Genomic DNA, 229,363 nt, shown 5'->3' with positions numbered 1-229,363 from the left:
TTGTTTTGTTTGGCGCTATACATGTGTTCAAAGTTCAAAGTAAAATTTATTATCAGAGTACATATGTGCTGCCTGAGATTCTTTTTCTGCAGGCAGTGGCATATCAAAGGTATGGCATGTGCCCTGAGTGCCACTTGAAGGGGGGGGGGGGGCAGTAGCAGTTTCTATTAAAGTCAGACAAGCCATCTTCGGATAGTGAAAAAAGAATTTTCTTCAGATTGTTATGAGTGATGAACAGACCTGATGGACAATGGGGTGAAGAGTTAACCATCCCCCCCCCGAGAAACACAAACTATTACTGTTGCTATGCTGACCATGAGAGAGAGAGAGAGACGAAAAACAGGCAAGAACATCTGCGACAGATAAGAGAGAGGGGGAAATTGCTGATTAACTGTATTGTGACTCCTTTTTGAATTATTTACTGTTTCGCTGCAAAGACAATAGTTTGCTCAATAACATTCCTCAGTGGACTGAAGGAGTGGCCTGATTTGATGGACATGGTCATTCAGAGTTGATGGATAGCTGAGACCCCGTGAGTGGGGATAAAAAGACAGGTCTGGAGAGACACCCTCCAGACACGCCAGTGGACACTGACTGAGTGTTGGAACCCACAAGAAAGGTGGGGGCTTTGAAGTCCGAACCAGGAGGTAGGTCAGTAAGGCTATCAGTGTAAAAGCAGGGCTGGTGGGGACTTGTGTGTGTGTCCACTCATGCCAGAGTGACGAGTCCACCACAGAAGAACGGTCTAGCAGATGGACAGAGGGGTCATAACTGAATGACCACAAAGATACAACAGATTAAGAAAGCAAAGGAAGGTTTGGCTGCTGTAGCTGTTACATCTCGCTCGCGCGCTCTCTCTCTCTCTCTCTCCCCCCCCCCCCCCAACGATTACAATACAACAACCATAACTACGTCAGCACTCATGAACTGAACTGAACTTTATACTTTTCTATGACAATTCATTTACCCCTAGACATCGATAGAGCTTGTTTATTATTGATTATTATTATTCCTACACTTTTAGGTTTATTACTGCTAACTTGTTTTATATGTATATTTGCATTATTGATATGGTTTTGCTTATTTTTATTAATAAACACCTTTAGTTTGGTACCACCAGACTCCAATGGATTCTTCTTTCTCTGCTGGTTAGACACCCAGTTATGGGGTACGTAACAAGATGTATGATCTGTCTTTGATTATCATGGGTGAGAAGCATTAGGATGGCCTTATTTCAGAGCATTGTGTAAGAAGACCATGAAACATTTCTTCACGAAGAAGAAGGAAAGTGGAGCTGAAGGACGGAAGAGACAAAAGTTGGAGGTGGAGGAAGCCAAGAAGTCGAGCAAGTTCTTTATGCCCTTCTTTGAAAACCCCGGAACAAGTAGTTCGACACATTCCACACATTCCGCCTGCACCTGCTACAAGTTTATTAGAATCCGAAGGTGGATCTAGTACAAATGCGTCACAAGCTGAGGAGAAAGTCAAGTCAGATAAATCTGAGGATGATGAGATTAAGAGTGAGGCTGCCACAGAAAATGTGGACATGACAGGAGGGGAAGACGTTGGTGGTGGTGGTGATGTTGAGTTTATTGACGAGATTTTATCTGACGAAATTGAACCTGTCGACACTGAACCTAGTGAACTGGATGACGTCAAATAGCCTCGAACTGTCATACCAGAAGTGATTGAACAGCATGACATTGGACTAACGAAGTTCGACAAGGATACTGGAAAAGCAATTCTGCCTGACGCGTTAAGAACAGAAATAATAAAGCTGGATTCGAAGTATTTCCAGAACAAAACTTGTTTCAAGAGGAAACTGGGAAATGGTGGTGGTGAGGAAGTGAGTCGCTCATGGCTGGTCTATTCCCCTTCTACAAAGTCTGCATTTTGTATCTGTTGTCTTCTGTATTCCCGGTCAGACCATCAATCCTCATTGGAGCAGGAAAGTGGATTCAACCAGTGGAAATCACCTGAAAGGATTAGTGTTCATGAAAATGCCAAGAATCATCGGGAATGCTTCACACAGTGGAAAGAAATGGAAAGAAGTTTAGCTGGAAACAGAGGAGTTATTAACACGGTATTTCAGTCACAGATTGAGAAGGAAAAGCAGAAGTGGCGTGATATCTTGACGAGAATCCTTCACTGCATAAAATTCCTTGTGACTCAGAACCTGGCTTTGCGAGAACCCAGAGTCACTTCAGCTAGACGGTGACTCCAATGTGGGAAATTTCCTTGGCTTACTGAAACTACTGGCCATCTTTGACCCTGTCATAAAAGAACACCTCACTCGTTTGGAAAGTCATCCTGCATCCACGTCTTATCTTTCACTGGGTGTCCAAAACAAATTCATCCACATGATGGCATCCACTGTTCGCCAGAGTTTACTGAGAAGCATTCGTAAAGCCAAGTATTATGGTCTCATGTTCGACTCAACTCCTGATCAGGCACAACGTGAGCAAATGTCAGAAGTAGTGAGGTATGTGGAAGTTGATTTTGAGTGGAAAACTGTCTGTGTTAGAGAGTCCTTCCTTGGTTTTATCCAGATAAGCCAGAAGGATGCTGAGAGCTTGGTTGAAGACATCTTGAAACAGCTAAAGGAGGACGAAATGGAGCTACAAGATTGTTGGTTACAGTGCTATGACAACACTGCTGTGATGGCTGGACACAGAAGTGGTGTTCATCAAAGAATAAGTGAGAAAAACAACCTGGCAGTGTTTGTGAATTGCGACAATCACTCACTCAACTTGGTGGGTGTACATGCAGCCAAGCAGGATACAATGATGGTCACATTTTTTGGAATCATCGAAGTTCTCTACCTGTTTTTCTCTCATTCAACACAGCACTGGGAAAAACTCAAAAACGCTGTACCTGTGGTTGTTAAGTCGGAGTCCGAAACCAGGTGGAGTGCAAGGACAGAAGCAGTGAAGCCCGTCAACAAGCACCTTGAAGAGATACTTCGAGTTCTCCAGGGCATGATAGACAATGAAAACGAGACCAGTGAAACAAGAAGTGATGCAAGGCAGCTGTACAACCACATGTTGAGTTACGATTTTCTGATTTTGCTAGTATTTCAGAACAAAGTACTCATTCGCATTGACCATATTCAAAAGAGGCTGCAGGATCCTAGCATGAACTTCCACGATGCTGCCCTGGATTTGAAATCCCTCCGAGATCATTTTTATAATGAAAGAGAAGTGTTTGTCAGTGAGTCTCTCGAAGAAGGAGCTGGTCTCAGTCAAGAATAGAATATTGAAGTTGAAAGACATCAGAGACAAAAGAAATAAATGGCTGATGAGAACTCGAGAGACGCTGGGTTAACAGCTAAGGAGGAAATGGAAAGAGTCATGAAGGGAACACAATCGTCTTCACAGAGAAATGGACAAAAGGTTCGCTCATTTGCACAACACTGACGCCAAGTTTGGGTTCTTTCTCAATGTCGAGGGACTGTGTTACGGTGCCAACTGTAATGACCTAAAGAAGAAGTGCAAAAACTTAGGCGAATTGTACAGCTCTGATGTTAATGGACAGCAGCTATATGAAGAAATTTTGGATTGCAGAATGTTGCTATTGTAACCCCTGGGTCGCCTCAGGCATCGCTCAAACTCGTTCTAGTCTAGGGGGAGCAGCCTTCAGCCCCGCCAAACTGGGTAATCAGCTGGTGTGGATGCTGTGTGATGTCCCCGCCTCGCCCAAAAAACAGACAGTACACCTTATGCGATTAAATGAGTACAATTTATAAAGATTACTATAACTAAGCGATTACTAACGATACAGTATATATGAAGAAGAAAAAAAAAGAAGACAAGGCGCCAAACTTATCAAAGTCCAAACCACTTCGTGCACAACCGTTGGAGCTCAATTACTGAAGACTTCTGGCATTCGATCCCCTCCGAACTCCTCGACCCGCCTCCTGGGACCACCCACGGTGGTCGACCAGACGCTCCACACTCCTCTGTCTCCGTCTCCTCTCTTCACTGAAAACCTTGGGCCGGGGACCCCCGCTCGGGGTCCGTTCCGTCGCCCAGCTTCCAGCATCCCGTCCTCTCTCTCTCACTCCATCGCGCCGACTCCCCAAAATCCCCGCCAACAATCAGTTTACAGTCCCAAACAAGCTTCCAGCACTTATCATAACAAAGACGCCAGCATTCCTACTTTTAACAAAGACGCCAGCATTCCTACTTTTAACAAAACAAAGACGCCATTTTGATTACATACACAGTAACAAAGAAAAAGAAGAAACCCCCTTTACACTCTCCCCCCACTAAATAAAAGTCATGTCCTCATGACTATTAGATAACTCGTCACCTTTTCTGCCAACACACCGTAACCCAAGCACAAGCAGTGACATCTCCTCCCCACACAGTAAACCTCCTTAGGCGCTATATAGGCCAACTATCTGGGCATTCCCTAACCCTTCTGAGACCTCCGTACCCCCCTCACCTAAACCCTTTGGCTAGGACACAGCTGGGGATACCTTGGGTCCACTACCAACTCCTCTTTCAACCTCTCACTCATGCCCCACACTGCACACAGCTAACCCTCCCCACTACACCTGACTCAGTGGAAGAAGGGCCAAAGGTCTCTTCCTCAATTGAGGGAAAGTCAGCAAAAGGCAGCATGTACCACACATCCAGCACATCAGCCTTTGAATCCATATTCTTCCTCATTTCTTTGATCGGTAGCTGCTGTTTGATCTTCTCCAAACGGAAACACGTGACCTGCACTGCTCCTGCAGTCTCTTCAGCCTCCTGCAACTGTGATTATCATCTTCTCTGGCCCCTGGCTCAGCAGTTCTGACTCCCGCATCCCGGCCTTCTCAATCTGGAATGCAGTTACTCCAACAGCTTCTTCCACCCCGACCTGAAAAGCAGCAGTTAAAGATTGGTCACCCTCCAGTTCAGTATTCACTGCACTTCTCTCCAGCTTTTTTTTTCTCCTCATGACTTCTTCCAGATCAACCTTCAGGTTTTACACTTCATTTGAACTGTCGATGGTCATCTTCAGGTTCCCTTCAAGCTACCGCTTCCCCCTTCCGAGATTTGTCCGCAATTTCTTCACCTCCGCAAACTCCCTTCTCCAGGCTCTCAGTTTGCTGTGGCCCTCAGTCAAACAACTTTCTCCTGAGGCAAATCCAAATACCAAGAGATCATCCACATACGTCAAAATTCCAATGCCTCCACACCCCATGGTCTTCCACATGCCCTGCAGGAAGGTTGCAAGGGCTCCGGAGATACCCTGTGGTATCTTTTCGGACCGGAAAGACTCCTAGGAAACTTTTAACCGCCGTCTTCTCCTTGTCGGCCTCACTCATCGGGATCTGGCAACATCCACTCCTCAGATCCAGCACCTTAAACCTCTTCGCACCACTCAGATAGGCCATCGCCTCTACGGCCCAATATAATCCACACACACACTGCCTATGTCTGCCACGCTGTAGGGGCCAGTCGCCGCAACCTCTGCCTCACTGAGGTGTCTTCAGCAGTCAACTCCCCTCCCTGGTGGTATTTCGCAGCGTCCACTAAGAGGGTCTCACCCTCAGATACTCCTCCAGGCCATACCACCACCGGCTCTTGTTTGAATTCGGTATCGGCCCAATGCTGCTACACACGTCCGCACAAGCAGCTCGAAACTCTGGGTGCATCGATAATGTCTCCAAACAGCGCTCACCCGCCTCCTCCAGGCAGGCCCCCAAGCGCACCAACAGGATATTGGTTCTCTCCATAACCGAAATGCTGCCTGTCTCAACAGTGTCCGGACACATCAGCATCAACGATTCACGAACCTCAGTCACCTCCACATTTGCCTCTAAGAACTCCATTTTCACTGACCAACAACCGTCGTCATTATAATCACCGGCACTGGTACCCCAAATCTCCAGTGCCGTCAATGTCGTCAAGGGTAAAGGCTTCCAAAAACGGTTATAAAACAAACTATACAGCAACTTAACCGGCGCCCCGGTGCCGAGGATGGCTTTAACTTGACTTCCATCCATCCGTAACAACACCTGAGTGCGTGGTCCCTCTAAGCCTTCAGGAATAGGGTCTGTTCCTTGCGGGAGTTCCTTGGTACATTGCTGGGAACGTGCTCCCCCAGAGACCCCAAGCCGTTCCCCCACTGGGCCTCCTCTAAGTTTCCCGACACCTCTTGGATCAACGGAACAACTGATCCCCTTGACAGATCCCCCTGGCTCCGCAAGCAATTTATCTGCCCTCCTAACCAAAAGGGATACCCTAAAAACTTCCCACCCATCTCCTGCCATGGATATGATAAGCCCCCCAGCTGCGGCATTTGACTTCCAGTCGAACCACACGCATTTTCCCACACTTTCCCAGAACTGGCAGCTGTCACTTCGAGGTAATTGCGCCCGACAGTTCTAACAACGCTACCAGCCCGCCTACTCAAACTTTCAACCAATCCCTGTCGCTTTCCCTCAGCCAAGCACTGCCACTCACCCAACAACTGAGAGGTCTGCTCCGCCCACGTCTCCGTCCCTTTAGGGCTGGACATTATTCCAACAACCGGGCGGAGCCTACCACTGCTGAAACATTCCAACCAGACCTTCCCCGCTCTCTTAACAGCATGGACAGCCCATGACCCCACCACCTTTTCGTCAGCGCTAGTCGGAACTCGAACAACGACCTCCGGGCTACCAACAGCAGCCACCCCACCCAACACACATGCAGAGATAACCGGCAATCGCACACCCACAAAGGCACACCAGCTCTTCGCCGCAGACATAATTTAAAGAGGGCGATCACACAGCTTCCACAGAAATCAATCCCGGACGAGCCCCCACAATGTAACCTCTGGGTCGCCTCAGGCATCGCTCAAACTCGTTCTAGTCTAGGGGGAGCAGCCTTCGGCCCCGCCAAACTGGGTAATCAGCTGGTGTGGATGCTGTGTGATGTCCCCGCCTCGCCCAAAAAACAGACAGTATACCTTATGCGATTAAATGAGTACAATTTATAAAGATTACTATAACTAAGCGATTACTAACGATACAGTATATATGAAGAAGAAAAAAAAAGAAGACAAGGCGCCAAACTTATCAAAGTCCAAACCACTTTGTGCACAACCGTTGGAGCTCAATTACTGAAGTCTTCTGGCATTCGATCCCCTCCGAACTCCTCGACCCGCCTCCTGGGACCACCCACGGTGGTCGACCAGACGCTCCACACTCCTCTGTCTCCGTCTCCTCTCCTCACCGAAAACCTTGGGCCGGGGACCCCCACTCGGGGTCCGTTCCGTCGCCCAGCTTCCAGCATCCCGTCCTCTCTCTCTCTCTCCATCGCGCCGACTCCCCAAAATCCCCACCAACAATCAGTTTACAGTCCCAAACAAGCTTCCAGCACTTATCATAACAAAGACGCCAGCATTCCTACTTTTAACAAAACAAAGACGCCATTTTGATTACATACACAGTAACAAAGAAAAAGAAGAAACCCCCTTTACACTATCAAGGCGGGTCAATGTGAAAATATCAAGACCTGAAGAGCTTCTTGAATTTATTGTTCAGTATGGTGATGAAAGCGTCTTCCCCAGCCTTCACATTGCTATTCAGATAATGCTAACCATCGCAGTTTCCATCGCCGGCTGTGAGAGATCATTCTGCAAGTTAAAACTAATACTTTCGTATTTGAGAGCCTCCATGGGTCAAGGCAGACTCTGTAATCTTGCTCTGCTGAGTGTAGAGAGAGAAGAAACTGAAAAAACTGACTTTGATCACATCGTAGACCAATTTGCATCAGAGAAAGCAAGGAAGGTGCAGTTATAATTTACATGTAGTGGCATAATTTGTTAATGAAAGATTAACGAGTTTGCCTTCTATTTTTGAGCTGATATTATGGTAAAGTTATCTAAAAGATGGGTGTCAGATGTTTAGACAGGGGCACATTTGCGCTTGCCATAAGCGCTATTTTCCGTAGATACACCAATGTCTGCGGGCATACTTAGCAAATCTATACAACAGTAACACTAAACTGTAAACAAACTACAAATGCAGATATAAGTAAATAGCAATAAGTAATGAACATGAAATAACAGAGTTCTTGAATGAATGTAGCTATCCCTTTTTGTTCAAGATCCTGATGGTTGAGGAGTAGTAACTGTTCTTGTGCCTGGTAAAGCATGTCCTGAGGCACCTGTACCTTCTACCTGAGGCAGCAGTGAGATTAGAGCATGGCCTGGGTGGTGAGGATCTTTGATGATGTATGCTGCTTTTCTACAGCAACATATATTTCATGTCGATGTGCTCAATGGTTGGAAGGGTTTTACTGGGCTGAATTCACCACTGCTCAAAGGAATTGGTGTTCCCATACCAGGCCATATTGCAGGCAGTCAGCACACTTTCCACCACACATCTATAGAAGTCTGCCAAGGTTTGTGATGACATGCCAAACCTCCACAGACTCCTGAGGAAGCAGAGGCACTGTTGAGCTTTCTTTACAATTATCTTTATATGATGGGTCCAAGACAGGTCCTCTGAGATTGTGACAGTCAGGAATATAAAATTACTGACCCTCTCCACCTCTGATCCTCTGATGATTACTCGCCCTTGGACCTCAGTTCTTTGATTTTATTGACATTGAGTGGGAGGTTGTTGTTATTACACCACTCAGCCAAGTTTTCAGTCTCCCTCCGATATGCTGATTTATCACCACCTTTGATACAGCTCATAACAGTGGTGTGGTCAGCAAACTTGTATATAGTGTTGGAGCTGTACTTAGTCACATAGTCATAGGTGCAAGTAGAGCAGGGGGCTAAGTGCACAACCTTGTGCTGCTCCTGTTCTGATGGAGATTGTGGAGGAGATGTTGTTGCCAATCTGAACTGACTGAGATCTACAAGTGAGAAAATCCAGGATCCAATTGCACAAGGAGGTACTGAGGCCCAGGTCTTGGAGTTTACTGATTAGTTTAAAGGGGGTGATGGTGTTAAATGCTGAGCTGTAATTGACAAAGAACATCCTGCTGTATACATCTTCACTGTTCAGATGTTCCAGGGTTGTGTGAAGAGCTAATAGATAGCATCTGCTATAGACCTGTTGCTTCAGTAGGTGAATTGAAGTGGTTCCAAGTAGCCGTTCAGATAGGAGCTGATATGTTTCAACACCAGCCTCTCAAAACACTTCATCTCTGTTAATGTAAGTGCCACTGGGTGATAGTCATTTAGCAGGTAAACACACTCTTCTTTGGCATAGGTATGATTGAAAACTGCTTGAAGCAGGTGGGTACCACACACTGCCAGAGGGACAGGGGAGTTGAAGATATCCATGAATACACTAGCCTGTATATGGCACAAGTCTTCAGTACTTGGCCAGGTACTCCATCTGGACCAGAGCATAGAAGGCTCACTTTGCCTACCAGAATGGTTGAATGACAATAAACTGAACTTCAGCTTAAAGAAATTTAAAAACTTGACAAAGAATTGAGGAAACATAAAGCAAATCCTTTTTCCCCCTGAATTGGTTAGGGAATGAAATCCGTTCCCTAATATAGTGATAGAAATAAATTCAATATTACCATTCAAAAGGTAATTAGAGTTGTGGATACATAGGAAAGATCAGATGGGCAGGAAAAACTGGATTGCTCATTGAAAGAAACAACACGGATATGATGTGACAAGAGCCACATTTTGGCTGTATATTCTTTGATTTTGTTATTCCATCACAAGGACTCTTGTACTTGACTAATTAACTGGAAAATACAATACATCCTATCACACCCTTAAGCAATTCTCCTATTTGTATAGTAACCACAGTCAGTGGCTACTTTATTAGGTACACCTGTACATTAATGAAAATATCTAATCAGCCAATCGTGTGGCAGCAACTCAGTGAATAAAAGCATGCCAACATGGACAAGAAGTTCTGTTGTTGTTCAGACTGAGTAGCAGAATGGAGAAGAAATGTGATCTAAGTGACCTTGACCATGGAGCGATTGTTGGTACCAGATGGTGTGGTTTGAACATCTCAGAAACTGCAGACCTCCTGCGATTCTCATGCACAGCAATCTAGAGTTTACAGAGAATGGTGTGAAAAACAAAAAAAAACGTCCAGAGAGTGACAGTTCTGTTGGTGAATATGCCTTGTTAACAAGAGATGTCAGTGGAGAATGGTCAGACTGGCTCAAGTGACAGGGGGTGACAATAACTCAAATAACCAAGTGTTTCAACAGTGGTGTGCAGAAAAGCACCTCTGGGTGCACAACATGAGCTACAGTGGCAGAAAACCATAAACTTGCACTCAGTGGCAACTTTATTAGGTGCAGGAGGTTCCTAATAACATGGGCACTGAACGTGTATTGCTTGTGTTAAGTAAAACATTTAAACCAAAGAGCAAATGATAAAAATGAAAGCAGCTTTTGAGGGTAAGGACAGTTGCAATCGTATTGGCAATGGAGCAGGCCAAGAGACAGAAACAATAAAATATGACATGACTCCAACCAAATTTGTTCTGTAACTTCTTAATTTCTTTAAAGCATACATTGATATACACTGTCATCTTTATTAATCAAAATGGGCTGATATTAAATTTGGGTAGGTAGATTAGTGCAAACAATAAACAGAAATATAATATTGGCAACATGAACCTGGCTTTTTTTAACTCAGATGTTTAGTTTTTGTTTTCCTTATCCAATTTTATTAATAAAACTACAGTAAGAAGCAATTGTAGTAGGATCAAAACTACTGCTTAGTTCTCCTTTATTCTGTCAAAGCAAGCCAAATAATTTGTAGCTGATTTCATTATCTTAAACTAGATTTATTGCTGGGGAATCATTTGCTCATTTCTGGATTGGTAAGAAAATAGCCCTGTAATTACTAGTTTAAAAATCCACAGATTTGCATATCAATACAGCCAAATGCTAGGCAGAGAACCATACATGTAATTTAATCTTGCTGAACTTGATATGATGAACTTGACTAGGATTCTGCTTTCCTTTAATTTTGCAAATAATTCCCAACTTTGAAGCTTTTTCACAAACCAATGAAAGAATTCAATCTGAGTAATGAACAATTCAACTGTGAGCACTACTAAATTCAAGAGTTTTGTTCTGGACACTACGTGTGTTTGATTAGCTTGTGCATTGAGAACCACAGATGTTGTAATAACATACAGCACCATTTGGTGAATGCCCAGAAGCCATTACTGTAATTTTCATTCATATGCTCATCACCATATCGCCTGTAGATCTCTCTTGCGGGATTTTGTAGTCCGGTGCTGAAAACCTGAATCAGGTAGGTAGGTTACCCTCGCGTAGGCACTTACCTGTTTCTCCTTGTGTGGTTTTATTTTTAAGTGGTTGTCCAGAACAGCTTAAACCTGACATTAATTTTTTTTTAAAATTGGGTTCATAAGACATGAGCAACAGGAGACTTTCTCCCTCCAGTGTACATAAATACCAGCTATTTTTTATTCATCTAATTATCATCAAACATCACTGAAATCTCTTCTTGAAGCCTTGGCAACACACTGGAATACATCAAGGTTTTTAGCAGGGTAGATAATTTTTTTTCTTCTGTAATCATTTGAAAACTCAATAAAAAAAAATTTTTAAAAGAAGGTCTTTAGCAGTGGTGTCACTGCTTTCCTTTAGGGAATTTATCACAGAATTGCAGAGTAATACAGTAGAGAAATGGGCTGTTTGGATTATAATCTCCATGCCAACCACCAAGTGTCTCTTTGTACTAATCTCATTTCCCATCACTTGATTCACAGCCTTCCTTCCGTGCCTTGGTGACTCAACTACTTGTCCACTTACATTTTAAATTCTGCTCAAGTACCTGTCTATTTCCTTCTCAGGCAGCGCACACCCTCTGAGTTAAAACATTTTTGCACAGATCCCTTCTAACCCTCTTATTCAGCGCCTTAAACCTAGGTTCAGTCGTTGTTCAGACCGAACATCGTAATGGGGAAGAAATATGTTCTAAGTGACTTTGACTGTGGAATGATTGTTGGTGCAGAAGGGGTGGTTTGAGTATCTTAGAAACTGCTGATCTTCTGGGATTTTCACACGCATTAGTCTCTAGGGTTTACGGAGTGGTGTGAAAAACAAGAAAGCATTCAGTGAGCAGCAGTTCTGTGGAAGAAAATGCCTTTTTAATGAGAGATGTCAGAGGAGAATGGCCAGACTGGTTCAAACTGATAGGAAGTTGATAATAAGTCAAGTAAATCAGCATCCCAAATGTCCTCTTCGTCGTCTTATCTATCTGTGCTACAGATCTATGACCTTGTAGACAAGTCAATAATAACCACAAGGCCATCCATTTATGATGTATGTGGTGCCTTCATTAGACCTCCCAAACAGCATCACTTCATACTTACCAGAATGAAATTTCATTAGTCATTGATATGCCTAGATTTACCACTTGATAAAGTTTGCTCTTTAGAAGAGTAATTCAATTATTGCCACTGTTGGATGGATGCACACTGCTTGCTACACCAGACACTAGTAAGTTCATTTCATACATGTATGTTGGATATAATATCAAATAATTTCTAAGACCATGTTTTTTCAATACCAGTCTTTTAACAAAGTCTAGCATTAGTTTTCAGGTTTGTTTTACCCAGATGACTCTAGAATTTGTACTTCTTATATGTCAGGTTTTCTACCCTCCTCATTGATCCTGAATTAAGAGACGATTTGTATTTGAATTATCTGGACTTCATGTTTTCTCAGATTAAGTAATCTGTGGTTAGAATGTTTAGCTGGTGGGTGATCATGAAATATCATTGAGATTCTCCTGCTTAGCACAACAAATGTGCTTTAACTCAGAATCTTGAAGTGAAAGATCAGTGACCTGTAACTTAAACTCCCACTGCTGTCTGTAAGAAGTTTGTACATTCTCCCCATGACCGCATGGGTTTCCTACAATGCTATGGTTTCCTCCCACATTCCAAAGACATACAGGTTAGTAGGTTAATTGATCATGTGACTATAATTGGGCCTGTTACAGTGCTGTATCTCAAAATGCTGTCTGACCTGCAGAGTGCTTCCACCATTATTTTTTTATACTTAGAGACTACTGAGTTGATGCAATTTAACTAGTCACTAGTCATTTAGTGTTATAATCACAAGTTAATATTATTTGTTCTTCCTATTTGTTGTATATGTTAGATATCTTATCTTTCAACTTTATGGTATATCTATAGAACAGGATAATAAAAAAGAAGTTTTCTGGTATATATTAACTAAGTTCAACTTTCTTTCATTGTTTAATAGTTTGTGGTTTGGCATTGATTCACTGTTGACCTTGTCGAAGAACAGGTATTGTTCTATTACATATGTCATTTGAAACTGCATTGCAAGCATAGTTATCTGAAGTTCTCTTCTGAAATGATAAGTCTTAATAATCTCACATCGCATAATTTAAATATAATGATTTTGTAGAATAAGGAATATCTTTTTCCTTTATTTTGTCTCTGTCTACCACAAATTGCCACTTAAAGGGCACTTACGTTTGTCAGTTTTGGTGTGGTCACAGCATCTTCTGAGTCAGAAGGTCATAAGTTTAAATTCATCTGCAGAATTGGGCTACGTAGTCGAAATCGATGCTTCAGAACAGTAGCAATAAGGTAGGCATGATTAAAGATGCTGTACTTTGGGTGAGGTGTTATTGAAATGTTAAAATGAAGAAATACAGGTACCTGTCTCTCAGCTGCAAATAAAATACCCCATGGTAGTTTTAAAGGTGCAAGAGTTCAAGAGTTCTCCCAGTTTTCCTGCTAAATTGTATCCCTTAGGCAACACCGTTTAAACACTATAGCATTTATTGCTTTGTTGTGGAGCATGGCTATCTTCAAAAAACAATTAAGCCTAGGTCTGCGTTCACAGATTTAATATGAAATACTCATCAGTATTGTTGAGGTATAGCTAAGTGTTGTTCAGAAGACGTTTGGTGTGTTGGCCTTCATCAACCATGGGATTGAGTTCAAGAGCCATGAGGTAATGTTACAGCTATATAAGACCTTAATGTTACAGTAATATAAGACTTGAAGTACTGTGTTCAATTCTGGTCACCTCATTACTGGAAGAATGTGGATACTATAGAGAGAATGCAGAGGAGACTTTACAAGGATGTTGTCTGGATTGGAGACCGTGTTTTTTGAGAATAGCCTGAGTGAAGTTGGCCTTTTCTCCTTGGAGCAATGGAGGATGAGAAGTGACCTGATAGAGGTGTATAAAATGATGAGAGGCATTGATCGTGTGGATAGCCAGAGGCCTTTTCCCAGGACTGAAACGGCTAACGTGAGGGGGTTTTAAGGTGCTTGGAAATAAGTACAGAGGGGATGTCAGAGGTAAGTTTTTCACACAAAGAGTGGTGGGTGCATGAAATGCACTGCCTGTGAAGGTGGTAGAGGCGGATACAATAGGGTCTTTTAAGAGACTCTTAGATAGGTATGTGGAGCTTAGAAAAATAGAGGGCTATGTGGTAAGAAAATTCTAGGCAGTTTCTAGAGTAGATTACATGGTCGGCACAACATTGTGGACCGAGGGGCCTGTAATGTGCTGTAGATTTCTATGTTTCTATGTAGTACATCTGAGAGGTTACAAAATGTTTGAAAATGGAAGCTCTCAAGAAGAGATCTTTACCTCACACAGAAAGTGGCTATAATTACAAATGGGATGAAGGCAAGGTTTTAGAAAAAGTACACTTTAAAATCTGGCCAGCCAAACATCCAGATAGTTCAGGCACCAAGGGTAAAATATAAGAGTTAGATAGAGAATGAGAATGTAATCATCCGTAGGAGTATCAGGGACTCCAAGAGGCAAGTATGTATGGTAAGTATGGAACATCCTGAAGTTACCATTAGAACATGGGTGGTTCCCTGAGCCAACTGTTCAAATCTAACTCTGGGATTGGAAGGTCCAAGATCAGCAAGTCCTAGAATTGGAGGCCCGAGGCCAGTACACAGGCCCTAATGTCAGAGGCCTGTGATTGGCGAGTTCTGGGATCAAAACCTGAGGCCAGTGAGTCCAGTGGTCAAAGCCCTGAGGTCGAAGCTTGGAGGCTGCAACCCTGAGGTTGGTGATTATGAAGGAAGGTTGGAGATTGTGACACTGAGGCTGGTGAGTCTAGAGGCCAAAGCCAGAAGATTGAAGCTCCCAAGTTGACAAGTCTGGAGTTCAGAAGCCTGATGTTTGTAAGACCAGGGCTGCAGTCTGGAGTTCAGAGGCCCATGGGCAGCCTGTCCTAGGGTTGCAGGCCCGTCAGTGTGTGTGTGGGGTGAGAAAGGGGTTTGTTTTGCTGCTGTTGCTTGTTGTTTGTTGGCTGTGTGTTACTCTGCTGGACATAGTGGGCATACTATATTGATGCTGGAATGTGTAACACCATTCATGGGCTGTCCCCAGCACATCCTCAAGCTGTGTCGTTAATGCAAAAGACACATTTCACTGTATGTTTCGATGTACATGTAATTAGTAAATCTAAGCAAATCTAATCTAATCAAAGTGGTGTATTTGGCAAAATGCCTCAACACACCTCTTGGCTGGTGGTAAGAGGGGACTTCCTGGTCAGATCTATTTTGTACAGTGGAAATATCATTCCCAAAACATGCTGACTTGGGGTGACTGCGCTGAGGAGATAGTCACCCAGCTCTTTGCAGAATGTGGATTTGCTAAGAGGGCGTGGAGAAGTACATAAAGATTCTTGTCTCAGTTCGTTCCGAGCAGCTGTGAAGCAGAGGTCTGTCTGTTCTGTTCAAGAGCTGCTGGAAGATTATCAACTCAGTAAAAAACGTTATTTGGTCTGTCTGAAACTTGTTGCTCTTCCAGCACAGCTGTTGACCAGCACATTCCAGGCTGCAGGAGTACATAATGAGGGCTGTATTGAACCTTGCAAAGTCTTTGTGGAGAAGGATCACACCGCTATTGGACCTTGAGAGTCTGAACCCAGAGGAGAAGCCCCACAAACAATGGAGGGGTGTATTACCACAGGGGGCCATGAGTAGCAACATTTTTAAATGCTTTAACATGACTGAATACATTGACCACATGACCTAAGAAGGTAAAGTTTTTCACTGTGTTCTTTCTTTTTGTATATATATATTTTTTATATTGAAAATTGAAAATACACAGATACATGTACGGCGTATGACCCCAGGGGTCCACAAGTGACAATGGTGCTAAAATAATGTTCTGACACTACTACTAAATGCATTGGCCAAGTATCATTAATAAGTAGACATCATAAGACCATAGATGTAGGACCAGAATTAGGCCATTTAGCCCATCAAGTCTGTTATACCATTCAATAATAGTTGACTTTTTTAACCCCATTTTCATGCTTTCTCCCTTAAGTACACACAATGACTTGTTCTCCACAGCCCTCTGTGACAACAGATGAAGATGTTTATTCCTTTATTCTGAGGCTGTGACTTTCATTCCTAGATTTTCCTGCTAAAAGAAACATCCACTCTATCCATACTGACATGCTTACAATCAATGTAAAGATCTTTGCACTGTTTTTTTTGTATTATTTTTAGATTGTGAATAAAGTTATCATTAATGTACAAAATAACATTGATGCATGGAACTTCTGTGTTACTGGAACTGTCCCACAAACACTTCAGACTTAAACCTGATCATGTTTATCCAAGAACATTGTGAGAGATTAGAGAAGAAATTGTGGGAGTCCTGGTTTTGCCAAAATAGAGGGTAGTGAATGCTGTGCCTTTATTTAAAAAGGGCAGCAAAGAAAAATTTGAGAAATACAGGCCAGTAAGTTTAACATCTGTGGTACGTAAGTGGAGAAGATTCTGAGGAATGAGATATAGATAGAGTGAATGCAAGCAGGCTTTTTCCACTGAGGCTAGGGGAGAAAAAAACCAGAGGACATGGGTTAAGGGTGAAGGGGGAAAAGTTTAAAGGGAACATTGGGGGGGGGCTTCTTCACACAGAGAGTGGTGGGAGTGTGGAATGAGCTGCCAGATGAAGTTGTAAATGCGGGCTCACTTTTAACATTTAAGAAAAACTTGGACAGGTACATGGATGAGAGGTGTACGGAGGGATATGGTCCAGGTTCAGGTCAGTGGGACTAGGCAGAAAAATGGTTCGGCACAGCCAAGAAGGGCCAAAAGGCCTGTTTCTGTGCTGTAATGTTCTGTGGTTCTATGGAGATATACTTTTTTATTCTGAAAGACAGGCTTGATTGGGGTTATTGACATGTCTTTGTGCATGAGAGATCATGTTTTATGAATTTGAGTGAGCTTTTATGATAAGGTGACCAAGAAAATTGATGAGGGTGGGGCGGTGGATGTGGTTTATATTGGACTTTGATAAGGTTCCACATGGTAGGCTTCTCAGGATAGTTGTATATCATGGCATCCAAGGATAGCTGGTTAATTTTATACACAATTAGCTTGATGGTAGAAGACAGAGAGTGCTGGTGGAAGGTTGTTTCTCAGACTGGAGGTCCATGACGTGGTGAACCTTAGAGTCTGGAATAGGCCCATTCTGTTTGTCATCTATATCAACAATTAAGAGAAGAATGTGCAAGGTGCGGTTGGTAACTTTTCAGATGACTAAATTGAGTGGTATAGTGGACAATGTAATAGGTTATCAAAAATTACAGTGGGAGCTTGATCAACTGAGTCAGTGGGCTGAGGACTGGCAAATGGAGTTTAATTGGATTGGTGTGAGGTGTTGCATTTTGGAAAGACAGAACCAAGTAGAACTTTTACAGAGAATGGCAGGGCCCTGGGGAAGTGTTGTAGAACAGAGTGAACTTGGAGTACAGGTACATAAAAGTGGAGTCACATGTAGACAGGAGGGTGAAAAAGGCTTTTGGCACATTGGCTTTCATAAGTCGGGGCATTGAGTATAAAAGTTGGGAGATCGTGGTCTGGCTGGTGAGGATGCACTTGCAGTATTATTGTGTTCAGTTTTGGTTGCCTTGCCATGAGAAATGTGTTATTAAACTGGAAAGAGTACAGAAAATATTTACAAGGGTACTGCAAAGACTTGAGGGACTGAGTTATAAGGAGAGATTGGACAGGCTAGGACTTTATTCTTTGTGAATAGGAGGCTAAGAGGTGAACTTATAGAGATGTATAAAATCATAAGAGGTAAGTGCACTCAGTATTTTCTTAGAGTTGGGGAATGAAGAACTGGACAGCATAGTTTTAAGGTGAGGGGAGAGATTTAAAAATAATGTCAGTGGTAATTTTTTTTTACACAAACAGTGGAATCAGCTGCCAGAAGAAATGACTGAGACAGGTAGAATAACAATATTTAAAAGACAGTGGACAGGTACATGGATTGGAAAGGTTTCAGAGGTTATGGATCAAATGCTGGCAAATGAGACTGGCTTGGATGGGCATAGACCAGTTGGGCTGAAGTGCACATTTGCATGCTGTATGACTCTGTAGAGCATCCTTACTGAAGGTTGCTCCTTGGAACAATCTTGGTTCATGCAGCCTCCAGGTGAAAGCAATTCTCCCCCTCCATCTCATTCTTTTAGCAGCTTGCCTTACTGTATGAATGCTCTCCTCATTTTCCCAGTTATGATGTATTATAAAGGGAATATAATATTATAAACCCTGCAGACGCACATAAGGCAGGAAGAAAGAGCTTTTTGATGAAATGTTGAATTCAGAAAAAGAACCTTCTTTTCATATCATTCCCTGTAGATCTTAGGAACATGAAGCAAGAATCCTTATAAAGTTTTTTCCAACACCCACACAAAATCAACTGACATCTAGCCTACATGTAGTTGATGTTGATTTTTAAATAAATGTTGTGAAGCAGCTTTCCTGCTGCTGAATGTGTGTTTAGGAATGAGAAATTACGAAAGACTGGTGCATAGAACTGCAAATGCAGTGTTACAGTAGAGTCAGCTTTGCATTTAGCTTGATGTTAGAATACCACTGACTGAAGTTAGCTACAATGCAACAGTGAATACTTGTACATCAGTCAGAATCAGGTTTATTATCATTGACAAATGTTGTGAAATTTGTGCAATATTAAAATTACTGTAAGTTACAATAAAAAGTGCAAAAGAAGAATAGTGAGTTAGTGTTCATGGGTTCATGCACCATTCAGAAATCTGATGGCAGAAGGGAAGAAGCTGCTCCTAAAATGTTGAGTGTGGGCTTCGGGCTCCTGCATTTCCTCCCGATAGTAGTAATGAGAAGAGAGCATTTCCAGATGGTGAGGGTCATTAATGATGGATGCCACTTTTTGAGCATCACCTTTTGAAGGTGTCCTGGATGGTGGGAAGGGTTGTCCTTGTGATGGAGCTGGCTGAGTCTACAACCTTCTTCAGCCTCCTTTGATCCTGCATGTTGGAGCCTCCATACCACGCAGTGATACAAATAGTCAGAATGCTCTCCATGTTCATCTGTAGAAATTTGCAAGAATCTTTGGTGACACACCAAATCTCAAACTCCTAATGCAGTAGAGCTACTGGCATGCCTTCTTCATGATTGCATCAATGTGTTGGAGCTATTGTAGATCCTCTGAGATGTTGATGCACAGGAACATGAAGCTCATTACTTTTCTCCCCAGTTAGCATCACTGGAAATGAAACAGCAGACCCTATTATTGTGATCAAATTTTGAAGGAAGTAATTTCTCCATAGCAATTTTCCCATCTGGAAACCGGCTCTAGTATACGTAGCTCTGATAGCAGACACTTTATTCATTTCCTTGGTGAAGCACAACTGAGTAATCAGCCATGCTGAGAACTAGTACCAATTCTTTGATTTACCACTGTGGTTCTAATGCAGTAGACATGACATACTGGATCAGGATGAGAGCATCATGATTGTGGTTATGATATAGGGCAGTGATTTCCCTGACTTACTGCTTATAGTCAGATGTCAGCTGACATTGTGAGTGAAGAATTCTGTAGTGTAGGGAAGAGTTGAACGGCGGAGTGTCGCACATTTATATTGCATCACGTGGAAGGTGGCAATCTTAGCAAGGCACCGTATCCTTTTCTCCTGCTGCTTTCCAGCAAGAGAAAATAAAATATAACCCACCCTTTTAAACACAAAGCTGACTGACCTCTCTTAAGCAACAGTGGATGGAAAATCCTGAGCCCTATCAACATGATATGGTTACTGTGATGTGTTCCCTGCCATGGTTTCTGATGGCACATTTGGCTGCGGCAGGTGGCAGATTTTCATGAAGATGTCCTTTCTGAAGCACAAAAGCCTCACAAATGTTTCAGGGTTGGGAAGGAGAATTTGCTTATTTAGAAACCCTGGACAGATCTGACCTGCCATGCAGCACACAGGTCAATTCTTAACTTATTTACAGTGAGATACTGGACAAATTCTTATCAAGCAGTTTACTGAGGAACTGAAAGATGTTGATAGAATTTCACAGGAGATGATTTGCTGTCAAAAAAATTGCTGAGGGGAAACTTCTCCCCATTACAAGTCTAAGCTTGATACCAAATTGTTGTTTAGTTGCTAATAATGCCAATTTATTGGAGAAAACAGAGACATTCTGACATTCAGAAATTCACTGTTGCCTGGTTTTGCTTTGTTGTACCTCAGCACCAAACCACATGCAAAGCTCATCTGAATCTAGCACTTCAATTAGTTTTCCACGTTACTCCTCCTCTTCCCGACTCTCCCAACAGCTCATCCTGCAATGGTCGCATTACGTTCACTGTCCTGATCATGCAGTATTGAAAGGAGAATCCACTGGGAGTTTGTGTTTAAACCTTGTGGTGAAGAGCTATTCCTTCACGATATGCCACACCATTCCTAAGTTCAGACATTTGAAATTTGAAGGTTTCAAACACTTGTAGAAGTATCAACCTAAAATTAATATGTAAGTAGTGGATAACTTTTGAAATATAGATCATTAAATGGATCTTCTTGGTTCTGGGCACAAGTCTGTAGTTGTGTGAAGTTAAGAGAAGCTGGATTCTTCTGCTCTAAAATGAATATAGTGGCATCAAAGTATCATAAAAAATGACATCATGACCTCCCTGCTGTGCATACTTCCAATAAATGTCCACTTGTAGATTAAAGCACTCAATAAAACAGTGTCCAGAACAATATGACCCACAAATATGTGCATGTCCTAAATGACACTAACAATGCCTGTTTAGTACAATATTTATTCATAAAAAATGAATTTTTCATTATTCAGGATCCAAAGTTGCTTCATCCAACAAATTCTTCTATAAATTAATATCTCTGGAAATGTGCTTAGCAAGTGTGGATTGTAGTTGGAGTAATTAGCCATATGGACCTGCAAGCTGTTATACAATAAAATTAGAACATGCTTAAAGTATTCAACAGATCAGACTGCAAATTTGTTCCGATAAACTGAGGTAGTGCTTGACGTGAAGCATCTAGCTCCTCTGTGATTATAAGCAATGCATCATACAGGTCATAGATGGTATCCTGGCAACAGCAATGTAGTTTTCATTCTATGCGATTTCTGCTTGTATTTGAGCCACCACAATAAGCCATTGTCCATTTTGCAAAAGGGACTATCCTCTGACAACATAGCCAATGACCTTGGTTCTCAATGCAGCCCTGCCCAGACAGGATGCATATAACAAAAACCATGAATATACCCTGCAGAAAGGTGTCAAGATTTGTGATGTCTGATGGAGGCTTCACAACCCACTACAGCGAGCCCACCGTTCTTGCCACCAACCATGAGGTTAGAAGTTGAAAGGCGGGAAGGTTATAGAGTTGCACTGTGCAGAGACGTGCCCATTGACCTACTTTGCCCAAGTCCATGCCAGCTGTTGTAATGCGTACAAAGTAACTGGAGAGATGGAGCTAGTAGATATGAAGTTGTCGTTTATTCGACAAAAGGAGACGCAGCAGGCACATATAGAGACCCTTTCAGAGGAAGAGGCCTGTTTGACCCAACATTACATGACATTTTATATGCTAAAGATCAAAGGACAGTTCTATATTTACAATGTAGCTACAATGCTTCCTTTGAATTACATATAACTTTCACACCTTCTTGGCACCCACACTCCAGACACCCAAAATGAATGTTAATCAACATTGGTTTTTCAATTAACTGCAGTTCACAGCTCTGGGAACCTATTGTCCAGAGCTGCATTTTAAATTTACAGTCATGTTCAGGTCTGAAGATTGGTTGCTGAAGTTAATATTTTGCCATACACCCTAAGTTGGGAATTTTGCCCACATATGCTGATCCAATTTGTTTGCATTAGGTCTGTATCTTAGAATGCCTTGCTCCTTCAGCAGCCTGTTGAGCTTTCTCGTAAACATAGTGGTTGTAACTGACTCCTCCAGGCAGTAACTTCCAGATATCAACCACACTCTGTGTAAAAAAATTAAAGATCCATTAAAACATCCTCCTTTCATCTTAAATCTATGCCTTCTTGTTTTTGATAACCCTGTCATGGGAAAAAGGTTATATTAAAACCTTTCTTTTCATAGTTGTAGAACACTACAGCACAGAAATAGGCTTTTTGGCCCAGCTAGTTCATGTCTAATCCTATTGACCTGCACCCAGACAGTAGTGTCCATACCCCTCCCATACATGTCCCTATACAAATCTCACCTAGATGCTCAAATCAAACATGCATCCACTAATTCCACTAGCACTCATCGCACACATGGCACGTTACTGAATGTGTGAATTGATCATGACAGTGTAGGGATAACATGTCACCTAGGGTGTACGTGAACAAAATAAGTATTAGAGTAGTTCTTTAACAGAACTGACCGAAAGACTGAGTGGGAAGTATAGAGTGGGTAAATTGAATTCTGCCTATTGTTGCGAGTCTGGAAACAGCTGGCTTCAAGGCTAAGCACTCTCAGCCTGGTTTGTACTTGGATGGAAGACTACCATGCAATACCAGGTGCAGTGGACATAACTTGGCAAAAAATTGGGTACAACTGGGCCAATTTTCCCGAAAATCTTTCTTGGGTTTTGCTGAACACAATACAATTGTGCACCTTATAAAACTACCACCAGTCAATAACTGGTCCAAAAAGTTTATACTATTAACAAATGTTATCAGAGATGCTGAATGACAGTAATTTATCATATGACTAGGTGGCAAGGAGACTTGCTTGAAACGTTAACTGTTTTGCTCTCCACCTACGCTGCCTTAACTGCTGATTTTTTTCCCCAGCACTGTAAGTTTTTTACTGAAGTAGTTAGACTGGAATCTGCAAGACATCATTTTATGGCAAATTTAATTTACATCTGTAACAATTGTGCTGTATCTTCATTTCATTCCATGCCCTTCAACAGCGGGACAGTCAGCAAATGCCGTCTTGTGAAGGTCATTAAGAGGGTACAAATCATACGGCAAATTTGAGAATTATGCACGTATCTGACCTCGCCAGAATTTGCAGTAGCATTTGTCCATGCGATAATAACGGGTGCGAATAGCCTTGTTCTTCTTTTGACAGCAAGTTATTGTCCATTAATTATGGCTTGCGCAGTCAGAACAGCCTGCGGTGCCTAATTCCACGCTTGTGACGTGCGGCCCAGCGAACTTGAATGAGTCTGGGCAGGCAAAGTTAAGGAAACTATGTTCGTATTACTTAATTAAGAAAATTAACGCCATCTGGGATTTCGTTATCTGAAACCATTTTTTAAAACAGTGAAAGCTCTTTTAATTATGCTCTTGACAATTACTATCTATTGGAAGTGAACACGGGGATAGACAAGTATAGTAAGAAATAATAAATGTATAATTTTGTGTTAGATATATTAGAGAAACAAAGACGATGATCACAATTGGCAAATTCTCCGTACATAATGAAATGATTAAAAAATCTGCAACGTCCGCTTGCAGATCCCATTTTACACATTCGTGGCAGGCACAGTTTGGGTTTTTTAATCCTATTAGACAGTTGTTACTGAGTCTAAATAATGAAAATAAATCAAATCGCGTCCTTCCCTGGCTTGGAAGTGAGTCGAGTCGAGCCGAGCTCTGCAGCGGGAGCAACGTTCGCAGTGCGCTGTCACCAGTAAAGCGCGGGTCATTGGCGCAGCTTACATCGCCCTGGGCAGTTCCCTCGCTCATCTCTGGCACCGCTGCACCGTCTCATTTTACAAGGAGAAAGGGGGGAAAAGCGAGCGAGGCAGGGGGCACGGGCAGGCAGCGCCATGTAGAGGACGGCGGCTCTGAGATGTGTTAGAGGGGACCACGCCTTACTCTCGCTGGCGGCCATGTTGCGATCCTCCTGCTGAAAATTGCATCGCTTCATCAGCAACAGTAGAGAAATCTGAGGAGGACAATTTGCTTGGGAGTTTTTCTCACGTGACCTCTAAAGAGGTCAGTTTATACGACCAGGTAAATTTTGCTTCTTTTTTTTTGCCTTACTTCTAGAGCAATACCAGTCGCGAGTGTGAGGAATTCCCTGCCCTAATGTTCCTTCTCCCTGTTTCGGGCCTTAGGGTATTAATGAAGGCCGGGTCCAGGCCTTATACGCTACATTCCTCTGCTCAACTTCAAATGAATGTGGAAAATATTCCAATACGTACATGAGAGGCAATCTTATTAATAATTATATTACACGAGACTGTTCATTTTGCGAATCGTTGAACTCTTAATTGGTAACATTGCGTCTATTTTGGTTCAATATTGAAACATAGTAACTAACCGGTTGAGTAAGACTTTGAACTGCAACAGTTGAATGAACGGGAATATTTGCGGCCAGTGGAACAAAGGGATCGCATATTGGGAATATGATTTGACGTGTACCCCTCTACTGCTACACCTTAATTTTTCGAACTATAGGTTTAAATGAGAATGATTATCAATATTGTTTGCAAAATCTTTTAAGCTATCCCTTCGTCTGTTGTATACGTGTAAATGCTTCACATGGGTGGAATTAATTCCTTCGCGTCGGTACTCAACTGCTTGTGAGTTACTGGTTTAAACACAGTGGACTTAAAATTAACTTTAATAGTGTTTTTTTTAAAGCATGCATTCCTACACTATCGCAGCAAGGAGTATGTAGTCACAATGCGGTATTATTCCATTTGTGTATTGAACGTACTGCGCCAACGTTTAAATCGTTTTCTTTGCACCTAATGCTATCTCTGTTGAATAAGATTCGTAAGATTGTGAGAAATTTGTTAATTTTATATCAGCGTCCATATTTAATTAATAATTTCAATAAATTTGACACATTTTGCGCCGCGGATAATTTGGTTGTGCTTCTCTTCCCAAAAAAAGCTAACATCGGTGCGTCAGCGTCAAGTAGTAACTTAGCGTTCACTCCCGATAATCAAACTCAACAAGGCATCGAATTGCAGCGAATAATGAAAATCCCGCCTTCCGGCCCCACTGATTGGTTTACTAAAACCGTTAATAGTACCAGTTATGTTCTGACCAACCACAGTTAGGGGTAGTTATAGTGGCGGCTGCCGCTGTCAATTACATTGGAGGCGCCTGCACAAGTGGTGGTGAGGCCGGAGTTGGAAATCCCGCCTTATCATCTTCCTCATTGGCTTTAGAGGCTGTCAATCCCGTCATTTAACGTGTTGCTTGGCGGCCTGGTGGTTTTCTCCATAAACGTTGCAGCTGCCAATCACTAAGCGGGAGAGGGTGTGCAATTGGTGTTGGTTGAGCTGGGCCACTGAATGGTAGAGTGATTTAATACGATACAGTACAATGCAATTGTCGATATCTTGTTATTACAAGGTGATCTGTAAATAGACAAAATATGTACTTAATGCTTTATATATAATCCCCTTCGTTTGGTGTATTAACAGAGGGATTAGACCGATCGCACCGAGCTAGTCTGCTACCAAGGGGGTGGAAGCAAAATGCCGAAGCCGGTAAGTAAATGATGGGTATTTACCTGCACTACTTTTAATGTATTTAGCAATGTAATCCTAAAATGTTACACGTCTGAATGTTTTTCTAAAACTGTTATTGAATATTGATATTCTGTATTTGGGCTACGGTTACAATGGGGTGTGTGGAAGGGGTGAGTTGAAAATCTTGACTGTATGGAGATTCTGTTTAAGAGCATAAGAAATGATACGGGAGTTGGCCATTCCACTCCTTCGTTTCTTAAGATCATGACTAATCTCTACCTCAGGCCATCTGCTGCCCTAACCCCATATTTCATATTTCTCTTGATACTGCAAGGAAAAGCGCCTTAAATATATTCAGTAACTGAAGTTTTGCATGAAGAAATGTCTTCACAACTTCCCTGGACGGACGATTACTAATTTTGAGAACAAGATACCTGATTCTAGGCACCCTAAATCACTCCTGCATCTGACCTGTTGAGTTCTGTACTAGTGTCCTTTTTCCCTCAGTATTAATTGTGTATTATGTTTAGTCGAGGACTTGTAACACAAGAATTGTTCTGCTTTTGGAGTCTGAAGAGTAATCCAGTTTGCCTTGCCTTTTCCTTCCATATTTCATTGAAACGTTTTCTTGATAGCAAGTTCTCTTTGTTAAGTGCAATGGAAACTAATTTCACAGCCATTCTGTATGGTACAATTTTGAATCCAAATCTGGTTTTTATCTGATTCTTTTGCCAATTTCCCAAAATCTATATTAGTCAGTAATTTAGTCACTAAACATGTTCTTATTCCTTGTTCTCTCTATAACTGTGCATTATTTAAACTGCGTCTATTGCTGTAGCTTTCTGTTAGCCTTCTGTACCGATGATGGTTCTCAACCCCTCTAGTCTGTTCAGGCAACTATAATACTTGAACTGTTTTGGTATAGGTTCCGAATTAGGATACTATATTCCATATTGGGTCCAGCATGGTCTTTTGTACTCAATACCTTGTTTTACAGACTCTGGGATACTGATGATCAAAGTTGAGTTAAGATATTGCCTTGGAGTTGAGAGCTGCAAGGACATCCTATGTAACGCCAGGCCATTTTCCCACATTGATTACACTGCCAACACGTACACTCGTCCCCTCATCTAGAAATGTAATTGTTTTTTCTTGCTTTCTTCATTTGTTGGCCAAGTAGCTGTTTCAGCCAGCTCGTAGTTTTAAACTTCTTGCCCACTTACAAAGCTGTAATGACAAAGTGTGATGGTTTTCTTTTCAGACAAGGATTTAATACTGGCTTTGTCCTAAATTTCATAGATCTTTTAACTAAACTAGCATTAAATTACTATGTCTTTCTTTCTGTGCAATCATGTGTGTTAATTTTTGTAGCAAATACACAAACTATCTATTGTTACTATATTTGCATTCCTCTTTCTACTTCTGCTGAAGCCTAGGTTAGCTCTTGAATCCTGTCTTGTATCTTTATTCCAAACTATTGAATATTAAATCAATGCATTCTTGTCTATGGAAAGGCTGAAATTAAGTACTGTCAGGCACTGTTTTGGGTTTTAAAGGAAATTATATTTTAGTAAACAGTAATTATTTTGTGTATTGGTGTGCTTTGTGATGAAATGAGCAAATCGATTTGAAAGAATTATGGAAATATAATGTCTTGGGCATCTGTAGCAAGAGGATATTTTTAAAACTGGTAATTTGAATTTTATTAGAAAATGTATAAGCAAAAATAACTTTTCAGCATAAATTGGAGATTTATTTGAGTTGATTTTGAAGCATAAAGGCACGTTTTAATTCAAGTAATGCAGGTAGAATAATATATGATGCTTTGTATTTGAGTTAATAACCTGAAACACCAACAAATCTGAATTTGTTAGAAAGGGTCGTTTACTCATTACTGTAAAATGTGGTAAAATTCTCTATACAACTGACATTCTCCAGATTGCAAGTACTTTTTCAATGCATTGTTTATTTGGGTAGAATAGCATAACTTTTGTAAGATACATTCTGAAATGACTTTTTGAGTGCGGTCAGAATCTTTATATTTGTGCATACGGTTTGTTATGACAACCTTCAGCTCAGATAGTGGCTGATTCTGATCTAAAATAAATTGATTTAATTTAGTTACATAGATCTAAAAGTTACTTTTAGTTACAAGAAAAGTTGGAGCAATAAGTCTACATGATTTTCATTCATGACATTTTCACTGTGGCCTGCATAATTTCATTTTACCTTGCTCCTAGTACCAGCTCCTCCGCCTCACAAGTAAACCAACCCTCTTTCAAATCCTGTGGTGATTTGAATGTTTTTAAACAATTCCATTTAAAAGTTAAAACTGTAAATGATGTTTGTTCAGAGGAACCAGCGATTAATGTGAATAGTGGAAGCTTTTTCTTTTTGTGTAATCTCATAATTACCGTATGCATGTTTGATTTAAGTTGAACTGTAACATTATTTTTTTTAGAATATTCTTGGTCTGGACCTTGTAGTCTTTTGTGCATATTAAATAGGATGACCCAGATTTTTTTGGTTACAGTAGCAAGTCTATTGTTCATGAGTTTATAATAATTGAAATTCTAATACTTTACTGAATTCTTATTTCTCTCTAGATCAGAGAGCTTAAAAATAACTAGGTGTTCAAAGTAAAGCTTAAGTTTGCTTCTTTATTTACCATTGGTGTTTAATTTTTATTCTGTACTTTTTTAAAGAAAATGTTTATTAATTAAGTTGTGCTTTATCCTTGTGGGTTTGTTTGAGCCTTCCTTTGTGGTTGGCCACTCTATTAGAACACTTGCTGAATGCTAGGGACCCCATTGTACTGATGCCCGGCATCAGATGGCATGTCTTTGGCATAAAGACTTAAATCTTCCTTTGAGTTTAGTGGCAAGGGCAATTTGCTTCACTTACTGCAAAATGCTGGACATGGGACTCATTGATTCTCATTTAGTACTTTGTCATTTTTGGATGAAATCCAATGGATTTTCTCTGGTTTATCTGAGACGAAATTTTTTTGTCTTAAACTGTGGAGACGAGAGACTATTGATGCTGGAATCGGGCAGTGCACAGTCCTCTGGAAGAACTCTGGGTTGAGCAACATCAGTGAAAGGAAGGAAATTGTCGATGTTTCAGAGGTGCAGAATTTCAGTCCAAAATGTTGACATTTTCTTTTCTCTCACTGATGCTGTTCAGTCTGCTGAGTTCTTCCATCAGATTTATTTGCTGTTGAAATGTTATGCATGGACCTGCCCATGTATTTGTTCCATTTGAGAATATTTGATGCTACTTGTAACAAATTTTGAGATTCTTATTTTTCTTGAGGCTTTATTGTATAGTGTATTATTGTATTGTAGTTGCATTCACTTTCCTGAATAAAAAAAGTGCATCACAGAATCAGAATCAGGTTTATTATCACCGGCACGTGATGTGAAATTTGTTAACTTAGCAGCAGCAGTTCAATGCAATACATAATCTAGCAGAGAGAAAAAAATAATAAATAAAATAAAACAATAATAAAGTAATCAATTATGTATATTGAATAGATTATAAAAAAGTACAAAAACAGAAATACTGTATATTAAAAAAGTGAGGTAGTGTCCAAAGCTTCAATGTCCATTTAGGAATCGGATAGCAGTGGAGAAGAGGCTGTTCCTGAATCGCTGAGTGTGTGCCTTCATGTTTCTCTATCTCCTACCTGATGGTAACAGTGAGAAAAGGACATGCCCTGGGTGCTGGAGGTCCTTAATAATGGACGCTACCTTTCTGAGACACCGCTCCCTAAAGATGCCCTGGGTACTTTGTAGTCTAGTGCCCAAGATGGAGCTGACTAGATTTACAACCCTCTGCAGCTTCTTTTGGTCCTGTGCAGTAGCCCCTCTATACCAGACAGTGATTCAGCCTGTCAGAATGCTCTCCACAGTACAACTATAGAAGTTTTTCAGTGTATTTGTTGACATGCCAAATCTCTTCAAACTCATAATAATGTGTAGCCACTGTCTTGCCTCCTTTATGACTACATCAACATGTTGGGGCCAGGTTAGATCCTCAGAGATCTTGGCACCCAGGAACTTGAAACTGCTCACTCTCTCCGCTTGTGATCCCACTATGAAGATTGGTACGTGTTCCTTCATCTTACCCTTCCTGAAGTCCACAATTAGCTCGTTCGTCTTACTGATGTTGAGTGCCAGGTTGTTGCTGCAGCACCATTCCACTAGTTGGCATAACTCACTCCTGTACACCCTCTCGTCACCACCTGAGATTCTCCCAACAATGCTTGTATCATCAGCAAATTTGTAGATGGTAGTTGAGCTATGCCTAGCCACACAGTCATTTGTATATAGAGAGTAGAGCAGTGGGCTAAGCACACACCCCTGAGGTGCGCTAGTGTTGATTGTCAGCAAGGAGGATATGTTATCACCAATCCGTACACTGTTGTCTTCCGGTTAGGAAGTAGAGTATCCAATTGCAGAGGGAGGTACAGATATATTCTTAAATTATTGTGGGGTAGTTCAATTCATTTACATTGTATCTTGTTGCCTTTTAAAGGGAATGCAATTCAGTGTTATTTGCTTTTTTATATTGATCTGAGAAACCTAAAATGTGTTTCAAGGGCATTTATAAATGGGCAGTAAATACTGGTGGCTTCCAGAAAACGAGCTTAATTTTGAGGTCATAACTAGAGGTAGGGTACCTTTTGGTAAAACTGCACCTGACTTGTATCTTGGTGATATATTAATTTTTTTTTTTAAGTGCATTGCTGTTGAAACAGTGAAGCTAATCAGTTGAAGTGGTGGTTGAAATAAGTTCGGGTTTTAGTCTGTAGACCATGAAGTCTATTGTATAGACTTGAGTTCTTGATGTTTAAACACTGTCAGTCTCTTTAAAATAAGTGAGCTTCATTTGATGTCTGCTTTCGATTGGAAGGGGGAGGTGAGGGTGATCCAGATTTTTCAGTTTCTTGCAATAAACTTTAATTGCTGGAAGGTGGTGCTTTACAGTGGGAGTGGAACGGAGGACCTTGTATTATGTAAGACCCATATTCTTGTCACAGAGTTAATGATAGCTTGGAGTTCTGTCTCTGCAGTCGCAATTGTACCAGTGGAATGGGTGGGGGGGGGGGGGGGGCGTAATGGAAATCTTGGTTCTAGACTGCAGACACTGAATATTGATTACCATTAGCATAATTAGCTCTACTTCAGTAGGAAGCTGTCAGAGGTGGGAAGTATTGGAGCAAGATGTTAGGCAATGTGTGGGCTTGCTTCACACTGCAAATACAACCCATAGGAAAAATAAATGAGTTTGTCATTCCTAGGCAAATATCCCCAGTACTAAGACCCTGTTGAAACTGAATTGTCTGTAATTGATAGACTATATTGCTTGTATGCCCATTTCTGATTCCTGAAACGCAGCTTCCATTTAGAGCTCTGTCTTGAAGAGATTAGCAGGGATCAGGGACCAGTGCAGCACTACGTGAGTCATTTGACCTACGATGTTTTCCTGATCTTAATGCTGGTTTATACTAAATGTCCTCCTCCTATCCATATCCCTCCATTCTCTTCATATTCACGTGTCTATCTGAAAGCTTCATAAACTCCATTGCTTCCATTACTACCCCTGGTAACCCATTGTAGGCACCTACCACTGTCTGTATTTGTATAAAAATAAAACTGTGCACAATACTCCCAAGTGCAGTCTGACTAACGTTTTGTGTAGCTGTGGCTTCGCTTCCTTACTTTTTGTACTGAAGACAAGTATATGTTATGCTGCCATTACCACCCTATCTGCTTGTGTAGCTGCTCTCAGTGACGGGTGGCACGGTAGTGTAGTGGTTAGCATAGAGCGTTACAGCACCGGTGATCTGGGCTCAGTTCCCACCACTGTCTGTAAGGAGGTTTTATACATTCTCCCCGTGACCACACGCTCAGGTTTTCTCCCTACGATCTATAGGGTTAGTAAGTTGTGGGGATGCTGTGGGTGCTGGAAGCACAGCAACACCTGCAGGCTGCTCCCATCACATCCTCTGACTGTGTTGGTTGTCAATGCAAACAGCACATTTCACTGTATGTTTTGATGTACATTTGACAAATGAAGCCAATCTTTATATCTTTGCTATGGACCTGGACCCCAAGATTTCACTGTGGCTAAAGACCCTACTGTTAACTGGATAGTTCCTCCTTCCATTTGACTTCCCAAAGTGCGGTATCTCTCACTTGACTAAACTCCATCTGCAGCCTATTTGCCCATATCTGTAACTGATCTGCACCTCACTGTTTTCTTTGGTAGCCCTTTACATGGTTAACAACTCCAGCCATCTTGGTATCGTCAGCAAACCTGCTAGTCCAGCCACTTGCATTTTCATCCTGATCATTGATATACAGGTTTCCCCCACTGTTCGAAGGTAGAGTGTTCCTATGAAACTGTTTGTAAACTGAAATGTCGTAAAGCAAAGAAGCAAAATACCATTAATTTATATAGGAAAAATTTTTGAGCGTTCCCAGACCCAAAAAATAACCTACCAAATAACACATAAAACCTAAAACAACACTAACATATAGCGAAAGCAGGAAAGATACAATAAATATACACCCTATATAAAGTAGAAATGTTGTATGTATGGTGTAGTTTCACTTATCAAACTCGGGAAGGCAGCGAGCCAAAATCGATTTGGAGGAAAAAAATCGGCACGTACATGCATACATACGCACATGCGTACGCACGTACACGCATACGCACATATACACATGCGCAAACAACTGCCCGCGCAAGGTTTCACGGTCATGGTAGTCTTTCTCGGGGTAAACACGTATAAAGTGGGCGTCTTTTTTTTGTAAAAGCGAAAATCCTCTTTGGTTAGCAAAAACGGGTACTAATGTAGGTCTTTCATAACAGCGAGCTGTCGTAAAGCGAACGTTTGAAAAACAGGGGGCACCTGTACATGACAAACACCGATCCTTGTGGAACAGGTCTGGTCATGGACCTTCAGCTGGAATACCAGCCTTCCACCTCTGCTCTTCTATGGACATGCCAGTTCTGAATTTAATCTTGCAGTTTTCACCCTGAATCCAATGCATCTTTGAATCCGTTTGTCATGAGGAACCTTGTCATGTGTCTTACTAAAGTCCAGGTAGATAACATTCAAGCTCATCAAACGCCTTGGTCACCTGCTCAGAAAAGTCAATCAAGATACAAGATGTGACCACTCCATACAAAACCATGCTAACTATCTCTAATTGGGCCATGCCTTTCCAAATGTGCATAAATCCTATCCTTCAGTATCCTCACCAATAGCTTCTCTGCCACTGATATGATGCTCACTGGCCTATAATTATCTGGATTGTCTCTATTTCCCTTGTACAAAGAAACACCATTTGCTACTCTCCAGTCCTTTGGGGCCTTGCCTGTGGCAGACGGACAACTCCAGAGGTATTCTCCAAGTCATCATTACAACTTGCAGGATCCGTACTGATTTTTACAACCATTCGAAGTACAGAAGTTAGCACTGAGGACTGAGTCCATGTGCAGTGAGTATATAGTAGCCCAGCATAAAAAGAAGTCCTTAATCACAACAAACTACCATAAGCCTGTCCCATCACGTGTTGCCCCATCTGTGGAAGATTTTGCAGTGCCCTCATTGACCTCTGATAGCAAAGATCTGGAGTGGAAACAATTACTTAGCCTATCCTTTTTTTAAAAAAAAGTGAAGATAATGACTAACAGTAAGAATGCTCAAAGACTGATCTGCGTTGGTATTTCAGGATGTCCTGAAGTACTTTCCAGTTATGTTTTACTGATTTTATTTTAATGCTGGAAAAGCAGCATGATAAAATCCTAGAGCTATTTCAGAGTGTTGAAGTATCTGCATGAATGTTGAATGAGGATGTATTGTGTTGGATAACTCTCCTTCCGGTCTTTGAAATGGCGCAGTGGGATCTTTGCATTGCTTGAAACTTCACTTCACATTTAGTCTGAAAGACTGTACCACTGTGTAGCACCCTTTCTGTTCTATACTGGAATCATGACTTTTCATATTTTCATATTTTTCAAATCATATTTGCACTTTTCTCCAGTGGGACTTGAGCCCAGAACCTCTAAACCACATGAATTTTCAAATTGTGGTCAATGTAACTTAGCTGATTGCTAGTGATTTTAAAGTACAATGACTTGTTTCCTGTATTAAAACTGTGGTTAAATCTCTGTAAAACTTTTTATAGGTTTAAAAAAACCTGTTAATTGTGTTAATTAAACACAGGTGCATCTCATCAAAAGCAGCAATTGTCTGGTAATTCTGCCAAAGCTTGTTAATTGTGACTGTGCTCAGAGATGGATTTGTGAATGCTAACTTTGAAGACTTATTCGAGGAAATCTCTGCCCAATTACAATCAGCATATGTATAACTTGCATCACCAGGGGCCCAACACAAGATCATTGCTGTACCATGATAAGGATGCCCAGACTGTATTTCAGGAAATCTGATCACTTGGCTGTCCTACCTGCATAGAGGCAGCAGGTAAAGAGCATGGCTGTAGAGGTGAGGACAACAAAAAGGTGGTCACAAGAGCAAACAAGTGGCTGCAGGATTCCTTCGAGCTGGAGGACTGGGCCGTGTATAAGGATTCATCAGAGGATCTGAATGAATACATCAGTTATTACAGACTTTATAAAAACAATCATAGACAAGTGTGTCCCCACAAAATCATTCAGTCTTCCCCAACCAGAAGCCCTGGACGAACCATGATCTTTAATCTGCTGTGGGCCAGATCAGTGGCATTCAGGTCCAGCGACCAAGTAAGGTACAAGAGGTCCAGATACGATCTCTGGAAAGCCATCTCATGGGTGAAGTGGCAATCCTGGATTAAACCTGAATCACTGAAGGATGCTCGACAGCTGTGGCAGGCCTTGAATGCTATCACCACTTACAAAGTGAAACCAAATGACATAGGTGACAACAAGGCTTCACTCCCTGATGAGCTCAATGTACTTTATTATTGCTTTGACAGTCAAAACATGGAGGAACCTTCTCAAATCTGACAGCCTCCGCATCCCTCGATGACCCTGTGATTTTAATCTCTGAGGCTGATGTGACTAGTCATCAGGAGGGTGAACCCATGGAAAGCATCTGGCCAAGTACTAAAGATCTGTGCTGATTAACTGGCTGGAGTGTTCACCGATATCTTTAGCCTCTCGCTTTGGCAGTCTGAAGTACCCACCTGCTTCTAGCAGGCTTCAGTTGTACCTAAGAAGAATGTTGTGTTGTTCTGCCTTAGTGGCCATCAACCACCGTGATGAAGGGCTTTGAGAGGTTGGTGATGAAACTTATCAACTCCTGTTTGAAAAAGGATTTGGGTCAGCTCCAATTTGCCTACTGGAGCAACAGGTCCACAGTAGATGCCATTTCATTTGCTTTTCATTCAACCCTGGAACATCTGGACAGGGACGATCCATACATCAGGATGCTGTTTATTGACAATGGCTCCACATTCAATACTAACATCCCCTCAAAAGTGATCAGCTTTAAGACCTTGGCCTCATACTTTTTCTGAAGATTAAGCATGACATCAAAAACTTTGATAAGCTTCTTTAGATATGTGGTGGAGAGCATATTGACTGGTTGTACCACTGTCTGGTATGGAAGCATCAACGCCCTTGAATGGAAATTCCTACATAAAGTAGTGGATATGGCCCTGTCCATCAAGGGTAAAGTCATGTGCCCAGTTACTTGCATTGCTGTCTTTTTAGGTTCAGGTAAGCCTTGTGGAAAAAGGGTAAAGCCATCCTCCCCGTTGAGCACATTTACATGGGTGTTGTCACAGGAAAGCAGCATCCATCATCGAGGTCCCCCACCACCCAGGTCATGCTCTCTTCTCGCTGCTGTCATCAGGAAGTAGATACAGGAGTTTCAGAACCCACAATACCAGGTTCAGAGCAGTTATTACCCTTCAGTCATTAGGCTCTTGAACCAGTTGGGATAACTTCTCTTGCCTCTTCACTGAACTATTCTCACAACCTATGGACTCACTTTAAGGACTCCATCACATGTTCTCTATTGCTTATTTATTATTATTTTTATATTTGTCCACCCTCTTGGGTGCAGACTTTCATTTATTTTATTATATTCCATGGATTTGGTGTGTATGACATCAAGGAAACTAATCTCAAAGTTGTATGTGGTGACATATGTCATTTGATAAATTTACTTTGAACTTTGAGCTAACTCTTAATTCAGTAGTTTACATATTACAATACTAATCTAACAACTGATCAATGTACTTGATGAATTACTATATCTACCAAGTAGAGTGGAAGAACCTTGCATGCATCCATAAAAATCATTTCTTCACTTTAGCACATCGAGGTAGTACAAGGGGGAAAAAGTAATTACAGAATACAGAACAGTGTTAGAGTGTAGCACCGGCAGATAATAAGGGGCAGGTCCACGATGAGGTAAATTGTGAGGGTCTATCTTGTCATGATTTCAGGCTTCTGCCCAGTAGAAGGGGGAAGAAAGAGAATGCCTGGTGTTGGGGGGGGGGGGGGGGCGTCATTGAGGCTTCACTGAGGTAGTGACAAGTATAGGCACTCCATGGAGAGGAGGCTGTTTTCTTGATGTGCTGAGCTGTGTCCACAACGCTTTGCAGTTGTTTGCAGTCTTGGGCAGAGCAGTTGAGATGATGCTTCCAGATGGGCTGTATTCTGAGGTACATCTATGTGCCGGGGGGAGTAAAAGTGAAGCTCGACAAGGATTTGCTGAATTTCCTTAGCCTCCCTAGAAAGTAGAGATGCTTATGTGGTTTCTTGGCCATGGTGTCCATTTGGTTGGATCAGTACCAACTATTGATGACCGCTGCTAGAAACTTCAGGTTCTTAATCTTCTTGACTAGCACCAATGCATTTTAAGTGCTATTTGTATAATATCAATTGCTCTTTAGAATTTTGCCGCATGAGAATTAAGTTTGGTATGTATCCATTGGTGAAGACAGATATTGTCACATTGCGTGAATGGCGGGAAATGAGTATGTCTAAAGTTGATGTACTGAGGTTGCCACTGGGAGAGTCTTGCATCCTTCCCTCATTGTTGATGATTGTTTGTGGGGGGTGGGGGCAGAAGGGGGATTGTCACAAAGTGCCACCTACTGTGCACTTGTTGATTAGTAGAAATCAGCAGTAATGAACTGGAAACATCTGGGTATTGATCATTTGTGAACCACATGTTTGATCTTCCAGATATTTCTTTAGATAGTGTCGTGAAATTGAGCCTTTGTAAATGCTGTTTATTTTGCCAACAGGAACAAATCCATAAAGAATTGCTTGGAATGGTATTGAAGGTGACCAAGTCAGCAGATTGCTTGTTAAATTTATTGGTGGTTGTGCATTACTGACACAGGTTTATTATAAAGATTGTTCTACTGGAAGATATGATTTGTTTTCGAATATACTGTATGTCCTTGAATGCCACTTTGTTGCCTGACAGCACTGAATTGGCCTGGTAGGTTGGCTTACATAATAAAAAAAACAAGATAAATTCCATCAGTTAAGTGCCTTCCAATTGCACTCAATTATTGGTAAATTGCTAGCAAGTGCTGTCATAGTTCTGTCAAGCTGTACGTGCTCTCCAATAACTTGCTGCTATTTCACTAATAACATTGTGTAATAACAGCATCCTCTCAATAAGACCAAGGAACTGATTGTAGACTTCAGGAGAGGAAACCAGAGGTTCATGAGCCAGTAATCATTGGAGGATCAGAGGTGGGAGAGGGTCAGTAATTTTAAATTCCTGGGTGTCACTAATCTCAAAGGACCTGTTCTGGACAAATCGTATAAATAAAATTGCAAAGAAGTACTACAGAGCCTCTACTTCCTTAGGAGTCTGCAGAGATGTGGCATTTCTATAGATGTGTGGTAGAAAGTGTGCTGCCATTGCAGTGTGCATCACAGCCTGGTGTGGGAACACCAACGCCTTTGAGAAGAAAGTCCTACAAAAGGTGGAGGATTTGGCCCAGTACCTCACAGATAAAACTCTTCCATCCATTGAGCACATCTATGTGATGCATTGGCATAGAAAAGTAGCATCCATCATCGAAGATCCTCACCACCCAGCTGTTTTTTCACTGCAGCCATCAGGTAGAAGGTACAGGTGCCTCAGGACTCACATCACCAGGTTCAAGAACAGTTATTACCCCTCAACCATCAGGCTCTTGAACAAAAGAGGATAACTACACTCATTCTACTTCTGGTGTTCCCATACCCGATTGTCTACTTTAAGAATTCTGGATCTTGTTAATTCGTGCTTGTTATTAATTGCTATTTATATTTGCACAGTTTGTTGTCCATTGATTCTGTTTACAGTTACTGTTCTATAGATTTGCTAAGTATGCTCACAGAAAAAGAATCTCAGGGTTGGTTCTATGTGATGTGTATGTACTCTGATAATAAATTCTACTTTGAACACTTATTAGTAATTTTCACACCATTGGTGTGCAGTAGGTTCTGTGTGTACTGTTGTTCACGTAGATCATTCTGACAGTCCCTAAACTCATAACTACTTTCAAAAAGGACAAGGACAGTTGTTGCACGAACACATGATCACCTGGAGGCTCCCTTCCAAGTTACACAAAATGGCTTGGAAATATTTTGCCATTCCTTCCTCACGGAGTCTAAATTGGATCTTCTGAAAATAAGAACTATTATCTTTTATGTATTGTCAATGAATGTTTGTCTTCAGGAGATACCCAGATCGCAAACAGAATAAATTGTATTGAGGTGAGTTGCTTTGGTTATTGTGTAGTGGTTGGACTACCAAACCAGTAATCCAGATACTTGAACTAACCAAGCAGGGAGAGGTTCACATCTCACCACAGCAGCTATGAAATTTAAATTTGGCCAATAGTTGGGAACTGGGAGAGGGGTGGTGATGGTGATGGTGGAAATAAGCTAGTAATCATAACTATGATAATCTTCCAGATTGCCCCTTTTTTTTAAAAAGAAAAAGTTTTCTGAAGTAGCCTAGTAAGTCATTCAGGTGTATCAGTATAACTTCTGTTTGAACAGAAAGGAATAAAATGGAATGGGCTATTTGCGGTTGATTCAGATACCTGAACGTGGAGTCAGCAAAGTTGATTTCAGTTTGGATGACCTTGCAAGGTCTTTGCAAAGGTCTGGTGCCTTGTGTCTATATTAGGAGAACTATTCAACAGCCTAATAACTCAACAGCCTAATATAATACTCTCATTATCTGGCCTTGTAGACAGTGTGCTAGATCCAATCACAATCCTTGGTTGTGCCTTCTCTCAGTGGCAGGTCAGACCCATGTGTCAGTATGGGAGGGAGTAGCATTTTTGGTCTTCAATAACATCTCCAGACTCCTTGGAGACTCATGACATCTGGTCAGACATGGGCAAGGAAACTTCGAGTGCTATCTACTGTCTTCCCTCTGCTGATTGATCAGTGGCTTCTATTGTTGAACCGTACTGAAAGTAGCAAGGGCACACAAGGGGATTTACAGTGACTGGCTTGCCCTACCACAGAATGAGCTGGTTGAGTACTGAAGGATGTAGCTGCCTTTCTGTGTCTGCTGCTGATCGTGAGTGAAGCAATGTTGATGATAAACCTACATGTTCCCCCCGTTTGCCTGTGGCATATGCATCTGTTTCTGACAGCATTGGTAGATGCAACCACCGAGTCTTTGGAGACAAAATCTTGCTCCGTACAAAGTTGCCCACCATTGTGTTGTGTGGCACTATGAACTTGCTAAATTGGATAGTCCGAGACAGATTTAGCAGCTCAGAGCTAGGCATCCATGAGGTCCTGTGATCATCAGCAGTAGAAATGTACATCATAACAAGGTAGTGCTGGTAGCAGAGCCATTGTCTCACAGCTCCAGTGGCCTGAGTTGAATACAGACCTCCAGTACAAATTGCCTTGCTGTGTACATGAGTTATAGAATCTAGAGGAAACTGATGGTATGTATGGTGAATGTCTCTATCTCTAAGTCTGTTCTCTTGCTTCCCCACCCCCCCCCCCCCGTGTTATGAATCTATAATCTATTAGATCTTTATGATTGCCTTAGTTTCAAGCCCAATTGCCAAAAGGATCTGAACAGTTTCCAAAGATTAAGGGAGCTAGGGCTTTTCTCTTTGGAGAGAAGGAGGATGAGAGGAGACATGATAGAGGTATCAGAAACGGAATCAGAATCAGAAACAGACTTTAATCGCCAAGTACCTGTGCACATACAAGGAATTTACTTCCGGCAGATGTTGTCTCTCTGCTCATAACAATAATAATGATAAATATAAATGAAAATATAGATTATACATACAGGTAGTGCAATCCAAGTAATAGTTAGCCGACAGTTAACCGGCAGTTAACTGTTCAGCAAAGTGACCACAGTAGGGAAAAAACTTCTCCAGTGCCTATTAGTCTTAGTCTGGAGGGATCTGAAGCGCCTACCAGACGGAAGCAGATCAAACAGTCCGTGCGCAGGATGGGAGGAGTCCTTTATGATGTTCCCCGCCCTCTTCTTCAACCTGGAAGAGTACAGGTCCACAATAGAGGGCAGGGAGGCTCCAATGATGCGATATTACAATAATACAAGATATTAAGAGGAATATATAGAGTGGACAGCCAGCACCTCTTCCCCAGGGCACCACTGCTCAGTACAAGAGGACATGGCTTTAAGGTAAGGGGTGGAAAGTTCAAGGGGGATATTAGAGGAAGGTTTTTTACTCAGAGAGTGGTTCTTCGTGGAATGCGTTGCCTGAGTCAGTGGTGGAGGCAGATACACTAGTGAAATTTAAGAGACTACTAGACAGGTATATGGAGGAATTTAAGGTGGAGGGTTATATGGGAGGCAGGGTTTAAGGGTCGGCACAACATTGTGAGCCGAAGGGCCTGTACTGTATTGTTCTATAACATTTACCAAAGGAAGGAAAAGTGTCAGTTTGTCTCCTGACGGGTTTCTGTGGGCATTTGCATTCATTGGATTCCTTCTGTATTTAGCTGTTGTTCAGGTGGTTTGTTTGATTGTAGATGGGTTTGAATTGATGCCTATTCACATGCATTTTGTATGGGGTAACAGCTGCCTTTTAACCTTTATTGCTTACTTTTTAATGAGAACTGGACATGTGCAAGAATTGTATTATGGCTGAGAACAAGATGATGGCTTTGGTCTTTCAAATATTTTGTTGGAGAAACTAATTCTTATTGGTATTGGACAGTGGCTTAAGATTCATATTTTGGTTGAGTTAAGATGTGCTTTTATCATACCATTTGCTCATACACAAAAATAATGCTCTTTAATGCTTTTTGTCCCAATATAAGTGAGTTCATGGGCTTGTTTGAAGTTTGCTATAAAATGAATTGCACCAGAAAAGGAGATAGCTGTTTGGAAAGGATCTTACTTAATTTATTGCTGCAGATGTTGCGTTCAAGCTATATTTTGTAACTTACTGTAACCTCTTGGGTCATAAACCTACTGAATAAAGCTATTTTGAAATTTGGAATTCCATGTGCTCCTCACTTAACTTTCCTTCAAGTATAAAACTAAAATAATAGCACAGTTTATTAAACAATAACGCTGCTTTTTTGATACGTTTCTATTCAAGCAATCTGTAGTGTCTTTAATTATAATGTTTGCACTGGAGTTCCATTAGCAGCTTTCATAATTGCCTGGATGACCTTGGTGAAAACCAGCTGGAAAGCTTTGGGACTGCTGTTTTCACAATGTATTTGTGCATTCACAGTACAAATGTGCAGCATATCTAAGCAATTCTGTTTGAATCTTGTTAGGGAAATCTGCACTACAAGGGCACTAGAAATCTGCAGTAATTTTAGAACTTGATGCTTAAATAGAGAATGGGCAATATTAAAATATCTACCTGGACACGACAAGCTCTTTACATTAAACCAAGCAGTCCTTAGCTTATTTTTGCCAGCAGTGGTATTGTATCACAAAAGCATAATTCAGTGCCTTTTTTTCAATGAAGTATATGGAAGTACCAACTTTATTAAAAGCAACATGTTGACAACTATAATTATGGTCATATCCTTGAAAAATATACAAAATGCGAGGGTGTCCACCTTAAAACACATAGAATGAACTTTTATAATGAAGTTGCTATTATGTATTTTGGAGGTATTTTGCTGGTAGCTGCCTGTCTCCTGTTTCAGTGATAACTGCATGATAAACGTGATTTAAATGAACAATGCTTAATTAAACCAAAGAAATTGTAGGGAGAAGATAACGCTTATGCTTTCACCTCCATGGGAAGGTGGCTTTTTTTCTTCAAGACATAGACTAAATGAACGTTTTTTTGCCCCAAACTTCTCTGTGTATTCAGAGATTTCTAGGTCAATTGACACAACGGAATATCAATCAGTCTTGCAAGAGGAGGGATATTGCAACATAATAACTATACATTTTCTCTACTTTGTCGTTATCTTAAATACTTAGGTTGACGCTGTTTAGATAGGAGATTGTGTCTGTCATAAATCACAAGATTTAGACGATGGTGTGCGATTTTCCCACTGCTGTTTGACACTTCGCTGTGCCTTCTAATGATTAAGGGTGGCATTTCATTTGTATCTCTTGTAGTATGCTGCTCCTTTTTGGCTGTGTCTTTATTTTGCCCCTGATCCCAGTAGAGTTGAGAATAGTTTTAATTCGTCAACCTGTAAATGTCTGAGACTTTTCATTATCCCTTGTGGTATTGTGGAAGGCAAGAATACTCACAGGGCTGACTGGATAAAATTAAAACAAATGTTAGAAATACTTGTAGGTTGATCAGCATCTGTGTGGGGGATGGTGGTGGTGTGGGCGGAGGTAGAGTGTTTGATAGCTGACCTTCCAAACTAGATAAGGGGTTAAGAACCTGAAATATTAATTCTTTCTGCCTCTAGAAATGGTGCCTGACCTTGTGTTTTTATTTGGTTGTGTAACAATTTCCAATACTTGTGACTGTGGCTTAGCTGTGGTACTGAATTACTGCTTCACATTTCATCTTGCAGATTTTTTTGTTTTTTATTCACCTGTTGTTTCTCTGCTACTTGTCTCCTGGGATTGCTGAACGTAATTCTGTCTCCCCTCTCCTTTGCTTCGCCTTGTTCACTCTTGATGGTATCAAAAATTTTTTTGGGCTTTGAAAGCTGTGCCATAAACGATCAACTTTGCTTCCCCCCCCCCCGTAGATATTGATGGGCCTGTTGAAATGAGAACAGGAAATGATGGACATGTTCTTACTTGCAGCTTTTTTTTTCCTCCTCTCCTGAGGCTTCTGGCTGTATTAGAAGTTCATTATCAAAGTGAAGTGGCAAATCTCTGCTGTGCCTCTCTGACTACTACATTAGTTCTCCTTGGTTGGCTTCTGAGTGGCTCATGTATCAATGAGCGGAGTGGAAATGTGCTCAAACTATTGTATGCCTGCAACATCTCTTGGGCTTTCCAGCCTGGGGTGATGACCGTAAATGTGTGTAGCACTGAACTTTGGTTCAGAGTTGTCAAGTTGATGTGGGAGGTTTGGACTTTAGTGCTTTAGGGAGGGGGGAAGTTTGCTTGAAATTATTTCAAGAGATTAAGTAGTGCAGAATTCAATAGATGGTGAAGTGGTATGGGAGCAGGCACTGCACTACTGTATAGATGAGAGAGACTGCAGGGAGGATAAACTTACCTACAGAACAGTGACATGTGAACTGTTTTAAGTTTGGAGTGAAAAACATTGTAGTGATGGGGGACAATTTGCCATTCTATTCAGTTGGGGTCTATTCTGTAGGCTGTTCTCTGGTTGATACCATCATGAAATGCATCTCAAGAGTTAGAGAGTAACTTGGAGGGAAAGATCCAATTTGTGTTGCAGGAGGAAACCAATGACTTTATTGTATTTCTGCCTGAGCCCTGTGGGAGTCACCAACAGTGAAATAGAGGCTGAGATATTGGTGTAGCAGAAATGAATTTCAGCTTTGTATGGGTCTGGTTAGAAGCAAAGTCTCAGCAAATTAAATGGGTAGGTAGCAGCTTTCCCATCAAGTCCAAAGGAAGGCAGGGTTTCCCACTTGGTCTTTGTGTGCTACATAGAACTGGGCATGGATGTGGACAGGATGGGTGATGCCAGGCAGGTGGAGTACTCTGATCAAATCCTCCCTGTACATTGGATTATGTTGCAGTCTTCTGAGTGGATCCACAGTTGGTCCACGGATCTGCAGCCAGTTTGAGTTGTCATCAAGGGCCAGAGTCAACCACGTGAACAGTGAAGCCATGCTTTGGGCAATGGAACTGATTAGTACTCTCCATTCCCTTCACGTGTGGCTACCTGAAGGTGCTAGGCTGGTTCAGAGGTGTATGTATGACCAAAAAACTGGTTTGAGTGGCCAGCCAAGGTGAAACAAAAATAGGAACTGTGGGAGCAGTGCTCCCTGTCAATAACTGGTAAACACCTGATCAAATGCACTTTTCTGTTTTGCTGTACTTGGTGCAGGTGTAGCCCACTCATTGAATCTCTGCTTTGGCAGTCATCTGAGCCATCTTCTGGTGTTTCTGGGAATCTGAGATGGAATGGGTTGTGTGGGTAGCTATGTATATTTCCTGGAGAAAAGGGGCAAAAACATATCCAATATTGCCTTTGTCCTGCTGGTACCCTTTTTTATGTGTGTTTGCAAAAGGCTATGCTGAAACCAAAGTGCTGTGTCATCATGTGCAAAAGTTTCACCTGTCTGTATTGCGAAGGTTCGGCCTGGGTCTGCTTTCATGCAGTGACCTAGGCAGCTGTCACACTAACTGTCCTTTGGGGAAGAGGATTTTCAGAAAAACACCTTGACTGCAAGTCTAGAAGTTGGTAGTCTCCATGGAATGTTCCACTGACCAAAGACATGAGGTGTTCTGTAGGGTGGATCCCTAAGCAGACTATCCAAATCATCAGGCAGGATGCCTCATCACCAGAACTTGCCAATGAGCATCAAGACTTCTCTTGACTGGTTGTGAGGAGGGATCTCTCTGTTGTGTTCTTCCTGTGCAGTCAGAATCTTGCTCTCAAGCTGGCTGCAAAAAAAAAGTGTCTTCCACCTTTTTTAAAAAACTGTGTATTTGCATTAGAGGTCTGGAAAAGGATGTGTTGCCCTTATTAGTCATTCTGAGCAGAGGACTGTCTGATCTATTGGCTGTTCCTCAAGGCACACATCAACTGCTGCTAGAATTTTTTTTGTTTGATACCTTTGAAATGACTGGAGAGGATTCAGAATCTAGTTTCTCATTGATATGTTGTGAAATTTGTTTTGTGGCAGCAGGACAGTTCAATGCATAAAATTGCTATAATTTTACAGCATGCATTTTCATTTAAATAGTACAGAAAGTAAAATATTGAGGAGGTGTTCATGAATTCAACGACTGTTCAGAAACCTGACGGCAGAGGAGAAGGAGTTGTTCCTAAAAGATAGTGTCCTCAGGCTCCTGTATCCTCCTCCCTTTATAGTAGTAATGAGACTGGATGTCCTGGATGTGAGGGTCTTTAATGATGGATGCCCCCTTCTTGAGGCATTGTCCTTTGGAGACTTCTTTGATGGTGGAATACAGCCAAGTGTGGGGAAGGACTGTGGTGTAGGATTCTTCTGCCACTGGACAGTGAGTCAACTATAATTGCCTTTTAAATGCAGAAGTTGGCACCATTCCAACAGGTGGTCAAGTGAATGGAGGTGTGTACACAAAATGTGCTAATGCTACCAATGCATAGAGCTAGTAACACTGATTGTTTAGACTGACATTATGAATGTAAAGAAAGCAATGCATTGTATGGTTATATATTACAAGGTGCCATACATGAGACTGCTTAGTAAGTTAAGAGCCCATGGTATGACAGGAAAAATACTAGCTTGTTTAGAGCATTGGTTGATTGGCAGGAAGCAAAGAGTGGGAATAAAGGGAGCCTTTTCTGGTTGGTTGTCAGTGACCAGTGGTGTTCCACAGAGGTCTGTGTTGGGACCACTGCTCGTCAGTGATTTGGATGATGGAATTGATGGCTTTGTGGCCAAGTTTGTAGATGATATGAAGATAGGTGAAGGGGCTGTTAGTGTTGAGGAAGCAGACGCTACAGAAGGACAGACAGATTAAAGGAATGGACACAGTGGCTGATGGAATACAGTGCCCGGAAGTGTATGGTCATGCACTTTGGTAGAAGAAAAAGTATGTGGTGGCCTGCACACGTGGGACTCGAACCGCCATCGGGAGCTGCAGGCGGACACGCAGTAGCGTGTTTGGAACTACCCGCTCGGGGCGGACTTTCCGGGGACAGTCTGACGTCACTTCAGCCCCGTGGGTCGCAGGGGCCCATGGGAGGGGAGATTTAACCGCGCGATTTTGAATCAGTAAAGGCATTCTGAGTGCAGCTCTCTCTGCCTCCACGTGTTTCTTTAGTAGTGCGTTGCGTGTGACTACATTGGTGACCCCGATGTTCCAGGCAGCATCTGGAGCCAGTGACCAGTCATGAGTTCGAGCAACTCGCACAGTGCGGTCTCTCTGAAGCTTCCGACTTCCTGGGTCACTCAGCCCCATGTTTGGTTTGAGCAGGCTGAGGCCCAGTTCAATATCAGAGACATTACAGTCGACGCCACGCAGTACTACTACGTGGTCAGCACGCTCGACCAGGAGATGGCAGGCAGGATCATCGACTTCCTACGCCAGCCACCAACAAAGGACAGGTACACTAAGCTTAAGGCGCTCCTGATCCGTACCTTCGGACTGTCCCGCCGCGAATGGGCCACGCGGCTCCTACACATGGAAGATGTTTCCTATGGTGGGGGAGTTGAAGACCAGAGGACACAGCCTCATTGTAGAGTGACGTCTATTTAGAATGGAGGTGAGGAACTTTAGCCAGTGAGTGATGATTCTATGGAATTTGTTGTCACAGGCAGCTGAGGAGGCAAAGTCTTTATGTATATTTAAGGCAGAGGTTGATGGATTCTTGATTGGTCAGGACATGAAGGGATATGGAGAGAGGCAGGAGATTGGGGCTGAGAGGAAAATGGATCAGCCATGATGAAATGGCAGAGCAGACTTGATGGGCCGAATGGTCTAATTCTGCTCCAATATCTTATGATCTAAATAAGAAAAAGGTTTATTTTTGAAATAAAAATAGCTTCGTACAGAATAGCAAATGAGTTGTGATCAATCAGGTATTGCTAGATGAGTCGAAGAATACCTCCTCTTAACTTTAGAGTAGGGGAAAAATGGTTTAAAAAAAATTGTAAGTTCTGGCTTTGGATGAAATACTGGGTGCCATCAAAATACCCTTTTGCAGAAATAAGATTATAAAGTAAACTTGTTAGAAGAGACAAAAACAGAATATGAACTGGAAGAAACTGGTTTTTAAAAGGGAAATTTTACTAGGCTTGAAAGTTCTATAATCACTCAGGGCTTGTTGACCTCCAGGTCAAGGTTTTAAGAGGTGCTTATGGAGATGGTAGTTACATTGGTTGTCACATTACAAAATGTCATAAATGCTAGTATTGTTCCCACACTTCAAAGTTTAAAGTACCTTTACCTACCAAAAGTGTTGGCGCGTGGCCAAGTGGTTAAGGCGTTCGTCTAGTGATCTGAAGGTCGCTAGTTCGAGCCTTGGCTGAGGCTGCGTGCGTGTCCATGGGCAAGGCACTTAACCACACATTGCTCTGCGATGACACCAGTGCCAAGCTCTATGGGTCCTAATGCCCTTCCCTTGGACAACATCGGTGGCGTGGAGAGGGGAGACTTGCAGCTTAGGCAACTGCTGGTCTTACATTTAAAAAAAAACCCTGCCCCTTGGGAAACTTTCCAAGGTGCAAATCCGTGGTTTATCAAGAATAACGGAGGCCTACACACACCCAACGGGCAATCACAATCAGGTTTAATATCACTAACGTGTTGTAAAATTTGTTTTGCAGTAGTAGTACAACGCATACATAAAATATACTATAAATTTAAGTAGTGCATAAAGAGCAAAATATAGCGGGGTAGTGTTCATGGGTTTACTGTCTGGTCAAATGGCTCCTTCTCCAGTATTTGGGGAAGGAAGGATATAGAAAATGGGGAATAGGGACTTGAGTAGTAATCGGATTGAGCAGAATTGGCGTGGGTTTCTGAAAGGGAAGTCTGTTTGGCAATGTAGATCAAAGTTATCAGCACAAGATTGTGGTGGAACCAATGGATGTGGTATACTTGTATTTTTTTTGAAGGCCTTCGATAAGATGTGCATATTACTGAAGCAAATTTGAGCATATGGGATTGGGGATGATGTGCAAGTGTAGATGGTGAATGGTTAAAGGATGTAAAAACAAAAGAATAAAGTAGCAGGTTGGGAGACTGAACCCTGGCTCTTCGATAAGCATTTCTGATTTGGTATGGGAGCCCAAGTTTAATCAGAGAAAATGTACATGAGGCTCAGTTGCAGTGTGAGGCACGAGGCTACAAGGGGATCTGGTAAATCGACTAAGATGCAAGTCACTTTTTGGGGAGTGTGGAAGGAATAGATGTACTTGTGTGTCATGTATTTGCATTACTGAAAGTGGTTTTTAGAAACTTATAAAACCTACAGCATAATACAGGCCCTTCGGCCCAAAATGTTGTGCCGAACATGTACTTACCCTAGAAATTACCTAGGGTTATCCATAGCCCTCTATTTTTCTATGTGCCTATCCAGGAGTCTCTTAAAAGACCCTATCGTATACTCCACCACCGTAGCCAGCAGCCCATTCCACGCACTCACCACTCTGTGTAATAAAAAAAAACAATTTACCCCGACGTCTCCTCTGTACCTACTGCAAAGCACCTTAAAACTGTGCCCTCTCGTGTTAGCCATTTCAGCCCTGGGGGGAAAAGTCTCTGATTATCCACATGATCAATGCCTCTCATCATCTTATACAGCTCTATCAGATCACCTCTCATCCTCCGTCGCTCCAAGGAGAAAAGGCCGAGTTCACTCAACCTATTCTCATAAGGCATGCTCCCCAATCCAAGCAACATCCTTGTAATTCTCTTCTGCACCCTTTCATGTTTAGCAAGGTCTGGTTAAACCTCCCTCAGGCTGGGGATCACCCGATGGATGATAGGGAGTAATCCTCGACTTCTCGACTCCAAACATGCTCAGTAACTCATGGATGAGCCAACTTTCAAAATCCCGTCCCTGATCACTATGTATCCGCTAGGGGAGGCCATAATAAATGAAATACTTCTCCCACAACACTTTGGCCACCGTGGACGCCCTCTGGTCCTTGGTGGGGAAAGCCTGCGTATATCTGGTGTAGTGATCACTGATGACTAAGACATTCGCCGTGTTGCTGGCATCTGGCTCTATTGACAGGAAATCCATCATCGGTTCGGGGCCCCACACTCTGCAAGTGGGTCTTCCTCTGTATGCATCAAATGCATGACTTGCAGTATTCTCCGGCAAGTCGTACCGATCTTTGAGCAATCCATAGGTCCCTTCAACCCCCAAATGTCCAGAATCATCATGAAGTGACTTCAACACAATCCTCTGATACTTCTAGGCAGAACCAGCTGGGAACACCGAGGTCAGTCCGGAGATGATGTGATCTGGTTTCTCAACTCCAACCTGGGCCATTCTCTCAGTAATGGAGGTACCACAGCGTGTTTCGACTTCTCCACTTGGGCCATGTCTCCCTTTTCAACTGCTGACCATATGGTGCTGATGCCCGGGTCATCTTGCTGAGAAGCTGCCACTTCCTTAAAACTCAATTCTGGTATTTACTGGAGAAGATTTGATTGCAAGAATGAAGGTATTGCTGAAATTGTATAGGGAGCTGGTACAGCTATTGCATCTACAATTTTTATCTCCAAGCTTTGGACTGATATACAGCAGTTGTGATAGGAGGACTGTAGCGGAGATTTGCCAATTGATTTTGGGGATTGGGATATTGGGAAATGTGGGAACTTGTACTACCAAACCATAAGTTTATTGAATAAGTGTGCTAGTGAGAAGGGCCATATGATGGATGACTTGTATTTCTAATATTTTGGTTCTGCTTTGACTCTCACTTGTAATCAATGATCCATAGAGACCTAATTTTAAACTTTTACTCCTTTAATTTTCATCTACTTGAGGCTCTGAAATTAAGGTTATGTTCTAACTGTGCACCTCCATTGTTTCTCATTCAATAAAGACCAACATATTCTTTACTGCAGTCCTTGCTCCTGCATACAGCACCTAGTTTATGCTGAGATTCCTAGTTGATTCTGAATAGTGTTCTTTTCTAGTGATGTCTAGTAAATGGTGTTGAAACAAGGCCAAATATAATCTTGCTAACTGCTCATTAGTGTACTTTCCATTTCTTATGTTAACTTTATTCTAATTAAACATTGTCTTCATAGGTAGTGGATCATATTTAAGATTTCTTGGTCCAGACCAAAATAGCTTAAATCTTTCAGCATGCGCAGGTTTTGGTTTTGTCAAGTCTTATTTCTGCCAGAGTCTTTCAAATTCCAGCGCAAATGATTTGCTTGCATTGTATTAGTTTTCGCCATTCCTGTCATAGTGTACCTTTTTGGGGTTCCACTTACTGCTTTTGAAATAAAAGTTGAAATTTCTGATGTAATACAATGAAATGCTTGTCCACCTTAAATTCATTTCCAGCCATTGATTAATTGATTATGTTGCAGGTTAAGTGGGTTGATTACTACCCTATCGACATCATGCAGTGCTGTGCAAAAGTCTTGGGCACATGTGAAAGAAATTATGTAAAGTGAAGATGCTTTCAAAAAATGAAATGAAATATTTCTAAATAAAAAAGAACTCGGACAGCACATCTTGAAACTCCGGTCTGGTGTGAAAATTTTGCTTGTGAAAGATCTTACTGATGCAGGCTGACCACCTTCTGTCTTGCCATGGTGTGAGAATTGATGATTTGAAGATTAAACTGTCACATCTGCCACACCCTCACCTTTTAGTATGGTTTGCCTTTACCCAGTTTGATTCCTTCTAAATGCAATTCTGTTTCAGTTAAACAGTTTAGTTCATTCAACTCATTATGTCATTGGACGTTAGCATCCTGTTTGTTATCTTTGTTTAATCATACACTGGGCTGTATACCTACAAAGTAATCAAGTTTTTATTTGAAAAGTGGTCCTTTGCTTAATATGTTACTTTAATGAAATACAAAAATTCTCTAACTTTTTTTTGGAAAATGAATGTTTGGAGTCTAATAATTGCTCTTCTCCTGACACACTAATGCAGAAGACAAAAATGAACATCTAAACCTAAATTTATATTTAAAATATCTAGGTACCTAAGACTTCTGCACAGTGATATATATATATATAAAGTGTTTTCTTTTGTGTATTGTTATTAATAAGAACCAAGGATTGCAAACAAGTAAAATTGCAGTGCACAGTAAAATTCTAACCCATTATATTTGGCTCTTTGTACTGATTGCATTCAATGGTTCAGAAAAGCTGTTCCCATTTACATCCCATATTTAAATTTTTTTCTTAATAAGGTACATTATTTATGGAAGTTAGAGCTGTAGTTGGAACCCCCCCCCCCCCCAATGTAGTTTAAAAGGTGGTGTGTGAACCAAAACCCTGGTTTGTTGAAAGGGAAAGTGTCAAGGCTCCACATCAGAACTGGAAAGGGAAAATAAGTTTGAATTGTAGAAGAGGTGGAGGAATGGATGGAAGAGTCTGAGGAAATATCTGTGATAAGGCAAGTCTTGAGTTGCTGTGGAGTAATTTCTAATGGTCACCTAGTCAGTGGGTGAATGGATGACCTCAATCTACAGTTTATTCCCATGGTAACTTGGACCTCATGCTACCAAACTTTGAATAATCTTCAGTCTGAAATTTAACTGTCTTCTGCAGCTGCTGCCTGACTTGCTGACTGCCATGCATTTTCTGTTTTTAAATTTCATATTTCCAGTATCCACAGCTTCCATGATTTTTTTAAAAAGAAATGTTTTTACCTCTTTTGTGTATTTGAATTTTTTTGCAGTTTTTCTTGCCTACCACGTTCTCTGAGAATGAACTGCATAGTTGTAAGGCACCCACAATATGACTAGTGCATCTGAAGGAAATTCACTTTAGAATAAATATTTTAACAAGAGATTTGCTGTTTTTATTTGAATTTGTCTAAACCTCTAAGCCTCCAAGATCCTTGGTTCCTTGTCTATCTCCCTTCAAGGCAGTTGTGATGTTTTCATGTAACTTGGACATTTTAGGTCAAGAATGTGTCTCTGCCTTTTCCATATTGCTTTGGGGCTTAAATTTCACTAGACCCATGACTGAGATGAATGGAATGTGAAAGCATGTTGACATTAAATTGTACATGTCTTTTCAATTGATGTTTGAGCTGGGTGGTTGAACTATGTGTCTTTGCACTGCAGGCAACCCTGTGTTCACCCTTGCAGAATTCAAAGTCACTAAACAAAGTGAGATCAGAATAACACTTGCTCTCTAGAATTTGTGTTGTGGGGTAGAGGGGCTGGAATTTGGCAACTCTATCGATGCACACATCAAATTAATGAGGCTGCGTATAATGGAAAATTACAATACAGACCCCTTTCTACAAATGCAACCACTTGTTTGGAAAGGCTGCCTGTATCCTTGAGTTTTTATAAATCTTGTATGATTTAGAAGTTTTCTTCTAAAACTCATAGTTGGTATCAGTTTTTAATGTTCTTTTAAGAGTTCCATTATTTAGCTAGTGACCTTAAGGGTTTTTGTAGCATAACTTTCCCAGAGAACTGACTAAAAGGTCTGTGATAAGCTGTGGCCTTGGCTTGTGTGGCTACTCGTGGGCTTTGTGGATATTATAGGTGAACTGGTTTCATTTAATGTCTGACTATACAACAAGTCTCTAATATGAAAATAGGTCTATATTTGTTTCATGTATAGTTTCAATACTGACTGGAAAACTTGTATGCATGTAAACATTTTAGCTATTTGATACTTTCCTCAAAAGCTGTTCCTAGAATTACAGCAGAATGTATTGTGTACTATGTTGTATCAGGTTCCACTATGAACGTGGAATTTCATGAAGCTTCTGAAAGCTTGACCTATTCAGTGTAGGGCACCCAATCCACTGTTATCCTTGTAGCCAATTCCCTAGGACATCTTGGAAAACCTCGCTAATTTGTGGCAGTCATTCACATTATCTCATGCCATTCCCCAAAAGTCAAGATTTTTTGACTACTTTAAAATCCATAATCAACCAAGGATGTAAAGTGAATTAACTATAACTACAGGTCAGTTTTTGATTATATTGTGCAGTTATCTGTTGCCTGAAATGTCTATTAGTTATTGCTTGCATTTGCTTAGTTCTTTTGCTGTTAATTGGCATTCAATTCCTCCTTTGTCAGAAATCCAAGCTTGGTTCATAACAAATGGTTGGATTTCAGACATACTAGTATTTACTGTGTGTGTATGGAATTGTACTATTGAACTTCTGGTGTACTACATTTGAAAAAAAAATGTGGTTCATATCTTAAATATGCTTTTCTGGGTGAATGCTGCTTGAGTACTGTTTAATGTTCTTTCCTCTTGTGCTTGTGGGATTTTCCGCAGTTATCTTTTTAGTTCTGAGAGCTTCCACCAGAAGATTAGTCAGTAAGAAGTTGTGCGTCTGCCCTCAAATGTCAGGGGTCAAGTGCCTGTAGTCCATGCATCTTAATTCTATTATCTACACCCAGGAAGATGGCTATTGCTAACTGTAGTGTCATTCTTAACATTGTACAGAAGCTAATAATACAAATACGGTCTTTATGAATTTGTACAGCCTATAGGAGGGGATTAAAGACAGATATTCCTTACAAATGTGTTTGCATGAGGGCTAAGAAATGTTTGCAACACAAAATGCTGGAGGAACTCGGCAACTAAGAAATGTTTTTCTGTTGCTGTTAAATATCTCGATAAAATTGAAGTGAACTTGAGTTGCATACATAAGCAAGTAATGCTACATTTTGATCTTTTTTAATATAACATCTTTAAGTACAAACCAGTGCCAGATTATTTCTTCACCAGTCTTCTATTTGAATGCCTTTCAGCATTGAGAACCCCTATTTCTATGGCACTAAACAGTTTGTAGATTCAGAATTATTTTGGTTGTGTTTTTAAAAAAAAATTAAATACATGTAGATATTCTTCTGAGTGTTTGGAGGGGTAGGGAAGATAAGCAAATCCTTTTAAAAGGAATTGGTATGCACTGGTGCATTCTCTTGAAGAAATCAAATGCATTTTTGCAAATCTACACCGTTTAAAATTCTTTTAATTGTGAGAATGGAAGGCTGAAGGTATATTGCTGTTCAGTCATTTTTCCTGTATGAAAAAGTATTTCCAATCATTTTGTCAATGTTTGGATTGTGGCCACATCACTAACTTTCCTCATAGAAAATTTGTCTAAAACTAATGAATTTGAGTTTCAGATCAGGGTTAGTGGACTGAGGGGGAATCTGAGAATTTATTTCATTCAGAGATGAATTGGAGTCTGGTATTTCTGGTGGAGGCTCGTATGCTTGTAACACTTAAGTATCCAGTAGTTCGACTGCTAAGGTATTGAAGAGCGTGGACTAAGTGTTGATAAATGAGGTTTGAATAGCTGGATATTTGATAGTTCGTGTGGTCATGGTAGCTGAAGGACCTCCTGTCCGTTACTCTGCATGGCTAAGAAATAGTAGGTGTAGCATGGAAGGAGAGCTGTACTTTTGTAGATCAAGTAGTAAACACTAGTATATTTGTCTTGCTAATCAGACCACACATTTATTGTGTTCATGTTGTTGTTTCAGCTCTGAGATTGACTTGCAGTAAACGTACAAGCATTTTGCATGTTTCAAGGTTGTGATGTACCAATTATTTTCCTCTCGCAGTTATTCTGAACCCAGTACAATTCCCAATATGATTAAGTTCAATAAAGGGTTAGTAGCTTCCCTAGTTAAACTAAAGGCTGCATTGAAAATGCTCTGGGAAACTGCCAAAGGGCATCTCCTTGGACTGATAGGACTTGGGATCTAAACTGCCTTGTAAGGCAGTAATCCATTATTACAGTAAAAGTCTAATTAGATCTTTTTGGAACAATGTCAACATTATTAACTACATTAGAAATGTAATCTTTCAATTTATACAGTTAATTTGACAAACATTGACTTTTTTCTCTTATTTCCTAAGTCTGAATTGTTTCCAGGCTTACACTTTGATAAGTACGTTAATGTGTACAAATGTAAATGAGAACTTGATTTGTAGCAATGGTTTAGCCTGCACTCTATGATTAAAGTTTGAGTAATATGAACTTGTAAGTAATATACTAAGTTGAAAAATCTGTCCTGAAGTTAATGTGGTTTGGCAGAAAAATGGCATTTTTACAAATCCCACGTGTTTTTTGCCTCAGTTTTGATTTGTGTTCTTGTTTTGTCTGGCAAGATGAGTTGTATTTCAAAGGAATGGTTGAATTGCCAATCTCACAGTCCAAACTAATGAGGCGGAGATCATATCTATTTTCCATGTGCAGTCAATATTACATTAGAAAAGTGGGGAGTTGCAATCAAACCTGGGAATGGACTCCCTCAAGTACAGTGAAGATCCATCATTTGGGGAAGAAAAAGGTGTGTGAGATGAGAACGGAGCATTTGAAGCTTTTAAACTATGAAGTAATCTGGAGTTTGATGAATTGAATTCTTGATGTAATAATAATGCTAATACTTAAAGTCAGTGGACCAATGTTTTTTTCCATTTGTTCTCTCCCATTGCCTCTTTTTCTTACAATTATTTAATGTCATTTTTAAACTCCAATCAGTTTTAACCGTGACAAACGTTACCTGTTAACATTTAATGTTTTAAGATGATGAGCAGGGTCGTGGAACCCATCCAAATTTCCAAAAATAAAAAATAAAATCAATTGCCAATGGTTAACATGACACTAATACTGCTATATAGTATATAGAGTGGTCATTTCTCTATCACACTTCACTCTAGCTTGCAATTCCTTAACCTAATTTTCCTTTTTGCGAACTCGTGGTTCATATTAAAAAAAATAATTCTTCCAGAGAAAATGTTTATTTGATCTTGACTGTCACTTAAAATTCAATAGTGGTATGCTTCCATTTTTTTAGGACAATCCCTAAATTTGTACTTACTACAACCTTGGATCATGACATATAGACTTTATATAATCTATGCACAATTTTATACTGATTGTGCATAAAGCAGTTCTTAAATTTCAGTTTTGAGAAATGATTGCATAAGTAGTGTATGTTTTTTGTTGCACAGAACTCTGCAGCTGAGTGTAAATTCACATTCCAAACCCATTCATGTCCCAACCTGCTTGAAAGATTTCTTTCAGACTGATGTACATTCCTGATTGTCTGTCAATACAGAATATAACAGAATTAAAATTGTAAAAAAAAATGCACTTGAAGGGATAAAGATGAGCGGTGTGAGTGATAAGGGCATGATAGAAGCAGTATGGAAAAATATGAAGTTTTGGTGTGCAAAACAAAACTTTTTGAAGTGGTGAAAGCAAGTAACATTCAAAGAGGCCTACATATCCATGTATCCAGCTCTGAATTCTGGCCTTGTAAAAGGAGGCTTTGCTGGTTGCTTTTCTGATTAGAAATCTGTGGTCAGTGGTATACCACCAAGGATTGTATCTGGAACTGTGAATGAGGAGGTACGATTAGTAAATGTGCTCTTGTAGTTAAGGCGAGGGTTGTTGGACTATAGTACAATCATGATCTATGAATGGGAAGCTGGGCAGAAGAAAGGCAGTTGGAATATAATCCTGACAATTTCATAGTGATGCTCTTTGGAAGGTTGAATAAGGGTTTGACTTAAACAGATAAAGCCCATTTCATGGTTGATGAATAGAGGGAACTTGGGATACCAGCCTTGTATCCAGGCAGATAGTGGTGCAGAGGGCACATGGGGTAGGGGTTTGTTTTATTCAGTCATGGCACAGAATATATATTTTTTTAAAAATTGTCACTTTATAGAACATTGCTTAGGCTGCACTTGGATCGTGTGTAGTTCTGGTCACAACACTAAGAGCAAAATTGTACTAGCGAAGATGCAGAAGAGGTTTGCCAAGATGCTGCCTGAATTGAAGCATTTCTGTTATATGTAGAAATTGAGTTTGTTTCCTCTAGAGCTGGGGGGATGACTCGACTCAATAGAAGTATACATTATTTGTGTGTGTGGGGGGGGGGGTGGTGTTAGTAGATAAAAACCCTTCCAATGGTGGAAGTGTCTGAAACAAGAAGACATAGGTTTAGAGGCTCTAACTCATCTTATTCCTACCATTGAAGTTGTTTACAATGGATATTGTGGGAATGGAGTAGTATGGAGACATTTCAGGAAAATGGTGTGGGGCAGAAGTATGGCCACTGTTTTGATAAATTGTGGAGAGAGCTCAGTTTAATGGCAAACAGTGTACATAGAAAATAGGGAAGTACAGTACAGGAACATGACCTGTGGCCCATCATGTCAGCAGAAACCATGATATCAAATTAAAATAATCCTATTTGCTTGCATGTGTTGGTATCTCTCTACTCCCAATCAGTTTGAGTCTGATGAAATGCCTTGAGCTTTGCTATCCAATCTACTTCCTCCACTTTTCTAATTAACATAAAATCTAAGCACTGTATAAAATTACGGGCAGAATGCATAACTTTGAAGTAAAGACTGAATTATCTGTGGTCAGACAAGAGAAAATCCACAGATGCTGGAAATCTAAGCAACACGCACAAAATGCTGAATGAACTCAGCAGGCCAGGCTGCATCTATGGAAAAAAGTGCAGTTGGCGTTTAGACCCTTCCTAATTATCTGTGGACCCATTTCTTTAACATTTAACACTACGTTGAAAACACTTGGTTTAATTTTAAAATGGCCTAAGTTTCCACAAAGGAGAAATGGGAAATTTGAACAAAAATTGACAACTTTGTGAACTTTGTGCATGGCACCTGGAGGATATGTCAATCCTGGTAGAACAGAAGCTGAAGTTCTTGATTCGATGAATACAGTGCATGAACATGTATGCTCATGGGAGCCCAGGATCTGCTAAAACATGAAGTACTCTGTAGTCCTCAGTTCTAAGTACAATGATATTTGGCTATGGTGCAGTTTGGCATTCCTAGCAACCCACGGTTTGAGAAGTCCCACTTTGTTTTAATCAGAGGTTGCCTGTAGAGTTTGTCAATGGGAGTACTTGATGCAATGGGTTTTAAAGGATGGTATCCTTGATACTTTGTTTTGCAGAGGCATAACGTCATTTAGCAGTCTAGACATGAAGTAAATTGTTTTTTGTAGAAAAATAATATTTTGTGATGCTGTCAGGTATGTCATGGATTTTCAAAATTTGCTACATTGGTAATGTTTGAAATTGTTCAGTCTGCTTGCAGGATAGAGATGGTAGAAGCTTAGGGTGTTTTTAAAATACTGCAAAGAGGAATGACCTTGATTATTTGTATACAACCCATAATTGTATTGTATCCAGAAAATATACTAGATCCTGATTCTGAATTAAAGTCCCGATTTTTCTCAGTTTTGAAAGCGTAAGGTTGTTTTTCTTTTCGTAGTCTAACCAGTAATTGGCACGTCATGTGCCACTAATTAATTTTTTTTAGATGAATGCAATCCCCTGATACTTCAGTGTGACTTCAAAAATATTTTTCTTCTGGGACAAATGGTTATATTCGACAGGTCTTCCACAAATGGCACTTACAGGCTGTTCAAAATGGAAGAGGGTTAAAATGCTGGTCCCTTACCAGACTGCAAAATTAGTTAGTATTTTCATGATCTCCTTTCCTTCCTACCTTTCTCTTTTCCCTCTCTTTTTCTCTTTCTTAACAATATTAGTTTAACAGATGTAATTCTCTGGCTGTTTACAGATCAATGTACGGGTTACTACCATGGATGCAGAGCTCGAGTTTGCCATCCAGCCAAATACAACTGGCAAGCAGCTCTTTGACCAGGTAAGCTCACTGTCATCTACAGTTCACGCCAGTGTGCAGCTTGACTTTATACTTAAATGTAATTGAAGGTTATGAAAGTGTGAAGTTCTAAAGTTGCAATTTAACACTGCAATTTTCCATTTGCATTTGTTTTGAACAATAGGAAAACCAGAAGTAATAAACTACTGTCAAACAGTTTGGATTATTACAGGGCAAGTAGAATTAATGAGAATGTTTCAAAATAGAACAGACTGCTGAATCACTTCATGAAGGATTAGAGTAAGATTTGAATGAAGGACAACAGTCTTTTAAGGCAGATGTGTGATGCAAGAGCATTGAGAGATTTTAAATTGTGGATAATGTGTTTAAATTCAAAGTGTTGAGAAAGGAGACGAGACTATGTTGTCAAGCAGATTCAATATCAGCATTGGCTTTGGCTGGACAGGATTAACTGCTTTGTCATTTAAATGTCAGTCATCTAGTGTGGAGTTGAAAAGGCTGCTGAGGAGGAAACTTGAGAATGAACCTGGAATGGAATAAAATCAGTGGTGCTATAACGCTAGCCTCTGGGGAATGTTCTGACATAACTCGGTACTGCTAGTGAAGAGGGTCAAAACAGAGGTAGGTTTATTTGGTGTATATACAGTTTATGTTATGGCATTTGGTTCTTGGTTAGGAAAAAAATTGTGTAAAGGAAGGGAATGTTTAACATGGTTCCAATATGATTTAAATGGGACTGTGTGGTGAAGTAATAAATGTGAAATGGGAATCAAACTTTTGACAGTTGAAAGTGATCTTCAGGAGAAATGGTGAGGACAGAAACATGATACTGAATGAATAATACTTCCTACATCTGTATTGTGTACATTTATTTACCCCTTTCCTCTGACTTAAATAGGGTTCACAATAGTGTATCTGGTCATCTTGTACACATTCTCCTCGGGCAGTTTGCATGAGTAAATGAATAAAAAGATTTAAGCATCCCAGTTAGATGTTGGAACTGAGTTAAATGGTTTTGTCTGGTTCCTTTGTTGCTGCAACCTTTTGGTACTACCTGCAATGCTGTTTAGAAAGTAAGATGAAATTTATTCTTTCTGATATTTTCCAGTAGGAATAGGCGAAGGGGGTGGGGAAGGAAATGCTGGAAATACTGAGTAGGTCAGGCAGCATCCATTGTTAGAGGAGAGAGTTCACATTTCAGGTCTGACTTTCATCGGAACAGTTCTTTCCAGGGATGCTGGCAGATGAGCAAATTTCCAGTGTTTGCAGTTTGTATTTTGCTTTCAGTGAAAAGTTAAGAGTTAATACTAAAAGAATTGCTAAAAGAAATACCAAAATCTTGTTGTTATGAATTGGAATAAGATAGATTTCTGGTTATAAATCTTGGTATAAATTCAGCCTTGGTATAAAGATATAATGCTGTTTATTTGTTAGTGTGACCGTATTGATTTTCTTTCAGGTTGTGAAAACTGTTGGACTAAGAGAAGTGTGGTTCTTTGGCCTACAGTACATAGACAGTAAAGGTTATACCACATGGCTGAAGTTGAACAAAAAGGTATTTAAAAAAAAAAAAAAATGTTTAAGGGGTGGAAATGTATCAGCCAAGGAACTTTGAAAATGTGTAGTAATTGGGATGTGCATTTCAATATAGAGTAAAATTCTAATCCAGTATCCATTTGTTCAGAATATATGATAGTTCAGTACCTGGCTCACTAACCTGTCCAGTTGGTGTCTGGAGTACATCTCAGGCTGCTGCTGTTTGAGTGGTGTTCAATGTGCAGCCTGGAAGGAGTTGGGATCTGAAACCCGAGGAATCAGAAATGTGGGTAGGTTTGCCTCTGGACTCCTTGTGCATTTCCTGCTCCCTATCAGCTCAGTGGGAGAATATCTATGATATGATGTAATGAGGTTGGGTGACAGTGATGGGCAGAGTTATGAAGTGAAATAAGTATCTTGGGGTATTGGAGCAACATCCAGTAGTGCAGGAGATCTTCAAGTCTGACATTACCAAAGTTGGAAGGGTACTGAGCTGTTGGTTTTGTTTTATGTACCTTGTAAACATGAAGAGCTTGCATTTTAATAGATGCTGATTAACTGACATTTATTGCAAGTCACAAGAAGGTCCCTGTTTAATCAGTTCTCGAAGTACCTTTTTCATTAGGTGCTCTGGTAGTTGGGTTTTTTCCATAATGTTTGCTGTAGACTGGGCCAAGTGCAGCTGGTTGTGGACAGAAAACATAAAGCGATCTGGCATCATAGAAACACAGAAATCTACAGCACATTACAGGCCCTCTGACCCACAATGTTGTGCTGACCACGTAACCTACTCTAGAATCTGCCTAGAATTTCCCTACCACATAGCCCTTAATTTCTCTAAACTCCATGTACCTATCTAAGAGTCTCTTAGAAGACCCTATCGTATCTGCCTCTACCAGCTTTGCTGGCAGTGCATTCCACACACCCACCACTCTCTGTGTGGAATAAGTTACCCCTGACATCCCCACTGTACCTAATTCCAAGCACCTTAAAACTATGCCCCCTAGTGTTAGCCATTTCAGCCTCTGGCTATCCACATGATCAATGCCTCTCATCTTATGCACCTCTCTCATCCTCTGTCACTCTAAGGAGAAAAAGTCAAGTTCACTCAACCTATTCTCATAAAGTGTACTCTCTAATCCAGGCAACATCCTTGCACTCTATAGCATCCGTATCCTTCCTGTAATGAGGTGACCAGAACTGAACACAGTACTCCAAGCGGGGTCTGACTGGGGTCTGACCAAGGTCTTGTATAGCTGTAACTGTAATTCATGGCTCTTGTACTCGATCCCACAGTTGGCCAACACGCCATATTAACAACACCATCAATCTGCATAGCAGCTTTGAGTTCCTGTGGACATGGACCCTAAGATCTCGCTGATCCTCCACACTGCCAAGAGTCTTGCCATTTGTATGCAAAGTTTTTGAGCTGCTAGAGCTTAAGTCTAGGACAAACTGAGTGACACATCCCAGCACGTCTGTTAGTCCACTTTGTTACTGGACTCTGAGATCAAGAGGCATCTGCACAAGGTTAGTGTGGTGCCACAGCTGCAAATATAGAAGTGGTCCCTTCAAACCACACTGTTAAAAGCACCCACCTATGCTAACCCAGTTTACTCACATTAGGTTCATAGCTGACTATGCCTTGATGATTATCGAAGTACTTATCGAGATGCTTCAATGTTATAAGAGTATAACCACCGTCACTTTGGGCAGTATATTCTAGATTGCAGCCACTGTTGGGGGGGGAGGGCATGCTGAGTAAAGAAAAAGACCCTCCTTGTGTCACCTCAGTCTCCTACCTCTCACATTAATCCTCTGCCTTATCTTCGATACTCCCAACCATTGTTGTTATCTATCCTGTCTATCCCTACCTAATGTTTGTTTACCTTGGCTTCCTTTGCTCAAAGGAAAATCAATTTACAACCTCTCAATTCTCTCCTTGTAACTGAAATGCTCCATTCCACAGAAACTCCTCTGCACCCTCTTCAATGCAATAGCAACAAGAGCTGCATTTATAACTTAGTGTGTGGCCTAACCAATGCTTTAGGAAGTTGTAGCATTATTTTCCAGTTCCCCAATTATGCCTTTACCCTCTCCATCTGTGGTGCCAATTTTTCAGGAATTTATGTACCACAAGGCCCCCCATTCATCAACACTCCATAGGGCAGTATCATTTTACTATGCTTGTCCTATCCTTATTTTCCCTTGCAAGATGCATTACCTTCCTTGGCTGGGATTTAAATTCCATGTGCTATTCCTGTGCCCAACTTTCTAGCTGATCTGTATTGTGATGTAGCCCTTCTTGCTACTCATAAAACCATTTGTTGAGTCATCCTCAACCTTGCTTATTATACTTCCTATATTCATGTTTTTCGCATGCCTCATGAATGTCAGTGAGCCCAGTATTGGCCTCATAGTCAGTCTTTAGAGTTGAGCCTCTGGTTTTGGTTGAACTAGCCAGAAAATGTTTGAGTAGTTCTAGCTGTTCTTTGTCTTCCTCCCTCTATTCTAATGGAATATGAGCAGATAATAATGTTCACCTTGGTTTGTTTATTTATCCATGACTATCCTTTTTATAAATAACACTGAAGTGTTTTGTTTTGTATCTTAACCTAGGGAATATTCGCTTTTCCACTGTTTGTACAATTTGGCCTGATGATTCAGCAGGCATATCACTGTGGGTTTTACGTGTAAAGTATAAACATTGGAATAATATGCAGTTAAGGGATCACAAATTTTATGGGGTCCCACAAAAATCTCTTTTATGAGCTTAGCTGAAGTGTGCAGTTGTTCTCTCTGTTGAAGCTGAGGGAACTTTCTATAATTTGTGTATTTTCTAGGTAACTCAACAGGATGTAAGAAAAGAGAATCCACTACAGTTTAAATTTAGAGCAAAGTTCTTTCCAGAAGATGTGTCTGAGGAGTTGATCCAAGAAATTACACAGCGTCTATTCTTCTTACAAGTAAAGGAGGGTATTCTAAATGATGAAATCTACTGCCCACCTGAAACTGCAGTCCTGCTTGCTTCATATGCTGTGCAAGCCAAGTATACAGACTTTAACAAAGAAGTCCATAAATCGGGTTACCTGGCCAGTGACAGACTTCTTCCCCAACGGTAAGTAGCATTAAGATTCTGTAGTGTATTTTTGTGTTCAATAACTGCTCTGTGGAAAATGAATGTGCTTCTAACTCCACATATTTTATTTTCATAACACAGCCACAGTTTGGTGGATATCAAAAGACAGCCAATTAGAAAAATATCTTAAAACTGGATTATGTCCATTTAAGAAGTATTGAAATGTCTCCTGGTGAATTAATCTGGCTATGTCTACTTTACGATCTAGAAATCAACCCAGCTTAGAATATTATGTAAGTGTGTCGTTACACATCTAAGAGAAGTCGTGACTTCTTCCCCACTTGAAAACTGCCAAAGTTTACATGTTATATCCTGTCGTCTTTCAGATTAACTTGGGAAGGAGAAGGTAGATTTTTGCTAAAATTGTTGGCTTTGAAGTGGAGATTTTTTTCAAATGTTTGTTACACTGTAATTGAATTAAAAATTGGATACATTTAATTGTTTTACCATCAATGAAAATGGAGGTCCACCGATTACATAATCAAGATATTTTTGTTCTCATCAGAGGTATTTGTTTTAAATGGTGCTGGTGAAAATCAGAAAATTCATGCCAATAAATCATATGTGACAGGGAGTTGTATTTGATTGAATCATCTTCCCAATGTCTTCAAAGGCATTGAATTCTCTGATATATTCTTGGTTTCTATATTATTCATTTGCATATGGATTTTTTATAATGCAAAGTAGTAGAACTTGTAGAAAATTGGTTTGAAAAATAAAATACTCAATTCAATATCAGGTTTTGAATTCAGACGATAGATTTAAAAACTATAAGTTTTGCAGTACACTATACTTTTCACTACCTCATAAATCGTAAAGGGCGGGGAAGAAAGCAAGCATTAAATATTCTTAGTCCTTGATCTTCCCAGGTTCCCAACTAATCAAGTTCTTCAAGATGTAACTAATCACTGGCTGCTTCTAACTTGCCCTTTGACTAGTTTTCTCCTCAGTTTTACTCTGTGTACCCACAACTTTGGTTTAATTTTTTGTGTGGAATTTTTTGAGGTCCTTGATTCCTTTATTTAGAGGAACGCTCAGCCTGACATTCTCTTCTCAATAAAAGTCAATTGCATCTAACTGGGCATGCATTTCTTTACTTGTAGCTCTGCATGCAGAAGTACTTGTGCAGTATTTAAACAATATGCACAAACTGCTTTGAGTTGTGTAGCTTGTCAGTTGCTTTTGATTTCAACTTTGAATAATTTTCAATTACAAATAGATCTGTTGCAAGCAGGAGATCAATTTTGAAATTCCTTCAAAAGGCTCCTTTTTTTTGGCAGGGGTCAACATGGTCAGAAACAAAGGTTGGCATCTTTATAACTTTGTGATTAGGGCACCAATACATTGGCAATATTTTGGGTGGCAACAAAACCTCGAGCATGATTCATGTCCAGTAGTTATTGCTTGCTCTCTTTCCTTTCCTTTACCAAGTTTGAGCGCCTGAAGCATCTTGATAGCCTTCCTAACTGGGCTGTTATAAAAGCTTATGTTACCAAAGCAAACATCACTTAACTCTGCTGTGTTGAAACTGCCAGCTGTAGTTTAAAATGCTAGTGATTCTTTGCTCTGTTCTAAGAGTTGAAATCTCTTATAAATTCAAAGACCTGGAGTGGTGTATACTTGAGACGCTGTCTAAAAAGGCATGTATTAAATTGATGCTGTTTAATAGCTGGAATAGCAAACAATGGGTGCTAAACATCTGAACTACCATATTCGCTTGATTTTTAAAATATATATATTAAAGTGTGTGTGGTAAAACATCTGCAGAGGAATGGTGGTGCATTAGGTAGGAGAATTGATGATCTGTATTTTAGGGAGAAAGGTTGTCAATCCTAAATGTTTGTCCTTTTTAATTTAACTTTTTCCTTTTTTTCAGATTTTAGCACTTTGTTTTGGTAGCAAAATGTATTCTGAATGTAAAATTGTGTCATCATTGACCTTACAGAATTTTGGTGTGACGAGACTGCAGTGTGTTGCTAATGCTTGTGTTTGTATGTTCAGAGACTGCCATGTTGTCTTTGACTCATTTGCTTGAAGCCCATGAGAAAGGGCCTTGCATTTGACACTCACAAAGCGAAAGTCTCCTGCTTTGTTACACTGATTCCTTACAATAATGGTTTACTGTAGGGTTTTTCCACAATGGTGGACCACACACTGCGTAGTGAGTGCCACCTTGAAATTCACCTTCATCAGTCTTTGGCTGGCCTGAGGAGAAAAATATCTGAAGAGCTCTTTGGGAAGAGATTACGGGTGGACAGTTGAAAAGATTCCTTAATCCTTAAGAGCTACCTTGAACAAATGGAAATCCCCACTGATTCCTGGGAGTTCCCACCCGGAGTACTGAAAGTAAAGGAAGTGGGGTGATATTAAGAAACTATTGTCTATGTGGCTAGGGTCCCCGGACTATTCATAATTTCAAATAGTGCCCTGAGTTGAGGGGCTTGATTTTTGCATTCCATCTGAATTATGACACCCCCCCTTGCTGTTTTCCATCCAAATCACTGTCATCTATGCTAATGTGCAAGGTATAGTTAATAAGTTTGCAGATGACACTAAAATAGGTGTCATACATTAAGTTGGTAATCAGCAATTGGAGGTGCCCCTGGTCAGCTGTGTAAGCAGGCAGAGGAATGGTAGATGGTGTTTAGGTGCGTGTGAGGTGTTACATTTTGGGGAAACAAGTCAGGCTCTTACAGTGAATGGTAAGGTCCTGGGAAGTGTTTTAAAAGCAGGAGCCTAGGAGTACATGTGCAGGTGTTCACGGAAAGTAGGATGCTGGAGAAGGCTTGTGACATGTTGGTCAGGACATTTGATTACAGAAGGTGAGATGTTGCAATTTTACAAGATGTTGGCGAGACAGTATTTGGAATGTTGTGTTCAGTTATGGTTACCATGCTAGAGAAAAGATGCCGTTAAGCTAGAAAAAGCACTAAGGAGATTTACAAGTATGTTGCTCATTGGAGTATAGGAGAATGAGGAAGTGTTCTAAGTGTTTAAAATCGTGAGTGATGTGGTGACTGTACACAATAATTTCCCAGTGTTGGGAAATCAAGGATGAGGACATAGGTGTGTAGCTTGAGAGAGGAGAGATTTAATAGAAACCTGAGGGGCAACGTTCTCACCCAGAGGATGGTCCATATATGGATTGAGTTGCCAGAAGAAGTGGTTGAGGCAGGTCCATTACAGCATTTAAAAGGCATTTGGATGTGTATATAGATAGGAAAGGTTTAGACGGATGTAGGCAGATAGTTCTGGCTTAGATAGTCAGGATGGTACAAAGACCCTGATTCTGCACTTTATGACTGTCTTGCCTCACTGCGTTTTTGAATTTGAAAATTATGAACTCCATTTGTAGATGTGAGTTAGTTAGCTGTGAAGTGGTATAATGTGAAATTAAGACCTGACTTTCACTCAAACTGCTCCAATAACATTAGTTGAGAATTTTTTAAAAAACCCATTCCAACTGGGCAGCTATTAAACTTTAAATGTTTTGTTATAAGTACTCAGCATTTTGTTCAACATTTTGATGGAAGTTCTGAATTCCCTTGGTCTGATTGTACTGAAGTGTATTTGCTGACTTATATTCAAAATTTGCTGAGTTGCTTCTGTATGGTTTGAAAGAACTAAAACCTAAAGTTGGTTGGTGTGTTCTTTTTTTATATAAATAATTTCACCTCTGCCACTTAACTGATGTTTGAAAAGTACTTCTCTAACACAGATCAAACTTATTTTTGTTGAGCCTGTTTTAATACATGGAATTAATATTACTTGTTGAAATGCCAGAAATTTTGCCGCAGGATTAATATATTAATGAACAATATTAAACAATAAAAAGTGGTCTCCTCGATGCCTTTCATGTTTGTACTACATGCTCTTTGTCAGTGTCTTGGAACAGCACAAGTTAACAAAAGAACAGTGGGAAGACAGGATACAGACATGGCATGAAGAACATCGAGGAATGTTAAGGTAAAGCTCATTGAGTTATATTCACATCCTGAGGTGTCTGAAAGAATTGAGTATGTTTTGCTGTGGGCCTCTCAATGAATGTTTATTGTGCTAATTTTGGATGGAGCATTACAAATCTGTTCCTGCTATTCATAAATAATTTTAACTAGAATATAGAAGATGAGTCTTATTGTGTAAATTAGCCTTATAATATCCCTCATTCTAGTTTCCTATTTAGAATGTTTGTTTATCCATTGCATTGACCTCCACATGTAATGATAGTAATTTCTGTACTTTAATGCAATGGAAATTACAGTATATTTCCATACTAGGTGGATGATTAACCAACCCCAGAAGATTTCTTTTGCCAAAGAGATTGCATGGAGCATTCATAAGATGACCTTTAATAGAGGCTTCAACTTGTAATCCAAATACATTTAATTCATGTTTGAATAAATGGAAAATGAATCAAGTAACTTTAATAGACAAAGTTAAGAAATGTGAATATGCAATGGTGATAATTTTGAAAGATTTTTGGGAGCTTGGAAAAAGACTGGTATTAGTAATACAAAAACTTTTATTTGTCTGAACAAACTGAGACAGAAAATGATGCAGGTAGCAAGTTATCTGTGGGCAGCAGACGTTATTAAGATTGGCAATAGATAGATAGATAGATAGATAGATACTTTATTCATCCCCATGGGGAAATTCAACATTTTTTCCAATGTCCCATACACTTGTTGTAGCAAAAACTCATTACATACAATACTTAACTCAGTAATAATATGATATGCATCTAAATCACTAACTCAAAAAGCATTAATAATAGCTTTAAAAAAAAAGTTCTTAAGTCCTGGCAGTTGAATTGTAAAGCCTAATGGCATTGGGGAGTATTGACCTCTTCATCCTGTCTGAGGAGCATTGCATCGACAGTAACCTGTCGCTGAAACTGCTTCTCTGTCTCTGGATGGTGCTATGTAGAGGATGTTCAGGGTTTTCCATAATTGACCGTAGCCTACTCAGCGCCCTTCGCTCAGCTACCGATGTTAAACTCTCCAGTACTTTGCCCACGACAGAGCCCGCCTTCCTTATCAGCTTATTAAGACGTGAGGCGTCCTTCTTCTTAATGCTTCCTCCCCAACACGCCACCACAAAGAAGAGGGCGCTCTCAACAACTGACCTATAGAACATCTTCAGCATCTCACTGCAGACATTGAATGACGCCAACCTTCTAAGGAAGTACAGTCGACTCTGTGCCTTCCTGCACAAGGCATCTGTGTTGGCAGTCCAGTCTAGCTTCTCGTCCAACTGTACTCCCAGATACTTGTAGGTCTTAACCTGCTCCACACATTCTCCATTAATGATCACTGGCTCCATATGAGGCCTAGATCTCCTAAAGTCCACCACCATCTCCTTGGTCTTGGTGACATTGAGACGCAGGTAGTTTGAGTTAACCCCCCCACTTAACTCCACCAATATCTGGCTTTGCTATAAAAGCCATTGTAGTCTTTGTACCTGGACACAGCAAAAACAAATTATAACTTGTAATCAAAAACAAGTGAAAATCTGCAGATGCTGGAAAGCAAAGCAACACACACAAAATGCTGGAGGAACTCAGCAGGATAGGCAGCAACTTTGGAAAAGAGTAAGCAATCTATGTTTTGGGCCGAGACCCTTCATCAGGACTAGAGAAAAAAAGATGAGAAGTCAGAGTAAGAAGGTGGGGGAGGGGAGGAAGAAATACAAGCTAGTAGGTGATTGGTGAAACCTGGAAGGGGGGAGGGAGTTGAAGTAAAGAGCTAGAAAGTTGATTGGTGAAAGAGATAAAGGGTTGGAGAAGGGGGAATCTGATGGGAGAGGACAGAAGGCCATGGAAGAAAGGGAAGGGGAGGAGGTTATTGTAATGTCCACACTGTCTATAAAATTGTTCTGGACAACTTTCAGCATTTTGAACTACATTGTAGCATAAGAAATGTAATTCCTTCCACACCCCATCAATCCACAAACCTTTTAACGGCATTTTCATGAGGTCTGGGCATAAGGATATTACTAGATCAATTAGTTGTAAATGGGGCTAGATTAGTTGAGATTGTTTCAAATCTGTGATTCGATTAATGGCCTGTCTGCCATGCCTACTTTCTCAATTGATAGTGCTATAGAATAATTATTTTTACTGTTAATAGGGAAGATTCAATGATGGAATACCTCAAAATTGCTCAAGATCTTGAAATGTACGGTGTGAATTACTTTGAAATTAAGAACAAAAAGGGAACAGAACTGTGGCTCGGTGTTGATGCTCTTGGACTTAACATCTATGAACATGACGATAAGTAAGATGACAAATTATATTTAAACAAATGGCATAATGTATCTAGAATAAATGTGAATCAAATGAATTTTCTTTTAGTGGAAGGTCAGTGGAGGAGTAATAACATTACTACATGTCTTGTTAGCAAGCATTAATTCTGACTTTTTCACAGTTGCATATTGCTATCCTTTCCAATCAATGGGCACACTGAAAACAGCTCCTGAATTTTCCTATTCTTTACTGCTTCCTTGGATAGTGCCAAAGATCCATAATCCTTCAAATTCATACCAGAACATCTGCTTGCTCTTGAGGGTGCTCTTCATAGTCATGTTTGCATTGATATCGTTGATTTGACATATTCGTATGGTGACTCCCTGATCTTTCCAGTGCTTGGCATCGTACTGTCAATTGGGCCTATATCCTTGTGTATTTTTTTCCATTCTATTCCCCTGACATTTGGCTCCCACCTCATCATTTTGAATATCTTTGTTCTATCCCCCTTCTGGATCTGAAATTTTCTCCCCTTTTCCCTGTGCGTCATGCAATTTGGCCTTTTTGTGTTTTCATTTCAATTCCCCTTGTTGAATGTCTAGATTCCTGTGCTCTGTCACACTCTGCCCACCTCCACTGTGCAACTGCTATCAAACCCATAGATCTGCAGTCTTTTGACAGGTCCAGGTCAGCTCCTACACTGTCTCTACTCATTGTATTTCTCCTCTTCAGTTCACCTCTTCTGCGATCTTCTCAAGTGAGAGCTTGCCTAGGTGACTTGCAGCTCTAGATTCCAGTGGACTTGTTACTCTGGAATGACACAATCCTTGATTCCCATCTGGCTTGCAAGTAGTTTGGTTATACATTAGATCTTGCACCCATTCGGTTTTCCCCTGCATAAATCTGTACTCTGTCACCGAGATTTGCATTCGGCTTTCTTTTCCCAATCGTCTGTACACTTGCTTCCCCACCCTTCTCAAAGCAGAGTTATTTCACTCTGTAGCATGGCAATTAAAAACTCAGTTGGAGATTTTTATCCTCAAATCACTGGGAGTAGGGTGGGCAGATGAATGTTGGCCAGTAGTGTAATTTACAGATGACCTTTCTGTTAGCTAAGTATTAGACATGTCCTGATTTGTAGAGTTATATTTGGGAAATGTTTAATTACATTTTGAAAAAAAATTTGCTTTTGAAAGAATTGTATGCCAAAAATCGATCTTGAATACAAAAGTAGACCGTGAGGGGTGAGTGCAGACCTCTCATCTATTCAGTGTAAGAAAAAAGTCAGAATACACTTTTGTCTAATGCCTTTTGTAATTACTACTCAACAGACTGACACCAAAAATAGGATTTCCTTGGAGTGAAATAAGAAATATATCCTTCAATGACAAAAAGTTTGTCATAAAACCTATTGATAAGAAGGCACCTGTAAGTATTTATTACTTAATATTCATCTTTGGAATCAAATCAGTTACAAATATTTTTGATCCTTAAACAGGAATTCACTAATCTCATATTTTCTCTGGGAACAGAACATTTAGTACCTTTTATGACAAAGTAGGCCTTATAATTTGGTTTGTGTGTTGTGCCTTTTTCATCATTTGCTCAGAACTCTTTTGAGGATCAAAAATCGAGTGGATGGTCTGTTTGAGGGCGGGAGTGCACGATCAAGAACTTACTGCTTGTAGAAACTTGATCTCCTTTCCATTCATTTGAATGATGTTACTTTCTGCATGGAGAAATGCCATTTTTGTTTTTGCTTTATTTTGACTCATTTTGAAAATGGCTGAAACTTTTTAAACTGAATATATTTTGGGCATTTCTGACCATTTAATTATGGGGGTGCAGCCTCAGGGTATGCTGAGGCCCACTGTCAGTTTAGTGGCAACTTTTTTTTCTACTGACTCAGCAGGTTAAGCTGATTCAGCCTCGGAGTTGAGAAGTCAGTGCGAATGGGCATTGTGCGTGCATGGGTTCAGGTCAGCTTGGCCCATTTGCTAATTGCTCCACTTTTTCAAAAATGAATTCTATTTTTTAAAAAAAACTACTAAAAGATAATTTCATGCCATGTTTTATCTGCTCAGTTGCTGGCCTATCCCGGTTTGCCTCACCGTTTACTTAGTTTATCCTCAATGCTCTGTTTGTTGATGCTGCAAAACCAAAGTTTTAAAATATTAGGCTGCGGATCTCTGAGAAAGTAAATCGGTGGGAAAATTTTCAGTGCCATTGTGAAAGAAATTTGAAACTTTGTGTCTATAGAGAATTTCTTAATTTTAACTTGGTTTTAGACAGATACTTTATTGATCCCAAGGGAAATTACAGTGTCACAGTAGCATTACAGGTGTGCAGATATGCAAATATTAGAAGAGAAGTAAGAAAGAATGAAAGGACAAGTTACCTTTTTAAAGAAAAATAAAATGTACAAGGCTTGCAAGACAAAGATGATAAGATTTCCAAGTTCACTCTGAGATGGAAGTGCAAGAATTACTATAATATTATATAGTGGGTGTGTATTCACACTGTTCTGATAAGTGACGATGGTATTGAACAGGTTGTTCATGATAGGGTGTGGTAAACAGAACTGTAGTGAGCAGGTTAATAACAGTATAACCGGAGGAGGTAATCACTTCCCTGGCTATAGGTTGACTGATTATAGACGCTATTGGTCGAGGTTAAGAATTACCCCCACATAGTGCTCTTTGGAGCAGCATTGTTGTCTTGGCCTATTACTGAAAGTGCTCCTCTGTTCAGCTATTTTCCCCATTTTCCCGCATTTGCTTAACTAGTGACACCAGTTCTAAATTGTGCAGTGGTTTTTAATCTTAATCCATAGTAAGAAGTGAAGGAGATCTGTCAAATCAGTGCTAACCTGGTGAAGCTACGACTCTTGGGCCATGTAGGAGACAGCTAGACAATCCCACACCAACAGATCAGATCAAAGCTCTGTGAACTCATGCCACTCTTAATTATTGTCTCGTGAGCATTTAAGTAGCAAGTGGGAAGAGAAGATGCATATAAACACAAGTGATTCTGCCGATACTGGAAATCTTAAATGCACACAGAATGCTGGAGGAATTCAGGTTGGGCAGCATTGTCGGAACCTGATGAAGTGCCTTGACCTGAAACGTTGACTGTTTGTTCCCCTCCATAGATGCCAGTGATGTCAGTTCCTTCAGTTTGATTTTTGTTAAATTTTTTTATTTAGGATTTTGTATTTTATGCTCCACGCCTGCGGATCAACAAACGAATTCTAGCACTTTGTATGGGAAATCATGAGCTGTATATGCGAAGGAGAAAACCAGACACTATTGAAGTACAGCAAATGAAAGCACAGGCCAGAGAGGAAAAACATCAGAAGCAGTTAGAAAGGTAAGTTAGTCAGCCTGTACGATGTGTTGACTTTGATTTGACTCTTGTCTTTAATCTCCCATCTCGATTAAGAGGATGTTATTACCCTTTTGAATAATACTTTTGATAACAAAACTTCAAATCCATGTAAGCAGTTAAAAAAAAACTAGTATTTAAAGAGATTGGTGATGTACTGCAGTAATACAGAGAATGGACTCAGAATGAATCCAGAGGAAGGACAGGAATTCTGTTCATTACGGATCTAATTACAAACTCAGTGTCACGTTAGGTGATGGTGGGGTTATCAGATTGTCAGAAAAAAGCCTGAACTTACTGGGTCTGACGGACTATGTTAGTCACTGACTGACTCTCATAAGCCACAATGGTGACACCAGCTCCCACCAGAAATTGAAAGTGGCAATTAGATATTGGCCTTCTCAGTCCACACTCTGGAAAAATTCCTCTAACCACTCCCACATCCCACCACTGTTTGGATTGAACTTTGACAACAAGTGAATATGACAGCATTTTTCGTGTACAGTTATTTATGCTTGCAAGGGGGAGATTTAATCTGATTGTGAAATCTGGTGAGTGATCAAGGCTCTGGCTACAGAAATTGGTGCTTCAGCAGCTGGGGAGAAATGAGGCCTGGAAACTGCCATTTAAATGTAACCCCTGGGTCACCTCAGGCATCGCTCAAACTCGTTCTAGTCTAGGGGGAGCGGCCTTCGGCCCCGCCAAACTGGGTAATCAGCTGGTGTGGATGCTGTGTGATGTCCCCGCCTCGCCCAAAGAAACACACAGTACACTTTATGCGATTAAATGAGTACAATTTATAACGATTACTATATCTAAGCGATTACTAACGCTACAGTATATATGAATAAGAGAAGAAAAAGAAAAGGCGCCAAACTTATCAAAGTCCAAACCACTTCGTGCACAATCGTTGGAGCTCAATTACTGAAGTCTTCTGGTATTCGATCCCATCCGAATTTCTCGACCCGCCTCCTGGGACCCCCACGGTGGTCGACCAGTCGCTCCACACTCCTCTGTCTCCGTCTCCTCTCATCACCGAAAACCTTGGGCCGGGGACCCCCGCTCGGGGTCCGTACCGTCGCCCAGCTTCCAGCACCCCGTCCTCTCTCTCTCACTCCATCGCGCCGACTCCCAAAAGTCCCCCACCAACAATCAGTTTACAGTCCCAAACAAGCTTCCAGCACTTATCATAACAAAGACAATAGCATTCCTACCATTAAGACAGGCGCCAGGATTCCTACTTGTAACAAACAAAGACGCCATTTTGATTACATACACAGTAACAAAGAAAAAGAAAAAAACCCCCGTTACACTCTCCCCCCACCAAATAAAAGTCATGTCCTCATGACTATTAGATAACTCGTCACCTTTCCTGCCAACACACCGTAACCCAAGCACAAGCAGTGACATCTCCTCCCCACACAGTAAACCTCACGCCCTGTTCCTTAGGCGCTATATAGGCCAACTATCTGGGCGTTCCCTAACCCTTCTGAGACCTCCGTACCCCCCCTCACCTAAACCCTTAGGCTAGGACACAGCTGGGGATACCTTGGGTCCACTACCAACTCCTCTTTCAACCTCTCACTCATACCCCACACTGCACACAGCTAACCCTCCCCACTACACCTGACTCAGTGGAAGAAGGGCCAAAGGTCTCGTCCTCAATCGAGGGAAAGTCAGCAAAAGGCAGCATGTACCACACATCCAGCCATCAGCCTTTGAATCCGTATTCATCCTCATTTCTTCGATCGGTAGCTGCTGTTTGATCTTCTCCAAACGGAAACACGTGACCTGCACTGCTCCTGCAGTCTCTTCAGCCTCCTGCAATTGAGATTATCATCTTCTCTGGCCCCTGGCTCAGCAGTTCTGACTCCCGCATCCCGGCCATCTCAATCTGGAATGCAGTTACTCCAACAGCTTCTTCCACCCTGACCTGAAAAGCAGCAGTTAACGATTGGTCACCCTCCAGTTCAGTATTCACTGCACTTCTCTCCAGCTTCTTTTTTTTTCTCCTCATGACTTCTTCCAGATCAACCTTCAGGTTTTGCACTTCATTTGAACTGTCGATGGTCATCTTCAGGTTCCCTTCAAGCTACCGCTTCCCCCTTCCAAGATTTGTCCGCAATTTCTTCACCTCCGCAAACTCCCTTCTCCAGGCTCTGTTCGCTGTGGCTCTCAGTCAAACAACTTTCTTCGTTCTCTCCAACTTGTAAGTCTTTCAAATGGTTCCAGATCACTCTCTCCGGTCTCTCAGTCTTCATTTCAAACTTGATTCCGTAGAGACAGACACTCACGAGCTGCGACCTTCGCCAGCCCTGGCACGTGTCCAGAAAACACTAACTCTGTAGTTCTCAGCCGCTCCGGCAACGACCTCACTTCATATTCTCCTGAGGCAAATCCAAATACCAGGAGATCATCCACATACGTCAAAATTCCAAACGCCTCCACACCCCATGGTCTTCCACATGCCCTGCAGGAAGGTTGCAAGGGCTCCGGAGATACCCTGTGGTATCTTTTTGGACCGGAAAGACTCCTAGGAAACTTTTAACCGCCGTCTTCTCCTTGGCGGCCTCACTCATTGGGATCTGGCAACATCCACTCCTCAGATCCAGCACCTTAAACCTCTTCGCACCACTCAGATAGGCCATCACCTCTACGGCCCAATATAATCCACACACACGCTGCCTACGTCTGCCACGCTGTAGGGGCCAGTTGCCGCAACCTCTGCCTCACCGAGGTGTCTTCAGCAGTCAACTCCCCTCCCTGGTGGTATTCCGCAGCGTCCACTAAGAGGGCCTCACCCTCAGATACTCCTCCAGGCCATACCACCACCGGCTCTGGTTTGAATTCGGTATCGGCCCAATGCTGCTACACACGTCCGCACAAGCAGCTCGAAACTCTGGGTGCATCGATAATGCCTCCAAACAGCTCTCACCCGCCTCCTCCGGGCAGGCCCCCAAGCGCACCAACAGGATATTGGTTCTCTCCATAACCGAAACGCTGCCCGTCTCAACAGTGTCCGGACACATCAGCATCAACGATTCACGAACCTCAGTCACCTCCACATTTGCCTCTAAGAACTCCATTTTCACTGACCAACAACCGTCGTCTTTATAATCACCGGCACTGGTACCCCAAATCTCCAGTGTCGTCAATGTCATCAAGGGTAAAGGCTTCCAAAAACGGTTATAAAACAAACTGTACAGCAACTTAACCGGTGCCCCGGTGCCGAGGATGGCTTTAACTTGACCTCCATCCATCCGTAACAACACCTGAGTGCGTGGTCCCTCTAAGCCTTCAGGAATAGGGTCTGTTCCTTGCGGGAGTTCCTTGGTACATTGCTGGGAACGTGCTCCCCCAGAGACCCCAAGCCGTTCCCCCACTGGGCCTCCTCTAAGTTTCCCGACATCTCTCGGATCAACGGAACAACTGATCCCCTTGACAGATCCCCCTGTCTCCGCAAGCAATTTATCTGCCCTCCTAACCAAAAGGGATACCCTAAAAACTTCCCACCAATCTCCTGCCACGGATATGATAAGCCCCCCAGCTGCGGTATTTGACTTCCAGTCGAACCACACGCATTTTCCCACACGTTCCCAGAACTGGCAGCTGTCACTTCGAGGTAATTGCGCCCGACAGTTCTAACAACGCTACCAACCCGCCTACTCAAACTTTCAACCAATCCCTGTCGCCTTCCCGCAGTCAAGCACTGCCACTCACCCAACAACTGAGAGGTCTGCTCCGCCCACGTCTCCGCCCCTTTAGGGCTGGACATTATCCCAACAACCCGGCGGAGCCCACCGCCATAGCTGAAAAATCCCAACCTCACTCTCCAAACAGTACGGACACCCCATGGCACCACCACCATTTCGTCAGCGCTAGTCGGAACTCGAACGACGACCTCCGGGCTACCAACAACTACCACACCCAACACACATACAGAAATAACCAGCAATCGCACACCCACAAAGGCACACCAGCTCTTCGCCGCAGACACAATTCAAAGAGGGCGATCACACAGCTTCCACAGAAATCAATCCCGGACGATCGCACCCACAATGTAACCCCTGGGTCACCTCAGGCATCGCTCAAACTCGTTCTAGTTTAGGGGGAGCGGCCTTCGGCCCCGCCAAACTGGGTAATCAGCTGGTGTGGATGCTGTGTGATGTCCCCGCCTCGCCCAAAGAAACACACAGTACACCTTATGCGATTAAATGAGTACAATTTATAACGATTACTATATCTAAGCGATTACTAACGCTACAGTATATATGAATAAGAGAAGAAAAAGAAAAGGCGCCAAACTTATCAAAGTCCAAACCACTTCGTGCACAATCGTTGGAGCTCAATTACTGAAGTCTTCTGGTATTCGATCCCATCCGAATTTCTCGACCCGCCTCCTGGGACCCCCACGGTGGTCGACCAGTCGCTCCACACTCCTCTGTCTCCGTCTCCTCTCATCACCGAAAACCTTGGGCCGGGGACCCCCGCTCGGGGTCCGTACCGTCGCCCAGCTTCCAGCACCCCGTCCTCTCTCTCTCACTCCATCGCGCCGACTCCCAAAAGTCCCCCACCAACAATCAGTTTACAGTCCCAAACAAGCTTCCAGCACTTATCATAACAAAGACAATAGCATTCCTACCATTAAGACAGGCGCCAGGATTCCTACTTGTAACAAACAAAGACGCCATTTTGATTACATACACAGTAACAAAGAAAAAGAAAAAAACCCCCGTTACATAAATATTGTCTTAGTAACTGGAATGCATACAGTTAGTTACAAGAGCTATACAATTGAAGCTTTGAATGGAGAAAATTTATTATGCAGTCAGGAATTTGGACAGTTTTGAAAAACAACATCTTACAATGGATATTCTTGAGTTCTGGATATTGTTTCTACCTTCTAACTGTAAATTGGCTGGAGTATAAATTGCAGATTATCTGTTTTGTCTATGTCATTCATTATATCTTTGTCCATCTCTGTTCTGTATCTTTGGATTGAATTGTCTTTCTTTTTCACTTTTTTTTTAAAAAGTCTGTCACTTGGTTTGGGCTTCTGTTTCAACTATTTCTTCAAGTTCATCTTTTTTATTCTGAAGTTCATGGATAAACCATACTCTCTATGCTTCCTCCCAATTGTATGGAAATCTTACACTTTGGTTCAAGCCTATCATGTCTCCTGACCATTCTCTGGACCCCTTCGCTGTTTACGGTTTTGGTGTTTAAATTCAAGTTTAATGCTTCATTCCTACCTTGGATTTAATTCCATTTACTTGCTCCTTTCTGATAATTGGTGACTGTATCCTAAATAAATAAGATACTGGCACAGCTTAGGCCAGTATACTAATTCAATTCTAATGAAGACAACTTGCCTTAAATGTCAGGATTCCTTTCCTCTGCCAGACAGACTGACTAAAACTTAGATTTTCAGTACTTATAGAAAAAACTTCCTTTAATCGATCCTTATCTGTGTGACTTTGAAGCCATTTTCAGATTGGTGCAACTTCTAATTTCATCACTTTCTCCCCATCATGCTCTTATTCCTTTGATATATCTTGTCTTATCTCAAAGCTGGGATCAATGTCTGATTTTCCTTTGCATTCCCCCCGATATATACAGATTCACTTTTTGGTGGGGTGGGGGGGGGGGGGGAGGAAACAATCCTTTTATTACAGTTAACAAATTTAAAACGCATTATTAATTTTGATCCTTTATCAATTTTGTTTTAAAAGGGCACAATTGGAAAATGAGAAAAAGAAAAGAGAACTGGCAGAAAAGGAAAAAGAGAGGATAGAACATGAAAAGGAAGAACTCATGGAGAGACTTAGACAAATCGAAGAGCAGACTTTAAAAGCCCAGAAAGGTAAATGGCCTGCCTCTTGTACAATGTAACCTTGCAACTCAAATTTTTTTCGGCTGTTTTAGATTGCAGTCTAGTAATCATGGGCATGAGCAATGCTTAAGCAAGGACCTTTTCAGTGGGAAGGAATGGCAGTGAAAGGATGGATAGCAGCTGAATAGATGCATTGGTTTAGAAGTGGAAAATTGATGGGAGTTGAGTAGATGTTTAATGATTTTCTTACAGACTTTTTTAAGCTCTAATGGAAAAGAGTGCAGCATTCAGTTCCAAGTATTGGGGAATTGTTTGCTGATTATCTGAAAGTAATTCAAATAAAAGCAGCCAGAAAAAGTTTAGTTGATTAAAACATGTAAACAGTACAACAGGTGACATGGCTGAACTGGGTGGGAGCTCCTGGACTCCAGTGTGATTTCAAAGCAGACTCATAGATGTTGAGCTGTACCCTGAGCTGCAGACTATGTGACACAACAGGAAGGGGGCATTATTTGGAGGTGGGGCACTGGGGAAGGAGCAATACTGGGGATCAAGGTGGGCCAAGTAACTGAAGTGGCAGTTGGAGAGCACTTTGGATCCACTGGTCACAAATCTATTATTTTAAAAATAACTGTGGAAAGCGATGGAACAAGTCCACAGGTTAAAGTCGTGAGTTGGAGCAGGGTCAGCCTTGAGGGCATTGGGTAGAAACTAGCTGGAGTCGACTGGGTGACTATTTAAACGCAAAGGAATACATGGCAAGTGGGAGACTTCAACAAATGTTTTACCAGGGGCAGTAGATTCTTGTTAGGGTAGAAATGGCAACTTCAGGGAAGTCTGTCTGATGAGAGCCATCAAGGAAAAAGAAAGCCTGCATTGCTTTTAGGCCCTAATAAAAAATTTATCCCTTGATGAGTACAAGTTTAAGAGCAATCTTAAGAGGGAAATGAGGAGGACAAGAGGAGGGTAGGAGATGGATTTGGTAGTCAATTATGAAGATAATCCCAAAAGGTATTAACAGTAAAGGGGAGAGTAGGGAGAGACTAGGTCCTCTTAAAGGCCATCAGGGACACCCACGGCAGGAAGGGTGGTGGTGTTACGGATAGTGTATTCACATTCATTGAGGTCCCTCTCACTGGTGAACATTTATTCATTAATAACCTCCCCTACCACCACCACCTCCTCTTCCAGGCATGTTTCTCTATTTATTCCTGGTCACTCCTACCCTCACTCAAGTCATCATGTATGTGACAATCACCTTGGAGTTTTCCTTAATCTTGAAGGCAGAGTACAAGATGAATGCAGGTTTCTTAGCAATGTGGAGAAACCGAGGGATCGCGGGATCCAAGTTTATGGATCCCAAAGTTAATACAGTGGTTAAGAAGCTGTACAGTGTGCTCAACATGGTCAAAGGATTGAGTTCAAGCCTTGACACAATGTTGCAGCTCTATAAAACGCTGGTCAGACCACTCTTGGAGTATTGAGTTCAGTTTTGGTTGCCTCATTATAGGAAGGATTTGGAAGCTTTAGAGAGGGTGCAGAGGAGATTTGCCAAGATGCTGCTTGAGTGAGAGAATATGCCTTTAGAAGAAAGGTTGAGGTCTTTCTTTTTGGACTGGAGGCTGACACAATGTGATCATTAAGAGACTGTTAGGCTATGGGATGTAAACAAGATAGATGGCTGTGCGATGTGTAAGATGATGGGCTAGATTAGTGGTCACCAACCCGTCAATCGCGATCGACTAGTCGATCTTTGAGACTTTCCCAGTAGATCCCGAGAAAAAAAGAAAAATAAATGCACAAATACTGTTGAGAGATTGTTTCCGGGTTGCAGGGTTTTAGTTCCGTTCTTTCTGCCCAGTGCGCATGCGTGTAGCTCCCCCACACTACACAGTGTAATTCAGTGGTCCCCAACCACCGGGCCGCGAGGAAACACTATACTTTTCCTCATTCCGTGTCAGCCCACTGTTGAACTTGAACCCACGCGAGGTCATCAGTTGCCTAAACGCAGTGATACCCTCGCGCCAGGGATCATTGGTTGGCCTCGGGTGGCCGGCGGGAAGTGCTGTCGCACCTGGTGTGGAGAACTGCCTCTGAACCTGTTTAGCACACCGAACATTCGTGGGGAATCTGGTGCTAATATATTCGCAGACCTCATTCGGGCTCAGCGTTTTGTAAGTAGCAGAACAGCTACCGCGCTGCAATCTACTGAAACAAACTTTTGTCGGCCAATAGATCCTATGGGGGGGGGGGGGGGGCCCGCTCCCTGTTACATTCCTTGCTCGCTCGATCGCTCTCTTCGGATTACGACTGCCGCCCGCCGGTACAGGGACCTCCGGCCCTGACTTTGTCCTCTCACCTGACCCACGACCAATCGCACCTGGCCAAGGCGTCTGGCGGCAGGCGAGCGGGAGGCTGGAGTTCGGGCCGGGAGGCTGCCCGAGGCAATGAAGCCCTCAAAACTTCTTCGGTACCTTGAGTCCAAGCACCCTGCACTTAAAGACTAACGCGTTGAGTTTTGTGAGCAAGTGGGACAGAAGCTAAGTGCCGAGAGCCGCGAAAGCTGCGGAATAGACTGGACATAAGGAACCTGCTTCGAGTATCGCTGTATTCCCGTCGTGTTTAACACCCCCCTCCCCCCCCCCACCCCCCTTGGTCAGCCAGTCGGCATGAATATTGTCAATATTAAACCGGTTCTCAGTGCATAAAAGGGTGGGTATCCCTGGTGTTCATACGTTATTTCTACTTCCGGGTTGTGGGATTTTACTTCCGGTCTTTTTCTGCCCTGGTGCGCATGCATGTAATTAATTGCTCTGGGGTCGATCTCACCTTGAACTAAGGCTGAGGTAGTGGATCTTGGGCTTAAAAAGGTTGGTGACCACTAGGCTAGATTGATTGTGGAGTAGGTTAAAAGGTCAGCACCTTGCGGGCCAAGAGGCCTGAGCCGGCTGTGCTGCTCTGTGTTCAAAATGTTGCAGCTGTACCTGCCTTCAGCCAGGAGCTCACTATCCTCCGTAAAGTTAGCACTCAGTCTCTTTTTGAATATCTCCTTGTGTATCTGCTCCCTCTAAAGTTGCACTCCCCAACCCTGGGGAGAGGGCATCAATATATTCCCATAAGTGGAATTAGGATTTAAATGATGTACTGAGGTAACAATTAATTGGTTTTGGAGCTTGAGCAGTACCTTGCAATTTACAAGTCAAGTCCACTGCGAAGATTTTTTTCTTTTGATGAAAGGCACGGTAAACAAAAGTGTATAAGAATACAAGCCATTCAAATCAGCTCCTTAGATGGATGTCAAATTGTTATTAAGACATTAAAATTGTGGTGAGATGACTTGGATAAGAGGCTTATTTTGTAAAGCTGCCTCGCTTGCATAAATTGTTTAGCTCAATATCGGCAATTGTTTCAACCTTTAAATTCAATGTTAACCTATCTTGATAGTGAAATTGGTGCAATTTTATGTAGGTGGTCTATTTTGTCTATTTAGGCCAGTTCATTGGCTATATTTAAGAGGGAGTTAGATATGGCCCTTGTGGCTAAAAGGATCGGGGGTATGGAGAGAAAGCATTGCAGGCTCGAAGGGCCGAATGGCCTACTCCTGCACCTATTTTCTATGTTTCTATGTCTTTATTTCCATGTATAAATTATTGTATCAACAATTCTTTGGCTTTCAAGAATGAAAACAAAAGTTACTTTAATTGTTTCCAATAGAGCTAGAAGATCAAACCCGACGGGCTTTAGAACTTGAGCAAGAAAGGAAAAAAGCAAAGGAGGAGGCTGAGAGGCTAGAAAAGGAGCGTCGCAGTGCAGAAGAAGCGAAAGCTGCCTTGGCCAAACAGGCTGAAGATCAAATGAAAAATCAAGAGCAACTGGTATGGCAATTGGTCTTTCTTCCCAAATCATAAATCATTTAACTGGAAATCTGCTTGAGAATTTACAGGTTCTGAGTACTCTGGATTTGAGGTGTGATATGGAGGAATGAAAACTAAATTCCTATCGATTTGCATTGGGGTATTTCCAGAAAATTGCAAGTACTTGAATTGCAAAGGTACAGTAGGCTGGGGATCAATGCAAGAGAGATTAGTATAGCTAGGATTAGATGATAATTCCTATTTTTTTTCCTACATTTTGTGATATTTGTAGTAAATACAGCTTTGTTAATTTGGAGAGAGAGCACTGGCAGGTCCTTCTGGCTTGGAGTCCACACTGCTCCATTATACTCATGACCAATTAACTTACTAACCTGCACATCTTTAGAATGTGGGAGGAAGCCCATTCCTTCATGGCGAGAACATGTAAACTCCTTATAGTCAATAACAGGATTGGACTTGGGTCACTTGCTCTGTCATAGTGGAATGCTAACCACAGTGCTACTGTGTCACCCATCTTTGGACCATTTGTGCCTGGACTGATTTCAATGGTTTGTTGTAGTTCTGTGAATTTTAAAGCAGAGTCCTCTGAACATGCAGGCATGAGCAAGGTCTGAGTTTGGTGGGTCGGAGCAGAACAAAAACGGATCGATAAATTGTCAGCTATTGTAAAATGAAGCAGATTTGTTTTCTGGAAAGTAAAAACAAAAATGGCCAATACTGGAAATCTAAAGTGTAGAAAAACTAGGATTCTGCAGCATTAGGAAAAATATTTTTTGGCTTTAACAACCTTTAGATCTGGAGAGAGCAGGTGGGTGTGCAGCGTGGGCACGGGCACTTCAATCCAACTCGTCCATGTCATCCAGGATGTCTCTCTAAGCCAGTCCCATTTGTCTGTGTTTGGCCCGGATCTCTCTAGATTTTGTTGTCTCTGCATCTGTCCATAATTTTAAACACTGCAGTTATACCTGCCTTCCTCCAGTAGTCTGTTCGCCATAGCTATCTGTTTCCCCATGACCCTCTGTATGGGGGAAAAATTGCTTTTCAGGCCCCATTTTAATTTTTTTCCCCTCCCTCTTTAGATCCATTACCTTCCCTGATCCTGAGTTTTAGATGCCCCATCTTGGTGGAGGTGGAGTGGAAAGAGTGACACCACCTTATCTATACTTCTCATGATTTTGTATATTTCTGTAAGATCACCCCTCAACCACCTGAACTCTGGGAGAGGGTGAAAGTCCCACATTCCTTTATAATTCAAGCCCTTCAGTTCCTGGTAACATCCTCATGAATTGTTTCTACACCCCGCAACCTTTCTAGCTTGGTAACTTTTGTATAGCTGGGTAACCATAGCTGCACAAGATATTGCAAGTGTGGTTTCACTCGTACACTTTTAACATGCTGTTTCAGTTTCTGTAACCATTGCCTTTTACCAGTGAAGGTAATCATGCCAAACAACTTTGTCATCCTAGTCTACTTATTTTGTCACCTTTTGGGAACCATTTCCCTGAATCCTATGACTATCTGCTCTATAATACTCTCCAGTGCTCTACCTGTTACAGCTCCAGTCTTGTCTTGGTTTAACTTGTCTTACAACACAGTGTCCTTGTCACCGTTAAATTCCATCTGCAATTCCTTGACCCACTTCCCAGTTCATCTAGGTCATGTTGTAACCTCACTGTCAATTATAACACAAAGGAGCAGAATTAAGCTATTTGAGTCAGTTCTGCCATTTCATCATGGCTGACATTATCCCTCTCAACCCCATTCTCCTGCCTTCTCCCCAGTCTTTTTCATTCTGACTAAACAAGAACCTATCAATTTCTGCTTTAAATATACCCAATGACTTGAACTCCACAGCCATCTGTGGCATCGAATTCCACAGATTCAGCACCCTCTGGATAAGGATATTTCTTATCATTTCTATTGAAAAGGGACATCCCTTTATTGTGAGGCTGTGCCCTCTGGTGCTAGACTCTTCCACTATAGGAAACATCCTCACCACATCCACTCTTATCTAGGCCTTCCAATATTCAATAGGTCTCAACGAGATCCACCCTCATTCTTCTAAACTCCAGTGAGGGGACAGGTCCAGAGTTATCAAATGCTCATGTTAACCCCTGTATTCCTGGGTTCATTCTTGTGAACCACCTCTGGTCTCTCTCCAATGCCAGTACTTTTTTTTTTAAGATGAGGCACCAGAAACTGCTTACAATACTCCAAGTGCAGAGTGACGAATGCCTCATAAAGCATCAGCATTGCATCCTTGCTTTTATATTTTAGTCTCAATGAGGACATCCAAGTCCCTTTGCACTTATGATTTGTGAATTTTCTCTGCATTTAGAACATAATCTGCACCTTTATTCCTTCTATCAGTGTCCGTGACCATACACTATCCTAGACCATTTCCACCTGCCACTTCTTTTCCCATTCTTTTAATTTGTACAAGTCCCTCTGAAGAGTCCCTGCTTCCTCAACACTATCTGGCCCTCTACCTATCTTTATATTTTCCACAGATGTGGTCAACAATTCCATCATCCAAATCACTGATGTATAATGTGAAAAGAAGCAGTCACCAGACAGGCCCCTGTGTAACACCACTAGTCACTGGCAGCGAACTAGAAAATGCCCCATTTATTCCTACCTTTTGCCATCTGCTAGCCAGCCAATCTATTACCCTCAAATTCTGGCTGTAATATTAGGCTGTAATATATAAAGTGGTCTAATCAGTGCATTAGAAGTAAAATTGGCTGAGGAGTATTTGTATTGCTTTTAATAATTGTGTTGGAACCCAGGATGCTTTTTTCCAAATGTGTATGTGCACCCCAACCATAAACTGTTTCAGCTGCTTCCGTCCAGCAAACAGTACTGCAGCATAAAAGCCAGGACTGACAGGTTACGAGGCACCTTTTTGCTACGTCATTAGACTTATAAATTTGCATGTCTGTACATTGCAACAGAGTCATAACACAAGATTTTTACTCTTCCCCCTCTCCCCACCTTGTGGTATGGATGTGAGAGTTAAATGAATTCAAATTCAAATACAGCCCAATGAAAGTGTGTTACTCCAGGGGCAAGGTGAAAAACAGTACCGACATTCTCGCACAACACGAGGCACATTTAGTACACATAACAGTAAACTAATGCCGCACAAAAAATATAGTCCAAGACCCTGAGTCTTGGCTTTCAATATTCAATGGGTTTCAATGAGATCCCTCCCATTCTTTGAAACTGCAGTAAGTACAGGTCCAGAGTTATCAAAAACTTCTCGTATGTTAACCCTTCCAGTCCTGGGCCTGCAAAACGTCAACCACTGACTCTCCTTTGTCTATTCTGTCTGTTATTTCTTCAAAGAACTCCCAACAAATTTGTCAGGCAAGATTTCCCTTTAACACATGCTGACCGTGGCATATTTTATCATGCCCCTCCAAGTATCCCGAAACCTCATCCTTAATAATGGACTCCCAACATCTTCCCAACCACTGAAGTCAGGCTAACTGGCCTATAGTTTCCTTTCTCTTTCTTCCTTCCCTTAAAGAGTGGAGTGACACTGCAATTTTCCTGTCCTCTGGAACCATTCCAGAATCTAGTGATTCTTGAAAGATCATTTCTAATGCCTCCACAGTCTCTTCAGCCACCTCTTTCAGAACCCTGGGGCAAATTTATCTACCTTTAGACCTTTCGGCTTCCCAAGCATCACCACCTTAGTAACAGCAGCTGCACTCACTTCTGCTTACTGGCACACTTGAATTTCTGGCATATTGCTAGTGCCTTCTACAACGAAGAGTGACGCAAAATACTTATTGAGCTTGTCCACTATTGTCCCCCATTAGTACTGGCCCAGCATCATTTTCTGGAGGTTTAATATCCAGTTTTGCCTCTTGTACTCTTCATCTTGTATATCTAAAATTGATTTTTTTAATATTATTGGCTAGCTTGCCTTCATATTACCAATTCTGCTGTTAATCCATAACTTTCTATTTAATAGCATTGTCATCTAAATTGCTAATCGAGGTTTCAGACAACGCTGACCTCCTCACCACTGATCATAGGCTTCCAGTCTGACTTGATAATGACTCAGTCGGTTCACCAGATATTCAGCAGGGTAGTGCAGTGTGTAGAGCCACTGCCCCACATTGCCAGAGACTTTTGTTTGATCCCAACCTCTGGCGCTGCCTGCGTGAGGAGTTTGCACATCCTTCCTGTGACCATGTGGGTTCCACCTCCCATCCAGCTGCTCCGAATTCCTCCCACAGCCCAGCTCCATCGAGGAGATTGTAGGATGGTGGTTTGCCAGGTTTAATTGGAAAGGTTGACGAATGAAAGTTGATGAGCCAGTAAATAGCTTCAGAAAACACATCAGCGGGGTTGAATAGTGGAGTAGACTCAATGGGCTGAATAGCCTAGTTCAGCTCCTATATCCTGGGGTGCCACAGCAGCGTAGTTATTGGTGTGTTACAACTACAGCATGGGATGTCTGAGTTCAATTCTGACATCTTCTGTAAGGTGCTTGTACGCCTTCCCCATAAATGCGTGGGTTTCCTCCCACAGTCCAAAGATGTACCAGTTAGTAGGTAGATACTTGCTACAGTTTTGAAGAATGGAAAGGATCTCATTGAAACCTGTTGAATATTGAAGGCCTTTGACAAGGTGCTGCACGTGAGGCCGTGGTATGTCAGGCAAGATACTGTTTTATGATGCAGGAGGGGTGGGAACAGAGCTGAAGAGGCAGAGGATTAGGCAGATGGCACACAAGTAGAGACAGCTTGTAGGGAGTTTGAGGAAGGATAGGTAGATGATAGAGCAAAGATGCTCTCAGCCAGATGGTTTGAGATGAGTCTATTTTAATAAACAAGGCAGATGAACTTGGAGCATGGATCAGTACCTGGAACTATGACATTGTGGCCATTACAGAGACTTGGATGTCTCAGGGGCAGGAATGGCTGTTGAGTGTGCCAGGCTTTGGATGTTTCAAAAAGGACAGCGAGGGAGGTAAAAGAGGTGGGGGAGTGGCATTGCTCATCAGAGATAGTATCACGGTTGCAGAAAAAGAGTAAGTCATGGAGGGATTATCTACTGAGTCGGTGTGGGTGGAAGTCAGAAACAAGAAGGGGGCAATAACTCTACTGGGTGTTTTTTTTAATATATGGACCCCCAATAGTAACAGAGACATCTAGGAGTAGATACGGAGGCCGATTCTGGAACGGTGCAATAATAATAGGGTTAAGAAAAAGAGTTTTAACATATATTAAGAAAATGAAAGGAGACATAGCTTTTTTACAAGAAACGCATTTAACAGAAACAGAACATAAGAAATTAAAGAGAGATTGGGTTGGAAATGTTATTGCAGCTTCATTTAATTCAAAATCGAGAGGAGTTGCAATTTTGGTTAATAAATCTTTACCAATTAAAATACAAAATGTAATAATTGGTTCTGGGGGAGATATGTAATTATACATTGTCAAATTTTTTCAGAATTATGGACTTTTATGAACATTTATGCACCAAATGAAAATGATGCAAAATTCATACAAGAAGCTTTTTTGAAATTGGCTGATGCACATGATAAAATATTAATAGGTGGAGATTTTAATTTTTGTTTGGATCCAGTTTTGGATAGGTCAACTAAAGTTGCTACAAAATCAAAAGTAACAAAATTAACTTTATCATTAATGAAAGATTTAAACCTGATTGATATATGGAGAAAAATTAATCCAAGAGAAAGAGATTATTCATTTTATTCAAACAGACATAAAACTTACTCAAGGATTGATTTTTTTTACTATCAAAAAATATTCAAGATAGAGTGAAAAGTGTGGAATATAAAGCAAGAATACTGTCAGATCATTCTCCCTTGATAATGACAATGATAATGATGGATAAGGAGGAATCGATTTATAGATGGAGATTTAATTCAATTCTATTAAAACATCAAGATTTTTGTGATTTTCTGAAAAAACAAATTCAATTTTTTTTAGATACAAATTTACATTCAGTAGAGGATAAAATTGTATTATGAGAAGCGATGAAAGCATATTTAAGGGGTCAGATTATAAGTTATACATCTAAAATTAAGAAGGAATACGCAGCAGAAATAGACCAGTTGGAAAAAGATATTATACAGTTAGAAAAAGAATCTCAAAGACACATGACAGAAGAAAAACGAAGACAACTTGTTAACAAAAAACTACAATATAATACACTCCAGACATATCGTACAGAAAAAGTAATTAGGAGAACTAAACAGAAATATTATGAATTAGGTGAAAGATCACATAAAATTCTTGCTTGGCAGTTGAAAACAGAACAGGTTTCTAAAACAATAAATGCAATTAGAACAAGTGTAAATAAGGTTACTTATAAGCCTTTAGAAATTAATGAAACTTTTAAGAGATTTTACACTGAACTATATCAATCAGAATCAAAAAATAAGATTGCTGAGATAGATAAATTTTTATCACAAATAACCCTTCCAAAATTAAATTTGGAAGAACAGAAAGGATTAGATATGCCCTTTACATTAAAAGAGGTTGAAGAAGCTTTAGGATCACTTCAGGGTAATAAATCTCCAGGAGAAGATGGTTTTCCTCCTGAGTTTTATAAAAAAAATTTAAAGATTTATTAATTCCTCCTTTTATGGAATTAATATATCAAGTGGAAAGAATGCATAAACTCCCACAATCTTTTTTAACAGTGATCATAACTGTACTGCCAAAAAAAGATAGAGATCCTTTAAAACCAGCATCATATAGGCCTATTTCTTTGTTGAATACAGATTATAAAATACCGTAGATTCCGGACTACAGAGCGCACCTGATTAAAAGCCGCTGGCTCTAATTTTAGAAAGAAAATCAATTTTTTACTTGTACGGGCCGCACCGGATTTTGGGCCGCACCGGATTTTCGGCCGCAGGTGTCCCACGTTGTAATATGAGATATTTACACAGAAAGATATTACACGTGAGGATTTTTTAACTTTTAATTAAATCCATATGGTAACATAAACAAATACATATTGCAAATGCTTTTTTTCGAACCGTGCCTGTAACGCGGCTACTTTTAAATATACGTTGCGTATACTTTTTTACTGAACAACATTCCAATATCTCCTAACGACTGGTAAAAAATATATATACTGCAGCCTACCAGGAAAAGTTATTGATCGCCTTTAACTTAAAAGCAGCGTTTTGGCTCCGCCGCTCCCCCCCTCCGTCCCATTTATCGCAAACCGGCATTTTTCCCACAAGACGCGGCGAAACCGGGTGTGACGTCATAGCATCCCGCGATGTAGTACAGAAAACAAATATAGTTAAAACACTTCTAACTTTAACTAACAAATGAATTACTAAGCGAAAATATTATAAACTAAATAACTGCCATAAAGGCAGCACAATGCTTTTCTTCGACTGTTTTCCATGTTGATGAGGGTGAGTACAAATGACTGATTTACAATAATTTAATTGTGAAAGTGCGCTTGATTTATCGTACAATTTCATTGGACCTCTGTGAACTACTCATCAATTTTATTGGTCTACTGTTACGAGGCAAAATGTTTTTGGCGGCATGAAAAAAATAATGCATTAGCCGCTTCGTATTAAAGGCCGCAGAGTTCAAAGCTGTTCAAAATGTGGGAAAAAAGTAGCGGCTTAAAATCCGGAATCTACGGTAATAGCAAAAATTTTATCTAATAGAATATCTAAATATTTACCAAAATTAATACATATGGACCAAACAGGTTTTATTAAAAATAGACAATCAATGGATAATATAACCCGGTTAATTAGTATAATTCATTTGGCACAAAAAAGAGAGGAAATGAGTGTGGCAGTTGCTTTGGATGCAGAAAAAGCATTTGATAGATTGGAATGGGTTTTTTATTTAAGGTATTGGAAAAATATGAATTAGGAAAATCTTTTATACAATGGATTAAAATTTTAAATACTAATCCTCAAGCTAAAGTAGTTACAAATGGTCAGATTTCAACACCATTTTGCTTAACGAGGTCAACAAGACAAGGCTGCCCATTATCACCTGCTTTATTTGTATTGGCAATAGAACCATTAGCTGAATTAATTAGAACAGATTCAGATATTGGGGGCTTTAGAGTTAATCAAGAAGAATATAAGATTAACTTATTTGCTGATGATGTTTTGATTTACCGTACTTAACAAACCCATTGCAATCTTTGCAAAGATTATCTTTTAGATTGGAAGAATATGGGAAAGTATCGGGTTATAAAGTAAATTGGGATAAAAGTGAAATTTTATCCCTTACCAAAGGAAATTATAATCAATGTCGAATAGCAACTCAATTTCGATGGTCAATAAATGGGATAAAATATTTAGGTATTAGAGTTAATAATGATGTAAAAAATTTATATAAACAAAATTATTTGCCATTATTAAAAAAAATAAAAGAGGATCTTGATAAATGGATGATGTTACCAATAACATTAATAGGTAGAGTTAATGTTGTAAAAATGAATATATTTCCTAGATTGCAATATTTATTTCAAACTTTACCAATACAATTACCTCAAGTTTTTTCAAGAACTGAATAAATATGTAAGGAAATTTCTTTGGAAAGGAAAGATGTCAAGAATATCATTGGAAAAATTGACATGTAAATTTGATTTAGGAGGGTTACAACTTCCAAACTTTAAGAATTATTATAAAGCAAATCAACTTAGATTTATTGCGTCTTTTTTTGATGAAGAGAAACCGGCATGGATTAGAATAGAATTAGATAAGATAGGAGAAAATATACCAGAAGATTTTATATATAAATGGGAATCCAAATGGATATGGGGAAAAAAAGAATCTCCTATATTAAGACACTTGATTGATTTATGGAATAAGGTAAATATGGACGATGAGATAAAGAAATCTTTATGAGCAAAAAGGACTTTAATTCAAAATAGGCTTATTCCTTTTACAATGGATAATAAACTTTTACATAATTGGTTTCAAAAGGGGATTAAATATATAGGTGACTGTTTTGAAGGAGGTATATTGATGTCGTTTGATCAATTAAAAAATAAATATAAAATATCAAATAACACTCTTTTCTGTTATTTTCAATTAAAAGCCTATTCACGAGAAAAGCTGGGACAAACAATGTTGATGCCAAAAACTAGTGAAATAGAAATATTAATTCAGAAAGGAAAAATTAAAAAATTTACATCTTGTATGTATAATTTGATTCAAAAGCAGACAATTAAATTAGGAATTCATAAATCAAGACAAAAATGGGAATCTGATCTGAATGTTAAAATTGATGGAAAAAATTGGTCTGGAGAGTTTAACATCGGTAGCTGAGCGAAGGGCGCTGAGTAGGCTACGGTCAATTATGGAAAACTCTGAACATCCTCTACATAGCACCATCCAGAGACACAGAAGCAGTTTCAGCGACAGGTTACTATCGATGCAATGCTCCTCAGACAGGATGAAGAGGTCAATACTCCCCAATGCCATTAGGCTTTACAATTCAACTGCCAGGACTTAAGAACTTTTTAAAAGCTATTATTAATGCTTTTTGAGATAGTGATTTAGATGCATATCATATTTTTTACTGAGTTAAGTATTGTATGTAATTAGTTTTGCTACAACAAGTGTATGGGACATTGGGAAAAAAAGTTGAATTTCCCCATGGGGATGAATAAAGTATCTATCTATCTATCTATCAGATTATGTTCTGATAGTATGAGAAATACAATAAATGTTCGACTTAGATTAATACAATATAATTTTTTACATCAATTATATATAACACAGAAAATAAATAGATTTAATTCAAATATGTCTGACCAATGTTTTCGATGTAAACAAGAAATTGGTACTTTTTTACATTCTACTTGGTCTTGTTTTAAAATTCAACCATTTTGGATTAATTTAAGACTTTTACTGGAACAAATTATTGGTGTACAACTCCCACATAGTCCATTATTATTTTTATTAGGAGACATTGAAGGGACAATAACGAAATTTAAATTGAATAAGTATCAGAAAAAATTTATTAAAATTGCATTGGCAGTAGCCAAAAAAGTTATCGCAGTTACTTGGAAATCTGATTTAAATTTAACTATGGATCATTGGAATAATGAAATACATAGTTGTATTCCACTTGAAAAATTACGTATGATCTAAGAAATGAATATGATATATTTTTGAAAATTTGGTCCCCATACTTACAAAAGATAGGATTAGATACATAGGTCCTTTGAAGATAAAATTATAGTAATTGGGGAAAGTGAAAATAAATATCAAAATTATTTTGAACTCCATGGAGCATGTGGGGATCCTCCGATATCCAGGCAATCTTTCTTTTCTTTTTTTTTTCTTTCTTTAGGTAAGGGGAGGGGGGAGGGTTAATATCATTTTTCTTACTATTTCATCACCACATTTATTCTTTGTAATCTCTAAAATTTAATAAATAAATAATATTTAAAAAAAAAAATAGGGTTGTTGTGATGGGTGATTTTAACTTTCCTAATATTGACTGGCATCTCCTCAGAGCAAAGGGTTTTAGATGGGGTGGAGTTTGCTAGATGTGTTCAGGAAGGTTTCCTGATGCAATATGTAGATAAGCCAACTAGAGGAGAAGCTGTACTTGATCTGGTATTGGCAAGTGAACCTGGTCAGGTGTCAGGTCTCTCAGTGGGAGAGCATTTTGGCGGTAGTGACCACAACTCTATCCCCTTTACCATAGCGCTGGAGAGGGATAGAAGCAGATAATTTGGGAAAACATTTAATTGGGCTGGGGGAAATGTGTTGCTAATAGGCAGGATCTTGGGACCATAAATTGGGGGCAGATGTTCTCAGTGAAATGCATGGCAGAAATGTGGCAAATGTTCAGGGAACATTTGCATGGCGTTCTGCAAAGGTATGTTCCATTGAGGCAGGGAAAGGATGATAGGGTAAAAGAACCATGGTGTACAAAGGATGTGGAAAATCTAGTTAAGAAAAGAATAGCTTACAAAAGGTTCAAGAAACTAGGTACTGTTAGAGCTCTAGAAAATTACTAGGGTGCCAGGAAGATGCTGAAGAATGAAATTAAGAGAGCTAGAAAGGGGCATGAGAAGGCCTTGGCGAGCAGAATTGAGGAGAACCCCAAGACTTTTTGCAACTATGTGAAGAGTAAGAGGATGAGTTGTGTGAGAATACGACCAATCAAGTGCTGTAGTGGAAATGTGTGCATGGAGTTGGAGGAGGTAATGGAGGGTACTTAATGAATACTTTGCTTCATTATTCACCAGTGAAAAGGACTTTGGCAATTGTGGGGATGACTTACAGTGGACTGAAACACTTGAGCGTATAGACATTAAGAAAGGGGATGTTCCGGAGCTTTTGAAAGGTATTAAGTTAGACCGGACAAGATATATCCCAGGCTACTGTGGGAAGTAAGGGAGGAGATCTTTGCATCATCAATAGGGATGGGAGAAGTACCAGAGGATTGGAGGGTTGCAATTATTGATTCCTTGTTCAATAAAGAGAATAGAGATAACCCAAGAAATTATAGACTAGTGAGTCCTACTTCAGTGGTGGGCAAGTTGTTGGAGGAAAATCTGAGAGACAGGATTTATGAGCATTTGGAAAGACATAATCTGATTAAGGATAATCAGCATGGCTTTGTCAAGGGCAGGTTGTGCCTTACAAGCCTGATTAAATTTTTCGAGGAAGTAACAAAGCACATTGAAGGTAGAGCAGTGGATGTAGTGTATATGGATTTCTTTAGGGCATTTGATAAGGTCCCCCATGCAAGGCTCATTCAGAAAGTAATGAGGCATGGAATCCAAGGAGACCTTGCTTACTGGATCCAGAATTGGCTTGCCCACAGAAGGCAAAGGGTGGTTGTAGATGGTTCATATTCTATATGGAGGTTGGTGAACAGTGGTGTTTTGAAGGAATCTGTTCTGGGGCCTCTCCTCTTTGTGATTTTTATAAATGACCTGGATGAGGAAGTAGAAGGGTGGATTAGTAAGTTTGCTGATGACACAGAAGTTAGGGGTGTTGTGGATAATCTGGAGGGTTGTCAGAGGTTACTGCAGGACATCAGTAGGATGCAGAACTGGGCTGAGAAGTGGCAGATTAACTTCAACCCAGATAAGTGTGAAGTGGTTCATTTTGGTAAGTCGGATTTGAAGACTGAATATAATATTAATGGTAAGACTCTTGGCAGTGTGGAGGCTCAGTGAGATCTTGGGGTCCGTGTCCGCTCAAAGCTGCTGTGCTGGTTGACTATTGTTAAGTAGGGGTGCAGTGTGTTGGCCTACATCAACCATGGGATTGAGTTCAAGAGCTGTGAGGTCATGTTAAAGCTATACAAGACCTTAGTTAAATCCCACTTGGAGTACTGTGTTAATTTCTGTTCACCTCACTACAGGAAGGAAGTGTATACTATAGAGAGAGTGCAGAGGAGATTTACAAGGATGTTGCCTGGATTAGAGGACGTACCTTATGAGAATAGGTTGAGTGTACTTGGCCTTTTCCCCTTAGGGCAATGATGGGAGGTGACCTGATAGAGGTGTATAAGATGATGAGAAGTGTGATGTGATGAGATGGTGAGATCGTGTGGATAGTCAGAGACTTTTTCCCAGGACTGAAATGGCTAACATGAGAGGGGCATATTTTTAAAATGCTTGGAAGTAGGGGGATGTCAGGGGTAAGATTTTCATGCAGAGAGTGATGGGCATGTGGAATGCACTGCCAGCGACAGTGGTGGAGGGGGATACAACAATAGGATATTTTAAGAGACTCTTAGATAGGTTCATGGAGCTTAGAAAAATAGAGGGCTATGTGGAAGGGTAATTCTAGGCAGTTTCTAGAGTAGATTATGTGGTCGGCACAACATTGTGGACCGACGAGCCTGTAACATGCTGTAGAATTCTATGTTATATGTAACACCAACAATACTGAACCAGCGACATTGCAAATTGTTCTGTGGTTAGGCTGGGGTTAAATTACTGGGTTGCTGGACAGTGAGGCTAAAAGGGCTGGAAGTAACTGTTCCATGTGGTATCTCTATTTACATAAAAAAAAAAGTGAACCCTCCATTAACACCTGACTCCTACTGTGAGAACCAGCACCTTTTTATAACAGTGATCTGCTTAGTTACATTGCTACTCATTTCCCCAAATTCATTAGCCTCCATGACCTTCTCCACAGTAAATACTGATGGAAAATGTTCATATACTACCTCATGCATATCATGTGATTCCTGACATAATTGACCATATTGATCCTAATCCTATCAGGACTTCTCCTTCGTTACCCTGTTGCTATTAATGTTCTTCTAGAATCTCGTTGGGTTCTCCTTTACCTTATCTGCCTAAGCTATCTCATGTTCTTTCACTTCTCTATCTTATACACCTGGGATTTCCTTGATCCCAATTGCCTCAATATTCCTTGTCAGGTTCCTTAAACTTGCTGTCTTTGCCCTTAAGACACTAATTTGTGGATCCTTCTCTCCATAACTAATATAAATATTTTTGTTTTACAAAATCATGTTTCATTGGGTTTGAATCCAGCAAGAGGTTGGGGAGTAAAAGACCAACCCCTCTTCTAAACTTCTCCTTTCCTACCTGATCTTCACAGGGTGCATCTACGGAAAATAGTGCCTATGCAAACACTGAAATTGCGCCCATCCAAACATCTGACACCCATCTTTTAGATGCTTGTTATTCTTTTAATTAGCAAATTATGGCACTACGTGAAAATTATAACTGCACCTTCCTTGCTTTCACTGATGCAAATTGGTCTATGATGTGATCAAAGTCAGTTTTTTCAGTTTCTTCTCTCTCTACACTCAGCAGAGCAAGATCACAGAGTCTGCCTTGACCCATGGAGGCTCTCAAATACGAAAGCATTAGTTTTAACTTGCTGAATGATCTCTCGCAGCTGGCGATGGAAACTGCGATGGTTAGCATTATCTGAATAGCAATGCGAAGATTGGGGAAGACGCTTTCATCTCCATACTGAACAATAAATTCAAGAAGCTCTTCAGGTCTTGATATTTTCATGTTGACCAGCCTTGATAACAACATTGTGCAATCCAAAATTTCTTCATATAGCTGCTGTCCATCAACATCAGAGCTGTACAATTTGGCCAAATTTTTGCACTACTACTTTAAGTTGTTACTGTCGGCGCCATAAACACAGTCTCCTGACATTGAGAAGGAACCCAAACTTGGCGTCAGTGTCATGCAAACGAGCGAACCTTTTGTCCATTTCTCTGTGAAGACAGTCGAGTGTTCCCTTCATGACTCTTTCCATTTCCTCCTTGGCTGTTAATCCAGTGTCTCTTGAGTTCAAATCAGCCATTCATTTCTTTTGTCTCTGACAGTTCGAGGCTCCTTGACACAATCCAGTTCACTAGGTTCAGTGTCGTCAGGTAAAATCTCATCAATAAACTCAACGGCACCACCACCACCATTGTCTTCCCCTCCTGTCATGTCCATGTTCTCTGTGGCAGCCTCACTCTTAATCTCGTCATACTCTGATTTATCTGACTTGACTTCCTCCTCAGCTTGTGACGCATTTGTACTTGATCCACCTTCAGATTCTAATAAACTTGTAGCAGGTGCAGGAATGTGTGGAATGTGTCAAACTACTTGTTCCGGGCTTTTCAAAGAAGGGCATGAAGAACTTGCTGGACTTCTTGGCTTCCTCCACCTCCAACTTTTGTCTCTTCCGTCCTTCAGTTCCACTTTCCTTCTTCATGAAGAAACGTTTCATGGTCTTCTTACACAATGCTCCGAAATAAGGCCGTCCTAGTGCTTCTCACCCATGATAATCAAAGACAGATTATACATCTGAAGAAAATTCTTTTTTCATTATCCGAAGATGGCTTGTCTGACTTTAGTAGAAACTGCTCAGTGGTGCCCTCTTCAGGTGGTGCTTGGGGCATGTGACATACCTGCCATACCTTAAGAAATGCCACTGGATCTTTATAAAATAAAACTTGCCTATTGTGCTTGTATCTTTAGAATTTTCTACAAACTAGCTCAAAAACTTAATAATCAAATCTTGAAGTCCAGCTATGAATTACTTAGAACTAATGCTTCATCTCCATTTTGTATGAGGACTTTCTCTGCGAGGTAATGAGGATCTTGTGGGCTGTTTGAAAGAAATCTTGCATTCTCTCAAGCTGGATCTGAATGGAAAAACTGGTTGATGGGAACATTTCAGCAAACATTGCTTGATGTGTCCTTGAATGTTTCTCTAAAAGCTTGTCTACACATTTATACACTTACAGAGACAGGTATGCAGAAAGCAAAATCAAAAGCTTTTTAACCAATCTCCCTTTCTTCCCCACTCAAAAGTTAACACCCTATTGTCCTGTTTTTATGTGTGAGACTAAAAATCTATTGCAAACTTTACCCTTTCACCTGCTTCCTCTCCTTTTGAGCAGGGCAGGAGTAGGTTTGGTTTAAAAAAGACAAAACAAAACAAAAAAAAAAGATTTGAGGTGAAACCATTGGGAGCTTTACAATATAAGGGATTTCCCAGCTTGTCTTGGCTGCTAGTGCAAAAATTTGGATTATTCTTGAGTCACTTTTTCCCCTCCAAATGTACTTTCTCTGTTTCAGATAAAGGTTCATCTTTTGAATGTAATTAGCTTTAGCTTGACTGATCCCGATCATGGAGCATCCCAAGCATTGCCAGAGTATTCTAGCTATCCTCCATCCTGTCTCCACAATAAATGGCTTCAGTGAGAAAGTTGTCTTTACAAATTTCAAAATATCCTTATTTTAAATAGGGCGAAACTACTTTAGAGTTGGGACTTTAATTGGAGTAAAGCCCAATCCTCTTTAGGTGCTCTACACAGGGGTTCCCAACCTGGGGTCCACAGCCGCTTTGTTAATGATAGGAGTCTATGGCATAAAAGACGTTGGAACCCCCTGCTCTAACATAGTAAAATACTCAAGATTATTTCATAGGCATGAATCAGTCAAACAGGTATTAAGGTGTATAATTAATAAAATATTACAAGTGAACACTGCAGCCATGAGGTACATGTTCAGCATTTCCCTAACTTTTGTAGGAAGTATTGTCAGCTTCAGCAATAAACTTACCTAGCTATTCTCAAATCCAACAGTTGCCCAGTTGACAGATACTTCTGCACTGTTGTTTACAAGACACTTTTATGAGACTTTTTTTCTTCTTCTGCAACCTTGAGGTTAGCTGAATAACCTTAATTTCACACTGGTACGCTTGTAAAAATGCACCATTTGTAGAATGTAACTTTTTCTTAAGCCAAGTAAGCGATTGTATCCAAAATAAAAGGATCTCCAATTTCTTTACCTATTTGGGCAGTTGTTTGAAGTCTGCTTAATTTAATGTTTGGCACCACCTGTCCTTGATTAGTTTACAATCAATGTTTATTGCTGAAGGAAAATTGTTAATGCTTCATTTATTTTTATATTTCTTCATGCCTTGGCTAATTTTCAGGTGCAGAAAATGTATGATTGTGATGGTGCATACATTTCAGCAACTTTGAGTAACCATAGTTTCCTCTTGTTTTTTAGGCAGCTGAACTCGCTGAATTTACTGCCAAAATTGCACTTCTGGAGGATGCAAAGAGAAAGAAGGAGGAAGAGGCCACAGAATGGCAGCAGAAAGTAATTAACCTGTTTCATCAGAAACGTATTGAGATGCATACTCTCTTGGAATACTGACTTTCAGTAATGCTTTTAACTAAATTAAAATGCCTGATTTTTCTACCAAACAACACTAGCAGAGAATTCTTATTAATTCAGTAGGACATAATTGTATTTGGAAAATGAGTGAAGAATTTCTGACAGTACAGGTTGGGGGCAAAAACTGTTTGTTTTTCCCTAACTTTAGGCAGTCACGGCTCAGGAAGACTTGGAAAAAACCAAGGAAGAGTTGAAGGTTGTGATGACCGCTCCTCCTCTACCACCTCCACTTGTTATTCCGCAAGCTGAGAACGAGCATGACGACGAGCAGGATGAGAACAATGCTGAAGCCAGTGCTGAACTCTTATCTGAAGGAGTAGCAAACCATCGCAGTGAGGAGGAGCGCATAACTGAAACGCAGAAGAACGAGCGTGTAAAGAAGCAGCTGCAGGTGAGTTCTACAGGATGTCGGTTGTACCAAACGTGAAATTCTTGCTGGTTTGCACGAATACCCACTCTTCAATATTGTTAACAAAACATTATACCAAAATTTGAATAAATATTAATTCAGTATTTTAACTTTTTCTGAATTTGTAGTTTGGGTAGTTTTATAATTAAAATCAACCTTTCTCCCTACATCAAAAATGTTTTTTGTCTTTTTACTGACCTAAACTTGCATCCAGCGTACATAATACTTCCACTCTAATTTTCAAATGAGTGGAATTTATAGACCTCCTGTCATTTCATCAATCAATATCACCCAGTTACAGACCGTATGGTTGACATGTCTGAGTTATTATTTCTTTTCTACTTGTGCTGTTGAGCTTAACTTGGGTAATGAGATACTTTCCTCCTTGCCAAACTAAAACTAACTTTATTATCTTAGAAGTGTTGCGTGGCAATTAAGAATCCAAGGCACTTGATTTTTTTTCCATTCAGGTCTGGATCTCAAAATCATATAGACTACTACAGCACGGAAACAAGTCTTTCTGCCCATCTAATCTTTGCTGACCTGTTCACCCACATAGTCCCATTTACCTGTACCCACACCATAGCCCTCCATGCCCCACTCTTAGTACCTATCCAAAATTCTCCAATATGCTACAATTGAACCTTGTGCTGGCTACTCGATTCACGTTTGCACCAATCAGTCAAGATGTTTCCCCTCAGAGTCTCCTTAAATATTTTACCCTTCACCTTAAACTTATGACCTCTACTTCTCATCTCATTCATCCTAGTTGGGGGGAGGGAAGCCTACATTAACTTTCTCCTTATAATTATGCAAAACTCTTAAGATCTTCCCTTATACTATGCTGCAGGAAATGGTCCTAATCTATTTAAATTTTCCACTGTAATTTGGGTCTTCAAGTTGGGGGAACATCTTTGTAAATTTTCTCTGAACTGTTTCGGCTTGTTGACATTTTTCTATAAGACTGTAAGACATAGGAGCAGAATTAGGCCATTTGGCCCATCGCGTCTGCTCTGCTGTGCCATCCCTCTCGACCCCATTCTCCTTCCGTCTCCCCATAACATTTGACACTTTTACTAATCAAGAGCCCATCAACTTCTGCTTTAGATATACCCAGTGACGGCCTCTGTAGCCATCTGTGACAATGAATTCCGCAGATTCCCAACCCTCTAGCTACAGAAATTCCTTCTCATCCTTGTTTGAAGTGGATGTCTCTCTATTCTGAGGCTGTGCCTTCTGGTCTCAGACTCCCCCACTGTGGGAAACATCCTCTCCACATCCACTCTATCTGGGTCTTTCAATATTTGATAGCTTTCAGTGAGGACACCCCCCACCTCCCCCCCCCCCCACATTCTTCTGAACGCCAGCAAATACAGGTCCAGAGCCATCAAGTGGTCCTCCCACATTGACCCTTTAATTCCCAGAATAATTTTTGTGAACCTCCTCTGGACCACTCCAATGCCAGCACATCTTAAATAAGGGGCCTAAAACTGCTCACAATACTTCAAGTGCTGTCTGACTAATGCCTTACATCATTGCTTTTATATTCTAGTTCTTGCAAAACAAATGCTAACATTCCATTTGCCTTTCTTGCCACAGATTCAACTGGCAAGTTAACTTTTAGGGAATCTTGCATGAGAATTCCTAAGTCCTTTTACACCTCTGATTTGTGAATTTTCTCCCCATTTAGAAAATAGTCTTTTGCTTTATTCCTTGTACCGAAGTGTATGACCATGTGAAATGAAGCGGTCCAATACCATCCACTGTGGTACACCACTAGCCACCAGCAGCCAACTAGAAAAGGCCCCCCTTTATTCTGACTCTTTCCCTCCTGCCAGTTAGCCAGTCTTCTGCCCCTGCTGTTCTTTTCTGTAATACTGTGGGCTCTTATCTTGTTAAACAGCCTCATGTGTGACACCTTGTCAGGGGCCTTCAGAAAATCCAAGTAAACCACATCCACACAACACACACAAAGTGCTGGTGGAACACAGCAGGCCAGGCAGCATCTATAAGGAGAAGCACTGTCGACGTTTCGGGCGGAGACCCTTCAGCCCGAAATGTCGACGGTGCTTCTCCTTATAGATGCTGCCTGGCCTGCTGCGTTCCACCGGCATTTTGTGTGTGTTGTTTGAATTTCCAGCATCTTCAGATTTCCTCGTGTTTGCTCTTTAAAAACAACATCCACTCTTTTTTGACCATTCTGCGTTTATTTCCTCAAAGAATTCCAACAGATTTGTCAGGCAAGATTTCCCCTTAAGGAAACCGTGCTGACTTTGGCCTTTTTATCATGTGCCTGGAAGTATCCTGAAATCTCATCTTTGATGGACTCCACAACATCTTCCCAACCACTGAACTCAGATTGATTGTCCTATAGTATCTTTTTGCCTCCTTCCCTCCTTTCCTGCAGGTATTGTAGATGATTAAAACATATCATCCCAACTCCAGTACTACGTGCCCTGATTTGTAAAGGCCAGTAAGCCAGAAGTTCTCTTTGTGACTGTTCCTACTTGTGATACCACTAAGGAATTATAGATGTGTTTTCCCGGATCCACCTGTTCCACCACAGCCCTGGCATTCATTGTGTAAGCCTGACTCTGGCTTGTCCTCCCAAATTGCAGCGCTTTGCGCTCATCTGCATTGTCATCTGCCAGTTTTGAACCCATTTTTGTCAGCTGATCAAGATCCTGCTGCAAGTTTTCATAGCCTTACTCAATGTCCACTGTGCCCCCCAGTTTTAATGTCGTCTACAAATTTGCTGATCTACTTTACCATATTATCATCTAAATTAGTAACGTAGATGATAAACAATAGTGGACCCAGTGCTGAACCCTGTGGAATATAGGCAATGAGTGGGTGAGTGAGGAAAAACCATCTACTAATCTGATTTCTGTTACTAAACCAATTGACTACTGCATTCTTGATGCCAAATGGCTTAACCTTCTGGACCAGCTTCCCATTTGGGACTTGGTCAAAGGCCTTGCTAAAGCCCATGGAAACAATTTCCATCATCTTCCCTTCATCAATCTTCTTGGTAACGACCTCAAAATACTCTGTATTGATTAAACCTGTAAAAAGCCATGCTAATTATCTCTAATCAGTTGCTGTCTATCCAAATACTTGTATACCTCATCCCTTACAATATCTTCCAATAATTTATCCACAACTGATGTCAAGATCACCGGCTTATTCTTGGCTTTCTTGAGAAGTGGAACATTAGTTAACCTTCGGTCCTCTGTCAGCTCACCTGTGGCTAAGGAGAAGAAGTTAGTCTAATGTTATTACATCCCCAGCTGTAAGAGTGTGGTTCAATTCCTACTGCCATCTGTAAGGAGTTTGTATATTCTGCCCATGACGATTTTTCCTCCAGGTCCTTTGGTTTGCTCCCACATTCCTCTGCCCTGTACTGCTAATTAAATATATGGTTAGGATTAGTGAATTATGGGCACGCTGTGTTGATACCAGAGGTGTAGCAACACTTGTGACACAATCCTTGCTGATTTGATGTGATGCGGATGGGAAGTAGTACAGTGTACAAGGGACAGAGTGGGAAGAAGTATAGTGTATTTACGATAGTTATCATACTACTTCCCACCCTGTCGCTTGTAAAAATGCCATTTACTTTTCTCAGTTCCACAGTCTCTGTCATCACTTCCCAAGTATGAGGCTTTCCTTTCCTGAACATTTGAGATGTTCTCCTCCTCCAAAGAACAGGGTTTCCCTCCCCCACATATCTTCCATTTCCCAGACTTCCTTCCTCACCCACCGCCTTCACAGGGATAGAGTTCCTCTTGCTCTTGCCTAACACGCCATGAGCCCCCACATCCAACACATCATTCTCTGCAGCTTGCACCATCTTCAGCAGGATCATCTCCCCCCACCACCAGCTTCCCTTTCTCCCATGGTCTACTTCTTTTCAGCCCCGTACCTCTTCCACCTATTATCTCCCAACTTTTCACTTCATCCCTACTCTCCACCCACCTTCCTTCCCCTCAACTGGTTTCACCTATCACCTTCAAGCTTTTATTACTTCCCTCCCCCACCACCTTATTCTGGCTTCTTCTCCCTTCCTTTCCAGTTCTAAGGAAGTGTGTTGGCCGGAAACCTCAACGGTTCATTCCATTTTCTATTCTTCCATCATTTGTATATATTACCCTGGGGATTTGTTCACCCTAATTTGCCTCCAAGACAGTTAGCACCAACTCTTCTTAATCTGGATACAGTCCATGACCTCGCTACTCATTTGCCTCAATTCCATAGTCTGTCTCTCCTAGGTAAATACAGATACAGAAAGTTCATTTAAGATCTTCTCCTGTCTCTTTGGGCTCCATGCATAGATGATCATGCTGATGTTTAAGGGGATCAATTTTGTCCCTTGCTATCCTTTAGCTCTTAATGTAACTATAGAAGCCCTTGGGATTATCTTTCATTTTGTCTTCCAGAGCAACCATGTTGTTTAGTCTTCCTGATTTCTCCATATTCTATTGCATTTTGTGTACTGCTCGTACCTCTTTTGATCATAGCTGCCTAGGCCTGATATGTGCTACCACCTCTTTACTAGTCCATATCCCTCAATAACTAAGGTTCCCTAAACCTGTTGGCCTTTCTTTTTATCTCACCAGGAACATACTAATTCTCTATTCTCAATATTTCACTTTTGAGGGCCTTCTACTTATAAAGCATCTCTTTGCCAGAAAACAGCCTTTCTCAATCTATGCCTGCCAGGTTCCTTCTGATACCGTCTCATCATCTTTGTACTTTTTAAACACATTTTGAATATTTCCTGGTCAAAATCAATTAATATAGAAGAAAGAGCAATCGGTTGAGTTTATTTTCTGAAAAGCAGTTTCTTAAGGAAACCCAGCACAAGCTTAAATACATGTGGACTTGTATGTTGTGTTTATTTTTGAGCTAGAGCCATTCTGGATTTTTAAGTTTCGTCTGCTTTTGCCTTGCACCATGTCAGTTACTCTTACTTTTCCACCCTGTGCATTCTTCTCACTCTGTATTTCCCTGTTTTATCTCTAACTTGCTATCTCTGAAGGTCTGAGATACTGTTTTACACTCTGCAGATGTTACCTGATCTACTGAAGTTTCAGCTTTTCTACTTTTTGGATTTCTGTCATCAATCTTTATTTGCTCATTTTGCTTCTTGCAAATCGCAGTTTTGTGGTTAACAAACCTGTTTATCTCTGCTCATAGCCACTGGTAAATTTTATTCACTTGTTGCAGGATTTCCTGCTTATAGACATTACCTTTTTGAAGCATGTTAGCACTCAAAACTTGTCATGTTGGACAAATATCTGCAACTTGCAGATATGGAAGCCTGTGTGAGAAGTGCACAATGTAATTTGGCCAGCAGTTGATACTTGTTCTGATGCAAGGGTACCTAATAAAGTGGCTACTGAGTGTATGCTCTGAAGTAGGTTAAGTTTTTAAAATAATAAGACTTTGAAGCTTCATGCAAAATATATCCATGTCAAATCATTGAATGCAAGGAAATCTTGACTCTACATTTTTATCTTGCAGTGTTGTTGACAGTTAAATTGTATGTCTTCAAAAATGTACTTGAATTTTCATTAATTTGAAAGTTGACCAAGTATCTTGCAAAGAATTCCATAAAATCTTTCGGACCCAAAATAGAGGCACTGTATAATATAATGTCATGGGTGAACCAAACCTGTTCTGCCCATCACTGCTGAAAACTTTTGAATATCCCTGACATTTAGAACCAAGTTATTTTTTTAATCACTGAGTTAATTAAAAACATTAAAGCGGACTTTGGAAAAATCATGTCTAATATTTTCCCTTGGCCCTTTCAACTGTTTCTTCTGTGAAAGTGAGTAGGATTTCTTTTCCTGCACCAAGACTAATGTTACTAGAAGTTGCCCCTGAGGAAGTCCTGGGATATGGGTCTAGTGGCAATAAGCAAACATTCTGCAGGGAGCACAGTTGGGGAATTGCCAGTGAAGTGCAATCAGCAAATATGGGACTTCACATATGCAGGCAGATCCTGAATTTTGTGGTGCACATTGGTTCCATAGTACTATTGAAGTTTTTTGGTGAGAATCTACCTAAAATGCCATCATTAATCCATCTCAATCCTCACCTAACCTATAGATTGTTTATCTCAAATATGATCAAATTCCTATTTCTCGTACTTCAGTTCCTTGTCAAGTGCCTTGCCAATGTACTGATTCTGGGGATGAGGAACTAGAATTGTCCCCTGTAGGATACCTAATGTTTTGAGCCAGTTAATTTGCTGGTCAATGATGACCTACCCTATTGCACTCACTGTGGGATCTTAGTGGTGAAGTTTTAAATGCTTTTAGATATGAGGTCTAAAAGCACCACACTGCAAACGTAACTTAATTTGAACCACATTGACATACTTGGCTTTTCAGATCGGAAAAGGAAATGAGTTTTTGACTGTCCCTAAAATCTCACAGATTTACTCACATGGCTTTTCAATTATGCTTTATTTTTAAAGGAATTATGCAATTAATTTCATAATTTTTATCCATTCTAAATCTGTTTAAGTGTGATAGCTCTGCAAAAACAAGAAGTCTTTTGAAATGAAGTCCCAGACAGTAGGCAATTTAGTTAGAAATTGAATATATTGTCTGAATTATTTGGTACCCTGGATGAAACACTCCTGAATGAATAATCTTCTAATAATTAATAACATTTATTTCCCTTGCATATTCAATCTTAAAATATTTGTTTATATTTTTCTAATTTAAAATGTTTTTTTTCCCTCTTTTGAAACCACTTAATTTGTTTAACAGGCATTAAGTTCTGAATTGGCTCATGCCCGTGATGAGACGAAGAAGACTGTAAATGATGTCATCCATGCGGAGAATGTTAAGGCAGGCCGTGACAAATACAAGACCCTGCGACAGATACGACAAGGCAACACAAAACAGCGCATTGATGAATTTGAAGCTATGTGAGAGTGCAGTTACTTTATAATATTCTTTAAAACAGCTGAACCACTAGCAGAGGAACAAGTAGCATTCTGGAACTGTAACATTAATTCACCTTGCCAAAGTATTGTACTTGTTAGATCTGCAGGAGTTAGATGTAAATTTTTTAAGGCAGTTGGTAACTATCCTTAAAGCATTTTATAGCACAACAGTTAACAGCTGGAGTTACTCAGAAAATACTGTTGCTTTTTGTTGAATAGGCATGTTTAATATCAGTAAAATGCATGTGTGAAGTTGGCTTAATCTCTGTAGCTTTTCTTAACAGTTGTATAAAGTTAGTATAGAACAACTTAGGATTTAAGCAATCTGCCTTAAATGGCAAAGCCTGCATAATTCAGGTCTAATTTCAGTGACTGAAATGTAATATCTGAATACAGTAAAATATCAAACTAAATATCTTTAAAGTTGGTGTTTCATGTCTTATCATCATAGATGGTTTTCTTTGCCTACCTGTTCACAAAGACTTAAATGATAATAGTTCAGCTAGAAACTACTCTAAGACACAGCAAGTAATGAAGAGTCATAGGGCTTTATGTTTACATAAATCAAATTTAATACAGCATCTGTTAGTGAACAATTCTTAATATTGGGCCTTTCTGGCAGGGGAGCATATGAAAACATCAGTCCCAAGGTGGGGACAGTATACTACCTCAATATTATACACATGATGAATGGCCAATCAAACACCCTCTCAATACATGTAAATCACATAAAAGATGTTTTTTTTTAAAAAATTCTTGCATCTTTGGTACCTGTTATTCTAAAATCTGAAGTGTATGGCTACAATACCTACTATATAGAGTGGTCTAATCAGTGCATTAGAAATAAAATTGGCTGAGAAGTATTTGTATTGCATTTAATAATTGTGTTGGAACCCAGGATGCATTTTTCCAAATGTGTATGTGCACACATTTCAGGTGAATGATGTTTGAGGTAACTGGCGTAATAAAATTCAAGTAATGGGTAAATTACATTAGGACAGACAAGTGAGTGGTGTTTTAACATTTGTTATCAAACTCTCCACATTTCCTGAATAACCAATTCACTGCAATAAATTCACTTCTGATTTGTTGTCCTTGCTTCCTCTGTAGTTGGTTCAGCTAAACTCCTGTTGGTATTATGCATTATAAATCAGCATTCAATATCTGTAATGATGGTTTATTTAAATTGCCATTTATAGTTGAGCATTTAACATGCCTGGTAGGTGAAATAATGAACAATTTTGTTGCGCTCTTTGTGACTATAATTGCAGGTAAAGTTTTGATTTGCATCATGAGTTAACATCTAGTTTTTTTGTAATTGCATACCAAACTTTTCTAGAGGGACAGAAGGCAATTTCTGAGGACTGATTAGTGAATGTTGTGCATATGCTTAAAAAATGTTTTGAAGTATTTCTACTTGCAGTGTAATACTGTTAATGCATAGAAACATGCACTAAGGCATGAGCATTAGTATTTTTATACTGGACAATAGATTTACAAGAGCAAGTTGAAATACTGTGGATTCCAGTGGATTTTTCTGAAATGTCCGCACTAACATTGATGTTAGTACATTGGTATCAGTGTTGGACAATGCAGTTTAATAATTCTGTAATCCTGATTAGAGTTCCACTTACAAAATTGTGCAACTCCTTGATCATCCAAGAAAGTTTCCAGTGTATATTGACTGAAAGGCTAAAGTTGCTATCACTAGCATTATAGAACACCTGTTACAAAATACATTGGTTTGTTTCTTCTAAAAATAACTACAAATGCTTTTCCCTGGCACCATGTACTGTGTTGTACAACTGAGCATAACTACTTTGAACATTCATTGGTTAACAATAAAATTATAAAAACAAGTTTTGCTCCTTCATTTCTCTAATTGTTTTCAGTATTGTACAGGTTCAGGCATGAAAGGCTTAAGTGTAATTTTTCATGAGGTATTAAAAGATGCTATGCAGAGAATGGTTGAAGAAGCATCATGGTTTGGGGCTGCTTTGTTGCCTCAGGAACTGGACAGCTTGCAGTCATTGGAGAGAACAATGAATTCAAAATTTAAGACATTTTAGAGGGTAGCAGTCCATCACCACAGGACAATGATCTGAAACATGAATAAATCAACAACAGAGTGGTTTAAAAAGGATAAAATTCATGTTTTGGAATGGCCGAGTCAGAGACCCAACCTTAATCCAATTGAGATGCTGTGGCATGACCTGAAGAGGGCTTTTCATGTAAGATGTCCCAGAAATATTGATGAACTGAAAGTTTTGTATGAAAGAATGGTCTAAAATTCCTCCTGGTCATTGTGCAGGTCTGGTCAGCAGCTACAGGAAACGTTTGGTGGAAGTTATTACTGCTCAAGGAGGTTCTATCAGTTATTAAATATAAAGATTTGCATACTCTTTCAACTTGCTCTGTGAATGATTAAACAATGTATTCAATGAAGACACGAAAAGCACAATTATTTGTGTTATTGGTTTAGGCAGATTGTCTATTTATAGTTACTAAGATGAAGATCAGAACACATTTTGCATAATTAATGTAGCAAGCCAGGTAATTGCAAAGGGTTCACAAACTTTTTCTTGCAACTGTACATCTCTTGATGGAGGATGACCTGTTCTAACAGTGACCTGTCCTAGTGTCTGCCTTTCTGTACAATTCTGGATTGAATTCTCGTGCTCAAGTGAAGGTTTCCATAGTTTAAAATTGGTACTGAACTATTAATATACTTAATTATGCACACATTTTAGCATGTACTCTGATCCTGAATGAACCTTTCGCTAAATTATGACAAAAGGCGAGTTAAAAATCCAGTTGAAAAGTGAAATTAACATGACACATTGCAAATGAATAGATTTATTGTATTCTGAAACTAAATATAAAATTAATGTTTTGCATGTGAGTAAATTTACATGTTTGAAACATTCAACTCAATGCTCAGTTTAATTTAACAATTTGACTATTTTCCAAAACAGGCTTTCCTTTACTCAACTTCTAGACATTTTTATTTATAAATTAACACAGCCAGCTATTTGCATGCCTAATGTGTTGCACATATGTTAGATCAAATTATGTGCCTTTCCATAATTTTTGAGCTTATAGTTTTACATGGGGCCAATCAAAAAAAGTTTGCTTCTGAGACTGATACCACAACTGCAAGGGCAGTTCCACATACCACCAATGGAAAAACAGTAAGAATTCACTTTGGAGGTAAAAGTTAAATGCAGTTAAGACTGTCCTTGAGGCCTGCTGAATTCCAACTTTCCTGCATGTAGAAAAATAGAGCTGATCTTTCTGCAACATTAAGATTCTGAGAAGGAATAATGGGATACTTGTAGCATTAGCCTTGAAGAAAGTGCTTGGTCATTTATTATAGCGATGACAAATTTTTCCTGAGGATTTGGCCCTCCATGCATCTGAGGGCTATTGGTCATTGTAGAATATTACACAAAAGCTGAAAAACTGTTCTTTGGAAGTAGTGGATGCCCAAGGGACAGTGTAGATGTTGGCTAAACATGGTTTTAAGTGTTTTCTGTCAGCCCAATTAAATTGTGATTCATTAGCAAGGGCAAATAAAAATAAGGCAGGAACAAATGGACCAGCCATTGTCAGTGGACCAGTGCTGGAGTGAGAGGCTTTGGCTCATCAGGCTTGGGTGAGGTAAGTACCTGGCAAGTTTTTCTTCATTTGTCCTCTGTTTGTACATAGTGCAGTGAGGATGGCTCCAGGGGCTGTTCTTTGTTTTGAGATTTGGGGGAAACTCCAGTCTCCTAGATAACCACATCTGCATCACATCGAGCTGCAGCTCCTTGGAGAACGTGTTAAGGAACTGGAGCTGTAGCTCTATCTGGGGCTCATATGGCAAACCTGAGGTGATGAGAGCTACAGGCATGCAATTAAAGGACATAGGTACTTGGGTGACTGTCAGAAGAGGGAAGGTAAATGGGCAGCCAGTGCAGAGTACCCCTGTGACTGTTCCCTTCAATAAGTATACCATTTTGGATAATGGTTGTTGGGAGGGGTGGGGGGGGGGGGGGAGAGAACTACCTATCATGGGGAAGCTGCAACGATTGGGTCTCTGGCACTGAGTCTGGCCCTCTGGCTTAGAAGGGAAGAGGGCTGTAGTAATGATAGGGGATTCCATAGTGAGAGGGGCGGACAAGATTCTGTGGCTGCGATTGAGGTACCCGGATGGTATATTTTCCTCCCTCCCCCCCCCCCCCCCCCCCCCGTACCAGAGTCAGAGGCCTCCGAATTGGGTCCACAGCATTCCAAAGGGGGGGGGGGGGGGGAGAGTGAGCAGTCAGGAGTCTTGGTAATCACCAATGACATAGGTAGGAAAGAGGAGGTGGTCTTGAAGAGAGAATTTAGGGAGAAAGCTGGAAAAAAATCTCCAGGGTAGTAATCTCTGGTTTGCTGCCTGTGCCATTGAAGGTAAGAATTGGATGATATGGCAGATGAATGTGTGGCTGAGGAACAGGTTTCTGCATCTTTGGCATTGCTTCTGGGGAAGGTAGGATCTGTGCAAAAAGAGCAGACTTCACAGGAACCTGAGGGGGACCAATATTCTTGCAGGCAGGTTTTCTAGAACTGCTGTGGCGGGTTTAAACTAATTTTACAGGGGGTGGGAAACTGAATTATAGGGCTGAGAAATGCTGTGTAGTGAGATTGTTGGGAAGGACAGGCAGATAATAGGGCAAACTTGCAGTCAATAGAATGAATTGCAGTGTAATGGGGACAAAATTGAAAATGATGATAAATATAGGATTGAAGGTGATGTATTTGAATGCATGCAGTATACAAAATAAGGTAGATGATCTTGCAGAGCAATTGCAGATTGACAAGTATGAAAGAGTATTACAGGTAGGAGTTTAACATCCAAGGATACACATTGTATCAAAAGGACAGGTAGGTAGGTGGAGGGGATGGCATAGCTATGTTGGTGTATATCCTTAGGAAGAGGTGAGAGGATTATAAAATGTTGATTTGTAAAACTTGGAAGAATTACACATCAGAACAATGAGGATAATTCCACTAAATTGGGTGAATGGAGTAAAGTTAATAGACAATGAGGGATACAGGGTAGAGAGATCAGCTGGTTGAGTAGTGTTGTAACAACCACCTTTCACTCAATGTCAGTGAAGTTGAGGGAGCACGCACCAGTCCTCATCAAGGGATCAGATGTGGAAAAGGTGAGCAGTTTCAAGATCCTGCATGTCAGCATCTCTGAAGATCTATCCTGGGCCAACATATTGATGCAATTACAAAGAAGGCATGACAGCGACTATATTTCATTAGGAGTTTAAGGAGAACTGGTATGTCACTAAAAACGCTTGTAAATTTCTACAGATATTTGTGGAGCATTCTAACTGGTTGCATCATCTTGTATGGAGGGGGACACTGTACAGGATCAGAAAAAGCTGCAGAAAGTTGTAAACTCAGCCGTCTCCATTATGGACACTAGCCTCCCCAGCAACCAGGACACCTTCAAAAGTCTATGCCTCAAAAAGGTGATATCCATCATTAAGGACACTTGTCACCCAGGACATATCCTCTTGCCATTACTACCATCGAGGAGGTGGTAAAGTAGCCTGAAGACACACTCAATGTTTCAGAAACAGCTTCTTCCCCTCTGCCATCAGATTTCTGGACAAAGATCCCATGAATATTACATCACTATTTTTTCCTCTTTTTGCACTAATATATAGTAATGTACTGCTACTGCAAAACAACATTTCACAATATATGCTAGTAATACTGAATCTGATTCTGAAAGTTGTGGAAGATTTTAAAGTATTTACACAAATTATATTGCTAACAAAAATTCAGGTTTGATTGCTGCTTACCTAAGTGACAGCAAAACAGAACACACAGCATAGGAATATATCCTATTACCAATGATTTCTGTGCTGACCATGATGCCAATTTAACTTCCACTTCCTGCATGTGATCTCTTCCTAAATTTCATGCTTGTTAATGTGTCTTTCTAAATGCCTCAATTAAGCACTATATAAAAACCAGTTTTAGCAAAAGTCAAACTGAACTATATCATAGTAATGCTTACAATGTTAGAATTATTAATAGTGCATTCATCTTACATATTCCATATAAACCCTTTTAAAGTTATACAATCTCACAAGGTTTAAAAAACTTGCACAACTATTTTAATTGAACTCTACATACATTATGATTGTTTTAATGTACAAGCAGTGATTATTACAATGTATACACTTGTAAGAAATACTATTGAAGATATCACAATAAGGAATTTTAAGATACATACCCCCTTCATCACCCTCCCTCCCATTCAATGTTTAATTGTTGTCAATGTCAAACATTAAAATTAACAGTGAAATGACAAAATGGGTAGATTTATGTATTTTATATCACATTTTATATGAATCATAAGGCAAGATTTATGGATTTCCTGATACCTACTTTTTGTGATAGACATCATTTGCACATCTTAAAGTATGAATTTATCTTAGAAACCAATGTGATGAATAATAGTGCATTAGTTTGACATGCAATGTTAAAAAAATACTAACAAGATTAAAACTTTAGTCAAAAATTGACCCCAATGTTGTCTTGCATTAAAATATAAAAGTTACCACGAAGTAACTTTGAGTTTGTATGCCTGATCATTTACCCAATGAGTTAAAATTGTAATTAGTTATAATAGGACACAAGACTGATTTGGCTTAAAATGACAGTAAAATTAGTTTTTAACCTACAATAATATGCATGAATGTCAGCTGCATTATACAGAAGCTGTTCAGCAAACTCACATTTGATTTTCAAATGCAAAATCACATTTGAAATGCTTTATTATAAACTCAACTATTAGTTACATTTTCAAAATGATGAATATAATATAAAATGGTACAATTAAATACTATTGTAGCTCAAAACAAATTAATCAGTTGACAAAATGGAAAACAATAAAATAATTATTCATGAATATTATTTCAAAATTCTAGTACTGATAAAGGCATACAAAATTCCTTATAAACTTTTCAATAGATACACTAGATTTTATAGTACCATTACAAACTTGGAGCCTTACAATGATACTGGGATGCGTGCAATTCAAAAATCAACAGCACTGTACTGTAGATGAGAAAAAGAATATTGTATATTACAATTTATTTTGGAAATGTACTGAACATGGTTCAGAGTATCAGTTATGTCTATAAGCACAATGCCCCGTTAAAAAAGCATTCTTACCCAAATCTACTTACTGTCACACATAGTGTCACACAAGTAGTGAAAAGGTTATTCTATTAGGTGTGTTGGACGTGGTTTTAGGATCCATTTTACCATGTTCCCTGAAATTTTGTAATTCATTTGTTAAACTGATATATTATGCACATTGAAATACAAAATATCCATTCAAATATGCAAGTCTCATTTACTTTTGATCTGGCTGCAAGATGATATGCATGGAATGCATAAACTCGTTTTGAGTAAAAAGTGAAAGAAAAAGGTGAATTGGTCATTCAATAGTGAGTCTGAAAAAAAATGTGCAGCAAAATCAGAAATTTGATATTGTGCAGTACTGAATAGGTTCTGAGAAATAGAATTTTCATTTCTGATTTTAAAAAAAATTCACCCTCAGACAAGTATCAATATAATGAACTCTTCTTGGGCTTCCAGCTGGGTATAGCTATCGATTATAACCAAAGTTTTAATGACAAACTGCCATCTTCTTAGAGTTTGTCATCGAAACATCGGTTGTACCCAGCTAGAAACCCGAGAAGAGTTTATTTGTCATGTATGCCAGGAATGCACTAGATCCTCTTTCATAATGGCAGGCAATTAGATTTTTAAAATTTTATTTCCTTTCGGTGTATTTTGCATACATTCATTTGCATATTAAATAAATTGATCATGCTGCAAAGCTAAAACTATGGTTATTTTCCTGAACACAATTAATTTAACAACTAGGAATCTATTAAGTAGGCATACATTTATAGCAATTTTACCTATGTTTTTAAAAAAAAAAGGTATGTAAGATTCCTTTGTATAGCTTGCAGCCTGACTATAAAGAAATGAAACTCAGTTCTGTGAAAATTCAAACCAGGAAACTACAGAAACAAGAATAAACTGAAAAATAAATATGAAGTGATCAAACTCCTTGTAACTTGAGCTTCAATTTAAGATATTAAAAAACAGTACTGAACAGTGTTTGTATGTGTTACCCTGTGCAGATCTGTTTAATATCTGCGAAGAGAAACACACAAGAACCAAATATAGGATTTTGCTGTTCAGTTGGCAGTATTCTAAGTCAGTTTTCCTAACTAGTGAAAGGAAAGTTTGAACAATTCTGTAAACCAATGGTTTATTTCAAGGATCTGGTAAAATGCCGCCCAAATGATCCCTAATCTCACTCACACAAGTACAAATTTAAAACTATTACAGATTTCATTTTTATAACAGATACAATTTGCATCAACAATGAAAGGTCATTTCTGCTATATTCTGGATTTTGCTTGCAGTTGCAGTATACTCAACAGTTAAATAGAACTGATTGCTAACATGTATGACAACCATAGCACTGCAGCAGACAAAAATCCGTTAACAATACCAGAAACAACACTTACTGAAATTAAACAGATTATCTGTTTGTTTCCACTTCGTAAAAAAAAATGTGGCAAGATAAATCAGGCTTTCTCATAACACCACAGACCTAGTGCATTAAAAAGGTTAGAATATATTTTAAAATAAATTTAAAAGGGTGCTTTTAATTGCAACTTCAATTATTACATCCTGAAATAATACATATCATAAGCATTTCTACTTGGCTTTTAATTATCATTAATTGGAAATCAGAGATGTTCTTATCACACTATTCAATTAGTGGTAATAAAGGAACCTGCACTAATATATCTTTACCATTAATACTTCATTAAATGCTGAAGAAAAAGTGCCAAAAGCCACTAAATGCATTGTGAAAAAAAAACTCAGGCTTACTAATACTGCTGTATCAGATTAAAATAGTAAATTTTATCACAAGTAAATATTTAAAAGGTGCTTTAAAATACACAGTTTATATTTTCCTATGGAAAACTGTAGCTTTAAATAATACAAAGTCTAAAAGGTAGTTATGAAAACACAAAATATTCCCTTTTGTATAGGAAATATAGTATTTTATCTTCTGAATAATCTCACAAATGTAAGCTACCTCAGCATTTGGGCTGAGAAATAAGAACACCAAGATGATGCATTTAAATTCAATAACCCAGTTTTGACTTTTCAACTAGAATAGCTGCTGCGAGCTTTTCAGCATCGATCATGTAAGGATTTCTTTTCATTACCATCCGCACAAGTTCAGATGGAAATATGTTGCACAAATTTGTGAAAACCTTTTCACGAGCATCCGGAAATCTTTGTGAATTCAGATGCTCAATTGGTAGACCACTCCATGGCATCCTCCAGGTTTGTTCCCTTTTCTCAGGTAGGCTTTGGAATGTAAATTGATCATAGCATGGCTGTGTGGGATTATTAGGTAATGAAAATCCCTGTAGGTAATTGCAAATGTCCACACTATAACCAAGCCTATTCCAACTGGCATACATTTCCTGATCTATGCAAGGTTTTCTTTGTCTCACTGGTTGATTTTCATACAAATGAGAGTCTGGAAAGCTTTCTACCCTTGTAGTTCCTACTGCTGTTCTCAAATGCATATTCTGAGGGTGATGGGCATTGTGAGATACTGTACAATACTCACCTGGACAACTGGACTGAGCTCCAATCACTGTGTGTGGCAAATGTGATGTCATGCAAGGGACTGAAGCTTTGTGCATTGACTTTTGCTCTTCTTTATTGTAAGTTGGAACTCTTGATAAATTATCATGATATCCATGAAGCGGTTTATGTTGCTTATGAAGCTGAGGACATTTAAGATTTTCCTCAAGCATTATAACAGGAGAACTTCGGTAGGTATGCTCATTATATCCAGCATATGAATCACTGCTACCACAGCTGACACTACCTTCACTGCTGCATTCAGAACCTACCTGGTTTAATCTGTATTGTTTGTCTACAGAAAACTGATCAGGGCTGTGTGTACCAGGTAAAGTAAGATTAGGATAAGGATTCATCATGGAATAATAACTTCCATCAACAGGAGAGTCACACTTTGGGCGTTGGTTATTATACGACATGTGTGTTCCATGGGGACTATTTACTAGAACTGCTGGAAACTGCAATGGCATTCCTTGTTCTTGTGTCACAAAGTGCATGCCAGAACCTGATCTGGCACTACCTGGGATTAATCCACTTGAAGCACTGGATGCACTAATGAGAGAGGGCACAGACCTGGTTTCCAGTCTGGTTTTATTACAAAGTTGCTCTTCAACTGCATTAAAAAGAGAGGTTTGAATAGTTGGATCAGATTGTCGTTTTGGAGCTATATGTTTGATATCAAATATAGCCTCAGTTTTGTTGTTAGATGGAACACTGTTGCTCTTCACCAATCCTTCATTTGTTTTCATTATTGAATTCTTTGCACTAGCACGTAGTTCATCTGCCACAGAACGCTGAGGCTGTGTACCTCTTTCTGGATGATAGTACTTACATTTATGACCATAAGTGCACTTTTTTCCTGTTGAAAACAGAGGAGAGGTTTTTAAGCAACAGCTGTAGAATCAAGGTACTGTAGTAAAAATAAACTACAATTCTACACGAACATCATGCTTACATAATGAAAATACAAAAAAAAATTAAATGTGCATCCAAAGAAACCTTATAAGTACTTATAACTTAATCCATCATAGTAACATAGATGAACTTGTAGCACAGTTACAGATTGGTATGTATGATGTAAGAATCGTGGCTGAAAGAAGACTATAGCTGGGAGCTTAATGTATCGAAAGGACAGGCAGGTTACTCTGTTGGTTAAAGAAAGAAATCAAATCATTAGAAAGAGGTGACATAGAAGGTGTTGAATCATTGAGGGTAGAACTAAGGAACTGCAAGGGTAAAAAGACCCTGATGGTAGTTGTAAACAGACACCCAAACAGTAGTAAAGATGTGGTCTACAAAGTACAGTGGGAGATACAAAATGCATGCCAAAAGGGCAATGTAACAATAATAATGGGGGACTTCAATATGCAGGTAGATTGGGAAAATCAGATGTGTGCTAGATCCCAAGTGGGGGAATTTCTAGAATACCTGCAAGATGGCTTTTTAAGAACAGCTTGTGGTTGAGCTCACTAGAGGATCAGCTATTTACTGGGTGTTGTGCAATGAACTGGAATTGATTAGAGAGCTTAAGGTAAAAGAATCCTTTGGGGCAAGTGATCATAATATGATTGAATTTGAGAAAGAGAAGCTAAAGTCAGATGTATCAATATTACAGTGGAGTAAAGGAAATTACAGAGGCACGAGAGCGGAGTTGGCTAGAATTGACTGAAAAAGAACACTGGCAGGGCAGAGCAGCAATGGCTGGAATTTCTTGAAGCAATTTGAAAGGAACAGGATAAATACATCCCAAAGAGGAAGAAGTATTCTAAAGGAAAGAAGTCAAAGCCAACATAAAAACCAAAGTGAGAGCATATAATAGAGCAAAAATTAGTGGGAAGCTAGAGGGTTGGGAAGCTTTTAAAAACCAACAGAAGGCAACTAAAAAAGTCACGAAGGTAAAGATGGAATATGAAAGTAAACTAGCCAATGATGTTAAAGAGGATACCAAACATTCCTTCAGATACATAAAGTGTAAAAGAGAAGCAACAGTGGATATTGGACCACTGGAAAACAATGCTGGAGAGGTAGTAATGGGGTACAAGGAAATGGCAGATAAACTGAATAAGTATTTTGCATCAGTCTTTACTGTGAAAGTCACTAGCGCCATGGTGGAAGCTCCAGGTGTCAGGGGTCATGAAATGTGTGAAGTTACCATTACTAGGAAGAATTTTCTTTAAAAAACTGAGAAGTCAGAAGGTAGATAAGTCATCTGGACTAGACAGTATATACCCCAGGGTTCTGAGAGAGGTGGCTGAAGAGATTGTGGAGGCATTAGTAATAATCTTTCAAGAATCACCAGATTTCAGAATGGTTCCAGAAGACTGGAAAATTGCAAAAGTCACTCCAGTCTTCAAGATCTGAGAGAGGCAGAGAAAAGAAATTACAGGCCAGTTAGTCTGATCTCAGTGGTTGGGAATTGTTAAGGATCAGGTCTCAGGGTACTTGGAGGCATATGATAAAATAGGCCGAAGTCAGCATGGTTTGCTCATGGGAAAATCTTGTCTGACAAATCTGATAGAATTATTTGAAGAAGTAACAAGCAGGCTAGACAAAGGAGAATTGGTTGATTGTGTAATTGGATTTTCAGAAGGCACTTGACAAGGTGCCACACATGAGGTTGCTTAACAAGCTACGAGCCCATGGTATTACAGGAGAGATTCTAGCATGGATAAAGCAGTGGCTGATCGGCAGGAGACAAAGATTGGGAATAAAAAGAGCCTTTTCTGGTTGGCTGCTGGTGACTAGTGGTATTCCACAGGGGTTGATGTTAGGACTGATTCTTTTTATGTTATATGTCAATGATTTGCATGATGGAATTGATGGCTTTGTTGCGAAGTTTGCAGACGATATGATGATAGGTGTAGGGGCAAGTAGCTTTGAAGAAGTAGAGAGGCTACAGAAGGACTTAGACAGATTAGGAGAATGGGAGAAGAAGTGGCAGATGGAATACAGTGTTGGAAAGTGTATAGTCATGCACTTTGGAAGAAGAAATGGAAGGGTAAACTACTTCCTAAATGGAGAGAAAATACAAAAAAAATGAGGCACAAAGGGACTTGGAAGTCCTTGTGTAGGATTCTCTGAAGATTAATTTGCAGGTTGAGCCTGCGGCAAAGAAGGCAAATGCAATGTTAGCATTCATTTGAACAGGACTAGAATATAAAAGCAAGGATGTAATGTTGAGATTTCTAAAGCACTAGTGAGGTCTCACTTGGAGAATTATGAGCAGTTTTGGGCCCCTTATCTTAGAAAGGATGTGCCGAAACTGGAGAGGGTTCTAAGGAGGTTCATGGAAATGATTCCAAGATTATTCAATCTTGTCTTATGAACAGTGTTTGATGGCTCTGTGTCTGTATTCACTGGAAATGAATTAGAAGAAAAATGGATTAGCAATGACGAAACAGCAGAGCAAACTCGGTGGGACAAATGATCTAATTCTGCTCTCATATCTTATGGTCTAATAATTTTTAGTAGAAAGTAGCCAAAAAAATCCGAGAAGTAATCTAAAATTCAAGAGACATAAGTGAACCATGGCAGTGTACTTCAGTTTATATCAATTATTTGATCAAGGATTAGATATTGGTTATTCAGACTGCAGAGGTTAAGTTTTATCCATTTGGTAACAAATCATTAATACACATCTTCATATATTCAAGATTTAAATTTAGGATATGGGTATCGATAGCAAGATGGGCATTTATTGCCCATCATTGGTTGCCCTGAAGGTAGTGGTGAACCACCTTCTTGAATTGCTGCAGTCCTTTTGGTGCATCCATTCTCATAAATTATTAGGTAGGGAGGGCCAGGATATAGATGAGTAAGTGGTGTCATATTTTCTAATCAGATGGACGTGACTTTTGGAGCAGAACCTAAAGGTGGTGGTGTTCCCATGCACTTGTGCCCTTTCTTTGTTAATAGTTGAGGTTTTCAGTTTATAAAGTTCTGTCAGAATTCTTTGGTAGAGTAATTGAGTGAGCATTACAGCCCTTGTGTGCCAGTGGCAGTGGGAATGATGTTAGGTCATTAACCAGGCTGTCTTCAGCTTTTTGAAAGTTGGTGATGCTGCATTCATCCAAGCAGATTAAGGGCATTCCACACACTTTTGACCTACACCTTGTAGATGGTGGAAATGCCTTGGGAATAGGTTACTACAGCACCTAAACAGTCCCTTCCATGAGTCCATGCCAACCTGATCTTATGTCTAGTCCCACCTACAAGACCAAATCCCTCCCATTCATGTACCTATCCAAATTTCTCTTAAATATCACAACTGAATATGCATCTATGACCTCTGCTGGCAACTTGTTCCACACTTGCACCATGAGGAGAGGCTATTATTAAATCTAGTAAGAGGCAATGAACCTGATCAAGTGACAGACTTCTAGGTGGGTGAGCTTTTCAGAGATAGTGACCACAACTCTCTGACCTTTAGCATAGCCACAGACAAGGACAAAAGCACATGGTATGGGAACATATTTAATAGGGGAAGGGCTAATTAAGATGGTATGAGACAAGAACTTGGGAGTGTAAATTGGGAATAGATGTTCTCAGGGAAATGCACTGCTGAAATGTGGACACAGGGAAATTTGCAGATGTTGGAAATTCAAGCAATACGCGCAAAATGCTGGTGGAATGCAGCAAGCCAGGCAGCATCTATAGGAAGAAGTGCAGTTGATGTTTCAGGCCAAGACCCTTCATCAGGACTAACTGAAAGAAAAGATAGTAAGAGTTTTGAAAGTGGGAGGGGGAGGGGGAGATCCGAAATGATAGAAGACAGGAGGGGGAGGGATAAATATCTGTCTATCTTTTCTTTCAGTTAGTCCTGACCAAGGATCTTGGCTTGAAACGTTGACTGTACTTCTTCCTATAGATGCTGCCTGGCCTGCTGTGTTCCACCAGCATTTTGTGTGTGTTGCTGAAATGTGGAGATTGTTTAGGGGGCACTTGCATGGAGTTCTGGATAAGTTTGTCTCACTCAGATGGGAAAAGGATGGCAATTTAAAGGAAACATAGTTGATAAAGAGAGGTGGAACTTTTAGTTAAAAGGAAAAAGGAAGCATACTTAAGGTTTTAGAAGCAAAAAATCAGCCAAGCTCGAATTATAAAGCAGCCAGGAAAGAGCTGATAAGAAAGAATGGACTAAGGAGAGCAAGAAGGGGACATGAGAGGGCCTTGGTAAGTAGGATTAAGGAAAACCCAAAGGCAATCCATACAGAGGATGACTACAGACCACTCAGGGATAAAGGAGGAAATGTGCTTGGAGGTAGAAGTAGGGGAGATCTTTAATGAATACTTTGCTTCAGTGTTCACCAGTGGGAGGGACTTTTGACAAACATGGAAGTCAATGTAGAACATGCTAATGTGCTTCAGGATGTCGAGTTTAAGAAGGAGGCAGTGTTAGAGCTTTTGAAAAATATTAGAATAGGTAAGTCCCCAGGTTACTACAGGAAGTGATTGATAAGATTGTCAGGGCACTGATGATCTTTGCGTGCTCACAGGCCACAGGAGCAATACCAGAGGATTGGAGAATGACAAATGTTCCATTGTTCAAGAAAATGATGTGAATAATTCAGGGAGTCAGACACTAGTAAGTCTTAAGTCAGTGGTGGGCAAATTAATGGAGAGGATTCTTAGGGCTAGGATTTATGAGAATTTGGAGACAGTTTTATTAGGGATAGTTAGGTGGCTTTGTGAGTGGTAGATCATGCCTCATGAGCTTAAGTTTTTTGAGGAAGTAACACATTGATGAAAGTAAAACAGTGGATGTGGTGTCTATGCATTTTTGTAAGGTGTTCTCCATTGTAAGCTCATCCAGAAAGTCTAATGGCATGGGATCCATGGAAACAGCTGCATGGATTAAGAATTGGCTTGCCCACAGAAAGCAGAGGGCATCTAGTAGTGTTCTGCAGGGATCTGTTCTAGAATCCCTACTCTTTATGATGTTTGTCATTGACTTGGAAGATTGTTAGTTAGTTTGTAGATGACATGAAGGCCAACGGTATTGTGGATACTGTAGAAGGTTGTTGTAGATTATTATGGCATCTAGACAGGATGCAGAGCTGAGTATAAAATTACAGATGCACAGAAAAATGTGAAGCGATACACTATGGAAGATCAAACTTGAAGGTGGGGTATAAGGTTAATGGCAGGATTCTTAGCAGTGTGGAAGATAGAGGGATCTTGGTTCATAGATCCCTCAAAGTTGCCGCATAAATCGATAGTGTGGTTAAGGAGACGTATGGTATGCTGATCTTCATTAGCCAGAGGTATTGAGTTCAAGAACCGTGAGGTAATGTTGCAGCTCTATGGTTAGATGACACTTAAGAGTATTATGTTCAGTTCTGATCTCATCAAAGGAAGGATGTGGAAGCTTTAAAGAAGGCGCAGAAGAGATTACCAGGAGGATACTGCCTAAATCAGAAAATATGTCTTATGAGAAAAGGCTGAGTGAGCTAGGGCTTTTCTCTTTAGAGAGGAGGATGAGAGGTGACTTGACAGAGGTGTATAAGAATGTTAGAAGCAGCCAGCACCTTTTTCCCCCAGAGTGGCAATAGCCAATACCCTTTGGAAGTCCTTTGGAGTACGCAGGCCTCTCCTTCACATCTTCTACCAGTCTGTTGTCACTAGTACAATCTTCTATGCGGTGGTATGCTGAGTAATAGCATCAACACAGATGAGGCCAACGGGCTCACTAAACTGATTAGAAAGGCTGGCTCTGTTATAGGAGTCAAACTGGACACACTGGAGGCTGTGGTAGAACAAAGGACCCGACAGAAAATCCTGGCAACTCTGGACAATGTTTCTCACCCTCTGCACGTAACCTTGGTGAACAAAGGAGCACTTCTAGTAATAGACTAAAAAAAACGCACTACTCCAAAGAGCGCTATATGAGGTCATTCTTACCCCCAGCCATTAAGTGCTATAATGAGTCAACTTATAGCCATGGAAGTGATGACCTCCCCCCTCCTGCTAGACTGTTTGAGGTAACTTACTTTGTATTCTTTCTTAATTCTCTTCTAATGCTTGTATATCTGCGCACTTGTAACACTACAGTAACACTATAATTTCCTTTGGGATCAATAAGGTATTTACCAGAAGAGATCCATTTAAGGTGATTGGAGGAAAGTTTAGGGAGATGTCAAAGTTAGGTAGGATTTTTTTTACATACACAGCAAGTGGTAGTTCCCATGGGTGGTGGAGTGGAGATATGTTTCTACCAGAGGAAGTGTAAGGTGTTCCTTCCCTCTCTAACCCTTGAGAAAGTTGTAGCACCTTCTTAGCCCCTGATTAGGGTCACATGAAGCCATGGGAGCAGGGGTGGATGGTCGTATGAGCAGCTGGTGCATATCATAAGTCCACTGATGCCAGGGAGACGCTCTCTGAAGAATATTGGTAATAGCTGGGGTCAGAGTAACACAATAGTAAACCACTTCTGTAGAAAAGCCAAGAACAATCAGGGTCTGGGAAAGAGACTCTGGTGAGGCCTAATTTGGAGTAATGTGTGCAAGTTTGGTCACCTACACAGAGAAAATAAGTAAATACATTTGAAAGAGTGTACAGAAAATTTACAAGGATGCATCTGGGTCTGAAGGTCCTGAGCTGTAAGGAAAGACTGAATAGACCATAAAACATAGGAGCACAGTTAGGCTATTTGGCCCATTGAGTCTGCTCCGCCATTCAATCATGGTTGATCCTTTTTTTCTCCTCCTCAATCCCATTTCCCGGCCTTCACCCCACAACCTTTGATGCCATATCCAATCAAGAACCTATCAATCTCTTCCTTAAATACACCCAACAACCTGGCCTCCACAGATGCATATGGCAACAAGTTCTACAAATTCACCACCTTCTGGCTAAAGAAATATCTCCGCATCTTTGTTTTGAATGGACGCCCCTCTATCCTGAGGCTGTGCCCTCTTGTCCTAGACTCTCCCACCATGGGAAATATCCTTCCCACATCTACTCTGTCTAGTCCTTTCAATATTCGAAAGGTTTCAATGAGATTTCTCCCACCCCCCCATCCTTCCAAATTCCAGTGAGTAAAGATCCAGAACCATCAAATGTTCTTTGTATGATAACACTTTCATTCCTGGAATCATCCTTGTGAATCTCCTCTGGATCTTCTCCAATGCCAGCACATCTCTTCTAATATGAGGAGCCCACAACTGTTCACAATACTCAAGATGAGGCCTCACCAGTGTCTTATGAAGCCTTAGTAACACATTCCTGCTGCTGTATTCTAGACCTCTTGAAATGAATGCTAATATGGCATTTGCCTTCCTCACCACCGACTCAACCTGCAAGTTAATCTTTAGGGTGTTCTGCAGAAGGACTCCCAAGTCCCTTTACATTTCAGATTTTTTGGATTTTCTCCGTTTGGAAAATAGTCCGCATATTTATTTCTACTACCGAAGTGCACTACCATGCACTTTCCAACATTATATTTCATTTGCCACTTTCTTGCCCATTCTCCTAATCTAAGTCCTTCTGCATCCTATTTCCTCAATGCTACCTGCCCCTCCACCAATCTTTGTATCATTTGCAAACTTGGCAACAAAGCCATCTATTTCATAGTCTAAATCATTTATATGCAGCATAAAAAGTTGTCCCAACATCGACCCCTGCGGAACACCACTAGTCATTGGCAGCCAACCAGACAAGGATACTTTTATTCCCACTCACTGCCTTCTTCCAATCAGCTAATGCTCTAACCAACTTAGTAACTTTCCTGTAATACCACCAGCTCTCAACTTGATAAGCAGCCTCATGTGTGGCACCTTGTTAAAGGCCTTCTGAAAGTCCAAATATACAACATCCACTGCATCCCCTTTATCTATCCTACTTGTAATCTCCTCAAAGAATTCCAACAGGTTCATCAGGCAGGATTTTCCCTGAAGGAAACCATGCTGACTTTGTCCAATCTTGTCCTGTGTCATCAAGTACTCCATCACTTCGTCCTTAACAATTGACTCTTAACATCTTCCCAACCGCTGAGCTGAGGCTGACTGGTCTATAATTTCCTTTCTGCTACCTTCCTCCTTTCTTAAAGAGTGGAGTGACATTTGCAATTTTCCAGTCCTCTGGCACCATGCCAGAGTCCAATGATTTTTGAAAGATTATTTCTAATGCCGCCACAATCTCTAATGCTACCTCTTTCAGAACACTAGGGTGCAGTTCCTCTGGTCTCGGTGACTTGTGTACCCTTAGGTCTTTCAGCTTTTTGAGCACCTTCTCCCTTGTAATAGTAACTGCACTCACTTCTCTTCCTTCACACACTACAACATCTGTCACACTGCTAGTGTCTTCGACAGTGAAGACTGATGCAAAATACTCATTTAGTTCATCTGCCATCTCCTTGTCCCCTGTTATTATTTCTTCTGCCTCATTTTCTGGCAGTCCTATATCCATTCTCATTTTTCTTTTATTTTTTACATATTTGAAAAAGCTTTTACCATCCTCTGATACTACTTGCTAGCTTGCTTTCATATTTCATCTTTTCCCCTCTAATGATTTTTTTTTAGTCGCTCTCTGTAGGTCTTTAAAAACTTCCCAATCCTCTATTTTCCCACTAATTTTTGCTTTGTTGTATGCCCTCTCTTTTGTTTTTACATTAGCTTTGTCTTCCCTTGTCAGCAATGGTTGTACTCTTTTGTCATTTGAGTATTTCTTTATTTTTGGAATACACATGTCCTGCACCTTCCTCACTTTTCCCAGAAGTGCATGCCATTGTTGCTCTGCTGACATCCCTCCCAGCAGCTGCTTCCGATTTACTTTGGCCAACTCCTCTCTCATACGACTTGTAATTTCCCTTACTCCACTGAAATACTGCTAAGTCAAACTTTACTTTCTTCCTATCAAATTTCAAGTTGAACTCGATCATATCGTGATCACTGGTTCCTAAGGGTTCTTTTTCCCTAAACTCCCTAATCGTCTCCAGTTTATTACATAACATCCAATCCAGTACAGCTGATCCCCTAGTAGGCTCAACAACAAACTGCTCTAAAAAGCCATCTCTTAGGCATTCAACAAACTCACTCTCTTAAGACCCATTACCAAGCTGATTTTCCCAATCGACCAGCATGTTAAAATCTCCCATCACGATAATAACTTTGCCCTTTTGACATCCCTTTTCTATTTCTTGTTGTAATCTGTGCTCCACCTCCCAGCCAGTAACGGGAGGCTTGTATATAACTGCATCAGCGTCCTTTTACCCTTGTAGTTTCTTAACTCAACCACAAGGATTCAACATCTTCAGATTCTATGTCACATCTTTCTACTGATTTGATACCATTCTTTACCAGTATTGCCATGCCTCCCCCTCTTCCTACCTTTCTATCGCTCTGATACAATGTGTAACCTTGGACATTTAGCTCTCAGCTACAACTATCCTTCACAACATCATTCCTGGCGATCTGTAATATTGCAACAAGATCATCCACCTTATTACTTATACTATGCGCATTTAGATACAACACCTTGAGTACCACATTTGCTATCCTTTTTGATTTTGCATCCCTAATGTACTGATACTCACCCTGTTGGCTGCGACTATGTCCCATCACCTGCCTGCCCTTCCTGACAGTCTGACTGCACGCTATCTTTACTTTTTTTTTTAACCATCTGTCCTAACCTGAGTCCCATCATTCCAGTTCCCACCTCCCTGCCAAATTAGTTTAGTCCCCCCCAACAGCTCTAACAAACCTGCCCTGAGAATATTGGTCTCCTTCAGGTTCAGGTGCAACCCTGTCGCTTTTGAACAGGTCATACCTCCCCCAGAAGAGATTCCAATGATTCAAGAATCTGAAGCCCTTGCCCCCTGCACCAGTTTCTCAGCCACACATTTATTTGCCAAACCATCCTGTTTCTACCCCCACTGGGGTGTGGTGCAGGAAGCAATCCAGAAATTACTACCCGGGAGGTCCTGCTTCTCAGCTTTCTACCTAGCTCTCTAAAATCTCTTTTCAGGACCTTTTTGCTTTTTCTTCCTATGTCTTTGGTACCAACCTATACCAAGAAATCTGGCTGCTCTCCCTCCCTCTCCAAAATGTTGTGGATCCGCTCTGAGATGTCTTGACCCTGCACCTGGAAGGCAACATACCATCCATATGTCCCGTTCACATCCACAGAATCTCCTGTCTGTTCCCCTCACTATCAAATCCCCTATCATTACCGTTCCCTTCTTCTCTCTCTTTCCCTTCTGCACCATATACCCATGCCCAGTGCCTGTAACCCAGTCGCCGTGGCATTCTCCCGGGAGATCATCCCCAACAAAAGTATCCAAAGCAGTATATTTGTTTTTGAGGGGAATGGCCACAGGGCTGCTTCTGCTGTAACTGCCTATTTACATTTCTTCTGACAGTCACCCAGCTACTCACCCACTGCAACTTCAGAGTGACTACTTCCCTGGAACTCTGATCAATTATCTCCTCACTCTCCCATACAAGCTGAAGATCATCCAGCTGCTGCTCCAGATCCCTAACACGGTCTTCAAGGAGCTGCAGCCAAGTGCACTTCACGCAGATGTAGTTCCCTGGGAGACTCTGGGTCTCCCAGGTCTCCAACATCCAGCATGAAGAACACAGAACCACCATTTACTATACCAGGTAAAGTAAGAGAAGAACAAAAAGAAAACCTTAACAGAAATTTAGCCAGAACCGAAGCCTCCTTTGAGTCAAAGTCTGATGGTTCTACTCTTGCCGGCCTACCAAAGTCTGATGGTTCTACCGGCCTACTCCTGACAATGGCCGCCCCACTTATCTCTTCTGTATTTTTATTTAGTTTGCAGTGCTCTGCTCCTGCTGCTGATAGGGTCTCTGCAATGGCCAAATGCCCGCGAAGCTCTCTTTTTAAGTAAGTGTTGCCACTTATAGGTTAGGACTTCATTCCTTGGAATGTAGAAAATATTGGGAGGTTTGATAGAGGTATACAAAATTATGGGGGTTATAGATAGGGTAGATGCAAGCAGGCATTTCCCACGGAGTTGGGTGGAACTATAACAGAGGTCATGGGTTAAGAGTGAAAAGTGAAAAGTTTAAGGGGAACATGAGAGGAAACTGCTTTTATCGTAGGGTCGTGTGAGTGTGGAATGAACTGCCAACACAAGTGGTGCATGCAAGCTCAATTTCAATGCTTAAGAGAAGTTTGGATGGGTACATGGATGGTATGGGTACAGAGGGCTATGGTCCCAGTGCTGGTCAATGGGAGGAGGCAGTTTAAATGGTTCAGCAAATTAGATGGATTGAAGGGCCTATTTCTGTTCTGTACTTTTCTATGACTCTATGGCATGGTACATAATGATGATGATGATGGTAGTTGCCTGGAATGCGCTGCTGAGATACAGGCTGATACGTAGAACCATAGAACATTACAGCACAGGAACAGGCCGTTTGGCCCTTCTTGGCTGTGCCGAACCATTTTTCTGCCTAGTCCCACTGAACTGTACCTGGTCCATATCCCTCCATACACCTCTCATCCATGTACCTGTCCAAGTTTTTCTTAAATGTTAAAAGTGAGCCCGCATTTACAACTTCATTTGGCAGCTCATTCCACACTCCCACCACTCTCTGTGTGAAGAAGCCCCCCCCCCAATGTTCCCTTTAAACTTTTCCCCCTTCACACCCTTAACCCATGTCCTCTGTTTTTTTTCTCCCCTAGCCTCAGTGGAAAAAGCCTGTTTGCATTCACTCTATCTACACCTATCATAATTTTAAATACCTCTATCAAGTCTCTCCTCATTCTTCTATGCTCCAGGAAATAAAGTCCTAACCTATTCAACCTTTCTCTGTAACTCAGTTTCTCAAGTCCCGGCAACATCCTTGTAAACCTTCTCTGCACTCTTGGCAATAGAATACAATAGGGACATTTTGAATACTCTTAAGCACATGGATGTAAGAAAAATGGAGTATTATGGGATGAGTAGGAGGGAAGTGTTAGATTGATCATGGCAAAGGGTTATATAGGTCTGCACAACTATGCAGGCCAAAGAGCCCATACTGTGCTATAATTGTTCTATGTTCTATAAACTGCTTTTCCCTGCAAGTAGTACATCTCTGGAATTCTCCAGCCAAGGAAGCAGTAGAGGCTCCTTCATTAAATGTACTTAGGACTGAGTAAGATAGATTTTTGAATAGTAGGGGAATTAAGACTTATTGGAAAAAGACAGTTAGATGGAGCTGAGTCCACGGCCAGATCAGCCATGAATGGCAGAGCAGACCCTATAGGCCAGATAGTGTACTCCTATTTCTCATGCTTTTAAATGGAATGACACTGTATTACTCATATAGTGTGCACCCTCATCTGAAATGTAAGAATTAAATATTAGTATCACTTCGAAAGCATGTGAAATTTTGGATTGGTTAGAATTCTTATACCTCAATATAGAAAGAAGTTTGCAATCATCCTCACAACCAAGACTCAACATGTGACAGGTCACTTATAATTGTAAACTGCAAGAATGTTAGCAAAGCCTTCGTCAAATATACCAAATATATACAAGATACTTGAACTTTTGTCCTACTGAACTTGTATTGTGAAGGAATTGCTTCTCTTTACTTGGGAATAATATTTAAATGTTCATATGTAGCTGAAACTGAGAAGTATAAACAGGAATTTTATTTTTCAAAATGCATTTACCATATGGACAAGGCTGCTTCTTATGTTCTGGTACAACAGGACGTTTCCTTAGAAAGTTATCTAAGCTGGGTCCATGGCGACCCAGGGGATCATCCGGTGGCATAAATCTGAAATTAAATGATATAAAATATAATTATGAAGTGATGTTATATTAATACTTTTCATGATAATATTTAGGATAAACTCTATTATCAAAATCTGAATACCCACTTGTCATTAACAAAAGAATACATAAGTAATCTCTCATCAATGAATTTTTTCCATTCTGGCTTTTCATTCTGCAAATCCCTGTAGTTATCATTTGATACAATGATACCATCTGATTCATAAGCCAGTTTCACGATGAAGCGATCATCATAACAAACAACTCTCCGCCCTTGCACCCGACGAGATGGCGTGAAGACAAGTATTTTATCCTTTTCCAACTTGCGCAGGATTTCTTGATCTGTGGAAACAAAGTAGTTTTTAATTTGGTATTTGCTCCAAATTCTTTGGATTTCTGAGCATTTTCTAACTTCAAGGTACAATTTCTAATTTTGATATCCTAGGTTTAAATTATCTATCTGAGTTAGTAAACACACTAGAATATTAGCTGAAGCATCAAATAAGGAGAATGTTGATGCAGTAGTGCATGTAGATGCCACTTAGCTTCAGGGACAGGGGTTCAAACCTGATGTCTAATACTGCATGGATTTTGCACATTCTCTGGGATTCCAAGGAATTTGGTTTCCTACAATATCCAAATATACTGGTGGGTTAATTGGTTACTGTAAATTATTTCCTTGTAATTTAGTCCCATGACTTCAAGATGGCGGTGCGACGCAGTGCGCAGTGGCCACTTTGGAATGAGTATCTGTAATCTGTCAAGTAGGGAGCCATGTACAATCCTCATTTGATGGAGATGAACGTGTGAAGCATGGAGGAACATCTGGTTAAACTTTTGAAATGCCTGTTTCACTGACACTGTTATTGTGGGATTGGAAAAATCTCCGGGAGGAAGGCCCCGAATCCTCGGCTTTGCCTGTTGCTTGGCGGCTGATGCCGGGGTCGAAGCGCTCGGCAGAGACGGTGCTTGGTGCTCGGTGTCGGAGGGCTGGTCAGGAGCTCGAAGTTTTCGGATGGACTCGGAGTTGGCTGTCGTCGGGGCTCCCAAAGTGCTGCATCAGCAAGCTGCAGCGCTGGAGGTTCATGGCAGGAAGAGTTTTTCTTCCTTCTACCGTCTGCGTGAGATGATGGGCTGTCAGAACTTTGAGACTCACTTTTAAACCATGCCATGGACTGCTCTTTATCAGGTTACGGTATTGATTTGCACTGTTGAAACTATATGTTAACTATAACTATATGTAACTATATGGTTTTGTGTATGTCTTGTAGCTTTAGTTTTGTCTGATGGGTTTGTAGTTCCTTTCCGGGGAACGTGCTAAGACGGTAGCGCGATATCAATACGCAGCAGCCTCTCCGGACTCTGGATTGGGGATTACCAAACATAATGTGATTTTTCTTGTGTGGTTTGTTTTGTGCTTTTTTGTGATATCATTCCGGAGAACGTTGTCTCATTTTTAACTGCATTGTATTTGTGGTTATAAATGACAATAAGCTGAATCTGAATCTGAAATTTCTTAGAAATAAATGGCAAAAGGTATCAATAAAGGGAGCTGATAGTTACGTGAGGCAGAATTTTTCTGGAAGGGAATAGGGAAAAGCGGCAATGGGACTGATCAGATTCGTCTACTGGGAGCCATCACTGAGCCAAAGTTTATTTTTGGGAAATAACTGGATGAGAAGAGGAAATTAGAAAACAATTACACCAGATTTAATTTAAAAAGATCAGATAAAATTTTGCAATATGAATAGAGATGTATAATGTTATTGATAATGTTTATGGCTCAGTTTGTCACATAAATTTTAGACTACATCTTGGATTTTTGACCAGTTTCTTATAAACAGCATTGCCCTAATAAAAATGAATGAACATTAATGAGTAACAGTAGAATCAACCAACAATACTTGATTGGGAGAAACTAAAGGGAAGTGTGATAAGAGGGATGCTTTTAAAATTGCGATAGGGGAGTTCTGAATCTGCATGCTCCTGTTAAGATGAAGGACAAGGATGGCAGGATTAGGGATAAAGAGACTCTGGTCAGGAGATGAGAGGTATAACATATAGGAGTGAAGTTAGGAAGGAAAATAGAAGGACAAAAAGGGGCCCAGAGATAACACTGGAATCCTAAAAGATTCTGCAAGTGTAATATGATCATAAGGATAACTCGGGAGAATAGGTCTCCTTAAGGAACAGTGTGATAACCTACATGTGAAACTGCACATGAAATAGGCGAAGTCTTAAGTGAATACTTTTTGTCTCTATTTACTATGGAGAAAGGCATGGAAACTAGGGGTTCAGGGAAGAGGACAGTGATATCACTAAGCATATTGATATTATGAAGGTGATGTTGTTGGTCTTCCATTGCTTAAAGGTAGATAAGGTTCAGGGATTTGACCAGATGTATCCTAGAATATTTGTGGGATGCAAGGGAGGAGATTGCCTAAGCTCTGACAGACATTTTTATAACCTTCATTAGCCATGGATGAGGTACCAGAAAATTGAAGGATAGCTAATGTTGTGCCTTAATTTAAGAAGGGCTACAAGCCAGGGACCAGACCAAATAGCCTTACATCAGTGGTGGGAAAGTTATTTGGAAGAGATTCTAATGGTCAGGATTTATTTGTATTTGGAAACACAAAATAAGGATTAAGGATTGTCAGCATGGCTTTGTTCTCTAAGCTTTTTGAGGAGGTGACCAAGAAGACTGACAAGGGCATGTTGGCACTGCCTATGTGGACTTTAGCAAGGCCTTTGACAAGGTTCACATGCCAGGCTGGTCTAGAAGGTGAGAAAAAGAGATCCAGGGCAAAATAGCAAATTGGATGCAAAGTTGGCTTGGTGGTGGAAAGCAGAGGATGGTAATGGAAAATTGCTTTTTCAGATTGGATATTTATAATGAGTGGTTTGCACCAAGGGGTGGCGCTGGATCCTTTATTCCTTGGTAAATATATATTAATGATTTGGAAGAAAATATAGGTAGCATGATTAATAAGGTGACAGATGATACCAAAATTAATAGTATAGTGAACAGCAAAGAAGGTTGTCCAAAGTTATAACAGGATCTAGATCAAATGGGAAAGTTAGCCAAGAGAATAGCAGATGGAATTTAACTCAGATGAATGCAAAGTGATGGATTTTGAAAAGTTAAACTTGGCCAAGGCACACACAGCAAATGGCAAGGCCCTGGAGAGTATTACAGTACAGCAAGACTTGGGGTACATAATTTCCTGTAAATGGCAATACATAGGAATGGAGACACTACTGCTCCAGCCCTTTCTGGAAACTTAAGTTTTAGGTTATCACCTCAAATGTTCCACTGTAAGCATTAGTTCAATGGTGAAAGTACATAGTTTTGATTACTTTAGAATTCCTTCAGCACAAAGACACACCCACCTTCAAGTGACCCATCCACCTATTTCCTCCTCATATACTCCTTAATGTACTTGCCAATTTCCAGTAAAGCTGTAAAACTTCTGTCATACTCATGGAAATAATGTCCCTATGACTGTTTAAAACCTTAAACCATATTTTCACAAAGTCATCTTGTTTCCCTGAAACAAATCAAAAGCTAGTAATACCAATTTTTCTTTAATTGTTAAAGAACCTAGTCTTCTATCACATTTTGTTTTGACCCCTATTTTTTGTTCTTCCATTTCAACCTTTTTTATGTATTCATACCCTAATACTATCAGGCATTCTTTGACAAAGGGTTCCTTTTAAAATAATAATGTTAAAATCATTGATTTCACCAATACAAGAATTACAGTGAAGTGTACTTTTGTGTCCCCTCAAATTTTTACCTAGATAGTTTTCTTGATTGGATGTTGGGAGTCATATTGAAATATCTTGGTACCTCTTCCATCTTTTTGCTCAAGCTCATTCCGACAATGATAATGATGAATGCCTGGAATATCATGGAATCTGCTCCACTATTCCATTATGGTTGATTTATTATCCCTCTCAACCCCATTCTCCTGCCTTCTGCCTGTAAACTTTAACACCCTTACTAATCAGCAACCTATCAACCTCTGCTTTAAATATATTCAGTAATTTGACCTTCACAACCGTCTGTGAATTCAACAGATCCACCACACACAGGGTAAAGAAATTCTTCTTCATCTCCATTCTATAGGGACATCCTTTTATTCTGAGGGTGTGCCGTCCGGTTCTAGACTCCCCTACTACAGAAAACTTCCTCTTCAATTCCATTCTTTCTGGGCCTTTCAATATTAGGAGGGTTCCCTCATTCTTCTAAACTTGGGTGAATACAGGCACAGTGCTATCACACGCTCCTCATATGTTAACTCTTTCATTCCTGGGATAATTCTCCTGAACCTCCTCTAGTGCCAGCACATCCTTTCTTTGATAAGGGGCACAAAACTGCTCACAGTTCTCCAAATTTGGCCTGGCTAATGCCTTATAAAGCTTTAGCAATACACCTTTGCTTTTATATCTTAGGCCTCTTGAAATGAATGCTAGCATTGCATTTGCCTTCCTTACCACCGACTCAATTTGCAAGTTAACCTTTACAGAATGCTGCATGCAGACTCCCTAGTCCCCTTTCACCTCTGACTTCTGAATTTTATGCCCATTTAGACAATAATCTATGCCTTTATTCGTTCCACCACAGTACATCACCACACAATTCCCTACACTGCCTTCCATATGCCACTTCTTCACTCATTTTCCTAAGCTGCACGAGTCCTTCTACAGACTCCTGCTTCCTCAACACTAACTGCCCCTTCACCTATCTTTGTATCATCTGCAAGCCATCAATTCCATCATCCAAGTTACTGACATATAATTGAATAGAAACAGTCCCAACAATGATCCTGTGGAACACCACTAGTCACAGGCAGCCAACCAGAAATGGCCCAACTAACTCTGACTTTTTGTCTCTTGCCAGTCAGTCAATCTTTTATCCATGCTAATATATTTCCTGTAATATCATGGGTTATTATCTTGCTTAAGAGCATCATATGTGGCACCTTTTAAAAGCCCTTCTGAAAATTCAAGTAAACAACATCTACTGACTCTCTTCTGTCAATCCTGTCTGGTATTTCCTCCAGGAATTCCAACAGATTTGTCAGGCAACATTTTCCCCTAAGGCAGAGGTGTCAAACTCAATTGCACATGGGGCCAAAACTCAAAGCACACTTTAGGTCGCAGGCTGAACAGGATAAACATTTATTGAACACACTAAAACTAAACATTTTTTGAACATAAATATGAATAAAAACAGACAGGAATATTATTCCAAAAAAAAACTAAAACTTTAAATAAATATTTTGCTCTCCATAAAAATATCTCCTGTCAGTATTATACAAGTTAGAAATATGAGCATGCTGCAAAAAAACTCTGAAAATATAAATAAAATTTTTGCTTTTCAGCAAAAGTTAAAACAACAACAAATCAAAACACTCAGTTTTCTTTGCTCTTATGCCGTTTTGTCAGAGCTGGATGCTTGGCATCTTTTCCTGGCAATAAGTTCGTTTAGGTTTGGTGTAAGGTTCTGTGTTGTGGAGATTCGCAGGATGGACTCCTGTGTGATGTTTTGTTAATCTTCATCACCGAGAAAAGCTTCTCACACAGATATGTGCTACCAAACATGCACAAGGTTCGAGCTGCATGTAGACGGAGCTGAGGCATTGCTTCAGGAATGGAGCGAATAAACTGTACGGGCCCTGCAGTGTCGTACTTTGCCTTTAGTGTCCCATTACACTGCAGCTCTATCAGCTCCATCTGAATCTGTACAGGTGCAGTTTCCACGTCGACGGCAAATGGGTTGCGAAGCAGCTCGAAATTAATTTTTTGTGCTTCAAAGTCACCAAAGCGCCGTGCGAACTCAGTGCGAAGTGCGCTCAGTTTATCAGCAAAGTGCGCATTTGGGAACATCATTGCGCCGACCTGGTTCAACATTACTTGGCAACAGGGAAAATGAGGCAAGTTGCACTGGTGCATTTGTGTCTCCCATAAGAGCAGCTTCACTTGAAATGCCTTCACTGCATCATACATGTCAGTGATCATGTGGTCACGTCCCTGGAGCTGAAGGTTTAAGACGCTGAGATGTGTTGTTATGTCAGCCACATTAGCTCCACAAATAAGACACACGGGTTTACCGGCAATGTCAGTAAACATATACTCATTGGTTTTGAAAGACTCTTTTTTTCAGAATCAACTTTTCTCTTCGCCATTGTTAGGGGTTAGCTTTGACTTCAGAATAGCGTTGTATACAGCAACAGACGCTTGACGCGGGAATGTTCCCGGGTAGCCTATCGGCAGCTGTTGTGCTGCATTATGGGATCTGTAGTTTGTGTGTTATCAGCGCTTCATATCGCCGGGCCATTAATAATTAAAATAATAGATCTATCTAAAATGATCTCGTGGGCCGAATATAATTGTACGCCAGGCCGGATATGGCCCGTGGGCCATGTGTTTGACACCTATGCCCTAAGGAGACCATGCTGACTTTGGTTTATTTTATCAAGTGCCTCCAAGTAACCCAAAACTTCATCCTTAATAATGGACTCCAAGATCTTCCTGACCACTGAAGTCAGGCTAAATGGCCTATAATTTCCTGTCTTTTGTCTTCCTTCTTAAAGAGTGGAGTGACATTTGCTATTTTCTAGTCCTCCACAACCATTGCAGAACCAGTGATTCTTGAAAGATAACTACTAATGCCTCCACAATCTCTTCACCAATCTCTTTCAGAACCCTGGAATGTAGTCCATCTAGTCCAGGTGACTTATCTACTTTCAGACCTTTCAGCTTCCCAAGCACCTTCTCCTTAGTCGTTGCAAATACACTCACTTCTGCCCCTTTCACTCTCCAGTTTCTGGCATACAGCTGGTGCTTTCCACAGTAAAGACTGACGTAAAATACTTATTGAGCTTGTCCGCAATTTCCTTGTTCCCCATTCTACTTCTTCAACGTCATCTTCCAGCGGACCAATATATACTCTCGCCTCTCTTTTAGTCTTTGTATATCTGAAAATACAGTTTGGTATCCACTTTATTTTAATGGTTAGCTTATCTTCATATTTAATCTTTTCTTCCCTTATTGCTTTTTTGGTTGCCTTCTCTTGACTTTTAAAGCTTCCCACTAATTTTTGCTATATTATATGCCGTTTGTTTTGCTTTTATGCTGTCTTTGACTTCCCTTGTCAGCCATGGTTGTCTCACCCTCCCTTTAGAAAATTTCTTCTTTGGGATGAATCTATCCTGCACTTTCTGACTTGCTGTCATAAACTCCAGCCATTGTCATTCTGCCCTTATTGTTGTTAGAGTCCCCTTCTAATGAACTTTGGCTAGCTCCTCTCTCATGCCTCTAATCCACTGTAATGTGGATACATCTGATTTTAGCTTCTTCCTCTCAGTCTGCAGGGTGAATTCTATCATAGTAAGATCATTGCTTCCTAAGGGTTCCTTTCCTTAAACTCACAAATCAAATCTGGTTCATTACACAACACCCAGTCCAGAATTGCCTTTTCCCTAGTGGGTTCAAACACAAGCTGCTCTAAAAAGCCAGTTCCTATGCATTCTTCAAATTCTCTTTTGGGATCTAAAATCAGCACCAACCTGATTTTCCCAATCATATTGAAGTCACCCATCCTTCGTGTAACACTGCCATTTTTATATGTATTTTCTATCTCCCACTGTAATTTGTACCCCACATCTCGGTTACTGCTCAGAAACCTATATACAGGTGGCCCCCACTTTTCGAATGTTTGCCTTACAACAGCTCGCTGTTATGAAAGACCTACATTAGTACCTGTTTTCGCTAACCAAAGAGGATTTTCGCTTTTACAAAAAAAAGACACCCAGTTTATACGTGTGTTTACCCCGAGAAAGACTACAATGACCGTGAAGCCTTGTGTTGGCAGTTGTTTGCGCATGCGTATGTGTGCGTATGCGTGTAGGTGCATACGCATGTGCATACATATGCATGTACGTGCCGATTTTTTTCCGCCAAATCGATTTTGGCTCACTGTCTTCCAGAGTTTGATAAGTGAAACTACACCGTACTTACAATATTTCTACTTTATTTATCATATCATTCCTGCTTTTACTATATGTTAGTGTTATTTTAAGTTTTATGTGTTATTTGCTTTGATTTGGTGGGTTATTTTTTTGGGTCTGGGAACGCTCAAAAATTTTTTCCATATAAATTAATGGTAATTGCTTCTTCGATTTACGAAATTTCGGATTACAAACGGTTTCAAAGGAACGCTCTACCTTCGGATTGCGGGGGAAATCTATATATATATATATATATATATATATATATATATATATATATATATATACACACACACACACACACACACACACACCCTATCACTGCCTTTTAACTCTTGTAGTTCCTTAGCTCTATACATAAGGATTCTACATCTTCCAATCCTATGTCACCTCTAAGGATTTGACTTCATTTTTTACCAATAGAGCCACCTCCTCTGTGTATCTATCTGTCTTTTTAATACAATGTGTATCCTTAGATGTTCAGCCCCAATTATGACCTTCTTCAGCCATGACTCAGTGCTGCTCACAGCATCGTACCTGCAAGTTTGCAACTGTGCTACAAGATCAACTACCTTATTCTTCCATATGCTGTTTGCTCATTCTCCTGTATGAGCTGAAGCTCATCCAGCTGCAGCACACAGCTTTATGTCTGTTTCCAACTTTCTTTCCCGTCTATTTTGTGTCATCAGTGAACATTCATGCATCAATTACTGAGGTAAAAGAACAGATTGTAATGTAAGTATTAAGGAAAATTGGACAACGGAAGGTACACGGTCAAAGAGCAACAATATCACCAAATGATAGCAGGCAAAACAGATTACTTTTGTTCCTAAAAGTCACTAAATCAAGTCTCATTATCTTTCAGCAAATAGCATTTATTTAACTGCCCCAATACCCTGAACATTTTGTAGCATTTTTTAAAAAATATTCATCAAATCTGACTGAGCATCTGAAAGTTGTTTGGGATTCCTAATTTAAAAGTTATGTTAAAAGAACAGCTTGTAATGTAGATATTAAGGGATATTAATGAAGGGTCTTGGCCTGATCCTTCGACTGTTTGTTCCTTTCCATAGATGCTGCCTGACCTGTTGTTTTTCTACAGTATGTGGTAAATGTGAAAAACAACTGTTTTTATATGAAAATAGGAGAAATACTTTTTAAGTAGCAATTTTAGGCTTCCTTGGTTTTTAGGCAAGAAACAGCTTGAGGTACAATCTACTTTACATCTAGAAATATGCTTGCATGTAGTGTCAACAAAATCATTTATGTTGTATAGTATTTAAAAGGAACAGATACACAATCTATTTAAATACAGGCCAGCTGTATTTTTCTATGGAACAATATTTTCTCTTCCCTAGATTGTGCTCCATAGCCATAAACTGCTGGAAAAAAATTATGATTCCAACACATTACAACACTTAAACCCCAAACAATAATTTTGTATAAAACTTCTTTCAAATCTTAGAACTAAAATAAAAATTGAAACAGGACTATGAATATATCATGCTATTCTATCAACTGCAACACTCCCAATTTTTAATTCATATATCAATACAAACCAATTGAGATTACCTGTGATTAGGGCATCAGGCCTCGACTGTTCCTTCCTCCAGGCAGGCACAAACACAGTAATATCTTTATGGGCCCTTTCCAAAAACCAGTCCACTGCTAATTTAATTCCTCGACAGGAGAATACTTCTTTATTGCCATGACTGCAAGAAACAAAAACCAGTCTTAAATCGGTATATTAGATTATCATTCCGAATTAACACTCCACTAAATGATGTGAAAGATTAATACCAGAAAGATGAATTGATAAAAGAAATTGACACAAGGGAGCATCATGTCCAGAATCTTGAGCACCAGAAGAGATAAAGAAATTATTGATAAAACAGTAAGCTTCATTATTAAATTTAGTTTTAAAACATGACAACAGGATTAAGTAACACACAAAAATGCTGGTGGAATGCAGCAGGCCAGGCAGCATCTATAGGAAGAAGCACTGTTGACATTTGGGCCGAGACCCTTCGTCGACATTTCGGCCCGAAACGTTGACAGTGCTTCTTCCTATAGATGCTGCCTGGCCTGCTGCGTTCCACCAGCATTTTTGTGTGTTGCTTGAATTTCCAGCATCTGCAGATTTCCTCGTGTAACAGAATTAAGTAACTGGTGGGAAGTTGATTTTTCAAAATAGGGGAAGGTAAACAAGTCTAAAAATCATATGTTAGTGAAGAGATGGCGAATATTATTTGGCTCATGGCTCCTTTGCAAGTCTTGTTAGCTGCTTTAATCTCTTTTACAATAGTTATTTTTTCAATTATAATTTTTAACAATATTTCTGAAAAACAAGCAGAAAAGATGTTCTTTTAGCCTTATTAACATTACTCATCAATTTGCAGCATCATCTTTTTCAGTTGCTGACAGTTGTTGGAACCACCTACGCATTGTGTCCAATCTTTACTTAATACTACCAACCTGCCAAAGTATTACATTACCCATGAATGATTCCCTTGATTGAGATCCCCAAGAATCATCAAATAAATTATAACTTCCACCCTCCTTCCTCTGTATTCCTAAAATATTCTATTAAAATTAAAGTCCATGAAGTTTTGTCAAAGTCAATCATGAGTGATTTGTGTTGGGTTGGGGTGAGGAAATTGATCTTTGCAATATGCTGTTCTAGCCCCATTGCAGTTCATGCCTTGCTATCTAATGTGAAGGTATGACATACCCAATTACATTGGTCCTCTGAACCCAGCCCATTTAAGGATGGGCATGCAGATTTTGATTTTGTGTGCTATGTCTTGTCTGGTAAATTATGACCCACTGTGTCTACTTTCTCAAAAAACTTCATTATTATCAAGTTAAATAGTAAACTGAGAGACTGTCCTTCCCTGACAGAAGATTTCTGATATTATTTGAGCAAATTAGCTTTGTTATGATTAATATACAGTGGTGCTAAAAAGTTGGAGTATTTTCTCTATTTCTGCATAAATAACCTAAAATGTGATCAGATCATCATGCAAGTCCTAAAACTAGTTAAAGAGAACCCAATTAAATAAACAACACAAAATACATTATACTTATTTATTTAATTATTTCGAAAAATGTTCCAATATCACAGGTATTTGATGGAAAAGGTATGTGAACCTCTGTGGTAATGCCTTCTACAAAAGCTATTTGGAGTCAGGTGTTCTAATCGATGAGATGAGATTGGAGGTATAGGTTGTAGAGATGCTCTGCCCTATAAAAAATACACACAAAGTCAGGTCACTGATAGAGCTGACTCTTCTCAAGAAAGATCTGTTTATGTGCACCATGCCTCAATCAAAACAGCTTCCAGACAGACGACCTTAGAAGAAGAAATGTAGAGATGCATAAAGCTGGAAAAGGCTACACAAGCATTTCTAAAGACCTGAGTGTTCATCAATCCACAGTAAGAGAAATTGTCTACAAATGGAGGAAACTCAGTACCCTTGCTACTCTCCCTAGGAGCGGACATCCTGCAAAGATCACACCAACAGCAGAATTTGAAATGCTGAAGGAGGTGAAAAAGACCTGCAGAAATCTCCACGAGGCGAGGGAAGAGATGGATGAGCCTCTGCCTAGGATCTTTATATCCTCGTTGTCCACGGGAATGGTACCGGAGGATTGGAGAGAGGTGAATGTTGTCCCCTTGTTCAAAAAGGTAGTAGGGATAGTCTGGGTAATTATAGACCAGTGAGCCTTATGTTTGTGGTGGGAAAGCTGTTGGAAAAGATTCTTAGAGTTAGGATCTATGGGCACTTAGAGAATGCCCATAGTCTGATCAGGGACAATCAGCACGGCTTTGTGAAGGGCAGATCGTCTCTAACAAGCCTGATAGAGTTGAGCAGGTGACCAGGCATATAGATGAGGATAGTGCAGTGGACGTGATCTACATGGATTTTAGTAAGGCATTTGACAAGGTTCCACATGGTAGGCTTATTCAGAAAGTCAGAAGGCATGGGATCCAGAGAAGTTTGGCCAGGTGGATTCAGAATTGGCTTGCTTGCAGAAAGCAGGGGATCATGGTGGAGGGAGTACATTCAGATTGGAGGGTTGTGACTAGTGGTGTCCCACAAGGATCTGTTCTGGGACCTCTACTTTTCGTGATTTTTATTAACAACCTGGATGTGGGGGTAGAAGGGTGGGTTGGCAAGTTTGCAGATGACACAAAGGTTGGCGGTGTTGTGGATAGTGTAGAGGATTGTCGAAGATTGCAGAGAGACATAAATAGGATGCAGGAGTGGGCTGAGAAATGGCAGATGGAGTTCAACCCGGAGAAGTGTGAGGTGGTACACTTTGGAAGGACAAACTCCAAGGCAGAGTGCAAAGTAAATGGCAGGATACTTGGTAGTGTGGAGGAGCAGAGGGATCTGGGGGTACATGTCCACAGATCCCTGAAAGTTGCTTCACAGGTAGATAGGGTAGTTAAGAAAACTTATGGGGTGTTAGCTTTCATTAGTCGAGGGATAGAGTTTAAAAGTAACGAAGTAATGATGCAGCTCTATAAAACTCTGATTAGGCTACACTTGGAGTACTGTGTCTAGTTCTGGTTGCCTCACTAAAGGAAGGATGTGGAAGCTTTGGAAAGGATACAGAGGAGATTTACCAGGATGCTGCCTGGATGCAATATGATCAGAGATTAAGAGAGCTAGGGCTTTACTCTTTGGAGAGGAGGAGGATAAGAGGGGACATGATAGAGGTATGCAAGGTATTAAGAGTGGACACAGTATATAGACATAAGTATAAGTGGACATAAGTATATAGAGTGGACAGCCAGCGCCTCTTTCCCAGGGCACCACTGCTCAATACAAGAGGACATGGCTTTAAGGTAAGGGGTGAGAAGTTCAAGGGGGATATTAGAGGAAGGTTTTTTAACTCAGAGAGTGGGTGGTGCGTGGAATGCACTGCCTGAGTCAGTGGTGGAGGAAGATACACTAGTGAAATTTAAGAGACTACTAGACAGGTATATGGAGGAATTTAAGGTGGGGGGTTATATGGGAGGCCGGGTTTATGTAGCACAACATTGTGGGCCAAAGGGCCTGTACTGTGTTGTACTATTCTATGTTCTAATCTCTAAAACTTAATAATGTCTCTGTTCATGTGTCCATTGTAAGTAAAACACTGAACAAGAATGGTGTTCATGAAGGACACCACAGAGGAAACCACTGCTCTCCCAAAAAAAACCTTTGCTGCACACCTCAAGTTTGCAAAAGACCACCTGAATGTTCTACAGCACTTCTGGGACAATGTTCTGTGGACATATGAGACAAAAGTTGAACTTTTTGACAGAAATGCACATTGCTATGTTTGGAGAAAAAAGGGCACTGTAGACCAACACTAAAACCTCATCTCAACCGTGAAACATAGTGGAAAAAGCATCATGGTTTGGGGTTGCTTTGCTGCCTCAGGGCCTGGACAGCTTGCAATCATTGATGGAAGAATGAATTCAAAATTGTCTGAAGATATTTTACAGAATGATAGGGTAGCAATCCATCAGCTGAAACATAATAAAAGTTGGATAATGCAATAAGACAATGATCTGAAAGAAAAGAGTAAATCAACAACAGAATGGTTTAAAAAGAAGAAAATCTGTGGTTTGGAATGGCTGAGTCAAGTCCTGACCTTAATCCTATAGAAATGTTGTGGAAGGACTTGAAGCAAGTGGTTCATGCACGGAAGCCCACCAACATCGCAGAGTAGAAACAGTTTGTAAGAAGGAATGGCCTAAAATTCCTCCAAGCCAATGTGCAGGACCCGTCAACAGTTACCAGAAATGTTTGGTTGAAGTTATTGCTGCAGAAGGGTGTTACACCAATTACTTCCATTTCACGCATGCCTGTTCTTACCCCATCCTCCTGCCACCCTACCAGGGATAGGGTGTCTCTTGTCTTTACCTACCACCCTACCAGCCTCCACATTTAGCATATAATTATCCGAAACTTTTGCCATCTCCAAAAGGATCCCACCACCAAGCACATCTTTCCCTCCCCCCACTTTCTGCTTTCCACAGTGACTACGTGACTCTCTTGTCCATTTGTCCTTCCTCACTGATCTCCCTCCTGGCACTTATACTTGCAAGCAGAACAAGTGCTTCACCTCCTTCCTCACTACCATTCAGGGCCCTAAACAGTACTTCCAGGTGAGGCGACACTGCACCTGCAAGTCTGTTGGGGTCATATACTATGTCCGGTGCTCCCAGAGTGGCCTCCTGTATATCAGTGAGATGTAGATTGGGAGACCACCTCACTGAGTACCTACACTCCGTCCGCCAGAAAAAGCGGGATCTCCCAATGGCCACTCATTTTAATTACACTTCTCATTCCTATCCCGAAATGTCCACCCATGGCCTTCCCTACTGTCATAATAAGGCCACATTTAGGTTGGAGGAACAACACTTTATATTCTGTTTGGATAGCCTCCAACCTGATGGAATGAATATCGATTTCTCAAACATTTGGTAATGCCACCCCCCCCCCAACCCACACACCATTTCCCATCCCCTTTTCCCTCTCTCACCTATCTCCTTACCCTCCCATCACCTCCCTCTGGTGCTTCTCCCCCACCTCCGTTTTCTCCTTTTCTTTCTTCCATGGCCTACGGTCTCTTTCACCAATCATGTTCCCAGCTCTTTGCTTCATCCCTCCCCCTTCAAGTTTCACCTTTCACCTTGTGTTTCTCTCCCCTCCCCCACCTTTTAAATCTACTCCTCAGCCTTTTTTCTCCAAACCTGCTGAAGGGTTTTGCCCTGAAACGTTGACTATACTCTTTTCCATAGATGCTGCCTGGCTGAACTGAGTTCCTCTAGCATTTTGTGTGTGTTACTGAAAGCAAAGGTTCACATACTTTTTCCAACAAATACATGTAATATTAGATCACTTTTCTCAATGAATAAATGAAAAAGTATAATGATTTTGTGTTATTTATTTAATTGGGTTCTCTTTATTTGGTTTTAGGACTTGCATGAAGATCTGATCACATTTTAGGTCATACTTATGCAGAAATAGAGAAATTTCTACAGGATTCACAAATTGTCTAGCACCACTGCACATAGAACATAGAACAGTACAGCACACGAAACAGACCCTTTGGTCCACAATGTTGCGCCAAATTAAATTAGTAATCAAATGGCAAACTAATCTCTTCTGCCCACATAATGTCCATAATCTTCTATTTTCCTTACGTTCATGTGTCTGTCTAAACGTCCCTTAGAAGTCTCTAATGCTTCTGCCTTTATCACACCTCAGGCAGCTTATTCCAGTCACCCACCACTCTCTGTGTAAAAGAACTTGCCCCTCACATCTCTTTTGAATTTAACTCTTCTCGCCTTAATTGCCAACACTCTTAAGGAACTTGCCCATAACAGTGTACTATCTCTTTGCATTTGACCTACCAAAATGCAACACTTTACATTTGGCTGGGTTAAACTCCATTGGCCTTTTCTCCACCCATACCTGCAACTCATCTATATCCTGCTGTATTGTTTGCCACCAATATTAGTATCATCTGCAAACTTACATCCTATCTACATTTTCATCCAGGTCATTTATATACATCACAAAACAGCAGAGGCTTCAGATCGCTGCAGAACACCACTAATCATAGATCTGCAGCTAAAATAAGTCCCTTCAATCACTACTCTTAGTCTTCTATGGGTAAGCCAGATCTGAATTCAATCAGCCAATTCGCCATAGATCCCATGCATCTTAATTTTCTGAATAAGCATCTCATGAGGGATCTGGGTAAATATCCTAAAATCCATGTTAACAACATCCACAGCTCTACTATCTTCATCAATCACTCTCATCAACTTGTCAAAAAATTCAATCAATTTAGTACGGCATGACTTGCCCCACACAAAGCCATGCTGGCTCTCCCTAATTAGGCCATGGTTTTCCAAATGTTCATAAGTTCTATCCCTAAGAATTCTCTCCAGTAACATCCCTACCACTGTTGTGAAACTCACCTGTCTATAGTTTTTCCAGGATTATTCCTGGTTCCCTTCTTGAATAATGGAACAACATTAGCTATCAGTCAGTCCTCCAAAAACCTTGCCTGTGGCTAGAGAGGACATGAAGAAGATATTGCTCAAGGTCTCAGTAATCTCTGCTCTCACCTCTCTGAATAACCTGGGGTATATCCCATCAAGTCCTGGTGACTTATTCACCTTAATGCTCTGAAAAAGAGTTCCAACACTCGCTCCTCCTTTACCTCAAATTGCCCTAGTATATCAATATGTTTAGCACTGATCTCTTAACCTCCACATCCTTCTCCTTGGTAACTGCTGATGTAAAGTGTTTGTTACAGCTTCACCCACATCATTTGCATCCAAGCAAATATTACCCCCTTTATCCTTCAGTGGTGGTCCTACTCTCTCTCTTGTTATCCCCAAATAATCGCCACATTTCCACTGTACATTTTCCTGAGAACATCAGTTTCCAATTTTTACTCCCAACTTCCTACCTAATAGCTTCATAATTAGCCTCCCCAAATTACACACTTTCCCATACTGTCGGCTCCTATCCTTGCCAAGGCTATGGGTTTAGGGAACACCTGCATGTGGTTCTGGATAGGTTTGTCCCATTGAGAAGGGTAAAAATTAATACGAGTGATAGAATATTTCATCAAGATGAAGGAGGAAACATACTTAAAGTTTAGGAAGCAAAAATCACACAGGCCTTTTGTGAGTTACAAGGTAGACATTGAAGAGCTTAAGAATGGACTTAAGAAGGGGGCATGAGAAAATCCTTGCGAGTAGGATTAATGAAAACCCCAAGGCATTCTACACACATGTGAAGAACAGGAGGATGACTAGAGTAAGGGAACAACTGTCAAGGGATAAAAGAGGAAATGTGTGCCTGGAGTCAGAGGAAGCCTTTATTAAATACTTTGCTTCAGTAATCACCACTGAGACAGACCCTGATGTATGTGAGGTCAGCTTGGACAAGCTAATGTGTTGAAACATGTCGAGGTTAAGAGAGAGGATGTGTTAAAACTTTTGAAAAACATTAGCATAGATGTCCTTGGGGCAAGACAGGATATATTTTAGTTTACTATAGGAGGAAGGGGAAGAGATTACATTAGTATTGGTGATGATCTTTGTGTCCTCACTAGTCACAGGAGTAGTACCAGAAGACTGGAGGGTTTAATTCCCTTGTTCAAGAAAGGTAATAGGGATAAACCTGGGAATTATAGACCAGTGAATCTTACATCAGCGGTAGGAAAACTATTGGAGAGGATTCTAAGAGACAGGATCTATGAACATTTGGAGAAGCATGGTCTGATTAGAGGTAGTTAGCATGGCTTTGTGAAGGGCAGGTCATGTCCCACAAACTTGACTATTTTGAGGAAGTAACAAAACAAATTGATGAAGGCAGAGTGGTGGATGTGGCATATATGGATGTTATTTTGTTTTATTTAGCACAGTCACAGGCTCTTCTGGCCAAAGGAACCTGAGCCGTCCAGTTATACTCATGTGACTGATTAACCTACTAATCCATACATCTAGTGAAATGTGGGAGGAAACCAGAGCACCTGAAGGAAAACCACACAGTCATGGGAAGAACATATAAATCTCTTACAGACAGCAGTGGTTTTGAACTCGGGTTGGTGATGCTTTAATACCATTATGTTAACTGCTATATAATAAAGGCATTTGACAAGGTTCCTATGATGAGCTCATTTAGAAAGTCAGGAGGCATGGGATCCAGGTAAACCTGGCTACATGGATTCGAACTGACTTGCCTACAGAAAGCAGAATGTAGTAGTAAATGGATTCTACCTGGAGGTTATTGACTAGTGGGTCTTCTGCAGGGATCTGTTCTGGGACCCCTGCTCTTAGTGATTTTTACAAATGACCCAGATGATGAAGTGGAAGGGTAGGTTAGTAAGTTTTTAGATGGCATGAACTTGGCGGTGTTATAGTGTAGAAAGGTGTTGTACTGTATTAACGGTGTTATAACGGGACACTGTTGTAGATTACATGGATGAGGAGTGGGGCTGAGAAGTGGCAGGTGGAATGCAAGCCAGTAAAGTATTAAGTGATACACTTTTTAAGGCTGAACTTGAAGGTAGAATTCAAGGTTAATGGAAGGATTCTTAACAGTGTGGAGGAAGAGGGATCTTGTGGCCTAAGTCCACAAACCCTTCAAAGTTGATGCCCAGGTTGATAAGGTGATTAAGAAGGTGTGTTAGCCTTCATTAGTCAGGGCATTGAATTCAAGAGCTGTGATATAATGTTGTAGCTCTATAAAATTTAGGTTAGATTACAATTGAAGTACAGTGTTCAGTTCTGGTCACCTCATTACAGGAAGGATGTGGAAGCTTTAGAAAGGGTGCAGTGAAGATTTACCATGACACTACCTGGATTAGAGAACATGTGTTATGAGGAAATGTTGAGCACAAGGCTTTTCTCTTTGGAGAGAAGGAGGTTCAGAGTTGACTAGGTAGAGGTTTGATTGCTTGTTTGTTTATTTATTTATTTAACTATTTATGTATGTATGTATGTATGTATGTATGTACAGTATATGCATATTTATTTAGAGATGCAAGTAAATGATCTTTTATTTGTATCTCTAAATAAATATATTGGCCCTTCTGGCCCAATCAGCTGCACCACCCAGAAACCCACCTACTTAACTCTAACCTAATCACAGGACAATTTACAATGGCCAGTTAACCTACCAACCAGTACATCCTTGAAATATAGGAAACTGGAGCATCCGGGGAAAACCCACACACTCATGGGAAGAACATACAAACTTCTTACAGAGGATACAGTAAATGAACTCCGAACTCCAACGCCCCCCAAGCTATAATAGCATCATGTTAATAAAACTATAGATAGAATGAACAGACAATGCCTTTCTCCCAGGACAGCAAAGATAAATACAAGAGGACATACTTTTCAGGTGCCTGGAGAAACATGTAGGGGTGAGGTTAGGGGTAGGCTTTTATATTGCACAGAGAGAAGGAAGTGCATGGACACCAGGCTGGGACTTGTGGTAGAAGTTGATACATCGGGGACATTTAATAGATTCTTAGATAGGCACATGGATGAAAAAAAAAAGGAGGACTATGTTGGAGAGAAGGCTAAAGTTGATCATGAAGTACGTTAAAAAGTTGGCAGAACATTATGGGCCAAAGGGCCTGCATTGTGCTGTACTGTTCTATATTCTCCAAAACAGCCTGAGAGAGAGAGCTCAGGAGGCTTGGGGGGAAGTGAGAACTTGGGGGGAGGGTTTGAGAGCTTGAGGGAGAGAATTTGAGGAACAGTGTATGTGAGAGTTTGAGAGAGATAGAAAATGTATGAGAGAGAGAGAGAGAGATATTGAGAGGTGGGGGTATGGAAAGGAAAACAATTTTCTGCACTCACCTCATTGCCACGTTACTGCCATCAATTACTATAGGTTTTAGATTATTCCCATCATCCACCACATCTTCTACAGGGGAATCAGATCGTTGAGAATCTGTTGAAGTTGTATCTCGTAGGTTTACAGTTCCAGGAGTACTTTTGCCACAGGAAGCATCAGAATTAATTTTGTTCCCCAGTTTAACAAGTTCACCTAGTATATCATTAGGCAAGGCATCGGTTCCTAACTTGTTCAGGACCAACTGCAGTTGTTCCTCTGAATATCCCAGTTTCAGTGCAAATTCCATTTTGGTTTTGTAAACTTTGTCTTCATCTGTAATCCTTAAGTCATCCTTTGGTTTTGTTTCAGTATCAATTTTAAAGTCTTGCAGAAGCTCATTGCATTTCAGTAGTTTTGATTCCACACTAGGTGACTGACAAAACTGTTTCATATTAGAACTAGTCTCCAACATGGCAATTCCTAACTGCTCCAATTCACTGTCTGAACCAGAGCTGTCTGTATCTTGCACTTCCCATTCTTTAAAATGCTCTGTATTGGAATATCCTTTATCCATTGCCATTTTATCCACTACTGACCAAGATGTAATCACGTTTAGTGGGTTGTTAGTGTTTTCCACATTGAGATGTAGAAGTCTAAGAACTGTGCTGTTCTCAGTCACTGAGTGATCTTTCAAGCCCATTAATTTGTTGCGTGTATGGAGAGTCAATCCTGGAGCTGTGTGTGTTTGGACACACAACAGGTTGTGCTTCTAAAAGTGAAAAAAGCCATAAATAAATAAATTTGTCAAATTGAGAGCAAATTTCCTACATCAATTGCTTCATACTCTTATTGTAATTTGTAGAAAGCCAAGGAATTGAAATTTTACACATTGTAATTGTGGATGTGTACCAACCATTGGGTAGAAAATTAGAATATTTCCCTTGCATCTAGTTTACATCAGCAATGAGCTGTGCTATCACAAATATGATTACATTTTACGGGAACTATAAGTATATTGAAACTTCAATTTATATCCAGTGATATTCTGACAACATTTTTGTCACTATTTAGTCTATGAAAACTGTAATTAAAATGATTTGCCCAGATATGATTCTTCTTTGTAAGTTGCATTGCTAAAATCATCACAGACTAATGAGGCTTCCGGTTTGGACTGCCTGTGCAGTTTGTGAAAACTACCTTGTTACCATCTGTGGTGAACTAGATATACCTGTCTGGACTGCTCCTGTGGCTCCTCCCACAGACCCCTGTATAAAGGCGACTGTGGCCTGTTGCCCTGCCTCATTCCCCAGGATGTAGTGTTGTTCACCATCCAAATCAGGGTTTCTCAACTAGGGTTCTGTCAGAGGTTGCTAGGGGTTCTGCAAGAGATTGTGATTTAAAAAATAAACATTGTTTTTTGAACTTGGCGCAAAGCATGATACTTGCACTTGCAGTGGTGGGCAGTGACTGAGCAGCTCCGTTAGCAATTTTGTTGGAGGTCTTTCACGCCAGTATGGCAGTGCGCAGTAGGACCATGTTCATTTGGGTGAGTCCTTGCTCAGTTTTTTTATGTGAGATGGGGAGACCGTTGATAACTGGTGAGCACTGTATTGCACAGAGGGAAAGACGGTTGACTGATGCTTGTGTTGTGAGGTTTTCATTTTTTTTGTGGTTTTCTCATTTAGTTATTATTATGCCATTCTTATTGTGCAGCAATGGACACAAAAAAAAGTCTGTCTTTACAATGAAAGCTACTTATCAATAGATTTTCCATGGACTGGTGATCATTCCACTGTTCCATTGGGCCTAGTCTGTGACAAACAACCTACAACTGTAGCAATGGCTTCAGCTAAATTGAAAAGACACTGAACTACAAATCACAGCCATATGTCATGTAAAAGTGCTAATTATTTTAAACAGCTATTGGAATCTCAAAACGAACAGAGTAAAACTTTTGTTAATAAAGTCATTCAGTAAAGGAGTTCAGGAAGCAAGTTATTTAATAGCAGAAATTATTACCCCGAGAAGGAAAAGTCATACAGTTGGTGAGAAGCTAATAATGCCAGCATGTAAAATTATAGCGGGCAAAATGCTAGGACAAGATGCAGTACAAGAAATTGAAAAAGTTTCACTCTTAAACAGCATGAAAAGTTGACGTATTGATGACATGTCACATGATGCTGAAGAGGTTTTGTTGATAAACTGAAAAACACCAGCCTCCCTATCCAGGTTGATGAGTAAAGATTTCACCAATAAATGTCATGTTGTAGCATTTGAAAGGTTTGTAAATGATGGTGAAATTGAAGAAATCTTTTTTTGTTGCAAAGAGCTGCTCGAAAAAAGCCAAGATACATTTAATATTTCGTCTTCATATCTGGAAACAAAAGGTCTGTCTTGGAGGAACTGTGTTGTCATCTGTACTGATGGTGCCCCATCAATGGTTGGCTCCATGAGAGGTTCTGATTTTCTTGTAAAAATAATCCTGACATTGTCACAACACACTGCTTCAACATTGCAAATAAAATTTCACGCTGTAAATAGCATTAATTAAAATCTATTTTATTTGAATTAAATTTACTGAGCTTAGCTTTTGAAAAATTAAATCCTATTTTGGCAAAAGCCAGTTATCTAACAGAAAATTATTATGTTTGCCATGAGATTTTAAAATTTATGAAAAGGAAAGAAACAGATTAATTTCAAGGTAAGCTAAGTTTAACTTCACCACACCTTGTTCCAATTCCAACCTCACTCGTTCCGAATGCTCTGCTCTCCACTCCCTCCGCACCAATCCCAACCTTACTATAAAACCCGCTGTTAAGGGGGGCGCTGTTGTAGTCTGGCATACTGACCTCTACCTTGCCGAGGCACAGCGACAACTCGCTGATACCTCCTCTTATTTACCCCTTGATCATGACCCTACCAAGGATCACCAGGCCATTGTCTCCCACACCATCACCAACCTCATCAGGTCTGGGGATCTCCCATCCACTACTACCAACCTCATAGTTCCCACACCCTGCACTTCCCATTTCTACCTCCACCTCTACCTACCTGCACCTCCATTTCTACCTCTACCCAGGATCCACAAACCTGCCTGTCTAGGTAGACCCATTGTCTCAGCTTGGTCCTGCCTAACTGAACTCATTTTTGCATACTTTGACACTGTTTTATCCCCCCTTGTTCAATCACTTCCCACCTATGTTCGTGACACTTCTCACGCTTTGAATTTTTTCAATGATTTTAAGTTCCCTGGCCCCACTGCCTTATTTTCACCATGGATGTCCAGTCCCTATATACCTCCATCCCCCACCAGGAAGATCTCAAAGCTCTCCGCCTCTTTTTGGATTCCAGACCTAACCAGTTCACCAGTTCCCCTCTACTACCACTCTCCTCCATCTAGCGGAATTTGTCCTTAAGCTTAATAATTTCTTCTTTGGCTCCTCTCACTTCCTCCAAACCAAAGGTGTAGCCAAGTGCACCCGTATGGGTCCCAGCTAGGCCTGCCTTTTTGTTGGCTTTGTGGAACAGACCATGTACCAAGGAGCCTGTTGACTTCATTAACTTTGCCTCCGACTTTCACCCTGCCCTCAAATTTACCTGGTCCATTTCCGACACCTCTCTCCCCTTTCTTGATCTTTCTGTCTCTATCTCTGGAGACGGCTTATCTACTGATATCTACTACAAGCCTATGGACTCTCACAGCTACCTGGACTATTCTTCTTCCCACCCTGTCTTTTGCAAAAATGCCACCCCCTTCTTGCAATTCCTCCATCTCCGCCGCATCTGCTCTAAGGATGAGGCTTTTCATTCCAGGACGAAGGAGATGTCTTCCTTTTTTAAAGCAAGGGGCTTCCCTTCCTCTACCATCAACTCTGCTCTCAAACACATCTCTCCCATTTCACGCACATCTGCTCTCACCCCATCCTCCCGCCACCCCACTAGGGAAAGGACTGGGTCACATAAATGAATCACATAATGGGATAACAGTAGCAACCATGAGTTGTAGTATTATGCATCTTCAATTCACTTACTCAAAAAAAACTTTACATTTAAAAAACAGGAAAACTCATGATTAAAATCCAACTTTTTAAAAGAATAATGTTTCTTATCAACAAGAGATAACTTTCTGAAAGTCTAAAGTCACTGGATGGCCTGAATCAAGAATATCAAGGATTTGATGACCAATTTTGTGAAATCATTTGGCATTTCACTGTATTTAAATCAAGATTTCCAGTAAGAAATTTACTTGGAATGCAAGCACACATCTCCCACAAGAACAAACTAATTATGTACACTTTAATGTGCCTACTTTTTAAGGAATGCCTAAATTCGGAGTCCCCCAACAGATTACCCAGAAGTTGGTTACAGCACAACATGAAGCACTGTTGAGAATCCTTCCCACCCATCCCACAATCCCTTTAACCAACTACCATCAGGAAAGAGGTACAGGAGCATCAGGACTAGGATTGCCACACTGGTTAACAGCTTCTTCCTGAAGGCTGTGATACTAATGAATACCCTGCCACCACTGAGAATTCGTCACTAGGACAGCGAGGTGTTTACTATTTATCTGTGCTGTGCACTATATGTATTCTAAATTATATTTTATTAAGTTATTTGTTATACTATTTTGTTTATGTGCTGTGTGCTATATATGTATTGTGGGTGCACTGTGGTCCAGAGAAATGTTTTATTTAGTTGTACGTATGTATAGTCAGATGACAATAAACTTGAATACTGAGATGAGCCAGTAATATTTTAAGATGTGCTATTCAAGTATGAGACACATAAAGTTAAGATTAGCTTTGTTTGTCACATGCACATCAAAACATCCAGTAGAATTCATCATTTGTGTAAATGATCAGAGTAGGGATATGCTGGGGTCAGCCTCCAAGTTTTGCCATACTTCCAGTGCCAATGTAGCATTTACACAAATTTCTAACCTTAACTCATACATCTTTTTAGTGGGCTACAATAATTGCAAGAAGTCATCAACTGGTGAGTCTGCATGAGGTTTAAAAAGAGCTTGTGGCCTTTTGGAACATTTCAGTAGGCTGCAATCATCATTATCTTTTCGGCACTCGGCAGAAGCCAATAAAAAGTGAGGTGTAAGCAGAGCAGACATTGTGTGAATGGGACAGTGATAGAGTGATCAGACTTCGGCTCAACAGGCTTGGGTGAGAACAGGCAGAGGCTAGAATTTAAGCTTGAGAAGTTATATGCATAACAAGTGCTGACAGGATGGTAGTTCAGGCAGAGGAATGCACCTCCTGCAAGATGTGGGATTTCAGAGTACCCTGATGACCACATCTTCAGGAAGGGTACCCAATTTCAAGTCCTGATTGACAAGGTCAAAGGACTGGAGCTGGAGCTGGATATACTTAGGACTATCCAGGAGGCAGAAAAGCTCATAGATGAGTCTTTTACTGAGGTGGGCACAGCTAGAGTACAGTCTTCAGATAGGAGATTGTTGACCACCAGGAGAAGTAAGAGATATAGGCAATCAGTGCAGGGTTCCCCATTGGTCATTCCCCTTGGCAACAACCATACTCCTTTAGATACTGCTGGGAGGGATGACCGATCAGCAGCAGACAGGTGAGTGGCACTGTAGCTGGCTCTGAGGCTCAGCAGGGAAGAGTAAAATCAGGCACAGAAATAACAATAGCTAGGGTATGAACATCAGATTCTGTGGCTGTGAAAGAAAGCCAGAATGGTGTTTTGCCTTCCAGGTGATATGGTCCAGGATGTCTCAGAGCGGCTGCAGAAAATTTTTAAGAGGAAGAGTGAGCAGCCAGGAGTCATGGTGCACAGTGGCACCAATGATACTGTAGGTAGAAAAGAGGAAGAGATCCTGCACAGTGAGCATAAGCAGTCAGAGAAGAAGCTGAGGAACAGGACCTCCAAGGTATAATCTCCAGATTACTCCCAGTACCATGTGCTAGTCAGGGCAGGAATATGATGATAGTACAGATGATTGAGTGGCTGAGGAAGTGGTGCAGCGTGCAGTGTTATAGATGTCTGTAACATTGGAATTCTTCTAGGGAAGGTTGACCTGTACAAAGAACAGTTACAGCTGAACCTGAAGGGAACCAATATCTTTGCAGGCAGGTTTATTAGAGCTATTGGGGAAGTCTTAAACTAATTTGGAAGGGGGTAGGAACTGGAGTGATAAGGCTCAGGATGGAGCAGTTGGCATACAAGTGCAGTAAGATTGAGAAAAAGTGGAGACAGATGATAGTGGGTTGAGTTGAAGTGTAAAATGGGGGCAAAATTGAAAAGGGTAATGAATACAGAATTGTAGGCGTTACAGTTGAATGTACTCAGTACATGGAATAAGGTAGATGATCTTGAAAAGTAGTTAGAGACTGGCAGATATGTTGTGGGCATCACTGAATCGTAGCTGAAAGAAGATCACTGTTGGGAGCTTAATATTTCAAAGATACACATTGTATCGAAAGAAAGGCAGGCCAGTAGAGGGGGTGCAATGACCCATTTGGTAAAGCTGAAATCAAATCCTTAGGAAGAAGTGACATAGAATCAGAAGATGCAGAATCCTTGTAGGTAGAGTTAAGAAACTGCAGGGGTAAAAATACCCTGATGGGAGTTATATACAGGACCCCAAACGATAACCAGGATGTAGGATATAAATTTCAATGGGAAATAGAAAAGTTATGTAAAAAGGGCATCTTTATGATAGTCACAGTGATTTCAACGTTCAGGTGAATTGCTGGATTTCGAGAAGGAATTTTAGAATGTCTACAAGATGGTTTCTTAAAACAGTTTGTGGTTGAGCCCACCAGGCATAAGGCAATTCTGGATTGGGTGTTGTGTAATGAATCAGATTTGATTTGTGAGCTTGAGGTAAAGGAGCCCTTAGGAGTCAGTAAAACATGATCGCATTCACCCTGCAGTTTGTGAGAGAGAAGCTAAAATCAGGTGCATCAGTTTTACAAAAGCATGAAAGTGGAGTTAGCCAAAGTTTCATCCAGAAGGAGACATGTTTCATTTAGAGGGGAATATTAGTAGGTATGCCAGCATAACAGCAATAGCTGGAATTTCTAGGAGCAATTTGGAAGGCAAAGGATAATTATATCACAATGATAAAAGAGTATTCTAAAAGGAGAATGAGGTATCCATGACTGACAAGTGAAGTTAAACACACCATAAAAATGAAAAAGAGGGCATATAATATAGCACAAATTAGTGGGAAAATAGAGGATTGAAAAGCTTTTAAAAACCAGCAGAAGGCAACTGAAAAAAAAAACATAAGGAGTTAAGAGATGTAATATGAAGATAAGCTAGTCAATAATGACAAAGAGGATACCAAAAGAGTTTTTGGAAGGATAAAGAATAAAAGAGAAGCGAGAATGGACATTGGACCTTTAAAAGTTACACTGAAGAACTAGTAAAGGGGTCAAAATAATGGCAGACAAACTTAAGTCTTTTGCTTCACTCTTCACTGTGATGGGCACTAGTAGAATGTCAGAACTTACAGAGTGTCAGGGAGTGGTGGAACAGTATGGGATTCCCATTCTGTAAAAGAGCTGGATGGGAAAGAGTTTGTCATATTTATTCAGGAAAGTTTCCAACTAGAGAGAGTGCAATACAAAATCTCCTATTAGGGAATGAGACAGGGCAGGTGTCAGAAGTTTGTATAGGGGATCACTTTGCCTCTAATGATCATAATGCAATTATTTTTAAGTTAATTATTTTCCTTATTGTAATTTGTAGTTTTATTATGTATTGCATTGTATTACTGCTGCAAAACAACAAATTTCATGACATAAGCCAGTGATATTAAACTTGATTCTGATACTGACTCTGATTCAAAGGGGTATTGTTAAGTCAGTGAGTGGGCATAGTTGAGCTAAGTGGAGTAAAATGGGAGAAAATGAGAAATTTGGGCAGGGAAAAATTGGTGAGAAACTGGAGAATTCTAAGGTACAGTGGAATCTGGGTGTCACAGAACATGATTCAGAAGTGGTGAATATGTAGGTACAGCAATGCATTAGTTGGTTGCTAAGGAATTGAATGCAAATGTAGGAGGTTATGCATCAATTATATAGAACACTGGTGATGACACTTCAGTGGGAGCACTGTGTACTGCTACAAAGAAGATGTACAAGTGCAAGCAGAAGCTCAGAGGTTTGCCAAACTGATATAAGAAATCAGCAGATTGCCTTATAAGAAAAGGTTGAACTAGTCAAAAATTTTTGGAATTTAGAGAAGCTAGAGGCAACTTGATTAAAACATTTAAGATCCTGAAGGTTCTTGATAGTGTGGATATGAAAAGATAAGTTTCTTCCTGTGGAAGAATCTAGAACTATAGGTTATTTGGTTAAGAATGATGGGTTACATTTAAGTCTAAGGTGAGGCACATGTTTTTCTTTACAAAAGGCTTGTGTCTTTGAATGCTTTTCTTCAAAGGGCAGAAGAAAAATAATCTTTGAATACATTTAATGTGGAGATGAATAGATTTATGACACACAATGGAGTAATACGTCACTGGGGAAAAGAGGGAATGCTAAGTGCAAGTACAACCTGATTGTTCAGAGTTTAAGTGGCCGCCTTCTAATTGTTACATTCCAATACAAATACAGTAAATTCTGGTTAATTAGGAAATATAGGGACCAGTACATTTTGGCCTAGTAAAGCAGCTGCCCCAATTAGCCAAAGTTTCATGGAAATTGTTAAAAAGGTATATACAACCTACCATTATATAAGATTGGTTATATAAACAATTATATAATAACATATAAACAACCTACCATTTAACTGAGTAACATGTATTTTTATGAAATACAGAACAAATTAGAACATTACGAATACTACTACAGTACTATAAAACTGTATTGGTTCCTAATAGTTACTGATGGAGGAATTAATCCAGTGTATGCAGCTGTGTTCTTTTGATTGACTGCAAATGAACAAAATCAGCACAAACACCTAGTGCAGATAATGGACTAACTTCATACAATACTTTCAACAATTGTATTTTTCAAATCTTAATTTTCATTGTAATATTCAAAATAATTGTTGATACCTTGAAATTCTTCGTAGTTGCTAACTTGTTAGAAGTATGAAATAATTACATTTTCACTCATGGCCTTTTCTGGCATCTTCAAGCCTGAATGTTTGAAACCGTAGTGTGGAAAACATTTCTGAATTGCCTTACTGCTCATTTCATGCTAACTATCTATCAGTGACAAAAATCACTGCTTCATAAACACAAACACATACAACTGATGCTATTTAAAAACTGCTTTAAGTACAGTGTCATGTCTAACAGCCATGTAAGTATATGTAACTGTTGCTAATTAGAAACTGTTTGGCAACTGTCTCCTGTTTCAAGTGGCATGGGGTTCCATTTAAACAAGGGGAAGCCTGGCTATTTTGTAATGGTTTTGTACTTAAGAGTTGTCCCAAATAAGTGGCTGCCCCAATTAACTGATGGTTCAATGAACTGGAATCCATTGTATATTTGTGAGAAAAGTCATTGGTTTGAAACATTACTTTATTTCTCTCTACAGATGGCAATGACCTGCTAAATGTTGCAGGTATTTTCCCTTTTGAAGTTTGAATTGTATGTTTTAGAGATAACAATGCACTCTACAAGTGAAATATAGAAAACAACTTATTGATTTTAATGTTAAACTGAAAACCTACAGAATACAATTCTCTAAAGCATGGAAGAGTTTTTTTAAAAAAATAGAGGTGCAGTATAAATGCTGTTGGCAATGAATGATAGTGTCCAATTTCTTGATTTTCTTTTGGCAGAAAATGTTTTCAGGACACATCCCAGTAAGACAAAAGGAGGGAAAGAATTATAAAAGTGTACATAGGAAAGCAAAGTGACACAAAAGAAAGGGAGATATTATCAGTTTCCTTCTAAATTTAAACAAGCCATAGTATACATAGTCCACAAAGACTGCTAATCCACTGCAAAAATAAGAAATAGTTTGTTGTAAAACAGTTTTACTTAGATAGTACTTTTCGTGTACTCAGGACAGTTCAGCACACAAATTGTTCATTGACATGTTTGAGCATCCAATCCTAGAAATTCAAACATGCATAGAATAATATCATAAAAAGACACTTGAGTGAGGGAACCCATCGAATCTGTCTTGTTGCTGGTGTGTGGCTTTTCTCCCTGCATTATATGCAAGGACTTGAGCCCATTATGCCTGGTTATATGTCAGTGGTGATACTAAAATATGTTCCATAGAATTCTATGCCCACCATCACAGGTGTTATTATAAAATAAGAGGATTTAACATTAATCTGAAACAAACCAAGGCTGAAACATTGATTGTGACAAATTTACACACAAAATGCTACAAATATTTCCACTGGAAAAGTAGTTAAATGAAGTTTTAATTATGCCTTTCAAGATTATAGAATACTTTAGTAAGGGCACAGGTATCCTTTGATGAATGAGCTTTCATTACAATAGTATTGATACTTTGGGGCACACATTTTCAATTTGCCAAGTTATGTTTTACAATAATGACTAAGTTGCAATTGCACCATAATTCCCAAGATGCAATTTTCCTCAATCTTTTAAAATTAAAATCTCCTTAATGAAATATTTTCAAGGAACACATTCCTTTTGTACATTAAATAATTCCTGTAGTAGCAAAGGTTACTTTTGGCCTTCAATATAAAATCATTCCTGTGAGGAAAGATTGTCGAGAAACAATGTCATGTTCACTATAGACTGTAAAATCTAGGCCAGTTTTTCCTCTCAATTCAATATTAATTCCCAAACACAAGTATTCATGATATCTGTGCTTTAACTACTTTATATTGTGTAGCACTAGTTACCTTTCATTTCAATAAAATATAGTGCAAATGTGATTCATTTTATAAACCAGATGAAAATGACACCAGTATTAGATAAAGAAATTCCAAGGTTTCTCAGAATTTAACAGCAGGTGGTGCTCTCTTGAACCAGCCACATAAAAAAATGGCAATGACTGCTAGGTAAATACAGTTAGATTTGTTGTACTAATCAAACAATATACATTCATAAAGTATCCAGGGAAGAATATGCTACTTGACAAAAATACTTCAAAAAACAAAATATAGAAGGCAATAAAAGATTTAAATAAAGCACAAAAGTATGTTGAATTACAGGTGCAATGACCAGCTTCAACACAAAGTTTAAATATTAGCTAAATTTGTCACATGTACATTGAAACATACAGTGAAATGTGTCATTTGCCCCAATTGCCAACACAGCCTGAGTGTGCACTGAGGGCAGCCCGCAAGCATAGCATGCCCACACTTACTAACCATAATCCATATGTCTTTGGAATGTAGAAGGAAACCAGATCACTTGGAGGAAACCCATGTGGTCAGGGAACGTAAAAACTCCTTACAGATAGTGGTGGGAATTGAACCTCGATCATTGATGCCACAATTGTGTTACGCTAACCATTATGTTATAATGCCACCCAAATTATGCCAAACTGTGTGGATTTACCAAAGTTATGGTTAATATTTTCCCTAACTCTATTTGCATATTCACCAATAGAAAATCTTCCAAACACCAACAGAAATGAACAAAGTAATATAAGATAAAATGAAAATTCATTGCATTAAACAAACCAAAGTAGCTGAAATTCAGAGTTTGAATTTCAAAGTGTTTATTCCAACATTTGTGAGCAGTCCAATAAAAAATTGTATCTGTAAATAGCATTTGATATTTTTGATCCCAAATTCATTTGTTACAGTGCCTATAAAAAGTATTCACCCCCCCCATAAATTTTCATGTTTTATTGTATTTTAACACTGAATCCCAGTGGAATTATGGCTTTTTTGACACTGATAACAGAAAAAAAACTTACATGTCCAAGTGAAAACTCTACAAAGTGATCTAAATTAATTACATAAAATAATTGATTGCATAAGAATTCAACCCCTTTAATATGACACATTAAACTACCACTGGTGCAGCCAATTTGTTTTAAAAGTTACAAGTTAAATGGACATCACCTGTGTGTAGTCATAATACAGTATAAGGTCCAACTGCTGGTGAGTCAATATCCTGGCAAAAACTGCACTATGAAGACAAAAGAACATTCTAAGCAACTCCGCAAAAAGGTCATTGAAAAGCACATGTCAGGAGATGGAATCAAGAAAATTTCCAAGTCACTCAATATCCCTTGGAATACAGCAAAGTCAATCATCAAGAAATAGAAAGAATATGGCACAGCTGTAAATCTGCCTGGAGCAGGCCGTCCTTAAAAACTTGAATACCATGCAAAAAGGGGATTAGGGAGGGAGGCCACCAAGAGATCTATGACAACTCTGGAGGAGTTACAAGCTTCAGTGGCTGAGATGGGAGAGACTGTGCATACAACAACTGTTGCCCAGGTGCTTCACCAGTCGCAGCTTTATAGGCGGGTGGCAAAGAGAAAGCCACTGTTGAAAAAGACTCTCAGGGAATCTTGGCTAGAGATTTCCAGCTGGCACATGGGAGACTCTGAAATCATCTGAAAGAAGGTTCTATGGTCTGATGAAACCAAAATTGAGCTTTTTGTCCATCAGACTAAACACTATGTTTGTCGTAAGCCAAACATCCCACATCATCAAAAACACACCATCCCTACCCTGAAGCACAGTGATTGCTGCATCGTGCAGTGGATATGCTTCATTGCAGCAAGCCCTGGAAGGCTTGTGAAGGTAGAGGGTAAAATGAATGCAGCAAAATACAGGGAAATCCTGGAGGAAAACCTGATGCAGTCTGCAAGAAAACTGCAACTTGGGAGAAGATTTGTTTTCCAGCAATACAATAACCCCAAGCATAAAGCCAACGCTACACAGGAATGGCTTAAAAACAACAAAGTTAATGTCCCAGAGTGGCCAAGTCACTCAATGCAGACCTCAATCCAATTGAGAATTTGCCACTGACTTGAAAAGGGCTGTTTACTCATGATCCTCATGCAATTTTACAGAGCTTGAGCAGTTTTGTAAAGAAGGGAAAAGTTGCAGTGTCCAGATGTGCAAAGCTGATAGATACCTATCCATACAGACTCAAGGCTGTAACTGCTGCCGAAGGTGCACCTACTAAACACTGCCATTTTGTCTGTGATTATTAAAAAAACTCACAATTAACTAGCATTTTAAAACACTCGACCTATAAACTTTCTTTGTATGTAGTAATCTATATTAATAAAATAAACATTTATAATGCTTAAAATGTGAGTATCTTCATGCACTAAAAACATAATTTTAAACAACTCAGTCACAGTCAGTGTGTTAAGCTCTTTATTATAGACCATAAGACGTAGAAGCAGAATTAGGCCATTCAGCCCATCAAGTCTGCTCCACCATGGCTGATTTCTTATCCCTCTCAACCCCATTCTCCCGGCTTCTCCCTAATACATTTTGATGCCCTGACTAATCAAGAACCTATCAATCTCAGCTTAAATGTACCTAATGATTTGGTCTCCACTGCCACCTGTATACCACACCAGCCGACTCACAGGTGAAGTGTTGCCTCACCTGGAAGGACTGTCTGGGGCCCTGAATGGTGGTGAGGAAGGAAGTGTAAGGGCAGGTGTAGCACTTGTTCCGCTTACAAGGATAAGTGCCAGGAGGGAGATTGGTGGGAAGGGATGGGGGGGGAACGAGTGGACAAGGGAGTCACGTAGGGAGCAATCCCTGCGGAAAGCAGAAAGATGGGGGGAAGGGAAAGATGTGCTTGGTAGTGGGATCCTGCTGGAGGTGGTGGAATTTACAGAGAATTATACGTTGGACCTGGAGGCTGGTGGGATGGTAGGTGAGGACAAGGGGAACCCTATCCCGAGTGGGGTGGCAGGCAGATGGGGTGAGGGCAGATGTGCGGGAAATGGGAGAGATGCGTTTGAGAGCAGAGTTGATGGTGGAAGAAGGGAAGCCCCTTAGTTTAAAAAAAAGACATCTCCTTCATCCTGGAATGAAAAGCCTCATCCTGAGAGCAGATGCGGCGGAGACGGAGGAATTGTGAGAAGGGGATAGCATTTTTGCAAGAGACAGGGTGGGAAGAGGAATAGTCCAGGTAAAGTGAACTGTACTCAAAATTACTCGTTTACTCATAGGACATTGATTTGCATATTAAGCATTACTGGACATTCTTCTAGAACAGCTGCAGCTTTTCTGCTGAATGTTTATAGAGTTTTCCAGGATTTTAAACAAGTGAACAGGAAAAAAGTTAATATTTCCAAATTGGTGTTGTATACATCTTGAAAAAGGAATACACAGGTGATGCCATTCACAAGACAGGGTGTCAGTCAAGAATAAAGCCAATTTCACTCGTTCACCATGATGGTCATCTCCATGGCGCTGAAGCTATGAAGACTGGCCTAGCTGCTGTGTTCTGTGCCTGTTGATATAATGAACTGATAAGGGAGGCTTTGAGGACTCCATTTTGGTTTGGAATGTTGTTGTTCACTTTTTGCATGACTTGTAGTTTTTAAACTTTTTCTTGTGCGTCGTGTTGGTCTTTTAATTTTATTTTTTATTCTTTTTTTCTTATTAATTGATTTCCTTTGGGTTTCTTCCTTTATGGCTATCTGTGGGCAAGCAAATCTTAAGGTAGTATAATTTATACATTCTTTGATAATAAATGAATCTTGAATAAAAAGTACAAAATCCGGGTAATAATGTTTTGCAACTAGATGAGTTGCTAAAATTTATTTTGTAAATGGTACAACAGCCACATTGGGCTCATTGTAAAGGAGAATGAGTTGGGACAGTAGACAGGATGCTTTGTACAAGATGGTGTAAAGAACATAACTTGTGAAAATGCAGGAGTAGGTCATTCAGCCTCTCATACCTGCTTCACCATTCAATAATATCATGGCTTCTATTTTACTTCAGTGGAAGTTTCTTGTATCTCTTGACTGATTTAATACCTAAGCATTTATTGATCCCCAGCTTGAATATAATTAGCAACTGGGCCTCCATTAACCTCTTGGTTACTGAATTTCAAAGATTTGTTCCCTCAGTAAAAGAAAAATCCTAAGTGGCCTTCTCCTTTATTTTAAATTCATGACTCTTGATTCCTTAGCCAAAGTAATTTCTGCATCTTGTCAATCCGCATAAGAAATCTGTACATTTCAATACAATAATCCAAATTATTTATTTTAATGTAATTAACCAAAGACTTGGAAAGACTTCAGCTCTAATTTCTGTAATTTGGAAAGGTTATACTTTGTCAATTACAGTTCTGCTTCTTTATTGGGTGCTCACTACTCCTCACATAAGAAAGATAAATTATTTGGGCCCTTCCACCTCATCTGTGATTCAAAGAAATAATTATGTTTTCTTTCCAGGTTTTTTTTTTGTTGGAGCCTTGATTACTTTTTTTTGCTTTAGGCTTGTTATATTATATGTTGGTAAGCCAGTTCCTTGTGTAATTTAACAAATGGCATGTGGTTAGCTCATTCTGGGTACATATTTATTCTGAATACTCAGCAATAAGTTTAATCTATTTTACAAAGCCATTTAAAATTCAAACTGGGAAAAAAACCAAGGGCAGACTTATTTTTGTTTTACCCATAATCCATTTTGCATTAATATTTCCTTAATTCCCTTAATCTATAGTTCTTTAGTTCTGGTCCTTGCGATGTGTTAATTCATTGCGACAGCTTTTTCACTGATGGCTTACTCACAAATTGCAACAATAACACTATCCCCTAAATAATCTCTCGTCTAACTGTGCAAAATTTGACACCCTTTCCCTCCCAGGTCTTTTATCCTTAATCGCTCAGATAACTTTGCAATCTATGATTTTTTTTAAGACATTTAAAGCTTTTAAGAGATTTTATGAATAATATGCCTAACCAGTTAACTCTTTCAGAACTTTTCAGCAGACTTGAAACATAGCGGCTTATTAGGCACTTGGCAAAGGACTATAAAAAGTTAGATTTAAGCAGAGCGACCATTGTGAGAGCTGTGAATTTGAGGCTTTGGCTCAAAAGGCTTCAGTGAGAAGAGGCAAAGGCTAAATTAAGTTTCTGATAAGTTTATTTCTTACTCTGTCTACTAGTGCCTAGCTAGAGTAGCAGGAAGGAATCCTGTGGTGAGGACTGGTGTGCGTTCCCTTGACTTCCCCTTCCTGAACTGTGCAATCAATTCCTTGGATTTACTAACATCGAGGGTGTTCACCAGAAAGAACGACAATCAGTAAGTGAACAGGAATGAAGACGGCCATTTCATGAGACTGTCCTTGAGCTTCCATTTTGTGCACTGTTTGATGAAATGCGGACACAAGGAGTATCCTCTAAAACTGAGACCATTCTCAGGTAAGCTGTTTATTGTGTAAAATGGCAAGCTTGAAGAAGCAGTCTGTGACCTTGTTAGGCCCAGTGACTGGGTGACCTGGTTTGACTGGTTGAACCAAAGTTAAACAGAACAAAAGAAGTCACCCAAGACCATAAGCTATAGGAGCAGAAGTAGGCCATCTGGCCCATCGAGTCTGCTCTGCCATTCAGTCATGGGCTAATCTAATCCTTCCAATCATCCCCACTCCCCTGCCTTCTCCCCATACCCTTTGATGCCCTGGCTAATCAAGAACCTATCTATCTCTACCTTAAATACACCCAGTGACTTGGCCTCCACAGCTTCTTGTGGCAACAAATTCCACAGATTTACCACCCTCTGACTAAAGTAACTTCTCCGCATCTCTGTTCTAAATGGACGTACTTCAGTCCTGTAATCTTGCCCTCTTGTCCTAGACTCCCCTACCACAGGAGATAACTTTGCCATATCTAATCTGTTCAGGACTTCTAAAATTCAGAATGTTTCTGAGATTCCCCCTTATTCTCTTGAACTCCAGGGAATACAGCCCAAGAGCTGCCAGACGTTCCTTATACAGTAACCCTTTCATTCTTGGAATCATTCTCATGAATCTTCTCTGAACCTTCTCCAATGTCCTTTCTAAAATAAGGAGCCCAAAACTACACACAATACTCCAAGTGTGGTCTCACTGAGTGCCTTATAGAGTCTCAACATCACATCCCTGTTCTTATATTCTATACCTCTAGAAATGATTGGAAACATTGCATTCGCCTTCTTTACTGCTGACTCAACCTGGAGGTTAACCTTTAGGGTATCCTGTACAAGGACTCCCAAGTCCCTTTGCATCTCTGCATTTTGAATTCTCTCCCCATCTAAATAATAGTCTGCCCATTTATTTCTTCCACCAAAGTGCATGACCATTCACTTTCCAACATTGTATTTCATTTGCCCATTTCCCTAAACTATCCAAGTCTCTCTGCAGGCTCTGTTTCCTCAACAATACCCGCTCCTTCACCTATCTTTGTATCGCAAATTTAATCACAGATCTATTAATCCCATAGTCCAAATCATTGACATACATCGTAAAAAGCAGTGGTCCCAACACTGACTCTTGTGGAACTCCACTGGTAACCAGCAGCCAGTCAGAATAGGATCCCTTTATTCCCACTCTCTGTTTTCTGCCGATCAGCCGATGCTCCACCCATGCTAGTAACCCAAGGCATGAAGTTGAAGGCAAAGGCCATAGACCAATATTTAACAGGTCAGTCAGAAGACCTCAAACCAACAAAATTGAGACATTATAGATTGGCCTGATAAGGAAAACTATGAAAATAGTTAAGTTTGGGGGCGGGGGGGGGGGGGGGGCTCAAATAGCGACAACTCTCTCGAGACCAACCATTGCGGATGTGGTGTATGTGAGCTGTACCTAGCCACGCAGACATGGGTAGAGAGAATAGAGCAGTAGCTAAGCATGCATCTTTGAGGTGTGCCAGCATTGACTGTCAGCGAGGAGATGTTATTAGAATCCACACAAACTGTGGTCTCCCAGTGAGGAAGTCGAGGATCCAGCTGTAGAGAGAGGTACAGTGCCCCAGATTTTGGAGCTTTTTGATTAGAACTGTCTTTTATAAACATTTTTTACGATCGCAAGACCTTGCTGGACATTAAGAACTTGAAGTACTGAAGGTCTACCCCATAAGCCAATTGTTTGTTAGTGGAGAAATTGAAGGAGCTAGACTTGGTATGGATTGTGTTCCTGTCTGCATCAGAAAGGCATTGAGGAGTTGGTGCACGAAGGCGGTGTACAGTCAAACAGTGAATTAAAATGGTTGGCCTCCGGGAGATCCCACTTTTTCTGGCAGACGGAGTGTAGGTGCTCAGCGAACTGGTCTCCCAATCTACCTTGGGGTCTCACCGATATATAGGTGGCCACACTGGGAGCACCAAACACAGTATATTACCCCAAGGGATTCACAGGTGAAGTGTCACCTCACCTGGAAGGATTGTTTAGGATCCTAAATGGTAGTGAGGGAGGAGGTGTAGGGCAACTGTAGCATATGTTCTACTTGCAAGAATAAGTATCAGGAGGGAGATCAGTAGGGAGGGACGAATGGACAAGGGAGTTACATAGGGAGCGATCCCTACAGAAAGCAGAAAGTGAGGGAGAGGGAAAGATGTGTTTGGTGGTGGGATACTGTTGAAGTAGCAGAAGTTTCAGAGAAGTACATGCTGGATGCAGAGGCCAATGGGATGGTAGGTGAGGACAAGAGGAATGCTATCCCTAGTAGCGTAGCGGGAGAATGGGGTAAGAGCAGACGTGCATGAAATGGAAACATAGAAACATAGAAAATAGGTGCAGGAGTAGGCCATTCGGCCATTCGAGCCTGCACCGCCATTCAGTATGATCATGGCTGACGATCCAACTCAGAACCCTGTACCTGCCTTCTCTCCCTACCCCCGATCCCTTTAGCCACAAGGGCCATATCTAACTCCCTCTTAAATATAGCCAATGAACTGGCCTCAACTGTTTCCTGTGGCAGAGAATTCCACAAATTCACCACTCTCTGTGTGAAGAAGTTTCTCCTCATCTCGGTCCTAAAAGGCTTCCCCTTTATCCTTAAACTGTGACTCCTCGTTCTGGACTTCCCCAACATCAGGAACAATCTTCTTGGATCTAGATGGAAGAGGTGCGGTTGAGGGCAGCATTGATGGGGAGGGGGGGGGGGGGGAAGGGAAGCCCCTTTCTTTGAAAAAGGAGGACATTTCCTTCATTCTAGAATGAAAAGCCTCATCCTCAGAGCAGATGTGGTGGAGGTGGAGGAATTGAGAGAAGGGGATGGCATTTTTACAAATAGCCAGATGGGACAATGTATACTCCAGGTAGGTGTGAGAGTCCGTGAATTTGTAACAGACATCAGTCCATAAGCTGTCTCTAGAGATAGAGACAGTGAGATTGAGAAAGGGGAATGGAGGTGTCAGAAATGGACAAGGTAAATTTGAAGGCAATGTGGAAGTCAGAGGCAAAGTGGATGAAGTCGACGAGTTCAGAATGGGTGCAGGAAGCAGTACCAGTGCAGTCATCGATGTAGCGTAGGAAAAATGTGGGATGGTCAACAGTGTAGGCTTACAACATAGACTGTTCCATGTAGCCAATGAACAGGCAGGCATAGCTGGGACCGATGTGAGTGCCCATGGCTACCCCTTTTGTTTGAAGGAAATGGGAGGACCCAAAGGAGAAATTACTTAGTGTGAGGATAAGTTATGCTAGGCGGAGGAAAACACAGAGCTCTGAGGCATCCTGTTGGGGGATGGAGGTGTATAGGGACTGGACATCCATAGTAAAAATAAGATGATGGGGGCCAGGGAACTTGAAATCCTTGGAAAAAAATCAAGAGCATGTGAGGTGTCATGGATGTAAGTAGGAAGGGACTGAAACTGGGGTGGGGGGGAACAAAACAGAGGCGAGGTATTCTGGTGTGAGTTTGGTGGGGCATGAACAAGCTGAAACAATGGGTCTACCTAGACAAGCAGGTTTGTGGATTTTGGATAGGAGGTAGAAACAAGTGGTGCACGGTGTGGGATCTGAGGTTGGTGGTTGTGGATGGGAGTTCCCAAGAGTTGATAGGGTTGGTGATAGTGTCGGAGACAATGGCCTTAGAGGGGTCCTGTTCAAGGGATAAGTAAAAGGTGCCTGAGAGTTGGTGCTGGGCCTCAGCAAAGTAGAGGTCAGTACGCCAGACTACTACAGTGAGTTCGATGGTGCAGTTAGGATTGGTGCGGAGAGAATGGAGAGCTGAGCATTTGGAAGGAGTGGGGTTGGAATAGGAGAGAGGAGTGTTGAAGTCTAGATGGTTAATGTCCCATTGGCAGTTAGCAATGAAAAGGTCCAGAGCAGGCAGAAGACTAGGGCAGGGTGTCCAGGAAGAGGACCTTTGCCAAAAAAAAAGGCTCGGAGACAGAGGCAGTGGAAGAAAAGCAGCATTGTGGCGGGCACAGAACTCGCTGAGGTATGGGTGCAGGGGATGATGGTAAGGCCTTACTGAGGACTGAACGTTCTGCCTCAGAGAGGAGAAGGTCAGAGTGAATGGTGAAGACCTGGCCAAGATTGATGAGAGATGAGAGCCAAGATGAGGGGGGGAGGGGTTGGTAGTGTCTGAGGGGAAGGGAGGTTTGGGGTGCTCAAGGATGGTGGGGTGAGAGGACGATGGAGCTTCCAAGGGCCCAAGAACTGGTGGTGGGTCCTGAGAGACATGGGATTGCGGAGTGGCGGTGGGGGAAATGAAGACGGTGGTTCCAGCAGCAGCACATGACGACTCAGCCTGGAGGTCAAGGCCGGTGTTGGGAGTTGCGCGATCCCTGCCAACGACCCACTTTACATCTGTCTTCACTGTGGAAGACATCAGCAGTGTGCCAGAGATCCACAGGTATCAGGGAGCAGGAGTGAGTGCCATTGCTATTACAAAGGAAAAAGTGCTACGCAAACTGAAAGGTCTTAAGGTGGATAAGTCACCTGGACCAGGTGGACTACATTGCAGAGTCCTGAGAGAGGGTGCTGAAGAGATAACGGATGCATTGGTCATGATCTTTCAAGAATCACTTGATTCTGGTATGGTCCTGGAGGACTGGAAAATTGCAAATGTCACTCCACTCTTTACGAAGGGAGGAAAGCAATAGAATGGAAATTATAGGCCAGTTAGCTTAACCTCAGTGGTTGGGAAAACGTTGGCGTCTCTTATTAAGGATGAGGTTTCGGGGTACTTGGAGACTAATGATAAAATAAGTTAAAGTCAGCATGGTTTCTGTAAAGGGAAATCTTGCCTGACAAATCTGTTAGAGCTCTTCAAGGAAGCAACAAGCAGGGTGGACAAAGGTGAGACAGTGGATATCATTTACTTAGATTTTCAGAAGGCATTTGATAAGATACCACACATGAGGCTGCTTAACAAGATAAATTCCTATGGTGTTACAGGAAGGATACTGGCATGGATAGAGGAATGGCTGACAGGCAGGAGGCAACAAGTGGGAATAAAGGAGAACCTTTTCTGGTTGGCTGCTAGTGACTAGTGGTGTTCCTTGGGGGTCAGTATTGGGACCACTACTTTTCACATTGTTTGTCAATGCTTTGGATAATGGAGTTGATGGCTTTGTGGTAAAGTTTGCGCATGGTATGAAGGTAGGTGTAGGGGTAGGTAATGCTGAGGAAGCAATGCAATTGTTGCAGGACTTAGACAAATTGGATGAGTGGGCAAAAAAAGTGGCAGATGGAATATAGTGTTGGGAAATGTAAGAATGCATTTTGGTAAATGGAACAATAGTGTGGACTATTACTTAAATAGGGAGAAGGTTCAAACAGCAGAGGTGCAGAGGAACTTGGGAGTCTTAGTGCATGAAAAAAGCGACAATACGGACTTTTAACATGGTAAACCAGCTGGTTGTTGTTATGTCTCCTTTTTGCTGTGAAAATGGGGGACACCTCCCTCTCCCTTGCGGGGGGGGGAGGGGGAGAGAGATGAAGAGGGAGAGGGAGAAAGAAAGAATTTGTGGGTGGTTGAATTTCAGATGAAATGCGAGGCCTTTGAGGTAACTTTGATCTGTGTCTTTGCTATTGCTTAGCTCACGTTTGCGCTCAGTAATGGGTGCCCTTTTTTTGCTAGTGGGGGAGGGGGGATTGTTGCTTGCTGTTGTTTACATGCAGGAGGGGGGAGCTGGGGGGGACTTGGGGTTCTAACGTTTAACTGTCTTTCATTCCTTGGGGACACTCCTCTATTTTGGTGGATGTTTGCAAAGAAAAATAAATTTGACCTTTGACTCCTGGAAGGCTAATTTACAAGTTGGGTCTGTGGTAAAGAAGGCAAATACAATGTTGGCATTGTAGGGTGAAGGGGAATGAGAGGGTGGATGAGTTGGCAAAGAGGGCATTAAAAAAATATAAAAAATGCACATTAGTATCAGCAAAGCAGAGGCTAAGTTTGTAATCTGGGGAAAAAAATCATCCAATATGGCAAGAAAGATGGGACAGAGAGGGGAAAGGGAGGCATTTATATCAAATACAAAAGAGTGTTATAGGTCCTAGGGTAGGCAGTGGATACAGAAGAGAGGAAACTGTGTGGACTAGGTTAAGGCTGGGACACTGTGCACTAAACAAAACATTGAAAATGATAGGGAAAGACAGGATTGTGTGAGGAAAGTCAGGATGAGGAGTCAGTAGAACATGTAATTCTGAATTGCAGGAAGTATGGGATACAAAGAGAGATGATGAGAATTAATCTAAGGGAATTGGGGGTGCAGGAATTCACATTAAAAGGGTTACTGGGCATGGGTGAGAGAGCACAGGTCAGGGTACTTTTAACTTTCTTAAGGGATACAGGGTTTTTTTTTTATATAGGATATGATGGATAAGCAGGAATAAGGTACTAGGATGGCCAAAGAAGGAAGGATAAAGTGTAGATTGGGGTATGTGTGTGGGGGGGAATGGGTGAAGGGATTGAGAATGTAGGTCTATCGTCTGATCCACACTCTGGAGCAGAAGGTGGCGGTAATGCACCATTAAGCTGGGTGCCAACTGCCGTAAAACAAGAAGAAAAAGAATGTTGGCATTTATTTCAAGGGGAATAGAATATAAAAGCAAGCAGATAATGCTGAGCCTTTATAAGACACTAGTATCCTATGAGATTGTCAATAGTTTTGAGCACCATATCTCAGAAAGGATGTGTTGGCATTGGAGAGAGTCCAGAGGAGGTTCACAATGATGATTCTGGGAATGAAGGGGTTAACATATGAGGAGCTTTTGGCAGTTTTGGGCCTGTACTTTCTGGAGTTTAGAAGAATGCGTGGGGATCTCATTGAAAACTACTGAATGTTGAAAGGACTAAATAGGGTGGATGTGGAGAGGATGTTTCCTATGGTGGGGGTATCTAGAACTAGAGGGCAGAGCTTCAAAACTGAGGGGTAACCCTTTAGAACAGAAGTAAAGAGGATTTTTTTTAATATCAAGAGAGTAGTATATTTGAGGAATGCTTTGCCACAGTCTACGGTGAGGCCAAATCTGTGGGTATATTTAAGGCGTACATTGATAGCTTCCTGATTGGTTAGGGCACCAAAGGATATGGTAAGAAGGATGGTGTATGTGGTTGAGTGGGATCTGGAATCAGCAATGATGATATGGCGGAGCAGACTCAATGGGCTGAATGGCCTAATCATTCTCCTATGTCTTATGGTCTTGTATTTATTGCTTATTATTTATTATTACTACTTTCTTGTATTTTCACAGTTTGTTTTCTTTTGTGCACTGTAAATGCCCAAGTTGATACTGTCTTTCATTGATACTACTACGGTTTTTATTCAATTATGGATTTATTGAGTTTGTCCTTTAAAAAAACATTTAGGGTTGTATGTGGTGACATATACAATACGTACTTTGATAATAAATTTACTAACAAATTAATAATTTTGTGAGGCAGATAGATTAAAGACATTTAAGAAACTCTTAGATAGGTAAATGGATGAAAGAAAAATGGAGGGGTATGTAGGAGGGAAGAGTTAGATTGATTTTGGAGTAGGTTAATGGGTTGGTACAACTTCATGGACCAAAAAGGCCTGTTTCTGTGCAATAATGTTCTGTTTTATGTTCTGAAGGTATGCACAACTATGTGTTTATTGCTCTTTTCACTGTCTTCCTCTTAAATGGAGCAGAAAATTTTTCCTCTGTCCTACAAAACTCTGCAGAGCCCTACCATTTATTGTGCACATTTGACCTGGTTTTATTGAGCTAAATGCAAATACTTGCACTTGTCTTAGTTAAGTTCCAGCAACAGACACAAAACGCTGGTGGAACTCAGCGTTAAAGAGGTTGATGTTTTGGGCTGGGACTCTTCATCTCCACCTCCTTCCTTTTATTCTATTGTCCTCTTCCATCAAAGTCCTTCTTCAGCCTTAGCCTATTCCACCTAACACCTCCCAGCTTCTCACAACATCCTCCTTCCCCCACATCTGGTCTCATTTCTCACTCTGCAGGTTGTACTTATTTCCATTTCTCCCGCTTTCTTATTCTGGCTTCTGCCCCTTTCCTTTCCAGTCGTGACGAAGGGTCTTGGCTCAAAATGTTAAACCATTTATTTCCTTCCATGGATGCTACCTGACTTGCTGAATTCCTCCAGCATTTTGTGTTTGTGTTATTCAAGATTTCCAGCATCTGCAGAATCTTTTGTGTCTCTTCATTAAATTCCATCGCCCATTCCTTCATTCACTTCCCCAGTTCATCTGAATCCTGTTGTGATTTTAGATAACCTTAATTGACCATTATACCACCTATATTTTTATTATATATACGGTATATATAAAATTTTATTTATCTTATCTATAAGTATATTAAAAAGGTAACTATCCTTATCTGCAAAGCTATTTCATGTCATCTCCAATTTGTACAAACTCCAAGGAATAGAGGCCCAAACTGTTTACTCTCTCTTGCTAGGGCAATCCACTTATCCTAGGAATTAGCCTGGTGAGTCCCCTTTGTATTGCTGTAATGTTACTAATCTGTTTTAGATAAGGGGACCAAACCATACACAAGCCTGTACAATTGCAACAAACCCTGGCTATTTTTGAAAAGCAAACACTTTGGAATGTAGGTCAAAATGCTGTATACCTTCTTAAAGGATCTCATTTAAATTTTTGAATCCTAGTGAAAGATAGTTTGGACTTTTTGAAGTTGTTTGCTAGCTATCCACTGATTTGTGCACTGGAATACAGAGATCTTTATGTACTTCAGTCATTTGTACCCTTTTTCAACATTCTAACCTTTTTTAAGACAAGGCCTTAAATATGTTGAAATTAAACAAAAAAGAAAGTACTAGAACTGCAGGCTGGCAATCTGTGGACAAACAAAAAAAATAATGACCAAAACTGAGTATCTACCATATATTTTATCAGCCAACTAACAATTCAAAAAGCAAAGCATTTTCTCTAAATATTTAAATGAAACTTTAATTAAAAAAACGACTACCATAATTAAATTGAACTGAATGAAGCTTGAACTGACAAGGGAAGAAGTTGTTACATCATCACAGATCCATGTAACATATTAATAGAATCAATTTATAACACTTGTAACACAAGTTTCAAGGAACTCTCATATAAACATAACTGTTCTGCTTTTAATAATTCTCCTATATATTACATCATACAATATGATATATACTACTGAAAATGCTGAAATAAAAATGCTCTATTAATTTTAATCCACTGACCCACTTAGACCAATTCAACATACCACAAAGAAGTTGCAATCTTCCTGTTTACAGAAAGGCAAACATTCATTTCAGCATCTTTTCACACTTATTAACTATAATTTGTCAACTGCTTCAAAGACAACAGAATTTAATACAAGTTCACTGGAAAATATCTTGCACTAGATTTCAAAAATTAAGTAAGGCCCATCAAACAATATGCAGACTGCTCAAGGTGCAATTACTGTGTACTTAAAATACTCATCATCCAGTCTGATGTCATATATCTCTGGTGTCATTGTAACAAATCACATAACTATTATACTGCTATGGTTGCCATAAGCAACAATGACCCAACTTTTATGCTTTCAATCAGTCTTTCAGTTATGAAAACTGTTTGGTAATGTTGAATTATTGCAAGCACTATAAGTGTCGCAGAATCCTTAGTTTGTTAAAATATTGCATATTGAAAACTGGTTCCGCAGCTTGCAGTGAACGAATAACAGAGTGCTAAATCGAACTGAACTGAACACTCCTAGTCTAGACCGTTTCAAAGACACTGCAGCTAGCCATTTGTGTGATATGTGTTTTTTTTGTATGCTGGGCATCTAATGTTTTCTTTGAACATTCCATGGTGTTTCTTTGTTTTGTGGCTGCCTGCAGGAGGATGAATCCCAGGGTTGTATACTGTATACATACTTTGAATCTTTGGTCTTTGATTTTTCAGCACAAAGTTCTCACTGAGTTTAATTCCATTATATGCAAATCTGAAATAATAGGCGGCAAGGAAAGACCAAAATGTGCTAAAGATGTAAACTCACAATTAGAAATGAGAAAATCTGCAGATGCTGGAAATCCAAGCAACACACACACAAAATGCCGGAGGAACGTAGCAGGTCAGCCAGCATCTATGGAAGGGCAGAGTCAACATTTTGGGCCGAGACCCTTCAGCAGGACTGGAGAAAAAAGATGAGGAGTCAGAGCTAGAAGGTGGGGGCAGGGGAGGAAGAAGCACAAGGTGATAGGTGAAACTGGAAGGGGAGAAGAGTGAAACAAAGAGGTGGAAGTTGATTGGTGAAAGCAATACAGGGCTGGAGAAGGGGGAATCTAATAGGAGAGGACAAAAGGCCATGGAAGAAAGAAAAAAGGGGGAGGCGAGGGTAGGCAAGAAATAAGGTGAGAGGGGGGAAAGGGGATGGGGAATAGAGAAGTGGGGGGGCATCACGAGAAGTTTGAAAAATCAATGTTCATGCCATCAGATTGGAAGAATACCAAGACAGAATACAAGGTGTTATTCTTCCAACCTGAGTGTGGCCTCATTGCGCCATTAGAGGAGACCACTGATGGATATGTTGATGGACACGGCCCATCATGTCTCCTCTAACATTCCACTATGGCTGCTTTATTATCCCTCTCAACCCCATTTTCCTGTAACCTTTGACACCCTAACTAACCAAGAACCTTTTAACCTCCGCTTTAAATATACTCAATGATTTTGTCCCTACAGCCATCTGAGCCAATGAATTCCACAGATTCACTACCCACTGACTGAAGAAACTCTTCCTCATCTCTGTTCTAAATGGACATGTCTCCACTATGAGGCTGTGCCCTCTGGTTTTAAGCTCCCACACTACAGGAAACATCCTCTACACATCCACACTATCTAGGCCTTTCGATATTTGATAGTTTTCAATTAGATCACTCCGCATTCTTATAAACTCCAGCGGGGGGGGGGGGGGGGAGAGATATCAAATGCAGGCACCTTCCTCTGGGGGGGCGTGGGAAGAGAGGGAGAGAGCAGGCAATTGCAGGCAGACAGGTTGGGGTGGTGGGAGGTAGAGGAGACTGGGGTGTCACCTCATCATCGTCTGTTTCCATCAGGGCAGGCAGGTCATCTTCTTCTATGTCTGCCTGCCTCGATGTCGAAGGTCAAGTTTCGTAGTCTGCTGTGGCTGACGTGGAAGGCTTGAAAAATTACAGTATGCTTGACTGCTTAGCCTCGCACATTTTTCTATCATACAGTTCTTTGTAAGCACTCAAACCATTCTGCAAATATGCCCTAAACCTATGTAACCTTTCAAAATTAAAGTCATACTTTTCTGCAATCATTGCAGCATTGTCAATCACAGCGAAAATCTCACGCAATTGCTTCACGTTCAGTTCCTGGATGACTTCACTTTTGGGCCGTTCGCTACTGCATTCGGCTTCAATTGTTATCCTTTCTTCCTCATCAGCTCTTCATGTCAGATCTTGGTCATGGGATACCAAAATCTCTTCAACATCATCTTTGTCAACTTCCACAAACCCTTAGCCAAATTCACTACATATGTCCTTACTTTATTCACCACGATTGAAGTGCTTAATTATGTCTAGTTTTACGCTAAGTGTAACACCCTTACGCACTCTTTTAGGCTTTTCCGATACCTTAGAACTAATCTTGCTAACGGATGCACAAAGTATATCGACATAAAGCACAGATGCTCACAGGCATGTGTTTAAGCGATACTGGCTAGAATGCAGTTCCAGGGGAGGAGCTTGGCTGCTTGGCACGTGTGCTGCCTTTTTTGTAACAGCAAAAACACCTTCTGTTAGCAAAAACGGGTAACTAATGTAGGCCTTTCGTAACAGCAAGGTATTGTAAAGCGAACATTCAAAAAATGGGGGACACCTGTACCACCTAATTTAAGGCAAATGACTAAAAATTCTTCCCAGAATGGCTATTCACTCAGCCTTCTTCAGAACATTCTCATAAAGCATGTTGCTACACTTGCATTATACAGAAGTTAGAGAATTCTACTTAGAAATCAACTGTGATACATAGAAATCAGTCAATGAAACAATTGTAGTCAGAATAATTAATCATGCCCTAACAGGTGTTCTTCTTAAACACAAGAGATTCTACAGATGCTGGAAATCTTAAGCAATACACAAAAAAATGCTAAGAACTCAGCAAGTCCGGCAGCATCAATGGTGGGGAAGAAACAGGTGACATTTCAGGCCGATACCCTTTAGCTAGACTGGTAAGGAAGGAGGCAGAATAAGGAGGAGGGTGGAAGGGAAGGAACACAGGCTGGCAGGTGATAGGTGAGATCAGGTGGGAGGCAGCAACACCTATGGAAACTGGTGTGGTGGGGAGGTAGGAAAATGTGCCTAGTGGTACGATCCTGTTGGGGTTGGTAATTATAGACAAAGATGGATACCCATGGGGTGGTAGGTAATGACAAGGAGAAACGTATCTCTGTTATGATGCAGTAAGATGGAGTGAAGTCAGACGGGTGGGAATTGGAGGTAATATGGGTGAGGGGATCATCAATGGTGGTGGAAAGGAAACCCCATTCCTTGAAAAAAAGAGCATCTCAGATGTTCCAAATGGAAAGCCTCATCCTGAGAACAGATATAGCAGAAACAGAGGAACTGGCAGAAGGGGATAACATTTTTACAAGTGACAAAGTGGGAAGAGGTGTACTTGCAGAAATGATGTATACCATTGGCAAAACTTTTAAAACTGGACTTAAACATTAGGGCAAAAAAACCGAACCCAGACCACAAGAGGCATTTACAAGCTGATACTCAGAACCAGTCAGTCAGGTCCAAACTACATGAGCTAACAAAAACTTTTCCAAATAATTCTGAAATAAAGCAGAGAATGTTGTAAATACTCAACAGATTAGGCAACATTTATAGAGGAAGAATTAATGTTTTAGGTCAAGGACACTTCATCAGAACCAAATGTAAAAGAACTTTATAAACTCAACTGTCATACAATTTGTTAAAAATCAGCATAATGAACTCAGCTGAGCACCAATTCACAACACAAGGTTGGGTATTGTTTCCTATAATTTAAGACCAAAAGAAATTAAATGTGGAGATGGAATGAACCAGAGAAGATGACTATCTAATTTATTAGGGAATGCTTTTATAAAATACAACTTAAACCATTAAACTTAAAGAAAACAATATTCTCTATGTACTAGTTTAAAATTGTTAAAGGAAGAATCTATTTCAAAAACATGATGCTAAGCAACTGCTCCCTGTTGCTAGGATGCAATCTTTCAAAATACCACCACGAATGCACCAATAGTGAATGAACAATTTTGAATGAACAAAGGCCAAAAAGTGCAGGGACTCAAGTATGTCTGGCTTGCCCTCTTAGAACAATAAAACTGCCAAACAAATCATGGAAAACCGACATCATTGTCTTATATAGACTGTGTTCAACCACAAATGGGGAAGTTATTTAATGAGTAATATTCATTGCCCTAATGGTGATGTTCTAGACAATGTACCAACTCATGATTGCAAAGTAATTTAACAAAAATAAATTTCTCAGTATCTTCCAAAACACATCTTATATCAAAACAGGATCAACAGCATAAGGAACACAAAGTAGTATAATTTTGTGCCCATCCCCCCAAAAATGAGTACAGTTGTCACATTTAATAAGTATTTTAAAAATTATTTTAGTCTGCACTACTTATACAGTACACCTGTCAAACATGTTAGAGCAGTGATGAGTCTGAGAGATATACAGTATTGGAAGTTCCTTTGCTTAAGCGTATAAAAGTTACAACACTCTTCCTGGAAATCAATTCAGTCTTTGAAACTCCAATAATGAGTACTGCATCAATGTTTGGTGCAAATTGTTTCCATCTTCCACAAATCACATGAACAATGGTTGTATGTAAAGTGTCCCTAGCGATGCTTTAAAACAATAAGATGCAATTTTTCTGGCAGATTTTGCTTACTGTCCAATAATATACTATTATGCTACAACACTAACTTAATTTGAATTATGCATGCATAATGCAAAATACAGATTTACTGATGCCAATATGAATTCTTCCATTTTAGTGAGTGATTATTCCAGATCATGGAACACAAGAATTCTAATTGAATACATAGAATGTTATTAAATGTTGACAGTGTATGAAAATATGTACATCAGAACTTAAGTTATCATTTACAGCCTTAAGTGCATATACATACCACATTTTAATAGCAATACCCAGAAGCCAAGTTCAATGTTTTACTGTTGAATGCCTTTGAATATTGTTTTCCCAAGTTGTTTAGAATTCATTCGAAAGGCATAAAATTAAACCCAACTTACAAATGCAGAAAGTAAATTATTTTCCATTTCCCACATAATTTTGTTCTTTGGTCAAATCATTTACAGTACAAAAGCTATGATGCAATTGCAGCAAGAATGGAAATTTAAATTAAAAACTCAAATGATTTTTTTAAACAAAGAATCAATGCATATATTAAAGTTTTTAAAGTATTTTATTTATATAAAAGATGTTCAATTCAACCTTTCTTAAATAGAGTGTGCTGTCTAAATTTTGCTTTAGAACCAACGCCATTCTACTTGTAGTTTTCCCAATCAAATCCAAATCATAACCACTGCAAAATTAAGCTTTCAATTCCCTTACTCTTTATTTAAAACCAAAATTTGATAATTTGGTATAAAAAAAGACTTGTATAAACTAAACTTGTTAATGCAAAAGGACTACCAGATGTCACTCAGGCAAGCAACTGGTGGACTAATCAGTGAAGTCTTTGCATTAATTGCTGAATGTACATATACAACAGCAGTGTTTTTAAGGAAACTACATTGTATTTTCAAAGAAAATGTAAAAGTCTGGAAAAAAACTTCAACAACCCAAAATGCACAAGCAACATGGACAACAATTAAACGGTGATGCAAGAAATCTTCTAAAAACTTGAAAGCCAACTTGCTCTTTTGTTTTGTGGAAATGAAAAAGCTTACAAAAAGGGACTAAAAGCTGGATTTATTCACGTTGCTACTTAACATTTGTAAAACATTTCTAAAAAGCATCCTTTAAAAATAAACACTTTTATTTTATCTTTCCAGATGCTGACTGGCTAGCTCTTCCTGTTTTCATTTTTGAAACAAAGTTCTCAAATCAACTTCCAACATAGAAGAAAAAAGGAATCTAAATATTTTTTGGTTGAATCTTTAACCAGAATTTGCAACCAATATGCATTTGCAAAGCCATTATATCGATACTGTATATTAATTTTGTTGATACAAAGACAACAATGGAAATTAGCTTTAATCATTTTCTCTCTATTTATACACCATCAAAATACTTAACAGTTTATATAAAATTATTCAAAGTAAGAAGTATAAAATGTTAAACTGCCTATTTGGCATTAAACTCACAAAATACATGTTCAATTGCCATTCAGAACTGGCTAAAAGGAAGTGATGTACATTAGTCACAATACACTTAGATTTCAGACCAATTCAAATATAATCCACTGCTTCAATATTTAATAGTATAAAGTTATAAAAAAGCACAACCATGTTTTAAAAACTGTTACTTCCAACACTTACATTAGTTGAACAGCAGACAGACATTTGGTTCTTTATTGCAGTTAACAAAAAAAATCCTTATAACACTTTGAGCTGCAGACGTCGAGGCAGTCAGAGAGAACAATGAATAGCTGAACAGATGGACCGACAATGTCTATGCTTTCCCCCATTACCAAACCAGATTTCTAGCCAATAAGAGCTCACCCAGCTAACAATTAGTTTCCTAGGCAGATGCAAACCAACTTCTATCCCACGTCAGGTCTTGGGGCCTTTTAAGACAAGTACACTGATGTCAACCAAGGTCTGCCCTGGGCATCATGTGTATTAACAAGGGGTGTGCAGCAACAATACCCATAACAAAGGGAACTAGCAGGCAGCTGCTGAATGAGGGCATGAGTCATTAGGCAGCAGGCTGTCAGCAAAAACACCTGGCCAGCCATGGACTTCACCAAAACCCTGTTACTATCATAATCAGATAAAACATGTTGAAAGTTTAAACATTTAAACATTGTCTTGCCTTGTTTGTTATTGTTACACAAGTCATACAAATTGATACAATATTAAAATATATCAACATATTCAGCTATATATAAAAAATAAATGGCCTTCTGTAACTGACATATATTCAGAGTAAGGTTAGGAACATTTTAAAGCAATATCGCATCCAGTGGAAAAATAAATTATGATGAGTGGCTGCAAATGCTTATACTGTACCGGGGGGCGGGGGGGGGGGGGGAACTATTTCACTACCTCCAGCCTCATAAATTTTCCGAAGGACTCCAGTGCAACAAGAATTTATTAACAATAAACTTCTAACAATTAATACTCACTCATCATACAAGGAAACAACTATGTTTAAGCTTTCATAGTTTCACTAAATTCAAGAAATTATATACACAAAGTCCATCGTTTACTAATACAAGAGTTGAACACTTTTTCTAAATCTATAACTGATTTTACTCTAATATTGGCAGATTTCAGCCTAGTGGCAAAGCTTCACTTATTCTTGAACTCTCACATTACCTAATACAAATTCCTAAGCAGAAAAGTTGAACAAGTTTTCGGCTACTCCAAATCAACTGTTATTAACTTTGAAACAGAAGTTTTAAATGAAAAGTTTAAAATTCCTTGTACGCTCCTTTTGATTGGATTCTTTGTGTGCATTTTAAATAAAATGATTTATTTTTAGCCTTTTTCCACCCAACAATTTTAAAGGCTACTGTGTACACAATTCAATAAAAAGTAGAATTTTCACAGGCTTACAGGTTGCTGAAACAGACAGCAAATAAGATTTGTATTTAAAATTTTAGATTCTAGATAGTATTTCAGACATTGATTCATCTATTTTAAATTTTCAGCTCACATAAGTACAAACACAAAACAAACATTATTCATATCAGAAATATTACAATTTTAAGGTGCAAAATGAAACCAGTACTAATCGTGCTCCAACTGTAGTATGCCATTCATCAACATAGTTTTTATACTGTATATCTGTTCTTAGTATCTGTTTAGGGTGAGTTGAGCAAAGTTTAGGGGAGATGTCTGAGACAGTTTTTTTTTACACAGTGAGTGGTAGGTTCCTTGAATGCACTGCTGGGGATGGAGGTAGAGGTAGACACAATAGGGATATTTAGATAAACTCACAAATGTAAAGAAAAGAACTCTTAGAAAAGTTCACAAATATATGAAAAGTAATGAGATAGGCTTTATGGGAGTGAAAGGATGGTTTACTCATGGAGTACATTTACTTTGGTCAGCAAAACATTGTGGAGAGAAGGACCCTGACTTCCTGTGCTGTACTCAGAAATTCTATGTTTTATACCAAAAATTCACTTTAACCCAATCTCTAATATATTAGTTTACTCTCCAACATCCCACCCGCGAGTTCCCCATTAACCATCTTCATCTCCCCCCCCCCAGTTCCATTCACACACTACACACATACAGTGGTGCTAGAAAGTCTGTGAACCCCGAAAAATTTTCACTGTTTCTGCATAAGTATGACCTAAAATATGATCAGATCTTCATTCAAGTCCTAAAACTAGATAGAGAGAATCCAATTAAATAAATAACACTAAAACATTATACTTGTTCATTTACTTATTGAGGAAAAATGATCCAATATTACATGTATTTGAAGAAAAAAGCACGTAAATCTTTGCTTTTGGGAACTAGTGTGACACCCTTGTACAGCAATAACTTTAACCAAACGTTTCTGATAACTGTTGATCAGTCCTACACATCGACTTGGAGGAATTTTAGGCCATTCCTCCTTACAAAACTGTTTCTACTCTGGGATGTTGGTAGGCTTCCTTGCATGAACCGCTTGCTTCAGGTCCTTCCACAACGTTTCTATAGGATTAAGGTCAGGGCTATGACATGGCCATACCAAAACACAAATTTTCTTCTTTTTAAACCTTTCTGTTGTTGTCTTGACTTTCAGATCATTGTCAGACTATGGTCATATTAGCCATGATCTAATTGACGTGGAGCAGGCTCCACAGGCCAGATGACCTACTCCTGCTCCTATTTCTTATGTTCTTATTATTGTCTTCTTGCATTATCAAACTTCTATTAAGTTTCAGGTGTCAGACTGCTACCCTGACATTCTCCTTTTGAATTCATTGCTCTCTCAATGATTTCAAGCTGTCCAGGCCATGAGGCAGCAAAGCAGCCCCAGACCATGATTCTACTTCCACCATGCTTCACTGTTGGAATGAGGTTTTGGAATTGGTGTGCAGTGCCCTTTTTCCTTCAAACACAGCAATGTACATTTCATTGAGACGTACAGCTATGTTTTTTTGGGAGAGCAGTGGTCTCCTCTATGGTGTCCTTCCACAAACACCATTCCTGTTGAGTGTTTTTCTTATAGAGGACATATGAACAGAGACTTTAGCAAGTTCTAGATATTTCTCCAGGACTTTTGCCATAACCCTTGGGTTCTTTTTCACCTCCTTCAGCATTGCACATTGTGCTCTTGGTATGAACTTTGCAGAATGCTCACTCCTAGGGAAAGTAGTAAGAGTATGGAGTTTCCTCCATTTGTAGACTATTTCTCTTACTGTGGACTGATGAACACTCAGGTCTTTAGAAATGTTTTTGTAGCCTTTTCCAGCTTTATGCATCTCTACAATTCTTCTTCTAAGGTCCTCTGGAAGTTGTTTTGACTGAGGCATGCTGCACATAAACAGATCTTTCTTGAGAAGGGCAGGCTCTGTCAGTAACCTGACTTTGTGTTTCTCTTTTTCCCCCCACAGGGCAGGGCACCTCTACAACCCACACTTCCAATCTCATCCCTTTGATTGGAACACCTGACTCAAGTAGCTTTTGTAGAAGGCATTACCCCTGAGGTTCACATACTTTTTCCAACAAATATATGTAATATTGGATCATCTTTCCTCAATAAAAATGAACAAGTATAATGTTTTTGTGTTATTTATTTAATGGGGTTCTCTTTATCTAGTTTTAGGACGCGTGAAGATCTGATCACATTTTAGCAGCTATTAGTCATATTTATGCAGAAATCGAGAAAATTCTGCAGGGTTCACAAATGTTCTAGCACCACTGTAGTTCACCCACAGGCTCCTGTGCATCAGATTCCAGCCATGCAGCACTTTGTATTTCTGCTTATCATCCTCCTGCAGCCTCTTCAACTTCCATCCTCCCCCACATGTCTTGCTCCACCACTTTCTTTGTCTGCCTCCGGCCATCATTCACCTGCTACTGTCTTTCAAACCCTCCCTTATCTTATGCAGTCTATCATCTTTCACCCCTCCTCAGTCCATCTCCTCACCTTGGGCTCTTTTATCACTACTCCCCCATCTCCCCTCTCAGTTCTGATATAGGGTTTCAATTCAAAACATCAGCAATTTCTTACCCATACAGATTTGCCTTACTTTCTGAGTTTTTCCAGCAGATGTTGCACCTGCAGTCTCAAGTTGCAAATCCAATGATCTAACTGAAGAATTTTCTACACTCAGCAATCAAGCTGAAAATCTCACAATCGTCCAATGACCTAACCAACCAGTCCTTCCCCTAGGATCACCTAGTAATCCTATGACCTCCACACCTTCCACAAGATGGCGGCGTGATGCAGCTTGCAACAGCCACTCCGGAGCTGATTATCTGTTATTTGTGAAGCGGGGTGCCGTGCACAATCATAATCAATTGAAAACAGACGTGGGAGCACGGAGGAACATCGGGAGATCTCCAGGAAGACCTTCTTCGCTGCTGCTGCTGCTGTGAGGTCCGGGACTCTGCTGGGAAGAACAGGCCCCCAGTCCTCGGGGTCTCGTTGCTGATGGCAATTGGCGGGGCCGTCTTAATACGCTCGGCAGAGAATGGTGCTCAGAGAAGCTGTGCCGGAGGGGATGGTCGTTGACTTGGAGGTTCAACGGACTCGGAGTCCGCTGCGGTCAGGTCACTTTTGGTGTGTGCTGCACCTGCGAGGCTGGGTTCGACGGAGCTTTCATTGTGTGCTGCGTCTGCGAGGCTGAGTCGGGTGGCGCCATGGAAGTCCATAGCGGGGGTATTCCCTTCTGCTGCCGGCGTGGGATGGCGAGTCTGTCAGGACCTTGGGGACTTGTGGAAACTGTGTGGTGATTTCTTTTGAACTTATAGACCTTTAACATCTTTGGACTATTTTTACTGTGCCCATGGTCTGTTTTTTTTAATCAATTATGCTATTGTTTGCACTGTTGTAACTATATGTTGTAACTATGTGGTTTTGTGCAGGTCTTGTAGCTTTAGTTTTTGGTCTTGTTTTGTCTGGTGGATTTGGAGCTCCTTTCCGGGGAACGCACTAAGATGGTAGCGCGATATTAATACGCAGCAGCCTCTCCGGGCTCTGGATTGGGGATTGCCAAACGTTATGTGGATTTTCTGGTGTAGTCTGTTTTGTCATATGCTTTTGTGATATCATTCTGGAGGAATGTTGTCTCATTTTTTAACTGCATTGCATTTATGGTTTCTAAATGACAATAAACTGAATCTGAATCTGAAAATCAATTGGCACCTACCAATTATACGTCCTCCACCTGACTGCAGGCTGACCACCAACTTTGACCATTGATCACCAGCAACCAAATCTTAGTCTGATCCTTTAATTTTCCATAATTAAGCAAGAGTACAATTTTAAAATTTATAACATTATTTTTCAAAATTTTGCTTTATGACATCCTTACCCATCTATACCTCCAAGAGGACCACAAGCTTGTTGTTGGGTTTGGAATCTTGCATACCTCAATGACCTGCAGAGTTATGCTGGCTGAAATCAGGGCTTTATGCTTTGGCTCTTGGTAGGGTCACCCATGCCAAACAGGTCAAAGGGTAGAGGCCAGACTGAAAGTGGTCCACTGGTCCTCCAGGTTCGGGGGTTCAGCTCAGGGGTAACAACCCTGACCGGTAAAACAAAATTGTTATGGAAACAGCAATGAAGAATCCTCTACATTGAGTATACTGAGTGTGACGATGTTCCTGAGTCTTCATCCAGGACTTGCATAAATGACAGTAGTGAAAATTTAAGAGGAAGCTACTGACATGATGAAGGAAGCCCTGAACACCTCCAGAAATGGGGATCTTCATTGCTGCCCTAAATGCCAGTGGCGTAATGACACACACACATACACACACACTCACACTCACTCTGAACTGCCACTCTTTTAGCTGCTAAAACCCAGAGCTTTGGAATTTCTTACCTAAGCTTTTCTAATTTTACCGCTCCCTTTCAGACATCCTCAAAATCTACCTCTGAACAAATTTTTACCAGGGTCAATGTGACTTAAGCAAATAAAGCTATGGATTAACCAATTAATGTATAAATTACTCCTCATCCTGCCTCCATATATGAGATTATCTTCTGTTTTAGATGCAATCTAAATCAACCACATTACAGCAAGTTTTACATCTACAATATTCTATGTGCATGACAAAAACCCTTTCTCCCCAGACATATTGTGAAAGATGAGAAGATATCTAAAAGCAGTACAGTACTAAGAAGATACACTGCAGACCACCCTAATTTTTTGTGCAGTGTAATCCAATTTTTATACAAAGTTAAAAGTGGCTCAGATTGTTCTTTTTTACTATTTATCTGTCATGTAATACAAGTTAAAATGCAGTTATATTCAACAATTTCTAGTGGCAGGCAGCACACTACATCTGCACTTGAATTGCTAGTTCACCTTCAATTCAATTTATAAAAGCAGGTATTTATAGCTTTTGGGGACCTCATTTCTGTTCAACTTATAGGGACCCCAAGTTTGGATATTAGCACTGAATAGCAACTTACATAAGGAGATCCTCTTTATTTATTTTCTGGTTCTTTATTGGGCTCCTTATGCCCAACCCAATTAACAAATATTTAAGATACTTCCCCATATTACAAGAACCCTACCAATCATCTAAACTACACCTTAAGGGAAGTAGTAGAAGACCAGATAATGACAAATGAAAGTGGCAGTAACTAAAGATCATGGGACCATAAACTTCATAAATAAAAGTCTGCAAAAGAATGAGATTATGTTGAATTTTTACCAGGCTAGGTCATAACTCAAGTTTACAATAAACTTGACTATTACCTTTAGGAAGGAAATAAAGGGATGTTGCAAGGGTGTAGAAATGATTTACTAGCATGATTTCAGCCACAAGAATAGACTGGAGAAGACCACCTTAAGTCTTGGACAACACAGTACGGCCTTAGAATAGAAGGACATTCCTTTAAAAGAGAGATGACGAATTTCTTTAGACAGAGGGTGGTAAATCTGCCTCAGACTGGTGTGGAGGACAAGTCATTGGGTATATTTAAAATGGAGTTTGATAGGTTCTTGAATACAGGCAGTCCCCAGGTTACAAATGAGTTCCGTTCCTGAGTCCGTCTTTAAGTCGGATTTGTACACAAGTTGGAACAAGTACATCCAGTATTATTTACCGTCAGTTAGTCAAACGTTTGTCTTAGTACATATTTTACCTTCCTATGCATATAAAACACTTAAGAAATGTATGTATTCCAATAATTAAACCACTGCGTTGCTTAGTAATAATTGTAGCTTTTATCGGGGCAGGCCCTTCACATGCTCCATTCTTCTCACTTTATCCTTTAAAATTGTTCCGACTGTTGCCTAACACTTTTCCAATGACCGATGGCGTTTCACCTCTTTCCAAACGCTTTATTATTTCCACTTTATTTTCAATCATGATCGCTTTCTGTCAACGGAACAGAAACACCGCGGGCGGCGGATCCTGACCTCCGCTGGCTGCTGAGATCTGCTGGGTCCTAAGGACCACTGTATTGAATTCCCCAGGTCCTAAACTCCACCGCACTAAGACAGGTTAAATGGAACGAGTGGGGGCTGTGCTGGGTTTGGTTATTTGATCCTCCACAATATTCCGCATGGGAATTTAAACTGGAGGTAGTCTTGACGAAGGATCTTGGCCCGAAAATTTGACAGTGCTTCTCCTTATAGATGCTGCCTGGCCTGCTGTGTTCCACCAGCATTTTGTGTGTGTTGTCTGAATTTCCAGCATCTGCAGATTTCCTTGTGTTTGGAGGTAACAATGTTTTTTTTTACGAGGTTGAGTTGCGAGTTCGACATGATGGTACCAGCACGGATGGTATGGGAGTCACTGGATTGACATCAACCCGGCACGGGAGCGGTATGTCACTGGATCAAACTTGGGAACCTCCATCCTTGAGCCTGGCGCTGATCTCACTGTGCAACCAGCCGACCGGAACGTGGGGGGAATCTTGCTAAGAAAAATTTAAGTCAAATACAAAGTTACACACTCAACACAGTGTCAACGGCAACGACTTAAAATGGCAGACCGTGTTGCGATCCGACTTAAAATGGCAGACGGCGTCGTGATCCGACTTAAAATGGTGAACGGCGTTCTCCCTCCTCGGTTCATAAGTACGAGTTGCCTGTAAGTCGGACGTTTGTAACTCGGGGACTACCTGTAGTCAGGGTGTTAAAAGTTATAGGGAGAAGACAGGTTGGGGTTGAGAGGGATTAATAAATCAGCCATGAATGAATAGCAGACTAGATGGGCTGAATAGCATAATTTTGCTCTTACATCTTATGGTCTTATGAAAAGTATTAAATGGAGAATGTCATGATCTGGAAACAGACAAAGAGACTAGGTTCTGGAAACTAGAGCAAGTAACAATCTGCTGGGGAACTTAGTGGGTCAAGCTACATCTACGGGGAAAATACAATTGTCAACAATTGTTAATTATTAGCTGGTTGCTGATTCTCTTTGAATTAAGTATATAGTTTAACCTTGATCTGCTAGGCCCAGTGAACTGTTTTGATTTTTTAAAAAAACTATAATGGAGCTTACAACACAAGAAAATCTTGTTCTCATGATTAGTTAACTTTTCACCCCCCTAACAGTTCTCATCAAACTAGTCTTTTCAAGAGACCTTCCACCAGAATCCCTGTCCCACGACTGCAAGGAGAATCATCCAGGAAGAGAACAAAAGCTTCCCATCTCTTTCAAGTGAACTTGAAAGCTAAACAAAAACACAGCTCTTCCCAAGTTACTCATACACCTGTCCTGTTGACCATATCTTATGCCACATTCCATGGATCCCAGCTCAGATCAGAAGTAGAAGCAGGACATCATTCATTTAGAAAAGGAATAATTCCTAACAACTTTATAACTAACTATGCACTTTGTACAGTAAGTCCTTTTGACCCATCATGTCCATACTAATCATCAAGTACTAATTTGATAAATCTATGTCTTAGTGATTCAAGGGCTCATTCTGGTGCTTACATAGAAGAATACAGTGTATAAATAGGCTCTTTAGGCTATGATGTTCATCATGATGATAAACTAAACTAATTCCATCCCCCCAAACATGCATGGTCTTTTTTCTTCCATTCCTTGCTGGTCCATGTGCATCTTCCAGCTCAAGATGGCGCTACTGAAGGCATGCAACAGCTTACCAGTAATTTAAAAGGCAAGAAATTTGACTAACAACATTGCTAATAACATATTTTTGAAGTAAATTATAGTAAACTATCACCACAAACAAGAAAGAGGTGAGTGAAGGTGAAGCAAATTCAAGAGATGAGCCATGCTGGCGTGCTGCAAAACCGACACAGATGGAGTAGGAGAGAGCAATTCAGAGAGAAGTCGAGGCAGAGGAGTTTCGATGCCTGTCCAGCTAACCTGAGTGCAAGCCAATTTGGAGAGTCTGAGAACAGCTTCTTCAGCAACAAAATCTAGGCCTGAAGCAAACTGCCAGGCTGTGTGCTCTAGGCCTGGAGTGACTTATCACTGCGGAGCCTGGGTCCTCATGTGAGGTATGATCCATTGTTTGGATAATTTATATACAGGCCAGATAGATTGGAAAAGCAAGATGTCGAGAATCGGGCCAATTTTGCTCGCTCTCTTGCAATGTTCACTTCTCTCTCCATGACGCTGAGGCAATGAGACTGCCCCGGCTGATGTACTTTGAGTCTGCAAGCTTTGTGAAAATTTGCCCCACTAATATGATGAATTGACACAGAGGTTTTGAGCCTACTCCGGGGATTTGGATCCAAGGGCTCGCTTTGGTTCGGAATGCTGTTGTTGTTGCTTGCTTCTATTGTTTGCAAGATTTGTGTTTTTTATCCCCTCTCTGTGGGTTGGGTGTTGGTCTTTATTTTTAAATTGGGTTCTCTTGGGTATCTTGCTTTGCGGCTGCTTATAAGCAAACAGATCTCAAGATTGTATATTTATACATTCTTTGATAATAAATATACCTTGAATATTGAATCTTAAATATCACTATCATATCTGTTTTCCTGGCTCTCACCTTAAACCTATGCCCTCTAGCATTTGACATTTCCACCTTGGAAAAATAACTCTTACAATTTACTCCATTTATTCCTCTTATAATTTTAAATACTTCTATTCTCAGCCTACGAAACTCCAGAGAAAACAATTCAAACTTGTCCATCTTCTCCTTCTAGATATACTCTACAATCCAGGCAATTTGCTGAACCTTCTGCACCCTCTCCAAAGCCTCCACATTCTTACTGCCATACAACAGCCAGAAATGCATGCAATACTCCAAATCTGACCTAACCAAAGTTTTATAAAGTTTCAACATGACCTATCAACTTTTATACTCAATGCCCAAATGAACCTTACTTTACACCCCATCTATTTTGTCCATTTTATTATGCAAGTTTCTGCCTCCATCAGCCTCCACATTCCAATGAGTTCTAGATTTCAAATATCTGGGTGAAAAACATTGTTCCTCATATCCCATCTAAACCTTTGGCTCCTTATCGTTAACTCACATCCTCAGTTTTAGCACCTGTGCTCTGGGGAAACGTTTCATTCCACCTTTAACTAGGTCCCTCTTAATTTTGTGCAGAGTCTCTGCAGGCTACTGAAGTCCTGACTCTAAATTTGACTTTATGAAAATTTTTTCATAAATTTCTATTAATTTTCATTAGGAAAGTTAATTACAGAAATGTAATGTCTTCACAAATTATGGAATGAGGGTAGCAGCTAGTTAATTCAAAAAGACAACTAGTCTTCAAAAACTATTTACAAGCAACCTCACAATAATCAGACTCCAATGCTTGTTAAGAACGCAAGAGCCGGTTCACTTCAGATCATTTAAGAGAAGGCACTGAATGACACTCATAAAATATTTATCAAACAATGTAACATCCATTGATCATTGAAACTAGCCACTTGATGTAGGTCATTTTCATTCTGTACCATTTACCTTCACAGGGAAAGACAATAAATAAATGCCCCTGTTAATCAACCTTCATTGAAAAAACTTGTTTCTAACTTACAGGATAAAAAATGTCTTATGGACACTCCTCAGGCCTGCCTGTACATAATCAGGAATCCCCCTCAGTGTCTTCTGCTCTTAGGAAAACAAGCCTTGCCTATATACTGTCGCTTCATGACTGAAATGCTCTGTCTCAAGCAAAATCCTCCTGAATTTTTTTCTGCAACCTATCCAAAGCACTGGCATTCTGCAAAGTGCTATAACCAGTACTCTAGCTATGTTTAGTTTAAGGTTATAAATAATCTTTCTGTTCCTACATTCTATGCACTGGCAAATGATGTCTTAAGTTAAAAGTTCAAAAGTAAATTTATTATTGAAGTATGGAAATGTCCCCATATACTACTCTGAGATTCATTTTCTTGCAGGCATTCACAGTGGAACAAAGAAAAAGGATTAATGAAAAACTACACACAAAGAATGACAACCAATGTACAAAACAGCACAATCTGTGCAAATACAAAAAATATTAAGTAAATAAATAAGCAAACAAACTGAGAATGAGTTGTAGAATCAGTCTTAGATGCTATCAGACACTACAGGAGCAGGCCCTTCGGGCCATCTAGTCCATGCCAAACTATTAATTAATCTGTACCTGGACCATATCCCTCCCATTCACGTACCTATCCAAATTTCTCTTAAATGTTGAAATCAAACCCACATCCACTACTTCCTCTGGCAGCTCATTTCACACTCACTACCCTATTAGTGAAGAAGTTCCCCTTCATGTTCCCTTTAAATATTTCACTTCTCACCCATGACCTCTAGTTCTAGTGTCACCCAACAACATCAAAGGAAAAAGCTTATTTAACCTTTCCCTATAACTCAGGTCCTCAATCCTGGCAACATCCCTTAAATTTTCTTTGCACTCTTTCAATTGTATTAACATCTTTCCTGTAGGTAGGTGACCAAAACTGCACACAATACTCCAAATTAGGCCTCACCAATTTCTAACACAATTTCAACATAACATCCCAACCCCTATACTTAATACTTTACTTTATGAAGGCCAATGTTCCAAAAGTTCTCTTTATATCCCTATCTACCTGTGTTGACACTTTCAAGGAATTATGGATCTGTTAAGTCCAGATCCTTCTATTCTGCCACACTCCTCTCCTTGCCATACTGCTCACCAAGCAAATCCTGGTTTCCTTCCAAAGTGCAACACCTCACACTTGTCTGCATTGAATTGCATTTGCCATTTTTCAGCCCACTCTTCTTGTTGGTCCAGATTCTGCTGCAAGCTTTGATAGCCTTCTTCGCCATACACTACATCCCCAATCTTGGTGACATTTGCAAATTTTCTGATGCAGTTTATTTCATTACTATCTAGATCATTGAAATAGTGACAAACAACAACGGATGCAGCACACCACTAGTCACAGGCCTCCAGTCAGAGAAGCAACCATCTACCACTACTCTCTGACTTCTCCCACAAAGCCAAAGTCTAATCCAATTTACAACATTATCTTGAATGCCAAGTGACTGAACCCTCTTGACCAATCTCTCATATGGGACCTTGTCAAAGTCCATGTAGACACCATCCTCTGCCTTGCCATCATCAACTTTCCTGCCAATTTCTTCTAAAAACTCTATAAATTGGTTAGGCATGACCCAGCAGACACAAAGCCATGTTGACTATCCCTACCTAATCAGTCTCTGTCTAACCAAATACTTATATATCCAGTTCCTTACCATACCTTACCCCCTACTGATGTCAGGCCCACTGGCCTACAATTTCCTAGCTTATTCTTAGACCTTTTCTTAAACAGCAGAACATTAGATATCCTCCAATCCCCTGGCATCTCATTCGTGGCTAAAGATGTTTTAAATATCTCTGCTAGCCCCCTGCAATTTCTGCACTAGCCTCCCACAGGGTCTGAGGGAACACCTTGTCAGGCCCTGAGGATTTATCCACCCTAATTTTCCTCAAGCGAGCAAACACCTCCTCCTCCTCTGTAAACTGTATATGGCCTATGACTTCACTGCTGCTTTGCCTCACATCTATAGATTTTGTGTCTGTCTCCCAAGTAAATACAAATGCAAAAAAATCCATTTAAGATCTCCCTAGTCTCTTTCAGCTCCATGCATAGATGACCACTGTGATCTTCCAGTGGACCAATTTTGTCCTTTGCTATCCTTTTGCTCTTAATATATCTGTAGAAGCTCTTGAGATTCTCCTTCACCTTGTCTACTAGAGCAACTTCATGCCTTCTTTTAGCCCTCCTGATTTCCTTAAGTGTTCTCGTGCATTTCTTTTACTCAAGTGCCTCATTTGCTCCTTCCTGCCTATACTTCCTTGCACCTCCTTTCCTTAAACAGGGCCTCAATATTTCTCAAAAACCAAAGTTCCCTAAACCTATTGTCCTTGCCTTTTGTTCTCAGAAGCACATGCAAATTATGTTCTCTCAAATTCATACTTTTGAAGGCCTCCCACTTACCATCTACACTTTTCCCAGAAAACAATTTGCCCCAATTCACACTTGCCAGATAATTTCTGATACCATCAAAATTGGCCATCTAATTTAAATCTCAACCTGAGGACCAGACCTATCCTCTGTAACTATCTTGATAATTACAATCACTAAATGCAAAGTGTCCCCTTATACAAACTTGTGTCTCATTTCCTAATAGGAAATTTAGTATCACACTCTCTCTCTCTCTAGTTGGTACACCTATGCATTGATTAAAGAAATTTTCCTGAATACATTTGACAAAGTCCATCCCATCCAGCCCTTTTATAGTAAAGGAGTCCCAGTCAGTCCACATTTGTCAGTGTGGAAAGTTAAATTCACCTATCATCAAAACCTTATGTTTCTTGCAACAGTCTGCAATCTCTTGACAGATTTATTTCTCTAAATCCCATGGACTGTTTGGCAGTCATCCCTTTCTTATTCTCCAGTTCCACCCACATAGCCTTAGTAGAAGAGTTCTCCAGTCTGTCCTGTCTGAGCACTACCAAGACATTTCCCCTGACTAGAAATGCTACCCCTCACCCTTTAATCTCTCCCATTCTATCACATAAAACATTGATTTGCCAGTCCTGTGTCTCCTGCGACCAAGTCTCACTAATGGCTACAATGTCATAAGTCCTTGTGCTGATCCATGCCCTAATCTCATCCACCTTTCCTACAAAACTCCTGCAATGAAATGTACATAACACAGAAAATCACTCCCACTATGCTGAATCTTTAGATTCCTCTGTCTTTGTATGTAGGTTTAACAACATCTTTCCCAGAACTACTCCACTAACTGCTCTGATGCTCTGATGCTCTGGTTCCTATTCCCTTGCAACTCTAGTTTATCCAACTCTAGCTTAAGTCACTAGCTCCTCTGGAAAAACACGTATTAAGCCTTGTTAACCCATCAAATATAGTATTTTTCAAAAGTATTTGAACTAATAAGAGGGGCAAGAATGGAGAAAAAGAATGGAAATAAAAAAGCAACACTGCGGAGCCTGCGGTCAAGAGGAGTGCAGCGAGCGGCTCTCCTGCCCGACCACGTGCTAGCGAGGTGGACGCTGGGCCTCATTCAGGTGAAGCAGCAAATATGATCGAAATTTTGAAAGAGATAAGAGAGTTCCAGAAAGATATAAAACAGCAGCTACATGATATTAAGTCAGAGCTCGCCAACGTCTATCAAAAAATAGCGGTGGCAGAGACTCGAATTGAGAAGGTGGAAGATCTCGTTCAAAACGTGGAACGGATACTAAATAAGACAATAAAAATATTAAATCAACAATAAGGTAAACTGCTTGACTTGGAGGGAAGATCATGGCAGAAAAATATCAGAATATACAATGTTCCCGAAGGAGTGGAGGGCTTGTCTATGACAGAGTTTGTTGGAAAGTTGCTGTGCGACGCGCTGGAGCTTCCCTCGACTATGGAGCTGGAAATCGAGAGAGCGCATCGTGCGCTCGTCCCAAGGCAGAGCAGATAAGCCACGCTCAATAATAATTAAATTCCTTCCATACAGTACCAAGGTGGAGATTCTACAAGGGGCTTGGGGTAAGAAGAGGGTGTTTTTAGACGATAAATTAATATATTTTGACCAAGATTACCCCCCCCCCCCCGTGGTCCTGCAGAAACGTAAAGAATACTCTGAAGTAAAGCGAATATTAAAACAAGGAAAGATTGGATTTCAAACTCCATACCCTGCTAAACTTCAAATGTTTTATGAAGATGGGATACAGCTGTACCAGATATTGGAAAAGGCGAATACAGACATGAAGGCCAGAGGGTTGCCCATCAGCATGATCAAACCGAGGGAAAGCCTGGCAGAGGAATTATCCCGCTCCGCTTGGGAAATAGTGCGAGAATCGAGAAGGCAGGAGACGGGAGGAGACCGAAAGAAGTATATCAGGAAGAGACTGGGAGTTTTCCAAAGACAGCTCTCACCTCCTCCAGAAGAGCCATAAGGTTTAGCTAACTTTAAAAATGTTGAGAAGCTAAACGGAAGCAAAAGTAGACGGTGATCTATCTATCTCAAGAAATACTTATTATAATGTGGATTTTATATTACTTAGTTGTTATTCTTTATTCACTCACTTACTCCTTTTTCCCCACCAAAATAGGAATATATATAAGTGTATGTATGTAATGTGTGTGTGTGTGTGTGTGTGTGTGTGTGTGTGTGTGTGTGTGTGTGTGTGTGTGTGTGTGTGTGTGTGTGTGTGTGTGTGTGTGTGTGTGTGTGTGTATATATATATATATATGTATGGAGTACACAGGGAAATATTTTCTGTGTAATGGATTTGTTTATTGACTTTTATGAATACTGCAATGGGAGCCCTCAACTCACAAGTAGGAGGGGTTATCCCCCACAGATAGACATTTCCTCTGGCTCAACGCCTCATCTACCAGAGACCTCAGCCTTGGAATCACACATATGTTGCCATTTTTGTTATTATTTGCATTTCTTGGTTCTTATTTGTTCAAGGAGTAGATCGATTAAGTTTTATTCTGCTAATTTCAATGATACATTGACAAATACAGATGGCTAAGGACAAAGTAAAATTCATTTCTTTTAATGTCAATGGGCTATTAAATCCAATCAAATGTAATAGAATTTTATCCAAAATGAAAAAAGAACAAGCCCATGTAGTAAATTTACAGGAAACTCATTTAAGTGATAATGAGCAAAGAAAACTACAGAGAATGGGCTTCACATTTGTTTTTCTCCTCATATAAATCAGGACAAGAAGAGGAGTTGCTATTCTTATCTCAAGTAAGCTAAATTTTGAAAAAGTATTCAAAATGGGAGATAAAGAGGGCAGATATATTCTGGAAAGGGGGAATATAGATGGAAATTCAGTTACTCTATTGAATATATATGCACCCCCAGGAAGTGATATTGGTTTCTTTCAGAAAATTACTGATATTATGGTAGCAGAAACAGAAGGTCTCCTGATATGTGGGGAGACTTAAATTTACAATTACAACCAAACTTAGACTCTTCCAATAGAAAAACCTATGAAACAAAATCCTTACATTAGAAAGTTAATACACTTTTTGAGGACGTTGGTTTAATTGATATATGGAGGGACTTTTTCCCCAAAAGAAGGGATTACACTCATTATTCTGTTCCCCATTCTGTGTATACAAGAATAGACTATTTCATAACATTTGGAAAAGACAAAGACAAAATAAACACCTGTGGAATTGGGACAATAGATGTAAGCGGCCATGCACCTATATATTTATCTGCTGATTTTGACCTACAACCAAAGAATACTATTTGGAAACTAAATTCAAGCCGACTCAATGATCCGTACTTTAAGGAACAAATTAAAAAAGAAATTGGTCTCTACTTAGAATTTAATGATAATGGAGAGGTTTTACCTCCCATTTTATGGGATACTCTGAAGGCTGTCTTAAAAGGGAAATTTATAGCGATATCTTCATATAGGAAAAAAATAAGGAATAAGACATTAGAGGAATTACAAAATAGGCTGAAGGAACTAGAGGATAAACACAAATTGAATTTGGCACAGGATACATTAGGGGAAATTTTAAAAAATAGGAATGAAATTAACAGTTTGGCTATGCAAGAAATCAGGAAAAATTTAATGTTTCTGAAACAGAGACATTATGAAAGTGGATCGAAGTCTATGAAAATACTGGCGTGAAAACTGAAAACAAAAGACAGCAGAAAATACAATTCATAGAATTAGGGACCCAAGAACGAAAATGATAAAAAATAAACTAAGTGAAATTCAAGAAGCTTTTGAAGTGTTTTACAAAACTCTATATTCCAAAGTTCCAGGGGGAAGCATAACCCAAACTGACACCTTCTTGAATTCTCTAGTTACCCACTTTAAGCGAAGAACAAAATAGAACGATGACTGCTGACATAACTGAAGTTGAACTAAAAGCTGCAATTAGTAGGCTTAAATTAAGCAAGTCACCAGAATCAGATGGGTATACGGCAGAGTGGTACAAAGAATTTAAAAATGAGTTAATTCCTGCTTTACTCCTCACACTGAACTGGGCTCTAAAAAAGGCCCAAATGCCACCCAGTTGGAAGGAAGTGATAATCTCAGCTATACTGAAAGAAGGCAAGGATAAAATGGAATGTGGGTCATTTAGACCAATATCCGTTCTTAATGTAGATTATAGATTATTTACCTCCATCATGGCCAAACGATTAGAGGAGTTTCTACCCATACTGATACGTAACGATCAGACAGGTTTTATATGACAACGCCAAACACGACAATATACGAAGGACACTTCACATTATGAATCATATACAAAAAAATAAAATCGAAGCAATAGTGATAAGCGTGGGTGCTGAAAAGGAATTTGATTCGGTTAATTGGAATTTTCTTTACAGAGTTTTACATAGATTTGGTTTCCAAGACACAATTATTAAAACTATACAGACACTATATGACAACCCTACTGCTAGGATTAAAATCAATGGATATTTATCAAATAGTCTTACCCTAGAAAGGGGCATGAGACAGGGTTGTGCATGGTCACCGCTACTCTTCACATTATACTTAGAACCATTAGCTCAATACATCAGACAAAATTAAGATATCAGGGGAATTACTGTTAAAGGGACAGAGCATAAATTGGCTTGTTACGCAGATGACATTTTGATCTATCTAGGGCAACCAACATACTCTTTACCTAAATTGATGCAATCCTTTGAACAATGTGGTCAATTATCAGGATACAAGATCAACATAGATAAAACCCAATTACTTTCATATTACTATAGCCCCACCAAGAGAAATTGAAAGTAGATATCCCTGGGCATGGCAAACAGAGTCTTTCAAATATTTGGGCATCATTATGCCAAAAGATTTGGCAAAATTATCAGAATGTAATTATCAGCCTTTATATAAAAAAATTAAAGAAGATATGGCAAGGTGGAACCTGATTCCTTTTTTCAGTCTCAGTTCAAGGATTGAGTCTATTAAAATGAATATACTGCCCAGGCTGTTATATCTCTTTCAGACCCTACCAACAGAGTTTAATCAAAATCAATTCAATGAATGGAACAAGATGTTATCAAGGTATATCTGGCAGGGTAGAAGGCCTAGAGTTCATCTCAAAACTTTGCAATTAGCAAAGGAAAAGGGGGGGATGGGGCCTATCTTCTCTTAGAGATTATTATTTTGCAGCACAGTTGAGAGCTATGATATATTGGTGCAACCCATCATATGACGCACAATGGAAAAACATTGAGGAGCGGGTACTTCCCATCCCCATACAAGCAATTTTGGCTGATAACAACCTGCAAAGGTATATAAATACTATTGATAACCCATGGGTGAAATTGACTCTTAAAATATGGAAAACTGCTATAAAAGAATATAATCTAGAGGGAGATATTGCAATTCTTAAATGGTGTGCATATGACTCGGATTTTACACCAAATAAACTGGATGCTAGATTTAAGGACTAGACAGCTAAATGAATAACAGTTCTTTGCAACATAATGAAAGAAGGAACACTGTTCAGTTTTGAAATGCTTAAAGAGAAACGCTTATTAGAAAAACAAGATCTTTATCGATATTTACAGATGCGACAATATGTTAATAAGACACTTAAAAATGTAACCAAGGCAAGTACATGCTTGATAGACCTATTTAGAAAAGCATATAATTCAGATAATGGTAGTAGAATCATTTCAAGCACGTATAAGGGGTTGTCAAATCTTAAAACACATTTGACTTCATACATTAAAACAAAATGGGGGAAGGAAGGAGGAATAATTATATCTGACAAAGAATGGACAATAATATGGAGGTACCAATGGAAGTGTGCCAGTTCACAGAAATGGAGGGAGTTTGGATGGAAAAACTTGATAAGATATTTTATTACACCCTCCCAGAAATCCCATTATGATAGTAACCTCCCTGTTTGCTGGAGAAATTGTGGAAATCAAAATGCAAATCATTATCATATTTTTTGGGACTGCCCTGTTATCAAAGACTATTGGAGGGGGATACACAATGCCCTACAAGACATCTTTAAATGTGAAATACCCTTAGAGAGTAAGACCATATATTTTGGATATATCCCTCAAGAATGGTTGAAAAGAGATAAATATTTAATGAATATACTGTTGGTGGCTGGTAAAAAGACTTTTACTAGGAAATGGTTATCACAGGAGAGCCCAACTTTAAATGCATGGATGGAAATTACAATGGACATTTACAAAATGGAGAAGATAACAACATCTGTTAATCATAAGCTGGAACAATTTGATTCATACTGGGAAAATGGTTTAACTAGATAATGCCTCATAGGCTTGATTTTATCCTCACAAATCAATGAATATGTTGTAAAAAAAATTCACTCCCTACCTATACATAGTTTTTTTCCTTTTGCTTGTTTTTTCTCTCCACTCTTTTCTATAAGTGTATACTTCAGATAAATACTATGTGGACATTTATATGATTTCTATGTATAATGTCTGAAATACATCTTATGGAAATGTTTGTTTGATGATGAACTTCAATAAAAAAAATTACAAAAAAGAATGATATGAACACGATCCGAGATGTCCCAACCCTGGCACCAGGAGAAATCAACCATGTAGAAATTTCAATCTCTCCTGTTTCCCTAGCTCATGAATCCCTTATCACTAAAGCTTGCTTCTTCTCCCCCCTTCCCTTCTGATCCACAGAGACTGACTCGGTGCCAGAGACCTACCGCTGTGGCTTTTCTCTGATGGGACATCCTCCCCAACAGTATCCAAAGTGGAATACCTGAATGGCCACAAGGGCTAACTATTCCCTTTTACCCTCCTGATGGTTACCAATTACTGGTGCCCTGCATATAACTACCTTCCTGTATGTCCTGTCAATCAACCCCTCAGCTTTCCGAATGATCTGGAGTTCATCCAACTTCAGCTTCAATTTGTTGCAGCTCCCTGCCTTCCCACATCCTACAACAAGCATTCCAGTATCTGCTTGGCATCCCCACTGCTCTGTTATGACAAAAAAAAATCTCCTACAGAGAGCCTTTGCCTCTCCTCACTGATGCCTCTATGAGCCAAAGCCTGAACTGTCTACTCTAACACTGGCCCACTCACACAATGACATCACCTTGAAAGTGAGTCCACAGGTTGTGGAATTAGTTCAGAGTTGAGGTGAGTGAAGTTATACAGATTGTTTCAGGTCCACAATGGTTGGATGGTAATAACTGTTCCTCAACTGGTGGTGTAGGACTGGACCCAAGGCTCCTCAATCTCCTTTGCTTTGGCAGCTGTGAGAAGAGAGCATGGCCTGGATGGTGGGGGTCATTGATGGTGGATGCTTCCTACTTGTGGCAGTGCTCAATGTAAATGTGCCTATCCTATGATGTACTGGACTGTATCCACCACATTTTTGTAGGTTTTACCTTTCTTGGACATTGGTGTTTCCATACCAGGCCATGATGTAACCAGTCAGGATACTCTCCATTGTGCATCTATAGAAGTTTGTCAAAGCTTTTAGATGACATGTTGAATCTGCTCAAAGATCTACTTCTAAGAGAGGCACTGTTGTGCCTTCTTTGTATCCTCTAATAAGGCGAAGAAATTTAAAGTTACTGACCCTCTCCACCTCCAATCCTCTAATGAGGACTGGCTCATGGGCCTCTGGTTTCTTCTTCCTTTAGTCAATAATTACCTCTTTGGTTTTATTTACATTGAGTGAGAGGGGGTGCTGTTGTGGCACCATTCAACCAGATTTTCAATCTCCCTCCTATATGCCAATTCATCACTGCATTTGATTCTATCAACAAGGTCAATTATATTGCAAGCCTTCTTTAATATCTTATTTCCTTGTGCTGCCACCTTCAGGGTCTTGGACTTGTAAATGAAAACCTTTCCATCTTCAATACTTCTTCACTTATTGGTCTTCTCCAAGAACAACATCTCACATCTATCAAGATTAAATTTCACCTGCCATTGCTATGTTATCTTCTCAATTGATCCACTTCCCCAAATTCTCAATTATAGTTTCCTTCTTCCTGATGAATATGGATGAGAATAAATAATTTTAAGACCTCGCCTACATCCTTTGATTTCATGCACAGATTGTCACTATATTCCCCAATGGATCCAACTTCTTTTGTTGGTAACCCTCCTGTCCTTATACTTAAAAGAATGTTTTGGGAATTTACTTAATCATGTGATGTTTTAATTCTCTCTTTCTCCTCCCCCTAATTTTTTTTTGGTAACTCAACACCCCCCCCCCCCCCTTCATTTTCTATGTTCTGAAGCTGTAATTGGAACAATAACATTGATGGTTGGAGTAAACATACAAGCAACACTGGCTCATTCCAATATAACTCGGAGTCCTGCCATGTGCAGAAGTTCGCTGATGACACGGCCATAGTGGGGTGTGTCAGGAATGGACAGGAGGAGGAGTATAGGAAACTGATACAGGACTTTGTGATATGGTGCAACTCAAACTACCTGCGTCTCAATATCACCAAGACCAAGGAGATGGTGGTGGACTTTAGGAGATCTAGGCCTCATATGGAGCCAGTGATCATTAATGGAGAATGTGTGGAGCAGGTTAAGACCTACAAATATCTGGGAATACAGTTAGACGAGAAGCTAGACTGGACTGCCAACACAGATGCCTTGTGCAGGAAGGCACAGAGTCGACTGTACTTCCTTAGAAGGTTGGCGTCATTCAATGTCTGTAGTGAGATGCTGAAGATGTTCTATAGGTCAGTTGTGGAGAGCGCCCTCTTCTTTGTGGTGGCGTGTTGGGGAGGAAGCATTAAGAAGAGGGACGCCTCACGTCTTAATAAGCTGGTAAGGAAGGCGGGCTCTGTCGTGGGCAAAGTACTCGAGAGTTTAACATCGGTAGCTGAGCGAAGGGCGCTGAGTAGGCTACGGTCAATTATGGAAAACTCTGAACATCCTCTACATAGCACCATCCAGAGACAGAGAAGCAGTTTCAGTGACAGGTTACTATCGATGCAATGCTCCTCAGACAGGATGAAGAGGTCAATACTCCCCAATGCCATTAGGCTTTACAATTCAACCGCAAGGACTTAAGAACTTTTTAAAAGCTATTATTAATGCTTTTTGAGATAGTGATTTAGATGCATATCATATTTTTTACTGAGTTAAGTATTGTATGTAATTAGTTTTGCTACAACAAGTGTATGGGACGTTGGAAAAAAAGTTGAATTTCCCCATGGGGATGAATAAAGTATCTATCTATCTATCTCATTCAGGAACAGAGGCAAAATGAGAGAGATGTAGATGTTGGCATCCAAATATCGGCATCATCCCACTCACTATTAATTGTAATACAGATGATATATTACTTATTTTTGGCAACATAATCAACATAGAAATGAGCCAAAATACCTATCATAAGTTGAATTTAAAACAGTATTATGCATTACTTAAGATTTTTAAGCATTCTTTCAGATCAAAGTACAGGAAGGAATAGGCTCAACCTCAGCATCATTTACCACAGAAAGCATTTGCCAAAACATGAAAACTTCTACTTGTAAAACTAAACAGAAGCATTGAAACTTTGCTATTGAGTTTAAGAAGAACTTGACAGAAAAGCAGATGACTGAAGTTTACTATTTTCTTCAAATAATTCCTAAATTGTGACCAAAGCACCTATCCCTGTCATGAGAAAATCCACTTAATCATATTCTTTGCTTTCTATCTAATATTCAAATTTCAATTCAAATTAGACTCAATTCTATGTGGTCTAACCATGTTGACCACCGTCTTGTGCAGAACCTTATCAAACATTCAAACATACCACATCCACTGGTTCTACTAGTTACCTCCTCAGAGATCTCCAGCAGATTAATCAGAAATTGTTTCCTTTCATAAATGTGCACTAACCCTGCTCAATCCTTTACATTGTTACACCATGAAAATGTTCTATTATTGCATCTTTCACTACACATTTCAGTTTTACCATTAGAGTTTAGAACAGTGGTTCTGTTGTGTCTCTTGTTGCTTTAAGTAACAAATTACAGTAACAAATTTCAGAGTCTATAGCATTTTTAATTGACTATGTCTTGTCTGTTTCAAGACTCTTAAGTTAACAAATTTCACGTCACATGCCGGTGATAATAAACTTGATTCTGAAATAAAATAAAACCTTTAGAATGGGAAATTTGAAATGAAAACAAAATACCGGACAAACTCAGAGATCAGGCAGCGTCTGTGGAAAGAGAAACAGTTAACGTTTCATCTCGAAGATATTTTATCAGGATCAAGGGCAGATTAGCTTTCAACATCAACTTGTTTAGGAACTATTTTTGGGCTAATACTAATTTCCTTCAGTTTCCCGTTCTCACTGATACATTATTATTTCTGGCAGGATTTGTGTTTGTTGTTTTTCTCTCTCTGTGAAGATAAGCACAAATTAGTTAAGTCCTCTGCCATTTCCTGGAGAAGGGCCTGTTGTTAAAGTACTGGAGAAGTGATGAAAGCTTTCTATTCCCCTCTTATTTGCCATAGCAACGCCCGACCCGGAGTAAGAGCAAGACGGCTGCACACAAGCTAGCGCTCACACTCACCGCGCCGAACGTGCCCGGCGATTGGAGCAGCCGCCCGCAGGTTCACGCCGACGGCTCCGGCTTCGAGCTGCAGGCCGAAGATGGAAGCCGACGATGTGCTTTCCGGCGAACCGCCCGTAGGCTTGCTTCCTCCTCGTCCATCTTCTCCCTGCCAGCGGCGAGCACAGCCGGTCTGATCCGGCGCGGAGCGGGCGGTTCGCGAGGTCGGGCGGCGGTCTCGCGAGCGGGCTGCTCTGCCGTCCCGAGGCCCGGGGCTGGGGCTGGGGCTGGTGCCACCTGCAGCCGAAGTGGGGCCGGTGCAGACTGCCCGCTCGGCCCAGTTCCTTTCATCACCACGTCGTTCACATGTGTTGAAAAAATCTGAAACGGCCGCGAGCCGTAAGTAGAATGTTTCTTTAGTCCTGCGGTTGAGTTCAAACCGTAATGAGAAGCGAATACTGGAAATGCTCAGCGGGTTGGTAAGCACGTTAGTCAGAGTGAGTTTCCAATGCAAAGATTACATCGCAAACGTTAGCATGATTTTTGTCTTTTACATACAATGCGCGATCAGTTGTATCTTTCCAGTATTTATACTTATATGTTGAAGTATAAATACTATGATTTGGGTGGAGTGATGAAAATGAGAATGACCTGAATTTGCGGTGTGGAGCAGAACATTGGCACCAAAGTTAGAAAGGACGCGATTGATACTTAGTGCAGAATAAAATAAGGACAAGTGACTTTTGGGTGAGAATGAGAAGCTCTTGAAGAGTGGAAAATGTGAGAATGGCAAAGGGAACTCAAAACATTTGAACATAAAAAGCGGCAACAGGCTATTACATCAATCAAAACTGCTCTACTAATCAACAATATCATCTGTATCAAACTCCGGCCCTGTCTCTTCATCTCCTGATTCCCGTGGTATCCAAAAAATTATTAGTCTTTGTGTGTGTTGCTCAAGATCTCCAGCATCTGCAGAATCTTTTGTATTTATCTTTCTTTGGCTTGAATTCATTCACTTACTGAGTTCTAAGCAGAGAATTCTAATAATTTACTATAATTCCCAGAAGAACATTTTGGTTATTTTAATCTCAAGACCTATTTGTCAGAAAGAAGTGATTTGCTGTACCCTATCTGCAGCTGAAAATCGATTAGGACAGTTAGAAGAGCATCTAATTGATACATACAGTAGGTTCAAAAGTCCAAAGTAAATTCATAATCAAAGTACATATATGTCACTATATACAACCCTAAGACTCATTTTCTTGCGGGCAAACTCTAAATCCAGTAACTGTAATTGAATCAATGAAAGACTGCACCAATAGAGTGGACAACCAGTGTGGAAGACAACAAACTGTGCAAATACAAAAAAGAAAAAAAAAGGAATACTACTACTACTAATAAATAATACAAAGTCAAAGTAAATATAATATCAAAGTATATACCCAGAATACAACACTGAGATTCATCCTCCTGCAAGCAGCTACAAAACAAAGGAACACCATGGAACCCATTCAAGAAAACATAGAATACCCACACACAAAGAAAAAGAACGAATTGTGTAAATGGCAAAAAGTGTGTGAACTACACATAGAAAATCAAGCATCAAACCCATAGTATATTCGGTTTAGTTCAGTATAGCCCTGTGCCGCTAGCCAATGCAAGCTACAGGGTCATTCTTAAATATTGAGAACATGAAACGAAGAATCCTTGAAAGTGGGTCCTTAGGTTGTGGGAACAGTTCAGTGATGGGGCAAGTGAAGATGGGTGAAGTTATCTCTTGTAATTCAAGAACCTGATGGCTGAGACTAGTAACGGTTCCTGAACCTGGTAAGGTAAATCCTGAGGCTCCTGCATCTTCTTCCTAATGGCAGTGGCGAGAAGAGAGCATGACCTGGTTGGTGGGAGTCTCTGATTTTGAATTCCTATACTAAACTGCCTTACATAATTAAATCATCCTCAAAGAACTTTCAGCCTTCTATGCACATAGTTGTGTAGGGCATTAACAAATAATCTGACCGTGCAACCACAGATTGTTGCAGAAAATAATCCATGTATTTTGGAGGAAGTATTAAAGTTTCTCCATCATCATCATGTGGAAAGTAGGCAGTTTACTTGTGCATTAGCACAGCCAGGAATGGTGTGTCTTAAATTTGAAGGTGAGTATTAGCAGCCCAAATGTTAAAGACAAATGTAATGCTATAATGAGAACCAAACATCCAGACAATATCACAATGTTTCACTCTTGGAATGATTAACTGTTATTCCAGCTTCATGTCTAACCTAATAATGGTGCTAACTTCATTGTATCTTAAGAATGAGAAATTGGAGTAATGTGCAACAAAAAAAATTAATAAATGCAAGCACATCTTAAATAAAAAAATATGTGCTGGATCACTCAGAACAAAAGCCTTAATAAAAGAATAAGATATGAGAATGATCCCAGAAATGAAACGGTTAATGTATGAGGCACATGCGATGGCTCTGAGCATGTACCTGCTTGAATTCAGAAGAATGAGGGGGATCTCATCAAAACCTACCAAATATTGAAAGGTCTAGATAGAGTGGATGTGGAGAGGATGTTTCTAATAGTAGGTGGGTCTATAATCAGAGGGCACTGTCTCAGAATGGAAGGATGTGCTTTAAAACAGAATTTCTTTGGTCGGAGGGTGGTGAATCTGTGGAATTCATTGCCACACATGGCTGAAGAGGTCAACTTCTTGGGTATATTTAAAGCGGAGGTTGATAGGTTCTTGATTACTAAAGACGTCAAAGGTTATGGGTTGATGGCAGAAGAATGAGGTTAGTGGGGGGGGGAGGGGTAATAAATAAATCAGGCATGATTGCTGGAGCAGGCTTGATAGGTCAAATGCCCAAATTCTGCTCCTATGTCCTATGGTCATAAGATGATTCAAGTTATATAGCACTAGTGCTATTATCAACCATGTTATGAATTTTATTTAGAAAGTTCCCTTTATTATTTGCCTCATTCATTAAATAAGCATCACTGGGAAGGAAGCCATTATCTTCCATGTGACGAAAAATCATTGATTCCTAATGGGATGTTTCCTGGTGGCAGATTTACTTTCATAGGGTGAATATACAATTGAATATCATTTATCAAATTAAGATGTAATTACAAACTCAAGATGCTCTGTTCAGATCATTGCATGAATTTTCTGCTATGGGTAGAGAGTGCAAGATTTTCAAACTGAAGTTTAGAGCTGATGAGTTCCAGGTCACTGCTACCACTACTGGCCAGGTGACTCAGCAAGTATACAGGTACAGCATAGACATGCCTATAATGAAGACTTATGAAATATTCTTCAATTTCGCACTTGAATTGTCAAACATACCGGTGTTGTTTGAAATGGGAATGCTGAGTCACTATTTCAAGCATTCTCAGGAAGAAGTACCTGAGATGAGCTATATTCAAAACATAATCTTCAACATGAAAGCTGCTGCCAGAAGTTTTGCTTATTGAATGAATATTGGGAGAGACTTGGAAGAAGTAGCCTCAGTATGTAAATTGTTCCAAGAAGTTAAAGCAGTATCATACAAGACATCAATACAACCATGGAAAGAAACGGATTATTCAATTATTCCAATGAGTTCATGTCAGTTTTATTTTCAGTGCATACTTGAAATATATTGAAATTGGAAATAGTGACACTTTTTATAACATTGGAATGTACCGTTGATAAGTTCAGATAGACTAGTCCTATGCATGAATACAAACATGATAAGTGCCGGACAATAAATCACAGTGCACATTGATTGAGAGTATTATGCAGTGTCATGGCATCAAACATTCATTGATTTTTCTGTATAATTCTCCTTCCAGGGAAGTGACAGAGAGTTATGTAGCTGCATTAAATAAAGCCCTGAAGAAGCAACTGTTTCAAGATTTTTTGAGCTTCATAATGAATCATCAACTGGTTAACTTGTGGTTTAAGTACTATACAATATATTCTTCAGCAGGAATTTTTTCTGCTCCAGCAACCTTTTTGTTTTTCAGTTACTGATGATCTCATGAAACTCTTACTGGCTGGGGTAATGCCAAGATTGTAGTGAATTATGTGCTGCCAAGAATTCTTGCTTTAAAGAAGACGCCTTTGAAGTACTTCCTCCAGTCGATGACTTCTCAGTCCTCTCTTCAGATCTTAAGTCTTATCTGGGGGAGTTCTTGAATATTTGATAACTTTGACAACATTCTAAAATCCATGTATATTGTGGTTGCTATGCCTCCTGCACTCTTTCCACCAACCTTCATTCAAGTTGTGACTTTTCAAAACCCAAGGATTTTCATGTGTAAGGTACAGTTGGCTTTTGACCTTCATGAAGATATATTTAAGATAAAGAAATCACTAATCACAATGATGAAGTTATGAAAGGTGATAAATTCTAGGCATGTTAGCCTGACTTCAATGGTTGGTAAGATGTTAGAGTCCATTTTTAAGGTTTTGGTTTTAAGATACTTGTAGGCACACGATAAAATAGATGGAAGCCAGCTTGGTTTCCTTAATTGGTTTCTGGACTAATTTAGAAATTGAAGGTGCAAAAGGACTTGGGAGACCTAGTGCAGGATTCTCTAAAGATTAACTTGCAAGTTGAGTCATTAGTAAGGAAGGCAAATACAATGTTAGCATTCATTTTGAGGGGTCTAGAATATAAAAGCAAGAATGTAATGCTGAGATTTTACTGGGTCAGGCCATAAATGGAGTATAATGAACAATTTTAGGCTCATATCTAACAAAGGATTTCCTGGTATTGGAGAGGATCCATAGGAAGTTTACTAGAATGACTCTGGGAATCAAATGGTTAATGTTTAAGAGGCACTTGATAGCTTTGGGCCTGTATTTACTTGACTTTAAAAAAAAATGAAGGTGGGGGGGGGGGTCTAATTAAAACCTACTAAATATTGAAAGGCCTAGATAGAGTGGATGTTGGAGAGGATGTTCCCAGTGGAGGGAGGGTCTATAACCAGAGGGCATAGCCTCAGAATAGAAGGATGTCCTTTAAAATAGAGATGAGGAAGAATTTCTTTGGTCAGAATGTGGTGAATCAGTGGAGTTCATTGCCACACATGGCTGTGGAGGCCAAGTCATTAAATTTATTTTAAGTGGATGTTGATAGGTTATTGATTAGCAAGGGTGTCGAAGGTTACAGCGGGAAGGCAGGAGATTGGGGTTTAGAGGGAAAATAAATGAGCCATGACCAAATAGCAGAGCAGACTCGATGGCACAAATGGCCAAATTCTACTCCTTTATCTTGTGGTCTTAACCTTTAGGAAATCTTGCACCAGTACACCCAAGTTTCATTGCAACTCCAATTTCCTGTTTAGAATTTGCTTCCCATTTAGAAAGTAGTCTACATGTCTTTCTTCTACCAAGTGCATGATCATGTAGTTCCCTACACTGTATTCCATCTGTCACCTCTTTGTCCATTCTTCTAATCTGTGCAAGTTCTTCCTCAACCCTAATGCATGGTGGAGCAGACTCAATAGGCTGAATGGCCTAATTCTACTCCTATGTTTTAAGGTCTGAGAATGTCTGGAGCATTGTTTACTAAATAAATGTAGCACATTGTATCCTGGAGGCTGCAGCTCATATTCAACTGTGAGTCAGTTGGACCTGGAATTAGAATTGATTTATTGTTGTCACATATACCAAGCTAACCATGAAAAACCTATATATACATGTTATACATACTATTCACACAGATCAAATCTTTACACAGTGCACTGAGGTAGAAAAGATTGCTGATATTAAGTTGACTATCAGTGGTTGCAGGAAATTTAGAAGGGCGATTATCCAATCCAAATCTCCCCACAGACAGGGAGCAATGTGCACAGTATTTCAGAGGAGGCACAATGATGAGTTTATGTACACTAATGCTACTTTATGAATATCGAAAAAGGAAAGAAATTCTAATCATCAGCCTGAAACAGTAATCCTGCTTTGCACTCACAATATTGCCTGACTTGCTGAATATTTTTAGTACATTCTGTTTTTGTTCATGAAATTAAAGCAGTTGGCTCTCCATTCACGGAAGGATGACAAAAGCAAGTATAGTTCTGCCTTTTTACTATTGTTTCTTGATTTTCAAATTACAAGTAAATTTCCATAATATTTACTAAGACATACAAGTATGTTTATAAATAATATTTATATTACTTAAATCATTTTCAAATAATACAGCATACTCTCTGATTTCCAATTTGCCAAGCAGCTTGGTGTCTATTAAAATAGGAATCATGACCTAAATTTACAAAAAGGGAACCAGCCTTTACTCTAACTTTGTGCAATATTGCATCTTAATGCAGGGTAGCTATGAAAGCCATATTAGTCAGCCCATAAAGATCAACATCAGGAATGCTATGTAAGAAGGAGAATGAGCCGATGAGTAGTGGCAAATTGAAAATATCAGACTCAGCAAGATCAACAGAACAGATCAACAAAGCAGAGTGCATAACAGAGATATGCACTCTGAGCAAATTTTCAGTGATGACAGGGTGTGGTGTTGTGGCTAAAAATAGGCCATAATGAAAATAAAACTGTAGCCTTATAAAAGCTACTTTTAATATTTCAGCCAGACCACTAGTTATGACTCCTCAACAAAGCTACAGTCATAGAGAAGTGCAGCACAGAAACAGGCCCTTCAGCCCATCTAGTTAATGCCAAAACCATTTTAAACTGCCTACTCCCATTTACCTGCACTGAGACCATAGCCCTCCAAATCCCTACTATCCATGTACCTGTCCAAACTTCTCATGTTGAAAGCGAGCTTGTATGCATCACTTGTGCTAGCAGCTAGTTCTGTACTGTCTTGACCCTGTGAGTGAAGAAATTCCCCCTTATGTTCTTCTTAAATATGTCACCTTTCACCCTTAATCTATGACCTCTGGTTACAGTCCCACCCAACTGGAAAAAGCCTGCTTGCACTTACCCTATCTATAGCCCTCAATATTTTGTACACCTCTATGAAATCTCAATCTTCTATGTTCTATAGAATACAGTCCTAACATTTTCAATTTTTCCTTATAATTCAGGTCCTCCAGACCCAGCAACATCCTTGTAAATTTTCTCTGCGCTCTTTCAACCTTGTTTACATCTTTCTTTAGGTAGGTGACTAAAACGTCACACGATGCTCCAAATTAGGCCTTGCTAATGTCTTATACAACTTCAACAATAACATCCCATCTTCTGTACTCAATACATTGATTTATGAAGGCCAATGTGCTAAAAGCTTTCTTTATAACCCTATCTCATCCTGAATGCCAAGCGATTGAATCTTCTTAACCAGCCTCCCATGTTGACTTTGTCAAATGCCTTACCAAGGTCCATGTAGACAACATCCACTGCCTTTATCCACTTTCCTGGTGACTTCCTTGAAAAACTCTATAAAATTGGTTAGACATGACCTACCATGCAGAAAGCCATGCTGACTATCCTTAATCAGTACTTGTCTATCCACTACTCATATATCTGGTCCTTGGAATAACTTTCCCACTACTGATGTCAGACTCAATGGCCTATAATTTCTGGGTTTCTGTTTAGAGCCTTTTTTTAAACTGCAAACAACATTGGCTATCCTTAAATCCTCTAATCCTCTGGTACCTCTCCTGTCACAAAGTATGTTTTTTAAATATCTCTGCTAGGGCCTCGGCAATTTCTGCACTTACTTCACATAGGGTCCGAAGGAATACTTTGTCAGGCTCTGGGGATTTATCCACCTTGATTTGCCTCAGGGTAGCAAACACCCTCTCCTTTGTAATCTGACCAGGGTCCATGAAGTTGATGCCAGTTTCCCTTGCTTCTATAGACTCTGTCCATCTCCTGAGTAAATGCAGATGCAAAGAATGCATTTAAGATCTTCCCCATCTGTTTTGGCTCCACACATGGAATACCATTCTGGTCTTTCAGAGGACCAATTTTGTCTCTTCCAATCCTTTTGCTTTTAACATATCTGTAGAATCCCTTAGGATTCTCCTTCACCTTGTCTGCTAGGGCAACTTAATGCCTTTTTTTCTGATTTCTTTCTTAAGTGTTCTCTTGCATTTCCTATACTCCATAAGCACCTCATTTGTTCCTACTTGCCTATACCTGCTATGAACCTCCTTTTATCTCTTACCCAGGGCCTTAATATCTCTTCAAAACCAAAGTTCCCTACACTTGTTATCTTTACCTTTTTATTCTGACAGGCACATACAAGGTTTGTACTTTAAAAATTTCATTTTTAAGGCCTCCCACTTTCCAAGTACACCTTTGCCAGGAAGCGGCCTGCTCCAACCCACATTTGCCATCAAAGTTGGCTTTTCTCCACTTTAGGATCTCAACCCGAGGAGGAGACTTGTCTTTTTGCATATTTACTTTGTAACTAATGGCATTGAAGGCATTGTTGTCACTGGATGCAACATGTTTCCCTACACAAACCTCTGTCACCTGCCCTGGCTCATTCCCTAATAGCAGATCCAGTATTGCATACTCTCTCACTGGGCCTTCTACATGCTGATGTAGGAAATTTTCATAAACACATTTGACAAACTCAATCCCATCTAGTCCTTTTACAGTATGGGATTCCCAGTCAATATGTGGAAAATTAAAATCATCTACTATAACAGCCTAATGTTTCTTGCAACAGTCTGCAATCTCTTTACATATTTGTTCCTCTAAGTCCCTAGGACTTTTGGGTGGTCTGTAATATAGCCCCATTCATCTGGTCATACATTTCTTATTGTGGTGAGAGACCTGATTTCAGCTTTGCTAGCAGTCCTTAGATAAATTGTTAGCTCACTTAGATTTTTGCCAGCAGTCATTTGTTAAGCCACATCTGTAGAAGCAAACCTGAAGATTGCAAACTAATGTCTCTACCAACCCCACCTCTACAATATACTGGTGGTACAGGTCTATCACTACAAAGCTCTGATGTATAGACCAATTGATATTAATGACTATAATATAATTCATAACTTGTAGGTACAGTCTGTCACTGTATAAAACTAGTTAGTGCATGAAATTTGAAAACAAGAGCTGAAATGCTGGGAAGTTGAAATAAAACTCAAAGTTCTACAAATGGCACAGCTTGAAGAGCTGCTGCTTCACAACTCCAGTGATCTGGAGTTGATGCTGAATTCTGGTATCGTCCATGTGGAATTTTCATTTTCCCCCATGAGTGTGTGGGCCGACACATTCACAAAACCAGTTTACCTTGTCGCCAAAAATATGTGGTAACTTCTACTTTACAAAAAGACCACTGGACAACTTGATGGCCAAAAGAGCATCTTTATGTGGGACGGTATTTACAATACAGAGGCTTCCAGGTACCTCGTGCGGCCTGGGTGGAGGAACTATATACAATGCATACTGGGAGTAAAAAGAACGGAAGTAAAGACCTCGCCAACCCCGGATCCCACCTCTTGCTACCAACAGCTCCCCGATTAGTATTAACTTACTTTTAATAATACTCACATTACAACATTTCTCCCCCTTTAAAATCTAACATTCCCCAAATATAGAAAAACTGGGAAATAAAAACAGTGGTATCATTAGCAACAGGTTACCAATACAAAAACACCTAAAAAACATGGCAAATTCAACATTCAATCTAACAACAAAAGAAACTATCCAATCAAAGATTCAGTCTGTCAGGAGGTTTGTGAGGGCGCTGCGATCTACGCACTACCCCCGGTGACCCAGCAGGCACCGCTGGTGAGGATATTTTGGGTGGATCTAGTGTTGGGGACACAAGAGGGGTCTGTGTGTCTGCGTGAGAATGTCCATCCTCTTCAGGGGACTCTGCCCCCTCTGCCAGTGTGTCTCCCTCTAGCAAAGTCACTGGTGGTCATGCTTCCCCAGTAGTCTGTCTCACCACTGGAAACTCCATGGAACTGTCTACCTCTGAGCCGGAATCATGACGTAGGCGCACATGGTCCTGATGTCTGCAGAAAACATGCCAGCTTAACAACATAGGAGACTGGACCACTCTGCTTAAGAATAACACCAAGTAGCCATTGCTGATTGTTTCTCACATAGACATTGTCATCCGGTTCTAACTGTCTGTCTCATGCATGTTGATCATGTCCGTCCTTCTGCTTTTCCTGCTTTCTCTCCACTTTTGCCTTCATGTCTGGGTGCAGCAGGTCCAATCTTGACTTAGGCCTATGCCCCATCAGCATCTCTGCTGGAGTGTGTGCAGTTGTAGTCTGTGGCGTGAGGTGGTCTTTCAACAGGAAACGTGAAAGCCAGGTACTAAGAGAGTCCCCTGTCATCTGCTTCAGGCCTTCCTTCACTGTCTGAACAGCCCGCTCAGCCAAACCATTGGAAGTTGGGTGGAAAGGGGCCATCTGAGTGACGAATGTCATTCTGCTGCATGAACTCACCGAACAGCTCACTGGTGAATGTCGGGCCATTATCAGTGAACAGAGTGCCAGGCAACGCATGGACTGCAAACACTTGCCTGCGTTTGTCTATGGTTGAGGGGGCTATATTGCTCATGATGTGAGCTTCGATCCATTTGGAATGCGCATCTACCTTTACAAGAAACATCCGCCCCATAAAGGGGCCAGCAAAGTCCAAAAGTAGCCTAGACCAGGGGTAGACTGGCCACTCCCATGAGTGCAAAGGAGCTGGTGGTGGCATGTTCTGATTGGTCTGACATTGCGTGCATGATTTTACCTTGTTCTCCAGATCCTGATCCATTCTTGGCCACCAGACGTAGGATCTTGCAAGGCTTTTCATTCCAGACACCCCTGGGTGAGTCTCATGCATTTCCTCCACAATCTGTGAATGGCCAGGGGGAGGCACGATGACCCTCGCCCCCAGAAAATGCAACCATCCTGCAGACTCAGCTCGGTCTTGCGTTTGGCATAAGGCCTCAGTTCCTCTCCTTCCACAACTCTGGGCTAACCTTGTAAAAGAAAAGTCTTGACTTGAGACAGGACTGGGTCCCTCTCTGTCCATTGCTTGATCTGGGTCGCCTTTACAGGTGTCGTGGACAGCATCTCCAATGAAAACACAGTCTCTGGAGGCACATATGTAGTAACAGGCGTCTCAGGTAAAGGGAGTCGACGGAGTGCATCGGCGTTTGCATTATCCCCACCCACTCTGTACACTATAGTATACTGGTAGGCTGACAATGTGAGAGCCCAACGTTGTATCCTGGCTGAGGCTAGCAGTGGGATGCATCTGGTCTCCCTAAAAAGGCTCATCAGTGGTTTATGGTCGATTTTGCCTTTCATGGCATAGGGCACTGACCTGGGCTTATAAAACGTGGTGTGGCCTCAGGGTCGACATAGAGTTTCACAGTCACGCCCTTCAGTGTGCCCAGCTCATCCCTGAAAATGTCACTATACTGCTGCAGAATGTCCTCCATCATGTGTGCATAGTTAATTTCATGCCAGTTGAGCCCGATTTTGCAAAGCCAATCGCGGCCCAAAAGATTGGGCCCACTGCCCCTGCTATCACCAGCCTGGCTTCAGCCTTCTGGCCCCCGAAATATCCACATATAACACCCTTAAATGAGGTATGGGCTGCCCCGTATAGGTCCTGAGTTGGAGCTTAGGTGGTCTGATGGGAGGCAGGTTGGATCCCCATGTCCTCCTGTAGGTCTCTTCACTAATGACCGATGCAGTAGTCCCCGAATCAATCTTGAACTTAATGTCCTTTCCCTTGACAGTGACTGTGGCATAATATGATTCAGGTGGTCCTTCATCTGTTTCCACCCCAAACATGTTGTAGGCACACACTGCCTCTTTGTCTCCTTCTCCTAGGTGGTGTGAGGCAGCCTGAGTCTGTTGAGCTTTCCCCTGCCCAGGCTTAACCTTACCCTTTATGCTCCTGCACTTTTTAACTAAATGTCCCCTCTTGCTACAAGCATGGCAGACAGTATCTTTGAATTTACAAACATTTGCATAGTGCGTTCCTCCACACCAAAAACATTCAACCCGCCTTGCCTGTTTACCAGTCTCCCTCCCGACTTGGAGCACTGCCGCCGACTGCGACCCCCCCATATCCTTTCTGTATATCTTGGCATTATCAGCAGCCATTTCCATGCCTTGGGCAATCCCTAGGGCTGTCTTGAAAGTCAACGGGGTTTCCCCCAACAAGTGGCGTATGGCGACATTATTAATGCCGCATACTAATCTATCACAGAGCATGTCATCCAACGCAGCTCCGAAATCGCAATGCTCCGACAGCTGCCGAAGCTCGGCCACAAAACCGCCCACAGACTGACCTGGCTTCCAGACATGGCTGTGAAACTTGAACCGCTGAACTATCACCGAAGTCTTCGGATTGTGGTGGTTCCCCACAAGCTTGACTAGTTTGTTGTATGGAATATCTCCCGGTTTCCGTGGCATAGCTAAGTTCTGTATCAGCTTGTACATCTTTGCCCCACACACATTCAGGAGAATAGAGTGTTCCTCAGTAATTCTATTAGCACAGAAAAAGTGGCCCAACCTTTCCTCATACTCCAGCCACTCTCCGATTTGCTCGTCGAACACACCGACCGTTCCAAATGCAGCCATCCGAACACGAGGCTCCTCACCTGCTCACAGCTCCTGATCGAAAACGGAGCCGACCCATCCACAAAACCAGTTTACCTCATCGCCAAAAGTATGTGGTAACTTCTACTTTACAAAAAGACCACTTGACAACTTGATGGCCAAAAGAGCATCTTTATCTGGGACGGCAAATGATATTTACAATACAGAGGCTTCCAGGTACCTCGTGCGGCCTGGGTGGAGGAACTATATACAATGCATACTGGGAGTAAAAGAGCGGAAGTAAAGACCCCGCCAACCCCGGATCCCGCCTCTTGCTACCAATAGCTTCCCAATTAGTTTTAATATTACTTTTAATAATACTCACATTACAACACAACATCGCTGATTCAACCACTCGACCAAGGTGTGATCCACATTCAAGGCATATTTTTTTCTATGGTGAGCTATCTCTCAGATGCTGCAAGCAACAGATGATTTTGAAAATCCCAGGAGGTTACCAACGGTGAGGGAATGGTGGAAGCCGGAACACTTGGCACAAATGGCGATGGACATGGACCCAAGCTTAGAATGGAGTGAGCATTTCAGTCGTTCCCTGCCGTCAACCCTTCTTCCTTACGAGCAAATTTATGCTGAAAAACAAAATGCTGCCAAGCAAACAACCCTCACCACTTTCTTCAACCCGGTGCCGGCAGGTCTAAGAGTTCTGTGAGTCTTCCTTCACCCATTGCTGTGCTTGATATGATCCTGATGACCACAACCATCCACCTTATCCATGTAAAGCTGCCTGACACCACAACCACTCATCTCCCAGAGCGAACACACCTGCCACTGTTGGTGAATACTGTACACCCTAGTATGTTAACTTTCTATGATTTATTACATTGAATATTACCTTAAATTGATGGAACATAATATGAATGTTGCCTTGTGGTACTGCTTTTGAGTTGTATTGGTATGAAAATGTGAATAAATTACAGATAAAACATATTTAGGAAGCCCTCTGGAACACATCCCTGTTTTCTCCATTTAAGTAATTATTCAGATTATGTGATTTCACATTATGCGTTGACTACGAGGAACGTATCCCCTGCATATAACGAGGATAGGGTGTAGCTACATTCACCGATATACATCTGGAACTGTTTTTAATATCTGTCAAAACATGTTCATAGGCATCAGGACAGAGCATTCTTCAGTATTTGTGGAATGGCTTTGGTTGAATGAATGGATGGAAACCAGTATTTGTTGTTTGTGAGGGGCAGGCATGACACTACATGAAGATGTGTCCCAGTGGTGGATGGATAGTGCGTCTTTGTGAGTGTTTATTGAATTCCTGAGGTGAGGAGTGTTGTGCTAGAATAGGTTGGAGAAGGCAAATTGGAGCAATACACATCAAAATGTAAATGATCACAATTCTATCCCCAGTTGCATATGTGTCTCTGATGTGCCCACATTCAATTTTATACTATTTAGTGACTCTTCAAAATTAGCTAACTGCATTAATATAAGTAATAAATTAACCATCAAACATCATTTCAGTATCTTCAGAAATGTCTCTTAATATGATCATTTGATCAACAGGGTTGTTATGGATTACTTCAACTTCCCCAATATAGACTGGGACCTCATTAGTGCAAGAGTTTAGATGGGCAGAATTTGTTAGGTGCACCCAAGAGTGTTTCTGAAATCAGTATATAGATATTCCAACAAGGGGACAGGCCATTCTGGACTTTCAGTGGGTGACTGTTTAGGAAACAGTGATCTCAACTCCTTAAATCTTAAGGTAACTATGAATAAGGATAAGTATGGACCTTGTGGGAGAGTATTGAATTGGTGCAGGATAAATTACAAAAGCATTTGGGAACAGCTGTTTTTGGGCAAGTCCACGTCTCACTTGTGGAGATTGTCTATGGTGAATTTTGTCAAGAAAAAGAAAGCCATTGTAAGGCTTAGGGAGCTAAAATCAGACAGAACCCTTGAGAATTATAAAGAAGCTAGAAAACAACTCAAGAAGGGAATTAGCAGGGACCATAAAAAGTCCTTGGCAAGTATGATTAAAGAGAATCCTTAGGCATTATAAACATACATAAAGAACAAGAGGATAACTAGGGAGGGGAGGATCATTGAAGGATAAAAGAGGGAATATGTGCTTGGAAGCAGATAGTGTGACCAAGGTCTTCAATGAGTACTTTTTTAAAAAACTTTTTTTATTGTGTTTTCAAATAGTTACAGAATAAAAATGTGTGAAAGAGAAAATATGTGTTACCCATATGAGTACTTATTATCAGTATTTACAAAGAAAGAAGTGGAGGATAGTGAGATTATTGTGAAGTATGCTAATATGTTAGGTCATTTTGAGATAAAGAAAGGTAGGGTTGGATCTCTTGAAGAATGCCAAACTGGAAAATACCCCAGGTTATTGAGAGGGGAAAGAAACAAAGGATGAGATCACTGGGTCTTGACCAAGACCTTTTGTGTCTTCTGTGGATTCAGAATTGGCTTGCTCATAGAAGATGGAGAGTAGTGGTCAATGGGACTTATTTTAGCTAGTATGCTAGACGAGTGGGTTAGGTTCACAGATTGTACAAAGATTGATAGCATTGTGGATGGTGTAAATGATTGTGAAAGGATATCTCAGGAGATATATATGTATATATTTCAATTGCATACATGGGCGGAGAAATGGCGGATGAATTTTAATCTGGCTAAGGATAAAATATTACATGTTGGGAGATCAAATTTAAAGAGACAAGCTACAGTTAATGGCAGAACCTTTAACAATGTTGAGGTATGGTGGGATCTAGGCGTCCAGGTCCAAGTCCAGGACCACCTTTTAAGGTGAGTGGAAAAATGGTTAGGGGAAATTTAGAGGTAATTTTTTTTTTACAGAGAGAGTGATAAGTGTCTGGAATGCCCTAACAAGGTTGGTGGTAGAGGCTGATACATTGGAAATATTTAAGAGACTCTTAGGCTGGAAAAAGGATGGCCATGGGCTGTGTAGGAGAGGAAGGTTTAGACTCATCATGGAGTAGGTTAAAAGGTCGGCACAACATCATTGGCCAAAGGTTCATACTGTGCTATACTGTTCAATGTTCCACAGCTTCCTGAAAGTGGCTGTGCAGGTTGATAGGGTGCTAGAGAAGATATATGGCATGCTTGCCTATTTTGGCTGGAAAATGAGTTAAGAGTCAGGAAGTTATGTTGTGTTTTATAAAACACCAGTTAGGCCACACCTGGAGTATTGCTTTCAGTTCTTGTCACCCTATTATAGGAAGGATGGGGAGGCTTTAGAGAAGGTGCAGATGAGGTTTACTAGGATATTGCTTGGATTAGAGGACATGTGCAAGAGGGAGAAGTTGAATTAACTGGTTTGTTTTCTCTGGAGCAGCTGAGGCTGAGGGGAGACCTGATAGAAGTTTATAAGATTATGAGAGTATAGATAGACAGCAAGTATCAAAGGGTCTGTCCCTATACTGTGTTCTATGTTCTTGAACAATTCTGACCTATTTCCTACGTGCATCAAATACCTTTATAGATTACAGACCTGCTCTTCTTCACTTAGTTCCCATTGATGAGTGTTGGACTTGCTCACTGGTGTGGTGAGTGTGACTTTGTCAGTTTTCCTTAACCGGTTTTCTTTGCCTTTACTATTAGCTGTTGGTTAATTATCATTTCCCTCAGCACTTTGACTACAACACCTTACACAGACACATGCACACACTCACACACAAGGCTGGACCAATGTGTGTCACATGTGAAGAGAATGCATGAACACTTCTGCTGGAGTAAAACCCATAGCAAAGTGAAGCCCTAGTGGAGTTCATGACTGCAACACTCACATGCAGTTTACTCTTTATTTCAGGGCCAGTTAGAGATGGGCAATAACTTCTGACATTGCCTGTCATGTCCACATCCTAGCAATGAAGAGGGAGTTTCAAATACTATAACCATGATCACTTCCAAGAAAGAAAGCAATCCAATTGATTACAGAAAGGTCTCTCTACTGTCTTCCAGAGGGGAAGTCACTGCAATCTGTTTTTTTCCATAGACTAAGGCCTCTTCCCAAATTTCAGGGTAAACTTTATCCTTCAAGAGGCACTCTAGATGTGCATTTCATTGCATGACAAATTGAAAGAAAATGTAGCCAGCCTCACCAGCATCTGTACTAGGCCTTTCTTGATCTCAAAAAAAACTGTTGACTGTTAATAGAGGTTTATGTTGTATTCTTCTAAATTTAGCTGATCTCAGGAGTTTGTTACCATTCTAGAATCTGGTAACCAATGCCATGTAAGTCATGACTGTCATGAAAACATGAAAACTCAAAGACTGGGGTGATGAGTGTGACTCTCAAATATGGATTAGTTTGCATTTCTTGAGAACCAATTCTGAGAAAAGGCTAATATTAAAGATGAAATTCATCATTGTTTCTGTTGCACTAGTGTAGAATTTGCCCAACAGATGCAAACAGAGTTCAGGGATAAAAACTGCAACTCAGGCAGCAAACCCAATGAGTATTAAGCAGTAATAATTCCACCCTTCTATATGCTTTAGGAATATGAACAAGCTGCACTAGGTACCTCAAGCATCAGAGAAATTTCACAAATTCTTTTTTCTGGGGAAGCCTCCAAATGCAGCAGCAGGGGAGGTGAACTAACATTCATAATGTAAACACTCATATCAGACATTAGACATTGTTCTCATGCATTATTCAGATTCCTGAAACAAGCCGTCTGCTCGAAACCCTGTCATGTAAGAGGTTTCTGGAAGAACCAAAATGAAGGTGCTTTAGGGATGTGCTCATTAAAAAATAACAACCTTGCTGGCTCATAGCAATCCCTCTGGTACTCAAAATACTAAAGCAGCTACCAGGATCTCAGCACTCCAAGAAAGAGGCAGGCAGAGGTAATCCATGAGCACATAGCATCCCAAATATTCACTAATCTACCTGTCAAACACTATCTGCCTCACTAGTGTGTGTATGGAGATTCTACATAGGACTTCATTCTCTTCTGAGCCTGTAGAGATGGAGTGTGAGTACATCATCATCAACTCCAAAGTGTTGCCTGAGGAAAAAGAAGGCAGTAAGGCAGATATTATTTCTCAAGCTGTGGTTCATTTAGTAAGGTTATGTGCTTTGTTCTCACTTACAGTCCTAGAAGATGGTTTTTGAGGAGGGTAACTTAAAGTTCTTTCATATGATCTTCAATAGTATGATTTGCAAGGCTCTGAAACAGTTACAATCATCTCCTTCAAGTACAGTTGAATTTTGCTGTAATCCTACAGCACAGGCTAAAAGAAGATGATACTTTTGAAATTAACTTACTTTTAGGAACTATTTCAGTACTTTTACCTTCTTCTTGCTAAAATATGTCCTGATCAGCATTAATGCTGTAAATTGGAGAAATTAATATGTCACCAAAAATTACTCAAAAGAGATAGAGCTTTGAGATTTTTAAATCATATTAACTAGTTAATATATCAAGTTGTTGATGTCAGTGACAGTATTCTCTGTCATGTTTACAATTCATAAATATGATGTTGATAAAGTTACAAGTATGAAAATCATGAAATTATTTTAACATTGAAAAAGGACCTATGCTTTCCTGGCATATATGACTAAACTCTTCTCGGGCTTCTAGGTGGGTACAGGTTATCAATTATAACCTATGCTTTGATGACCAATTCTGCCATCTTCATCAGGGATGATGCCTGGGCATGTCTATTCTGATGGTATTTATACCCTTGTAGTCTGTCCCTCCTGATTGGTTAGTCCTCATCCAATCAGGTTTCCACTCTCCCACTTGTCTTCCCTATATTTCCATGGTTTCTGAAAGGATTGCCAGATCCTGAAGAAGTACCAGATTAATACTATCCACAAACCCATAAGGAAACTCAAATTACAGCTTATGTGGGTCAAGGAAGATCTGGGACTCGGGATCAGCTGGCATTTCCAGGATTTCCTGTGAACGCAGAGCAGTGTATATCGGCCAGAAGGGATGGATGGTGGAAACCCACATCAAGGAGCACCGGTTTGAGTTACCGGAGAAATTGGTGGCAGTAGAACACTGCCATTGCAATGGTCATAGGTTGACTTTGACAGCCCAAAACTGCTGTGCTGCCACAGTGGCTTTTGGGACCGCTTGGTAGAGGAAGCCATTGAAGTAATAGTGAGGGAAAGAATTTTATCAAAGACAAAGGTCTCGCTCTAAGTAAGAACTGGAATTTGATTGTAAACAAATTGGGAGAGCGGAAACCTGATTAGATGAGGACTAACCAATACAGAGGGATGGACTATAAAGGTATAAATACCATTGAAATAGACATGCCCAGCATTATCCCTGATGAAGATGGCAGAACTGGTCATTGAAACGTTGATTATAATTGATATCTTTACCCATCACTATACACTATTTATGAATAGTGTATTGCTTGAATTTTTATCTGTTTTAAAAATGTAATATTAATATATTGTTTTGCATGCATTTGTATATTGTCAATTTTATTTAATGAATTGTAGATTAGAGGCACAAAATAAATGTTATTGATGTAAAAATTTGTAGTAAGCAAATAATTTTCTAAAAATCTGAATAGATCCTTGTGCATTTATGTAATTTTTATCATTATACAATTTTAAGTATTAATGAAATTAATAAACAACCTTAAAAAAGTTTTATTTGGCTTTTCTGTAGGGTGTCTTAATCAGCAAATATTTTTAAAGTTTTATATTTATGTTCAATCCATTCTGTCAAGGTTAAAATGATATCAGGAAAAAATGATAAATAATTTCTGTCCATTGTTTAATTCAGAATCAGAGTAATGTTTAATAACCCTGGCATATGTTATGAAGTTTGTTGACTTTGCGGCAGAATTACAGTGCAATACATAATAAAAAACATGAATTACAGTAAGTATATAGAGATTAAATTTTCAAATTAAGTAACTCGTGCAAAAATGGAAATAAAAAGGGGAAAGGGGAAACAAAAGGGGCAAAGGGGAAGAAGCTGTTCCTGAATTGTTGAGTGTATGCCTTCAGGCTTCTCTATCTCCTACCTGATGGTTGCAATGAGAACGAGGCATGACCTGAATGATGCGGGTCCCTAGTGATGGACGCCGCCTTTCTGAGGCATCATTCCTTGAAGATACTTCTGGATACTATGGATGCTAGTGCTCATGATGGAGCTGGCTAGGTTTACATGTCTCTGCTGCTTACTTTGATCCTATAGGCCCCCTATCCCAGACAGTGACGCAGCCAGTTAAAATGCTCTCCATGGTACAACTGTACAAATTTAAGAATGTTTTAGGTGACATACCAAATCTCCTTAGACTCCTAATGAAATATAGCTGCTGTTAGTGCCTTCTTTACAGCTGCATCGATATTTTGAGTCCAGGTTAGATCCCTGGAGATTTCAAGCCACAAGGCCTTTTATCAAATGTATTTTGATGCTGTTTCTTCTAAAATAATTCAAAGCAAACTCTAGAAAGCAATTTTATGATTTTGTAGCTTTGCTGGGGTCTCGTCTTCTGATAGATATGCCCATTCTTTTTTCATATATTAAATTTATTCAATAGAAAATAGTGGGAATTTGTGTGCAGACTGAAATATGCTACCAGCGGGCTTATGGGCCGGTTTAGATCGGAATTTGAATTCATTTTTTTCTATAGTATGACCAGCTTGGCATTCCCTTATGGTTAGCAAAAACATTGCACAGACATACAAGCTTAATCTGATCATAAATGCTGCTTAGCTTCTACATTTACTTACTTGAACTCACAACACCGCCTCCCAACCCTTATTGCAGATATTCGCTTATTTATTTTCTTAGTTCTATCCATTCCACCACCATATTTTCTTTCCTGGTCCTAATGAAGTGTATCTGGTTCGCAATCATACTGTCATTTTTGGTACTACCACATCTAAGGGCTACTTGGAAATAATGTTGGTGAGTTAAGATCTAATTAATGTATTAATTCATACTTCAAAAAAGTAGGCTGGTCATCTCCAACAGTCATTCCAAATTTATAATCCAGTTAAAACCCATTCTTACTTATAAGATATAGGAGCAGAATTAGGCCATTTGGCCCATCGAGTCTGCTCTGCCATCTCATCATGGCTGATCCAATTTTCTTCTCAGCCCCGATCTCCAGACTTCTCCCTGTATCCCTTCATGCCCTGGACAATCAAGAATCTATCAATCTCTGCCTTAAATATACGTATAGACTTGGCATTCACAGCTGCCTGTGGCAAAGAATTCCACAGATTCACCACTCTCTGGCTAAAGAAATTCCTCCTTAACTTGGTTCTAAAAGAATGCCCCTCTAATCTGAGTATGTGTCCTCTGGTCTTAGACTGTCCCACCATAGGAAACATCCCCTTCACATCCACTGTATTAAGGCCTGCACCATTCAATAGGTTTCAGTGAGGTCGCCCCATAATCTTCTAAGCTCCAGCAAATGCAGGCCCAGTGCCAACAAACGCTCTTCATATGACAAGCCATTCAATCCTGGAAACATTTTAGTGAACCTCCTTTGAACCCTCTCCAGTTTCAGCAAGTCCTTTCTAAGATAAGGGACCCAGAATTGTTCACAATACTCCAAGTGAGACCACATCAGTGCTTTATGAAATCTCAACATTGCATCCTTTCTTTTATATTCTAGTCCTCTTGAAATTAATGCTAACATTGCATTTGCCTTCCTCACCACAGACTCAACCTGCAAGTTAAATCTGCACAAAGACTCCCAAGTCCCTTTGCTATATCCATGCTGGTATCTTTCCTGTAATATTATTGGCTCATTAAGCAGCCTCTTGTGTGGCACCTTGTCAAAGGCCTTCTGAAAAAACAAATACACAACATCCACTGATTCTCCTTTGTTTATCTTGCTTGTTATTTTTTCCAAAGAATTACAACAGCTTTGTCAAGATTTTCCTTTGAGGAAACCATGCTGACTCTGGCCTATTTTATCATGTGCCTCCAAGTACCCTGAGACTTCATCCTTAATAATCGATTCCAACATCTTCCAGACTAACCGGTGTATAGTGTTGCTTTCTTTTGCCTCTCTCCCTTCTTGAAGAGTTGAGTGACATTAGAAATTTTCTAGTCTTCTGGAACCATTCCAGAATCTAGTTATTCTTGAAAGATCATTACTAATACCTAAACGATCTCTGCAGCCATGTCTTGCAGAACTCTGGGGTGTACACCATCTGATCCAGGAGAATTATCTACCTTCAAACCTTTCAGTTTCCCAAGAACCTTTCCTCTAGTAATGGTGACTTCACACACTTCATTACCCCTGACACCTGGAACTTCCACCATACTGCTAGTGTCTTCCACCATGAAGACTGATACAAAATACTTATTCAGTTCATCCACTATTTCCTAGTTCCCCTTATACCTCTTAAGCATCATTTTACAGTGGTCTGATATCCACTCTTATCTCTCTTTCATACTTTATGTATAAACTTTTGGTATCTTTAATATTATTAGTTAGCTTACTTTCGTAATCCATCTTTACCTTCTTAATGACTTTTTTAGTTGCCTTCTGTTGGTTTTTAAAAGCTTCCCAATCCTCTAACTTCCCACTAATTTTTGCCCTCTCTGGCTTTTATGTTGGCTTTGAATTAACTTGTTTGCCATGGTTGTGTCATCTTTCCTTTAGAGTACTTTTTCCTTTTTGGATGTATATATCCTGTGCCTTTTGAATTACTTCCAGAAATTGCAGCCTTTCCAGTTCATCGCATAGTGTTCCATTTCAAACAATTCTGGCCATCTCCTCTCTCATGCCCCTGTAATTCACTTTACTCCACTGTAATACTGATGTCTGACTTTAGTTTCTCCTTCTCAAATTTCAGGGTGAATTCAATCATATGATCACTTGCTCCTGAAGGTTCTTTTACCTTAAGATCCCTAATCAATTCTGGTTCACTGCACAACACCCAATGCAGAATAGCTGATCCTGATCCTCCAGTGGGCTCAACCACGAGCTGCTAAAAAGCCATTTTGTAAACATTCCAGAAATCTCCCCTCCCCCATAATCCAGCACCAACCTGATTTTCCCAGTCTAGCTACATATTGAAGTCCACCATGACTACTGTAACATTGCCCTTTTGGCATGCATTTTCTATCTCCCATTGTAATTTGTAGGCCACATTCTTACTACTGTTTTTGGGGTTGGTGTACAACTCCTAGCAGGGTATTTTTACCCTTGTAGTTCCTTAAGTCTATCCACAATGATTCAACACCTTCTGACCCTATGTCCCCTTTTCCTAATGATGTAATGTCATTTTTTTTACCAACAGAACAACGCCGCCCCCTCTGCCCTCTTGCCTATCCTTTCAATACATTGTGTATCCTTGGACATTAAGCTCCCAGCTATAATCTCTTTCAGGCATGATTCAGTGATGCCTACAACATCATACCTGCCAGTCTGCAACTGTGCTGCAAGTTCTGTGCACTGCGTGCTTTCAAATACAACACCTTCAGTCCTGTTTTCACCCTTTTTGATCTTGTCCACCTTTGACATTGCAACTCATCCTGTTGACTGCAATTTTCCCCTATCAACAGCCTCTCCTCACTACACGTTGCCTCTGTTAGTAAACCAGCTACCTCGTCTTCAACACTATTATCCGCCTTCCCTACAATACTTCTTGCATTGAAATATACGCAGCTCAGGATACTAGTCACACTATGCTCAACCTTTTGATTCCTAACTTTATCTAAGGTCTTACCAACAGTTGCCTCCATAACCTCTGCACTAACTGTTCTGGTACTCCAGTTCCAATCCCCCTGCAACTCTAGTTTAAACTCCAAATTAAATGTCATCTAATATTACATTCCCTTGATTGTCAGGTACTAATTTCTCCTCAAATGCATTTAAACTATTTACTTCAACTTATCACTGTTTTAGTGAATTGCTCATTCTTCTAAAGATGTTTCTTCTGAATTCATTAATTGATTTCGTTTTTTATGTAAGATCTCTAGTTTTTATCTTTCTCAAGTGGAAATGCTGCCTTGACAGCTGCCAGTTGGTTGTTGACCAATGTAACAAGATTACATTCCTCTTCAGAAGCTCCTCCTACAGTGTGCTGGCCCAATTATCAATTCATAATGGGAGGGTTTTCTGTATTCAGAATTAATCCTGGGGGGTGGGGGATGTGGTATAGAACCAAAGTAGCTTAGCCTATAAAAGAATGAAAATACTTAAACTGTCACTAATCCATACCCTGACTTAAGTCCTCTTCAAACCCATCAAAACCTAAAAATGCTTCTGAATCCAAAAGCATTAAAATTTATCAAAAATTATAAAATGATTACAAAATGTAAAACTAAACTACTCAAAAATTGAATAAATGTGTAAGAAACAAGAGTTTCAAACAATTAAAATATTTTATCTAAATTCAGCTAACACAAAAAATTGTAAGTATTGCCTCACATTTCTCCATCAATGTCAGAACACTACCCAAGCCCACACCAAATATAGTAGTGGTAACTCCCTCACAAACCTTATATTAATCCCTCTCTTCCTTACCAACCATCCATTTGACTTAAGTAGGAAACTAATCTGCCTACAACAAAGCCAATATATCCATACCCATGCTGCTATCTCTTCCCATAGTCTCCCCATCAACACTCCTGCTTTTAGC

General features: G+C 40.2%; 2 protein-coding genes and 2 long non-coding RNA genes across 7 annotated transcripts; 2 read left to right on the top strand and 2 right to left on the bottom strand.

The window, feature by feature from the left end:
* Window positions 1–21,759: 21,759 nt before the first annotated feature.
* Window positions 21,760–24,679, bottom strand: LOC140726816 (uncharacterized). Of its 2 annotated transcripts, none has more exons than XR_012098734.1 (2): window positions 24,580–24,679; window positions 21,760–22,276 (listed from the first exon to the last, which is right to left on the bottom strand). It is a non-coding gene; the product is annotated as an uncharacterized lncRNA (long non-coding RNA). The 2 variants fall into 2 exon arrangements; XR_012098735.1 differs by lacking the exon at window positions 24,580–24,679 and adding an exon at window positions 23,306–24,036.
* LOC140726815 (radixin) lies at window positions 24,039–108,566 on the top strand. Of its 2 annotated transcripts, none has more exons than XM_073043664.1 (14): window positions 24,039–24,269; window positions 25,697–25,762; window positions 58,572–58,655; window positions 60,094–60,189; window positions 63,014–63,288; window positions 67,192–67,275; window positions 69,438–69,584; window positions 70,885–70,981; window positions 72,759–72,922; window positions 78,670–78,800; window positions 82,485–82,645; window positions 99,164–99,256; window positions 99,483–99,725; window positions 106,529–108,566. In XM_073043664.1, exons 2-14 carry the CDS (start codon window positions 25,751–25,753, stop codon window positions 106,691–106,693), a joined length of 1,752 nt encoding a protein of 583 aa, XP_072899765.1. In that variant the 5' UTR covers window positions 24,039–24,269; window positions 25,697–25,750; the 3' UTR covers window positions 106,694–108,566. The 2 variants fall into 2 exon arrangements, with proteins under 2 accessions (XP_072899765.1, XP_072899766.1); XM_073043665.1 differs by lacking the exon at window positions 24,039–24,269 and adding an exon at window positions 25,495–25,567.
* A 6,465-nt stretch (window positions 108,567–115,031) lies between these two features.
* LOC140726813 (probable ribonuclease ZC3H12C) lies at window positions 115,032–205,380 on the bottom strand. 2 transcript variants are annotated; one of them, XM_073043662.1, is made up of 6 exons: window positions 205,242–205,380; window positions 149,603–150,348; window positions 139,777–139,916; window positions 130,294–130,528; window positions 130,084–130,190; window positions 115,032–117,313 (listed from the first exon to the last, which is right to left on the bottom strand). In XM_073043662.1, exons 2-6 carry the CDS (start codon window positions 150,277–150,279, stop codon window positions 115,941–115,943), a joined length of 2,532 nt encoding a protein of 843 aa, XP_072899763.1. In that variant the 5' UTR covers window positions 150,280–150,348; window positions 205,242–205,380; the 3' UTR covers window positions 115,032–115,940. The 2 variants fall into 2 exon arrangements, with proteins under 2 accessions (XP_072899763.1, XP_072899764.1); XM_073043663.1 differs by lacking the exon at window positions 149,603–150,348 and having other exon boundaries at window positions 205,242–205,371.
* A 92-nt stretch (window positions 205,381–205,472) lies between these two features.
* LOC140726814 (uncharacterized) lies at window positions 205,473–210,810 on the top strand. The gene is made up of 2 exons (XR_012098733.1): window positions 205,473–205,619; window positions 209,065–210,810. It is a non-coding gene; the product is annotated as an uncharacterized lncRNA (long non-coding RNA).
* The last annotated feature ends 18,553 nt before the right edge of the window (window positions 210,811–229,363 follow it).

Source organism: Hemitrygon akajei, chromosome 4 (assembly GCF_048418815.1).
Source record: "Hemitrygon akajei chromosome 4, sHemAka1.3, whole genome shotgun sequence".
Lineage (NCBI taxonomy): Eukaryota > Metazoa > Chordata > Chondrichthyes > Myliobatiformes > Dasyatidae > Hemitrygon > Hemitrygon akajei.
Note: the sequence above shows the minus strand (reverse complement) of the source record. Positions and strands in the feature narration are given on the sequence as shown.

Coding starts and splice junctions, on each gene's coding strand:
- LOC140726813 (XM_073043662.1), bottom strand. CDS start 150,279: ATGGGCTTGAAAGATCACTCAGTGACTGAGAACAGCACAGTTCTTAGA. Junction 139,917..149,602: donor GGCAGTAACGTGGCAATGAG/GTGAGTGCAGAA, acceptor TGTTTCTTGCAG/TCATGGCAATAAAGAAGTAT. Junction 117,314..130,083: donor GAAGCAGCCTTGTCCATATG/GTAAATGCATTT, acceptor TGTTTTCAACAG/GAAAAAAGTGCACTTATGGT.
- LOC140726815 (XM_073043664.1), top strand. Junction 69,585..70,884: donor ATCTATGAACATGACGATAA/GTAAGATGACAA, acceptor ACTACTCAACAG/ACTGACACCAAAAATAGGAT. Junction 99,726..106,528: donor GTGTAAAGAAGCAGCTGCAG/GTGAGTTCTACA, acceptor TTTGTTTAACAG/GCATTAAGTTCTGAATTGGC.